This window comes from Orcinus orca, chromosome 16, assembly GCF_937001465.1.
Source record: "Orcinus orca chromosome 16, mOrcOrc1.1, whole genome shotgun sequence".
In the NCBI taxonomy this organism is placed as follows: domain Eukaryota; kingdom Metazoa; phylum Chordata; class Mammalia; order Artiodactyla; family Delphinidae; genus Orcinus; species Orcinus orca.
In genome coordinates, this window is record NC_064574.1 from 79,199,832 (window position 1) to 79,481,303 (window position 281,472).

Here is a 281,472-nt window from a genome sequence, read left to right on the forward strand (position 1 = left end):
GTGATACTAAAAAATTGTTGATTTTGAAGGATGTCATAATAGTCATTATGACTATATCATAATGAAGGATGTCATTATGATTATATTATCTGCCAAAAAGCCTTATTTATTAGAGACATAAACTGTAGTGAAAGGAACCAAACACAAAAGGTCACATATTGTATGAAATACCCAGAAAAGTAAACCCAAAGAGACAGACAGCTGATTAGCGGTTGCCAGGGGTCGGGGGTGGGAGTGACTGCTTAATGGCTGTATGGGTTTCTTTGAGGCTGAAGGAAATGTTTTGAAACTAGACAGAGGGGGTGATTGTACAACATCATGAATATACTTAATGTCACTAAATTGTATACCCTTTAAATGGTTAATCTTACGTGAATTTTACCTCAATTTTTTTTTTTCGGCCACACCACATGACTTGTGGGATCTTAGTTCCCTGACCAGGGATTGAACCCGGGCCCTCAGCAGTGAGAGAGTGGAGTCCTAACCACTGGACTGCCAGGGAATTCCCCCTACCTCAATTTTTAAAAGAGAAAAAAAATATGTGGGAGAGATGAACAGGGTGGACATAAAGAAAACAAGATTGGCCAGGCATTGATAATTACTGAAGCTGGTAATGGGTACTTGGGGTTTCACTATACTACTCTCTTGATGTGTATATATGTTTAAAATGTTCTGTAATAAAAAGCTGTGTGTATTTGTGTGTGTGTGTGTGTGTGTGTTTAAGAGGAGGGTTCTAGTGATAATAAAGACACTGGTGTCAAAGATTCAGGGAAAGATTTGAAACAAATAGTTTCATGAAATCAGAAAGTGGAAAATCCAATATTTGCAAATTAATACATTGTTATATATAACATGCATTTTAAAAAATGAGCATATACCTAAATGAATAAATTACATTTTTTAACATCTTTATTGGAGTATAATTGCTTTACAATGGTGTGTTAATTTCTGCTTTATAACAAAGTGAATCAGCTATACATATACATATATCCCCATATCTCTTCCCTCTTGCGTCTCCCTCCCTCCCACCCTCCCTATCCCACTCTAGGTGGTCACAAAGCACCGAGCTGATCTCCCTGTGCAATGCAGCCGCTTCCCACTAGCTATCTATTTTACGTTTGGTAGTGTATATATGTCCACGCCACTCTCTCACTTTGTCCCAGCTTACCCCTCCTCCTCCCTGTGTCCTCAAGTCCATTCTCTGGTAGGTCTGCATCTTTATTCCCGTCCTTTACCTAGGTTCTTCATGACCATACATTTTATAAATAGTACAAATATAATATTATAAATAGGCATCATTCTCCCTAAAAGTTTATATATTCAAGTTGGGAAAAAGACCCTTTATTTTAGACTTCTTCAGAAGGAGCTTTGTCTTTGTGGTCTTTTTATATTCTAGCATTTAAGGCATATTTCTGTGATGAACGAGAGGATCCCGTAATTAGAAAGGCATACTCATTCCTGGAGAAGAACTGGGTCCCAATGCTTCAGCAGAGCCTGGGTGACACGAGACCGGCCACGTCCACCAACCACCTCACTTTACCAACTCGGTTTCCTGTTGAATAATTCTGCTGGTCCATCCACAAAAATGTTAAGTCCACACCTTCCCCAACAAAGTCTCATTATTTTCATTAAACCCCGCAAATGAGATTTACCTAGAGCCTGCTTTACCCATACTGGGACCCAGGTCCCCTCATATTATTCATCTGTCATTTCTGTGTGTCCCCAAGGGGCTGCTTCTCATGGACTCGAGGTGAATTTGTCAGTTTCTTCCCCTCTGGCCTTCTGACCACATCTGTCCCTTGTGAGATAACCATGCCCTGGGTACACACCTTTTCTGACGGTGATCTCCACGGCTCTCACCTCCCTTGACTTCCAGAGAGGGCACCAATTTTCCTCTGACACCATGTCATCCCTTAATTCCCCACAGAGCCGCTGCAATCAGACTATAACATCTGACGAAAGTCTATTGGACGTTAATGGGTAATAAGCCATAGCAGGGTCTGCAAACTTGTTTTCGTAAAGGGCCAAATCATAAATATTTTAGACATTGTGGGCCACATACAGTCTTCTGTCACCTATTCTTTTGGATTGTTTGTTTGTTTGTTTTGACAGCCCTTGAAATGTACAAAACCCAGTCTTAACTCCGTGAGCTGCACACGATGGGCTGGCGTGGATTTGGCTCTCAAGCCCAACATCTGCTGACCCTGGTGCACACCCTCCCAGCTGAGTCTTGGGAGGGGCTGCAGCCAGAGTCCACGGGTGCCAATCCCCCCACAGGACCCCTTCCAGCACTGCCCTTGCCCCACTCCCAGCCTCAGCTCTCGCAGGAGTCGGTTTCTGGAGAAATTGTTTGTGTTAGTGAGGATCCTCAGAGAAACAGAACCGTTAGGGTGTATAGCTAGAGCTAGAGCTTCCGGAAATAGAGATAGAGATTTATCTGAAGGAAGTGGCTCACAGGATTATGGTTGAGGACGAGTCCAAAATCCGTAGGGCAAGACGACAGGCTGGAAATTCAGGATGATGTCACAGTGTCGAGTCCAAATTCCACAGGGCCGCTGACCGGATGCTCAGGGAGGAGGTTTATGTTACAGTCTGCAGGAGGAGAATTGCTTCTTTTCAGGAACCCTCAGGCTTTTGCTTTTAAGGCCTTCAACTGATTGGACGAGGCCCACCACATTATAGGGATCTGCTTTAGTCAACGTCTACTGATTCAAATGTTAATCGCATCTAAAAAGTACCTCCACAGCCACGTCTAGACTGGTGTTCAACCAACACCTGGGCATCTTAGCCTAGGCAGCTTGATGCATCAAGTGAACCATCCCTTTGCCTGTGCCTCAGAGCACATGTTCAATGGGCCTGAGGCCAGGAGAGAGAGAGAGACCTTTGCTTTCCTCCAGTCCAGTCTGAGCCCAGTCGGAGGAGTTCCCACCCTCCACTCCCCCACCCCGCCATTTACTGTCCAAGGACTGGCCTCTTTCCAGGTTGACTTAAAGTGAAATCTCTACTCTTTCCAGGGAAACACAACTCCCACCCACACTTCCTTAGTACTGAGTCAAGATGATGGGACCCAAATTCTAGTTCCAACTCTGCCGCTAACCTGCTGTGGGACCTCCTGCTGAACCCAATACACAGAAGAACCCTGTGGAACAAAGTAGATGTTCAACAGATATTTGTTAAGTTGTCTTAGCTTTAGGAAGCCTTATCTGATCAGAAGATAGCTTTATTTCCCCAGGCTAGCCTTCCCTCCCCTTTTGCCCCTCAGCTTTGTGTCTCAGTGCCCATGTTTTGGCCCAAAGAACAGTATTCATTGTTTGCAGCTTGGGCTCACAGTGGCAAGTTAGTCTCCCTTCCTAATAAGGAGAACTTATCACTGACAAATGTCACCACCTGCCAGAAACGGTAAGCATTCTATTTAACCCTCCAAACAATCCCAGGTACTTTCACCTTCAAGCATCTTTGCTGTCAGCATCTTTGCCACAAGCATTCTTGCCAGACACATTTTCACCACGTAGCTAATTGGCCATAACTCATTTTTGCTGTGAAAGATGAGATAGCTGGTTGACACTTTGGTTTGACTGTTTGGTTTCAACTGGTTAAATGTGTTAGCATTTCTTCTACTTAGTGATGTGACTGATGGCTTTTTCGAGCTGATGATTGACAGTGATTGGCCCCAAGAGCTGGTTTCTTATTTTGAAACACACTACATTGGAGGAGAAAGAGGCTGAGAAGTTACTGAACCTCTCACTGAAGTTGATTTTTGGATTCTTTTTGCCATTACAAATAATGCTGTGGTGGATAATTTTGCACGTGAAGCCTTGCCGATATTTTGGGTTGTTTTCTGTGTGAAAGCTATTCACAAAGTGGATTGTGTTTAGAGGAGGGTGAACAGGATGGAGATTGAGGTTTGAATCCATGCAACGGGATAACTTCAGGGTATGTGGTACTGTACATTCTATGAAACACTTAGCTCTTCCTCCCTTTTGCAGATATGTGAAAAAGTGGGGATATTTAACCTGAAGAACAGGAGACTTAGAGGGTCATAATCGCCACCTGTAAATCTCCAAATGGCACCATTTGAAATGGAAGAGACTCATTTCATATGATTCCAAAGAACAAGCTCTGCTCACTATTGGTCAAGCCTGTTGGGCTCGAATGTTTTCTCCCAGCCCTTCCCTATAGAGGGCAGCCTTTGAATAGCCTGGTGCTTCCGCCTGTGACTCAAAGGTGACTTCCTGTGAAATACAGATGGGTTTTATCTGTGAAAAGGAATTCTCAACTCTTTAGCAAGAACGAGATTAATGTAAATTTAGGCTGTCAGCAGAGTCGAGGTTTACCAAAGAGCTGATTTCCGGAAGGAAGGGAACTTTTTGTTCTGGGGAGTTGTCAAGGGATTGAGATAGGGGTGTGTGCGTGTGTTGAGAGATTCAGCTGCAGATGGAAAGGAGCAAGGGAATTTGGGTTACAATGTGTAGAAGAAGTTGTGGTTGGGACACAGTCAGAGTGAGTTTGTTTCTCGGGAAGGCACGTTAACCTAGGCTGGCAGTGGGCAGAATCTCAGAAAGGGATCCAGGTCAACGCGTGTCTGTGTCAGTGAAGGTAACACTGAGAAGATAACATGTCAGCACTGGGCCATGAGAATGGAAGAATATTTGCCCTAAAGTTGCTCGTGTTTGCCGAAACAAGATGATTTTTAAATTTTTTATTTATTTATTTTACCTTTGGCTGCGTTGGGTCTTCATTGCTGCGTGCAGGCCTTCTCTAGTTGTGGCGAGTGGGGGCTGCTCTTCATTGTGGTGTGTAGACTCCTCATTGTGGTGGCTTCTCTTGTTGAGGAGCACAGGCTCTAGGCGCATAGGCGTCAGTAGTTGTGGCGTGCAGGCTCAGTAGTTGTGGCTCACGGGCTTAGTTGCTCCACAGCATGTGGGATCTTCCTGAACCAGGGCTTGAACCCATATCCCCTGTACTGGCAGGCGGATTCTTTTTTTTTTTTTTTTTTTTTTTTTTGCGGTATGCGGGCCTCTCACTGTTGTGGCATCTCTCGTTGCGGAGCACAGGCTCTGGACGTGCAGGCTCAGCGGCCATGGCTCACGGGCCCTGCCGCTCTGCGGCATGTGGGATCTTCCCGGACCAGGGCATGAACCCGTGTCCCCTGCATCGGCAGGCGGACTCTCAACCACTGCGCCACCAGGGAAGCCCTGGCAGGCGGATTCTTAACCACTGCGCCACCAGGGAAGTCCCAAGAAGATGATGTTTTATTTCATTTTATAATTAAATAATGTTTTAATAAGCCGTTTCTAAAATCCTCCTGGCAAAAGTTCCCTACTTTGGATTGGGGGAAATTCCTTGACTTCCAGGCCTCCCTCCACCCCAATATTCGCCAACATGCAATGGTGGAACAGGAAAGGTTAACCATAGTAAACACTCCCACTCAGACAGGAGAAGATGGAAGGACGCTTACCTGGGACTGGGGAAAATTCCTTGACTGGGTCTAGATTCTGTCTCTGGAAGTGTCTCCCTAGTCCATCATTCCCTGTGGCTCTTGGATTCACTCTTTACGAAGCTCTGACTACATCATTACACCCAGCGGCCATATCTGAAGTAGACATTGGACAATAAGTTCTCCATGGGGGCTGAGTAACTTTCTCAATTTGCTTCCTTCCTGTAGAATGTTGGAGGGTCCAAGGATGATTTCAAGTACTGAAATAGTCACTCTTTCTTTTAGCTCAGATTAATGGTTCTTTTAATGCTACAACTTTCTCAAAAATTTCATTGGTTTCATGAATATTTGTCAGATACAACCGAGTGAAACCAACTCATGCTACCAAATTTCTCATTTCTTTATCTAAAACCAAAAATTCATTAGCTAAATCATCTTCCTTCCCGGTTAGCTCAGGTGATAGTTTTGACAAAGGTTTTGCCACTGTGAAACATGGACTGCCATTTTTTCCCAATCTCTAATGGCCCCAAAAACAATGCCACTTATTTTTAGATTTTCATACTTCCAGGTACCAATTCTTGTATAGGTCAGTATTCACTATAATGTTTCAATAACCACCCACAAATCTCAGTAGCCTACCAAAAGAAGTAAAGGCTATTTCTTGCTCACTTTACATGTTATTCGATGGTCAGCCCCAGCTATGTTCCATGTCCCAGGCTGCAAGAGCAGCTCTTATCTGGAACAAACCAGCCTCATGGCAGAGAAAAAGTACAAAGAGCAATGGTGGAAGCCTGAAGTAGAAGGATACTTCTACTCATGTGGTTCATTAGTACATTCAGTAAATGCTCCTAAATGACTTCAGGAGTGTGGGGGGAATAATCTTCTCTAGGGAAGAACAGTGAATATTTGGAACAATAATACTATCTACCACAGGGCCAATGAACAGAACCCTCTTTTTTAATTTAATTTTTATTTTATATTGGGGTATAGTTGATTTACAATATTGTGTTAGTTTCAGATGTACAACAAAGTGGTTCAGTTATACATATACATATATCCATTCTTTTTCAGGTTCCTTTCCCATATAGGTTATTACAGAATATTGAGTAGAGTTCCCTGTGCTATACAGTAGGTCCTTGTTGATTATCTATTTTATATATAGTAGTGTGTATATGTTAATCCCAACCTCCTAATTTATCCCTCCCCTCTCTCCTTTCCCCTTTGGTAACCATAAGTTTGTTTTTCAAGTCTGTGAGTCTGTTTCTGTTTTGTAAGTAACAGAACCCTCTTTCTACTTGAGTTCTGAACTAAGAGGTAAGACAAAGGAGGCAACATACGGACAATCAAAATGACTCTTTTATTGCTAATATAGGCTAGATTGGAGGATAGCAGCTTGGTATAAGAGCCAAAATGGGATCCCTGATATACAAGCCCAGAGTTAAAAACCTTTCTGCCCAATCGACGCTTTGCTGGGTAGGGCAGGCCTGTAGGGGGAACCTGTTCCTGGAAGCCAACAGAAAATATACTCTGAGGGAAGGAACCAGCTCATAAGCAAAGGGGAAGATGGTGGGAGGTGAGGGGAGACACCTGATTTCTCCTTCCAAACTTTCCAGGCAAGTAAGTTATTCCAACTTCTCTGGAACAGAGTAAGCAGACAGACAGAGAAAGGCCAGGAGTGTATTGCCAACAAACTCCCGCCACATGGAAGGAAACATCCGGAGTGGAGAAGAAACACTTACAAGGTAGGTAACATGTCGGTGAAGACCAGTAACTCGCTCAAGTCCCAAGCGGGCAGCTGAGTGTCACCCAACTCCAGGGGAGGGAGGGATCAATTTCTACTTAAGAGAGATCAGACTGTGCTTCATGGAGAGGAATTTGCCATTTGGGTAGAAAGGTTAAGATTTGAGGAACATTTTCTTCATGTATCCAAATTTGTATCTGCTGATTTCATATAAATCTTCTCTTTGTGTTTGATGAGCATAAAATTTTTTAATAGTTTTATCTTTTTTTAATATTTTATTTATTTATTTGGTTGTGCCAGGTCTTAGTTGCAGCATGCGGGCTCCTTAGTTGTGACACGCATGTGGGATCTATTTCCCTGATGAGGGATGGAACCCAGGCCCCCTGCATTGGGAGCGCAGAGTCTTAACCACTACGCCACCAGAGAAGTTCTGAGGATATATGGTTTTAAACCTCCTTCCCAGTCCACTCCCCAGGATGGCCGTTCAAGAAACCATAGAATCAGTGAAAATTGGTTGATTCTGAATAAAAACAGCTTTATTGGGTCTTATTAGGCCTATTTTACAGGCCCAGAGGGGCTGAAATGGTGCCTGAAACCCAGATCAGAGGAGGCAGGGCTGGGACGTAAGCCCTGGTCTTCTGATTCCCATACTGTGTTCCTTCCCCTGCGTCACCCTGCCTGTCTCCCCCGATGAGGGGGCTTGAATGTCTCAGTGCACGTGTGCCACTCCCCAATCCCCAGGGGATGGCTGCCTGCTGATGCGAGTATGGGATCCCAAGCCAGTGCCAGGCTGACCCACGCAGGGGCCCCGAAGAGGGGTCTTTGCCTTTCACCAGGCTGTGATTCCTTCCAGGCAGCAAAGCAGACACCGTGGAGGCAAGACATCACGGACGTGCAATTCCAGGATTTACTGCCAGCAGCGGCAGCCCAGGAGCAGGCCAGAGTCACAAACTCTTCTCAAAATTCTCCCCATATCTGCCCCAAAACCGAGCTAAGAGACTATCTGTGAATCGTGACCCCTCTGGATTCTTGTTGCCACACCTGACTCATCCATTGCCATGGCAACCGGAGGAGGATTCTCCTGGGTTTGTTTTGTGTGTGTGTATGGATTCCCCCTTCATTCTTGGCTTTCCTCACTCTTTTTGACAAAAGAATGCAAACCAGGCCATCCTTCTGCTTCCTTTCTCTCCCTACTTTGCTTCTCTTTCCAAGGTCTGAATCTCCCTAAAAGATCAGATTGACCTCTGTCACCTCCCCCAGCATACTCACGTACATCTTTTAATTCCTCCAGCCGGTGGGTGCCTTTACCATTTCCTGTAAACAAGCTCTCTCTCGGATTTCTCCTTTAGGTTCCCACCTCCCAACAGTGAGGAGTTTCTACTTCACTTCCGGTGGTGAGGAATTCACAGGTGGGATTTGAGCCCTATCTGTTCTGGGAGGAGATTGATCTGCCACTAGTGGAGGGTCAATAATCAACAGCTACAATTTATTGGCCACTTGCTTTGTCATGTGTCTTACATATATTACTTCTAATGTTTTGAGGGAAGCTTTATTGTACCCATTTTACAGATGAGGAAGTTAAAGTGAAGAGGATTAAGCCAGGTCCCCAGCTGGTGAGTGGCAAAACCAGGGTTCAACCCCACTTCTATTTGGCTCCAGCATCTGTGTCCTTCCTGTGTCCTCTCCAGAGGGGAAGCTCCTGGGGAAAATGGAGACCTAACTGAGGACAGCACAGTGGGAATTTAGTGCATGTGGAGGGGGCAAGATGTAAGTCCTCGGGAATGCAGTCTGGGTTGGCTGGTGATCCTCAGGAGGGACACACAGGGGAGGGGCGTAACTCCAATAAATTATTTTTGGATAGCATGTTATAAAGCACTTCCACAAATATTAACTTGTTTGTTGCTCTTCACAGATTTGGGAAGTAAATCCTATTATCCCCTTAAATTCAGGTATTCTGATTCAAAAGCTGATGCGTGTATTCCCACCTTCTCACCCTCCCACCCACTACCAGCAGCACAAACTCTAGGGAATAAACTCCTATAAAGGAGATTGGACTCTTAGCTGTGGTGTAATTTTGGGTAAGAGCAGTGGCAGCTATAACAGGGTGGGCAGGATATTTTCCATCCCCCCAGACACACCCTCCACCCTTCTCCATCCTTCTCTGTGGCGTAGGCTGACCTTTATGCGTCATATCAGGAGGCTCCGTGGCCATCTGGCTTCGGGGGCGTTGACCAATGCGGGGGCACCAGGAAGTTAGCTCATCCCTCTCTTGGTACAGCTGCCCTCATCAGGCCCGGGAATGACACCCTCCTCTTACCCCTCAGGCCCTGGAGGTGTAATGACTCTTAGTCATTCCCAGCCCTGGGGTACCTACCAGCCTACCTGGCCCACACCTTTACAAAGAGTCCCTTTACTAAGTTTCCCTCAAGAACCCCATTTTGAGTGCGTCTACCATCCTTTTACTCCAGGGCCTTAATAAGAAAGATAGACCTGCAAATCTCAGTGGCTTGACCCAATGAAAGGTTATTTCTTGATCATGTCACAATCCATTGCGGGGCTGTGTATGTGTACACATGTATAGGAACTCTGGGAAGGAGATGGAGGAAGTTGGGTTAGACAGTATAGAAGAAAAGTTGTGGGTGGAGGGTTTGTTTCTCTGGAAGGCTTAGGGCACGCTGACCCAACTTGACATCTGGCAATAGCTCAGAAAGTGAGTTTGCAGGTCAATGTGCGTTCACTGGAATGAAGGTTTGTCAATCACAGAGAAATAGGAACCTCTTGTCAGCATTAAGCTGTGGAAATGAAAGAGTAATTGCCCTAAAGGTGCCGATGTTTGCTCAAAGAAAATAACTTTGATTTAATAATCATTTACTTTAATCTGCAACTTCTAAGCATAAAGCAATGTACTCACCTCTCTGGGAGTTATCAATCTGATGCAGACATAGGGCCTACCCTCAAGAAACTTGAAGTTTCTTCACACTTAAACTTTATTTTTAAATTTACACACAGGAAAATTCATTCCTTTTGGCCTACAATCCCATCAGGTTTTTAGTTTATTTTAAAATTTGTATTCTTTTGCACATATTTCCATTGCAATATAATTCACATACCATAAAATTCACCATTTTATAAATTTATTTATTTATCCATTTCTTGGCTGCGTTGGGTCTTCGCCGCTGCGCACGAGCCCTCCCCAGCTGCGGCGAGCGGGGGCCACTCCTCGCCGCGGTACACGGGCTTCTCACTGCGGTGGCCTCTCATCGTGGTGGCCTCTCCCGTTGCGGAGCACGGGCCCCAGGCCCGTAGTTGTGGCTCCTGGCTCCAGAGCGCAGGCCCAGCTGCTGTGGCACAAGGGCCCAGCCGCTCCGCAGCATGTGGGATCCTCCCGGACCAGGGCTCAAACCCCTGTCCCCTGCATTGGCAGGCGGACCCCCAACCACTGCACCACCAGGGAAGTCCCAAATTCACCATTTTAAAGTACCCGGTTCAGTCATTTTTATTTTGTAATTATTTTAATTTTTATTTTTTTGGCTGCGCTGTGTGGCTTGTAATCTTAGTTCCCTGACCAGGGCTAGAACCCGGGCCCACAGCAGTGAAAGCACAGAGTCCTAACCACTGGACCGCCAGGGAACCCCCTCAGTCATTTTTAGTATATTTGGAGTTAGGCAACCATCACCACTAGTTCTAGAACATTTTTATCATCCCCCAAAAGAGACACCATGCCTGTTAGTACTCACGCTCCATTCCCTTCCGCCTCCGCCACCCCTTCGCAACCTCCAGTGTATTTTCTGTCTCTGGATTTGCCTACTTTGGGCTTTTCATAAAAACGGAATCATACAGTATGTCCCCCTTTTGGACTTGTTTCTTTCACTCAGCGTTATGTTTTCAAGGTTCATGCATGTTATAGCATGTTTCAGTACTTCATTCTTTTTTTTTTTTTTTTTGCTGTGTTGGGTCTTCATTGCTGCACACGGGCTTTCTCTAGTTGCGGCAAACGGGAGCTACTCTTCATTGAGGTGCGCGGGCTTCTCGTTGCGGTGGCTTCTCTTGCTGTGGAGCACAGGCTCTAGGTGCGCGGGCTTCAGTGGTTGGGACATGTGGGCTCAGTAGTTGTGGCACATGGGCTTCGTTGCTCCGTGTCATGTGGGATCTTCTCAGACCAGGACTTGAACCTGTGTCCCCTGCATTAGCAGGCAGAATCTCAACCACTGCGCCACCAGGGAAGTCCCAGTACTTCATTCTTTTTTATGGCTGAATATTTCACTGTGTGTATACACCACATTTTGTCTATCCATCCATCAGTTGATGGACATTTGGGTTGTTTCCACTTTTTAGCTATTATGAATAATGCTGCTATATACATTCCTGTGCAAGTTCTTGTTTGAATGCCGGTTTTTCAATTCTCTCAGGTTTGTACATAGGATTAGAATTTCTGAGTCATATGGTAATTCTACGTGTAGCTTTTTGAAAAACTACTGCTGTTTTCCGCAGTGGCTTCAGTATTTTACATTCTCCCCAGCAGTTCTGACTTCACATCCGCAGTGGCTTCAGTATTTACATTCTCCCCAGCAGTTCTGACTTCACATCCTCACTAACACTGTGATTTCCTCTTTTTTTTAAATTATAACCATCTTGGGGAGTGTAAAGTAGTATCTCATTATGGTTTTGATTTGCATTTCCCAAATGGTTAATGATGTTAAGCATTTTCTTATCATCCATTTGTATGTCTTCTTTGGAGAAATGTCCATTCAGACACTTTGCCCAGTTTTTAAATTGGGTTTTCTTTTATTGTTGAGTTATTTATATATTCTGGATACTAGACCCTTGTCAGGTATGTGGTTTACAAACATTTTCTTCCCATTCTGTGTATTGTCATTTCATTTTCTTGATGGTGTCCTTTGACACACAAAAGTTCTTAGTTTTGGACATCCCTTGTGGCGCAGTGGTAAAGAATCCTCCTGCCAATGCAGGGGACACGGGTTCGAGCCCTGGTCCGGGAAGATCCCACATGCCACGGAGCAACTAAGCCCGTACGCCACAGCTACTGAGCCTGTGCTCTAGAGCCCGCGAGCCGCAACTACTGAGCCCACATGCCACAACTACTGAAACCCACGGGCCTAGAGCCTGTGCTCCGCAACAAGAGAAGCCACCGCAATGAGAAGCCTGCACACCACAACGAAGAGTAGCCCCCGCTCACTGCAGCTAGAGAAAGCCTGCACGCAGCAACGAAGACCCAACGCAGCCAAAAATAAATTAATTAATTTTAAATAAAAGTTGTTAGTTTTGATGACTTTCAACTTATCTATATTTTCTTTGGTTGCTTATGCTTTTGATATGAAAACTAAGAAATTAGTGCCAATCAAAGGTCACAAAGATTTACACCTATATTTCCTTCAAAGAGTTTTCTCCCATTCTGTGGGCTGTCTTTTCACTCTCTTTACAGTGTCCTTGGTTGCACAAAAGTTTTATATTTTGATGAGGTTCAGCGTATCTATTTTTTTTTTTTGCCTGTGCTTTTGGTGCCATATCCAAAAATAACTGCCAAATCCAATGTCATGAAGATTTCCCCCGTGTTTTCTTCTAAGAGTTTTGTAGTTTTAGGGTTTTAACCCAGTTTGGGTTAAGTTTTGGATATGGTTTTTTGTATAAGGATCCAACTTCATTCTTTTGCACGTGACATCCAGCTTTCCCAGCATTATTTGTTGAAAAGATTATTCTTTCCCCATTGAATGGCATTGGCACTCTGTCAAAAATCAATTGACCACATATGTGAGGGTTTATCTATTATGGGCTCTCTGTTTTACACCACTTGTCCATATGCCTGTCCTTATGCAGTACCACACCGCTTTAATTACTATAGCTTTGTACAGATCATTCCTCATTCATCCTGCTTCCCTGTTTCTAATGCCTTCCTTGCCCTTTCAGATTCTCCCAATCCTTCCTCTCCTTCAAAATGATTTCTGTTGTTACCCTAGTCTTCTTCTCCCCCCTAGTTTTCCCCAGATCTTCAAGGGGTACCGCAATTCATGTAGGCATTCCCCTTGACTTTTCTCTTTCTCTTACTCTGCATATGCACTCCATCAGCTAAATCATAGGTGCCACCTGCAAATTGTATTCCAGATCCACTTATTTCTCTCCACCTCAGCTGCTGTGTCCAGCCATGGTCATCTCTCTCCAGGACATCTTTTTTTGGTTTCATTTTTAATATTTTATTTGTATTCAAGCATTTCACAAAATGACCATGATCGTTAGTCATCATGGAAATGCAAATTAAACCAAAACGAATACTCGCCTATATTGACAAAGATGTGAAGCAACTGGAACTCTTATTTACTGCTGGGGGGAGTATAAAATAGCCCAACCACTTTGGAAAATGGTTTGGCAGCTTCTACTAAAATTAATTTTATGCTGGTGCAGGCTGGGTTTTCTGGGAAGCACATTCTGAGAGAGAGGTGATCATTTATTGGGAGAGCGCTCTTGGGATCAGCACCTAGGGAAGGGAAGGAAGCAGGACTGGAGAGAAAAACTGGGGTATAATGCAGTTTGGGTTAACTTTTGTATATGGTTTTTTGTATAAGGATCCAACTTCATTCTTTTGCATGTGACATCCAGCTTTCCCAGCATTATTTGTTGAAAAGATTATTCTTTCCCCATTGAATGGCATTGGCACTCTGTCAAAAATCAATTGACCACATATGTGAGGGTTTATCTATTATGGGATCTCTGTTTTACACCACTTGTCCATATGTCTGTCCTTATGCCGTACCCTAGTCTTCTTCTCGGTGAAGGCCTCACTCTGTAACCGAACGCAGGTTCAGCCCCTCGCGTCACTAATCAGCCAATTAATCGAGGGACAAGCTTTGGTAGAGAAGAAAGGTACTTTATTCAGAAAAGCCGGCAATCTGGGGAGACGGTGGACTTAATGTTGAGAGACCAACTCTGAAGGTTCTGCTCAGCCATGACAATTTTTGAAGGGAAAAAGGGGAACGATCTCAATTAATCATTAAGGCAACTGGTCAGATTCTTTGTCATCTTTCCATTGCGTGCAGACCTGCTGACTTCTCTTGGTCTTACTTGGGATGCGGTCTTGTTCACGTGGTCTGCCTGCAAGTTTACTGAGGGTAAGCTAGGGGCAGAGGGTCAGTCATTCTTTAACTGCTTAATTTTTATTCTTACTCCTTCTGATTCAGGAAAGGACTCAACAGGTTCCTTTCAGGAAACAGGAAAAGTGTTATATATATATTTTTTCTTTTGGCCACGCTGCATGGCTTGTGGGATCTTAGGTCCCCAACCAGGGATTGACCCTGGGCCACAGCCGTGAAAGGGCTAAGTCCTAACCACTGAACTGCCTAAAATGTTGTATATACCCAGTAAAGCAGAAGTCAGGAGCTAAATTAAATGTTTTCTAATGCTCTCGTCTCCTTGATTAATGTCTAAAGAAAACAGGGATGATCAAACAGAAAAGAGGCAAAGGAGCTGCTTACAAGTTGACCCCTGGGCAGTTTGAAGCTGCCATGATCCTTCAGAATTGTCACAAGTTGGGGTGAGGGATGCACCTTTATGCTTCCAGTTTATGTCATTGAATGTGGGCCACCCAGGAAAGTGTTGTGACCTCAAGCAAGGCAGCTCTCTTTAGCCAAGCCAATCTCCATAGAGCACCCATAGTGGAGGGTTTTCTGCAGGTAGCATGCCTAGCAGCTGGGAAAATAGGCCTTTGTTTCTAAAGGGCGATCTGAACGGTGCGTCACTGTGTCCACCACATACACCTGTCCTCCACTCCTAGATGTAAATACCCAGTGCAGATGTATACACACACACACACAAATCATGTATAAGAATGTGCATTGACGCTTCATTTATAATAACCAAAGGAAAAGAACAACAAAAAAGGAAAACAACCAAATGTTAATCAACAGGAACATGGAAACATAAATTATGATTTATTTATACAACCCAATATTACACACAGCAGTAATAATAACAACAGGACAAACTACTGCTACTTAGAACAATGTCAATGAATCTCATAGATAATATATTGAATGACGGAAGCCATACATAAAAGCATACTACTATATGATTCCATTTTTATGAAGTTCAAGAATGGTCAAAATGAATTCATGATAACAGCTGTCAGAATAAATGTTATGGGGGGGGGTAGGAGGGAGAGGAACGGCTTGGGGTGGGGCAAGGTGGAAACTGAGAAAGGGCAGGAGAGGACCTGAAGGGATGCTAGAAATTCTCTTCATCTGGGTGAAAGTCACATGAGAGATATACATACATATATATGTGTGTTAAACTTGCCAATTATGCTTAAGATTAACTTTTTACTGTAAGTTAGAGATGCTTTCATAAAAAAATAATTGAGTAAAAACATTTCCTTAATTTTATTTACTTTTTAAAATAGTATTACTTGCACATATGTCTTCGTCCACTTGGGCTGCTGTAACAAAATACCATACACCACGGGGCTTAAACAACAGACGCTTCATGGGACTTCCCTGGAGGTCCAGCGGTTAAGATTCCGTGCTTTGAATGCAGGGGGTGCGAGTTCAATCCCTGGTCAGGGAACTAAGATCCCACATCCCTCGGGGCGCGCCCAAAAACAAACAAACAAAAAAACCCAGACACTTCTTTCTTAAAGTTCTAGAGGCTGGGAAGTCCAATATCAAATTGCTGGCAGATTTGGTTCCTGGTGAGGACTCTCTTCCTGGCTTGCAGAAGGCCACCTCCTTGCTATGTCTTCACATGATTCTGGTCTCTTCCCCTTTTTATAACAGTAATCCCATCATGGGGTGACCACTCTCATGACCTCATATAAACCTAATTACCTCCCAAATGTCCCACCTCCGAATACCATCACCTTGGGGGTTAGGGCTTTAACATATGGATTTGGGAGGGACACAAACATTCAGGCCATAACAAAATTTTAAATGTACAAAAGAGATTACGAAAGAGCAAGCCTTCCCAGACCTACTCCCCAGTCACTCAGTTCCTCTCCCTGGAAGCCTCAGAATTATTCCACGCAGAGTAATGTATTATTTTCTCCCCACCTCTTTATATTTATTGTAGCACACTATATCCACTGACAATAGCCTTGCTTCTCCACTCAACAAAATATTTTAGGTATCATTCCATATTGATACAGAGCTTTCTCAGTTTTTTGTTTCTTTTTATGACTGTGGAGTATTCCTTTGAAGGGATGTACCATCATTTATTAATCATCCCCACAATGACAGACACCTGGGCTGTTTCCAGTATTTACTATTGCAATCAACACTGCAATAAATAGCTTTTTACATAAGACATTTTCCACAGATGCAAGTATGCCAGTAGGTTAAAATCCTAGAAGTAGGATTGCTGCATCAAAGATATGTGCAGTAGTCATTTTGACAGATGTTGCCAAACTTCCTTCTACAGAAATTGTACCAATATTCAGTCCTCTCAGCAATGTCTGAGGGCGCTCATTTCCTCCACTTTCGAAACCATAAATGGTTGATGACACTCTGGCATAACCCCTCTTTCCACTTTCTTGGAATAATATCTGCATTCCTCACCACAGCCTGCAAGGGCTTCCACTGTTTGGCCGCTGCCAACCTTTCTTCCCAGGCCCCACTGAAGCCAAGTGTTGGGGGAGATCCAAGGAGGATCATTGTAGAAAATGGGATGCCAGCCAGAAGGGGTCAGGGAACCGGCATTCCTTTCCCTGGGGGGACGTGTGTTTAGGCAGCGAGCTTGCTGCCGTGCACCCCATGCTGTGAGTGTGGGAAAAGAGAGCTGGGGCGAGATGGCATGGCACCCGAATGCCACGGAGGACTGAAGTTACATTGCTTTGGGGGTAGCCATCCAGGATTTTGGACCTACTCAGCTGTCCCCGAATTAAAACCATCCGTCTAGATGTGGGCTGCTTCCCAGGACAGCCAGCAGGGGAGCAGTATTCTGCTCTGGGACGTGGCCTCTTCGCCAACAGACCAGAGGAACCTTACACAGGGTTGTCCACCAGGGGCCAGTAAGGACGTGCCTTGGAGGCTCCACAGCAGCTTATTGAAGCTGGAGTTGGGAACTAGTTAAGAAACGTCATTCTGCACCGCTGCCATCCTCGGTGGAAATGAGGAGGAAAGAGAGGGACTTACAGGCCAGGAAGGAGCAGCGCTGCTCAGTGGGGTCCGCTCAAGAGGGACCTGCTCTTCTGCGCCTCTGGAACTGCCCTTGGGGATGGATGAGGTCCAGTCCCCACCCTACCCCTAGCCCCCCAGAGCCCTTTGGTCATTCTGTACCTTCTGCAGATGTGCACTGGGGGTGGGGGCGGTAAATCCAGGAACACCCCTGCCCCATCAAGTTGGGTGGTTGGCACTGGTCCCAGTGCTGCCTCAGCCGTGCGAAGTGCGACAGCTGGTGTTTGTTTAGCACCTCCTCGAACCCTCCACAGCCTTTCCTTCCCCACACCAGAGACACCAGCTGTGGAGAGCAGGGACTAAACAAGTATTTCTGGGTACCAACTGTGTGCCAGGCTCTATCCTAAGTGCTGGGATATGGCAGGTCCCTGCCCTCAGGGAGCTTGTAGTCTAGTAAGAGTGACAGTTAGATAAGTAAAGACACAAACAGGGGAGTGCACTGAAAGAAGTAACAGGAAGAGGTGACCTGGGAAGGCCCTTATGAGGAGCAGCATCTGAGCTGGAGACCTGATGGCTAAGAACGTGGCCACTATACTAAGAGCCAGGAGAGCATTTCAGCAGATGAAAGAGCATGTGCAAAGGCCCTGAAGTGAGAACAACTTTGGCTTGTTTGGAAAACAGAGACCAGTGTAGTGAGTGAGGGAATGAATTCATTTCTTATCGTTGCCATAACAAATTACTACAAACTTAGTGGTTTCAACAATGAGAAGCCCGCACACCGCAACGAGGAATAGCCCCCACTCACCGCAACTAGGGAAAGCCCACGCGAAGCAATGAAGACCCAACGCAGCCAAAAATCAATCAATCAATAAATAAAATTTAAAAAAAAACTTAGTGGCTTAACACGATACAAATTACCACTTCGCACCCATTAGGATGGTTACTATCCAAGAAACAGAAAATAACAAGTGTTGACAAGGATGTGGAGAAACTGGAACCCTTGTACATTGTTGGATGGAATGTAAAATGCTGCAGCCACTGTAAAACAGTATGGAGGCTCCTAAAAAAATTAAAAATAGCATGACCATATGATCCAGCAATCTTACTTCTGGGTATATACCCCAAAGAATTGAAGGCTAAGTCTCAAAGAGCAGCATTATTCACAATAGCTAAAAGGTGGGAACAACCCAAGTGTCCATCAACAGATGAATGGATAAAGAACGTGTGGTCCATCCATACAACGGAATATTATGCAGCCTTCAAAAGGAAGCACATTGTGACACCTGCTACAACATGGATAAGCCTTGAGGGCATTATGCTAAGTGAAAGAAGCCAGTCACAGAAAGCCAAATGCTGCAGGATTCCACTTATGTGGGGTACCTAGAGTGGTCAAATTCATAGAGACAGAAAGACGCATAGTGGTTGCCAGGGACTGGGGCGAGTAGGGAGTGCGGAGCTATCATCTGATGTGTACAAGATCCGAAGAATTACAGAGATGGCAGGTGTTGATGGTTGCACAACCTTATGAATGTACTTGACACTACTGAACTGTACACTTAAAAATGGTTAAGATAGTAAATGTGGTGTGTACTTTCCCACAATGAAAAAACATCGGGGAAAAACCCCACGTACATTTACAATCTTACAGTTCTGGAGGTTAGAAGTCTGAAATGGGCTTGACAGGGCTACTTCAAGGTGTCAGCAGAACTGTGTTCCTTCTGGAGGATCTAGGGGAGAATCTGCTTCCTCGCCTTTTCCAGCTTCTAGCGGTACCCTCATTCCTTGACTCGTGGCCCCCACCTCCGCTTTCAAGCCTCATAGCTCCACCCTCTGCTTCTGTCATCACATTGCCATCTCTCCCTCTGACCCTCCTGTTGCCTTAAAAGGACCTTCACAATTCCATTAGGCCCACTCAGATAATCCAGGATAATCTTCCCGTCTCAAGATCGTTAACTTAATCATACCCACAAAGTCCCTTTTGCTACATAAGGTAGCATATACATAGAATCTGGGGATTTGGACGTGGACAGCATTGCTCGTGGGTTTCATCTAGAAATGTCCACACTGGTATGTATGCCCCCTGAGAAGTCACCTGTCCCCCAGCCTCCAAGTCTGGCACGTGGAAAACTAGACACTCTCCAAGGAGGAGGATGCTTGGTGGAACCGTAAACAAAGGCAACTCCAGGTAGCACATTTGAGGCCTGGAAATGTTTGCAGACCAAGAGTGAAAAGACAGGACAAAAAAGATTCATGGTACTGGGTTGCCCCCTCCCTGCGCCCATCTGCTGAAGAAGGCTCTGCTTTGCTCGTGACAGTCCTCTGTCGCCTGAGCCGAAGAGAAGGTCTTGGGGTTTTCTGGGGGCATAATTGGAAAAAATGAGAAGAGGGAGGCAGAATCAGAGAGAAGGGAGACCATTGGGTGCTCCCTGCATTAGACTACACAGCCCTTGGCTGTAGGATATGTGATGTCACCACAACTCTCATCCTGCCAGGAATCCAAATGCAATTATCCCCAACCCCCCGGTAAGTGGCGAATGTATCAACACTCCATATGCGTTTGTTTGTTTATGGAGTCTTAGAACTGAAGGTCCAAAAAGATTTTAAAAGGCATCTAGTTCCACCTCCAAACTGATGCTTGAATCACTTCAGTTTTCTCATCAAGTCCCCAGATTGCCTCTGCTTGCACACTGTAGTCACAGGGAGCTCACTACCTATTAAGGCAGCTCATGCCACGGATAGACAGTCCAAACTGTCAGAAAGTTCTTTCTTTTTTAAAAAAATTTACTTATCTATTTATTATTTTTTGGCTGCATTGGGTCTTCGTTGCTGCACACGTGCTTTCTCTCTAGTTGCGGTGAGCAGGGGCTAGTCTTTGTTGTGGTGCACGGGCTTCTTATTGCAGTGGCTTCTCTCGCTGCGGTGCGTGGGCTTCAGTAGTTGTGGCACTCAGGCTCAGTAGTTGCGGCTCACAGGCTCTAGAGCACAGGCTCAGTAGTTGTGGTGCACAGGCTTAGTTGCTCTGCGGCATGTGGGATCTTCTGGACCAGGACTCGAACCCTTGTCCTGTGCATCAGCAGGCGGATTCTTAACCACTGCACTACCAGGGAAGTCAGAAAGTTCTTTCTTAAGTCAAGTGTGTCGCCCTATCATTTCCAGGTCTCCCCTCTGGAGTAACACAGGATAAGTCTACTCCCCCTCTTCAGGAAAGCCCTTCACATAGTTAGAGCCAGTGGTCTGGACCACTGAAGCTTCTCCACGGAAGTCTCCCTGGTCCCTTTAATTGTCCCTCATCAAGATATGATTTGAAATTTCCCCCTTTCCTCCCAGTCCTAGCCACTTTGTGTTGGACAAGCTCTAATTTTCTACATCCTTTTTCAGAATATATGTCTGAAAGTAGACCCAGAACTCCTGGAGTGGTCTGATGGGCACAGAGGAGATGGGACCATCACCCCCTTCCTCTTTCCAAGGCCCAGACTTTGGTTCCAGCAGCCCAAGTCCCCACTCGCTATTTTTAGCTGCTCCACCACACTTCTGATTCCCGTTTTGCTTCCTGTTGAGTAAAACCTTAATTTTCATGCCCACTGCTGCGTCGTGAGCAGCATTAGTTTAAATATACATAGCATTCATTGAAATATGTCCCATTGATGTATATTTATATCCAGAAAATTACATGGTTATATTTTAGTACTAAACACAAAAGACGAAAAGAATCTTAGGTTCTCTTTCTGAGGTTCATGGGCACACAGATATTGCCAGAACTACTGAGGGGGGCAGACTAGGGCTGGGAACGGATCTGAATGTCCAGCACAGACAGTGAAGCATTTGTTTATTTTTCAGTAGTCGAATTTACATACATGTAGCAGTAGGCAGGATATTAGAGGGAAGTAGTGAAAAGGGAAGAAAATCGGGGCCTAGCAAACAGGAATTCAGATCCTAGTCCTACTGCTTCCCACTTGTGACCTTGGGCAAGTCACCTTCCAAAGTATCTGTAATCAGGGAAACCATATTCCAGTTGGCTACTTTAAATAGCTGTTCTCTGGTGAAGGTGCTTTTCAGACTTTAAGGGCTGAAATAGACCTTGGTTATCACTGTTGCTACATTACATCCCTTCGGGGACTTCAGTAGTCCCTCCTTCCTCTCCCACCCCTGTTTCTCTAACCCAGGCACCTTGCCAGTAGCCAATTCCAGGGCATAGCAACTGGGGGGAACCTGAGCTCTAATTGTCTTTGCCATTTAACTGCATTACCCTGACACCAGTTTCTTCATTGGTATAATGGGGGTAAACACAGAAAAGGGGGGTGCTGCCGCCAGAGGGCGCTGTCCTACGCGCGGGGGAGACTGGCCAGCGCGACCGGATTGGGCAACTCTGCACGGGGCGGGGCGTCTGGGAGGCGGGGCTTCCGGCCACCTCCTCCGCTGTTGCCATGGGAGACAGCCGCAAGGAGGCGGAAGGAGCCGAGAACCTGCCGGAGTCGCCTAGGGAAGCGGGAGCTTTGGCGGCCATGGCGGTCTCGGAGCCCGGGTACCGGAGCTGGTCCTTGTGGCCCGAGGTGCCATCCGCCACCTTCTTCACCGCGCTGCTCTCGCTGCTGGTGTCTGGGCCTCGCCTGTTCCTGTTGCAGCCTCCCCTGGCGCCCTCGGGCCTCTCGCTGCGGTCCGAGGCTCTGCGCAACTGGCAAGGTGAGCAGGGCGGGGCCGGACCCCGGGTGCCAGACCTTTTCCTCCGACCTCGCCAGGCCCTGGGCTCTGGCCTCCCAGCATCCGCGTCACCCCGCCTCTGTCCGCATCATCATTCTGCCCACCTGGAAGACCAGCCCCATATTCCACGTCTTCGTGCAGAGCCCCATCTTCGTCACCACTGTAATGCTTCCCTACCCAGATTTGTTCCCTTACCTGTCTCCATCCGACTGGTCAAGGCCCCCATATCCATTCGTAGCAAAAAGGTTTCATTCACCCCTGCTCCATCACGAAGGAGGATTTTTCTGTTCCCCTCCCTTGTCACATTCACACCTACGTCTGCTTTAAGGGCCCAACCCCCCACTGAAAAATTTTTTCTTTCGCCTTCGTCAAGACACTTGAACTTTATCTGTGGCCACCCCTATAAGATCCTGGCTTCCTGGGGTTTAGAATTTATTGTGCTTCTTCGTTTTAATCTTAATCCTCACTCCGATTCCCTGCTCATGGCGCGAGGGGGTATCTTCTACCTTTGGGAGAGGTGTTTGTTTTCTCGGGGAGGGTGAGAGATTTTGCAGACCAATTAAGTATAAACATCTGCTCATAAAAGATGTTCTTAGTCTCTGTTTCTTACCCATTCTTTATGGGGAGGAAAATGGGAAATTTGTATGACTTGTTTTCCAAAGCACATTCACATGCATTAATCTCGTTTAATACTCACGGTGATCCCATGACGTAATGTAGGCTTTATTGTTGCGCATTATTTAGATGAAACTGAGGCTTAATGCGAAGACTCGCAGAGCTATTGAGTTATATAATTGACACAGGAACCCAGATTTTTCTTTTTATCGTGTGATGTGTTGGGACTGGAACCTTGGGGTTTATGATCCCCAAATTATATAGAATTGCTTCTAGAATCTTCACATTTATACTTGGGATTTCAGTGTCAGAAGTACTCAGCAAGCAGTGAAGTACTCTTCAGATAATGAAGCCTTACAGAGATGGCCTGACTGAGGTACATGGTTCATAGCCTGCCTCCCTGCTCAAATCTAAAACTGGTCCCTCCCAACCTCACCTGAGATACACACAGCACATCTGTCTTCAGAGGCAGATGCAAAATGCCAGCCTAAACTGAGCTCCCTTTTTCTTCTTTACTTCACGGCTTCTCTGGGGCTCACAGGCAATGTGAGTATTAGACATGTAAGAGACCTTTGAGGGCCTCGAGTGTATGCCTGTTATTATACAAAGAGAGAACTGAAGCCGATAGGGCCTGTGACTTGACTGAGCTCAACCAGCCTGGATGTGATAGAGCCAAGATTCCACTCCAAGCCTTTAGGCTCCCAAGTCCAATGTTACTGCCACTTCACCAGTCCCCCTCCTTCAGTTTAGTATTTTGGCCTGTGGGGATGTAAAAGTACATAAGAGAGAGGACTGGTTCTAGAAAAATAAAAGTGAGATTCTTTGCTGTCTTATTGCATATAAAGCGTGGCTCTGCCTCGAAGACTAGATCAGCACTTTCAAGAAAGACTTCTGAGTTCTGTATCTACATTATCAGTGATAGTTTTCTAATCTTTACAGGTGCAAAATAATTCATGGTCCCTTTTTTCTTCCTCTGAACAGCCACTATGGAAGGAGAGGTCAGGATTACAGCCGAGGAGACGGGCACAAAGAGTGTTAAGTGACACCCACTCAATCCACCTGAAGCCGTTACAATTAATTAACCCTCAAACTGCCCGGTGAGATAGGTCAGTATTAAAACCTAAAAAAGGATTATAAAGCACATTGCAAATTTAAAGACCATCCCACGCTAAAAAGTGTTATTTTTTTCCCCACGTGGAAGCCAGTCACAGATAAGACTTGCTCCAGGTCTGGGAAAGAGCAAAGATTAGACATCCACGCCTCTACTTTGAGTCCTGGGTCTTTCATTGTTGCCTCCCTCTGCTTATCCCACTGGCTCCGGGCTGATTTTCACTGGCAATGAGAGCCAGCTGCTCCCCGTTTCCTAGGTGGGTTGTAACCTGGCTTTCCCTTCTTGGAACAACCCACCGTTGGGCCTCTAACTCAGTTCCCTCTGCAGTTTACAGGCTGGTGACTTACATCTTTGTCTACGAGAACCCAGTCTCCCTGCTCTGTGGTGCCATCATCATCTGGCGCTTTGCTGGCAATTTTGAGAGAACCGTGGGCACCGTCCGCCACTGCTTCTTCACCGTGATCTTCGCCATCATCTGCGCCATCATCTTCCTGTCTTTTGAAGCTGTGTCATCGCTGTCAAAGCTGGGGGAGGTAGAGGATGCCAGAGGTTTCACCCCAGTGGCTTTTGCCATGCTGGGAGTCAATTCCGTCCGCTCTCGGATGAGGAGGGCCCTGGTGTTTGGCATGGTTGTGCCCTCAATGCTGGTGCCGTGGCTTCTGCTCTGTGCCTCCTGGCTCATTCCCCAGACCTCTTTCCTCAGTAACGTCTGTGGACTTGGAATTGGGCTAACATGTATCCTTCCTAGAAGGTAACTGTAGAACAATGACATGCCAAAGGGTGAACCAAGTTGTGGGGCCTGGGGGTGTCAAGTAGATAGAGCTGTGAGCTCAGATGTAGGTAATCTGTGTGCTAGCTTCAGCTTTGAAAACCGTGTGGCCTCGGGCAGGTCACTTCCCTTCTTTAGGCCAGAGTTTTCTCATCTGGAAAAGATCACCATAGCTTACTCCTCACACTGGCTCAGCACTGCCAGTTAGTAAAATATTCTGTATTGATTTTTTCCAAGGTGTAAACCTACATTTGACTAATTTTTTTTATTGGAGGAACCTGAACTACCCATGGGCTGGAGATGTTCCATGAAAGGAATAGGAAACAGGTTTGTTTGTTTTTGTTTGGCTTAATCTTTTTCTCAGAAGAAAAAAAAAAATTTTTTTTATGGTAGGCTTTTACCATATGGGTAGTTAAAAACTTAGGATAAGCCTCATATTCCTTGTATAAATATTCTGGCAATTAGGGGAAAGTATTCTAAAATACAAAGTGGTTCTTTTTTAAACATCAGAATGGTAGTGTTTGGAGTTGGACAAGGTGCATTCCTGACATATCTTACAATTTGTGATTCTGTGAGCTGTTAGTGTGGGTAGTGTATAAATCCACATTGATAACATTGTTCTTATGTATCTTATTTTTAAATTCTAGTTTAATTTCATTGGTTTTAAACTTTTTTTCCTAACATGAAAATTTAAAGCTATACACTCCCCATGTAAGCACTACTTTAGCTGTATCCCACAAATTTTGATATGTTGTGTTTTCATTATCACTCAGTTAAAAGTATTTTCTAATTTTCCTTGGGATTTCTTTTTTGATCCAAGGGTTATTCATAAGGGAGTTGCTTAATTTCTAAATATTTGGTGATTTCCCAGATTTCTTTTTGTTATTGATTTCTTATTTCATATGGTCAGAGAAAATTCTTTGTAAGATTACAGTCCTTTTAAATTATTTCTGGCCCAGCATTTGTTACATCTTGGTGAGTATTCTGTGTGTACTTGAAAGGAATGTGCATTCTGCAATTGGTGGGTATAGTGTTCAGTATATGTCAGTTAGGTCAAGGTATTGTATTGTTCAAATCTTCTATATCCTTATAGTTATTCTATTTATTACTGGGAGAAGACTGTTGACATCTCCAGCTAATACTGTAGATCTCTCTTTTTTGCTTTCAGTTCTTATCAGTTTTTGGCTTCAAGTGTTTTTGAAGTTCTGTTTATTGGATACATACACATTTGGGATTGTTGTATCATCTTAATGAATTTACCCTTTACTGTTATGAAATTGACCCTTTAAATCTCTGGTAATATTCTTTGCCCTAAATTCTTCATTGTCTGATATTAATTTACTTATTCCAGCTTTCTCCTTTCTTAGAATTAGGATTTACAAGGTATATATTTTCCCATCCGTATATTTTTAACATGTTTATGTCTACATTTAAAGCATCTTTCTTGTAGATAGCATATAGGTGGTTCTCTGTCTGACAGTCTGCCTTTTAAAGGCTTTTTTAGCCCATTTGCATTTAGTGTAATTATTGATATAGTGGGGTTAAGTCTACCAGCTTGCTTTTTGTGTTCTTTTTGTCTCAAATGTTCTTTGTTCCTTTTTACCTCTTTTCCTGCCTTCAATTGAATATTTTCTTAGTATTTCATTTTATCTTCTTTGCTTATTAACCATGCCTCTTTGTTTTATTTTTTACTGGTTGCTCTAGAGTTTAAATATGCATTTTTAGTTTATCACAGGCTACATTCAGATAATATACCACTTTGTATGTAAGAATCTTATTCCATTGTATTTCTGTTTTCCTTCTTTCCATCCTTTGTGTTATTGTTGTTCTATGTTTTACTTCTACATATGTTATAAACCTCATAATACATTGCTGCTTCTCTTGCTACTCTTAAACAGTCAATTATATTTTTTTAAAAAGCAACATTTACTCACATATTTATCATCTCTATTTTTCTTCATTCTTTTGTGTAGATCCAAATTCCCACCTGGTATCATTTTCCTTTAGCCGAAAGAACTTCCTTTAACATTACAGTAGGTATGCTGGTGAAAAATTCTCTCCATCTTTGGTTCTTTGAAAATGCTTTTAGTTCACTAAATATAGAATTCTAGCCTTCTCTGATATCCTTTCACTTCTAAAGATGTCCTTGCATTACTTCTGGTTTGTATTGTTTCTGATAAGAAATCAGTAATCATTTTTATTGTTTCCCCATATAATTCATTGTTTTTCTCTGGCTCATTTCACAATTTTTTCTTTATCATTGGTTTTTAGCTATTATCTTGTGCCTTGAGGTGGTGTTTTTGTGTTTACCTTACTTGGAGTTTGTTGATCTTGGATGTGTGAGTTTAGAATTTTCATCAAGTCTAAAAAAATTATCGTCATTATGCCTTGAAGTATTTTTTTTCTATCCTCTTTTCTCTTCTCCAATTATATATATATAAGCTACATGGTATTGTTCAGTGGGTCACTAAGGCTGTTGTATTTTTTTTTAATTTTTGCCTTTTTTACCCTCTACATTTCAGTTTGGATAATTTCTGTCACACTGCCTTCAAGTTCAGCAATCTCATCTTCCGCAGCGTCTACTCTGCTGTTAAACCTACCCAGTTAGTTTTTTATTCCTTGTGTTGTATATTTCAGTTCAAGAGGTTCTTCTTTATGGTTTTCATTTCTGTATTGCGATTCTTTATCTGTTTGTTATGTTTATGTTTTCCTTTAAACACATTCACTTACACATTTATAATAGCTGTTTTAAAATACTTGTCTCTTAATACCATCATCTTTGTCCTTTCTGGACCTGTTTCTTTTGACTGCTTTTCCTCTTGATTATGGACCCTATTTTCTTGCTTTGTCCCTTGTCTTGTAATTTTTTATTTTTTGATAAACATTGTGAATACTGTGTTATCAAGGGCTGAATATTGTTGTCTTCCTTTAAAGAGTATTTATTTTCCTAATAGGTAGTTAATTTACTTGTTAAGGCATTGCCTTTTGGGGGTCTCTTCTGAATGTCCTGGGTGTTCAGTGAAGTCTCTTTACTCTGGTTAGAACTTGAGCGTGTCCCTGTCCTGTGGGAGCTCCAGGAGTTGTTAATCTTACAGCTCTTTGATAGTTGTTGTTTCTTCAGTAGCTGTTCTTTGCCTGACTGGAGGAGTCTCAGCCTATGTACGTCTACATTAGTGTTTAGCTAAAGACTCGGGGAACCTCTTCGGGCCCAAGGGACTTGTGGTCCCATCCAGAAGAAGAGGAGGAGCTTCTTCTGCCTCCTCTCCATTACTGACCTGTAAATCGCAGGCATTTTTTCCTCCCTGAACTCTTTGTCTCTCCAGCTCAGGAGCACTGTACTCTGCTTGGATTCCCCGTGCTTGCTTTGGCCGCACGTATACTAAAGTTGGAGTGATACTTGGATTCCGGTTCCTGTGCTGTGGTTTAGAAAGTGCCTCCGGGCAGAAAGCCAGCTTGATCTTGAGGCTCACTTACTTTGTGTCCCTTTTCTTAGGTATCACAGTTTGGTAGTGTTTGTGGTCCAAAGTCTGAAAGCAGTTGTGTGAAATATTGTATCCTGGTTTATAGTTATATATGTGGGAGGACTAGTCTAGTATTGTTACTTCATCAGAGTCAGAAGCAGAACAGATTCTTGAGATCATTCTGAAGTCATCAGCCATGACACCTTTTGACTTCCTTACAGCATTGCTTACCACCTGGAATCAGTATTTGGAAGCATACTGTCATCCCTGAAAGAATTTAGACATAGCAAGGGTGTGTTTATTTATCACAATGACTAGGTACTACCACCATTTGGTGGCTGGTGGCCAGGAATGCTAAATGTCCTATAATGAGTGGAACAGTCTAGCCCAGCAGAGAATTATCTCGCCAGTAGTATTCTAGTTAAGAACACTGCCGCAAGGAACAGTGCTCTTTTGGTGCTTCTGTACAGTCTTCTCTCTGCCAGCACCCCTCTTCTAGCCAGCACCCCTCACAATTTAGGCTTCAACATCCTCATCACATCCTTAGAGAAAAATTTCTCAGACCTACCTAGGCTAGCTTACGGTCCCCAGCGTGGTCATCCATAGATAAGCTTTTGCTTGTGGCCACTTATTCTACCCCAGTACTTGGTACATACTAGATGTTCAGTGAATATTTGTCGAGAGGACGGATGGATGGTGGGATAAAGGCTGACTCTTTTTGGCTGTCTAGGCAGTGATGGGCTGACACAGGTCGGATGACCAGAGTACCATCACATCCCTGGGACCTCCCAGGGCTGCCACAGAGGCCCACAGGAAGCTCAGTTGGTCACACTGAGACAAGGTTCCTCCTATTTGGGACAAAGTACAAGAAGATGTCAGTCCTCCCAGAGGGTATTAGGATAGCCTCCTGCTTCATCCCACTGGAAAGACAGAGATGTGTGCTGGCTTCTGACTGTGATTGAAGGGGCCAGAGGGGCTCAGGAGACAGGATGGGTGTGTCTAGGGGAAGGTGAAATGTTAGCACCTGTCTGCCCTCTCCTGTTGCTGGGTCATGTTCCCTCTGAGGTACAGGGGATAGAAACTCAACTCTTGGTTTCCCCTGAGCTTGAAACTCCAGTCAGATATTATGGTGGAATAAGCACTTACTTCCCCTGTACAATCAATGTGGGCACCTGTGTCCTCTGGGGAGTGTTCAGCCCGCCTCCCTTTAGCTGCCTCCAGTTTTCCTTAATATGCCAACCTCAGATGGCTTCACCTACTGCTACTCCATTGACCTCCCAGAGCGAGTTGCACTGAAGCTCGACCAGAAGTTCCCCTTCAGCCTGATGAGGAAGATTTCGATGTTCAAGTACATCTCTGGCTCTTCAGCTGAAAGAAGGGCAGCCCAAAGCCGGAAGTAAGTTATAGAACTCTGTGCTTTATTCCTAAAGCAATTCCTGGGCCTCTAGAGGGTGTGACTCGTTCACTGTCCTGGGGAATAGGCAAGAGGGTGTGGGCAGCCTGGGCCCAAAAAAATCTGTGCACAAATTTCTCCCGAGCACCCTAGATTCTGCCCAGCTGCATCTGAAGTAGGGCCCGAGCAGGAAGGGGCTCTTGTGCATAATCCCGAGTGACCTGTGGCCCCATCCAGTGGCATTAACAGCCCTCAGCGCCGACAAGCACCCTGTGCAGGTGGGATTGGGCTCCTGCGTGTGACGCTGGTAAGAAGCACAGTCCACGCAACGGACTGGGAGCCTTAGGAGGTGGCATGGCCCGAACCTGAGAGGGTTTTCTTGGCCACCTGGCAGGAGAAGGCGAAGCTTACTGTTTTCCAGTCTAGGCACGTTAACTCTCAATGGAAAGTCCTGGGCAAGCCGCCAGAGCTCACGTAGCCTGACTCCCTCCTTTCAGAGAGAGGGCTCAAAGGGGACAAGAGTCTGTCTCCAGGTAACACAGAGTCAGAAGAGCCCAGTCTAGAGCCAGGGGCTCCTGCTTCCGGGTCCTACTGACTCCCTGTCGCTGGGGCACACACTGCCGGCCTCAGGTGGCCTTCACTGGTTTTTGCCGATGCTGAGAGTTCACAATGGAGGAGGTTTCCTTTCCTTCAAGTCCCTCCCAAAGAACGGATTCAGTACAAAGTCAAGGTGCTTTGTCAGTGGCCCTTTTCTGCTTCAGCTGTGCAGTACATCTTGCCCCCGCGCTGCCCTGGAGGCAGGACTTCGGCTGAATTGGAGTCTGCTCCTTGTACTTTATTTTAGGAGGTGGACACTCCAGCCCTTCAGCAGCTCAGAGCCCTCTGACCATTTCTTTTTTATTTTTATTTTTTTCACCGGGCCGCATGGCTTGCAGGATGATCTTAGTTCTCTGACCAGGGATCGAACCCAGGTCCCCACAGTGAAAGCGCTGAGTCCTAACCACTGGACCGCCAGGGAATTCCCCACTCTGACCATTTCTTAAAGGCAGGGACGGGTACTGGGAAAAATAGAAACGCACACTCACCCATTTTGTTTCAGGCAAGTAATTCCTGGAGTCTAAATGGGTGGGAGGTGTTTAAATCTAGAATTAGGTGTATTGTAGCTTTTGGGCTCTTAATTGCTGTTCTCACAGAATCTAGAGAGAACTTAAGGGTCCACGTTTGCAAATGCTCTCTCCCCCGCCCTCTCCCGTGAAGGAATCCCCTCTAAGACAGCTGCCGATGTTCACCCCTGGCGGCTGGGGGCTGGCTCTCCAAGGCAGCCCCTAATGAGAAAGGTCTTCCACGCTGAATCGCAGTTACTTCTCTGTAACTGTGACACCGTGGTGCCGGGTGATCCTGCTTCACCATGACGCGCTGATCTGGCCAGGGGCCATGGTGACCCTCTCAGCTCCTTCTGTGTCCCTTGCATGGCGTGGTGTTCGATCCCTCATTATCCTGGCCTGCTGTAGGCACCCGGAACAGAACGTGATGTTTTGGATGACCTGACAACGGGACACAGGTAGTATTAGAACACGCGTGTTTGTTTCGGCAGCGGACCTGACTGCCCGGACAGCCTTGCCTCCCTGGAGGCTCTTGTCAAGCTTCTTATCGGCCAAAACCTCTATATTTTTAAAATGCCAGAAGTGCTGTTAAGTGTCCTGTATCTGTACTTAAGCAGCTGATTTGTAAGCTTAGGTTTGGATTGAAATGTATACAGGTTTAGTCTAGTTACCTAACACAGGTATCAGTGGTGTTGACACTTGTTCTTCATATTTGGAACTCTGCACGAAGGTCACAGGCTAAAACCCTTAGAATGTGTCCTCCTTTGTGGCCCCAGCCGCACGCGTCTGTGGTGGGGTCTCCAACCTCAGCACAGACAGCTCCCCGCGTCTGTCATGTCGGTTCCTGCCTGCCAGGACTTTGAGTTGTGAGTCTTTATTCCTGAAGACGTGGGTAGAATATCTCCCAGCAGACAAGGCCTGGGCCCAAGCTCTGTGTTACCCGTTAGAGCCTTCCCCTCCTCCCTCCCACAGAGGGGGATCCATTCTCTCTGGGTCCAGTTGCTGAGCCGACCGCAAACACTGACTGCTGTGATCTGTCCCCATCTCCATCCGGTCCATCCAGTTTGCAAGCTGCTCTTACACCTCAGCGTGTCTCAGGCATGGGCCTGATACCCCTTCTTCCTGCTGACTTACTGCAGGACCGTGAGTGGGCCCTGCCCCCTCTGGGCATATGTTTTCTGTCCAGTTGAGATTGACCTTCCTCCCCGCTTGGCACTTTCGCAGCTGGTTATAGGAACCGTCCACAGCACGTTGTAATAGAAAGCAGTATAGCGACCCACGCTTCGCGCCTGCGGATCGACCGCTGGGCTGCTGTGTGCCCCGGCATGAGTGGCTGAGTGACCGTTTTCTCTCTGTTCCTTTCCAGGCTGAACCCTGTGCCTGGCTCCTACCCCACACAGAGCGGCCACCCTCACCTGGCCCCGAACCACCCTGTGGCCCAGATGCAGCACACCAGTGGCCAGAAACTGGCCCCCTGGCCGTCCTGGGTCCCTGGGCACACGGCCAGCCTGCCTCCGTACCAGCCCACGTCCGGCCTGTGTTACGTGCAGAACCATTTTGGCACAGTTCCCAGCTCCTCTGGTGTCTACCCGGCTTCTGCGGGTGCCTCCCTGGGGGTCCAGCCCCCCGCCCCCCTCAACTGCCCCGGCACAGTGCATTCCGGGGCCCTGGCCAGTTCAGCGACTACAGGCTCTAAGGAGTGCTCAAGGGTCCTGATCCCCTGAGAGAGAGTTTCCAGGGAAGCGATCTCCCATCTCGGCCTTCCGAGGAAGGTCCTTTCTGAGCTGAGATGTTCTTGACAAAAAGTTACTTACTGAACACCTCTATGTGCCAGGCTCTGTGTTGAGTATTTTGATATGTGTCTCTATTTCATTCTCATTCATCCTCGTGACAACTTGGTGAAGTACAGCTTGTCGTCCCCAGTTTACAGATGCAGAAAGCGTGCAGTGAGGTCACGTGGCCTTGTAGTGGCACAGCTGGGGCACTTGGCTCCAGGCCCAGGCCCTGCCCACCCACAGGACACCTGGGAGAAGAGGGCATTGGTGGTCAGTGGCTCGTTTCAGCTCTCCATTCCCTTCCTGTCCTCGTACGTCATGCTCGTGGTTATGCCGTGTTCGTGTGACTGCGTGTGCCCTTTGGGAGCTCCCGGCTGGTGTGCTCGCCAGTCCCCAGGCCTGTGCGTTGTTCCTCCCTTGCGGTGACCCCCCAGCCCCACACCCAGACTTCTGCCCCGGAAGTGGTGCGACGGGCCAGCGTGAGCCGCAGCCGCATGCTTCTGGATCCATAGTGCTGATTACCTTTGTATAAAGAAACAGCCTCCAGCCTGCCCTCGGTGTGTGGTGTCTTTGTGGTCAAGTCAGGCAGACGACTCCCAGCGGGCATCTGGCGTGAGGGCGTGAGTTGAGAAGGTCCCCAGAGAGCTGAAAGGACAAACGGGAGAGTTTGGCAACCCTGAGATTGGCAACAGCGGGGAGCCGCTGTGGTGTTCCCAGGGCTCCAGGCTGGGTCACCACAAGAAGGGCTGCCCGCGGGACCTTATGCCAGGGAGCGCCGCAGGCAGCGGCCGCGGGCCTCTGAAGCAAGGGCGGGGAGGAGAGCCCTGGCGGCTTTGTCGCCTGGTCTACCCGCAGGGTCTCCTGTGGGCCACAGTGACCAGGAAACCTTTGGCAAGTGAGCCCGGGAAATGCAGTTTGCAGAGGCCAGGCCCCCACACGCCACGCAGGGCGGGACAGGGACAGGGATGTGACTGAGCCTGCGGGCGCCCGACCAGGCCGAGGGCAGCTCCTGGCTCCTGATCAGCCTTCAGCTGAGCTCTTTGAAGTGGGCTCACGTTGAGAAGACACGCCACATGCAGGTGTCCTCAGAGACACCAGCACACGCGGCCTTCATTTACTCCTGGAGCTGCATGGCCTGCTCGGGGCTGGCTTTTTGGGAGGCCCTGGGTATTAGAGGTGGATAAGACACACCCACAAATCCGCAGCAGTGGACAGGGCAGTGAGTGGCCTGCACTGGGGCGGGGGGCAGGGCATGAAGCTGAGACGGTGGCTCCTGAGCGGGATTGTGAAGAGGATTCACCAGCCGAGGAGCTGGGGCCCAGGCTGCAGCTGAGACCTGTCTGCAGTCCCGGAGCCTGGTGCCTCCAGCCACACCCAGCATCTTTCCCATCATGTTCACTTGCTGAGTGCAGGCTGCTGTGTGTCCCTTGGACATTTTCCCTCCAGTCCCAGCCTGTATCCAGAGGCAGGTGAGGTGGCCACCTGCTCCCAGTGTGGCACAGTCACCTCCCTCACGTCTGGCCTTCCTGCTGGGCTGTCTGGCTGGAGCTGTGGGGGCCTTGGGCCTTGGGGATGGCCAGGCTCCAGGGCCCTCATGCGACCCCGAGTAGAAAGCCGAAGGGCCCTCAGGGGTCATTCTGTTCAGCCGTCTCCTCCCCCCCTGCTTTCCTGAACGGGGTTCAGGGAGGCAGGGTGGGTCTGGCAGAGCAGCTGACAGCAGTGGCTGCCTGGGCTGCGGCCACAGCTGCTGCGCTGAGACTGGTCCTTAGTCCGTTCCCCCGGACTTTGCTTGGGCCACAGCAGGCAGCCTGGAGCCAGGTCAGAGGGGGCATTTCTCCCCTGAACACGCATATGAGAGGACCTGGAGGGGCTCCCAAGCCCCTCCCCAACTTGCTGTTGAATGATCCGCCAGTGTGCCCCCTTCCGCAAACACCAAGTGTGTGTCAAGCCTCAGGCTGGGCCTGGAAACGGAAAGGTGAGCTCCGTGGGGGCAGAGAACCCCCTACCCCGCTGACACGCGGTAAAGATCTGTTGAGCAATTGAATGAACTGGGATCCCTGCCCTTGGGGAGCTCAGTCTGGGGGTGGGGGGAGTGGATGATTAAAGAACTGTAATTCAGCAACGCTGTTCAGGCGCTCCCAGGAGGCGCCCAGACCAGCCTGGAGAGCTGGGGGTCGGTCTCGGATACCCAGCACACACGCTTCCACGGGGGCGAAGGGGTGACTTTGGAGGGAGGGAAAGAGGAAGACCCTAACCACTGGCTGTTAGGAGGATGAAGAATACAGCACGTTTGGCAAAGGGAAGGCCATTATTCCCCGCGCACCAGAAACCTCTCTCTTATCCCCAGGCCAGGAGGGAGCCACTGTAGCCAGAGACGCTTCCAGACTTCATCCAGTTTCCCCTTTTTCGTCAGCAGGGGGCAGCAGAGAAGCAGCCCCTTGGCTGCCTCTGAAACCTTCCCTGGGGCCGGCGCTGGGGGAACAGGAGGAAGAGGGATCGCTCCCATCCTCTGAGGAGGCCCCTCCTGGGAGGGAACCAGCTTTGTGGTTAACCGCGACTCAAGTTAAGGGCCTTGAGAGGCATGGCCGCCCTGCCCTGCGAGGCCTCCCTCCTTCACACACCTGCTCCTTCATTCTTCCATTTAACAAATGCTTTGTGAGCAACTGCTGAGTTCCAGGCCTGTGCTTGGCTCCGGGGACGTGAAGATGGAGAAGAACGAGTTGAGCCTTCAATGCACTCACAGTCCATTAAGGGAGACGTGCTCTATGGAGTGAGAGAGAGCAGCCAGGTGCAGAGGTGAGGTGAGCCCACCTTGCGGCGAGGGTGTCAGAGAGGAGACTTCCAGGAGGAGAGAGTTACCCAGCAAGGGCAGGGCCCGGAGGACGCCGGGTGATGGTGTGAGCCGAGACAGGAAGGCGGGGATCCAGTAGGCAGGGCGGAGACGTGAGCCCGGAGGCTGGGAGGGCAGGTAGGAAAGAGTTGGACGTGCTGGGAGCCCGTCCTGAGGCCCTGGCCGAGGGGTGGGACAGGCAGAAACAGCCTAGACGCAAAGTGACTTTCCGGGGTCACACCAAGCGTGTTGCCGAGCTGAGAGCGTGTGCACAGCTCTCCCATCCGAAGTCCAGAGCTCCTGCCCTGCCTGAAGGTGCCCGCTCGCCCTCAGGTGGTGGGATGGGGGAGGGCCCCAGGTAGGGGTGGAGGCAGGACAATCCTGTAGGATGAGGTTCCCCCAAGCGTGGAATGAGGGGACTGGGGAAGGGCAGAGCTGGCCTCGGAGTTGGGTACTGGACCTTGGACTCCTGAGACCCGCAGGGGCACCTCCCCTAGTCTGCATCCCAGGATGCTCCCTGGCCTCTGCTCTGCCCATCTGTGCCTGGACAACCGCCAGCTGCAGGAGCCGCGTCCCCCCACCTGGACCCAAAGCTCGGCTCCTGAGGCGCCTCCACACCATCTCCAGATCCCAGGCCACCGGGATCTTGCTCTGTTTTGAGCCTGGAGCCCCTCCCCAAGAAAGCTTGCCTGTCCAAGTCACATCCCAAGGCTGCTTCCTTAACGGAACTCCTCCTGGGGGCCTGGCTTCAGCACCCCCAGAGCCAAGGATCAGGTGGGCTACCCATAGAGGTGACACTGGGACAGCTCAGGCCTTCCCAGGGCCCGGGGCAGTTGGGACACAGAGGGCCCACACAAATACGCACACACACAAACACACACACATACCAACACAGGCACATGTAAACACGGACACGACACTTTGAACTCACAAACCTGGGCCCTTACCCACACATAAATTCAAGTTCAAATAGGTAGGTACCCACGCACAAAAATGCACACATGTGGTTAAGTCACACACCTATGTGTATTCGCACACGTACACGCACAAAATTGTGCATAGGCTGGTCTGTGCCCCAGTACATGCTGTACATACATGCATGTGCACCTGACACGTCACAGAGCAAGGCAAGCCCTTGGGTGGGAACCCCTAACCCCCCCTCCTCGACCTTACCTGACATGACCCTAGCCTCCCTCCCCAATCTCATCTCCCACCACCCTCCTGCTTTCCCCAAACAGACTGCTGCTGGCACGACGTGAGATGACCAGACAGCTGGCAGGAAGCTTCTGGAGATGAGTGAAATCTTTAGCAGCAGGGCAGCAGGAAAAGCCCAGCGGGCTGAACCTCCCTTCCAAGCGCCCATCACACACTGCCCGGAATTCCACCATCAAAGCCATTCCTGTGGGTTAGGCTCCTCCGACATTGAGGTACCCTGGAAAAGATCCTGCGTCCAACCCTCACATTGCACTTGGGAACGTGAGGCCCAGAGAGGGGAAGTTACCTGGCTAAGGACACCCAGTGAATCCATGACAGGGCCAGCACCGAACCCGGGTCTCCTCACTCCTGTTTGCTCCGCTCTTCTGGTCGCTGGGTGGAATGGGCTGGCGGGCAGCTGGGATCACAGGCAGGCCCAGGCAGCGGCTCTCACCTGGCCCAGCTGAGCCCACTCGGCTGTGCTGACGCCAGGAGTGGTGGCAGGGGGTCTCGGTCCTCACAGGGTGTCCTGAAGCCCCCTTCAATCAGACTCTGCTGCCGAGGCGGGGTGGCCTCGGTGTACGAGAGCTCTCTGAACCCTTCCAGGACGGTGGCACCTCTCCGGAGAGATCAGGAGCTCAGAAGAGCAGGTGAGACTCCTTCTCCCATCAGGCTGGGCCAGGCCATGGAGGCAGGACACACAGGACCCCTTCCCAGCCTCATCTGCAGCCTGGGGTCTCCCTGAGGAGAGGAGAGCAGAGAGTCCCCACCCACCCCTACCAGGGCTGGACGGGACGGACCTCCACCTCTCCTGCAATCTCATCCGCACCTCTAGGGGATTCCCTGGCGGTCCAGTGGTTAGGACTTGGTGCTTACACTGCCACAGGCCTGGGTTCAATCCCTGGTTGGGGGACTAAGATCCCGCAAGCCGCAAAAAAAAAAAAAAAAGCTTACCATCCCCACGTCTAGCTCCCCTCGCCAGGACCACACCCCCGTACACTCATCCTTCTGAAGGGAGATTTCGGGGGAGGCTTTTAGGGCACAGGAGAAACGCTCCCCCCATGAACCCCAGCGCAGCCCCTTGCCCCCTTACCCTCTGCAGTGGCCAGGCCTCGCCGGGCCTCACCTGGGAAAAAGCGGGTCAGGGTGACGAGGAAAGACCCCAGCAAGGTGGTGTCCCACAGCACCCACACACGTGGCCACAGCAGCGAGCCCACCACCTGCGCTGCACCCCGGAGCGCAGCTTGGAGAGCGATCGCCCCTCCCCAGGGCTCGCACCTCGGCCCCTACCCTGTCGGGGGCGGCAGCCTCCCGGCCCAACTTCGGTCATCCGCAGGGCCTCCCACTCTGTTGCTCACCCTTTGGTTAGGGTCATGGGTTGTAATGTGTCCTCCCCACCAAAATATGTTGAAGTCCTAACCTCGGTACCTGTGAATGTGACATCATTTGGAAATAGGGTCTTTGCAGATGTAATTAGTTAAGATGAGGCCATACTGGATTCAGGCAGGTCCTAAACCCAACGACTGTTGTCCTTATAAGAAGGCCACATAAAGACACAGGGACACAGAGACCCACAGGGAGAAGACAGCTGTGTGAAGATGGAGGCGGAGAGGGGGTGGATTTGTCTATCAGCCAAGGAGCGTCAAAGATCACTGGAAGCCACCAGAAGCTGAGAAGATGGGAGAAAGTGTTCCTTCCTAGAGCATTCAGGGGAAGCATGGCCCCCTGGACACCTTGATTTTGGACTTCCGGTCTCCAGAACTGTGAAAGAAAAATGTCTGTTGTTTGAAGCCACCCAGTTTGGGGCATTTTTGTTACAGTGGCCCTAGGAAGCTAATACGGGCAAGGTCGTCTCCCCAGACGGCTACATTCAGTACATCACCATCCCGCTCAGAATCCCAGGAGCCCATCACAGCCGGCTCCCCCACCCCTACCCGGGCCCCCGCCCCTCGCCATCTCTTCACCAACAACGTGGTCAGTTCCACAACATCCTGTGCTCATTCGGTGGCAAGGAACGGGGGGAGGTGAGTAGAAGAGAAATGACATTTTGAACTCAGGTGACTGAGTCCCTACTGGAAATAGGGAGGCCGGAAGAGGGAGGTGGACTGCAGGCAGGGGTGCGAGTGGGTGTGCCATTTAGGGCCGTGTGATTTTGCACTCACGAGGTCACGAGGTCACGAGGCAGAGACTGCTTGAGGCCTTGGAAAGAGATGGTGCTAGAACCCAGATTCTGAAGAATATAGACTTCAGCCCCGGGCCCCAGGGAGAGGGAAGGGAGAGCTGGAATTATAAATTGAGCCCAAGGAAGGAGCTCTGATCAGAAGGCAGAGGGGGGCCTCCAGGCTCCAGCTGCCTCTCCTGGCTATGAGGCCTTGGGCAAGTCACCTGCCTTCCCTGAGCTCAGGGAGACTTGCCTTGCCACACAGGGAGATTATATAGGTAATAAAGAGGGAGGGGGGTTCAAACCATGCTTCTTTCTAGTGTTTGACCTGGGGTCAAGGCACGCATCCTCACCTGAGCTTCCTTCCCTCACCTGCCTAATGGAAACAGTCATCCCTATCTTCAGGGAGGTTGTCAGAGGCACCTGATGTGATGTGAATGCAGCTTCGAGGGGTGGGGGAAAGGCTTTTACCAACTGTGGCAAATTGCACCAATTCAGGTGGCCTTCTCCAAGCAGGTGCCTGTGTATTGCACCTCAGACTCCGTGAAAACAGGAGCTGTCTGGCTTGGGCTCTCATCCCCAAAGTCTGCATTCACTCATTCACTGAACATCTACTGAGTACCTACTAGGTGCCAGGCTCTATTCCAGGTGTGGAGATGCAGCAGAGAGCAAGGTGGCCAAACGCCTGCCTTCAAAGAGTTTAATAATCTGTGTGTCAGGGACAGGGAGGGAGAGAAAGACAATTAGCAAACAAAAATAAACAGAAAATAGTAGCTAGTGATAGGGTGGTGCAGAGCATTAAGACAGGACAATGAGGCATAAAGAGGGGGTAACCTTAGATCAGGGAAGGCCTCCTGGAGGAGGTGACTTTTCTGCTGAGACTTGATGGAATCCAAGGAGCAGCCATGAGAGGATCAGGGTGCAAGCATTCCAGGTGGACAGAGGGACAAGAGCAGAGGGCCAGGTGGGAAGGGTGGCGCATGGAGGAGAATGGCCTGGGGTGATGCACACCGTACGCGCTCAATCGATGCTTGTTGCCCTGGGAATCTGCGTGTGGGCATCCTGGGCTGGGGAGGCCACACCCATGCTCACGGCTTCGTTCTCTGAGCCCAGATGACCTGTCCACCTGGCCCACAGAGAGCTCATTGTCAAGGGCCATAGATCCTGGGAGCCTGAGCCTTCACAGTGCCCACCCTCACTCATTTGTTTCATTCATTCATTCATTCCCTTACCAAATAGTTACTGAGCATCTGCTACATCCTGGGCCTCATCCCAGGGGCTGGGGCACAAAGAGGACCACGGTCCCCTCCCACCGAGGTCTGATGAGGGAGACAGAAACCACAGTAACCCCGGGAGGCCCCAGCTCTGGGAGAGACATCTGCTCACCCCTGGCAGAGCACAGACAAGGGAGCAGCCAGCCCTACAGCACCCAGGGAAGGTGTCCCAGAGGAGGTGATCCCCGAACCTGGCCTGGAGGGCAGGACTCCCCAGAAGAGAATGTGGAGAAGGGCATTCCAGGAGGAGAGGACAGCCTGGGCCCAGATACTTGGCCAGCCCAGAAAGTGTGGTATGGAAGGGCCCATGGGGCCAGCACCGAGAGATCGATGTGGAGAGGCCGTGGTGGCCAGGGTGAGAAGGGCCCTGAGGGCCAGCCTAAGGAGTCTGGACTGGATCCTGTGGGTGGTGGAGACCTCCGTGGGTTTCCCTGCTTGGGTCACTGTGCGGGGGTCTGAAGGGAGCTGCACACATTCACGTGGCTGAAGCCGGGCTTCTCCCCTGGGGCTGCCCCTGCCTTCCTCGTGTACCCAGGGCTCACGGGGCTGGAGGAGGACATTTAAGTGTGGGCAGAGCTGGCCCTTCCACGTGCCTGAGCTCTCTGCCGAAGCCGGCTCTCTGGATCTCCCTGGCCATGTGATGGGGCGGCCCCTCCCCCATCCCACCCCCCACGCCGTCTGGGCATTCCTGTGGCTGGCAGAGAAGAAATCTAAAACCCCTGAGCCTTCTTGTCTGTTCTTTGTTGTTCACTCCCAGCTGTGGTCCCTCTTCTGTTAACTCCCAGGGCTCCAGGTGCACAGAAGTGTTACCTGCCATTCCAGGTGAGGTAGGGCAGAGCCGAACTCCCCACATGGAAGGATGGAGCCCAGGTGTCCCACTCCCCAGATCCCACCTGCCCCCAGTTCCTCCCCTCTCCGCTGTCTGAGGAAGTGGGCAAGTGGAGAAAAGGAGGGTTTTTCAGCCTCACTTCCTGAGGGCTCTGCCAGGGTGAGGCAAACTCTCCGCCATCCTGGCCGTGGCTGCTGGGACAGCCCCGAGCCCACGTCCCTCGAGAAATCAGCTGGCCTCAACTGCAGGTGTCAAATCCTGCTAACCCAGTATCCCTTCTCCTTATCTGGGATGTGAGGAGGGACAGGAGAGACCAGGACCTCCCCTGGGGCCTGAGGGAGAGGGCGGTAGCCCCAGTAGCAGCATCCCATCCCCGTCACTCTTCCTCCCCTGGAGGAACCCAGGGATGGGCGGAGGAGCAATGGAGTGTGTGTATGAGTATGGCGGCTTGGGCAGGTGGAAGGTGGATGCATCGTTGTGTGTGTTCAACGTGGGAGCAGGTGGGTAAGTTTGAAGGTGCGGGTGACACTGCCTATTAGACATTTCTCCAGTGGAAAAGGTCCTTTCCCAGGCTGGTTCGGCCTAGGGGCACTGATGGCTGTGCGGGAAAGGCCCTTAGATCCCCTCTGGTCCTGAGAGGAAAGAACCCTTTCCCAGGGCTGCACAGGGAATAGAGGCAAATCCCACACCCCAGCATCCCATTCATCCCCAGAGACTTTCTCCCATGAGTGAAAACTGCCCGGGTCCTGCCCTGCCCTGCGTCGGCCTCCACCCAGGCCTCTCCAGTCAGTGTGGCTCAGTCCCCCTTGGTGTTCAGCCAGCCCTCTGGGATGTTTGAGGTGGAACTCTCTGCTTGGAGTCTAGCCTTAAGCCTTCATGCTGCAGTCCCAAGTCCTGATGGAAGAAGCCCGGGTCTCTCCGTAGGGCCTTGACCCCTCCCTTCTCAAGGGTGCCAGGCCCTTCTGGTGGCTTCTGCACGTGGGAGAGGGTCAGTTTTCCTGAGAACCAAGGTCCGATGGGGTCAGGTTCCGACTTTCACTGGGAGGCTCCGGGTGGTATTAGGTAACAGTTCCAGCCCTCTCCAGCCTTCGGGAGCCGGCCCATCCCCCTTCACCTGTCCTGGGAGGCTGAGCTAGGTCAGAATGAGGGCGGAGGATGGTGAGAGCTGGCTTCTTTTTCCCCCACCGCCCTGCAGGGTCCCTGAGCCTGGCACCCCACACTGGGAGGCAGGGACTCTCGCTCCCATTTTATGGATGAACGTATCGAGGCTCTGGGAAGGAAGCCACTTGGCCAGTAAAAGCAGAGTCTTGCTGAGCACCCAGGTCCTCAGCCCACTGATCCTGCCCTGCTCACAGCCAGGAAGGGGGCTTGCAGAGAGGGTGGCCACAATGCCTGCTGGATGTGGCAGGACGGACCTGGGTCTTCTCAGAGCTCTGTGTGTGTGTATGTGCAGGCATGCGTCTGCATGTACGCGTGTTTCTGTGTGCATTTGTGTACATGTGTGTATGCGTGTGAATGGGGTGGGGGACCAGATTCCTCCATGAACCCCTCCCCTGCATGGAGCCCACTCTCCCCCTTCCCCTCACAGAACCTCGCTCCGCCCCCCCGTCAGAGAACTCCTTCCCCTCCCCCCCCTCAGGAGTCCCTCCCTTGCACAGAACCCCTTCCCAACATATATATAAAGTTCCATGAGGGACTTCTCTGGTGGTCCAGTGGTTAGGGCTCCGTGCTTTCACTGCCAAGGGCGTGGGTTCCATCTCTGGTTGGGGAAATAAGATCCCGTAAGCTGTGCAACATAGCCAAACAACAACAACAACAAAAATTAAGTTCCATGAGATCAGAGCCTTGGTTTCATTCACAACGTTATCCCCCGTGCCCAGAACTGTTCTTGTTCTGCCAGTCCTGGCACACGGCAGGCACTCAACAAATATTTGCTGGATAAATGTAGTAACTCGTTTAATCACTGCAACGATCCTATGAGGTAGGAATGACTCATCGCTGTCGTCATATAGTAAAACCGACACGCAGAGAAGTGAAATAAATCATCACAAGTCATACAATTAAGAAGCGAGGACTGAACCCAGGAGACAGATGCCAAAGCTCTGGGTTCTGACCTCCGTGCCAGCCCGCTGGGTACGGCGGAGGTCCGCTCGGCTGCAACGTGGCGGCGCTGGGAGTGTCGTCATCAGCTGGGGACACAATTCCTGGCCGGTGCCCAGCCTGCTGAGCCTCTCTTGCGGGTCCGCTGGCCCCTCCTGGTCTCACCCCTCCTCTGCAGCGAGAGCCTAGCTGTGCTCCCCCTTAGAGTGGATAGGGCTGCGCCCAGATGGGGACACAGAGAGACAAAAGGAAAAGTCCTGGGGAGAAGTCCAGAAGGTTCCTTGCAAGCCTGTGGAAGGCAAAGGGCCAGCTTCTAGTACAGGGCAGGGAGAACCAGAAAGGTAGGCCAGGGTGTCTGCTCCTTCCGCAGCAGAACTTGGTGCTGGAAGTATGTGTGTGTGTGTGTGTGTGTGTGTGTCTTCTGTTGGGAGAGGTGGAGGAGGGCCTGCCCAGGCGGGGCTGAGCTCTGGAGAGGGAGGGACCACAGGGGTGCTGCCCGCTCTCGGGTGTGGGGGGCACCGGCATGGCCATCAGGAGGCCGGCTTCACTGTGTGCCCTTGGCCTCCCAGTTCAGGTCACTCAACTGCAAAACGAAGGTCATGTTGCCCACCGCAGAGCCTGCTCTGGGAGCTGCGTGGACTGGTACAGCGGCCAGGGGGGCCCAGCTGAGGATGAACCGGCTGCCTTGGAAGACGGTGAGGTCCCGTCACCGAGGTGAGCAGACAAGGGGTGCTGTGAAGGCTGAATTTGATGTGCTGTAGGGTCCTGAAGACCATTAACTCTCTGAGAATTTGGGCAGAATTGGGGCAGATCACAGTCTACCTGGGCCTCGTCCACATAATGGGCATTTCTCCCCACTGCTCGGCTTCTGTCTATTCCCTACTGTGTGAACTACACCTAGAGCCAGGCTGTCTCTCCTCTCCTCCCTCCCTGCCCTACACCCGATGTGGTGTGCTCCAAGGACAAAGAACAAGATAAACTCAAGGGGCCAGTATTGCCTGAACAAAGATTTCCAGGACTCCTATCACTGTGTCACAGTGTGAGTGTGACCACTGCCATGTCCGAGAGCCCTCCCAAGCAGCATGCCCTGTCCCTTTCCCATCCCATATAAGGAAAGACATTTGCCATGTTTTTCTCCCGCTCAGCACACTGAAAGTATACATACTCTGCCTAGTCAGCAGATGACTTGCAGGTTCCCTGGCTATAAAGCCAGACCAGCAACCCATGCTCACTGTCGACCCTCCCTGGCTACCAGAAAGTCGGCCCGCTGTTCTTGCAGCGACCCCTCTCTTTAATAAACTCTATCTTCCTTACATTCTGCCTTGTGCCTGGAAACTCTTTTCCAACCCCCGCTCGGACAACGACACCTGAGTCATCCTTTGCGGGCTGTACTCCCTGAGGGCTCTGGGAGGGTGGTAGGTAATGGGGGCAGTGGTGTCAACAGACCTCACCTCTCCTGGGGTCTGGATCACTGCTCGGAAGCAAACACAGCTGCAAGGTGCCACCCTTCTTCAGGCTCTGGTCCCTTGTTCAGGGCTTTGCTGGGAATTGCTGGGTCTCTGAGGATGGAGAGTGGGCCCCACCGTGGACCCGCCGGTGCAGTGAGAAAGCTGTGTACACAGGAAGAAGGCCCACTCGAAAACCATGCTGTCCCTTTCTCGGCCGCCTTTGCCCCAAGCTGGCTGGGGAGGGGGCGGCTGCGTGTTACCATCCTCTTCCTGCAAGGAAGAAGCCAGATGCCCAGAGATGAGAAACACCAGGGGGGAATCAGATCTCTTTTTGCCTCATTGGGGGCCCACCCGTACTGGTCTGGGGTCCTCAGAGGCAGAACCAAAGACCCGAAAGTATCCTATCTGGTCTCCCCTTTCCAGCCTGCCTGTACCTCATCCCCCATTCCTGTCCCCTCTGATCAGTGGACAATGGAGTGACCAGAACACAAGGAAACAAGCCACAGCTCTTCCCAGCTCTCACCCCTTTGATGCCGCCCCCCTCCCCCCTCCCCCCGCCATCACACACGTTACCCTTTGTTCATCAGCTCATTCAACAGATGTTTAGGAAGGGTCTGCTATGTGCCAGGCGCGGGTGCACAGGATCAGCTTACAGGCTGGAGGGGAGAAAGCCAGTAATCACACAGCCACACAAATGAATATCTAATTACCAACCGCGGCAAGTGCTCTGGGGTAAATGAACATGGTTCAGTGGGGGGTTAAACCGAGGACCCTGGCTGGCCAGGTAGAGGAGCAGGATTTCACAGAGGACCCTGAGCAGGACATGAGGAAGAGAGCACCAGAGGGTCACAAGCCACAGAAGGCGAGGGTGGAGGGGCCTTCAAAGGGGCCAAATGCCGCTGAGACATTGAGTAAGATGACAGAACACTGTTCTTGGGGTAAAGCACAAAATTCTTAGTATGGCCATCAAGACCCTTCAGGATGGCCTCACTGAGAGCTCCACCCACCCCTGGCCGCAGCAGTCACCATGCCTACCTTGCAGTTATTTGCACTGTCCTGCCTGCCTGGAATTCCCTTCTCCTCCCGGCAAATGCCCAATGATCCCACAAGTCTCAGCTCAAAAGCCACCTCCTCCGTGAAGGCTTCCCTGACTACCACCCCTCTGGTAGAGCATGTCACTACATCCTTGGGTGTTCCCTTAGCACTTAGTGCAAACCTCTGTTGGAACACATGGCAGACCAGTTGGGCCTGCCCAATGCCCTCTCCCCTCATCTTCCTGCGGGGAAGCAATGGTCCCAGCCCCAGCAGTACATTGGGATGGATCTAATCTGATTATGATAATCCTATGGTCTACTTTTCCAGCCTCCCTTGCAGTTAGAGGTGGCCGTATGACCCAGTTCTGCCCAATAAGACATGAATATAAATCTATTGCAGCAGGCAGGGTTGGAAAACCTTTGCCTTCCACTCTTTATTCCATCTTGAACACAGATATGATGGCTGGAGCCATGGCAGCCATCTTGAGGCCATGAGGGAAAAGTCAAGGACATTACAGAAATCTTGGTTCTGATACTATTGAACTGCTGAGCCAAAGCTAGCAGCAGACATACTTGGACTTCTTGTTTTGTGTGAGAAACAAAGCCTTCTTCATTTAAGCCATTGTTGATTGGGTTTTCGGTTGCTGGCAGCTGAGTGCCTCCCTAATAGCCAGTACTTTACAATTTATTTGGTTGCATGTCTCCTTTCCCTACTTGAGAGAAGGGATCCTGCCCCATTTGTCTTCAGGGCCTTCCAGTTTAGCAGGGTGTTTGGCAGTGAGTCGGGGCCCAGTAAGGGTCCATTAACTTAAGATTTCTGAGGACCAAGGCCACTCCCAGGTGGAGGTGGAAACAGCAGTGACTTCAGAGTCTTAGTACTAGAGTTGCCAGGTAAAATACAGGATACTCAGTTAAACTGAATTTCAGATAAATCATGAATAATTTTTAAGTATAAGTAAGTCCCTTGTAATATTTGTGATATACTAAAAGCTATTTATTGTTTATCTAAAATTCACATTTAACTGAGTAGCCTGTATTTTTATTTGCTAAATCTACTTAGGGCTATTTTCCACAAAGCACCCTCACCTGTGTTCAGGGGCTCTTCAGTGGGCGTGGGTGGCGGGGCCTTATCCACAAGGGGAGAGGCTATTCCTGGGGCCAGAGCTTGGACAAAATGGGATGAGATGACTCTGGGAGCCTCACCGGCTCTCTGGCTGCAGAATGTGTAAGAGTGAGGCTGGAGAGAAGCCCCACTGTGAGTAACAGCCATTACCAGGAGGACCAGTGGGATATATGGAGATGTTGGGAACAATGGATCAGACTTTCCAGAAGGGCAGTGCTGAGACCAAGCCCTTCATGTCCCCTGGCAGAGGCAAGCACGCAGCCCTCCCCACACTGGCCTGTGGGTTGGAAGTACTGACGAGTTGGTGTTGGGTCCACCCTGCTTCTCCCACTCCAGGGCCTCTCATACAACCCACAGCACCTCCTGTCCTGCTTGGCAGGCTGCCGGGTGTCTGCCTGTCTCCCTGTGTACCGGCCAGTCCCTTGAGGGTTCTTTCTTCATGGCCCCCCATCTGGTGTAAAATAAAGGGCTCCGTGATGAAATGTGGAACTTGAGGCCAAGGCAAGGGATGCAGTGCCAGCTTCCTTCAGCCCCAGCTAAGGATGCTCCTGGGCTCCCTCCCTGACTCCTTCATTGCTCATGTGGTTCTCAAAGGGTGCGACCAGCCCCTCAGTCCCTGGCCTCAAGGGCTCCTAGGCCTGGAGCTGAGTCTCAGAAAGGAGAGGAAGCTGGGTTCCTTGAAGAGCCACCTAATAATACAGGGGTTGCCATCTGACCCAGGCAGGCCTTCCAGGATCATTGTAAATGCCAGGGCTACCACTAACAGAGCCACCATCCTGGAAATGTCCTGGGAGGCTGGAGCAGCTCCCTCAGCGCAGGCTCCTGTGGCTGGGCTCTCCAGCCTTTTCACCTGGCCAGTCAGGTCCCAGGCTGTGCTGAGGGCCTACTGTGTGCTCACTGTTGCCCAAAAGAAAAACACACAACCTAAGAGTTGTAAGTTTCAGTTTTTATTCAGGGGGCTTACTGAACACTATAGCCCGGGAAACAGCCTCTCAGTAGTTTTGAGGAGACTGCTCTGAACGGGTAGTGGGGAAGAAGCCAGGAAACATGTATATATGATTTCGGCTGCAGAATACATACAATCAAGTATACCTTTTGGTAAAAGGTCACTGCTAGTCACAAGAAACAGGTATCTCAGTTGATGGTTTTAGTGCTTTTTCTATGTCTGGGAACATGCAACAATCTGGGTCCACTAAAATTCTTCCTGAGATGTATCTAACTCTCTAGGTGGCCTGTTTTCTCAGAGAACAGAGGGCCTCATCCTGTCCTTGGTGTTGAATTCCTTTTGGGCTGCACTGTAGGTCAGCGACTGCAGTGGCTAATGACTTGATCCTTGAAGAACTGGATGGTGGGCAACATTCTTTGTTTTACATCAGGTAGGATGTGGATCCGCTCAGAGCCTGGGAACAGACCTGGTTCTGGTCCAGGCCCTGCCACGGACAACCTGTATAATCTTCAGCAAGTCACTCCAACTCTCTGAGCCTCAGTTTCCCCCTCTGTAAAACAGGGATTATAACTACCTCCTGGGGTTGGTTGCCACAGTGAAAGGTTTGCTCATGTAAAAATAGTCTGTAAGCTGTAAAGAGAGGTGGATGAAGGCGTGGACCATGTGGGCTGGGGAGTGCCTCTCCCATTGATAATAATAGTCTTCCCTCACTCTAGGAAGGACAGGTAGGAAAATAAGATCTCGATGGCTTAAGTCCCAATATTATCTATTGCTGTATAACAAATTACTCCCAGATCTAGCAGCTTAAAATAACAGATATTTATTATCTCACAGTTTTTGTGGGTCAGAAATTTGGGAGCAACTTCACAGTGCGGTTCTGCTCAAGGCCTCTCTTGAGGTTATAGCCAAGGTGTCATCTGAAGGTTTGACTGGGGCTGGAGGATCTGTTTCCATTTCCCACTCATATGGCTGTTGGTGGGAGAGCCCAGTGCCTTGCTGGCTGTTGGCAGAGGGCTCCATCCCATAGCACATAGGTCTCTCCATGAGGCTGCTTGAACGTACCCACAATGTGCCGGCTGGCTTTTCCCCCAGAGCTGGTGATGGAAGAGAGAGTAAGGCAGAAGCTATGATGTCTTTTATGATCCAGTTTTGGGAGTCACAAATCATTCTTTCCGCATATTCTACTGGTCACGTAGGCCAGTCCTGGTACAGTGTAGGTGGGGACTACACGATGACGTGAATATCAGGACGCTGGATCATTGGGGGCCAATCCTGGAGACTGGCTATCACAGTCCCCTGCTCCAAGATTTATACAACTACCCCTTCTCCCTCGTATACCAGGAATCTGGCCATCACGTTCCCCTCCCCCTTCGCCCTCACTCTCTCCTTCAGTCTCCAAAGCCCAGAATTGGGCTTCTACAATACCTCTTTCACCAGTTTCCCCATTTCTCCCCTCTGTTCCCACCCAGGTAAGATCCTTGTCACTTCGATCCTGAACACCCAGGCTCTTCTAATCCAAAATGTACATATTGCATAAAACTTTTGTTGGCTCCCCAGGATACACAGATTCCTGGGCGAGACACTCAGCCTCTGCTCACCACTCCTCGATGGACCTAACTTGAGCTTCACCAATGTTCTCTAAGCAAAGTTGTACCCCTTCATTGACCTTGGTAGCTCTGCCTGGAACACATTCTTTTTGTCTGTCTGTAAAACCCCTAGGCATCCTTCAAAACCCATATCCCATAACCCTTCTCTAACTGCCCAGGACAGTTAGTCTGTCCCTCCCCAGATACCCTCAGCCTCTGCTCACAAGGTTGCAACCATCTATTGATAATTACCTGTCAGGCTCTCCCTTCACAACTATGAGCTTCCCCAGGGGAGGCACAGAGTCTGGCTCATCTCAGGGTCCTTACAACAAAGCCCAGGACTGGGCACATCTGCTGACTAGTGCTGGGAATGATGCAGGTAGGGGCTGGAGAGAAGATCAGACAGGACACGTTTAGCTGTGAGTAAGAAAACCCAACTCAAATTGGCTTAACAAATGAGAACCTTCATTAACCCACACAGAGAGAAGTCCAGAGGCAGGTGGGCAGTTGGTGTGGTATGACCAGCAGTTCAGGAACTCTCTGCTGTACGATCCCCATCATTGGCTTTGTCCTCGGGCCAGTTCCCCTCATGGCCATAAGAAGGCTGCACGAGTTCCTATGTCACCAGTGGACATGACTATATCCGGAGGCAGAAAGGGGCCATTTCCTCTAGTATCTTTCTCTTGGGAGCCAGGAACTCCCTCCCTGCAGCCTCCCAAAAGACCTCCCCTCCTGCTTCATTGGCCAGAGCCAGGTCATGTGTCACTCCTAAGCCAGTTGCCATCAGGGAAACCACCTGGGCACAGGGGCTATTGGGAGGCAACCAGCCAGAGCGAGAGGGAGTCACAGCCTGACCATGAGAGGATGTGGGGAACAGTTATGGATGGAGCTGGGAAATGGGGAGAGACTTTGGCATGTTTAGATCAAGCAAGGTGAGAGGTTGAGGAAATAAAGTTGCTAGGGATGGGTCTCCAGACCCCTCCCAACCTAGTCATCTTTCTATTCATTCATTCATTCCTTCAAATAGTGATTGAGTAGCTATGTGCTAGGTCCTGGGTCAATCCTATGAAGTGAGTATTATTATTTCTATCTTAGAGTGAAGAAACTGGGCCCAGAGATGGCATAATTTGTTCAAGTTCCCAGAGTATGTGGGAATTGTCATATCTGTCTGGCCCCTGATGCAAAGGTCTGAGTCCCCCGAAGACAGGACCGCAGGGGGCTGGGGAGGGTGTGTGTCCCGAATGGGCCTCACTCCCCGGGGCCCTGACCAGCCCCCCAGGAAGCCCGGGCCTGGCTGGATGGGGCTTCTATGCTGTTTGTAAGGGGCCAGGGCCTCAGCCAGGGCAGAAGCTGTCTGGGAATCAGCTCCAGCCTCAGCTGCTCCTCACAGGGGCACTTGGCGGGGGCAGGGTGGGGGGCATTTCTCAGATAGGATACAGATACACCAGGCTCCACCCCTAATCCCTCACGGCATACCTCTCTGTCCCATAAAAGGCCACCATGGGCTCAAGCCCTGGGAAGGCAGGACGGTCCTCAGCCCAGGACCTGCCCCAGGTGGTTGGCCCTGCCCAGGGCTCCCACACCTCCAGCTGCCCAGGTAGGTGCTTTCTCAGCATGGGGCAGGGTAGGATGGAGGGGGAGGGGGCCAGAGGCTAAGCGCCGGAGGCGGCAGTCTTGCTGCTCCACCCCTCCTTGGCCCTCCTGGGAAGCCAGGTTCAGGGCAAGGAGGGCAGAGAGCAGGCTGCCTGCTCCTGGAAGGTCAACCAAAACTGCGAGTGAGAGCGGCTGAAGGCAGGAGGCGTTGAGGATGCAGAGCCGCTGGCTGGGCTGTGCCCTGCCCTCTGTCCTGTCCCAGTCTGGGGGTGGGGGGCCTACCCCCACCCGTGTCCAGACCTAGGGGCGCAGCAGGGAATGTCCTGGATACGGGTGCTGAACCGAAGGCTCTAGTCACAGCCCTGCCATTCATTTACTCTGTGACCTTGGGCAAGTGCTTCAACCTCTCTGGGCTGAGTTTTCTCATCTGTACCATGGGGAGGTTGCCTGTGATGACCCTGAAGGCTCTTCAGGGCTGACCATCTCTGCTTTAAGTTCGTGGTGGGACTGGGTGTGGGTGCCCCGCCCTCCTCCACCTTCCGCCCCATCTGCTCTCACCCTCATCCCATCCTGCAGCCATTTCTGACTTCCAGCCTTGGGCCTCCAGGCCAAGGACTGGAGACTTTGGATAACTTTTCAGGGCCTTGTGGGGCCCAGATCTTCATGGTCATCTTCTCTCTTCCCCGGAGGCAGGCTGAGCAGGCATTTTTATCGGAGAGAAGGGGAGTGGAATGCCCAAGGCTGCACGGCTGGGGAGGCAGAGGACTGGCCTGTGAAGGGCGTGGGGCTGAGTCCCTGGAGAACCACCCCGAATTTCTCTAGCTCTGTGCTTCCTGGACCACCAGCAGCACGCAGATATGTGCACCTGCCCGGCGCCTGGCCTCCTGAATGGGACTCCTTGGCATGCACGGTGCCTGGGGGATTCCTCTGCCGAATAGCTTGGAAGCCACTGCTCTGGAAGACCCAGGAAGGGGTAGGTAGTGAGACTGAGTCTCCTTTGCAAGCAGCCCTGCAGAGATGGATGGGGGTGCCACTTGCAGCCTGGGAGGCTCCTGGACTCTCCGGGAGGTGGGCACCAGCAGCGTCTGGAACTGGGGGCCCCCAGGTACCCGGCTTAGGCCAGGAGTTAGGGTGTTCTCTGGAAACCTTTCAAAAAGGGGAGGAGGGAACTTCCCTGGCGGTCCAGTGGTTAAATCTCCGCGCTTCCACTGCAAGGGGCGCAGGTTCAATCCCTAGTCGAGAAACTAAGATCCCGCACGCTGCGTGGCATGGCCGAAGGAAAAAATATTTTTAAAATAAAAATAAAGGGGAATAAGTGCTCAATAAATATTGATCGAAAAAGATAAATAAATAAAAAATAAAGGTGGGGGGAGGATGACCTCGACAAAGGAGGCACCCTCTGCAAAGCAGGGCCAGTGGCCACGTGCAGGCTGGGCAGCCCAAGGCGAGGAGAGAGTTTCTAGGGCTCCTTCCTTCTCCTGCTAGACACTCATCCCTCTTGAAAAACACGTTCTGGGGAATGAGGCCAGAGTTGTTTTAATTTCCTGACCTACCACATCCTTTTCTCTTGGCAGACTTGGCAGAGCCAGTGTTGCTAAAATGATTAAAATAATCCTGTTAACATTCCCCTGGCTCCGCACAAGAGGCTTTCCTTCCTTGTGAGACACTACCCCCGAAAGCGAAGGGTCTCTCACAGGCCCCGGAGAGCTACCTCTGGGGTTGAAAAGTCTCTCTGATCCCAAATGTGGGCAAATCCCCTCACCCAAGAAATTGCATTGAGGCCCATTTTGCAAAGAATCCTGTGAAAAATAAGCCTGAAAAGCAAAACCCAAAAACAGTGATGGGCGACAAGGGGATTGTTCCATTGGCTTTTTCTAGAGAGCTGTCCTCCAAACTCACTGGTTCTACTGGTTCTGCCCCAGAGCTCCAGCTGTGGTCTCCCCCAGGCAGAACGCTAAGCTGGGATTCACTTCTGCCCCTCTTCCCCTCAATAGAAACAATCAACCAGTTTCCCTCATACCCAGACTCCAAGCATTCATCTTTAGAGATCAGAGAACATCATAATATCTCAACAGATGATTTCCCCTCCCTTTAACTTGTTTAATTCTCAGACCAACTTTGGAAGGTGGCTAGGTTCACCCCCATTTTACAGGTGAGAAACTGAGGCCCAGAGTCAGAGGCAGATTTCCACGAAGCTAAGTCGCTTAACTTTCAAGATCCCCATTTGCTGAAAACAGTAATATATGTGAAATGATCACGGAAGATGCACTAAGTGAGTTTTACCTTTCTGTCATTACAAACCATCCAACTGTGAATTTATTCAACAAAAGGAAACAAGTTCTGGAAAATCGTATTCTTTTTCTTGAAGGGGACTCCTGTGAAAACTGCTGAGGTCCTGCCAGTGTCTCCTGGGGAGGAAGTGGCAAGACGGAGGCTCCAAGTCAGCGATCTTTCCCTCCACCACCTCCTGTCCTTCCTCCTGCCCCTTTCTGCTTTCACCTCATCTTGTTGTTCCTACTGTTTTCAAGGTAATGGGTTGGTATGTTCTACTTGCCTTGTTTATCCGCAAAGGTGGGTGGTAGATTCATGGGAAATAATTGGGATAGATATTCTTACTTTAAAATAAGCCTGTAATCTCTGTTACGGGGGATTAGACTAACTCATATTGTAAAAGGTGGAAATTACACGGGGATGGATGTCAGCTCATTCAAAGGGAAACTTAAGCCCATCAGAGCTTCCACAGATGGATGGGCTGCCTGAAAAGGCAGTGAGTGCCCAGTCGTGGAATGTGGGCAAAGAGAGGCTGGAAGTCATTCGTTGCTGAAGAGGTGATTGCAAATTTAGGGAGGCAGGTGTTCAGGCAGATGCTGTGTAAGAGGGGACCCTGAGAGTCTGCAGGGGGCAAAAGCGAGGAAAGAAACCAACCTAACATGCAGGTGAGTGAACACAGGAGAGGAGGTCTCAGGATTGGGGTCGGGCTTAGAAGCCTGGATGGCCTCGGCTGGGGGGCATTATGTCAGCCCAGTGTCCCCACATTTGGGGCAGGTGGTTGTCGCCAGGGCTGCTGCTCTTTTTGACTTTACTCCCAGCTCTTCTCTGCTCCCGTTGTAAGGTTTTCATTTCTGTCTGCATCGTCACTCTACCCCGACCCTGCCGGACACAGTGTAAGATACCTCTACGTTTCTCCAGCCAGGATCCAGGAAAAAGCATATCTGCTCATTACCTTATCACAGGTGCTACACAGGTAGAATTTGACACCGGGAGGGACCTGATAATCCAAACCCTTCATAAGCTCTCAGCTAGTCTGCACACAGAGCAGGACAGAGCCTCCGTTCCCTCATCTGTGATACAGGAACAATAGACCCCAGCTCTTGGGATTGGGTGAGGTTTTAATTAGATCTGTGGTCCTCAGACTTCAGCCTGCATCAGCATCACCTGGGGGGCTTTTGTTAAAAGCCAGATTTCAGGATCCCCTCTCCCCCAGAATTTCTGATTCAGTAGAATTTGGAAGGAGCCTGAAATGTGGCATTTTGAACAAATTCAAAGGTAATACTGATGCTCCTGGTTTGGGGACCATACTTTGAGAATCATTCAACTAGACCAGTAGATTCTCTATCCTGGGACCACCAGCCCCTTAAAGCCAGGGACCAGCTCTAACTTATTTCCATTTCTGCTAAGGCCCATGGTAGGTGCTCTCAGGAAGCGCTGTTGCACTGAATGTAGATGGAAGCCAAGCAGGCTCCTCCTCAGAGGCTCTTTCTCAATGGCTGTCCCTGGGTTCTGGTTGCTGTGTCAACAGCTGGAGCAGCAGGCAGGCGATATGGGGAACGTAGTCACGCGGCTCCTTGGAATAGTGAGGAGGGGGGCAGAGGGCCTGACCTAGCAGCACGTGGACAAGAATGCGGAGGTAGGCAGGGAAGACGTGGCTTCCAAAACCTCCCATTACAGAGCCACCCTCCCATTGGCTTTGCAGCGGCCCCAAACCCAGGAATAATTTAAACTTTCGTTGCATAACAGAGAAAGGAACAAAGGGAAGGGGGCTGGGCGGGGGAGGGGCTCATATGTAGGAAACAGGAAAGAGGAAGGAACCCTGGTCCCTGAGAACCAACAGACGCTTGGCTACTTCATGCCCATTAACCCATTTAATCCTCACCCAGACCCCAAGGGGCCGCATTACAAGGACCCACAGTACCCGTCCAAGGTTACACAGCTGTCTGGGCCTTGGCGGTGTCCAGATTGGAAATCCAATCTGCTGTTGCCAAGGGCTATGTTTGTTCTTTCATTTCAGGGCTGCCTCTTTGAAACTGTTGAACTTTGGACGAGGTTAGAGCACTAGGAGTGTGGGGTGGCAGGGAGGCTGTGAGGAAGGTCTGGGGACATTTTAACACCCCGGGGGGGCGAGGCCAGTCATCATCTGAGCTTCTCCTTCAAAGCAACCACCCCCTCCTCTTTATCTGTTTTTGTGTTTGGATCCACCTGAGGTGTGCCTTGCCGTGGACATGCCACCCTCACCCCTGTTCTGGCCAAGTTAACCCCATAAGGCAGTGGTTCTCATATTCCAGTGTGGGTAAGAGTGAAGCTTGTTTAAAATGTCAATTTCTGCCTTGCCTCTGGAGAGTCTGGTCCAACGGCTGGGGGTAGGGATGACCTAGGAATTGGCAGTTTTAATAGGCCCCAGGATGATTCTGATGTAGGGGACCCGTGAACTGCCCTTTGAGACATTCAGCCAGGGCCTCCGCTATCTCCTATACTTTCACTGTCCCTTCTGGAAGGCCCCAGGTTTCAGTGACTTCTCGTTCTAGCTCCCCGCTGCCCCTGCCCTCTCGTCCTCTCAGCTGTTCCCTGGGAACAATTCACGTTGTCCCCAGACACTGTCTCCAGACAGGATATCCACAGCTGCCCCCCGCTGGCCAGCTCACCCTGCAGCCAGCAGGCCCCCACACACCCAACTGGCTTAGTAAGCCCCGCAGCCAGGGCCTCTGCTCTTTCTCATAAGGACCTGGCTCCTGACCAGCCAGGGAGCCTTTGGGCAGGCTGAGCCAGCTGCCCCTGACATCAGAGGGAACTAGGATGTCTGCCCTTTGTAAAAGAGGTTTGGGCAGAGAACCATCCCATCAATGGAGAAAGAACAGACTTTGGGTGCACCAGCCAGATGGAGCTGCTTTACTTCGCTGCCTTAGTTTCCTCATCTGTAAAATGGGGGCAAGACCAAGTGCTCATCGGAGAACTTGAGGAAGTTCAGAATCCCCCTAGGCACGAGATCAGGCATGAGATTTGGCCAGAGGCTTAGAGGTTGGGGAAGTGTGTCTTCAGGCTCCCTCCCTCTGCTCCTCTTTGACAATAAGTCTCACCTGGGTCCTTGCCTTCGGCCCTGCCGTCACAAATACATCCTTTGGTCATCACCACGAACCTCAGAACACCTGGGAGAAGGGGGTGCGGGACAGGGTTTTTCTCCCCATTTTGCTGATAAGGAAACTGATTTCTTATCCAGGGAGGCCGTGCATCTGGTTAGCAGTCAAAGCAGAATTTGGCTCCTGATTTCCAGATGGAGGTTCTGTGCCTCTGTGCTCTGGTGACTGCCGCATCCCTGGATCTATAAGTAGACAGGGCAGCCCCTTTCAACACACCTGGAGTGAGTTCCTGCTCAAGGCAAGGGGTTTTGAAGCGGATCTTGGAGACTGTGCACCCGAGAAGGAGGAAGCCGGAGTCAGAGGGAGCAGGGAAGAGTCAGGCTGACTGGGACAGGGGCCCTGAGAGGCTGAACCCTCCAAGGCAGAACTGCCCTGGGTGGGGCTGGGGGGAGCCTCCACCAGCATGAGAAATGGTACCACTCCGAAGCAAGAGTGGCACAAAGCCCCCCTCCTAGGCTGGGTGAGTTCCCCCGGGGGAAAGGACGGCTCCCAGGGTTGGGGTGAAGTGGGAAGGGTTTGGATGTGCTTGACACGCTGACCGGTGGGTACCAGGCCCCAGTCACAGTTTAAACACTTACTAGTTGTGGGATCTTGGGGAGCTTGGGACACATCTCCTCACTTCTCTGAGCCTCTGTTTACTCATCTGTCAAATGGGAATCATAGAATATACTTTTGAGAGAAGATTTGCAGTAACACCTGTAGACTGCTTAGTACAGCGCTCGGGATCTAGTTGGTGCTCAGTAAATGGTAATTAGCTCCTCCCTTCTGTCCCATAGCAAGTGGGAGCCCATTGCAAGTGCTCAGTGAACGTTTGGTTCTATAGAGCAAGGAGAGGCTTCAAGGGATCATGGCAATCAAGAGGTACGGATACAGGGTACAGTCCTTAGCTTTGTGGGATGTTATATGTGTAAAAGCTTCTGCTGTGGAGAGGAGCTTTGCTTTAGGGGTCAGTTTCTGGCCCCCCAGCCCCTGAGCTTTCTGTCTGTTGTAGGTGCTCTGAGCTTTCAGGTTGTTCACATTCAGAAGAACCTTGTGGGAAGAGGGTGCGGGATGGCAGAGAAAGGCCCTATCCTGATGGCCCCCATCCCTCCCTTAGAAGACTACATCTTCCTGATGAGCCCTTAATGCAGTGGTACCCGCACCTTCACCTGGACAAACCTTCTTCCATTCTGGTCAGTGGAAGGACACAGCCCTTCCAAAAGCAACAAAGCAGTGGCCTGGACAAGTCACAAAGTCCTTGTTCTGCCCAGACCACAGTCCATTTCCCTTCTCTCCCTCTCATTCCAACCCTGGCTCTGGCATCCCTGCCCCGGCTCTGGCATCCCTGCCCCTTGGACCCTCATTCTCGTTCACCCAAGCCCAAGCCCCTCGACTCCAGGCTGCCTTTCCTGAATCCTCTGTGGCTCATCCCGCAAATGCCTCCATGCTGCCTGCATCTGGCAGAACCTGGGGCTTGGGAGGCAGAGAGAGAAGAGGCTTCTGAGACAGACCTGCCCCGGAGACACTTAAGACTGACGAGACATGATTTAAAGTAGGAAATACTCTGGGCCTTGGAGAGCTGGACAGTAGTGAGGGAGCCATCACTTCTGGAGGGATCAGGGCATCTTCCAGAGGTGGAAGCATTGGTAGGAGATGGACATATAAACATGGAAGAGAACAACATTCCTAGTGGCTCAGAGGAATAAAAATGCACAGCATGTACAAAACTGGATTCATCCAGTCTTGCTACAGTGTAGAATTTGTGGAAGAAGGTTATAAAGATCGAGCTGGAAAGATACATTGGGGCCAGATTTTGAACGCTCTTCCTGCATTCCAGACTAAGGCAATCCACTCATTCCACAAACTGCTGTGCCCCTTTATGAGACCCGAAACACAGATAGGAATCAGCCTCGTCCTTTATAGTAACCAGTGTGGATGGGGGTGGGGTGTGCCTGAGAACCTTGGAGGGAGTCTCAGGAAAAAAGCTTGATACACCAGATCCCTGGAGAGATTGAGGATCTGTTTCTTTTAAATTGTGCCGGGGGGGAAAAAATGAACTTTCAGAAAGAGGACACACAGCACGAGCCCTGTAATCATAGGGGTGGTTGGTTTGGCCGTGCATCCCCTGTACAATGTGACAACAGTCGGTGCTGCTTGACAGCTGGACTTCTAGGCTCAAGGGACAAAGCAAAGAACATATGTACAATGCAAATGTTGTCAAGCTCAATAATGAAAATATGGAAGTTCAGACAGCTAAGTGGGGAGACAGAGGCTGGGGGACAGAGCAAAGGGAAGGGCAAGGATGCTGAGAGCTTCATGGTATGGCGTGAAAAGATACTGCTTGCAGGGGATGGCTCAAGAAATAAAGGTCCAAGGCTATTATTTCCATTATAAAAATGATTAACAGAGGAAGTAAAATAGGTATATAAATAATTATGTTGACATGTGGGCAGGGGAGGCGGGCTGAGGTTTTAATAACCTAACTCATCATTAGCAGGACTCTAGAGGTAACTCTAGAGGTAAAATTTCGGACAACAGGCAGCCACACAAACATTTCTTTACCAGCATGGAAATAAGGACCAGAAGCAAGTGCGAAACGAGGTAAGAAGTGATTCTTTCCGGGCAGTGACGACGAGGCGTAACAGAGGGGAGTTGGCAGGAAACTGTTGTCTGTAACCCCACACGTGCTGAATTTTGATTTAAGAAAAATGAAGTGGATAGTCACTGTTCTTTACCTATTGGGAGCCAGTAAAAGGCTGGTTCTTTGGCCAGCGACAAGGTTGTTTGAGTATTTTTAAAAGTATTTACGTATTTGACTTAGAATAAATAAAACATTCATAAGGCACAAAATGTGAAAGATACAAAGGGTGTACAGTGACGCTTCCCTTGCCCTTGGTCCCAGTTCTCCCAGTCCTCTAGAGACAACCAACGCTATCTCTTTTTTTCTTTCCACAGAGGTCATACACATACAACCAAATATATATACACAGTATGTACATTTTTTCCCCCACTTTCCCCCACTGCAATGCTTTTAAAAACACCAACAGTAGCATTCTCTGCCTTGTATTGGCCATCACCTTGTACTTTTAGTTCATCAATTTATCTGAGAGATTGTTCTGTATCAGCAATGAGCTTCCTTATTTGTCTTCTTTATAGCTGGATGATATTCATGTTTGGATGGGGAAACAATGAATGACAGTGTCTTTTTCCACACAGCTCCACCGACCCTGTGTCATCAGATTTTGTCATCATTGTAGGTGAAAAGCAGTATCTTGGTCAACTTTTTTTTTTTTTTTTTTGCGGTACGCGGGCCTCTCACTGTTGTGGCCTCTCCCGTTGCGGAGCACAGCCTCCGGACGCGCAGGCTCAGCGGCCATGGCTCACGGGCCCAGCCGCTCCGCGGCATGTGGGATCTTCCCGGACCAGGGTACGAACCCGTGTCCGCTGCATCGGCAGGCAGACTCTCAACCACTGCGCCACCAGGGAAGCCCTTGGTCAACTTTTAATTTGCATTTTTTCTACGTGTGGGGTTGAATAACTTTTCATATGGTTAAGAGCCATTTGTATTTTTTCTTCTGTGAACTGATGATTCCTATCTTTTGCCCCTTTATATTAATGTCTTTTTCTTATTAATTAGTAGAGGCTGTTTATTAGGCAAATATTTCCTCCTGGGTTTGTCCTTTGCCTTTGGACTTTGCCTGTAGATCTTTGTCACACATCAAGTTTTTTTTTTTTTTTTTACACATCAAGTTTTGATTTTTAATCAGTTTACCTTTTTTTAAAAATTTTGGCCGCTTTGGGTCTTCGTTGCTGTGCGCAAGCTTCCTCTAGTTGTGGCGAGCGGGGGCTATCCTTTGTTGCAGTGTGCAGGCTTCTCATCGCGGTGGCTTCTCTTGTTGTGGTGCACAGGCTTCTAGGCACGTGGGCTTCAGTAGTTGCGGCACGCAGACTCAGTAGTTGTGGCATGTGGGCTCTAGAGCTCAGGCTCAGTAGTTGTGGCACACGGGCTTAGTTGCTCTGCGGCATGTGGGATCTTCCTGGACCAGGGATCGAACCCTTGTCCCCTGCATTGGCAGGCGGATTCTTAACCACTGTGCCACCAGGGAAGTCCCAAGTTTTGATCTTTATGTAGTGGTTTTCTCAGTCATTTATGGCTTCTGGGGTTTGTAGTAGTTTTCTGTCATTTATCGCTTCTAACTCAGAAAGTCTTCTTGGAGATTAACACAATTCTCCCATGGTTTCTTGTAAGACTTTTCCTTTTTCTTCTCTTTTTAAAAATTGTTTACATCTTTTATCTATCAGGAGTTTATATTAATGTAAGGTGTGAGATGTGTCTCCAACTTACATTTTTTTTCCCCAGCTGGCTAGTGAGAGTATGTTTTGAGGAGGAAAGCTTAAGGGACAGGAAGGTAGGGCACTGAGCAGAGCAGTATAAGAGGAAGTTTCCCTGGTATAGGTATAGAAGAAACTGGAGGTGGCATTCGAGTCAGGAACTGCTGAGATCATCCAGGTGAAAGGTGATCCCAGGTAGGCCTAAACTAGGGTAGGGAGAGCAAGAAAGATGAGAAAGGGGGAGGGTGGTCCTGGAGATAGAATCCCTAGTACTCAGCTACTGGTTTAATGGTAAAAAGTAAAAGAAGATGCCTGTCTCCTGCCTCAGAGATGCTATTAGCAGAGAGAGAGAATTCAGTGGTATGTGTTCTGGCTTCACAGAAGCAGGGTGCAAGGATTCAGAGGCAAAGTTTGAAGCCTCTCTGGGACACACAGGGAAGATTGTTCAGCAAGGTGGTGAAAAGGTGACAGGGAGTATCAGAGATCTGGGGGATGAATTTCCCTACTGCTCTCTTGAGGGCCTAGCATAGGAGTTACACATTCAGTCACTTAGTTAGACAGGGGTACGCCCCACCCTGAGGGCTACTGTATTCATCCAACCTGTTGAAGGGACTGATTCAATGGGGTGAATCAGACATGTTCCTGACAGACTGGAACGATGGAACCCTAAAACTGGGGCCACGGGAATAATCCTCTCCTTATATAGGCCTTTAGTATTTTCAAAGTAATTGGTTGTCGTTGGTGGGTCCCATTTTTAAAGATGGAGAACGGGTTCTGAATGAAGTGAGTTTCCCACTGTTCCAAAAGGAATTCGCAGCAGAGCCTGTAATAATAATAATAACAACAACAACAACAACTTACATTTCTAGAGCACTTACTATCGCACTGAGCTAAATTATTTATGAACATGAGTTATATCATCTAATCCTCATAATCCTGTAATATAGGAACCACGGCAGGAGGAAAAGGTGGGCTTCTTACCCCCGACCAAGACAGCCTATCTTTCCAAACCTGAAGTGCCTTCTGCCCCCTCCTGCCTCTTCGGTCCAGTCCTTGTCCCCTGCCTGCTCACTTCCTGCCCCCCGACCCAAGCAGGCCAGCATTCCAGTCCCAGGCTGGAGGGACCCCGACACTCTGTTCATGCAGGTTCGCCATTTTCAGGCGAGGGCACTGAGGATCGTGGAGGAGAAAGAGTCGCGAACACACGCGAGCGGCGGCCGGCAGCAGGAGGCCAGAAGGCGCGGCTCACGGCTACTGCCCCCACGGAACTGTCAAAGGCGTGAGGGGACTCCCGCCCCCTCCGGGACTAAGCGCGGGGCTCCGGGGTCCCTCTGCTGAGCTGGGACTCTAAGGGGGCGTGGCCTTCAGGGCCGTACCAAGAGCGCGGATTCGCAGGGGGGAAGCCTGGCCCCAGAAACAAGCGCACGGCCGGGTTAGGCGGAGCGGCGCCGCCGTCGGCCACGCTCCCACCCCCGCAGCCGGCGCGGGCGGTGGTAGCGCCTCAGTGGTGTGGGCCTGCGTCCTGCTCAGGTGTCCGTACTGCAGCCGGCCGACCGTGGTGAGTACGTGCGTTCGCTGGTGCTGGGTTGGCGGGGTCCGGTCGCCAGGACTCTGGGTGCCCGGGCTCCGGGGCCCGACGCCTTCTGGCCGCCTCGGCCGCCCTGGCCCTCGGCATGGGGGCGGGCTCTTGGGCCGGGTCACTGCCCAATTCGCCAGACGCGGAAAGCGCGGCTCCCATTTCGGCCCTTCTTAGGGTGGCCCTTCCCCTCGAGCTGACCTCTCGCGGAGGCTTGAGGGTCGTCGTTTCCACGGCCGAAGGCGCCCTACCGGCCCTTCCGCGGAGGCTCGGGTCTCGGCGTGAGAGGGCTCCAGACCCCACGCCGCCACCCTTGGGCTAAGCCACTTTTCCTCTCTGAGCCTCAGGTTCCCCGTCTGTACAGTGGGCCTCAGGAGGCGGCCACTTATTGGGTTCACTCACGTAGGACGCGCTCGATGAGTGTGGGTGGGACCCGAATCTGATCTCGCAGCATCAGGTGGGCTCAGTCGAGCCCGCCAGCCCGGCCTCTCCTGGGAAACGTTGTGCGTGCCGGCGGCATCCCTGGGGGATAGTGCTCCTCGCAGGCAGGTGCCTTGGCAGGTGCTTTGCCGGGCTCTGCTGGGCAACCGTGACACCCTTAGCTCGTGGGAGCAATTGGGAAAGAGGTGGAAGTCTTCTGGGCGGCGGGGGCACTTGACCTCGACTTTTTGCTTTTCATTTCTCGATGAGAGTCACCATTGCGTGAGCCGGTGACCAGTACTGAGAAGTTTGGGGCCATTTCAAAGAACGTGGCTGCCTCCTCTCTTAGACCGACAAAATACAGCCTTCCTTCTGAGCTTGGCCAAAGTAGGGAATAGTGCTAAGACCAAGGGAGACAGGTCTGGAATGGGTAGTCCTCGGTTGGAACCTTGGCATCTTGGCAGGACACAACTTCTTGGAGCCTCTGTTTCCTACTCAGTAGCCCAGATGGTGATAACAGCCCACCCTGTAGGCCCCCACAGGGTTGAGGTTCAGAGGTTCAGAAGAGAGGGTCTCGGAGGGTGACATTGAGAACTGTGACATTCCACGTAAGCTGAGCAGTTAACTAACCCTCTGGGATCCAGTGTCCTCACTGTGCAATGCTGTAATTCACAGGCCTACCTGTTTGGGGAGAAAGCATTGATTCATCAACCCCTGACAAGTTCTGTCTACACAAGTCCCCTTTGAGTGGTTGTGGGTTTGGCTTGATCAGGAAAAAAGTCCAAACGTCCCGGTTAGTAAAGCAGTGCACCCAGAAGAAACCACTTTCTTTTCTTTGTGTCCCTCTACGGAGTTCTCATTTTCCTTTCGAGAGAATGGTCAGTTCTGGAGCTTCTCATGATTTTCATACCACCTAGTTTAATCAAGTCTAAAAACGTGGTCTGCATTTCAGAGAACAGAATATTGGCTTCCAGTTGGGTTGTAGTGTTGAGAACTTCAGAGTGATCGTAACTCTCCCAAATCCTTCGTGTCTAGCACTTGAAAACGTTACAGGTAGGTTTGAGGTGAAAGGAATGTACTTCAGCACCTGGAAGTAGCAACCTTGACTGCAGTCAGCATGAGTAAGGCAGGCGAAACTCCTGAGTGGTATGAGTTTGTAAACAATTCATGAGATGTATGAGGTGCTTGTTGCCAGACAAGCCTTACATTTTAGGACATGCCGGTGACTCTGAATTGATCCTTCCTTAACCCTTTGAACATTAGGATCCGAGTTCAATAAAGTTCACGCGTACTTAGGAGATAGACTATTTGAAATCAGAACTGCTTGGCAAATCCAGAACATTTACTTGTTAAACTCATGGAACATTTCAAGTTCATAAAAATGTAGCTCTTAAGCAACTTTTTTTTTTCCCCCCTAATAGAGGCTTCTGTAATTGTGGGACTTTTCATGGTTCCAGAGGGCCCAGCTGCCCTGGCAACATCTGCTTCCTCATGCTTTAGGAAGGAGGAGAGCCCTGGATGGGGTGGAGGGTGTGGTGTCAGGGGACCTGAGTCCCAGCTCAGGCACTAGCACTGTGTGCCTTTCACCAAAGCACCCCAGGCCCGGGGACCTCAGGTTAGTGCTGTGGGATTTAACTTACATGTCAGATTCATTTAAAAATTAAAATGAGAAAAAAGTGAAATGGAGAAATGACTTTTTATAAAAATATTTTATTCTGTTTACAAAATTACTAAGTGCTCATTATTTTAAAAAATACTCTTATATCAGAAGGAGAAAAACAGATACCGTATGCTAACACATATATATGGAATCTAAAAAAAAAAAAATGGTTCTGAAGAACCTAGGGGCAGGACAGGAATAAAGACACAGACGTAGAGAATGGACTTGAGGACACGGGGAGGGGGAAGGGTAAGCTGGGATGAAGTGAGAGAGTGGCATGGACTTACATATGCTACCAAATGTAAAATAAATAGCTAGTGGGAAGCAGCTGCATGGCACAGGGAGATCAGCTCGGTGCTTTGTGACCACCTAGAGAGCTGGGATAAGGAGGGTGGGAGGGAGACACAAGAGGGAGGGGATATGGGGATACATGTATACGTATAGCTGATTCACTTTGTTATACTGCAGAAACTAACACAACATTGTAAAGCAATTATACTTCAATAGAGATGTTAAAAAAAAAACTCTTATAGAAATACTCAGTATAATAGTGAACATTCCTCATAGCCTTACACTGAGACAAAAAAATTACTGCTAGTGGTGTAGTATATATTCTCCAGATACTTTTCTTCACATATAAAAACATTTATTACCTAGATTTTTTTTTTTACTTAAAATAGCAGGAATTTTTTACTATTTAAATTTAAAACACAGAATTAAGATGAAACTAGTCATGTTGTTCTGAGTCTTGCTTTTTATAACTTAACATGATGTCTTTCTATAGCACTATGTAAAGATCTACCTCATTCCTTTTTTTAAAACCTCATTCTTTTTAAAAATGACAATACCCCAGTATCCAATATTATTGAAAAAAATTATGTTGTTTGCAGCCTTTTACTGTTTTGAATTCTGCTGCAATGATTAGCCTTGTTCTTTATCTTTCAGCGATTAGACAAATATTTTTGCATAATGAATTCTTAGAAGTGGAAGAACTGGAACATTTTTGAGCTTTTAAATGTATTCATTTAACAGATGTTGATTACCTGTGATATATCAGGCACTATTTGAGGTGTTAGGCCTATAGCAGTGAACATAACACACAAGTCCTCCATGGCTCTGACACATGGTTTGTCAAATGATGATACAATTTTAGATTTAACTTTTTACTATATGTCAGATTCATTTGAAAATTGAAATGGAGAAATGACTGTTTTTTATAAAAATGTATTTTTTCTGTTTACAAAATTATTAAATGCTCATTATAAAAAGTCTCTTACAGAAATGTGCAATATAGACAGCGAATGTCCTTCATAGCCTTACACTGAGACAGTTTCCAGATGGAGAAAAATTGTACTAAGGAGTATGTGTGTTTGTAAAAATGGGGTGACTTTAAATGTCAATAGATATTGCCAAACTTCCCTCCAAAAATGATAATCTTGTTATGTTCCCACCAGCAGAGACTCATCATTTTTTTTTAATTAATTTATTTTATTTTATTTTTGGCCGTGTTGGGTCTTCGTTGCTGCACGCCGGCTTTCTCTAGTTGCGGTGAGCGGGGGCTACTCTTTGTTGCGGTGCATGGGCTTCTCGTTGCGGTGGCTTCTCTTGTTGCAGAGCACGGGCTCTAGGTGCGCGGGCTTCAGTAGTTGTGGCTCGTGGGCTTAGTTGCTCCACAGCATGTGGGATCTTCCCGGACCAGGCCTTGAACCCGTGTCCCTTGCATCGACAGGTGGGTTCTTAACCACTGCACCACCAGGGAAGCCCAAGACTCATCATTTTTTAATTCATAATTCTAGGGCCAGTTGCTAACTGCTAAGGGCAGAGATGCTTTTTGTTTTTTGGCCGCACCATGAGTGCCATGTGACCTTAGTTCCTGGACCAGGGAATCGCACCCTCACCCCCTGCAGTGGAAGCACAGAGTCTTAACCACTGGACTGCAAGGGAAGCCCAGAGATGCTTTTATTTCAGGAAAATTTATGTGAGACTCTGAGCTAAGTTTGTATTAGGTATATATATATATATATGGCACAGAACAGTGTATTCTTTTCTTAGGTTTTTGGACTTTCTTACTTCTCTCTGGATGAATTCATCATTTAGGAATCTTACTCTGCCTAAATCTGTGTCATACCATTTTAGAGCTCTACATCCTAAAAGTGTTTTTCCTTCCCCAACCCCCTCCCCAAGTGAGGTGTTTACATTGGTTGTGTGCCTGCTGGGATGTGTGTGTGTGAAGGTGGCGGAGGAGGCCCATGGCGCAAACCATGGCTCTTTGCGGACTGGTGGCTCCTGTTGGTTGGGTCCACTGGAGCCAAATTCATCAGCCTGTGTTATACCTGTTGCTCGTTGGCATGGCAACACGCTCGGGGATGTTGTGAACAAAGCAGCTGGGGGACCTGGTCCTTCTTCTGGGTGGCTAGAGGAGAAAGCTGCTGACATAGGGGCTTACTTGTTTTACTTACAAAGAGGTGATGTGGTGGGGGAACATCTAAGAATTATCCTTTAATTGGAGTGCTGGAGGGTGAGGCATTCTGGTCTGTACGCAGCTGAGAGAATTGTACACGTGCTTCCCTGAAATTAATGTTTCAAAGCTAAACTAGAATAAAATGATGAGCCAGACTGTGGTGCCATCAGCCGTAGACTGTTTCTCAGAGAACTGGATTCTTTGGGAGTGACCTGTAGTAGGAAAATAGGACGGAAAAAGCTGAGTTTTGTCCCCTGGTTGTAATCACGGAGAAGATGGACTCTGTGAGGATACTCTGATGTGGGGTTGTGTAATCTGCTTCTAGGTGAACATCAAGAATGATGTTTAGTCATTTTTTAAAAAAATCTCCCCTAGTTTTTTGTCTTCAGTGCCTTTTCCTGTGGCCCTGTGCACCCCATTCCTTTTGCCAGAGCAGCCTTTCATGTCACTTCTTCCTTTGACGCTTAGGTAAGAGCACTGTGACCGAGATAACTTTGATCCTCACGGCACACACCATCACTGCGCCGGGTAGGCTGGGTCTGTACAAAGGTTGGAGGACTGGGTAGGAACACATGAACTCATGCTCAACTTCCCTGAACCCGATGTGCTGACTCTGTATCTACAGGTCACTTGGGGTCAGTTTTCAACACTGAAAACAGGGCTTGCAGTTCTTGAAAACACAGGAGAATGGATCAGCCAGTTGTGCCCAGCTTCTTTCAGAAGTGGGGTTTCGGGTGGGACTGTGGTCTTTTGAAGAAGGGCGTTTGTTGGTTTCAGAACCTTTGCGGTTAAGAAACCACATGGCATTACCTGGACATGTTGGACACCGTCCCTTATGTAATGTGATTTGCAAACTCTAAAAGGTCATTGAGCAAGACCGTCCCGCCTATCTGAAACCCCCACCAGCAAGGTCTCTGCCCCTGCTAGTGACCTCGCCGTTGCCTGGTCCCCGAAGCTCTAAGGACAAAAGACATTTTCCACTTTCCCCTTGTCTTCACGCTGGGGTGCCTCCACCACACAGTCCCAACAGTGTTTAGTCTTTGAATCTCCTTCCACTGCTGTGGGCTTATTGTGGCCCCTGTCATCTCCTGCTGTGCCAGCTCTCGAATTGGCCTCCCTGAGTCCAAAATTCTCCCTCCCTGCCCCATCCCATCACTTCTCGTGATCTGTCCATGGTACCATTGCTCATGAAGCCCAACTCTTATCAACCCTCCTTTGCTCAAGAATTTACAGTCGGGCTTCCCTGGTGGCGCAGTGGTTGAGAGTCCGCCTGCCGATGCAGGGGACGCAGGTTCGTGCCCCAGTCTGGGAAGGTCCCACATGCCGCGGAGCGTCTGGGCCCGTGAGCCATGGCCACTGAGCCTGCGCATCTGGAGCCTGTGCTCCGCAGTGGGAGAGGCCACAGCAGTGAGAGGCCCGCGTACCACAAAAAAAAAAAAAGAATTTACAGTCACTCTTACTGTTTTCTGTTTATTTTTCCTTCTTCTCCATCTGCTTCCACCCAGAATATGGAAGTGGCTTATAATAAAAGGAGTCTTATTCTCCCCATCTCTAATGGCAATATGCGGGTTGGAGAGGAATGTGGATTCGTTGAGAACAGAGAAGTCCCCTCATTTCCGCGAGTGTAGGCCAGCACATAGAATAGTGCCGGGCAGGAAGCAGGCCCTCAGAAACACCAGCTGGATGAGTGGCGCGTGGGTGCTTATGGTTTCTTCTCCCAAGTGTACTGTCCAGCTTTCTCCTGCATATTGACTGAGGTGCCAATATCGGGTCTGATCTATGTTTTTAAAGATTATTCTAAGATGCAATATGAACTTTTTGTAGGATTTTAGTTTCCATCTAGGTGTGAAATTTTAAATGTTTCAAGTTCCTCCTCCCACTGATAGTTTATTCAATAATTATTTTTTAATTGAAGGAGAGAAAGAACTTGTGTACTGCCCTTCCATCATAGTATACTATGTCTTTCTGGATATTTCTAGCTCAGGTACCTGGATGCCAAAAGCATGAATAAATTTGTTTATTTAAAAAATTCTAATGAAATGAATAAAAGGGATCTAATCTGACCTTTGAGTGTCTGTTGTATGTCAGGTATTTCATATCTCATGTGGTGATCATATAACAATGTGGGAGGATGGTCAGCAAGGAGACCGAGGCAGAGTAAGCGACGTGCCCAGGGTCCCGTGGTGTGGAGGTGGCACATCTGGGGTTTGAACCAAGGTCTGTCTACCTACAAGGCCCATGTTCTTTTCATGGCTCAACTGGGTTTTATTTTAGCTTGGTTGAATTTCAAGGCCCACACCCTCCTCAGCAAAACCAAGAACCTAGTAATTGAGAGAAGGCCCCAGGAGGCAGGTAGTTTTACCAAAAGACAGTCAAGGGAAGTCATTGTGATGGAGCACAGAATTCATCTCAGAGCCTCGTGGAAGGCAAGGAAAGAAGGACAGGATTCACAGCAAACATGATGGAAAAAAGGAAGCACTTTTCCTTGGGGCTTCGTATAACGGTCACTGAGTAAGGCACCGGGCAGCAGCCTCCGTACTCAGCAGGCGTTTGAAGAGCCCCTCGTGTGTACCAGGCCCCCTGTGAGGTGCTGGGACTGCACTGTGTGTGGACAAGATCGACAGGATTAGATAGGTGGCTTAGGCCAGGGTGGAGGGAATGTTCTAAAGAACAGAGGAGTGTGACCACAGGTCACCCTTTCTGGAACCCACTGCGGTAAAGGCAGCGAACTTCAGACTCCCTTATGATAGTGTCAGGGCAGCTCTTTGGGGATGGGAGCCAGAGAATAGACCCAGAGTGGTCTATTTTATCAGGCAGGGGTAGAGCAGGGGAGTCTGGGAGAGCGAGCGCGGAGAGACCCTTTGCCAGAGGTGGAAGGCAGGCAGTCCACAGTGGAGGCCCCGAGGCTCTCAGCGCATCCTCCACGCTGTGTCCAGCTATTTTGCCGTGAAAGTTGGAAAGCCTGGCTTGGCTTCTTGCCCCTTATCGGGTGACTGTAGGCAGAGCCGGGAGTTCTCAGAAGGCAGCACTGGTTATGGTTCAGTGCTCCCAGCCAGCATTCTGTACCACCGAGTGGGGAGCGAGAGAGATCCTGGAGCTTTGTGGATTCAGTCATGCAGCAGGTACATGGCGAGCACTGTGTCACGCCAGGCCTCCTGAGCACGAGGGCTACTGAAATGCAGGGCAGCCCCAGCCAGACACCAGCCCAGCAATGCTGTCACCTGATGGTATAGTCAGGATCTTAAACTGCCAGATGAATCCCAGGCCAGGCAGTGAGGCGGCTTCTGTCTACAGCTTGGCCTTGTTCTAAAAAGGTGGTGAAGGGCATGCAAATGGATGATTGAGTGGCTCTGACGCCAGTGGGTCTGGGTTTGAATCCTGCTTCTAATGCCTATCAGCTCCCCGACTTTGGATAAGGCACTCTAATCTCTGTGCTAATTACAGCTCCTGTACCTCAGAGCGTTGCTGTAAGGAGAACATTAAGTAGTAGAAAGTCATAGTGTGAATGCTTCATACCTGTTAACGGCTGTTACAATTAGTATTTATTTAGAAAAAAATAGGTACGATGGCAGGTGGGGACCTAGGGATAAGATAGCATATGGCTGCTCAAGGCTGTTTGGATTTGTCCCGAGTTTCCTGATGTCCAGAGCAAAGAGGGGGTGGGGCACATCAGGGGTGGGAGTGGCTGCTGATGGGTACAGAGATTTCCTTTGGGGGGTGGGGGTGATGAAAATGTCCTGGGGTTAGCTAGTGGTGCTGCTTGTGCAATGGGTGAACATACTGAAAACCACTGAATCGTGCACTTTAAAATGGTGAATTTGGGGTGGGGGGGCATGAATTATATCTCGATTTTTTTTTTAATATTTATTTTTTTTGGCTGCGTTGGGTCTTCATTGCTGCACACGGGCTTTCTCTAGTTGCAGCGAGCAGGGGCTACTCTTCGTTGCAGTGCACGGGCTTCTCATTTGGGTGGCTTCTCTTGTTGCGGAGCACGGGCTCTAGACGTGCAGGCTTCAGTAGTTGTGGCACGCTGGCTCAGTAGTTGTGGCTCGTGGGCTCTAGAGCGCAGGCTCAGTAGTTGTGGCACACGGGCTCTGTTGCTCTGTGGCACGTGGGATCTTCCCGGACCAGGGCTCGAACCTGTGTCCCCTGCCTTAGCAGACGGATTCTTAACCACTGTGCCCCCAGGGAATTCCCAATAGATCTCGATTTTTTAAAATCAGGTTTATCGGTCTCAAGTCCTTGAGCAGCTAGACTCTCACTAGTTCTGCTACTGAGTCCCCATCACCTCGAGCAAGTTGTGCACACCTGCGGCAGACACATTCACTGCTCACGGCGTATTTCTGTCCCCACCCTCCCATCCCTTAGCCCTCTGGAAGTTAACCTCAGCTAACGCCCTGTGAGTGGGAGCATGGTGTGTCCCCTCTGCCCTGAAGCGTTTAAGGTCTGGGACCAATCCCTCCCAGTCTTCTCCTCATCACAGAAGCCCTGCAAGTTACATGTTGAGTTGGTGGCATCACAAGGAAAAAGCTGCTTGAAGCACCAAGTCCCCTTAACGAGGCCAAGAGCCTGGCAGAGACACCTGGCCTCCACTGGACATCGTGTAAACTTATGCATTACATCACTTGGGACATAAGGCAGGGCTGGGAGGAAGACACCTTTCCCCGGTGCTGTGGCCCATGTCCTCATAGCCCCTCCCTCATGCGTGCTGTGTGATGTGGGTCTTTTCTAACCGAAGCCACAGCCGATGCACTGGGACCCGAGTGTGTCCCCACTGCTGGCTGCAGCCGAGTTCACAGCCCTGTCTGTCAGCGAGAGCATTAAACTCAGCCTCTGGGAGCATGTCGAGTGATTGAGTGTACCTGCCTCAAGTGACAGCGTGGTGTAATGTCAGGCCAGCATTTTGTCTTCCTCCCCCCCTAAGAGAACATGGTCAGGCAATCAAAAGCTCTCAGCAGCTCCTGGTTTAGTGTGGGTGGCGTAATAATCGTGGACACTTTTACAGACGCCATGAGACAGTCCTCTATCCCCACGGGGTCTGGTTCTTACCGACTCGCTCATGCTGTTCTGTTGTGAACTTCGATAACCCCACTGCCCACATCCTACCGTTGAAAAGCATGGTGTGACTCGGCAGTCAGAGATCGCGGAGATGACCTTCAGTTGGTGCTCAGACACACTTGACTGACACCAGCCTTTAACGCATGGCAGTGACCTAATGTCAAGGCGAAATGCAGGCAGAGCTGGGGATCAAAACAGTGCCATCCAAGGCCCAAGCTTGACGGCAGTCTGGCCTGACCGCATGATAAAAGCTGGCCCCTGGGAAGTGCGTGGCCACGTGTCTCTCTGCCGTCCTCCGTCAGCGCCTCCATCACTGTGTGTAGCTGCTGGCTGCAGCAGCCTTGTGCGGCTCCTGTCCTCACCACCCCCCCGCCATCCCATCCCCCCACCCCCGGCAGAGACTCCGTCTTCGCTGAAGGGCACCGATTCCTGCTGGCCAAACCTGGGGTGACAGGCCAGCCTGGGAACCAACCGGGACGATGATGAGCCAGGAGTTGGGCCACCCCCTTGCTCGTCTGCAGGTAGACGATGACTAGAGCTGTGACAGGAAGTGACAGAGAGGGTCTCGTATGGCCCTTAAATCTCCCTCTTTGAGTTGCTGGCTGTGGGACTTTCAGTGATTTTCTGGTTCCTTAGGTCTTTGAGTACGTGTCTGTAAAAATGGGTGAAATATTTATCTAAACAGACTAATCAGTAGATCAGTAGATCTACTGGACTTGCCAGCCTGCAGAACTATATTAAGTGTTTGTTGTATAAACTATATAGTCTGTGGTATTTGTTATGGCAGCCTGAGCTTAGACACAGACTTGTTGTTTCTGTAGCTGGATAACTTAGATCCTATTCATCAGTCTGCTGAACTGTTCCTTTTTCAGAAACATCGATACCATCCAAAAATTTTTCTGATATCCTTGTTTTTTTTGGTTTTTGGTTTTTGATTGTGGTACGCGGGCCTCTCACTGTTGTGGCCTCTCCAGTTGCAGAGCACAGGCTCTGGACGCACAGGCTCAGTGGCCACGGCTCACGGGCCCAGCCGCTCCGCGGCACGTGGGATCTTCCCAGACCAGGGCACGAACCCGTGTCCCCTGCATTGGCAGGCGGACTCTCAACCACTGCGCCACCAGGGAAGCCCATGGTATCCTTGTTTTTAACTGTTGTGGCTTGTGAGTCCAAGCAGCTGAGTTTGATACATGTTCACTGCCACCTCCTTCAAGAACTAGCTCATCTTCCTGGGCTTGAGGTAGTGAACAAGCAACGCCTGGCCTCATCCGAACCCTGTGGATATATTTTTTGCCCAAGAAAATTTGGATTTCAACAAGAAGACTATTCTTTTGAATGATAGTGTGGACGGGGAAGTGAGAGTTCAGAGGCCGCACCTTGTAACGGGAGCCCCGTGTGACACCCGTGATCGTGTTCTGTATGTGACTACGGATAGTGCCAACGATAGCCAGGTCCTTTCTGTTTCCCCACCATTCGTCACCCCGGAGCCTCTTTCTCTTTCCAAGGAAGCCGAGTTCTACATTAATGTGATTGAAGACCCTCCACAGGGTGCCCCTGGGGCCCTTCACAATAACCGTGTGTCCCTTCAGAGTGATGTCCACGTTTTCTGGAGTGTTAATAGTCTGCTAAAACTGGGCTTCATCCCCGCAGTAGATGCAGAGAGGACACAGCTTTTTTTTGGCCACACCACACAGCTTGTGAGCTCTTAATTCCCCAACCAGGGATTGAACCCAGGCCCTCGGCAGTGAGAGCACGGAGTCCTAACCACTGGACCGCCAGGGAAGTCCTGACATGGCTTATTTTAACCTGCTTCTGCCCTGAAGAATACGAATGGGAGAGAGAAGTAATCCACCAAGGTTCTTTGAGCGCCTACCATGCATTCTGTGCAGTTTTACCCATATTATCCTCCCAGTAGCCCTTTCAGAGTTATCAGAGATGATGATTCTCCATTTTAGATAGGAAAGCAGCTGAGGGAAGTTGAGTTTTGCCCAAAGTCATAGAACTGTAAGTGGCAGAGCAATTTTGAACTCGTTTTTATTTTTCTTTAGACCTGTGCCCCCATTTTCCCTTTAGGCCCTTCTGGATCCTCTTCTCCCCCCGCCCGCCCCCATCTCTGCCATTTTGCACCCTCTCCCATCAAGAAGCCATCCTAAGCCAGCCTCTGCCCAACCGTGAGCTGCACTGGCCAGAATCTGTACTGTTCATTTTGGCAAGGAAGTAACTGTGTGTCTCGTCTCTTTCCATAGAAGGGCAGGGGACATCCCCTGACCTAGTTTGTCTTCGCCCGTTTAGGTGGCAGGGTGCTGGGCACGTGACCTACCTGATGAACATGGAAGAGCCACTCTTGATATGAGTGGAGTGTTTCTCCTCAAGGCAATCTCACTTTGGACAGTTGTCTTCAAATCAACATCACCATCAATATTTCTAGGATACTTTGCGGAATGCTTCCACAAGCATCATTTGTGGAAAAGCCAAACAGGGATTAAAAGCCCACCTTGTTGGCTGAGGCTCAGTGAGAAGTAATTTGCTAAGGTGGTGGTCAAGCGGTCCCCAAGTCCCACACCCTTTTCACTATGTCCCCCTGCTCCAGGTTTTCTGTTTTATAATCCAATGGACTGGAGAGAGATCAAAGAAAAGATGGGGCTATTTGGTTCCCCTCAATGTTATGGTCCCTTCTCTGTGAAACCACTTCTAGTTAGAAAACTCATGATTTTTAGTTGAAATTCGAATATTACTTTCGGAAAGTGGTCTTGGTTTCCTATGATATGACTGAAAAGTAGAGTCACATTTCCAGAGTCAACAGATGATTTAAAAAAAAAAAAGTCGTCACTCCCTTTCTCTAGGGGATACTAAATGGAGGCATTTGGAAATTTGAAATTTGATGTAATACTATCATTGTGAAGGAATAAATAAATAAAGGTAGGTAGGTTTTTATTTATTTTGTTTTGTTTTATTTTCCTGTTAAGATGGTTTGGAACAAGGACAGGTTACTCTTCACGCCAGAGCAGACAGGTGAGTTTGGATAGAGGGGCCATCACCTTTCCATTCTGGCCGGTGGAAGTTGACAAAGACTGAGCTGACCTTGTCTGCTGATGGTAGAAAAATGCGGACAGAGGCGCACTGGGGTTTGGCAGGGGTTCCAAGTCCTAACCTGTGTGTTCTTAAAGCCCAGAAGATCTGTTGCTGTGCCTTTTTGAGTCATTTCAGACCTTCCGAGCTCTCTTCTGACCTGCCCTCTGCCAGGCATCGTCTCCTATCTCCTCTCAGTAGCTTCTGGGGCCCGTGTCCACCCCCCGACCTTCCATCTCTTTAGTTAGAGGACTTGTATTGCATCAGGTATAAGGACCCAGATGTAAGTCAAGGTGAGCCCATCAAGAATGGTTGAAAGATGATGAATTGAAACTCAACGTGCTCCAGTTGGCAGGGGCTGGGGGCAGGGCAGTGTGGAAGGGAGGGGTGGTGGTCCTTCCACTGCAGCTCAGCCTGAGGCAGGTCTCTGGATGAGTCCTCTGATGGCTCAGGTTCCCTGAAAGGCGGGATGGGACAGACTCTGGGAGCTCTAGACGTCAGAACCCAGATGCTTACTTTCCTCTCAGTAAAGGTCGGGTTTCTCCAGAGCCTTTGGGTGTCTCCAGACCATATTTCTCTAAACTCTTAAGGAAATCTAGGAGTTTCTGGGAGTCACCCAGACTGCTTTCCCAGGACTCTGGTTCTTTCTTTCTGAGTCACCCACTGCTCTGCCTTGACGGTCTCCCCTCCAGCCATCACACCAAGGCAGGCTCAGGGGACTAAGGAGCAGGTGAGGAGTAACTCACAGCAGGAGGAGAGCTGAGAGGTGGAACTAGTGTGTCTCCAGGCTGTGGTCCCCAGGTTGGTGTGTGGTTGTGACCCTGGGCCAGCACCTCCCGCTGCACACCTTTCCCACTTAGTACCGCAGAGGGTCTCCTTTACTGGGTATGGTTTCCGTGGTGGAGAAGGCCCATCTTTTTTTTTTTTTTTTTTTTTTTTTTAAGAACAGGAACCCGTAGGCAGTTTCCTTTTTTTAAAATTAATTAATTAATTTATTTTTGGCTGCGTTGGATCTTCGTTTCTGCGCGAGGGCTCTCTCCAGTCGGGGCAAATGGGAGCTACTCTTAATTGTGGTGCGCAGGCCCGTCACCGCTGCGGCCCCTCCCGTTGCAGGGGACAGGCTCCAGACGCGCAGGCTCAGTAGTTGTGGCTCACGGACCCAGTCGCTCCGCGGCATGTGGGATCCTCCCAGACCAGGGCTCGAACCCGTGTCCCCTGCATTGGCAGGCAGACTCTCAACCACTGCGCCACCAGGGAAGCCCAAGAGGGCCCATCTTGTCTATACATCCATCTCTCCAGTTTCTTCTCTCTGCCCGTCCTTCTGGGGCACAGGTGTTCTGGCCTCCCTGGAGTGCTTATTGATTCTTATATGTAGGGGTTTTTTTGTTTTCGTTTTTTAAAGAATCGATTTTATTTATTTTTGGTTGTGTTGGATCTTCGTTGCTGCGCGCGGGCTTTCTCTAGTTGCGGTGAGCAGGGGCTTCTCTTCGTTGCGGTGCGCGGGCTTCTCATTGCAGTGGCTTCTTTTGTTGTGGAGCACAGGCTCTAGGCGCACGGGCTTCAGTAGTTGTGGCACATGGGCTCTAGAGCACAGGCTCAGTAGTTGTGGTGCATGGGCTTAGCTGCTCCGCGGCATGTGGGGTCTTCCCGGACGAGGGCTCGAACCGTGTCCCCTGCATCGGCAGGTGGATTCTTAACCACTGCACCACCAGGGAAGTCCCCATGTTTTTGTTTTTTTAACCTTGCTTCCCTCCCAGGCTTCTGGGGATGCAGTGCTTTGTGGAGTTACTCTCACCTCCCCAGGTTAGCAATATGTCTTGCAGAGGGAAGGCTGCAGAGAAACGTTGAAAATAAATTGCTTTTTGGAAAATAATTTGACAGTGAGTCAAGAATCCTAAAAATATTTATTCCCTTTGATTCGGAAATATTTCTAAGATATATTCAGAAACTCAATAATCAGAGGTGCACAAAGATTTATCTTGAAAAGATATCAGTCATCTTGTTTATGGTGGTGGTGTTTACAATAGTGAAAATATCCAGTAAGGTGCTCTATATTTGTAGGCTGGAAGAACATTTGAGATTTTTTAAGCTTCGCAATTTAATAAATGAAAAAAGCAGGACAAGATTATATGTAGTATAAAACCAATAATGTTAAAAATAAATATATTTTACAATATACACGTAAAAATGGGTGGGACAAAAACAAATAGGTGTTTGGGTTACGTTTTCTTTAACTTTATGGTTTTAAATTTAGCATATTTTCTCCAGTAAGCATGTATTTATTTATTTATTTATTTTAAAATTTATTTATTTTATTTATTTATTTTTGTCTGCGTTGGGTCTTTGTTGCTGCACGTGGGCTTTTTCCAGTTGGAGCGAGTGGGCGCTACTCTTTGTTGCGGTGTGCCGGCTTCTCATTGCAGTGGCTTCTCTTGTTGCGGAGCACAGGCTCTAGGCGTGTGGGCTTCAGTAGTTGTGGCACGTGGGCTCAGTACTTATGGCTCGCGGGCTCAGTACTTGTGGCTTGTGGGCTTAGTTGTTCTGCGGCATATGGGATCTTCCCGGACCAGGGCTCGAACCCGTGTCCCCTGCATTGGCAAGCGGATCCTTAACCACTGCGCCACCAGGGAAGCCCCACATGTATTTATTTTTAACTTTTTTATTTTGAAATAGTCTCAGATTCACAGAGAAGTTACAAAAATAGTGCAAAGAATTTTTGAATACTCTTTACGCAGATTCCCCAAATATTACCATTTTACCTTATACTCTCTCGCTCTGTCTTTTAAAATTGAAGTGTAATTGACCTATAGGTCTATGTTAGTTCCAGGTGCATGACATATTCTATACATTACATAATATTTCTATACATTACAAAATGATCATCATGATAAGTCTAATTACCATCTGTCACCATGCAAAGACATTACAATATTATTGGCTCTGTTCCGCATGCTGTGCATTTCATCCCCGTGACTAGTTAATTTTGTAACTGGAAGTTTGCTCCTCTTAATTTCCCTCAGCTATTTCATTCATCCCCCCTCCACCCACCCTCTTCTCTGGCAGCCACCTGTTTGTCCTCGGAATCTGAGTCAATCTCTGTTTTGTGTTTTAGATTCCACATATAAGTGAGATCATATGGTACTTGTTTCTCTGTCTGGCTTATTTCACTTGGCACAGTGTCCTCTAGGTCCATCCATGTTGTTGCAGATGGCAAGACTTCATTCTTTCTGATGGCTGAGTAATGTCCATTTTATACATATACCGTCTCTTCTTTATCCATTCATCTATGGATTGGGCACTTAGGTTGCTCCCGTATATTGGCTGTTGTAAAAAATGCTACAGTGAACAGAGGGGTGCATATATTTTTTAAAATTAGTGTTTTTATTTTCTTTGGGAAAATACCCAGTAGTGGGATTGCTGGATCATATGGTAGTCCTATTTTTAGTTTTTTAAGGAACCTCCGTAGTGTTTTACACAGCGGCAGCACCAGTTTACATTCCCACCAACAGTGCACGAGGGTTCTCTTTTCTCCACATCCTCGCCAATGCGTGTCTCTCTCTCTTTTTATCATGTCTTTTCCTGACCTTTTTGAGAATAAGTTGTACATATGGACATAGGAATTACTCTTAAGTACTTCAGTGTTTCTTTCCTAAAATTCAAGGGCACTTTCTTACATAGCCACAGTATAATAATCAATATCAGGAAATTAACATTGATATACTATGTTGTCTAATCATAGCAGTTATTCAGATTTCCCATTAATGTCTCTTATAGCAAAAAAAAAAAAAATCTTTTTTTTTTCCCTTGGTCCAAGATTGCACTGAACTGTAACCACTTTTCAGTTTCCTTTGATCTGGAGCAGTTCCTCCGTCTTTTTTTATCTTTCATGACCTTGACATTTTTCAAAAAGTCAGGCCATCTCTTTATAGAATGTCCCTCAGTGTGGATTTGTCTGATGTTTCCACATGATAAGATTCAGATTATATGTTTTTTAGGGAATATGACAGAAATGGTATTTTGTCCTTGTCCCAGTATTGGACTTTGATCCCTTGGTTATGGTGGTGTTAGCCAGGCTCTCCACCAGGAAGTTCTGGTTTTTTTAGGATGGAATCAATAGCTTCTCGTCAGACTTTTACCCACAGGTTTTAGCACTCATGGTTCTTGTCTGAAAGTTATTACTATGGTGGTTGCCAACTGGTGATTTTCTAAGCCCTTCATTCTTTCTGCATTTGTTAGCTCACATTCTGCTCTAAGGAAGAACTTTCCTTTCTCACCGATGTGTTTATTTATTCATTTATGTGTTTATAGCAGTATTGACTCTTGCATTATTCTTCTATCCTTTGGGTTATAGTCTGTCGCTGACGGTGTTTATTTTAATGCTCAAGTTGTCCCAGATTTCCCAGTGGGAACCCCCTCATGTAGACTCTTATGTTCTTTAGCCATGTACCTGTCATTCTTCAAGCCCTTCCTTACCCTTTGGTGCGCAGCAAGGTGATCCAGGTTCATCCACTACTTTTCCTGCCCTTATTCTCCAGTCAGCCATCTCTGCAAAGAGCCCTGGTTTCTTTGGATGGAGAATGATGTTTAGAAACCAAGATTTGGGTGCTAGATGGCTCCTTGCTCCTAGGGTATCATTACTTCTATGCCCTCTCAGCAGACAAAACTAGGAAATACACACAAAACACATGCATTTCTATGTCCATCTTTATATATTAAGAGACCATTGTGTATTCTGATATCTGCAGTTTCAGTCCAGCCCCACAGCGCTCATTCCCCAGTCTCTCTTCCCATATTTGTACCTCCCTCCTTCAGCAGTAAGAAATCCAGCTCCCATGTATTTAACTTCAGGAGTAACACATGAATACCAACCATCTCCTTATAAAGAACAGACAAAGCAAAGGTCACTTTAGACACCCCAGTCATATTCTAGGTGTTTCCTAGAGGAAATCACTATTGTGTATATCTTCCTGGATCATATTTCTGGAGAAATACCTAATTTTTCTTTTATTTCATTAACGGTTTCCTAATGAAAATATAACTTGCTTTTTTATTTAATATATTTTGTCAGTCTTGCAATGAGAGTACCATTAGCTCCACGTAACTATTTTTTAACTGTTGCATAGCATTCCATTACTTGGAATGGAAAACATAAGCATCCAGTTTGGGGCTGGTACAAGCAGTGCTGGGCTCAGTGAGAGGCACAGTTCAAGAAGAGAGTCACCAGACCCAAGGATCTGGGCCTTTTTTTTTCCCCATAAGAAAACAGCTGTAAAAATATTTTTCTGATTAGATAAATAGCCATTATTTTAAAAGAAGCAAGTAATACATTAAAAATAAAATGGGGGGCTTCCCTGGTGGAGCAGTGGCTAAGAATTCACCTGCCAATGCAGGGGACACGGGTTCAAGCCTTGGTCCGGGAAGATCCCACATGCCGCAGAGCAACTAATCCTGTGTGCCCACAACTACTGAACCTGCGCTCTAGAGACTTTGAGCCACAACTACTGAGCCCACGTGCCACAACTACTGAAGCCCACATGCCTAGAGCCCGTGCTCCGCAGCAAGAGAAGCCACTGCAATGAGAAGCGTGCGCACTGCAATGAAGAGTAGCCCCCGCTCGCCACAAGTAGAGAAAGCCCCGCGCACAGCAACGAAGACCCAACACAGCCAAAAATAAATAAATAAATAAATTTATTTATTTTAAAACTAATAATAATAAAATAAAAATAAAGTGGGGGATAAAATTAAAATCTCACCCCTGAGATAATATTTTGGTAATCCTTTCACATATCATCTTATGTATGTACATACATAAATATTTTTACATCATTGGGCCATAGTACCTATGCTGTTGTATTGTGGATACTTATTTTGCAGTGTGACTTATATACGGTGTATATACTTATATACAGTACGATCTTTAATGATGAATTCTTACGTAGATAAACTCCCCTGTAACTACCACCACAGATAAGGTACTGCACATAATCCAGCATGCCAGAACCTTCCCTTGTACCTCTTCCTCCACTTATGACCCTTGACCCAAAGGTAACTACTGTTCTGACCTCTATCACCGTAGACTTTTTGCCTTTTCTTGAAGTTCAACTATAAATGGAATCCTACAATAAGGTACTCTCCTGTGTTCAGCTTCCCTTGTTCACTGTTACGTCTGTGAGATTCATCTGTGTTACTGCGTGCAATAGTTCATTCTTTTTCATGTCTATGGGTACTTAATACTTCTTCTCGTTTACTTCTTGTTGTTCAAAGAATTTTTCATAGTAGTAACAGCTACATTTATTACAGCACATACTCTGTGCTAGGCACTGTTCTAAACCCTTTACAAGTTCAGCTTGTTTAATCCTCACAATAACCCAGTGAAGTGGGTACTACTATTATTATAATAACATGTCCATGACTCTTCATCAGGTTGATGAAGTTCCCTATTATTCCTAGTTTACTGAATTTTTTCATCATGAATAGATGTTGAATTTCTCCATCCATTGATGATCAGGTGGGTTTTTTACAAACCTGTTTATATAGTGAATTACATTGATGTTTGGATATTGAACTAACCTTGTATTCCTGGAGAAAACTCCATTTGATCATGACATAGTATCCTTTTTCATATTGCTGAATTCGATTGGCTAATATTTTAGATTTTTGCCTCTGTGTTCACGAAGCATGTTGGTCTGTAGCCTTCTGTTTTGTACTGTTGCTGTCTGGTTTTGGTATCAGAGTAATACATACCTCATAAAAGAGTTGGGAAGTCTTCTATTTTCTGAAAGAATTTGTACAGAATTGGTATAATTTCTTCCTTAAATGTTTAATTTAATTCACCAGTGAAGCTGTCTGCTCCTGGAGTTCACTTTTTTTTTTTTTTTTTTTTTGCGGTACGCGGGCCTCTCACTGCTGTGGCCTCTCCCGTTGCGGAGCACAGGCTCCGGATGCGCAGGCCCAGCAACCACGGCTCACGGGCCCAGCCGCTCCGTGGCACGTGGGATCCTCCCAGACCAGGGCACGAACCCGCGCCCCCTGCATCGGCAGGTGGACCCCCAACCACTGCACCGCCAGGGAAGCCCCCTGGAGTTCACTTTTGGTGAAGGTTTTAACTAGTAATTTGAATTCTTTTAGAGAGCTCTTCAGCTTATCTATTTTTCTCAAATGAGCTCTGACAGTTTGTGTCTAAGAAATTTGTCCATTTCATCTAAGTTATCAAATGTTGACATAAAGCTGTTCGTAATTTCCCATATATTGGTGATTTATGTCTTCTTTTCTTCCTGATCATTCTGCCTGAGATTGATCTATTTGAGAGCAATGTATGTGTCAAGAGTTCTAAGAATTCAAATCTAGTCGAGAATTTAAGGATTTTTTAAATTTTTGGCTGCATTGGGTCTTAGTTGCTGCGCACGGGCTTTCTCTAGTTGTGGTGAGCGGGGGCTACTCTTTGTTGCGGTGCATGGGCTTCTCATTGTGATGGCTTCTCTTGTTGCAGATATTGGGCTCTAGGCGTGCGGGCTTCAGTAGTTGTAGCACACAGGCTCAGTAGTTGTGGCTCGTGGGCTCTAGAGCACAGGCTCAGTAGTTATGGCTCACAGGTTCTAGAGCGCAGGCTCAGTAGTTGTGGCGCATGGGCTTAGTTGCTCCGTGGCCTGTGGGATCTTCCCAGACCAGGGCTTGAACCCGTGTCCCCTGCATTGGCAGGTGGATTCTTAACCACTGTGCCACCAAGGAAGCCCTAATTTTTTTTTTTAATTTTTAAATTTATTTTATTTATCTGTTTTTGGCTGTGTTGGGTCTTTGTTGTGGTGCACATGCTTCTCACTGTGGTGGCTTCTCTTGTTGAGACGCACAGGCTCTAGAGCGCTGGCTCAGTAGTTGTAGCATGCGGGCTCAGTAGTTGTGGTTCGCGGGCTCTAGAGCACAGGCTCAGTAGTTGTGGCACACGGGCTTAGTTGCTCCACGGCAACGTGGGATCTTCCTGGACCAGGGCTCAAACCTGTGTCCCCTGCACTGGCAGGCGGATTCTTAACAGCTGCGCCACCAGGGAAGTCCTAAAATTTATTTATTTTGGCTGCGCCGGGTCTTAGTTGCGACACGTGGGATCTTCACTGGGACATGTGGGATCTTTAGTTGTGGCATGCAGACTCTTAGTTGCGGCATGCATGCGGGATCTAGTTCCCCGACCAGGGATCGAACCCGGGCCCCTGCATTAGGAGCACAGAGTCTTACCCACTGGACCACCAGGGAAGTCCCCAAAGATTTTTTTTTTTTAAGAGAAAGATTTTTGTTTAAAGATACTTTTCTTAATATTATTTAGGGAAGAAATCAGAATGGACGTCAGTAACAGACACACATTTTAATTCAAACTGCACCCCTCACCAGCTGTGTGACCTCAGGCAAACCACTCAAACCCACCTGAGTACTGATGTCATCGTTATAAGGAGATAATAGTAATTTCCATGTAGAGTGGCTGAGACATTGATGTACACCCCAAAAGTGCCAGGCCCCGTGCCTGCTTACATGGGCACCTGTGCATCTGTTACTCAGAGTGAGAAGTTGGAGACGACCCTGCCAAAATCATCCCTGTGTGCAGTGTGCCCGCGTTTCCCTGGAACAGCTCCTCACTTCTCCCCTCTGTCCCCACAGCACTTTGTAAACAGTGATTTTATAGCGTTTCTCACATTTGACCGCAGTGTCTTCTGTGCTTCCTTGACCAGATTGCGCACTGCTGCACAGCCGGGCCATGTTTTTATCTTTTCTCTCTGTTGCCCATATAGATTTAAGTGCTCAAAAATATTTTAATAAACGCAGAATAGGAAAGTCATTACATAATGGTACGTCAAATCAGTGGACCATCAGGCAGCCAAAGAAAATACCATTATAAAGGATTCTTTAGCAACGTGAAAAACTGTGTTACAAAGTAGAATACGTTTTATCTACTTTTGTTAATGAGTGTATGTAGATGCGTGTGTATAATGTATTTATATATGGAAAAAATGAAAGAAAACTCTAGAGAGAAAGCAGCTCTGTGGGCAGTCAGCTTCTGCCTGACCTTTCATCCTTTAAGATAACCATTTGAGTGGGGTGAGACTGGGATGGGAGGTGCTGAGTCCCCTGTCGCTAGAGGCTGTACAGGCACAAAAGAAATCACTGAAATCACGGGGCACAAAGGGCTGTCGAGGTGCCTGGTTCAGGAGGCCTGAGGCAGGCATTCCTTCCCTGCCCCGGTTTACCAAGTCCTTCCTCTTGGGGCCAGAAGGAGCAGTGAAGTCCCATCAGGGAGCAGCACTTGTGTCTGTGCAGAGGGAGTTGGGTTTGAAAAGATATCATACAGACATGATGGCCGTGTGCTTGGAGGCTAAAAGACTCATTTACCTCTGAAGATGCTCCTCCTTAAAAGCCGAAAGCCAGGCTCTGTGGGAAGCATGGACTGTTCTTGGGACCAGTTTCTTAATCGGAAGAGTTAGTACTTCCCCCTTTTTTCGGAGTCTGCTGTGTGGCTCCCCGTCTCTCCTCCTATTTCCTGAGTCCTTAGGATGTGCCACGGACCACGTGTCACAGCGTCATTGTCTGCTTTCACTTTCCGTAGCTGCTCTTGTTTAACATGAACTAGAAGCGTGTGTGTGTGTGTATGTGTGTGTGTGTGTGTGTTTGTGTGTGTGTTTCAACACGCTCAGGGAAAGAAGGTCCAGGAATCAGTGTTGAAGTATTAACTCAGGTCAGAGACTAGGGGTTTTTCCTCCTGGCATCGTCACCAATCAGCCGGTTCAGTTTAATGATCATTAATTTGGCAGGTCTGTGTCCCAGGCCCCTGGGGTGGCAGGCACTCTGTCATTAAGCACAGTTCACCTAGCCTTGTGTTGACACATCCCCAGTGATGGAGGTGGGGGGCCACGCCTCACAACAGCTCATTTTCTTTCTACATATTTTTGTCAGAAAGTTCTTCTTGGAGAGTGTGTGAACCTCTGTCCTCCGTTACCGCGCAGGGTAAGGGCTCAGTCCCTCAAGACTGCTCCCCACACCCCGCTTCAGATGCCAGTCACAGGTCCAGGTTGTCACCTGTGCTTCTGACCAATCAGCTGTAAATGTGGATTCCCACAGCCTGCTACTCGGGTTTGGTGAATTTGCTAGAGCAGCTCACAGAACTCAGGGAAACATTCACTTATGTTTACCAGTTTATTGAAGGATATGATGAAGGATACAGATGAACAGCCAGATGAAAAGATGCATAGAGCGAGGTCTGGGAGGGTCCAGAACCCAGGAGTTTCTGTCCCTGTAGTGCGAGGGTCACTCTCCCGGCACATGGATGTGCTCACCAACCTGGAAGCTCTCTGAGCCCCACACTTCTGGGGTTTTAGGAAGGTCTCCTCATGTAGTCATGATCAGTTATTCACTCTATTTCCAGCCCCTCTCCCCTCTCTAGAGAAAGGGGTGGAGACAGGGACTGAAAATTCCAAGCTTCTGTTCATGGCTTGGGCTTTCTGGTAACCAGCCCCTGTGCAGGAGCCCACCCAGAGCTGCATTTGAACAAAAGGTGCTCCAAGTGCTCTTATCACTTAGGAAATTACAAGAGTTTTAGGAGCTCTGTGCCAGGGACTGGGGGCAGAGATATGTGTGTGTGTGCGTGTGTGTGTGTATACATATATATATATGTGTGTATATATATATTTTTTTTCTATTATCTCACAGAACTCCTGTGCAGTCTCTTGTACCCATAAATTGCCTTGTGCTAACTTTTAGTAGGGTTACTAAGTTATACCCTCAGAATGCCCCAGATACATTGCCTTAGGGGATCTGTGGGTTTGCCCCACTTGGAGTTCAGGCCAGGTGGCTGGGGCCCCAGAGAGGCTGATAGAAACAAGCCCACGTGGCTGCCCACGACCGGCTGCAGTTCCTGTGGTCAGCGCCTGTGGGGCTTTGTCAGCTCCATTTGTGCTGAGTGATGCTAGGTCTTCTGCCTGCTTCTCGCCAAGTCATGCTTTCACAGATCCAGCTCGCCTGGCTGCCTTCCTCTTTCACGTCATTGCATCAGACACAGTGCCAGTCATGCGTCTCCACATCCCACCCGTAAGCCCTGTTAAGTGGGGGAGAGGTCGTCAGCTGGGGCATTTGGGCATCTGCATAGAATGTTGGCCTGAGAGTGTTGTAGTCTAGGATGCCTTGGTCATAGCTCCATGTCTGCACTGATCCTTTGGGTGTGACCACTGTTCAGGGTTACCACCCTATGACATGGTTCTAATCATGCCACACCCTCGCCCTGTCATCATCTCCAACCAGGGCTCAAAGACTTTAGACACGTAGAGGGCTCCTGGGCCCTTTGCAAACTGGTCTTAATCTGTTTTTAAAGGCCATTCTTTTCCTCACCAGCCTTTTACCCATACATGCATCTCCTCATGCCACTCTTGAGTCACACTAGGTTCTTGTAACTACTGCTCTTTTATCATGTACACCTTGGCATGTGCTTCCTCTGTCTGGAACGACTCTTACCTCCTTTTCTTTTTTTTTTTTCGGCTGCATTGGGTCTTCATTGCGGCATCGGGATCTTTTCATTGTGGCTCACGAGCTTCTTTCTAGTTGTGTGTGGGCTCTGTAGTTTGTGGTACGCGGGCTCTCTCGCTGAGGCATGTGAGCTCAGTAGTTGTGGCTCGCGGGCTTAGTTGCCCTGCGGCTTGTGGAATCTGAGTTCCCTGACGAGGGATTGAACCCACGTCCCATGCGTTAGAAGGCGGATTCTTTACCACTGGACCACCAGGGAAGTCCCAACTCTTACCTCCTTTACCTGACTGTTGGAACCTGGTCACTTTTCATCACCCTGCTCAGAGGTTGGCCCCTGGGTGACCCTTCTTTGACTGTTTGGACTATCTGACCTTCTTCTTCCTCAGAGCTCCATTTTCCCCTATGCCTGGCCCCCCCACGGTGTTGAAACCATTGGGATATGCCTACAAATCACAGCAATGAGTTGGTGCCCTGCATCTCCCACCAGCGCAATGGTGGGAGAGGCCTGACAAAAGGGAGAATTTAAATAAGATTTAGAGTGTTATAATACCCAAAATGTTCAGGATACAATTTTTAAAATCACCATAGTGAGAACTAGGAAAATCTCAACTTGAGTGAGAAGAGACAATCATACAAGATATAAAGAAGAGCCAAACAGACATCTTAGAACTGAAAAATACTATAACATAAAAAAAGAAAAGAAAACCACAACTCAGTATATGGTACCATGGCAGAATGGAGACGGCAGAGGGAGTCACCAGTGAACTTGAAGATAGAACAATAGAAGTTACCCAGTCTGAGTCACAGAGAGAAACGAGACTGATAAAACTGAACAGATCCTCAGGGACTTGTGGGACTAATAACAAAACACATGAATGTCATCGCGGTCCCAGAAGTAGAAGAGAAAGAGGGTGGGGCTGACAACGTATTTGGAGAAATAATGGCTGAAGAGTTCCTAAACCTACAGATTCAAGAAGCTGAGTGACTTCTAAACAGGATAAACTCAAAGAAAGCCGCACTGCCTTGTCTCGGTTCAGGTGATTGGCGAGGTGGACACTGTAGCTTGAGGGGAATGTGTGCCAGCTGCAGTGTTTTCAGCAGGCTGCCTTGGGGAGGCACTTTCCCCTGAGTATCTCTCAGGCCCTGGAGGGTGAGCTGTTAGGCAAAAGCAGGCTTGGTTTCCCTGAGGAGTTTCCCCTGTCTTAAAGCCACTGAACCATGGACGAGTTTTGTGACTGAGCAGGCCCTGCTCCCACTGCAGCTGGGGGGTCTGGGCTGCCTGTTCGCCTGGGCTCTGTGCTTGCTAAAGGGGCCGACTGACTTACTCGCTGGCTTCCTTCCCTCCTGTTGCTGCATCCATGGCCGGCTCACTGTGACGTCAGTGCCAGCTTGGTTGATCAGTCATTTACTGACCAGAAGTTACGTACAGCGAAGGCAAAGCCACAAATACTTCCTGGAGGATGATTTTACGCCCCAGTGTTGTAAACAGTCCGATGGAGAAAGAGCCCTTCTGTTCTTGCCTCATTTGCCCTTTCAGAAGCTGGCAAAGCTCCCATCATGCTCTTGGCCTGGGCGACCAGCAGTTTGTCCGCCCTGCTCTGCAGGGTGTCGGGCTGCCTGGGGACTGGAGTGGCTGCCTTTGACCTTCAGCATCAGTGGGAACTGGCTAATCAGTGAGATTCAGGAAGAATAGCCCCTGTCTCTCTACCTATCTTATGTATCTGTCTATCTATGCCCATTTCCAAATGTACATTGTCTTTATGATAAAAGTGAAAACCTACGTACAGACCTACTTTGTAATAAAAGATCGAATCAGACCTGCTCTGTTTGGGGTGGGCGAGACCTACTTGGCTAGTCTTTTGATGTACCCCCTTTTTCTGTGCCTAACCTTACAGATGAGGACATGAACGCCTACTGCCAAGTAAGGGATTTGCACAGCTGGAGGCAGAGCTGTGGCAAGAGCCTGGTCTAGTTAAGAACGTACTCTACTTGCTCACGGCCCTTTTGGGTTGGTTGGTTGGTTTGTTTTCTGTTGCTGACAAATGCTGCTTTGGGCCCCATGAGCTCTGTAGTGTTTGGCGTTCCTCCTTTCCACTAAGTGTAAAAGAATGGATGATTAATGGGCAGAAGGATCACACAGGGCTCCCAGAGGCTCCTGGGAGGGCCTGTGGGGACCTCAGACTGTCTCATGGTCACCCTACCACACCTGAAATGGAGGGATACTCACCAAGCAGGGTGGTCAAAATTTTCCCATCAGAATATTTCACACAGCAGAAGAGAGTGATTTTATGTCACAGAGTCTTGTTTCCCAGACTGTACCGAGGTGCCTCAAGGCACCACAGCCGGCGCCCAGAGGTGCTCGGGGAGAGTCCACGTCTGTCCCCGTTGGTGCAGCTTGGGGTGATTCTCAGTATCAATGTGGGATCGTATACATTCCTTTGATCTTCTACATTCCTTTTGATACTTTGTGTCTTTGCAAAGCTGGGTTTTCAGGGGTTGTTTGGATCTAACTACTCCTAAATGGAACGATTAGGTATTTCTCTTGGCCTAGGGATACCATGAAAATTTCGCTGAAATGTCAGGGATTCCATGAGCTGAGAAAGTTTGGGAATCTGTGTCCTGGAGGATTGCCGCACAGGCACACTCCCAGTCCCGAAGTTCTTTTCAATCTGCAGGCTTCACATAGTGGTTCATGCAAATTTTACATTCTGTGTGTTGTAGTGAATTCACTGACTCCCTTCATTCATTCCACGGGGAGTTACGGAGCACTAGATTATGTGCCAAGCGCTGTGCCAGGAAAGTGTGACGCCCGGAAGTGACGGTTGAGCCGAGGTCTGAAGACTGAATAGGAAGCAAGTAGAGGGGGAGCATGCCAGGCACATGTAAAGGCCCTGGGGCAGGGATGCAGTGACGCCGGCTGGAGAGATGGGTAGGCGTGTTTGTGTGCACTTCAACGTGACGATGATGGTTTAACAGCTTGCTCTCGGCTTCAGCCCCCATGCACGCTGCTCCGATCCTAGTGGGAAGCATAGGGTGAAGGTTTTTCCTCCCAGGTTGACTTCCTTCTTGCCAGCCTGCCAATCCTTCCTTCCCACCATGTGCCAGATACAGAGGTGCCTCTGACACAGATACACGTGTCCACTCAGTCTCCCCACTTAAATGGGTAGTGAGCACAGCCCTCCCCTGGGAAGCTGGCGCTCCTTTCTAGTTTGCCGCTTGGGTGAGCTGCTTACCCGTTGGACCCTCCGACTCCCGGTTGTAGATCAGATGTTCTCCAGGGTCCTTTCCACTGCCCTTCTTCAGCTTTTGTCTGTCTGACCTCAGAGTTAAAGCTGCTGGGGACATTCTCAGGTCTGTGGAGACCTCAGGTCTGAGTGCTGGCGTGTCCAGCATGCTGGTGAGGGCCTGCTGCAGGGGGTCAGTCACATTGCCTGTGCGCAGCGCCTGGTCATCTCTGCAGTGGGGCAGGAATTCGTGGTGTCCTGATTCTGAGCTCAAATGGAAAGGCCTGGGATTCTGAAGGAAGCAGCAAGTCAGCTGTTCGAGACAGAGGGAGAGGGGAGAAGAGTGAACATAGCCTCACAAACTGCATTGTAATCACATGTCTGTGTTGTGCTTTCCAGAATCTAAAACCGCTCCATAATTGTATGCCACGCTTTGCCAGCCCAGCTACTCTAGAATCTGATGCTCATTCATTGAACAGTTCTATTCAGTTGCTGTACCTGATGCTCATTATCTGCCCTTGTGGGTTGACCCTGTAGTCAGGGAGATGGCCAGTGGGGAAAACGTATAATATAATGTCAGGTAGTGATCAGGGCTATGAGTGGGGAAGGGCAGGGAGAATGACAAGATACTATAGCGAGGCCAGGTCTCTCTGAGATGGTGACCTCTGAGCAGAGACCTGAATGAAGCAAGGGAGAGAACCCTGCAGGTAACTGGAAGAGAGTCCAGGTAGCCGTATTAACATGTGCAAAGGCCCTGGGGCATGAGCAGTCCCGGAGGCTTGAGGAGTAGTAAGGAGGCCAGCGTGACTGTGAAGTGTGAGGAAAGGGGAGAGCAGTAAGAATCGGGGTGGGAGTGGTACCCAGGGGCGAGATCGCGTGGGACTAATCGACCACGTTAAGGACGTTAGATTTTGTGCTGAGTATGATATGAAGTCATTTGAGGGTTTTGATTAGGGAGGTGACAGAGTCTGACTTACTTTTTCAAAGCCTCCCTCTGGCTACTGTGTGGAGAACAGCCCGTTAGGCACCTCTCGCAGGGTCGGGTGTGTGGGAAGGCCGCCAGGCAGCTCCCCTTGCTCTGCGCGCCGTCGCCTTAGACGCCTGCTCCAGGGCTGCGCTTTCTCTTCTGATTGCTGTGGTCGACTGCGCGCGTGTCAAGAAACAGTCATTTCGTTTGGTGGGCATCAGTCACCCCTCGGTAAAGTAAGGGGGCCGGGCGGCCTGAATCAGAAAGGTGGCCGGACAGGGAGCTGGCGGTCGTTGCTGCGATGTGAGGGGCACCAGCTGGGGGCTCTCCGGAGTCAGCACATCAGCCCCGCCCGGAACCCCCAGGCTTCCAGGCGGGCTCTGAGATCATGTGGGACAGGTCCCCTCCCCTCTGCTTCTCCATGGCAGTAGGCTTGTGGGCCAGATGACAGTGCCACCGCCAGGGTTGGATAGAAAGATGTGACTAACATTGAATAAATATTCAGTGTGTTTATAAGTTAATGCTTAAATATAGACAGTACTCTCTGGGCACTAGAATTAAGATTGTCCTTTAACATCAGATATCGCAAAAGGGTGTAAGCTGACATGACTCAGGAACTCAGCATGAGGAAAGCCCCTCAGATTAATAACGAAGCCAAGAGCCAGGCTTGAGGGCCGTCCTGAATGGCCTGTTCCTGGCAGGTTGCACAGGTCAGCAGGACTGATGCCCAGCCCTCGGATGACAGGGTGCTCTGCTGCAGGGCCCACCCTGTGGCTTCCTGGAGGCAGTGACAGCTAAGGGAAGTCAGATGTGAAGTAATCTCCCATTGCCCGAGCTGCAGAGCTGTGACTAAGGCATTCCTGACCGAGTCTGGAGCCTGGTTACAGTGAGAGCCACCCACTCGGTGACAGGGCACAATGCCGACTCCAGAGCCGAGCCCAGCCTCGGTGATAAGAGGCAGAAATGCGCTGCTGGGGTTTTAGGTCCTCTCACCTCGGGTCTTTGTTGACTCATATCTACATACCCGCCAGGTTTCAGTGGTGGAAGGACCAGTTGAGCACCCTTCAAGGGAGCTAAGTAGGTTGGTGTGCTGGGGTCCCAAAGACCACCCCCTGGCTCAGTGATTCACCAGGACTTGCAGAACTCAGAAAAGCTGTTTTACTCTCAGTCACGGTTTATTACGGCAGAGGGAAACAGACTGAAATCAGCAAAAGAAAGACTCCATAGGACAGAGTCTAGCAGGAGCCAGGCAGAAGCTTCCAGTTGTCCTCTGCCCGTGGAGTCACGCGACGGTGCTTGATTCTCCCAGCAGCCTCGTGTGGAAGCCCACTTGAGCCTTGGTGTCCAGGTTTTTTACTGGGGGTCAGTCTTGGAGGCATCGGGTGCCCCAGTGCCTAAGCTTACCTCCTCGGTCTCCAGCACCCCAGAGGCGACACCAGTGTGATGTGACTCAGAGCCCCAGGTGCTCCCCTAAATCACATCATTAGCATAAGCTACGTGCATGACCCAAGGTCTCAGTATATGGAGACACCTTATCAGGCGGCACATTCCGTGGCCTCAGGGGTGATTTCCTTGGAGCCATCCAAGGGCCAGTCCTGAAGACCTTTGGAATGTGCAGGGTTGGGGGCATCCCAGGCCTGCCACACAGCTGGGGAAAGGGTTTGCTGTGAAGCGGCCCCTCTGTCGTGTGGAAGCAGTGCCTCTGCTGTGTCCTTGTGGGGCCGGAGAATGCTGGTACAGGGAGGCTGTGGCTTCCGTTCTCTGTGTTCGCAGGGGACCCAGTCCTAGTTCTAGCCGTAGGCTGCACCCAGGTGTGCCCAGGGCTGTGCAGGCACCGTGCAGGCCACGTGCTCTCTTAGTCCTGGTCCAAGGCTGCAGCTGCTGCCCCAAGGCTGTGCTAGTTGCTGCAGCCCTTGGGGCGTGAGCCCCAGACCAAAGCCTTCGGGGGGCTTCCCAGCAGGCCTCAGATGGACCCTGCTGACGTCTGTCGTTCTGTCTCCCAACAGTTTCTCGATCAACATGGGAGACTCCAGTGTGGAGGCTGGCGCCACCGCATCTGACACGGTGGCTGAAGAAGTGTCCCTTTTCAGCACGATGGACATGATCATGTTTTCCCTCATTGTGGGTCTCCTGACATACTGGTTCCTCTTCAGGAAGAAGAAAGACGAAGTCCCCGAGTTCACCAGAATTCAGACCACGTAAGTGACTCGCTCAGGATCCCTCTAGAGCACATCTCTGCCATCCCAGCAGTGCCTGGGCAGGAGCGAGCCGGCTGAGAGCTGCAGGGTCTCTCGTATCATGTTGGGCTGCGTCTTGGGTTTTGCCTTATTGATGGACTCTGCTTTGGAGCCACCTTCATAATCCCTTATGTTTACACTGCATTTCACAGTGTTCAGGGTCCTTTGATACCTGTTTCTTATTCAGGCTTCACAGGAACCATTCTGAGTAGAAGGCACCTTGCACAGACAGGTAACCTGAGGCTCAGGGCATTAAAGGTCATCAGCGTAGGGCAAGGTGTGGGGAAGGGGCACAGAGCTTCCATGCCCCCTCTGGGGTGCCAGCACCTCCATGTGTTCGGCAACCCCGAAACTCTCCAAATCCCATCCTTTTGGGGTTTTATGAAGGTTTTGTTATGTAGGCATAATTGATTAAATCATTGACCATTGGGGATTAATTCAGCCTCCAGGCCCTCTCCCCTCCCCGGAGGTCAGTAACCCTAAATGAAGGCTCTTGTGGGTGACGGTTATGATGTCACCTAGCCCTGGTCCTGCCGCAAGGCAGCTGCTTAGCCTTTGTGTCACAAAGTATCTCGTACCAAGCACTACGCTGGGCGCTACAAGTATGCAAAGGTGGCCTTTACATTAAAGAGGCTGAGAAGTCAGGACATTGAAAGATACTTTTGAAAAATGGTTTGTGAACTGCTTTCGCGTGCATGATCTAATCAGGGCCTCTGTGACAGCAGTGCCCACTCGGTGCGGGGGGATGGCCTCATCGCTCATGATGGAGGGCCAGGCAGCCGGGACACACTGGCTCTGGGGACTCCAAGAAGGAATTTCCCCTTGGAGGGATCGGGAAGGTGTGCTGCTGGAGGAGGGCCACACCCCGAGGCTTCGAGGACTTTGTCAGCAGAGGGCCAGAGGGAAGCTGGGAGGCTGGGCAGGTGAGCAGGGTCCAGCCTGTTCCCTCGGGGCTGGACAGGTCCATTTCTGGTGTGGCAAAGTAGTTTTGCTGAAGATATGGCACTCGGGATAAGGGGGCCAGCGTCCAGGGCCCAGTTTACAGTAGCCCTGCGTTTCCTTGTCTGTGGGATGGAGGTGTGTCCCCACCCCCATCCCCAAGCGAGGTTGAGCCGCAGGAGAGCATGGGGCCGCCAGCCTCCCCGTCCCCAAGATCTCTGGCCTTGCAAGATGGACTTGAAGCAGAACTCCTGGACTTGTATCTTGTGGATGCTAATTGTTTCTCCTTGCCAGGATGCTGAAGCAATATTTCCCTCTTCATAATCCTAAAATTTTAACCCTGTATGTTTAAATCCGCTTCTCATCCCTTATTATATCATGTTGAATACCCCATGGCCAGGGGTTCTACGTGTACACTGTACAGGGAAACTGTCATAGTGCAGTGGTTAGGTTCTAGGCCCTGACACTGGGTAGTGAAGGTTTGAGTCCTGACTCTACCATGTATTAGCCATATGACATTTGCCCTTAATATGACATTAATCTTTTGAAGTCTCAACTGTATCTTTTGAAGTGTCCTCAACTGTAAATTGGAGATGATAATAGAACTTACCTTGTAGGGTTGTAAAAATTAAACGGCATAAGCTGTCGTAGAGCTCTTTGCCCAGGTCCTGGAGCCCTCCAATGGTATGTATTTTATGGTGCGTGGGCTTCTCATTGCGGTGGCTTCTCTTGCTGCAGAGTACAGGCTCTAGGGCATGCAGGCTTCAGTAGTTGTGGCACGTGGGCTCAGTAGTTGTGGCTCACGAGCTTAGCTGCTCCACGGCACGTGGGATCTTCCCGGACCAGGGATCGAACCCGTGTCCCCTGCATTGGCAGGTGGATTCTTAACCACTGCACCACCAGGGAAGTACCTATTCTTATTATTAATACCATATCCAGTCTTACAGGAGCCCTCCAAGAACACCATTATTACCCCATTTTGCAGAGGAGGAAACTGAGGCACTAGTGATTGAGGAGTTTGCCCGAGGCCACCTAACTCACAAGTAGCAGAGCTGCCTTTTCAACCCAGATCTACAAACTCCACACCCCCTGTTTTCCCTGCGTTGCCATGCTGCCTTCCATCTCTTAAGAGGTAGTTAATATCCCTATTTCAAAGATGAGAAAACTGAGACTCAGAGTGGTCACTTAGCTGATACATCTGGGCCACCAGCTAGATGGTGGCCGCCACCTCCTGCTAGAAATCCCGCACTGTTGTCCCTGCCCACTTGTACTTTCAGTGAACACAGGTGGTTTTGGCCATGGCATGGTGCCTCCCTTACCCCAGCAAGTCAGTGGAGGGTGATTAGTGTGGGGACAGTACGCGCCCAGGGTTGTATCAGGAGTTCTCACCACAACCCCCAGTGGCTTCTAGTTGGTCTTTTAAGGCCTTTTCAGGCCTTCACCACCTGGGATGATGAGTCCAAACCTTGGGGCATGGATGTTTTTTAAAAACCAAGCCAACGGGAACAATTGTGTCTGAGCAGCAAGCATAGGACACACACCTGCAGCCCCCTGACCCTGGACTTACAGGTGCAGGGGATTCAGGAGTCCCTGTGTTCACAAGTGAATCTCCCAGGCACGCTGGCCTCTGGGGCCCTCACCACCAGGCCGGATTTGGCTTCAGAACCTCAGGAGCCCAGGGAGGGCTTAGAGGGAGGTCAGTTCTGGAAGGCCTCCTGGGTTTTTTTCATAAACTATTTACTGAAGTACTGAAGTACATAACAGGCAGACATAAAAGTTTACAGATCATAAGCACACAGTTTATTTGTCACAAAACGGATAGAATCATGTAAGAAAGGACCCCTCTTCCCCCTCCAATCCCACCACCCCCAGGTCACCCACTCTCCTGACTCCTCGTGACATAGACGAGTGTTGTCTGTGTCCCGGGATATGTAGTATTTGGCCATTCTTTCTGAGATTTCTCCATGTCGTGTGTAGTCGTAGTTCTCTCGTTCTCATTGTTGCATAATGTTCTGTTGTGGGAATAAACTGTAATTTATTCATTCCCATCATGATGGCCCTTTAGATTGCTTCCAGCCTAGGGCACTGTTACCAGCAGTCCTGCAGGGAACATCCTAGTACATGTGGATGTGGTTCCCATGTGGATGTGGTTCCCATGTGGACGTAGCTCTGTTGGGTATGTGTTGGATGTGGAGTTGGGGGTCAGAGGGAAGGCTCATGTGCAGCTCTGTTAGATACAGCCAGTTTTCCAGCATCCAGTCCCACCCCCAGCATGTGGGGTTTCAGTTGCTGCCCATCCTCACCAACACTTATTTTTGTCAATTAAAAAATTTTAGCCATTCTAGGGAATTCCCTGGTGGTCCAGTGCTTAGGACCCCATGCTTTCACTGTCAGGGGCCCAGGTTTGATCCCTGGTCAGGGAACTAAGATCGCACAAGCCATGCAGTGCAGACAAAAAAATTTTTTTTTATTAAAATGAAATGAAATAAAATTTTAGCCATTCTAATGGGCATATGGTGGTAATTGTTTTAACTGCATTTCTCTTATGTCCAGTGACCTTTTCATATGTTTATTGGCCACTGAGGTATCTTCTGTGACTTGGCCCATTTTTTTCCTGTCGGGCTATTGGCCTTCTTGTTGATTTGTTACAGTTCTTTATATATTCTAGATCTGAGTCCCCTGTTAGATATCTATGTATTGTCAATATCTTTCTGTATAGTTGCCTTTTTACTCTCTTTATAGTGTCTTTTTGTGATCAGAAGTTGTTGCCTTAAACTGGCCCAGTTTGTCAGCCTTTTGGTTGGCCTTCACCTTTATGGTTAATGCTCTGGTGTTCAGTTTAAGAACTGTTATCTTGTGGTCATGAAGCTTTTCTTTTGTATTTTCTTCTAGCAGCTTCACTCTTATAGTTCTTATCCTTAGATCTGCCATCCAGCTGAAATTGATTTTGGTATCAGCAAATTGTCAAGGCGCTTCGAAAACCATTTTTTCCTGTGGTTATCCATCCACTTGACCCAGCACCATTTATTGAAAAGGGTTATTCTTTTCTCACTGCACTGAAGCATCCCTGAAGATATAAATCAGGTGCCTGTATAGCTGGGGGTTGATTTCTAGACTGCTTGTTCTGTTGATCTGTTTTCCGTCCTTCCGCCAACACCACATGTTCTGCTTTCTGTGATTTTACAGCAACTCTTGACTTGGTCACTGGTAGTCTAGGTCCTCCAGCTTTGTTCTTCTCTTGTAAGATTCTCTTGGCTTTTTTTGGGCCCTGGGCATTTCCATATACCTTTTAGAATCAGCTTGTCAAAGTCCACCAAAACAAACAAAAAAACCTTCTGGGATTTTAGTTGAGATTGGGTGGAATCTATAAATTAATTGGCATCTTCCAGTATTGAGCCTTCTAATCAGTGAACATGATTTTATCCCCCGGGGAGGTCTTTTGAATGGTTTATAATAGCAATTAAACACTGGTTAAAGAGGAGCAGTTACAGCAGCGCATTCTCTTAATCATAATCATTTTAAAAGTCGCTCTTTCATCTCTCCTCCCACTGGCCCCTCAGGCTTTGCTCAGCTTGTACCTCTGGGCAGAGCACCGGGGCCAGGGCAGCTCCTGATGGAAGGGAGCCCGGGGGGGATGGTGGCTCCCAGAGGAGTCTGAAGCTCAGGGAGCCTCTCTGTGGCCCGAGGCGCATTGTTCGTGCCTGTAATGCAACACCCTTCTGGCTGGGTGGGAATTTGTTTCTATTTCTGTCTCCCGTAATGCAGAGGGAGCATCCCATTCCTGTCTGGGTCCCTGGCTCTGCGCAGGGCCTGTCGGAGTGCAGATACTCAGAGAAAGTCCGTTGAATTAGTAAATGCTAAACCAGCACGTGTGTCTGCCTCTAAGGCAAACTAGCTCACATCTGGGTGTGGCTTATGTTAAAATTTTTTTAATTTTTAAATTAGAACATTGAAAACCCTGGCAATTCCACATAAAAGTCACTTATAGCTTCTTTTGGGGGAAAAAAACAAAATAGAGGCCCTGACCCCACAGAGCCCACCGTGACACTTGCCAGCAGGGACTGAGGCTGAGCGGGGCCACCCTTCTAGATGGGGCCTGCACCACAGCCTGTGCCCCCCAGCCAGCCCTAGCTGTCCTCCTCGGCTCTGCTCACAGCCCCCCACCCCCCTGCAGTCTGCTGCACTTGCAGCGCCTGAGTGCTTTAAAGAAAAACAAAGCTTTTTATTATGGAACACTGCAAGCAAACACCAAAGCTGGAGCATAGGAGGGGGAACTCCTGCACCTGTCACCCAGTTTCAACAACTGTCCGCTCCTGGCCAGTCTTGCTTCCTTCCCCTTCCCCACTGTTGCTGGATTATCTTAAAGCAAGCATATAATTTCATAATTAATCCTATAATTCATATGAATTATGAATAAAGAAATCATGATTTCATAGGAAATTGGAAATATTTCCTATGAAATTATGTGGAAATATGAACTATGAGAATATTTCAGTCCTCTCAAATGCAGAGACTCCCCTTTTTAAACCTAACACAGAGCTGTCCTCCCACCCCTGTAAGTTCACAGTATGTCTCAGTATCATTGGATACTCAGCCGGCATTGTTCGTAGCTCCCTGAGTGACTGATCAATTTTTTTTAACCTTTTTTTTTTTTTAATTCAGGATCGAAACCCACACATTGCAATTGACTACCGAATCTTTTAAGTCTCTCTTTCGGAGGTCAGGTCTATTGAGGTGTAATTTACATGCAGTAAAAGTCACCTTTTTAAAGTGTACAGTTTGATGCGTCCTGACAGGTGTGTGCAGTTGTGTAACCAGTGTTGCAGTCAAGATACAGGACACTCCACACCCCAGAAAGCGCCCCCCCCCCCCCACTGCCCAGGTCCCATTGCAGTCGCCACCCCCCAGCCCCACCTCTGGCAACCACCAATCTGATTTTTGTCCCTGTAGTTTTGCCTTTTCCAGACTGTCATGCATACGGGGTTATGTCATCACAGCCTCTGGTGCCAGGCTGCTTCCCCTTAACATAATGTCAGGTCTCTCTCAGTCCGTGGGCTTCCTTCCATCCCTGTGATTCCCTTGCGGCATTTTCATTGAAGAACCCAGATCATTTGTTTCCCAAAGTTTCCCACAGTCTAGAATTTTGCTGCCTGCATCCCACTGGGGGTTGCTTCTGAGAAGCCACAAAAGAGCTCATTTTCCTCCGTGACCTTCGTTTGACGGCCTGCTCTTGCCAGAAAGGCCGGGAAAGCCAGGAGTCAAGGCTACCTGCATCATCTCTATCCATCTTTATCTCCTTTTTCCACACCCAGCTCAGGGCCACTCTTTCTAGAGATGGGTCCTTGGCTCTGCCGAGCACAACGATAGAAACATCAATGGGTTTTACAGAGAGAAGAGCGCAAGGAAAGGCCCCTGTGGCCGTGGAGGGTGGACAGTGCCCGAAGTGTCCTTCATCCGTGGAAACGGTGAGGCTGTGGGCTCAGGACATTCACGCCGCCCTGCAAGCACAGGCGTGGGTTTTCTGATGCCACCTGACCACCAAGGGACCTCTCCTGTCCCTTGATGAGACTGGGGTAGTTTTGCTGTTCTAGCCAGTGCCCGAAATCTTGACCGTGGCCTGTCTGGGAAGGTGATGCAGAGCCGAGTGTCATCGGACCTTCTGACCTCTCTGGGCATCACCAGGGCACTCGGTGCTGGCGGCTCCATCTCTGGGCCAGACACCAGGGCACAGGGACATGCGGCATCCTCGGGGGCTCACATGCAGTTGGGGCGCGTGAGGATGGTACAGTGACGATGCTCGAACAGCCCAGGGCGCCACCGGGGAGGGGGCTATGTCAGGATGGAGGTGCCCCCCGAGCTGAGTCTGGGAGGCTGAGTAGGAAGCTGGGCCAGGGCTGCGTGTGCAGAAGCCCAGGGCAAGGAAAGCAGGGCCTGCTCTGGGAAGGGCGCGTCTTGGTAGAGCCTGGGTGTAAGTCGCCAAGGGAGTCAGGGGTCATGAAGGGAACTGAGAGGCCAGAGGATGGATCTGCAGGGCCTTGGGGTTTTATCTGACCCTCGTGGGGAGCCGACGGGAGGGCTGGTGCCAGGGCAGCCCTGAGACCAGCCATTCCTGAATGCAGTTTGGAGTGGATTGGAGGAAGGTCGTCGGGAGGCGTTGGTGCTGACCAGGGCCCGCGGTACAGGCGACAGGCAGGGCATGGAGAGCAGCCGTGCCAGTGGCCCAGAGAGAGGATGTGTGCTGGGGCTTTCTAACACTTTAATTCTTGCATCCCTGTTTTACAAGAGGCAAAGCCGATTCGGGGGGAGGTGAGTAACTTACCCAGGGCTGAGAAGGAATAAGCCCCAGGGCAGGACTTCACTCCCCATGCCGTTGCCGCCACTCCTGCTAGCCCCCCGCCCCGGCCCTGTCGTCACCGCCCCTCCCACCCCACTCTCCTTTCAGGGCCACTTTGTCTGTGACTAGAGCCACGTCATCCCAGTGTCAGAGGCTGTGGCTTTTCCTCTGTCCTGGACAGGCTGGGTGACCCTGAGCAGTTTCTTGGGCCTCGGTCTCTGCACAGTAGCACTAGCCCTACCTGGCACCCAACTGGCCCAAGAGAGGGCAGGCCACCCGGGCCACGGCACGTTGTGGAGTCCCGACAGGCACGGTGGTGAATACGTGTTGAAGGCTGTGTGGGTAGGGGTTCCACCAGGGGAACAGCAGCCCCCTCGAGCCTTGGAGCACCCTAAGTGACAGGGAGGAGGCTCCCTGGGAAGGGCAGTGAAGTGTGAACGGGGCTGCTGTGTCCTGCATCCCGACTGATGAGGTGGCCAGGGGAGGTGCAGCCTTGCTCCGCACAGTGGGAGCAGATGCGAAGCCGCGGGGGCCCTGGGCTTTCACAGGCTTGGAGTTGCTGCTTCAGCCCTGAGCCTCACTCCCCTCCGCTGTCAAATAGGGTAGAATCCTTTGCCACTTCACAGGGTGGGGACAATTAAATGAAGTAAAATGAAAAGTATACAGGAGGTACTCAGTTAGTCCTAGTTCCTGTTCCCTTTTTTGTCTTTGACCAGTGGCCTCACACCTGCTTCAAGCTCCCACCTGTCCTCACTGCCTTCCATTGGCACTGGTCCCCGTTCCTGGCCCTGTCCGTGGAGAGAGCTGCGGTTTTTTGTTTAAGCTCCAGCGAACCACTTTGTCTTCACCAAAGGCAGCTCTTCCAAACCATTAGCTTTCTGCCACGAGGCTCCGGGCTGGCTCTGCCCCGGTCCAGCCGCCTGCTCAGCTCTCGTCCCCTCTCCTGTTGTGCTGCGCTGGGGACCAGAGAACTTGTTGCCACACGCTAGGCTCTGGAAGGGAGCCGTTCAAAAGCAGCTGGCCTGTGTGTCGCCAAGGGCAGGGGGATGTCTCAGAAGTCAGTTCCGCTCTGCAGAAAATTTAAATTTCAGAGTAACCCTTACGAGCCCTGCCTGGGACTGGAAACAAAATGAATCGTGCTGGGCCATCGTGGTTCATCTCTGTCCAAGTGACTCAGTGCTTTTGTCCAGCCTCCCTCTCGCTTCCCCACCCGGCGGGCTGCAGTTGACTTCCAAAGCCTGAACCAGAGACACGCCTGCTCCCAGTTTGGGAGCCGAGAGCCCTAATTGGAACCACTTGTGCTCCATGCTGGAGCGTCGTGGTCTCTGGGCTCCGCGCCTGGGTCGGCTGCGGCCTCTCCTGATGGGCCGTTTGTACTTGGACGCCTTCGAAGGGGGCTCCTCACTTGCAAACGTCTCAGCAGCGAATGCGGTGCCCACCTTGCTGGTCTACAGGAGGCCGAGATGTGCTGGTTCCACAGCGCGCTCTGCCCCCAGGTGACTGGACCCAGCATCGTAGGCTCTGTTACACACAGTTCTTCTGTAGGGAGGGAGGTGGGAACCAGGTCTAACTTAATATGATCCTGAGGCGCCCCGGCAGCAGGCTCGCCGCGCTCCCTCTATGGGGAAATGGCCCTGCCATAGCAACCTGCACCACCGCCTTCCAATGTCCAGAGGAGCTTTGTTCCGCCTGCACGACTCACTTTTTTTTTTTTTTTTTTTTTTAATGGGAAAGGGGGAGGATGTGGGGAGAAAGGGCTCTGATATAAACAGTTACCAAGGAGACCCGAGCCGGGGTTGGAGAGGTTTCCTCCTTCCCTCGGTCCATACAGAAGGAGGAGGGGTGTGTGCCAGACGCAGGGGCTCACGGGAGGTTCCAGCCCAGAGTCCTGGTTCCTCCCTGCTGGAGCTGCCAGACGCAGCAGCTCTCCCAGGCTGCGGGGACCGAGGCAGGCAGGGGCTCAGCAGGGCTTCCGAGAGGACCAGGGTGTCCGGGAGGATGTTCAGTGTCTGCGGGCCAGTCTGCCCGCTGCCAGCACTGGTAGAGAATGGACAGAGCCCGACTCGCTAGCTGCTGGCTCCCCGTCCGTTTCCAGGAGAGCAGCAAGCTTCCTTTTCCCTTCAGTCCAGAGTTGAGAGTAAGAAACCATGGGGTGCGCGTACTCATCTCTGCAGGACGAGCCCATCCTGAGAAGGTCAGTTCCAGACAGTGTCCGGGCAGATGGTGTGGATGCCCTCGGGCACCCCTACTCAGTGTGGATGGAACTTCTTCCCCGGGCAGGGATGCCTGGAGGCACGAGGAGGGCGCTGTGTAGAGTTGACCGCAGACTCGGGGGCAGTCCCAGGGGGCTCACCCAGGCACGGCCACCCTGCCTCCTTCGGTCCTGGTTTGCAGGCTGCATTTCTCTGCTTCCAGAGGAAGGGGTTTAGACCGGAAACCAGAAGGGCCCCCATCACCCACTCCTCGGCCTGTGAAAGATGGGGTTCCGAGTGCAGATCCCGGCATGAAGCTGTCAGGAGGGGTGAAGCCAGCCGAGGGCGCCCAGGTGTGGACCTGCTCGGGGCCCGGCAGCCGGGCGTCGCGGTGGGCAGCGGCAGAACCCGCCTGGTGTAACCGGTGGGAACGTGGGGAGCTGCTCCGCGCCGGGCAGTGACTAGAGGCACGGACAGTGTCTTTCCCTGCCTCCACGGGTTTCCCTTTTCCCTCATGGGGCTGTGGGCGTGATCCTCCTTTTCCCCGTGGGCCGAAGCTAATGACGGGACCAGTGCTGCCTTCAGAAGTGCATGCCCTTCTCAGGAACACCCTTCCCCTGGGGGCGGGGGGCCCTAGCACCTCCTGCCCGCCCTCTGACACCCCCAGTGAGACCTGCGTGGAGGGCCCCCCCCCGCCCTTGCTGCCGGCCTGGATCGTCCGCCCCGTGCAGCTGCGTGGGCGCCCCCCAGACCTCCTCCCCAGAGCTCAGCTCCCACCCGCTGCTTGGGTCTCATCCAGCAGCCCCTCAGCTGCCGGCTGCCACGGCTTTCCCTCCTGGGAGCCGTTTTCCTCTCTGAGAATAGAGCCCAGCTCTTCCGCAAGGCCTTTCCTGGGTTCTTCGGCCGCAGTGCCTGCTCCCTCAGAAACCCCGTGGCATGGTGTCCACTCCGTCCATTTGGTCTTCGCACACCTCACCCTGTTGAAATCACAGAGTGACCCAGACAGCTTTCTTCTGCCCTCCGTATCCTCGAGAGCTAAACAAGTTCCAGGTGCTGAGTGCGACCATGGGGTGACTGCAGACACCGAGATGCAGTGTTTTCCATAGAGGAACCTGAGGCCTCAAGAGGCCCAACTTGTCCAGTCACAGGCCCATTTGGTGGCAGAACCAGAATTTGAACCCAAGTCTCTGCTCCTGGTGTGTGGCCCCTCCCCTTCCTCCGTGATTCTCCCGGGCTCTTTCTCCAGCCTGGCGATGGACCCTTGGAAGGTGGAGGCTGCCTCATTTAGTCTCATGCCCTCGGCACCGCCCAGTGCACACGTCACCCGGAGATGGAGAAAGGGCAACCGGCCGCTCCCTGGGTGGTGCAGGTCCCTCTGGTCCCTTTCTTCAGCAAGGCCCCAAATCTGCTCAGATGTAGCTTCTGAGGAAACCTCTGCCCTTTGAGAAAAGAGAGCTTTTCTACTGACGTCAGACCCTCTCAGGTGGACAGGGGAGCCTCCAAAGGCCTCCAGGCCGCCTCAGCCAACCTTCTGTTGGGCAGAGACTCAGACTGACCGCCCGAGAAGCCCATAAAACGTCGTGTGCTCAGTGCTGGGCACCGTGCTGATTGCAAAGAGTTACACAGATAGCTCCCCCCAGATTGTGAAACCCAGGCCTCAAGTTGAGCAATGAGAATACGCTGAGACAAGCGCCTGGATGGAGTTCCTGAAGACGTACTGAAGACGGTGACAAACAACCTTATGTCTGAGCGGCAGGGAAAGGTGCTCTGGAGAGGAGCTTAGGCCGAGTGTCTTCAGGGATAAGCAGGGGTCGGTGGCAAAGGGTTAGAAGAAGGACACTCTAGGCCACGGCGTGGTGGGTCCAAGGGCACAATGGAACCAGGGAGCGGCGGGCTGGTCACTGTGGCCAGAGCATTTGGAAGGTGGAGGGGGGTGGATTCTGAACTGGTGGGCCCCTTTCTCTTACTTAGAATAGCTTCTCTGATGTGGGTTTCTACCCAGGGTGTAGCTCTTCTAGTCATCCTCACCAGAGCCTTCAAAATTAACCCATCTATATCCACTGGCACAGCGTTTCTTAAAATAGCAAGTAATTTGTATCTTCTTAGTACAAAAGCCTTACATTTTCATTGTAGGAAAGAAAAGAGTGGAGGAGTTGGGAATAGAAATTAGCAAGAAAAAGAAACAAAAAACTCATAATTGCTCAACCTGAGGACAGAACAGCTCTTAACACGTCAGCACCTACCCTTCTGTACCTTGCTTTTACACAAAAATGGGATTGTGTCACCTGTGTTACTTTGTAGCCTGCCTTTCCCATTTGACAAGAACATCAGGTGATGGTCTGTGCTGTTCGGTACAGAGCAGCGTGTGTCACAAGGCACTAAGCTGTTCAACCTCTCCCCTGTCTTCAGACGTCTGAATGTGTATTTGAATATAAAATGTATTTTTAATTATAAAAGTAACAGAAAACAAGAATTTGGAAAATTAGGGAAACCCTCTCACCCGTTATCCTTACACTCCCGTGTCCTCTGTCTTAAGATGCTGGTGTGTTTCTCTTCAGGCCACTTTTCTATGAACAACTAATCATGTGCATTCCACTTCTAAGGACACAGATTCTGCTTTTCCCAGAAGAGGGCAATTGTGAGGGAAGATGCATTGGTTACCTTGCTGGCTTGTTTCTCGCTTGGCTTTGCGTCATCTGAATTTCTCCTGGAGCATCTGCTGTGGCCCGTCCACACGTGGAGAACTGGCAACGGTCAAGAAATTGACGAAGAAGAGTTCCATATAAGTGAATATTCCAAAACTCAAACCTGGCCCCTTTTAGGTGTCAACTGAATGCATTTACTTTGTTTTCATTTTTTTAATTGAGGTGAAATTCACACCCCTTAGAATTCACGGCTTTCACCATTTTACAGTGTATAATTCAGTGGCTTTTAGTACAGTCATCCTGTTATACAGGCATACCACTGCCTAATTCAAAACCTTTCATCACCCCAAAGGGAAACACTGTCACTCCCCACCCCCTCCCCCCAGCCCCTGGCACCACTAGTCCACCTCCCGTCACTATGGGTTTGCCTATTCCAGACGTTTTGCCTATTCCAGACGTTTCCTATAAATGGAAATTGCATTTAGTTTTGACCTGCTTTTTTTCTCATGATTTTTCATCAGAAACATTTGTCTAGGTTGCTGGTATTTAACCATCAGTTTAGATTTACATCTGATTTTATGTTTAGTGGGTAGTATATTCTCATGACTCAGAATTCAAAGCTACTCAGTGGTGGAATTCGCGTCATCGTGCGCCTTGCTTCCTTTCCTGATGGTGTGTCTTGGTGAGCACACCGCGTTAGTGCTCAGACAGACAGACAGACAAGGTTGTAGGTTGTGTTGTAGTTCAGTCTGCACACAGCTAGAGGGTTAGTGAAGACGTGGCCATTCGCGGCTGGGCGCGGGCAGAAGTTGGACATGTGGCCAAGATGCTAGACACAAGACCCCTTTGAAGTGCAGGTTGGAGCTGGGCGTGGGAAGATGGAGCTGGGCGTGGGAAGATGGAGCTGGGCGTGGGAAGATGGAGCTGGGCGTGGGAAGATGGGGCCAGGCCTGAGCGCCTCTGCTCATTCGTGCTCCTGCCCTGGCCCTGCTGAGGTTAGGGATGGGCCGGCCCGGGGATGCCGGGATAAATGGGGAGTTGGGGATGGCCTGCTCTGGGTTCCTGTGCAGCTGGGCCCTTGCTGGGTGGGAAAGCCTGGGTGGCCAGCCCCCCGCTGCCTCCCTGCTGCCCCTTGTGGGGCTGTTGCACCGAAGGGACCTCGGGACGGAGGAGGGAGGCTGGAGTGGCCAACCCGGGCACCGGGCCTCACCTTCCCCTGCTGCCGACCGTGATGTTATTTAATGCTGAGACCCTGAAAATAGCATTAGTCCTGCACCTACTAACCTAGTGAAAAACCCAGCGGGGGCTTAGACATGAAACTTCTGATACCCTTATGTTTACAAAATACCTGTCTGAACAGCTTTGCAGGGGCATCCTTAAAAGAAACCTTCAGGGCTTCCCTGGTGGCGCAGTGGTTGAGAGTCCGCCTGCCGATGCAGGGGACACGGGTTCGTGCCCCAGTCCAGGAAGATCCCACATGCCGTGGAGCGGCTGGGCCCGTGAGCCATGGCCGCTGAGCCTGCGCGTCCGGAGCCTGTGCTCCGCAACGGGAGAGGCCACAGCAGTGAGAGGCCCGCGTACCGAAAAAAAAAACCTTCACTTACATAAGTTTTTCCACGGACTCCAGGCCTGTAGCCCTGACAGACATTGCTTCATGCTGTTGTGGTGAGAGAGTGTGTGTGTGTGTGTGTGTGTGTGTGTGTGTGTGTGTGCGCGCGCGCACACGTGCATGCTGGCACTTCACTCTGTTACACTCTACTGTGCACAGGAGGCAGTGGAAAGAGCAAAGAATGTATGTCTTTCGTTCCCCGGGTATGAATGCAGCCTATGGGGCGTGTAGCAGAGAGTGAATTGCTGGGCTGTAGAGTCACAGGAGGTACTGCCAAGCCGCGTTCCAAAGTCACCGTGCCATATCGCCCTCTCCCAGCTGCGTGTAGGAATTCCCATTGCTCCACAGCCTCGCTTGTTTGAGATCTTGTCGGTCTTTTCAGTTTTAGCCATTCTTACTGGGTGTATGATAGATCTCACTGTGGTTTTAACTTCCTTTTCTCCGGTATCTAATAACGTTCAAGCCTTTTGACAATGTTTCTGTCGCAGTATGTGTCTTTTCTGATCGATTTGTAGGGATTTCTTATATTCTCAACCCTAGTCATCAGTCAGATACGTGTACATTGCAGACACCTTCTTCCGTGCTGGGGCTTGCCTTCCATTCCCTTGATGGTGTCTTTTTAAACAGAAACAACGGTATTTTAGTGTTCAGATTTGTCGCTTGGTTCAGACCGGCCATGTTTCAAACATCTTAAATATTTACCGTCCAGAGGTAAATCACCTTGCTGTCTTAGGCCTGAGCGTCCCTGGGGAGGCTCGCTGGGTTGCTTTAGTTGGCTCTGCAGGCCTGGGGCAAGGACAGAGAGAAGGGAAAGGACCAGAAGTGGAGAGGGAGGGGCAGGAGGCCAGAGCTAGGAGGTGGAGAGGCGGTCCAGTTCAGGGCTTTAGAAGGTGACAGGGTCACAGAGAGGGGAGCAAGTAAAAGTGGCTCCAGGGCAGGGGAGGACTGGGGGGGGGGTGTCTTGGGAATCCCAAGGGACTTGCTATTCATGTGGGGCCTTGGTGGGGAACAGGGGTCTGTCAGGTGAGGAACTGGAGTGAGGACGCTCTGGGCGGAGACGGTGGTGTTGACAGAATTCTAAGGACCATCGTGGAGGGCTGGTGTGTGGAGGGGAGTGGCAGGCGAGGCTGGGACAGGTTCTGAAGGGACTTGTGCACCCCTGGTCCTGTGGGTCATGGGAGCCATGGAAGGTTCCAGAGCGCAGCAGTAGCACGGTCAGAATCTTATTTGGGAAACTCCTGGTTGCCTTGAGGTGGGGACCATAGGCTGTGGATGGTGAGCGGCCGGGGAGTGAGCTTGACCCTTCGTTCTCGTGAACTCATGTACCCGGGTGGGTCAGCCCAGGCCCTGCGAGGTGCTGGATTTGGACTTACCAGGCCCCAGAGCCTGGGTCCTGCCTCTTCCAGCCCCGGCACTGGACCAAAGGCGGCTGCTGGCGGGGGCACCACAGAGTGGAGCGGGCGGAGCTGGAAATGCCCCTTGCTGCTGCCATGTGCCTCCTGTGCCCAGCAGACACTTTTATTTTTCAGGACCTCCTCTGTCAAAGACAGCAGCTTCGTGGAAAAGATGAAGAAGACGGTGAGTTTTCTCTTTGTGCTCGGCCCTGGTGGGTGTGTGGGGGCATCCAGCAGAAGGCCAGCTTCACTGGACGGGAGGAGAAGCGGGCGGGAAGCCGGCTCAACTCCCTGTGTGCGTACTTTCTGGGCTAACCAGAGCCTCGAGGCTGCTCTGCTGTTGCTGGGACAGTTTACTCCGCTTTTTGAGTATTTACTTCTTGAACAAACCAAACTGTAAGAACAGACCCTCCCTCTGACTCGGATGCCGCCCCATCTCCTCCCTCCCAGACCAGGCTGTGTCCGTGAGCATATGTAAACCTCACATAGCTGTGATCCTAGCACAGCTACAACTTTATCTGTTTGATTTTTGTTTATTTAAGTGTTGAATTTTATGACCAGGTGCTTCATTCACATGGTTAAAGTCCAAAACATAAACTATTTACTGGAAAGCTCTCCTGTCCCTGTCACCCATCACTGTCCTTAGTATTTTATAGATCCTTCTAGAGCTTTTTTATGCACATATAATAAAAACAAATACAGACTTACACTTTTTTTTTTTGCGGTACACGGGCCTCTCACTGTTGTGGCCTCTCCCGTTGCGGAGCACAGGCTCCGGACACGCAGGCTCAGCGGCCATGGCTCATGGGCCCAGCTGCTCCGCGGCATGTGGGATCTTCCCAGACCGGGGCATGAACCCGTGTCCCCTGCATCGGCAGGCGGACTCTCAACCACTGCGCCACCGGGGAAGCCCCAGACTTATACTTTTTAAACACAGAAGGTGGTATATTACATACACTGCTATAGACCTTCATTTTTTTCCCACTTAATGGTATGTCTTGGAGCTCCTTTCACAACAATTCAAAAATACCTCCCGCATTCTTTATTATAGTTGCGTGATGATCCCATGTGTGGCCACAAGTACTATAATTTGTTTTAATACTGCCTTGTTAATGGGCGCTTGAAATATTTCTAATCTTTAGCTCTTACAGATAGTGCTGCTGTGACTGTGTAGATCAGTTTGCATATTTGAAAATACAGTAAAATCCCAGAAGTGGAATTTTTGGATCAAAAGATATATGCAGGGCTTCCCTGGTGGCGCAGTGGTTGAGCGTCCGCCTGCCGATGCAGGGGACACGGGTTCGTGCCCCGGTCCGGGAAGATCCCACATGCCGCGGAGCGGCTGGGCCCATGAGCCATGGCCGCTGGGCCTGCGTGTCCGGAGCCTGTGCTCCGCAACGGGAGAGGCCACAGCAGTGAGAGGCCCGCGTACCGCAAAAAAAAAAAAAAAAAAAAAAGATATATGCATTTGTGATAGAAACTGCCAGATTGTGCCCCACCCCCGTAGAGGTCACGCCGCGGGGCCGTCACTAGCAGTGTGAGAACACCTGCTCCCCAAGCCTTGCCAACAGAGTCTGCTATCAAAGTTTGGGATTTTGCCAGTTTTCTAGGTTACAAAAAAGATATTTCTGTGGAGTTCTAATTTGCATTTTTCCTATGAATGAGTTTAAGCAAATTTTCATGTTATGCTGGCATTTCTTTTCTCTTTTTTTACAGATTCTTTGTTCAAATCTTTTGCCCACTTTTCTGTTGGGATTGATCTTTCTCAAGGAACTCCTTAAACTTATTAGGGTGATTAACCCCTCGTCTGTGATATGAGTTAAAAATATTTTTCCCAGCTAACAGTTTGTGTATCATTCAGCTTATTGTGTGTTTACTTGTTCGTTTCGCCTGTTAAAGTTCTTTAGCCCATTTAACTATTCTCTGACTTCTGGACTTTGAGTCATCATTTGAAAGGCTTCCCCCCTCTAAAGAGATAAAGGAATTCTTCCATATTTTTTTCTAGTATTTTTATGATTTTGTTTTCCATATTTAAAATTCAATCTGTTGGGAATTTATCCTGGTGTAAGATGTAAGGTATGGGTCCAACAATTTTTTACACAGCTCTCTAAATTCCGTGTAATAAAGTCCATCTTTTCCCCACTAGTTTTATCATAAATGTAATTCCCATGGGTATTTGAGTGTAGTTCTGTATTTTCCTGTTCTGGTACTTTGATCTAGCTGTCTGTGTATAAGCAATATCATACTGTTTAATTATTATAACATTGTTGTATAATTATTATAACTTGTTTTAATATCTGTAGCACTAGGCACTTCCTCCCTCCCCATCACTCTTATTTTTCAGTTTTCCTGGCTATTACTTCATACGTATTCATTCATTTTAGGTAACAGTTTTATTGAGATATAATTCCTATTCCATACAGTTCTCCAATTTAAAGTTTATTTTAAAAAATAAATATACTAAAAATCACATCAGTGATTTTTAGTATATTCCCAGTTGTACAAACTATCACCACAATCCATTTTAGGACATTTCTATCATCCCCAAAAGAAACCCTATGCCCATAAGTAGTCACTCCCCATTCCCCCACCCTGAGCCCTAAGCAACTATTCATCTCCTTTTTATCTCTATAGAGTTGCCTATATGGCAACTGGACATTTCATGTAAGTGGAATCATACCGTATATGGCCTTTTGTGGCATCTTTCACTTAGCGTAATGTCTTCAAGGTTCATCCATGCTATAGCATGCGTCAGCACTTCATTCCTTTTATTGCCAAATGATGTTCCAGTGGATGGATTTGCACTTATTTTTCCACAGGATTTTTAGGATCAAATTGTTGATGAAAAAAGAGCTGTTCAAGTTTTTATTAGGATCGTGTTACATTTCTGTACTGATAGAGGGAGGGCTGACATCTTGTACGTTGAGTTTTCCTGTGCAAAATCAGAGTGCCTTTCCATTTGGTTGAGTCCTTTATCACTCGGTAGCTTCTCACGTGTTTCTTGTATGGCTTATTTCTAGGTACTTTATATATTTTGATGCTACCATAAATATTTAGCTACTGTTTTATATCCTGTTTTGCTCCCTTGACATCATAAGCATTATTTAAAAATACCTTTTTAAATGATTTTAAAATGATTTGTAGAAAATTCAGGAAATGTAAAAGGTATGAGAACACTTTACAGCAATTGTAGTCCCTCTGTTTTATTTTGTCATTTGTACCTGTCAGTTAGGGCTCTGTGCCAGGCCAGAGACCCCTCCAGGCATTTTGGGCACTGGAAGGCTGCCGCAGAGAAACCTCACGTCTACAGAAAGGGACCGGGGAGGTGGCCTGTGCCTTGCTTCCACCTTCCAGATCTTGCAAAGCACATCCAGTTGGCTGGACCTAATTTGCTGCATCCCTGGCTGGAGGGAGTCTGGGGGATGGAGTTCCAGCTTTTCCAGAGCTGCTGCAGTGGGCACAGTAGGAGGAGGGTGGGATGAAGAGCCTGTGAGCCAGTCTATATGGTACCTTTCCCCATTGTCTAGATTTTTATAAAGCACATGCATTACTTTTGTAAACATCCAGAAAAACTCACCCATGATTCCCCATTTAGAGACTCTTGGTATATTTCACGCCATTCTTTTTCCCTGTGCATTTATATGTATAAACACACACATATATGTGGAGTGGATATGTAACGAAATTGGATTATACTATACACAGTCTTTGATCACTTTTTTTTTTTACTGAACGTCATTTCTGCATTTTTACACGTCCTTTAAAAATATGCCCACAGTGTGATTTTGAGCAGCTTGTGTGAGTAGCATTATCTTGATGGCTCCACTGAAGTCAGCTAGGTGGCCTCTGACCCATCCGCTGCAGTGGCTGTGGCAGTGAGATGCTAGCCCCAGAGCGACTTAGAAAGGACCTGAAGCAGGCAGGAAAGAGGGTGCCCTTGAGGGACCTGCCTGCCCCTGTGGTCACCTAGAGCCTCCAGTGAAGCCTGTGGCTCTTGGCCCCTCACTGATCCCGCATGTCTGGCCGTCCCTAGGGCAGGAACATCGTCGTGTTCTACGGCTCCCAGACGGGGACCGCCGAGGAGTTTGCCAACCGCTTGTCCAAGGACGCCCATCGCTACGGGATGCGGGGCATGGCGGCAGACCCGGAGGAGTATGACCTGGTGAGCTCTTGCCGCACCCTGCCCCCTTCCTCCCATGCAGTGCAGCCCAGGGCATTAAGGAAGTCACGTCTGGATCATGGAGACGCTTAAAGGGCTGAGTTAGCCAAAGGGACAGACAGGAATAGGCGTCTCTTGTCATCTGTTCCAGCAGCCAGGTGGCCCCAGTTGTAAGGACATTAAGAACACCTGGCCCCGGTGTGCGCATGTGCGCTCTCAGCAGTGCTCACGCTCAGCCTTCCAAGCTCTCCACGCTGCAGGCTTTGCAAGTGCTGGGCAGGTGCCAGCAGAAGGGACTCAGGCACCTAGTGGATTGGTTGTGGCTTAAAAGATGAAAAGGGTCTCAGCAAGTCAGGAGAGGAACTGTTTCTCATCTCCCCTCAACCCCCACCTGAGAACTGCAGTTCCAGGGGAGCTGGACCGAGTCATCGGGGGGTCTGGGCTCTAGTGCCGCTCTGCCCTGACTGCCCGTGTGACCCTGAGCGAGCGCCCACCGAGGGCCTTCCTTGACTCGTCTACAGAGAGGCAGTGAGGGTGTTGGGTGAGCCATCTCCAGGAACCCTTCAGCTGGGCTTTGAAATGAGGCTGTAAACTCGCATGTGTGGGCTTGGGGAGGGCCAAAGAGAGCCCAGGAATTGAGGGAAAGGCCCCCATCTGGAGCTGCAGGATCCCCGCCTTCTCCTGACAGCCATCCTTGGCACGTGGCCCCTCCGGGCCAACACAGGACTGTCTGCAGGACGCAGCCCCCACTTCCTGGCCCCAGCTGCACCCAGCCTGCCTCTGAGGGTGGTGGGGACCCGCTCACCTTGCTACCTCTCCTCCGCGCATCGGCTCTTTCGCCAGTCGTGGCTCTCCAAAGGGCAGGAAACTTCCAGCAGTCTGCTTGCCTGTTTCTGAGACAGCCAGGCCAGCGGCCCCAGGTGGACTCAGTGGGCAGGGAAGTGGGGAGTGGTCCTTAGGCACCCAGGAGGGGCAGGGCTGGCAGGGAGCAGGTAGTCCTGGGAAGATGCCCCAGGGAGTTGCCTTCCTGCTTCTCCCCTGAAGGGTCATTGCCAGACATCGGGGCAGGGGAGGCAATGTCGGGCTCTTGCTGCTCCAACAACATGATAAATGAACTTTCCCTTAGAGCTGCTTCCCACATGTGCCACTCCATCTCCCAAACCGAACCATCCCCCACCTACTCCACACCCCTGCCTTCGGTCCTGGGGACGAGCACCACTACCCATCTGTCTTAGGACCTGGGTTTCGAGTTGGCGGACAGCTGGTTAGGAATTAGTGCGAGCCCAGGTCCTCCTGTGCCCCAGGGACTTGGTGGGATGATGAGGTTCTCCGGAGGTGGCCCAGGGCACCGTGTTCCAAGTGCCAGCCCATAGCCTAGAACCCAGCATACTTCTGTCCACACCCCAGGCCCTCACCTGTGCTCTTCTGGGCCTGCTGTTCCCTTTGCTCTTGAAATGCACCCCGTCCACGTGAACCCTTGACTCGCCCATCTGCACCCCTGCTGGGAGCAGGCTTAGTCTTGGTTGCTGGGCCTGGCCCTGCCTTTGTCTCCCCAGGGCGACCTGAGCAGCCTGTCAGAGATTGAGAACGCCCTGGCAGTGTTCTGCATGGCCACCTACGGCGAGGGGGACCCCACTGACAATGCCCAGGACTTCTATGACTGGCTTCAGGAGACGGACGTGGACCTCTCTGGGGTCAAGTATGCGGTGAGTCACCCATGTGGGCTTGTGCAACCTCCGGAACCCGTGTCCAAGAGGAACTCCTCCGGTTCTCACCTCGTTTGATCAGCTAGGGCAGGCCCAGGTGCCAGGACAGCAGCTTCGAGCTGAGGGCCTGGTAGGGAGCTCGTGGCAGGGAATCCCAGGAAGGCCGCTCATGGGGCGACCCTGTCTTGCGCCCGGGCCCGGCCCAAGAGCTCCCCCTCCCATGTCCCAGCCCCACTTTGCTCGGGAGCATGTGCTGCTGGAGACTGAAGGCAAGAGAAGGGCGGTGGGCTGACCAAGATTCGGCTGGGCAAGGAGAATCTTGAATGGGCAGGGTGAACCCCCCCTGCTGCCGCCAGGGTCAAGGCCAAGGTGGTTGAGGAGGGGCTTGGACTGCAGGTCACCAAAACAAAGCCGCCTCTGGGGCCTTACAGTGCAAGGTGTCTGGCAGGGACCGCTGACCACTGGCCCCTCATGCACACAGGTGTTTGGCCTTGGGAACAAGACCTATGAGCACTTCAACGCCATGGGCAAGTATGTGGACAAGCGGCTGGAGCAGCTCGGGGCCCAGCGGATCTTTGATCTGGGGCTGGGCGACGACGACGGGAAGTAAGTGACCCCCCTCCAGGGCCCCCGCCCTTGCACGCCCCCCTGGGCTGTCGTGTGTCAGGAGCTACAGGTTAGGGCTGGCCGGGGCACAGGAGGAGAGGGCAGAGCCATGATGTCAGCGCAACTCCGTGACCCGCCTCACCACAGGGGAGGGAAGGCCATCCCCCCATCGCCAGTCCCCACGTTCTTTGCTCATCCACACCCTCCCGGCTCACCCGGCTCAGATGGGGCCTCCCGTGGTTACTGCAGACCCTCTGGACGCTTCCTGATGCCCTGGGTTACGTCACTGGGTGGGCTGGCGTGAAATGAACCCTCCAGCTTGGAGGGGTGATGGGACAGAGTCCGAGCTCTCCCGGCAGCCCCATCTGGAGCCTGGCTCATCCCCTCTCGTCCCCAGCCTGGAGGAGGACTTCATCACGTGGCGAGAGCAGTTCTGGCCGGCCGTGTGCGAGCACTTAGGGGTGGAAGCCACTGGAGAGGAGTCCAGGTGAGTGTGCGCAGGTGGGCCGGGGCCTCGGGTGCTGCCTGCCGAGGGTGGGTACTGGACTGGCGTGTGTGGTGGGGCTGGAGGAGGCTGCGGCAGGGGCGCGGGCCTAAGCGCTTGGGCTGTGCCTGCAGGTGACGGTCAGGGCGGGCTTCCTGGCCTCCTCAGGGCAGAGCCTCGGGCCTGCTGACGGGCCACCCCGCCCTCCGAGCACGCTGTGCTGGCCCCTCCTGCCTCCCATGCTCACGCGTCTCCTTCCTTGTGGGTCACGTCTGGCCCCGCAGCCCTCGCCGCACGTCCCATCGCCTCACAGCCTCACTCTCTCCTTGGGACCCGGCCCCCTCCCGCCCCCCGCCCCCCGCCTCACCCTGCGTCTCCCCTTTGCAGCATTCGCCAGTATGAGCTTGTGGTCCACACAGACATAGACGTGGCCAAGGTGTACGTGGGCGAAATGGGCCGCCTGAAGAGCTATGAGAACCAGAAACCGTGAGTAGAGAGCGTGGCTGGGGCCGGACAGCTGCCTGTCCTGTGCGTCCCTGCAGGGCCTGTCCTCCCAGGCCCTGTCCTGTGGGGCTTCCTTACCCCCACATCCAGGAGTGGGCCCGGGTGAGGGCACCTCCATTTCCATCTCCACCGCACAGGAGGGCGTGAGGCCTGGAGCAGAGAGAGATCGGAGGCTGCTCTGACCCCGGGGCCCTGGGGACCCCTCCACTCCGCTCCCAGCGGTCCCTCCGCCCAGGGCGTGGCCTTGGGGGGACTGGCCCTTGCTCAGCTTGTACTTCATTTTCCCTGTAAATACCCTGGGGTGGGGGGTACCCACCAGTCCCTGGACCAGGACAGTGAGTTCAGCTCTGGGTCTAGGTGGAACTTGGGCAAAAGGGCTCGCTTCCTTAAAAATCTGCCTTGACGTCTGGACATATGTCCAGAAACATAGTGTTCTTCTCTGGGGCCCCTGACTTGCCCCTGGGTGCCACCCAGAATCCTGCTGGAGCCGCCCAGGAAAGACCTCCTAGAACCACCAGGCTTTGAGACCAGCAGCCCTGCTGCAGCTGTAGCCGGAAAGCCCGACATTTCAGTGGCTTCACAGAGTGAAAGCCTCTCTCCTGCTCACGTACAGTCCTGGGCACGTTGGGGAGGGGGCTTTGCTCCACAGTCACTCGGAACCCAGGCCCCTTCCGTCCTGGGGAGCCACCTTCAAGGGCCTGGCCCTCCTTGTGCTCTGCTCACCAATGTGTGCAGAGTGTGGAGGGTCCCCCAGGTTTTTAGGGACCAGCCTCAGTTTCCGTGTCTGTAAGAGGGGACACTGATAGCCTAGTTGTACCCCCTTGCGGGTTGCCAGGAGCACCGCTGTGGATTAGGCTGGGAAAGGCCACTACCTAATTGGAGAGGTGTCCTCGTGACCCTTGGAGGCCAGCTCTGATGTTTCCTGTGTCCTGTGTGGCCAGAAGTGTCCCTTGGGGTGGGAAGATTCAGACTGGAGGCCTGGCCAGTCACTGAGCTGCTCTCCCCACCCAGCCCCTTCGACGCCAAGAACGCCTTCTTGGCTGTCGTCACCACCAACCGGAAGCTGAACCAGGGAACCGAGCGACACTTCATGCACCTGGAATTAGACATCTCAGACTCCAAAATCAGGTATCAGCTGCTGCCACCCCCCACGCCCTCAAACCTTTCACTCAGGCCTCCTGTTTGGGTGCAGAGCTGTCTTCCACCCTCCTCCTGAGCCTCGCATCTCCCCCAGGTATGAATCTGGAGACCACGTGGCTGTTTACCCAGCCAACGACTCTGCCCTGGTCAACCAGCTCGGCGAGATCCTGGGTGCCGACCTGGACGTTATCATGTCCCTGAACAATCTTGACGGTGAGTCCTGGGATCCAGGCCTCCCTACCTACCTGGGCCTGAGGTGGCTGGTGGGAATGGGCCCCTTGGCAAGGTCCATAGGTTGAACTTCTGCTTCGGCCTAAAGCCTGGTGCCCTAGAAGCCCTCATAACCAAGACCCCAGTTACAGGCTGTAGAACAAACTCAGGGCTGGGGGAAGAGGTGGCTGCAGGGTCTGGCACTCTCCCTTTTGGAGTTCCCCCATCCCCTCACCGCCATACTCCCTTGAGGGAGTGCGGGTGCCTGGAGACAGAGCCAGCCCGTGTCCTACAGGGAAGAGAGCCACAACTGGCTGCTGAAGGTCCTCTCTGGCTCCAGGGTCTCCTCACCTGTGAACCCAGGGATCCGAGTCAACAATCCTGATGGCCCTCCAGGCCCATTCAGGGTGCTCAGAGTGCAAGGGGCACTACCATGGGGCAGGGCTGCCCACTGACCTGGGGCCCAGCACGGCCTGGCCCTGCCCCGCTCACTCTTGTCCTCAGTGACCTGACCTGAGCAGCTCCCGAGTCAGCCTCGAGAGGAGCTGCGTGAAAGGAGGCTCATTTGTATCAGATCTCACTGTGCCGGCAGTGCACTCACGGTCGGTAGTGCACATGTGGGCCTTTCTTGCACTGGGGGGCATGTCTCTTGTGCCATCTGAGGCAGGACCTTGCTGGGGGTCAGGAGGGGTGTTGGTGCTCCCTCTGCCCCAGGAGACTCTGGGCCCCTGTGGAGAGCCGTTCACTGCCGAGAGCTGCTTAGAGAGAAGGCTGCAGAGGCTCAACTAGAGGCAGCAGTGGGGCTGCAGAAGCGCCCACACCTGCCCCTGTAGTGCAAGGCCTGAGCCCTGGCTTCTGGGCTCACACAAGAGGGCGCCTGGGCGCAGGGAACACCTGCTACTTGGTGTGGGTGCTGGGCACACGAGGACTTTCAGTTCATGAAAATCCATCAGGCATTGCACTGTGACTTGTACACTGTACGTAGGTCACACTTCAGTACCAAGTTCAAACCCCTCCCCAAAACAGACCCAAACCCCTAAAGGCTGAGCCGTCCTGGGCCAGGCCCTCTCCTCTCCATGTGGCTCGGCAGCCTCGCGGTTCCACGGGGCTCATTTGTGCACAGGAATAAACGCCCCTGCAGTCATGCCTCTAAGAGATGGAGTTGCTCCTGGGTCCAGTCCAGCTCTAGCCTGCTTGTGGGGAGCTGTCAGTAAAGCCAGCCTGTTGACTGTGGTAGTAGAAGGACCCTGGCAAGGGCTGGTGGGGGGGTCTGTGCCAGCAGCTGCCCCTGAGTGTACAGGATGCTGCCCCCATAGCTTGGCCCTTGGGTGACCCATGCACAGACCTCCACATGTGTCCAAGCATAAAAACCGACCTGGAGGGAGCTCTGCTGTCACAGCTGAAGGCCCGGTATTGGCATCGCACAGTCATGAGCCTGGAGCGCCACCCCCCCACAGTGGACCAGGTCCAGCCCGCAGGCAGGCAGGACACACTTGGGGAGCTCCCCCTCTACAGCCCTGTCTCTGAGCAGCTCTTGGCAGGGGAAGGGTGCCCGAAGGGGCTGATTCTCCTGGGTGGGGACAGTGACTGCCAGGCCTACCCCGGCAATATCCTGCCTCTGATGAAGACGACTTGTCCAGCGTGAAGCTTGAGGGTGGCCGAAGCCTGAGGCTTTGCCCCCAAAGTCAAGGAAGGACCAGAAAGAGCTGGTCTTGCTTCCAGTGAGAGCAGGCCTGAGGCTTTGCCCACCCCATCCCGTGGCACCCCACCCATCCCGGGTGCGGCCACTAACCCCGAACCCTGCCTGCTCTCTCCCTACAGAAGACTCCAACAAGAAGCACCCGTTCCCCTGCCCCACCTCCTACCGCACGGCCCTCACCTACTACCTGGATATCACCAACCCGCCCCGCACCAACGTGCTCTACGAGCTGGCCCAGTACGCCTCAGAGCCCTCGGAACAGGAGCAGCTGCGCAAGATGGCCTCCTCCTCGGGCGAGGGCAAGGTGGGCCTGCCACCCACACCCCAGCGCCCGCCACCGCCTCAGCCCCGCACCGCGGCTCCCAGCCAGCACCCCCGGGCCATTCCCCAGGCTGCCTGGGCCCCACTTCAGCCCTGTCCCCTAGGTCCCCGTGTCTCACCTACGTTTGCATCTCCCCAGGAGCTGTACCTGAGCTGGGTGGTCGAGGCTCGAAGGCACATCCTGGCCATCCTGCAGGACTACTCGTCCCTGCGGCCCCCCATCGACCACTTGTGTGAGCTGCTGCCTCGTCTCCAGGCCCGCTACTACTCCATCGCCTCGTCCTCCAAGGTGTGGGCTCCAGGCCTGCCCGCTTATAGGAGACATAGTGTTGGCTCCTTGGAGGGACCGGGGTCCCTGGGCCACAGCCCCAGCTCTGCCCCCGGTGCCCAGGGCAGTTCACTCGAGACTCCTGGGCTGTGTGTCCAGTAGGCTGGACTGTAAGACTGCAAACTGCTGTCCGGCCCCAGTGCCGAGAGCCAGTCAGGAGAGCTGCCAGGAAGGGACCTTTGAACAGGTTTGGGCGCCGCGAAGGGTGTAAAGAGGCGCTGAGCAGGGACCCCCCGCGGCAGGGTGGGTGGCAGGAGGGAGGGGGCCTCCGGCATCACCACGCTCACTCCGACCCTGCCGCCCCGCCAGGTCCACCCCAACTCCGTGCACATCTGTGCGGTGGCTGTGGAGTATGAAACCCAGTCTGGCCGCGTTAACAAGGGCGTGGCCACCAGCTGGCTGCGGGCCAAGGAGCCCTCCGGGGAGAACGGCCACAGGGCCCTGGTGCCCATGTTCGTGCGCAAGTCCCAGTTCCGCCTGCCCTTCAAGGCCACCGTACCTGTCATCATGGTGGGCCCCGGCACCGGGGTTGCCCCCTTCATAGGCTTCGTCCAGGAGCGGGCCTGGCTGAGGCAGCAGGGTGAGTGTACGGGCCCTCGGCGGGCAGGCGGGCGGGCAGCGGGGGCGGGACCGGCGTCCCATATTCCCCTGACTGCTGCTGCCCCAGGCAAGGAGGTGGGGGAGACGCTGCTCTACTACGGCTGCCGCCGCTCTGACGAGGACTACCTGTACCGCGAGGAGCTGGCCAAGCTCCACCAGGACGGCGCCCTCACCCAGCTCAACGTGGCCTTCTCCCGGGAGCAGCCCCAGAAGGTGAGGCCGCGGGCAGGGCCCCGCAGGGCGGAGGGTGGTGTGACCAGCCCTCCTCACAGGTGCCCCTACCCCCAGGTCTACGTGCAGCACTTGCTGAAGAGGGACAGGGAGCACCTCTGGAAGCTGATCCACGACGGGGGCGCCCACATCTACGTCTGTGGGTGAGTGAGGGCAGAGGCGGGGCGGGGACAGGGCCTACCTGCCCGTGGGGGGAGGGGGACCCCTGCCCAGCCCCCAGTGCCACCTCCTTCCCGCCCCCAGGGACGCTCGGAACATGGCGAGGGACGTGCAGAACACCTTCTACGACATCGTGGCCGAGCAGGGGGCCATGGAGCACGCCCAGGCCGTGGACTATGTCAAGAAGCTGATGACCAAGGGCCGCTACTCCCTGGACGTGTGGAGCTAGGAGCACCCGGGCCGCCTTGCTCTGCTCTGCACGCCCTACAGACTCGCTCCCCAACGTGATCGCTTTCCTCGCTCCCCTCTGCCAGTCGCCTAGGTGGGTTCTGCTGGCCCTGCCACAGGAGGCAGGCCCAGTGACTGACAGAGACTGCTCCAGGCCTGAGCTGTACCCTCGGACCCGCCAGCCCCAGGGGGCGTGGCTACGGGTGACCGGGCTGATGCTCCGTGAACACCTCGGGCCCTCGCTGGCTGAACAGGAGGGGCTGCTCCTCTCAGCTGAGTGGGGCCTGGCCCCTCCCCGTGATTTTCAATGAGTGTAAATAATTTTAAATAACCTCTGGCCCTTGGAATAAAGTTCTGTTTTCTGTAGTTGCCAGGTATTACTTGCATAGATCTGGGGCCTCCACCAGGACTCCTTAATTCAGACCCCAGAGAGACCTCAGGAACCCCAAGACCCCTGTCTTACCAGCAGGAGAACACACACCGAGCCACTCTGAGCCTCTCACCCTTTATTGAGGTCGCTGGCCCCCGGCTCCCGCAGGCGGGGACACAGGCCCGGGTCTTCCTCTCCAGCGCCGCCTTCAGGGCCCACAGAGCCCACAAAACCCAGGGAAGAGCAGACAGACCCTCCCAGACGAGAGGAGCCCCCACCCCCTCAACACATGGGGTTCAGAAGCCCCTTCCAGGCCGGGGGTGCCGTAGAGGGCTGTGCCAGCAGGCAGGGAAGGCCCAGCCTCATTCTTTCTTGCTCCCGTGCTGCTGGTTGTGGAACTTCTGGTGTACAACCCGCAGGGTGGTGAAGAAATTGCCAAGGAAGAGGAGGAGGAAGGGGAAGCCACACATGAGCACCTGGGGGAGGAATCGGGGTCAGGACAGAAGCCAGGCCCGGCCCTCCCGGCGTCCTCTCCAGGGGCCCGGCTCACCTGCCACTCCTTGCACTCGGGGTCCCGGGCCAGGTTGAACAACGTCAGCGCGTTGAAAAGCTGCCAGAACTGGGAGGGAGGGCGGTTTTTACACACAGTCCCTGTTCGAATCAGAGCTGGGGACAGACAGCCCGATGGACAGGGACAGAGGTACAACTTACGTGTCCAAAGAAGAGGAAGGGCAGCAGGAAGGTGAGGCCCCGCCACATCCAGGACTGGAAGCCCTCTGCAGGGACCACAACCAGGACAGAGACGACCCCATCACTCAGGCCCAGGTCAAGAGGAAAGGACTTTGCCCTTCCAGCTCCCCCGTCAGGATTCCAGAGAGGGGCGGCCACGCCCGACTCACCCACAGTGAGGTCCATGGTGTGCCTCTCGCCCAGGGCCCGCAGGCGGTACAGACAGCCGCTCTGGTAGTAATACTGGAGGAACTGCACGAAGCCTGGAGGGCGGGGGGACATCAGGACTGGGCTGGAGTCCCAAGTCTCTTTCCCGCCCCTCCTAGGGGGGGCCGGTCCCAAGCTCAGCAGGACCTCTGAGACACTCACTCTGGTACATGGAGAAGGACAGGAACTGGTTCCGGAACTTCTGGTACATGAGGCCCTCGGGCCTAAGGCAGAGAGCAGAGGAAGGGGTCAGGGCTCGGGGATGCCACCTCTCCCTGCCCCGGCTCCCCCGGAGACCCTAGGACCAAGCTGGGCCACTCACCATGTCAGCATGACTCCTGACAGGAACGTGGACACGTAATGATGGAAAACCCACCAGCCTTTGATCCTGCGTCAGGAAGCCACCGTCACTCCTGTCCCCTCAGCCCCCAGGATCAGTGCTCCGGGACAGGAAGTGGGAAGAAACCAGTACCCCAGCCAGTTCCGCTTCTCAGAGGGCCACGGCACCCGCCGCCCCCACCCCGCTTTCTAGGGCAGCTCCAGTGTCACTCCCCCCACCCCCCACCCCCAGGAGCCAGGCTCCGGCCCTCGCCCACCGGGAGCCGTTGTTGATGAGGATGCTCTCACGGATGGTCAGGGTGCAATAATACCAGACCAGCAGGAAGTTGAAGGCAGCGTCTGTCACCCTAGGGAGGGGTACAGAAGGTTGGTGCCAGAGCCTGGAGAGGGCACAGGGTCCAGCCCCGTGCAGCAGGACACCCACCTGGAGTTGAGGAGGAAGCGGCAGGTGAAGGAGATGAGGATGAGGATGATGGTGAGGTAGAGCTTGAACTTCTCGTACTCGTCTTTGTAGGCAAACCTGGGGAGGAGCGAGGGGTACACACTCATGGGACAGGCTGGGATGATGGCAGGGCCCACCCACGCCTCTGGACACACTGCTGTGGTGGCATGGGGCCAGCATGGGGGAGCAGCCCCTGAACCCCAAGCTTAGCCAGGGAAGCTGGGGCAGACTGGAAGGGGCCTGGGGCAGGGGACGGGGAGTAGGGTTGAGACCCCGCCCACGACAACAAATTACTTAGCCTGCTTGCTCAGGAGTGTCACGTTGACATTGCCCAGAACCAGGCTCAGATACAACCTGGGGGAGGGAACACCAGGTGAGGAGAGGTAGCCTTCAGCCCCAAGTCCACTGCAGCAACCCACACCTGTGACCACACCACCCTCCTCCCAACCCAAAAGGGCCTCCTCGGAAACCCTGGCTATATTCTGACCCCTGAGCGCCCAGTCTCCCACCCACAAGGACCCTCTCCCTCACTGAGGCTCCCAGGCCCTCCTGACCCTGGTCTCCCTTCCCGAGCCAGCTGAGTCACCAAGCCCTCCTCCATAACACGGAACCACTTTCTTGCCAATCCTTGCATTGCCATCACCCCACCATCTAAGCTTGTCTCGTCCTTCTCTGCCAGAGGAACTCCGTGAGGTGACTGAAAGCTACAGTCGTGTTAAGCAGCTGTTCCCACAGGGGCTCTTGTTCACACTCGAGCCGTATGCACAGGCTCAGAGGAGTTCAGGGACTTGCCTGAGGCAGTGAAGAGATTATGGGGCACAGCGGGGACTGGGACCAGGCTGCCTCTCAGCATCGCCACGGGCTCCCTCTCCCATTCTCAGCAGTGGCCTTGTCCAACCCTCTCCCAAATCCTCCAACCTGTCCCCGTCCGGGCAGGTGACATCTCCCCTGCCTGCCTCCTCACCCTCATCTCTGCACCCCCCCATCCCAGAAAACAAGGGCCTACACCCACCCTTTCCCACCTCCCCAGGGACTTCCCTCCATTGTTTAGGGCACCTCTTCTGGGTCTCTCCCTCTGCTGGCCCACCTCTCAGCAGGTAGATATGCTCAAGTCTTTCCTATGTACAAACTTACACCCACACACCCAAACAAAAGCCACTCCTCAACTCTCATGCCAAGTCCTAGCCACCGGTTTCTCGTTGCCAGTTTCTCCTTCTACTCACAGCCAAGCTTCTGAAGCAAGGCCTAAACTTGGCTTATCCTCAGCTCTTCTGTCATCCCCAGTATCAACTTCCACCCCTACGCTCCTGTGAAGCGGTTCTCTCCAAGGTCACCCTGACTTCCAGGAAACATTTCCCCTTCTGCATTGCACCTGACTGCCTCCCACGCTGCCCCGGGCCAACTGATCGGAGGCTACTGGCCAGGCCTCCCTTCCTTGCCTTCTGGAACACGCTCTCTCCCAGGTGTCTTGCTGCCTGGGGTCTCTGCGGGATTGTTTTCCCTAAACCTAGGCTTCTGCCATGTTCTCTGCTGTGTCTGCAGCTGATCTAAGTGCATGACTGACCTGTCACTCTCCCCTGCCCACTGGGCCAGAGGGAAGCTCTGCAGGCTGGCTCCCCCTCTGGTCTCATCGCAACCTCTCACCTCCTCCTGCGAGCTATGGCCGTGACACCTACTATTTCCGCCTTCCCATGTCTGCCTGGCTCACTCCTCTTTATCCTTATGACTCAGCTCAGGCATCACCTACTCCAGGAGGCTTTCTCCGACCTCCCAAGTAGTTAGGTACCCCTCACTGTGCTCCCCCCATTCCCTATACTTCCCTCACAAAGCACTCATTGCAGTGAGCTGTCACTGTCACTCAGGCTGTCCCTGAGCTAGGACTGTGTCTCACTGGTCAGCCCAGAGTGGGTGCAGGAAGCCAAGCAGAGGAAGACGGCGCTTCAGGCCTCCCTCTCAGAAATGGCTGTGAACAGAGCTGGGGGAGGAACCTCACCCATTCTGCTTGGGCAAGTAGGCCTCCATATCAAAGAAAAGGCCTTGGCGCTCCTTGATCTGGTTTTCCAGCTCCTGCGCAGCTTTCTCGGCCTCTGACGGGAGGGAGGGTTTACATCTGCAGGTGCGGCCACAGAAGCCAGAGTCAGAACAGGGGACCCCCACGTGTGAATCACACCTGACACCTGCGCGGCAGGAGAGCAAATGCAACCAGAGAGGGGAGAAGCCATGCCCAGGGACATCTGGGAGTCAGTGCCAGCTCTCTACCCCACCAGGTCACACACCCACCCCCAGTCCGAGGCCACAGGGTATGGGGGGGTGGGTATGATGAGGTATGGGAGGGCATGGGGGAGTATATGGGGATGGGTCCTAACTTCTTCAGGACAAGGGCCAGCTCCTGGAGCTGCTTCTTCTGCCGAGTAATGGAGCTGGTACAGTTGTTCTGCAGCTTGGTCAGCTCCTCCAGCTTCAGGCGGTACAGCCGGTGGGTCTCCTGAGAACCAGGTCGGGGTAAGGCTCAGGCTGGCTAGTGGGCTCCCGAGCCAGAGCCTGCTGGGAAGGAGGTGGGGCATGGACTCCTCCAGGGCTCCTTGGGAGGGTCTCAGCAGGAAAGGAGACAGCCAGCTGTGCCAGCCCAGGGAACTCCCTGAGGGTACTCTCTCTCCAAGGCAGGCAAGGAGGCAGGGGTCTCCCTGTAAGCCCAGAAGCCCCCACAGTACCGCTCTCCCAGAAACAGAGGAGTTCTCTGAAGCTTTTCTTAGCCTCAGCCCATCTACTAGTTGTTCCCACCCCTCTCTGGCCTGTCCTGAATCTGGATTCTAGGCTCATGGGTCTACCTTCTGGCCCAAGCAGGCTACCTAAAGCCATCCCTGGCCCGCTCAGATACTCCTGCCCACATAGCCTGCAAGTGCAGGGGAAGATGAGGTTGTCCAAGATACCTGCTGCTCTGGCACTCCCAGCATCTTCCTCCCAGAGTAAAGGTCATCAGGCTTTAGCCCTTGGACCTCTTGCTATAAGACCATTCCTCTACTCTTCCCCCAACACCTTTGACCCAAGGCTTCCCAGAGCACTTTGCCCCAATGGGTAAGTCTTGAGAAGGAACAGCCTAGAGATGGGGCAAGGAGCAGTGTGAGGAACGTCAGGCAGGGGCTGAGGCCAGGACAGTGGTGACCAAGCTGGGAAGCACTAATGGCAGCAGCTTGGCCAGGCCAGGGGCAGTCAGGCTTCAACGTGGACAGGAAAGGGCTGGAACCAGTCCAGGAGAGGCAAAGTCCTGACCAAGTGCCCAGCTGAGCTGGGCTCTACCCTGCCTGGGTCTTGTTTCTCATGCCCAGGAGGGGCAACCTCGGCCTACCCCCAGCCACCACGCTCTCCTGTCTGCCTTCCCACAGAACAGCACAGTGGCCCACAGCAGCCAGATCCAGACGATTCCTCCCTTGGCTTCCCACTGGTCTCAGAGAGATTCCAATCCCCGTCGCCCGTGAGGTCTCTCGGCAGGGTCTGGCCCACCCACTTTTCCCCTCACTCCCTGCATCAGCCACGTGGTTCTGTCTCTGGTGGGAGCTGTCCTTCACCCTGGATGGGCCCCGCCCCCATCCAGGGACTTCACCTAAACACCACTTACCCCGACCTAGGCCAGGCTGCCTCCCGGACTGCTCCCCAGCCACACTCAGCCCAGACCGCGCGGCCCGAGGGCGGGGAAGGCGCTCCTCGCCGATCCGGCCCGGGCCGGCACCCACGGCGCATTTGCTCATAACTGACACAAGACTGGCCCCGGTCAGCTCGGACTCTCCTGGAAGGGGACCGGGTCGGAGTCGGGGCCTCTTTCCGAGGCCTCAGAGGGAGGCCGGAGGTCCGCCTGGGTCAGTGGGGTCACTCCGGGGTCGCGGCGGCCGCGCGGGGAAGAGGTCCCGCTGCCGAACATTCATTTGAGGCCGAGGGGAGGGTCCAACCGGGGACACCAAGACCCGGGGCCTCGCCGCCGTCGGGAGCGACACCAGGGTCCCCGACCCCTGACCCCGAGCTCCCGCTGCCCGACCCGGGGCTAACCGACCCTTGACCCAGAGCCAGATAGACATGGCTCGGAACCAATGGGGGACCGCATCAGCACTTACCTGGATGCCGTGGAAGTCCTGCTGGAGCTCCTCCCAGTCCCGCAGGCAGTCGCCCAACGGGCCCGGAGGCGGGGGATGCATTGCTGCCGTTCCGTGAGCCGGACGAGCCGAGTCGAAGACAGAGCCGCAACCCCGGCGGGCTCGAGGCGCCTCCGCCTCCGCCGCCTCCGCCCCCGTCAGCTTCCGGGCTCGAGCCGCCGCGACCACCAATGCGGAAAAGCCTGGAGCGGCGAGCGCGCTGGCCCCGCCCCCTGCCTGAGCCAATCCGGGCCAGGGGCGGGGGCGGGGCCACGTGCTCCGAGGGCCCTACGCCCGGCTGCTCCCAGCTCGGAGGGTGGTGGCAGCCCCCAACCGGGGCACTCCTGGTGGCGCCAACTGTGTGGTGCAGCCAGCAGTGTCCTTGCCTGTCAGGCAGGGAGTAAACCAAGGCCCAGGGAGGTGCCACCTGCCTCAAACACTTTCCCCTTGGGAAGCTGATCTTTGGCAGGGAGGGAATTCCGAGCCTCTTATCTCGCTTGGATTTTTACAAGGGCCCCTTTACTGTCTCCCTGTCTCCAAGTTCACCGCTAGTGTCCCTTACCACAGCCACCAGACTGCCCTGACTAAAACACAAGGCGAATCCCCACCATGTCCCTGCTGAACACTTTCCAATGGCTCTGCCCTTCCTGCCAGGAGGTCCCTAAGCCATCGCTCTGCAGCCATCCCAGGCTCTGTTCCAGTTCAAGTCCCGACTAAAGGCTGCACTGCCTGAAAAGCCCTTACCCCTCTGGCAAAACCCCACTCTTTGAGGGCGTGGGCTCCTGTTGGGGCACGGGGGAGTGCTACTCTAACCCTCTGCAAAGAGTCCTAGGAGGCAACATGGCGTTCACCTGTATGTCCTCAGCCCTGCCCAGGTGTCAGGGAATGTTTGCTGGATGAACGTGGACCGACATGTTAAATTCTCCATCAGTCCCCTTGTCTCCTGACTCCAGGCCCGTTCTGTGGGTGCTGCCAGCACTCAGAAGCGCAGTCAGAGGAAAATTCCTTTTGAGACCCGAGGAATTTCTAGAAACCTGGTTGTGAGGGATGGGAGGGTGAGAGTCTCTTCTTGGTGAACACAGCCAGGCAAAAATGAGTGAGGAGCAAGGAAAGGACATCTGTACAGGTGATGGAGCAGTAGGGATGCTGAAACTGGGGATGAGGCGAGGGTATGCCCTTGTGCCAGGAGCCTCTCAAAGCTGTGTAGCCTGCGGCCTGAGCCAAGGCTGAGCTTGGCATCTCTGGGGCTGGGGGATCTCCGCCCATGGGTGGGCATTGTGACATCCCCTGTGGAACAACACAAGGCTGGGAGAACCCTTGGAGCTCCCACCCAGCAGCCTCCAAAGGGTCCACGTTATGGGGGACATGAGGGGCAGCTGCTCTGGCACCAGATGCTCCTCCAGAAGCAGCCTCAGGAGTGCAGTGGGGGTGGGTCCACGATGCCCCAGGGATGGGGGTTCTCGCTGAGTCTGAGCACCTCCTGTGCTAGCACAAATGAGGAACCTGGGAAGAAGCACTGCGGGAGGCTGACACAAGGCTCCAGGCAGCAAAGGCCTTCTCATTCCTGGTTACACACCCTGGCCCACTACCCACAAAAAGCTCCCAAGGCAGGTTCTTCTGGACCCATAGCTGGGCCACAGAGAAAATCAGTAGAGTGGATCCAAGATGTCTGTGACGCTGTCTCCAAGGATAACCTTCTCCCACTCTGACAGCTGAGCCACCAAAGCCCGATTTGGACGCATGTTGGTTTTACACTTCTTGACGTAGGCCCAGGACCTCTGTGAACCCAAGGAGAGAAAAGCAGACTTCAGGATTGGACCTGGGCCCTTACCACCTTGATCACAGCCAGCTCAGAGGGGATAGGAGGCACTTGCCCAGGGGTCAGAAACATAGCTTAAGGGCAGGACAAAGAAACAGCAGCAGCTTGGGGTTAATAGATTAGGGCAAGGAGTTGTAGGAGCTGGCTCTGCCTGGGGCAAGCCCCTCTGCATTCTGAATATAGACAGAAATCATTCTTATGTCAGATGGCTCCCGTGAAGGTTGAGAAAACATATGTGAAACCTCCTGTGGACAGGAAAGCACCATGCCCATGCCTGGCACTCAGTGCTGCCTCAACAAAGATTTGCATTGTAAGTGGATAAATGAATGGAAAGGGGAAGAGAACTTCGGCAAATTCTCTGAAGAAGAAAAACTGAAGCTGCCTTCTTTTAGGTGCCCACCCCCAAACGCAGGAAAGGTTATTACATGAAGGAAGGTGACCAGCTGGTCTCCATCTGGATTGAGGATAGAGGAAAAAGGAAAAGGCAAAAGCAGTTCCTCAACAAACTATGGATTAGAAGAAAACTATCTTAACATAATAAAGGTCATATATGGAAAGTACACAGGTAACATCATAATGGGGAAAGACTGAAAGCTTTTCCTCTGAGATCAGGAACAAGGCAAGGATGCCCACTTCCACCACTTCTATTCAACACTGTCCTAGACAGAGCAATTAGGAAAAAAAAGAAAAGGCATCCAAATTGGAAAGGAAGAAGTAAAATTATTTCTGTTTGCAGATGATATGAACTTAATGTATGTTGAAAACCTTAAAGATTAAACACAAAAAAACTGTTAGAATAAACGAATGTAACAAAGTTGCAGGATACAAAATCAGTTGTGTATCTAACTAACAATGAACAATCCGAAAAGGAAATTAAGAAAATTTCATTTACACTAGCATCAAGAGAATAAAATACTCAGGAATAAACTTAACCAAGGAGGTAAAAGACATGTGCCCTGAAAAATGCAAAATGTTGCTGAAAGAAATTAATGAAGACTAAAATAAATGGAAAGACATCCCAGGTACATGGAATAGAAGATTTAATATTGTTAAGATGCAAATACTACCCAAAGTGATCTGAAGATTTAATACAATCTCTATCAAGATCCCAACAGCGTTTTTTGCAGAAATAGAAAAATCCATCCTAAAATCCATATTGAATCTCAAGGAACCCTGGAATAGCCAAAACAATTCTGAAAAAAGAGAGACGAAGTTGGGGTTCTCGCACTTCGTTATTTCAAAACCTTTTAAGTTATTACACGACTATGATAAAAGAATGTGGTACTGGCATAAAGACAGACATTTAGACCAGTGGAATAGAAGAGACAGCCCAGAAGTAAATGCTCACATATATAGTAAAATGATTCCAACAAGGGTGCCAAAACTCTTCAATGCACAAAGTGTTAATATGAGGAATATATAAGGAACTTCTAAAACTCAACAACAAAAAACAAACAACCCGACTAATAAATGGGCAAAGGGCTCTGAATAGACGTTTCTCCTAAGAAGGTATATGAATGGCCAATAAGCGTGCAAAAAGATGCTCAACACCACTCATCATTAGGGAAACGCAAATCAAAACTACAATGCTATACTCCCTCAAACTGATTACGATGGCACCATGAAAGGAAGGAAGGAAGGAGGGGAGGAAGAAAACAACTGTTGGCAAGGATGTGGAGAAATTAGAACACTTGTGCACTGTTGATGGAACGTATTAAATGGTACAGCCACTGTGGAAAACAGTATGGAGATCCCCCCCAAAAATTAAAATTAGAACTACCATATGACCCAGTAATTCATCTACTGGGTATATACCCAAAAGAGTTGAAGGCAGGGTCTCAAAGAGATATTTGCACAACCATGTTCACAGCAGCATTATTCATAATGGCTAAAACGTGGAAGCAATCCAAGTGTCCATCAATGAATAAATGGATAAGCAAAATGTGGTATATACATACAAGGGAATATTATTAGCCTTAAAAAGGAAGGAAATTTTGACATATGTTACAACATGGTTAAACCTTGAGGACATTATGCTAAGTGTAATAAGCCATTCATGAAAAAACAAATACTTTATGATTCCACTTATATGATGTACTTAGTGTAGTCAAAATTATAAAGACAGAAAGAAGAATGGTGGTTACCATGGGCTAGGGGGAGGGGAGAATAAGGAGTTATTGTTTAATAAATATAGAGTTTCAGTTTTACAAGATGAAAAGAGTTATGGGGCTAGGTGGTGGTGATGGGTGCACATTAGGAATGTATTTAACACTACTGAATTATATTCTTAAAAATTGTTAAGACAGGGGCTTCCCTGGTGGTGCAATGGTTAAGAATCTGCCTGCCAATGCAGGGGACATGGGTTCAAGCCCTGGTCCAGGAAGATCCCACATGCCACGGAGCAACTAAGCCCATGCACCACAACTACTGAGCCTGCGCCCTAGAGCCCACGAGCCACAACTACTGAGCCCTTGTGCCACAACTACTGAAAACCACATGCCTAGAGCCTGTGCTCCACAACAAGAGAAGTCACTGCAATGAGAAGCCCACGTACTGCAACAAAGAGTAGTCCCCACTCACCACAACTAGAGAAAGCCTGCATGCACAGCAGCACAGCAACAAAGACCCAACGCAGCCAAAAAAAAAATTTATTTTTTAAAAATTATTTCAAAAAATGGTTAAGAGAGTAAATTTTATATTATGTATTTTGTTGTCGTTGTTGTTTGTTTTTGTTTTTTTGCTGTACGCGGGCCTCTCACTGTTGTGGTCCCTCCCGTTGCAGAGCACAGGCTCCGGACGCGCAGGCTCAGCGGCCATGGCTCACGGGCCCAGCCGCTCCACGGCATGGGGGATCCTCCCAGACCGGGGCACGAATCTGTGTCCCCCTGCATCGACAGGCGGACCCTCAACCACTGTGCCACCAGGGAAGCCCCTGTTATGTATGTTTTAATGCAATAAAAAAGGGAAAAAATAACTACGAGATACCACCTCACACCCATTAGGGTGGCTACTATTAAAAAAAAAAAGAAAGAAAATAATAAGTGTTGGTGAGGAAATGGAGAATTTGGAACCTTATGGTACTATGTATGGGAATGTAAAATGGTGCAGCTGCTATGGAAAACAGTGGTTCCTCAACAAAGTAAAAACAGAATTACCATATGATCTAGAAATTCCATTCTGGGTCTATACCCAAAAGAATTGAAAGCAAGTGGCCAGTGGGGCTTGTGTTCATGGGTTTAACAGGACAGTAGTAAACAAACAGTTCTTAACTGGATTATCAGCCCAGGGCTAAGTGCAAAGAAAGCATACAGAAACACCCTTTTTCCATTCTTCCCCTTAAAGAGATGTATTTGCACACTTTAAAAGTTGCTGCCTGAGGGTCTGGCTTCCAATCAGCCTGAACCTAGGTGCAGACTGAGATCCTTCCCTTTGGAAGGCTGACAGGTCTTGGCACACCCTCAACTACTAGGAACCACTAAGAACAAAGTAGGCTGCTTGAACAATCACAAAGCTGTGAGAGATAACGAAGAGATAGGGAAGGGTTGGACAATATGGTTCATCTCTTACATGAGACACTAGGAGAGGTGGCTGTTTTATCTAATGCATAGAAACCAACACAGAGGGTTAAGGAAAATGAAGAAACATAGGAATATGTTCCAAATGAAACAAAAAGAGAAACCCTCACAAGAACACTTTAATGAAATGGAGATAAGTGATTTACCTGACAAAAGTTCAAAGTAACAGTCATAAAGATGATCACCAAGGTCAGAAGAATGCCTGAACAAAGTGAGAATCTCAACTAAGAGATAGAAAATATAAGGAAGTACAAAATAGAAGTCTCAGAGCATGCAATAACTGAACTGAAAAATGCAATAGAAGGATTCAACAGCAGACTAGATGAAGCAGAAGAAAGGCTCAGCAAACTCAAAGACAGTAGAACTCATTCATTCAGAGCAGCAAAAGGAAAGAATAATTAAAAACAGTGAAGATATTGAAAAAGAATATATACATGTATAACTGAATCACTCTGCTGTACACCTGAAACTAGCACAACATTGTTAATCAACTATACTCCAATATAAAAGTTTAAAATTAAATTTAAAAATCAGTGAAGATAGATTAAGGGACTTAAGGGACATCAAAAGGACCAATATTCACATTATAGAGATCCCAGAGGAGAAGAGAAAGAGGAAGGGACAGAAAACTTATTTGAATAAATAATGGCTGAAAACCTCCTTATCCTGGGGAAGGAAACAAACTTCCAGATTCAGGAAGTCCCGTGAATCCAAACAAGATGAACCCAGAGAAACCCACACCAAGACATTATACTTAAATTGTCAAAGCTGAAGACAAGGAAAGAATCTTAAAAGCAACAAGAGAAAAACAACTTGGGAACCCCCATAAGACTGTCAGCAGATTTCTCAGCAGAAACTTTGCAGGCCAGGAGGGAGTGGTATAATATATTCAAAGAGCTGAAAGAAAAAAATTGCCAACCAAAAATTGCTTTACACCTGGCAAAGTTGTCCTCCTTCAAAACTGAAGGAGAGGTAGAGAGTTTTCCAGACAAGCAAAAGCTGAAGGAGTCCATCACCACTAGGCCTTGCAAGAAATGTTAAAGGGACTTCTTTAAGCTGAAATAAAAGGGTAGTAATTAGTAACAGGAAAACATATGAAACTATAAATCTCACTGGTAAAGGTAAATATATAGTAAAATTCAAAATAATCTAATGTAAAAGTGGTGGTTTAATAACTTCAGATGTATGGACACACACAGACTGAAAGTGAAAGGATGGAAGAAGATATTCTAGGCAAATGGAAACCAAAAGAAAGCTGGGTTAGCTATATTTATTCAGACAAAAATAGACTTTAAGACAAAGACTGTAGTAGACACAAAAGTAGGTCACTATAAAGGGGTCAATCCAACGAGTGAATATAACACTTATAAATATTTATGTACCCAACATAGGAGCATCTAAATATACAAAGCAAATATTAATAGTCCTAAAGGGAGAAGTAGACAGCAATACCCCACTTTCATCAATGGATAGATCATTCAGAAAAAATCAGTAAGGAAACACTGGACTTAAGCTACACATAGACTTAACAGACATTTACAGAACACTCCATCCAAAAGCAGCAGAATACACTTTCTCTCAAGTGCAGATGGAACATTCTCCTGTATAGACCATATATTAGACCACAAAACAAGTGTTAATAAATTTAAGTTTAAAATCATATCAAGCGGACTTCCCTGGTGGCCCAGTGGCTTGGAATCCACCTGCCAATGCAGAGGACATGGGTTCAAGCCCTGGTCTGGGAAGATCCCACATGCCACAGAGCAACTAAGCCCCTGTGCCACAACTACTGAGCCTGTGCTCTAGAGCCCACAAGCCACAACTACTGAGACCGCATGACACAACTACTGAAGTCCGCCCGCCTAGAGCCCGTGCTCTGCAACAAGAGAAGCCACCGCAATGAGAAGCCTGCGCTTGCCATAACTAGAGAAAGCCCACGCACAGCAACGAGGAGCCAGTGCAGCCATTAATTAATTAATTAATTAATTAATTAATGTGTCCAAAAAAATTTTTAGATCATATCAAGCACCTCTCCTATCTCTCCTAATCACAATGGTATGAAACTAGAAATCAATTACAAGAAGAAAACTGAAAAATTCACAAGTATGTGAAAAGTAAAGAATATGCTACTTAACAACCAATGGGTCAAAGAAGAATTCAAACAAGAACTCAAAAAATATCTTGAGTCAGATTAAATGGAAATATAACATACCAAAACTTATGAGATGCAACAAAAGCTGTTCTAAAAGGGAAGTTCATAGCAATAAGTGCCTACATTAAAAATAAGAAAGATCTCAAATAAATTACCTAACCTTACACCTCAAGGAACTAGAAAAAGAACAAACTAAGCCTAAAGTGAACAGAAGGAAGGAAATAACAAAGATCAGTGGGGAAATAAATGAAATAGCAACTTAAAAGACAATAGAAAAGATCAATGAAACTACCAGCTAGTTTTTTGAAAAGTAAAACAAAATAGACAAAGCTTTAGCTAGATTCACCAAGAAAAAAAGAGAGAGGACTCAAATAAATAATACCAGAAATGAAAAAGGAGACATTAAACTGATACCACAGAAATACAAAAGATAGTAAGAAATCAGACAACCTAGAAGAAACGGATAAATTCCTAGAAATGCACAACTTACCAGGACTTAGCCATGAAGAAATAAGAAAATCTGAACAGACCAGTTACTAGCAAAGAGATGGAATCAGTAATCGAAAACCTCCCAAAAAACAAAAGTCCAGGACCAGATGGCTTCACTGGCAAATTCTACCAAACATTTGAACAACAATTAATACCAATCCTTCTCAAACTCTTCCAAAAAAACGAAGAGGAGGGAACACTCCCAAATTCATTCCGTGAGGCCAGCATTACCCTGACACCAAAACCAGACAAGGACACCACAAGAAAAGAAAATTACAGGCCAATATCACTGATGAACATAAATACAAAATCCTCAACAAAATTTTAGCAAACTGAATTCAACAATACATTAAAAGGATCACACACCATGGTCAAGTGGGATTTGTTCCAGGGATGTATGGATGGTTCAACATCTGCAAAACAATCAATGTGATACATCAAATTAACAAAATGAAAGATAAAAATCATATGATCATCTCAAGAGATGCATAAAAAGCATTTGACAATATTCAACATCAATTTATGATAAAAATTCTCAACTAAGTGTGTACAGAGGGAATGTACCTCAACATAATAAAGGCCATATACGACAAGCTGACAGCTAACATCATACTCAACAGTGAAAAGTTGGAAGCTTTTCCTCTAAGATCAGGAACAAGACAAGGATGCCTACTCTTACCACATTTATTCAACATAGTATTTCAAGTCCTAGACAGAGTAAGAAAAAGATATCCAAATCAGAAAGGAAGAAGTAAAACTGTCTCTCTTTACATACAACATATATATAGAAAACCCTAAAGACTTCACAAAAAAACTGTTAGAACTAATAAACAAATTCAGTAAAGTTACAGGATACAAAATCAATATACAAAAATCAGCTGTGTTTCTATACACTGATAACAAACTATCAGAAATAGAAATTAAGAAAATAATCCCAATTGCATCAGAAAGAGTAAAATACCTAGGAATAAATTTAACCAAGGAGGTGAAAGACTTGTACACTGAAAACTGTGACACTGATGAAAGAAATTAAAGAAGACACAAATAAATAGAAAGATACTCCATGCTCATGGATTGGAGGAATATTGTTAGAATGTCCATACTACCTAAAGCAATCTACAGATTGAACACAATCCCTATCAAAATCCCAAAGGTAGCTTTCAGAGAAATAGAATAAACAGTCCTAAAACTTGTATGGAATGACAAGACCCCAAATAGCCAAAGCAAACTTGAGGAAGAAGAATAAAGCTAGAGGCATCATGCGTCCTGATTTCAAACTATATTACAAAGCTATAGTAATCAAAGCAGTATGGTATTGGCATAAAATATATATACAAATAGATCAACGGAATAGAATAGAGATCCCAGAAATAAGCCCATACATATATGGTCAATTAATTGAGGACAAAGGAGTTAATAATATGCAATGACAAAAGAACGGTCTCTTCAATAAGTAGTGCTGGGAAAACTGGACAGTCACATGCAAAAGAATGAAACTGGTGGGAATTCCCTGGCGGTCCAGTGGTTAGGACTCCATGCTTCCACTGCCAGGGGCTCAGGTTCAATCCCTGGTTGGGGAACTAAGATCCCGCAAGCCACACAGTGCAGCCAAAAAACAAAAGAAACTGGACCACTATCCTACACCATACACAAAAATCAACTCAAAATGGATTAAAGGCTCAAGTGGAAGACCTGAAATCATAAAACTACTAGAAGAAAACATAGGTGGTAAACTCCTTGACATCAGTCTGGTGGTAACTTTTTGGATTTGACACCAAAAGCAAAGGCAACAAAAGCAAAAATAAACAAGTGGGACTACATCAAACTAAAAGGCTTCTGCATAGCAAAGGAAACCATCAACAAAATGAAAAGGTAACCTAAGAAACGGGAGAAAATATCTGCAAATCATGTAACTGATAATGGGTTAATACCCAAAATATATAAAGAATTCATACAACTCAATAGCAAAAAAACAAAAAATCTGATTTTTAAAAGGGCCAAGATTCTGAATAGACATTTTTCCAAAGAAGACATACAGATGGTCAAGAGTCAAAATGCACCTCCCTTGGAAAACCCTGAACAAACACTGGTACACAGACTGACAGCATTGGGGGACACACAGATGGTGCTGCTGGCCACAGCCTTGCCCAGCCTGAGTCCCTGGGCCTGCCCTGTCTGCCCAGCCTCAGGTCTCTAACCCAGATCTCGGGTTCCTTCCCTTGGATGTGGTATGCTGGGTAAAGCCCTGGACTTGGGGCTCCACTCCCTGACCCTTCCCTCCCAAACCCCCACCCCCAATTAAGGCCCCAAGTCGGTGCTGGAGACCCACTCCTCTGAGGCGCAGCTCTGACCCCACCTCCTGGACCAGGGAATACATACCTTCAGGGTCTGCTCATTTCGGTGCATAAGGTAGGCCAAGATGGCCGCACAGCTGCGACTGATGCCCATGGTGGAAAAGACCAGGATGACAGAGCCAAGCTCCAGGTGAATTTCTGCAAAAGGAAGGAAAGGTGTGAGGTTGTACGTGGCCCCCTTCCTTGTGGGTCTGTAAGATGACTGGCCTCAGTGGGTCCAAGAGTAGGTTCAGAACCAGCACACCATGGTCTAGGCAAGTCACATGACATCTCTAGGATACTGTTTCATTGCCTGGCAAATGGGGATCCTCAGACTTAGCTGGCAGTTCAAGAGAATCACGCCTGGGCACTCAGCATTATCATGCAAAGGCCTTCTCTGGGCTATGAAGGCTTCCATCCCAGGAAGGTCTGCTACCAGTTGACCTCCCCAGGTAGGGATAAAAGGACTATACCCCAAGGGCACTTGGGTGCTGATAGAGGCAGTGTAGCCTGGATGTGAATCACAACCAGTAAGTACTGGCTGTTGGGCTTGGGCACTCTAACCCACAGTTTCCTCATCTGGAAAATGTGACAACAGTATACTACCTACCTGATAAGATTTTGCACTGTGCTTAGCCCAGTGCCTGGCACACAAGTGTCAGCTAACCACACTCAATAATGCCCCTGGGGCTGTCAATCTCACCCAGTGAGGGGTGGGAAGGAAATCTAAGCTGGCATCTTAGGCTGGTTGGTAACCCCCAAGAACTGAAGATAAATATACCAAGTGCAAAATCACAGACTGTCAGAGCTGGAGGATGACTCAAATGATTAAGGCCAACTGCCTCATTGTATGGATAAGGAAACTGAGGCACAGAGAAGTTAAGGTTTGGCTCAGAGCCACCCAGTGAGGTAGAGCTGGAGAGGGGGCTTCTTTGGGCCACAGGGCTCTGCCACCCCATGATGGGACCAAGGGCAAGTCTCAGTCTCAGCTCCTAGGCAAGTGATAGTTACAACCTCCCAGAAAAATAAAGGATGTCTGGGCCAAAATGCCATTCTCAGGCTGGGGACTGTGTGGGTGCTGAGCAGGCCGTCCTGGGGTGGGCCTCTAACCGGACACAACCTTGCTCTCTCCAGGGATCTTGCTCTCCTTAGGATGACTGAAAACTCCACCCTCAGGGAGGCAAGCGGCTGGTGGGCACTGCTGTGTGTGGTAGGAGAACAGAAGGGGCACTGGGCCCACACACTGGGGACCATGAAATTTAGAGATGGAAGGGCTCTGGAGTCTTCCTTCTACCCCACCATACTGACCAGAGAGGAGGGTCGGGACAGAGTGAGATTCACCTGCAGGTCACCGGAGCCTAGCCTGGAGCAGGCCTTCATGAACATATGCACCCAGGATGGGCCAGCACCCTCATTTCACAACAGGCACAGTGATGCCGAGACTGGAGCTTGGCCAGGCATGAAAGGACATAGCGATCCAGCCAGGGCCAGAACACAGGGCACTCAATCCACAGTCTGGGGCTCTCATTTGGCCCCACTGCTCCCAAGGTAAACGCATGGCTGCCCATATTTCCAAGGACCCCCCGGGGGCAGGCTTGTCCCAGGGCTTGGCCACACCTGGCTGGGCATGTGCTGGGCCCTGCCCTTTTCCTCCTGAGTGCTGGGAGTGGCAGTCAGCAATAGGCGTGTGGATGAGGTACCACAGCCCCTCTGCTCCCTGGGCACAGACCAGTTGTTGCCTGGTTAAAGAATGCTCCTTACCAATGAAGTGACAGAGGTGGCGTAAAAAGGGTGTAATGTTGGCTTCCAGGGAATCTTCTATCTGGATGTGCAGAAGCTTGTCGGCGTCACCTGCAAAACTAAATGGAAGAAAAGCACAGGTAATCAGGCAAACTCACACAGAGCCCTACTGTGGCATCCTTCACCCACAGCAATGGGATCATAGGGGAAGGAGGCTGAACTAGCATCAGGGAGATGTGGGCAAATAAATGAACCCCTCTCAAAAAAAACAGCACCTACCTCATAGGGGTGTTGTGTAGATTAAGTCAATCTATGTAGAGCATTCAGCAATCTGCTTGACACACGGTAGTACCCAATAAATGTGACATTATTATTATTAAACAAACCTGATGCTTTCCTAGAATACAGCAAAGAAAGTGAGGGTGGAAAGGAATATGTAATGAATCTGCTATGTTAAATGGAGAAAGCAAGGTGAGAAGGATGGAGAGTGGTGGGCCTGCTATTTTAGATAGGATGGTCATGGAAGGCTTTACTGAGGAGGTAACACTTGGGCAGAGGTTTAAAGGAGGTGACAGAACAAGCCAGGCAGTTATATGAGGAAAGAGTGTTCCAGGTAGAGAATACAGGTGCAAAGACCCTGAGGGCAGTATGTTTCATATGTTTGAGAAACAATAGGGAGATCAGAGTGGCTAGAGCTTTACGATCAAGGTGGAAAGAGGAGGGAGATGAGGTACGTGGCATGTTTAATGAGAAGATGCCCACAAGGAGCTTGGCACAATGCCTAGTGTGCAGTGCGCACTTGGTAAATGTTATTTATGAAGACTGTGGCCTACTGGTGACATTCATTCACTGTGGTATGCAGAAAGTTGCAGCAGATTCAGAAATGAAAATATCCTGGTTTAGTTTCTGCATGAGCACTTGCTGTGACAAATACATGCGCAATTCACCCTGCATTCATTCATTCGTCCATCCATCCTTCCCTTCCCCCTCATCCCTCTCTCCCTCCACACCTGACCACCCATCCACCATCCATTCATCCATCTATCCCCAACCATTCATTCTTTCCTCAGATACTCACTCAATGCCTACTGTGTGCCAGACCTTGAGCTGGACCCTAGTGGACACAAGATGAATCAAATAGGGCCCCTCCCAGCTTCAAGGAGCTCCCAGTCTGATGGGGGAGGCAGACGCATAAACAAATGGCCCCAATCCAACAGGCTAGGTTTTAGGATAAAGACCTGCACGTGCTCCTGAAGAGGAAGGCCAGGGAAAAGTCGAGGGAGCTGGGGAAAGCCTTACAATGGAGGAGACATCTGGGTGGAGAAGACTGAAGGATACAAGGTTAATATATACAAACCAACTGGATTTCTATATACTAGCAACAATCAGAAATTTAAATTTTATTTGAGTTTTCTTGGCTATGCCGCGCAGTTTGCGGGATCTTAGTTCCCCGACCAGGGATTGAATCCAGGCCCCAGGAGTGAAAGCGCAGAGTCCTAACCACCAGCGAATTCCCAAGAAATTTATAATTTAAATATACCATTTATAATCACATCAAAAGTATCAAATACTTAGGAAGAAATCTGATACAAGATGTGCAAGAACTGTACACTGAAAACTATAAAACATTGCTGAAAGAAACCAAAGAGCAAAGTAAACGAAAGATAGACCATGTTAATGAATCGGGAGATTCAGCATTTTTAAGATGTCAATTCTTCACAAATTGCCCTATGGAATCCATTCAGTCCCAGTCCAAATTCCAACAAGCTTCTGTATAGAAACTGACAAGTTGATTCTAAAATTTATATGGAAATTCAAAGGAAACAACTTTGAAAAAGAACAACAAAATTAGAGGACTAACACTACCTGACTTCAAGATTTATTATAAAGCTACAGTAATCAAGTGTGGAACTGATAATAAGGTCCTACTGTATAGCACAGGGAACTATATTGAATATCCTGTGACAAACCATAACAGAAAAGAATATGAAAAAGAATATATATCTATAACTGAGTCACTTTGCTATACAGCAGAAATTAACACAACATTGTAAATCAACTATACTTCTTTTTTAAGTAATTAATTTATTTTATTTATTTATTTTGGCCGTGTTGGGTCTTCATTGCTGCACGCAGGCTTTCTCTAGTTGCGGCAAGCGGGGGCTACTCTTCATTGCAGTGTGCGGGCTTCTCATTGCGGTGGCTTCTCTTGCTGCAGAGCATGGGCTCTAGGAGCATGGGCTTCGGTAGTTGCAGCATGTGGGCTCAGTAGTTGTGGCTCACAGGCTCTAGAGCACAGGCTCAGTAGTTGTGGCGCACAGGCTTAGTTGCTCCGCGGCATGTGGGATCTTCCCGGACCAGGGAAAGAAACCGTGTTCCCTGCACTGGCAGGTGGATTCTCAACCACTGCACCACCAGGGAAGCCCCAATCAACTACACTTTAATAAAATTTTTTTTAAAAGAGAAAAACAAGTGTGGGAAACTGGTATAAAGAAAAACATAGATCAATGAAAAAGAACAAAGAATCCAGATATAATCCCGTACACGTATGGTCAACTGATTTTCAACAAAGGTATCAAAGCAATTCAGCAGGAAAAGGATCACCTTTTCAACAGTGATGACTTCCACATACAAAACAATGAACTTTGTTCCATATCAGGCACCATATACAAAAACGGATTTCAAAATGTATCACAGGGGGGCTTCCCTGGTGGTGCAGTGGTTGAGAGTACGCCTGCTGATGCAGGGGACGCGGGTTCGTGCCCCGGTCCGGGAAGATCCCACATGCCGCGGAGCGGCTGGGCCCGTGAGCCATGGCTGCTGAGCCTGCGCGTCCGGAGCCTGTGCTCCACAATAGGAGAGGCCACAACAGTGAGAGGCCTGCGTACCGCAAAAAAACAAAACAAAACAAAAAAAACCCCACAAAATGTATCACAGGGGACTTCCCTGGTGGTCCAGTGGGTAAGACTCTGTGCTCCCATTGCAGGGGGCACAGGTTCGATCCCTGGTGGGGGAACTAGATCCTGTATGCATGCCACAACGAAGAAGTCCACATGCCACAACTAAGACCTGAAGCAATAAATAAATATATTTTTTTAAATGTATCATAAAACGTGAAGGTTAAAACTACAAAACTTTTAGAAGAAAATATAGGAGAAAATCTTTGCATAATTCAAGTGTCCGTATATGCATGGGTCTGTGTTTGGACTCCATTTTGCTCCATTGGTTTATTTTTCTATCCTGCACCAATATCACAATGCCTTACTTGCTGTGGTTCTTTTTAAGTCTTCGTAACTGGTCAAGTCAATTTTCCCATTTGTTGTTATTCACTATTCAGCTATTTTTGCCCTTTGTATTTCCATATAAAATTTAAAATTACTGTATCAATTTTCACAAATCCATTGGAATTTTATTGGCATTCCATTGAATCTATAGATCAATTGGGCAAGAACCAACATCTTTACAAAATTGATTCTTCTAATCCACAACTACGGTACATCCTCTGTTTATTCAGGTGATCTTTACTAACATCCTCTAGCTATTTAGATAATCTTTAGTAATTCACAGTAATGCTGTATACTTTTCTGTGTAGAGATCTTGCACATCTTTCAATAGGTATAATCCTAGATATTTAATATTTTTGTCCTATTGTAAATTGTATGCTTTTAAAATTTCAGCAAACTTATTTAAGTCCAATAATTTATCTGCAGGTTGTTTTGGCTTTTCTCTGTATACAATTAGACTGTGTATAATGACAGGTTTTGTTCCCTTTTGATTCCTATTTTATTTCTTTTACTTGCCATATTTCACCAACTAGAACCTCCAGTACAATGTTAAATAGAAGTGGTGATAGTTGCATCTTTGTCTTGTTCCCAGGCTCAGAGGGAAAACTTTCAACATTTCATCATTGTGATGTTTGCTATAGAGATTTTTGTGGAATTTTATTTTTAGATCAAAGAAGTTCCCTTCTATTCTCAGTTTGCGAAGATTTTTTTTTTTTTTTTTTTTGCGGTACGCGGGCCTCTCACTGTTGTGGCTTCTCCCATTGCAGAGCACAGGCTCCGGACACGCAGGCTCAGCGGCCATGGCTCACAGGTCCAGCCGCTCTGCGACATGTGGGATCTTCCCGGACCGGGGCACGAACCCGTGTCCCCCGCATCGGCAGGCAGGCTCTCAACCACTGCGCCACCAGGGAAGCCCTAGAATCCCCTTTTACAGATGGTTATTTGTGCTTTCTCTCTTTTTGGCCAAGGGTTTATCAAATTTATTATTTTTGTAAAACTATTTTGACTTTCTAGATCCTATTTTATTGTTTCTAGTTCATTTTATCTGCTTTTATTATTCCTTCCTTCCTTATTTGAGTTTAGTTTGCTGTTTCTTTGGTAATTTCTTGAGATAAATGCGTAACTAGTTGATTTTTAGCCTTTCTCCTTTTTAATAGATGCATTTAAAGCTATAAATTTCCCTCACAGCTTAGCTACACTCCACAAGTTCTGATATATTCTATTTTCATTATCATATAGTTGAAACTATTTCATAATTTCCATTGTGAGTTCTTTTTTGATCCATGAGCTGTTGTAAAATTTATTTCTAAGCTTCTAGGAATTTCCTAATTATATTTGCAAATTATTGTTTTCTACATTAACTCCACAGTGGTTGAAAGCCAACTCTATATGATTTGCATCTCCTGAAATTGGTTGAATCTTGTTTTAGGAACTATCATATTGTCGGTTTTTATAAATCTATTTCTTTTTAAGTAAGCATTGGTAGCTTGAGTCTTCTGAGGAAACTGTTAATTTTTCAAATGTATTGGCATAAAGTTGCTCATAATCTTCCAAATTATTCTATTTTTAATTAAAAATTTTATTGAGATCAGTGTAGATGATCATTTATAGTTTTTATCAAATTTGGAAAATTCTGGCCATTGTTTCTTCAATGTTTCCTGTCTCCCCATTCTCCTTTCCTTTGGAGATTCTAATTACACGTATGTTAGGCCACCTGAAGCTGTCTCAGTCTCACTGAAGTTCTACTCTAGTTTCTTTTTTTAAGTCTTTTTCTTCTCTATGTTTCATTTTGTATACTTCTATTGCTATGTCTCCAAATTCAGCAATCTTTTCTTCCACAGTGTCTAATCTTTTAATTCTATCCAGTATATTTTTCATCTCAGACTGTACTTTTCATCCCTAATATAGGGCTAAGTTTTTCCTCACTACTGAAGCAGCAGTCTTCTAAGTACTCTGTTTGATGCACTGTATATTGTGAGTTTTGTTTAATCTGACTGGAAACACAAACTACTCCTGGCCCCACATAATCTCTGGGGATTGTACCACCTGTTGATTTCTATTGGTTTTTCTCCCTGCCTTGAGTAGTTTTCTCACATGCATGTGCTTATTAGTACTTAGCTGAAGACACAGGAGGACTCTCTGAAGATATCCAGAGTCTTTCTTTGTACTCAGCTCTCTATTCTCCATGCAGGTCTCCTGCAAATTCTAGCCAACTCAACAGCTCTGAGTCCTCAACTCTGTACCCTCAACTCAGAAAGAATCATAGGATCTGTGTTGTGACCTGCAAACAATCTCCAAGCAATAAGCTGGTTCGATTGTGGAGCTCACCATTTTTTTTCCTCTCAGGAATCATTGTCCTGTGCTGTCTGTTGGCCATTGTCTGAAAAACCCTTGTTTTAGATGCTTTGTCTGAGTATTTTTAGTTGTTTAAGGTAGGGTTGTAAATCTGGTGCCATTTACTCTATCATGGCCAGAAATGCAAATTCTTCTCACTTACATTCTTTTTCTTAAATTTATTTTTGGCTGCACTGGGGCTTCATTGCTGCATGTGGGCTTTCTCTAGTTGCAGTGAGCGGGGGCTACTCTTCATTGCAGTGTGTGGGCTTCTCACTGCAGTGGTTTCTCTTGTTGCGGAGCACAGGCTCTAGGCACATGGGCTTCAGTAGTTGTGGCACGCGGACTCAGTAGTTGTGGCACGTGGACTCAGTAGTTGTGGTGCACAGGCTTAGTTGCTCCATGGCATGTGGGATCTTCCTGGACCAGGGCTCAAACCTGTGTCCCCTGAATGGGCAGGCAGATTCTTAACCACTGCGCCACCAGGGAAGTCCTCTCACTTACATTATTGAAGGATATATTCTCTGGGTACAAAATTGTGGGTTGGCAGTTATTTTCTTTCAGTGCTTTAAGGTTCTATTATTTATTGCTGGATAACAAAATATCCTAACACTCAGTGGCTTAAAACAATAAAAAATTATTATCTATCAATTTCTATGGATCAGGAATCTGGGAGCAGCTTATTTGGGTACCATTGGCTTAAAATCTCTCATAAAATTATAGACAAGCTGTTGTCATCTGGTCTCATCTGAAGACTCAATTAGAAGCTAATTCACATGACTTGGCAGGATTCAGTTTCTCACAGGCTTTTTGACTGAGGGCCTCAGTTCATTGCTAGCTGTTGGCTGAAGACTGTCAGGTCCTTGCCATGTGGACCTCTCCATAGGACAGCTCACCACATGGTAGCTGACTTCCTTCAGAATGAGTGAGCAAGAGAGAATGAGCGATACTGATGCCACAGTCTTTCTGTGACCCAATATCAGAAGTGACAGCCCATCACTTTTGCTTTATTCTATCCATTAGCACACATCAGTAAATCTAGCCCACATTCAATGCTGTGAATGGTAGGAGGTGGGGAATCACCAGAAAGGTTACCGACTACAAAGACGCATTCCATATTTCCTTCTAGTTGCAGTGATTTCTGTTGATGAGTCAGCTGTTAGTCTAATTATTGCTCCTTTGAAAGTAATGTCTCACTTCTCTGCTTCTTTTATTTTTTTGTGTGTGTGTGGTATGCGGGCCTCTCACTGTTGTGGCCTCTCCTGTTGTGGAGCACAGGCTCCAGACGCACAGGCTCAGCGGCCATGGCTCACGGGCCCAGCCACTCCGTGGCATGTGGGATCCTCCCGGACCGGGGCACGAACCCGTGTCCCCTGCATTGGCAGGCAGACTCTCAACCACTGCGCCACCAGGGAAGCCCTATTTTTATTTTTTTAATTAATTTTTTTTTTGGCTGCGTTGGGTCTTCATTGCTGCATGCGGGCTTTTCTCTGGTTGCGGTGAGCGGGGTCTACTCTTCGTTGCGGTGTATGGGCTTCTCATTGTGCGGGCTTCTCATTGCGGGGGCTTCTCTTGTTGTGGAGCATGGGCTCTAGGCACGTGGGCTTCAGTAGCTGTGACACACGGGCTCAGTAGCTGTCACTCGTGGGCTCTAGAGCGCAGGCTCAGTAGTTGTGGCGCATGGGCTTAGTTGCTCCGCAGCATGTGGGATCTTCCCAGACCAGGGCTCAAACCTGTGTCCCCTGCATTGGCAGATGGATTCTTAACCACTGTGCCACCAGGGAAGCCCTCTGCTTCTTTTAATATGTTCTCTCTTTCTTTGGTTTTCAGCAGTTTCACTAAGTACCTATACGTAATTTTCTTTAGATTTATTGATTTTTATATAGTTTTTTTTTTTACCAGATGCCTTACTGAATTCTTGTGTTATTTATATAAATTCTCTCTGAGCTGAATTTTATTAGCTTTGATCAGGAGCTAGAAGAGGTAGGTTGTACAGTGCGGGGGCCTTGGTGATCATGAGTGGACACAGCTGGGAAGACACAGGCTGACAAGCAAGGCTGTGCAGAACTTTCCTGCTCTTTGAACAATGATGAGCGAGGGTGTGTGTGTGTGTCTGTATGTTCCTAGCACCAAGGAAAATCTGAAATAAAGGTTGCTGTATCAAATGTTTCTGTCCTCTCAAAATTCATATGTTGAAACCTAATCCCCAAAGTGATGGTATTGGAGGTGGGGCTTTGGGGAGGTAATTAGGTCATGAGGATAGAAATTGAAACCCTTATGAGCGGGATTAGTGCCTTTATAAAAGGGACCCTAGAGAGCTTTGCCCCTTCTGCCACGTGAGGATGCCATCTATGAACCAGAAAGCAGGCCTTCATCCGACGCTGAATCTGCCAGCGCCTTAATCTTGGACTTCCCAGCGCCTTAATCTTGGACTTCCCAGCCTCCACACCATGAGAAATTCCGTTGTTCATAAGCCACCAGTCTACAGTATCCTGTTACAGCAGCCCAGATGGACCAAGAGAGGGGTCACTTCTCAGAGGGCCTGAGATAGGAGAAGCAGGGTAAACCAGGGTATTTTGCATCAGAATGTTAAGTACCAAGAAAGTATTATTTTGGTAAGATTTAAGTATGGGGTATGGGGCAAGTGTGGGGTCTCAGTCAGGGGCAGAGGATGCCATGGCCATGCCAGGCAATGAAGTGCAGGCCAGGAATAGATGAAAATAAATGCAGACCCTACTCCAGTGTATGCTGATTTCTAAAAGCCCTTTCAATTCTGTCAATGCATGCCACTAGGAATCTTATATAAATAAATTATACTAATATAAAAAAAACAAAAAAACAATGGTTTTTCTACTTACAACGGCCCTGTCTCCATGGAGACGTTGACATGTGCTTTGATTTTCAAATCCTTCTGAATTTTAGGGTCGCAGGCTTGCCTGAAATTTCCCAGGTAGATCCTGCCTGGCATTATCTCAACAGGGTACGGTTGGAAGGCATCCAGTTCCTGAGGTGGAGAAGGAGAAAGGCTGCTATGATAACAATCCCCAGAGAAGAAGTTGTTTTTGTTTCATCTCTTGAAATGTGGCTCAGCAAACAAGCTTAGAAAGACAAACTGGGACAGTGAATGAGACTAACCCAATGTCCATTGTGGCACTATTTATAATAGCCAAAACATGGAAGCAACCTAAATGTCCATTGACAGAGGAATGGATAAAGAAGATGTGGTACATATAACACATGGAATATTACTCAGCCGTAACACATGGAATATTACTCAGCCATAAAAAAGAATGAAATAATGCCCTTTGCAGCAACATGGATGGACATAGAGATTATCATACTAAGTGAAGTAAGTCAGACAGAGAAAGACAAATATCATATGATATCACTTATATGTGGAATCTAAAAAGGTGATACAAATGAACTTATTTACAAAATGGAAACAGACTCACAGACATAGAAAACAAACTTCTGGTTACCAAAGGGGAAAGGTAGAGGGGGGAAGGATAAATTAGGAGGTTGGGATTAACATATACACACTACTATATATAAAATAGATAATCAACAAGGACCTACTGAATAGCACAGAGAACTCTGCTCAGTATTCTGTAATAACCTATATGGGAAAACAATTTGAAAAAGAATGGATATATGTATATGAATAACTGAACCACTTTGCTGTACACCTGAGACTAACACAGCACTGTAAATCAGCTATATCCCAATATAAAATAAAAATTAAATTAAAAAAATTAAAAACAGGGACTTCCCTGGTGGTCCAGTGGTAAAGAATCCACCTTCCAATGCAGGGGACATGGGTTCAATCCCTGGTCAGGGAACTAAGATCCCACGTGCCGCGGGGCAAGTAAGCCCAAGCACCACAACTACAGAGCCCACACGCCCTGGAGCCTGCACGCCACAACTAGAGAGAAGCCCGCGCGCTGCAACGAACAGCCCACGCCCCAACGAAAGACCTCTCATGCCTCAACAAAGATCCCACGTGCCGCAACTAAGACCCGACACAGCCCAAAATAAATAAGTAAATTAATTAATAATAAATAAAGCTTTTTAAAAAAATTAAAAACAAAACTACCCTTTGATCCAGCAATCCCACTTTTGGTATATATCTGAAGGAAATGAAATCACCATCTTGAAGACATATCTGCACATGCCCCCCCGCCCCAGGATCATTTGAGCATTATTCACAAAGACATAGAAATGACCTAAGTGTCCATCAATGGATGAATGGATAAAGAAAATATGGCATATATACACAATGGAATATTGTTCAGCCATAAAGAAGAAGGAAATCCTGTCATTTGTGACAACATGAATGGACCTTGGGGCCATTGTGCTAAGAGAATAAGTCAGAAAAAAACAAATATTGCATGATCTCACTCATATGTAGAATCTAAAAAAGTGAAAGTCGGGACTTCCATGGCAGTCCAGTGGTTAAGACTCCACACTCTCAATTCAGGGGGCACAGGTTCTATCCCTGGTCAGGGAACTAAGATCCCACATGCCACACAGCGTGGCCAAAAATCATAATAAAATAATAAAATAAAATAAAAATTAAAAAGCGAAACTCATGGAAACAGAGTAGAGTGGTTGTTGCCAGGGGCTGTGGGGGTGAGGGAAATGGGGAGATGTTGGTCACGGTTATAAACTTCCAGATATAAGGCAAATAAGTTCTGGGGATCTAACGTACAACATGGTGACTACGGTTAACAACACAGGGCTTCCCTGGTGGCGCAGTGGTTAAGAATCCGCCTGCCAACGCAAGGGACACAGGTTCGAGCCCTGGTCCGGGAAGATCCCATACGCTGCGGAGCAACTAACTCCTTGCACCGCAACTGCTGAGCCTGCGCTCTAGAGCCCACAAACCACAACTACGGAAGCCCACGCGCCTAGAGCCCGTGCTCTGCAACATGAGAAGCCACTGCGATGAGAAGCCCGCGCACTGCAATGAAGAATAGCCCCCACTCGCCACAACTAGAGAAAGCCCACGCACAGCAACGAAGACCCAATGCAGCCACAAGTAAACTTATTTTTTAAAAATACAGTATTATGTACTTGAAAGTTGCTAAGAAAGTACATCTTAAATGTTCTCATCTCACACACACACACAAAATGGTAATTACATGAGGTGACGGATGTGTTACTCTTATGGTAATCATTCTGCATATATGTGTATCAAGTCATCTTGTTGTAAACCTTAAATTTACACAATGTTATATGTCAATTATATATCAAAGCCAGAGGGAAAATTACAAAATTTGATTGTTTCCAAGGAAAGATTATTAGAGCACCAATCAGGTGTTTAGAAACAATTATCATCAAATAATAAGACTCATCTTACAAACAAGTTGGAAAACAGCCAGAAAAGCATGCCAGTCGAAGACTGTTCTCAAAGCATGCCTCCAGGAAACTGAGAACTAATGGAAATTCCCCTAACGGTTTCTTGGGTGACCTATTACAGTTCAGATGTCTGTAATAAAACAGTGGCTACATATTTGTTGTTGTCATGGATTGAAAACTTACCTGTTACGTTTAGTAAAATAAAACCTAGGCATAACCCCAAAAGAAAAAAAAAAGAAATCCACTAACATTGTATGAACTGATGTTTCTAATATGATCTGTTTAGAGACCCCTTTGTTCCCATCATTTTTCTATGGGAAATGCTAACCTATATAATTTCAAAGGTCAAACCAGCTCTAAAATGCCTCTGGCTCCAAGTCTGACTCAGAAATAACATCTTAAGTACCTCAAGCTATTTTGCTGTCCACTTGAGCCTTTCAGAGCCTTCTGGCTTCAGCACATCTCGCCTCACCGTGAACCTACCACAAGCCCGCATTCCTCCCAAACTGTTAGCCTCAAAAGCCTTTATCAATGAGCAGACACCACGCTGAGCCAACCCTCAAGTTTGTGAGACACACGGCCCTTCTACATGCAGGCAGCCCCACTACTTGCGGATGTGACCCAAAGCACTCCCCAGGGTTCAGGGTGATCCCGCCCAGGACGCTCAGCTTGCCGGGGGCCAAATGAAATCCTTCTGGTTTCTTTCGGAAAATCTCACGCAATACCCACCACAAATCTGTCAACTCTTCCTGACGCTTTCAAACCAGCTTCCTTTGTGGTTGTAACAGCTGTGCGGAAGAGGGTGTGGGACGGATAAAAGAAGCTCTGCTGTTAATTCTAGAGGACACGATTTTGACAACCACATTGACAAATGTAAAAGAAACTGGTGTCACAAATTAACATGCCCAAACCGAGCCCACTGCCTTCCCCTGACACTGCCACCGCCTCCTCCTGTGTCCCCTTCTCAATGAGCCACACCACTGGCCACCTGTCACCTGCAACTGAACTGTGGCATTATTCTAGACTCCTCCCTCTCCCATACCCCCTGCCCCATGTCTAATCGAAGCCGTTTCCTAAGTATTTCTTGAATCTGTCCTCTCCTCTTCATCCCTGGCTCCTAGCAGGTCTCCCCAGACCCACTCTGCCTGCATTGGTCTGGGCTCTGCTCTGCAATCAGAGTTGATCTTTCTAAAGGGCAATCTAACCAGGTGCCCCTCCCCGGACTTAAAACCACTTGGTGGCTCACCAGCACCTCTCTCTAGTGTGGTCTTCACACGTGCCCTAGTCACAGAACCCCTTTGCTCAAAGTGAAATCTTATTTAAGGGGTACCACATATAAAACGGGAAATTAGAAATCACTGTGTCTAAAGGAGAGGGGCAGTCTCAGAGCCCAAATTCTGTGCCTCCACCTCCCCTCGCAGGAGTTCCTTGGGGAGCAGTAGGGACACTCCTGCTTTATACTGTGTCAGAACATGTAACAGGAAGGGAGTGGGGCTCTCACTCTTGCCCCTGAATTAATAACAAAGGTCCCAAAGTAGGGAGTGGCAAATACTTGGAACGTACATTCTAAAGAGGGCCACATACAAGCAGAGTAGAACTCACCCATCCAGGCCCTGCTAGATACCACCAGCCACCACCCTACCCCTCTTCCCAATCTACTTAAGAAGACTGGGGGCAAGGACAAGTCTCAGGTGCATACACGTCAAAACTGACCAAACTGTACATTTTAAATAGGTGCAGTTCATCCTATGCCAATTCCACCTTCCTAAAGCTTTAAAAGAAAAATAAAGAAGGTGAGGTATCAGCATGTGACGTCTTCAGATCAGAAAGAGTCCCTCCCATCACTGCAAAGCCAGTAAGGGTGCTCCTCTAGGAGCGAGGAGGAGTGCCTGGCAGGACGGGGAGGCTGGCTGTACACCTGTTGAGCTGAACATCATAGCTCAGTGGAAGAAGGAGAAGAAGGCCTTTGGAGAACTTGACATATATACCCTGCATTTGGGAACAGGTATGACCCCAGACACAGGTCCCTAGCTTTTCACACAGGCTGACTGGAGCAGCCAAGCCAGCAGGGCAAGAAGAGGCCTCCTTCCCTACTGTCACACTCCCCTGTGGCTCATTCTGGGATTCAGGTGAAAGAATATGGATGTGGTGGGAGGTCATGAGCTACCAAGGGAAGGGAAGGGAAGGGCATTGGGGGTACTCCTGTCAGGAATTCTCAGCTGGCTGTCTCTGAAGGATGCTCAGTAACAGACGGGGCCCCCTGAACACAGCCCCAAGAAAACCAGCAACAAAGGCCAGCAGCAGCGCACAGAAGCTGGCTGGGGCAGAATGAGAAGGCACTTCCCCACCACTGACAAACAGGCAGCCACACAAGACAGGGCCCACGCTGGACCCCCAGCACCAAAGGGACCAGACCCAGAAGAGGGGACGTAAGGAGATGCCCATAAAGCTATCCCACACCCCTCCCCACTCCCAGCCCTCAGCCCCCAGCAAATGGAAGGCTGCCCAGCTCTGGAAGATGAGAAGAGAGGAGATTTGAGTTGAGATTGGAATGTTAAACTAGCCTAGATTGTACTGGACTGTTTTTATGCCCTTTTCAAAAAATTACTTCAAAAACACACAAAAGTAGAGAGAATAGTATAACAAACCTTGGATCTATCACCCTTCTGCAAGCATCATCAACTAATGGCCCATTTTGTTTCATCTATACCCCTGACTCCCCAACCCTCCCCAGATTATTTTGAAGGAAATTCCAGACATCATATCATTTTAATTATAAATATTTCATTATGTATCTCTAAAAGATAGGGACTCATATTTTTAAAAACATAGCCATAATAATGTCATCACAACCTAAAGAAATATATAACAATAATATAATATCATCAAATTCCAGTTCATAGGCGCATTTCCCCCGCTGTTTTATAATATGACTAGACTGAAATTGTCCATAACCGAAAGCGGCCAGAAAGTATGGAATCTGCCCATGATGCTGCAAAGGGCAAGAATGAGAGCACAGTTGAAGGCAATTGCTGGAAAGAATGAAACCTCTGCAGGTTCACATTCCATTACATTCAGACCCTTCAAGAAACCAGATACTATAAAATGCCCCCAGGGACCAGTCCCTGCCTGCCTATCATTGCCACCCAGTTTGGCTCCAGGAAGTAAGTGCTCCTCCGGGCTCCAGACATCTGGTGCATCCCTTGGCCACACCTTATTACAACCCGTCTCCCAATTTTTACTGTATCCTCTGGACCCAGCCAGGGTTTGTGAGGCCAGATGGCTAAGGATGGCGAGGCAGCCTCGAATCATGATGGCCCTGCCTGCCCGTGTGACTTTGACCACGACCCACCATCCAGAACACGCTGCCCCGGCTCCCTGCCCTCTGAACCAACCTCATCTATTAAACACCGCCCTGGATTTTGCCTGAACCTGGCGATTATAAATTCATCATACTGGACTGGACCTCCTGGCTGCCCCAGGTTCATTCCCAAGCCATCTTTGACATCTCTTCCATCTTTTCCATGTCATCTGTCTCCTTCTCCTCTTTTTCCAGCCCTGCTCCCTGCCCCTCGGTCCCCAGGGGAAGGCCATGCTCCCATCCAAGCCTGCCTGTGCTCAGCACCTTGCCTTACCTGTGGCATCCAGATGATCTTCTGTGTCCGGAAGAAGTGGTACATGGCCGAGAAGCTCTCGTAGCCTCCTCTCAGGATACGGATGGGGTGGCGGGCAAGGTGAGTCAGGGTTCTGCCACACTCAACGGCAGCTCCAAGCACAATTCCTAAGAGTAGAGACCAAAGAGATCAATGTCCCCTGTGTGCTCACCATTTGCCTAAAGGCCCAGTGGATAGGCACTCCATTCTGAAAAGCAATTGTCTAGAAAGCTGAAGCAAATATAAATAGAGGTGAATGTTACAATTAAAATTTAAAAAGCAATTCACCACCAAGTAAGCTGATCTTTTTCTATAAACTCCGAGATTTCATTTTTTTTTCATATTGTTGCAAGGAAGGATGATTCAGCATGAGGGGAATGTGTGTGTATATATACAATATCACATATTATATTCCATACAATTCATCTATTTAAAGTATATAAATTAATGTTTTTTATTATATTCACAGTTGTGTAACCATCACTGCAGTCAATTTCAGAACATTTTAATCACTCCCAAAAGAAACCATGTACCAGTTAGAGGGTTTCATTCCTCATTTCCCTCCAAACATCCAGCTCTAGGCAACCATTAATCTAATTTCTACGGATTGACCTATTCTGGACATTTCATAGACACTGAATTATACAATATGTGGCGTTTTGTGTCTGGTTTCTTTCACTGAGCATAACGTTTTCAAAGTTCATCTATGTTGCAGCAAGTGTCAGCACTCCATCCTTTTTCATAGCTGAATAATATTCCACTGTGTGGCTCTCCACCTTTTGTTTACCCATTTATCTATTGATGACTATTTGGATGTTTCCATTTTGTGGCTATTATGAATAAGGCTGCTATGAACATCCATGTGCAAGGTTTTGTGTGCACATGTTTAATTTCTCTTGGTATATACTGTGGACAAAGAATGTTGCTTGCCATATCAGTAAACAAAGGATGCTGCGGCCATCAAGCCATCAGCCACTGCAGCTGCCCCCGACTGTGCAATTATCCATGAGCAGGCAAATTATATGCGTGTGGTTTTTGGGTTTTGTTGTTCTGTGGTTGTGATTTCTTACCAAGTGAGGTTGGGGGCTCCATAGCACTAAAGTGAGGTCAGGTATAGACTGCAGACGGCGCTGTCTTTACTGACCAACATTTCCTAGGATTTCAGGGTCCAGCCGACAATCCTAGGATTGCAGACTGGAGACCAACAGGATGAGCTTAGGAAAGAGGGGACAATTTCCTGGCTAAGGACCTCCTGAGAAGACTGGTTTTATTAAAGGTGGAAGCCTAGCGCCACCCAGTGACCGCTGGTGTGAATGCCCAACCCATGGAACTCCACCCATATATATTAGTCACTGAGCCACAAGCAGCCGCAAGGGGTGGTCAGCCCAAAGCAGGGGCTGAACGGAGAATGCAGTGGAGCCTCAGTGAAGCAGATTAGAACTGACCACGCTCCAGCGTGTGGCTGGAGTGACTGCACTGTTCTCCAGCATCACTACCCTGGCCTTAGGAGACCAGACAGAGCCAAACTGCCCAGGTTTGAATCCTGGCCCCAGCACTTGCTAGGTGTGGTGGTTTAAAAACTCTCTCCACAAACCTAGAAAAATGGTACAGATGAACCGGTTTGCAGGGCAGAAGTTCAGACACAGATGTAGAGAACAAACATATGGACATCAAGGGGGGAAAGCCGCGGTGGGGTGGGGATGGTGGTGTGATGAATCGGGCGATTGGGATTGACATGTATACACTGACGTGTAAAAAATTGATGATTAATAAGAACCTGCTGTATAAAAAAATAAAATTCAAAAAAGTTCTTTAAAAAAACTGATACTAAACTTTCTTTGGGTTATTTGTATGGAAATATGTTAATATAAATGTTTCAGACATTACATGAAATTCATAAAAATCTTATATGTTCTGGTATAATAAGTCATAATTCTAGTTATTATTTTAAAATGTATGTCTCAGAAATAACTAAATTTCCTGTCAATTGCATTATTATGAACTTTCATCAAATCTTTAACTGTGGTCGTTTCTAAGTCTTTGTCATGTACAGACAGTTCTGGGTGTACTGTGATGCTTTTGCAAAAATGTTCCTGTAAAAGGGTTTCATCTTCAACGAATTCATGGAAAAGACTCTGACAAGTACAGGTTTCTGGTAACTGACTATACCGTTGAACTGAATGAATAAGCGTTTTCAGAACTCTAATGGAAAACTGATGAATTCATAAAAGTGCTAACAAAAGATCAAGATGAAAAAAAAATTAATTACATGGGACTGAGTGAACTGATGAGGATGATTATAATTTTTGTGACTTTCCATTTGAATAAAAAAAAAAAAACTCTCTCCACAAATTCTTTCAAACACCTCCCTTTAAAAGGTTGAGTTTAGGGACTTCCCTGGTGGTGCTCCCAATGCAGGGGGCCCAGGTTCGATCCCTAGTCAGGGAACTAGATCCCACATGCATGCTGCAACTAAGAGTTCGCATGCCACAACTAAGGAGCCCGCCTGCCACAACTAAGATGGTGCAACCAAATAAATAATTAAATATATTTTTTAAAAAGGTTGAGTTTTAATTCCCCTCTCCTTGAGGGTAGGCTGTACTCAGTGACTTGCTTCTAATGAATAGAATGTGGCAAGAGTGACTGTTTAAGTCCCAAGACTAGGTCATAAAGGGTACATGGCTGTCCCTTTCTCTCCCTCTTTCTTAGATCACTCGCTCTGGGGTATACCGGCTGCCCTGTCGTGAGGCCATCTAAGCAGCCCCATGCAGAAATCCATGCAGTGAGGAACTGAGGACTCCTAGCTATTCCCATGTGAGTGACTCATCTCAGAGGCACATTATCTTGGCCTGGCCAAACCTTCACAAGACAGCAGTTCTGGCTAACGTCATGACTACAACCTTAGGACAGGCTAGAACCTCCCAGCTAAGCTACTCCTGAATTCCACAGAAACGAATATATAATTAATGTTTATGGTATTAAACTACAGAGTTGGGCTTCCCTGGTGGCGCAGTGGTTGAGAGTCCGCCTGCCGATGCAGGGGACACGGGTCCGTGCCCCGGTCCGGGAAGATCCCACATGCCACGGAGCGGCTGAGCCCGTGAGCCGTGGCTGCTGAGCCTGCGCGTCCGGAGCCTGTGCTCCGCAACGGGAGAGGCCACAACAGTGAGAGGCCCGCGTACCGCAAAAAAAAAAAAAAAACTACAGAGTTTTGGGGTAATTTGTTACACAGCAATAGATACCCATGGTCTCACACCTGAGGAATGAGTTACTTCACCTTCCTGGACCCCAGTTTCCTCATCAATAAAGTGGGGATGTTACCTATTAGGGCACAATTCTCCATGGTCTTTCGTGTTTCTACATAGCCTCTGAACAAAGGCACTGGCTTTTCAAGGATATGTGTATAACAAACAGCCTTGGATGACAGAGACAGTTTCTGCCTCCAGAGCCAAGGGCAGGCAGGCTTTCTGCCCATTTGTTAAAAAAGATTCAGACCCCCTAAGCTCAGAGTTCTCCATAACACCACCCACTGCATTCTGGCTACTTTTACTGCTCTGAGAAATAAAGCCCTTTGTCTCTGACCCAGGAGCCTCATGTCTTTTGCCAGCATCCATGAACCACGGCAGGCTCACCTGTCATCTTGCACAGGAAGGAAAAAGCCCAGGCCCTTCCCAGTTCCTGGCATTGCCATCCTCATCGGGCTGCTCTGCAGACTGCATGAGGTGACCCAGGCAGAGCTCCTGGCACGTGACAAAAGTGCTCAATAACTGAACTCGTATTCTTGCTGCTGTTGTAAAAACCCACCTTGATCGCCTTCATCAGTGTTGTCATCGTCGTTGTCACCTTTTAGGATGACATTCAGGGAGCTGGTGTTGTTATCATACACCACACAGTGTTCCACACACTCCAGATCCACAGACTCCGGGATAAGATATTCACCTGCCCTCTAAAGAAACCACAAAGGAAGGCTGCTGGCAGGTGGGTCCAGCTGAACCCATAGTCCCTGCACGCCAGCACCGGCAGGTGGGTCCAGCTGAACCCATATTCCCTGCACGCCAGCACCGGGAGGAGCCGGAGCTAGGACGGTGTCCACCTCCCTGACTACACACAGGCACGGGAGCGCTGACAGTGGACAGAGAGTCTGCTGAACTCCAAGGACCTGCCACACCCATATTCCCTCCTGGGGGAAGCTGACCCCAGCTGACTGGGCCAGAGATAACTGCCGGGTCAAAGAACAGTGGTCTATGGACCAGCCCACAGCCCTTTAGGTGCCCTGGCATGAGTGCTATGAGAGCAGTCGTGGCCACCTTCACTAATGACATTCTCTGTCTGGGGGAGAGTGTTGGCGTTGGGGACCGAATCCAAACTCTGCCATGAAGAGGGCAGTGAGCAGAAGGCTTGAATGCACAGAAGTCATAAGCAAGCAGGCACCATGAGGCAGGCTGGAAGCTCAAATGGAAGCTCTGTGAGAGCAGGAACTTTTGTCCCTTTATGGCCACTGATGTATCCTGAGCTTCCAGAACAGTGCCTGGCACACAGCAGGCCATAAATATGGTTAAAGGAAGGAAAGGGCAGACAGCAGCACTGAGGTCATGAGGAGGAGCTGGGGACTGGCTGAGTCATCATTATGCTGGACCACAAGGGCAGCAACAACAGGTGCCTTCTGCCAAGGAGGGGATGACCTCTCCCAGTACCAGAACTGCCCAGGACTCCAAAGGGTGTCCCAGAGCTCGGGAAGGCCCAGCTGGTAGCAGCAGAGAGGTGGGTCTCCACTTGTTCACAATGCTTCCTGAAAGCCCCCACTACTCAGGGGAACCTGAGCCTGGCTCTGTCCCTTGTGACCTGAGCTGACTGTCGTAGAGGCCCTGACAGAGGACATTCAGGTGGGATAGGACGAGTGTGCATCTACTGTACTGCAAGGCAGAGCAGTAAGGCCCCTGGAAGTACAGACCCAGGACGTTCTCCAGGATTCTAAGGAGAGAAATCATATTCGTCTAACAGAATTGGGAGACAGGTGGTGCTCAGAGGACGAGCAGGACTTAGACAGGTGACAATGAGGGGGTAGAAGGCTCTGGGTATGGAGAAGAGCATGAGCAAAAGGGGAACGGTGAGAACAGCCCCTAGAGGCTTGAGCAGGTGGGAGCACAGGAGAGTTGTGGCCCAACATCCATTTTCACTTAATAAACATTCGCTGAGGACTCACTTTGCACTCACACTGTGCTAGGTTCTGAAATATGGAGATACAAGAAAAAAGAAAAAAACAAAAAGGGAAATGCCTGAGTTGGCCTGGAGGACTCAGAAGGGTCTCATGGGACAGGAGGCATTTGAGATGAGACTGTGAGGGCAAGTGGAAATTTGCCAGATGGACAAGGGCTGGGGGAGCATTCCAGGCTGAAGGAACAGATACCCGTCATTCATTTTTAGTTAACAAATAGGTCCCAAGCACCTCCCAGATGCCAGGGACCAGAGTGAGCACCCGGGATACAATGATGAACAAAGCATACACGTCCCTGGGTCACAGAGAGCAGTGTGTCCAAGGGACCACACATATTGTCATTTCCTAGATTGTAAGAGACCATTGGTTGTAAGATGCACCACCAATTTCATAACATTTGCAATCAGGAGTCTACACAGAAGGAGAGGTGTGTTGGCACATAACGCTACTTCAGGCAGGGCGGGGAGCAAGTGGTCCTGGGAAGACCCGAATCGGTGATCTAAAGCCCAGACCTCCCTCCTGGGCCCTGTTGCTCTCTGTGTCCCCTGCACACTGGGTTCACCTTCTCAGACCACTTTGTCCTGAAGCCTGAGTCACGACCACCAGCGATGCTCAGACTCCCATCCTCCAAACCCTACCACCAGAGTAGAAGGAGCAGCCTTCCCTAATGCCAATTCTGATTTGCTGTTTTCTTCCCAGGCCAATCACCGTGGCCAGGGCCTGGATCCTATTCTAAGGAGCACCACTAGATCCCCCATGATTTAAGCAGAGAGAGGAGGAGTTCCCCTCAAAAAAGTGGAGGTGCCAGGCAGAAAAACAACAGATGTTGTGGCCACATTCACTTCCGGGGGAAAAGACTTTGTCACTTTAAGGTGCAAATCAATTGTAGGATATATTCCAACCTCAGAAGTGTTAAAATACAAGGACAAATGAGCATCTTAGACCCCAGGAAACACGGCAGGACAAGGTTGTGGAGGTGTCAGGGGAGAGTGGAAGCATGCCGGATGAGGCTGGAGAGGGAGGTGGAACCAGATCCGGTGTGTGAACACCGACTTCGGGGCTGTGTGTCCTGCTCATGCTGGGGTTCCCTTCCCAGCCTTCAGGCCTGTAACCTCCTGGCCAGAAAGTAGGGGAGGGGAGGTGTGAGGTGTCAGCCTGGCCGAGGGGCTGAGGCAGAGGGAATGCCTCTTTTCCAGAGCCGGGGGTACTGCCAGAATCAAAGGAACACACAGATTTGAGAGGTGAGTTGGAAGCTGAAAGCCATACAGGATGAAGGGGCTCTGAATCAGCTGCAAAACACCAAGGAAGGCCTGAAATGGAGATGAAGAGCTAGAGTATGGAGCCAGAAAACTGAAAATCCAGAGAGGAAAAAAGCAGATAATGACACACTAGGGCGGGGAAAGGGAGGTGTTAGGAGCAAGCTTATCCCAGAAAAATACTTGAGGCAGGGCACAGGCTCCCTGGCCAGTTGTGTGGGAAAGGGCCAGAGGTGGAGTGCGCAGCAGCACGTGGCAGTGGGAACAGGGAGAAGGGGGAAATATTGCAAGACAGAATTGTGGAAGTAAAATTGACAGGATGGCTAACTGCATGTGGACAGCTGAAGCTGTAAGCTTGGATGAAATCTCTGAAGAAAGTATACTGACCAACAGATATACAAGAACAGGGTAGTGGTTTCTTCAGGCGGCAGCAGGAGAAAATGAAGCTGAACCAAAGAGGTAGAGAAGAAACCAGGGAAGCAAGGGAGAACCTGGAAGTCAAGGGCAGAGAATGTGGTCAGGATGGGAGGGGTCAAGGTAGAGCCCAAGTGAAGGCTGCCATGCTCAGCAGTGACCAGAGAGAGAAGACTCCCTACGGGACTGGAGGGAAGGGCTTCACTGCAGGAGTGAGGCCGGTGACTGCCTGCAGGGCCCAGGCATTATAAAAGCTGGACCGGGAATAGGAAGACAGGATGGAAATGGAAGGGAGGGTAGGGAAGGGGCTTCTGTCTCTGGGTTATACTAACTATTTCTATGGCTTGTTGTCTGTTGCCCAAGTAGAAGAGATGCTCCATGAGGCAGGGAGAATGAATTAAGGGCATCTTATATTCTGTTGTATCCCCAGGGTCTGGAACATTGCGCCTGGCAAGTCAAGGAATTAAAGCAACATTTGCTTAATGAAGCTGTTGACCGTGGGGGGCAGTGGGGAGACCTTAAGGAGTGTGAAACAGTGTAGGAGACCCTCATGGTGGACGCACAAGGGCAGTCCTGTCTCTGCCACCCACAGTGTCCAGTAGTAGGTGCTGCCTCCTGGACCTCGGACACAATCTCCCATTCTCCCCACCCCCCTGTAAGGTAGCCCCAGATTCTGACTCTGCCCATATACCTTCTTTACAAGACGGGCTGTAATCACATGGCTTTCATCATACTCCCATTTGGAACGCACATCTGAAAAGGAAAAGTATTTAACTAATAACTGCACTTGCAAAGGAACACATGACCAAACTAGAGCACTTACATCAGCATTAACATATATTTGTTTGGCAGTTAGGCAACACTTGTCGTGAATTTAAAATTCAAAGCGTGTAGCTGTCCTATTCTAGGCTGCCCATATAATTCCCCTGCCCCCTCATATCCACACCCATATCCCCCGTAAGGAACAGTGAGACTCTGCATCTATGATTTAGGGGAAGTTCTCTCTGAGGTCGAAAAAAGCAGGGAGGGGAGAAATCAAAGTCAGGGTAGCCTCATACTAAATGCCCCATGGAATTTTAGACAAATTCAGACTCTAGAGCCTAGGAGTTGAGGTTCTAATGCCCCTGTGAGGACAGAAGGTGTGGTACTGATGTCCTCTAAGTTGGGAGGAACATGGAACATAAATCCTAAAAAGAACCGTTATGCATAAATCTTAAAAAGGACTGTTATCAAAAAAAAAAAGACTTATCCAAAATACACCAAGGATTCTTAAAATACAAGAAAACAATCAACTCAATTTTTAAAATGGGCAAAAGATATGAACAGACACACCATACCAAAGATAAATGGCAAATAAGCATATGGAAAGATGCTCCACATCATATGTCATCAAGGAAATGCAAATTGAAACACGAGACACCACTACATGCCTATCAGAATGGCAAAACTTCAAAACACAGAACACCAGATGCTGGTGCGGATGCAGGGCAACAGGAACTGTCATTTGTTGCCGGTGGGGATGTAAAATGGTACAGCCATTTTGGAAGACAGTTTGGCAGTTTTTAATAAAACCATACGTTCTCTTAACAGCAACTGTGATCCTTGGTATTCACTCAAATGAGTGGAAAACGTATGACCACAGATGCTTATAGTAGCTTTTTCATAACTGCCAAAACTTGAGAGCAGCCAATATGTCCTTAAGTAGGTGAGTGGATAAACAAACTGTGGTACATCCAAACAATGGAATATTAATGAAACTGAAAAGAAAACAGCTATCAAGTCATGAAAAGATATGGAGGAAAGTTTAATGCATATATGTGACAGAAGCCAATCTGAAAAGGCTTCATTTCACACTGTCCGATTCCAACTATATGATATTCTAGAAAAGGCAAAACTGTAAAGATCAGTGGCTGCCAGGGGTTAGTGACAGAGAGGGATGGACAGGCAGAACATACAGGATTTTTAGGTCAGGAAAACTATTCTGTGTGATATTATAATGATGGACATATGTCATTATATATTTGTCAAAACCCACAGAATGTATCAATACATCAACCCTAATGTAAACTGTGGGCTTTACGGGATAATGATGTGTCAATGTAGGTTCATCAACTGTAACAACTATACCACTCTGGTTTGGGATGCTGATAGTTGAGGAGGCTGTACCTGTGGGGTGTGGGGGGAGTCAGGGGTTATACAGGAACTCTCTGTACTTTCTGTTCAATTTTGCTGTGAACCTAAAACTTCTCTAAAAAACGTCTATTTTTTTGAAAAGACATAAGCAAGCACTAACCACAAAAGAAAACACTGATAAACCTAATCCTATTAAAATTTAAAACTTCTCTTTTCATTAAAATACGACATTGAGGGGACTTCCCTGGTGGCACAGTGGTTAAGAATCTGCCTGCCAATGCAGGGGACACAGGTTCAATCCCTGGTCCGGGAAGATCAACTAAGCCCGTCCGCCACAACTACTGAGCCTGCACTCTAGAGCCCGTGAGCCAAAACTACTGAGCCCACGTGCCACAACTACTGAAGCCCGCGTGCCTAGAGCCCGTACTCCGCAACAAGAGAAGCCACCGCAATGAGAAGCCCGCGCGTCACAATGAAGAGTAGCACCCACTCGCCGCAACTAGAGAAAGCCCGCATGCAGCAACGAAGACCCAATGCAGCCAAAACATAAATAAATAAAAAAATTAAAAATACAACATTAAGAAAGCAAAAGGGCAAGCCAGAGACTGAGAGAAAATATCCCTAATACAAATAACTAAGAAAATCTCGTATCCAGAATTTATAAAGAACTTACAAATTCAGACATCTGAAGATATCTTTATCTGAAGATACCTGTATTATGAGACACATTTAGAAACAGCTCAAGACCACATCCCTAGGCTGACTCCAGCCCAGTAAAGTGCCTGCCTGAGGAAACTCAAGGCTTCCAAAGAACTTACTGTTTATTTCAGCCAACACCTGAAGATAGGGCCCCTGTCTCCCAGGCCCTGTGGAGGGTAAGAACCTAACTCGGATAAGCACCAGTTAGTAAACCCCCCTGGGTTTCACATGGTCCAACTCCCATCCCCTTTTTGTAGTTTTTCACTTCCCTGACTGAGCTCCACTCATCTCCCTCCCTACTCCCTCACTCTTCCTTTGAAAGGCCCAGTTGCCTCTGTGCAAATTGAGGTGGAGTTCCATTCACACTGGACTCTTCCCTATGGCAAGAGTATACTACCGATTAAACTCTGTGTTCACCACTCTGATTAGTGTCTGGCTTTGTTTATCTTTAACATAATTTAACAACAAAAACGAACAAACTACAGTATAGCTACATACAACAACATAAGCGAAACTTAATCATATAATTTTGAGCAAAGGAGGTCAGTGACATGGTCTATATGGCTTAAAAACAAGTGAAACTGAGTATAGTATATTATAAGCTTGTTTCACTCATAAATATAGCTGCGAAAATCTGAAATGAATAGGAAGCTAAACCTAACCGTGTTCACAAAAAATAATATAACATGATCTAGTAGGAATTCTGTCATACTAGAAAATAATACTAGAAAATCTTTAAGATATTAAAGAAGGCACTTCCCTGGTGGTGCAGTAGTTAAGAATCTGCCTGCCAAAAAGTTAAAAAAAAAAAAAAAAAAGAATCTGCCTGCCAATGCAGGGGACACGGGTTCAAGCCCTGGTCCGGGAAGATCCCACATGCCGTGGAACAACTAAGCCTGTGCGCCCCAACTACCAAGCCTGAGCTCTAGAGCTCACAAGCCACAACTACTGAGCCTGTGTGCCACAACTACTGAAGCCTGCAAGCCTAGAGCCCATGCTCCGCAACAAGAGAAGCCACCGCAATGAGAAGCTCACGCACCACAACGAAGAGTATCCCCCCGCTTGCCGCAACTAGAGAAAGCCTGCGTGCAGCAACAAAGACCCAAAGCAGCCAAACATAAATAAATAAATAATTTTTTAAAGATATTAAAGGAGAAAAACTATGTTCATTTTAACAAATTAAGAAAATTTTCAATTCATGTCATGAAAAAAATTCTTAGTACATTAGGTATATATGGTAACTTCCTTAATGTGATAGGTAAATTACTCAGTATCTACAGTAAACATCATACTGATTGATAAAGTGAGAAACAAGACAAAATGCTCACTTATCACTGTAACAGAGAAGAACAAACCTGACTCCATATTGGATCTATTCCTTTATCTCTAACCTTTGTGCTCTGTTGCCTGTGCTTAGTCATGCTGGCTCTACACCTTTGTAAAGGAATGTTGCCTATAGCATGAAATATATATACTAGCCCTTTCTCAAGGTTCTGACTCCCAGGCTTGACCTTTAAAAGGTATAACATTTGTCTTGTTGGAGGTTTACAGGAACATTGTGACCAGACCTATGTGGACAGCTGCAAGAAGGATTATTACATACCCTCTGGAGTCTGGCCAGCACCAAGAAGTTTGCAATAACCAGCCACATGCCCTCCCCTTTTAGTATAAAAGGGGCCTGAATTCTAACTCAAGTAGGATGGTTCTTTGGGACACTAGTCCACCATCTTCTCAGTCTGCTGGCTTTCCAAATAAAGTCACTATTCCTTGCCCCAGCAACTCATCTCTTGATTTATTGGCCTGTGGTGCAGTGAGCAGTACGAGCTTGGACTTGGTATCATCACTGTTCCTTTTTTTTTTTTAAACATATTTATTGGAGTATAATTACTTTACAATGGTGTGTTAGTTTCTGCTTTATAACACACTGTTCCTTTTTAACACTGTACTGGAGGGCAAAGGGTATAGCAATGTAGTGAGACTTAAGAATTGAAACAGAAGAAATAAAACTTTTGTTATAAGCAGATAAATGATTGTTTTACATAAAATCCAAGAGAATCACAAACAATTAGCATTAGTAGGAGAGTACATCAAGGTTGCTAGATACAATATATTTTAAAAATCAATAATGGTCTGAAAGTGGAGAAAAAAGAGAATGTTCTAAAAGAGAAAAAGGCTTATAGTAATGTCTCAAAGATCCAAGTGTCTACCAAAACTTGCAAATCAGCAACAGAGACTAAAGAGATGGATGTGCATACCAGCAATGATTCAGAAATCCTGTAAAACCAAGAAAAGTTACAAGAAAATAGAAGCTGAAGCCCATTCCATAAATGATCCTGTGAATGATGAAAAACCTATGACAAAAAAGAAAAAGAAAAGCTTTCTACCAAAATAGTCAGGAAGTGCCAAAGGGTGACAGCAAAGTAGAGGAGAATAAAAAGAAAAGTACCTGCATGAGAAAAAAAAGTAAAATGATAACTCTGGAAAGTAAATCAAGTTAAAAACAGCAAGACTGCTCAGAAGGGGCCTGCTCGGGTAAAAACAACTCCTTCTACAGATCTTCTTCTTTACATGGGGCCAATTCCCAAAAATGTCTCCTTTCCAAAAAGATAACAAAAAGGAAAAGTCCAACATGCAGAGTGAACATAAAGTAAAATGCAGCATCTCTAGGAAAGTGCAGGTGCACAGGGTCTCCTACCACCATCACCACTGCAGCCAAAGGAAAACTTAAAAGAGGAGGCGTCAAAAGACCAAAAATTACTCTCCAAAGGGAAGAAAACAGGCTCCCCTTCAGAAAATAGCAGCAGAAGGGGCAGATAAGAGTCTTGCTGGTTTTGCTGCCAGTATAAAGGAATCTACTGGTACTTCATCCTCTGAATAAAACCTGAATTTCACCTAGAGGGTGAAATTTCAGATAGTTAACAGGCTGACATTATGCACTGTAAAATGGAAAATGATCAGAACACAACAGAGAACCTCCCTGGTAAGAACTCAGCAGGTGCAGAACCAATTTCACCACTGTTTCTTCTCCCACCAATAGAAAAATGTGGAGCAGTGTCTAGAACCACACTGGCATCACCTCCTGTTACCATGTCAATAGATGAGTCTCAGGATACTGATGAAGATGCATGCATCCACAGTCATGATGGAAGTGACCTAAGTGACAACATGTCAGAGGGTAGTGATGATTCTGGACTGCACAGGGCTCAGCTAGTTCCACAAGAAACTAGTAGAAGAAATGCAAAGGAAGTCTTGGCAGTCTAAGGGACTGAAGGAGATTTTGTTTGTATCTTCTATGCTTCTTTTTTTAGAAAAGAAAAAGATCACAGCAAACATTTCAATCATCCTTTGGTTAGTGTACACGTCCTTGAAAAAGCAGCTAAAGGGAGAAGTAATTAAACTTTGGACAAGGCTTTAGTTCCTAGTTTGTATATCTATTACATTTTATATTCATTCACAGTAATAGACAATCTTTTATTTTGAAAATTGCTTTGATAGTTTCCGATGTTGATTTTTAAGTGGTACTCTTTGCCTTAGGACTTTATGTATACCTATTGATTGTTGTATAAATTTTAGCAAATCCAAGGGAGTTAGTACGCTAAACCAGCAGACATCTAATCTGTTAGCTCATGCGTTTAACTGAAATGAGGAGGCCAAGATGGCATTTTATTGCCTTGTGCAGTTACAACTTGTTTTTCCCCATGTCTATCTTTTCCTGTTTCACCTTAACTTATTCTCAGTTCCTTGTTTAGCTCTATAAAAATTGGCATACTTAATAGCAAATTATTTGAAGAATTTGCCTGCTTTATATAATATTAACACTTAAAAAATTTTTAGAGATGATAAGACACTTAAATTGAAGTAAACGTAAACCAAAATGTGAGAAATGGAGACCTGATTGAAACAAAAAGGTGTTTATTTGGGCTTTGTTAGGACCGCGGCCCAAGAGACACCGATTCAAGAAGCACTTGAATTGTGTTCCGCCAGATTACAAAATGGGGGAGGCTTATAAAGGGCAAAAAACTTCACAAGGTTACGTACATTGTTTGTCAAGAATCAGAACTGGAGTTGGCAAGAAGTAAGGGTGCTTGTTAAGCAAGGATTGGTTGGGGATTGAGATGTTTCATAGTTTCAGTGCGGGAAGAGGGGGCTCAGACTTTGATACTACAAGGTTGAAGCTAGCAGCTGCTAGCAGATACTGTTTCGAAAATGGCTGGTGGTATCCATGAGTTTTATACGGTTCAGAAAATTCAAGCTCTCAGTGATGTAGGAACATGTCTAAAACCACATCCACGTGGCCACCCAGATCCATTTTGGATGCCTGAACTCCACTTTCACTTTTAAATGATCTTAAATATGTCAAAAAGTTTTTCCAACAACTGACATCCAGGCATTTATTTCCTGAGTTTTGATCAGTATTTCTTAAAATTTTGGGTACGTTAATCACCATAAAAACAGTGATTTTGATCCATTTTTGCTGTTGTTGCTGTTGCTGCTGCTATAATGGCTTAAGATGTTGCACATTGTCATAGTTTTAACCTATGTAGTTTTTTCTAGAAATAACATGTGTTGAACAGTAACACTTTATACCTATATACACGTTTACTCTGGTCTCTTTGGAGGAATGCTTTTAGACTATTTGCAAAAGGTCATTTTTCTTTGCTGCAATTATCTTTTGCAGAATATTAGTGTGTGCAAGTTTGAGCAATGAAACACGAAGTCTGCAAGTTCAATCCATTGAACTGATTTTCACATCCTTTCTCTATGCCAGAGTCTGTATTTTGTATGCTACTTATTTTGAATGGATGTAGTAAATTCACAGCTCTCAGCTTTTATTTTGCAATAACTCAACCCCTAGGCTCTATAGTGAAAGGATTTTCATCTCAAATACCAGCCATCAGTAATTTCTTTTTTGTGTTTGTTTCTTTTTGGCCTGTTTTGGTACAGCTACTTCCTAAATGACAGTGTTAAGTCAGATATTTGAGAAAAACGGTTGGTGTCTATATGGCTACTCAACTGAATAAAGAACTCTAAGTGATATTTGGAAAGTGCAAACCTGGAATGAGGAGACATGATTATTCCTTCAAACTATACAGAATCTCACTTGTATAATAGCTACCTATGGCTTCAGAATTTCACAACAAACTCAGGATAAGAGAGACAGTATGACTGCTGGCAGACCAGCTGCAACTTCCTATGAACACAATGAAAAAGACTAGTGAAACTCAAGTACATTCTAGATTAAAAATCCACACTTTCCCAGGGATCTCCCAGTACGTGTCCTGGTTGTCCCATTGAGACAGGCTGGAACCTGGGACCCTTTGCTGCAGTACTTGCACCTGGACAAAAGTCTCCTCCAGCAATAAATACAAAGAAACTATAAGGGACTAAAAATAACTACATGCATGCCCAGTTGGGAAAATTATGAACAACAAAATACAAAAAGACCAACAACCCAACTGCCACTTCTGAGGAGTTGAGAGCAAAAGCAGGGTGCTACACATGTACCCTGCACACAGCACTACCAAGGGGGTGGGCAGACCACCTTATTATTATAATTCAAATATATACTCTCTTACTGACAGAGTTGACACAAAGCAGAATTACAAGCCAAATATAGAAGATTGGTTCAAGATGGCAGAGTAGAAGGATGTGCTCTCACTCCCTCCTGCGAGAGCAACGGTATCACAACTAACTGCTGAACAATCATCGACAGGAAGACACTGAAACTCACCAGAAAAGATACGCCACATCCAAAGACAAAGGAGAAGCCACAATGAGACGGTAGGAGGGGTGCAATCACAATAAAATCAAATCCCATAACTGCCAGGTGGCTGACCCACAGACTGGAGAACACTTATACCACAGAAGTCCACCCACTGGAGTGAAGGTTCTGAGCCCCACGTCAGGCTTCCCAACCTGGGGGTCTAGCAACAGGAGGAGAAATTCCTAGAGAGTCAGACTTTGAAGGCTAGTGGGATTTGATTGCAGGACTTCGACAGGACTGGGGGAAATAGAGACTCCACTCTTGGAGGGCACACACAAAGTAGTGTGCACATCAGGACCCAGGGGAAGGAGCAGTGACCCCAGGGGAGACTGAACCAGACCTACCTGCTAGTGTGTTGGAGGGTCTCCTGCAGAGGCAGGGGGTGGCTGTGGCTCACCATGAGGACAAGGACACTGGCAGTGGAAGTTCTGGGAAGTAATCCTTGGCGTGAGCCCTCCCAGAGGCCGCCATTAGCCCTACCAAAGAGCCCAGGTAGGCTTCAGTGTTGGGTCACCTCAGGCCAAACAACCAACAGGGAGGGAACCCAGCCCCACCCATCAGCAGACAAGCAGATTCAAGTTTTACTGAGCTCTGCCCACCAGAGCGACACCCAGCTCTACCCACCACCAGTTCCTCCCATCAGGAACCTTACACAAGCCTCTTAGATAGCCTCATCCACCAGAGGGCAGACAGCAGAAGCAAGAAGAACTACAATCCTGCAGCCTGTGGAACAAAAACCACATTCACAGAAAGATAGACAAGATGAAAAGGCAGAGGGCTATGTACCAGATGAAGGAACAAGATAAAACCCCAGAAAAACAACTAAGTGAAGTGAAGATAGGCAACCTTCCAGAAAAAGAATTCAAAATAATGATAGTGAAGATGATCCAGGACCTCGGAAAAAGAATGGAGGCAAAGATCAAGAAGATGCAAGAAATGTTTAACAAAGACCTAGAAGAATTAAAGAAAAACAAACAGAGATGAACAATACAATAACTGAAATGAAAAATACACTAGAAGGAATCAATAGCAGAATAACTGAGGCAGAAGAACAAATAAGTGACCTGGAAGACAGAATGGTGGAATTCACTGCCATGGAACAGAATAAAGACAAAAGAATGAAAAGAAATGAAGACAGCCTAAGAGACCTCTGGGACAACATTAAACGCAACAACATTCACATTATAGGGGTCCCAGAAGGAGAAGAGAGGGAGAAAGGATCCAAGAAAATATTTGAAGAGATTATAGTTGAAAACTTCCCTAGCATGGGAAAGGAAATAGCCACCCAAGTCCTGGAAGCGCAGAGAGTCCCAGGCAGGAGAATCCCAAGGAGAAACACACCAAGACACATAGTAATCAAATTGACAAAAATTAAAGGCAAAGAAAAATTACTGAAAGCAACAAGGGAAAAACGACAAATAACATACAAGGGAACTCCCATAAGGTTAACAGCTGATTTCTCAGCAGAAACTCTACAAGCCAGAAGGGGGTGGCATGACATATTTAAAGTGATGAAAGGGAAGAACCTACAACCAAGATTACTCTACCCTGCAATGCTATCATTCAGATTCGATGGAGAAATCAAAAGCTTTACAGACAAGCAAAAGCTAAGAGAATTCAGCACCACCAAACCAGCTCTACAACAAATGCTAAAGGAACTTCTCTAAGTGGGAAACACAAGAAAAGGACCTACAAAAACAAACCCATAACAATTAAGAAAATGGTAACAGGAACATACATATTGATAACTACCTTAAACATGTATGGATTAAATGCTCCAATCAAAAGACACAGGCTTGATGAATGGATACAAAAACAAGACCCATATGTATGCTGTCTACAAGAGACCCACTTCAGACCTAGGGACACATACAGACTGAAAGTGAGGGGATGGAAAAAGATATTCCATGCAAATGGAAATCAAAAGAAAGCTGGAGTAGCAATACTCATATCAGATAAGATAGACTTTAAAATAAAGAATGTTACAAGAGACAAAGAAGGACACTATATAATGATTAAGGGATCAATCGAAGAAGAAGATATAACAATTATAAATATATATGCACCCAACATAGGAGCACCTCAGTACATAAAGCAATTGCTAATGGCTATAAAAGAAGAAATCGACAGAAACACAATAATAGTGAGAGACTTTAACACCTCACTTACACCAAGGGACAGATCATCCAGACAGAAAATTAATAAGGAGATACAAGCTTTAAATGACACAATAGACCAGATAGATTTAATTGATATTTATAGGACATTCCATCCAAAAACAGCAGATTACACTTTCTTCTCAAGTGCACACAGAACATTCCCCAGCATAGACCACATCTTGGGTCACAAATCAAGCCTCAGTAAATTTAAGACAATTGAAATGATACCAAGCATCTTTTCTGACCACAACACTATGAGATTAGAAAAGAATTACAGGGAAAAAAATATAAAAAAACACAAACACACGGAGGTTAAACAATACATTACTAAACAACCAAGAGATCACTGAAGAAATCAAAGAGGAAATCAAAAAATACCTAGAGACAAATGACAATGAAAACACAACAATCCAAAACCTATGGGGTGCAGCAAAAGCAATAATAAGAGGGAAGTTTATAGCAATACAATCCTACCACAAGAAACAAGAAAAATCTCAAATACACAATCTAACCTTAAACCTAAAGGAACTAGAGAAAGAACAAACAAAACCCAAAGTTAGTAGAAGGAAAGAAATCATAACTATCAGAGCAGAAATAAATGAAATAGAAACAAAGAAAACAATAGCAAAGATCAATAAAACTAAAAGCTGGTTCTTTGAGAAGATGTAGTAAATTGATAAACCTTTAGCCAGACTCATCAAGAAAAACAGAGAGAGGACTCAATCAATAAAATTAGAAATGAGAAAGGGGTTACAACAGACATCGCAGAAATACAAAGCAACCTAAGAGACTACTACTACAAGCAACTCTATGCCAATAAAATGGACAACCTGGAAGAAATGGGCAAATTCTTAGAAAAGTGTAACCTTCCAAGACTGAACCAGGAAGAAATAGAAAACATGAACAGACCAATCACAAGCACTGAAACTGTAACAGTGATTAAAAATCTTCCAACAAACAAAAGCCCAGGACCAGATGGCTTCACAGACAAATTCTATCAAACATTTAGAGAAGAGCTAACACCCATCCTTCTCAAACTCTTCCAAAATATAGCAGAGGGAGGAATACTCCCAAACTCATTCTATGAGGCCACCATCACCCTGATACCAAAACGAGACAAGGATTCACAAAGAAAGAAAACTACAGGCCAATATCACTGATGAACATAGATGCAAAAATCCTCAACAAAATACTAGCAAACAGAATCCAACAGCACATTAAAAGGATCATACACCACGATCAAGTGGGGTTTATTCCAGGAATGCAAGGATTCTTCAATATACGCAAATCAATCAACGTGATACACCATATTAACAAATTGAAGGAGACGAACCATATGATCATCTCAATAGATGCAGAGAAAGCTTTCGACAAAATTCAACACACATTTATGATAAAAACCCTGCAGAAAGTAGGCATAGAGGGAATTTTCCTCAACATAATAAAGGCCATATATGACAAACCCACAGCCAACATCATCCTCAATGGTGAAAAACTGAAAGCATTTCCACTAAGATCAGGAACAAGACAAGGTTGCCCACTCTCACCACTCTTATTCAACATAGTTTTGGAAGTTTTAGCCACAGCAATCAGAGAAGAAAAGGAAATAAAAGGAATCCAAATCGGAAAAGAAGAAGTTAAACTGTCACTGTTTGCAGATGACATGATACTATACATAGAGAATCCTAAAGATGCCACCAGAAAACTTCTAGAGCTAATCAATGAATTTGGTAAAGTAGCAGGATACAAAATTAATGCACAGAAATCTCTGGCATTCCTATACACTAATGATGAAAAATCTGAAAGTGAAATCAAGAAAACACTCCCATTTACCACTGCAACAAAAAGAATAAAATATCTAGGAATAAACCTACCTAAGGAGACAAAAGACCTGTATGCAGAAAATTATAAGACACTGATGAAAGAAATTAAAGATGATACAAATAGATGGAGAGATATACCATGTTCTTGGATTGGAAGAATCAACATTGTGAAAATGACTCTACTACCCAAAGCAATCTACAGGTTCAGTGCAATCCCTATCAAACCACCACTGGCATTTTTCACAGAACTAGAACAAAAAATTTCACAATTTGTATGGAAACACAAAAGACCCCGAATAGCCAAAGCAATCTTGAGAATGAAAAACAGAGATGGAGGAATCAGGCTCCCTGACTTCAGACTATACTACAAAGCTACAGTAATCAAGACAATATGGTACTGGCACAAAAACAGAAATATAGATCTATGGAACAGGACAGAAAGTCCAGAGATAAACCCACGCACATATGGTCACCTTATCTTTGATAAAGGAGGCAGGAATGTACAGTGGAGAAAGGACAGCCTCTTCAATAAATGGTGCTGGGAAAAGTGGACAGGTACATGTAAAAGTATGACATTAGATCACTCCCTAACACCATACACAAAAATAAGCTCAAAATGGAGTAAAGACCTAAATGTAAGGCCAGAAACTATCAAACTCTTAGAGGAAAACATAGGCAGAACACTCTATGACATAAATCACAGCAAGATCCTTTTTTTCCCACCTCCTAGAGAAATGGAAATAAAAACAAAAATAAACAAATGGGACCTAATGAAACTTAAAAGCTTTTGCACAGCAAAGGAAACCATAAACAAGATCAAAAGACAACTCTCAGAATGGGAGAAAATATTTGCAAATGAAGCAACTGACAAAGGATTAATCTCAAAAATTTACAAGCAGCTCATGCAGCTCAATAACAAAAAAACAAAAAACCCAATCCAAAAATGGGCAGAAGACCTAAATAGACATTTCTCCAAAGAAGATATACAGACTGCCAACAAACACATGAAAGAATGCTCAACATCATTAATCATTAGAGAAATGCAAATCAAAACTACAATGAGATATCATCTCACACCAGTCAGAATGGCCATCATCAAAAAATCTACAAACAACAAATGCTGGAGAGGGTGTGGAGAAAAGGGAACACTCTTGCACTGCTGGTGGGAATATGAATTGGTACAGCCACTACGGAGAACAGTATGGAGGTTCCTTAAAAAACTACAAATAGAACTACCATATGACCCAGCAATCCCACTACTGGGCATATACCCTGAGAAAACCATAATTCAAAAAGAGTCATGTACCAAAATGTTCATTGCAGCTCTATTTACAATAGCCCGAAGATGGAAACAACCTAAGTGCCCATCATCGGATGAATGGATAAAGAAGATGTGGCACATATATACAATGGAGTATTACTCAGCCATAAAAAGAAATGAAACTGAGCTATTTGTAATGAGGTGGATAGACCTAGAATCTGTCATACGGAGTGAAGTAAGTCAGAAAGCGAAAGACAAATACCATATGCTAACACATATATATGGAATTTAAGGAAAATAATGTCATGAAGAACCTAGGGGTCAGACAGGAATAAAGACACAGACCTACTGGAGAACAGACTTGAGGATATGGGGAGGGGGAAGGGTGAGCTGTGACAAAGCGAGAGAGAGGCATGGACATATATACACTACCAAACGTAAAACAGATAGCTAGTGGGAAGCCTCCGCATAGCACAGGGATATCAGCTCGGTGCTTTGTGACCGCCTGGAGGAGTGGGATACGGAGGGTGGGAGGGAAGGAGACACAAGAGGGAAGAGATATGGGAACATATGTATATGTATAACTGATTCACTTTGTTATAAAGCAGAAACTAACACACCATTGTAAAGCAATTATACCCCAATAAAAATGTTTAAAAAATAAAAAATAAAATAAAAAGAGATGCCTGGATGGTACACGGATTTCTCTAAAAAAAAGAAAAAGATGCCAAATAGCCAAAGCAGTCTTGAGGGGGGAAAAAGGAGCTGGAGGAATCAGACTCCCTGACTTCAGACTATACTACAAAGCTACAGTAATCAAGACAGTATGGGACTGGCACAAAAACAGAAAGATAGATCAATGGAACAGGATAGAAAGCCCAGAGGTAAACCCATGCACCTGTGGTCAACTAACCTATGACAAAGGAGGCAAGGATATACAATGGAGAAAAGACAGTCTCTTCAATAAGTGGTGCTGGGAAAACTGGACAGCTATGTGTAAAAGAATGAAATTAGAACACTCCCTAACACCATACACAAAAATAAACTCAAAATGGATTAGAGACCTAAACGTAAGACCAGACACTATAAAACTCTTAGAGGAAAACATAGGAAGAACACTCTTTGACATAAATCACAGCAAGATCTTTTTTGATCCACCTCCTAGAGCAATGGAAATAAAAACAAAAATAAACAAATGGGACCTAATGAAACTTAAAAGCTTTTGCACAGCAAAGGAAACCATAAACAGGACCAAAAGACAACCCTCAGAATGGGAGAAAATATTTGCAAATGAATCAATGGACAAAGGATTCATCTCCAAAATATATAAACAGCTCATGCAGCTCAATATTCAAAAAACAAACAACCCAATCCAAAAATGGGCAGAAGACCTAAATAGACATTTCTCCAAAGAAGACATACAGATGGCCAAGAAGCACATGAAAAGCTGCTCAATATCACTAATTATTAGAGAAATGCAAATCAAAACTACAATGAGGTATCACCTCACACCAGTCAGAATGGGCATCATCAGAAAATCTACAAACAATAAATGCTGGAGAGGCTGTGGAGAAAAGGGAACCCTCTTGCACTGTTGGTGGGAATGTAAATTGATACAGCCACTATGGAGAACAGCATGGAGGTTCCTTAAAAAACTAAAAATAGAATTACTATATGACCCAGCAATCCCACTACTGGGCATATACCCAGAGAAAACCATAATTCAAAAAGACACATGGACCCCAATGTTCACTGCAGCACTATTTACAATAGCCAGGTCATGGAAGCAAACTAAATGCCCATCGACAGACGAATGCATAAAGAAGTTGTGGTACATATATACAATGGAATATTACTCAGCCATAAAAAGGAACGAAATTGGGTCATTTGTAGAGACGTGGATGGATCTAGAGACTGTCATACAGAGTGAAGTAGGGCAGAAAGAGAAAAACAAATATTGTATGTTAATGCATATATGTGGAACCTAGAAAAATGGTACCGATGAACCAGTTTGCAGGGCAGAAATAGAGACACAGATGTAGAGAACAAATGTATGGACACCAAGCAGGGAAAGTGGCGGGGCGGGGGTGGTGATGAATTAGGAGATTGGGATTGACATGTATACACTGATGTGTATAAAATGGATAACTAATAAGAGCCTGCTGTATAAAAATTAAATTAAATTTAAAAAAATAAAATAAAAATAAGCCAAATATAGTATGGGCACTGAGGCTTTTCCCTTGTCTGTAGCCTCCCCAATCTGTTACCCTGAAAGGGCCTTTCCCACATCTAATTAACCAATAGCTGCTCTCAGGAAAGAATCTCATCCACCACTCCTTGGGAATGTAACACTTAAGAATTCAGTGTATCACTTATTTTCTTGAAAAATGATAATAAACTTCTTGAAATTCATGACCTGGATATCTATTCATTCTCAGAGGGAATTATCATGTGTTTACTAAAATATAAATGTTTTAGGCTGAAAATAAAAAAGCCCTGAACCTGATACATTCACTGGTGAATTCTACCCAACATTTAAAGAAGAATTAATATCAATCCTTCTGAAATTTTTCCCAAAAGATTGAAGAGAAGGCAACACTTCCTAACTCATCGTATGAGGCCAGCATGACCCTGATACCAAAGTCAGACAAAGACACAGCAAGAAAAATACAGATCATATTCCTTATAAACACTGATGCAAAAATCCTCAACAAAATGCTAGCAAACCACATTCAGCAGGATTATACACCATGATCAAGTGGAATTTATTCCTGGAAGGCAAGAATGGCTCAACATTCAAAAATCAATTTAATTTACCACTTCAAACGAATGAAGGAGGAAGAAAAACTACATGATTATCTCAATCAATGCAGAAAAAGTATGAAAAATTCAACACCCTTTCAAGATAAAAACACTTGACAAACTAGGAATAGAAGGAAGTTACCTGAACATAATAAAAAAACATATACGAAAGACCCACAGCAAACATTATACTCAATGGTGAAAGACTGAAAGCTTTTCTTTAAGGAACGAGACAAGGATGCCCACTTTCACTACTTCTATTCAACGGAGTGGTAGAAGTCCTAGACAGAGCAATTAAGCAAGAAAAAGAAACAAAGGGCATCTAAATTGGAAAGGAAGAAGTAAAATCATCTAAGTTCACAGAAGATATGATCTTATATGCAAAAAAATCCTAAAGATTCCACACAAAAAAAACCTGTTAGAACTAATAAATGAATTCAGCAGAGCTTCAGGACAGAAAACCAACACAGAAAAATCAGTTGTACAGTTGACCCTTGAACAACATGAGTTTGAACTGCATGGGTCCACTTACACGCAGATATTTTTCAATAATAAATACTACAATGCTAAATGGTCCATGGTTGGTTGAATCCACGAATGCAGAAGAACCACAGACACGGAGAGCTGACTATAAGTGATACACAGGTTATTCCCCACGTTGTTCAAGGGTCAATTGTATTTCTATATACTATCAATGAACAATCTGAAAAGGAAATTAACAATTCCATTTTCAATAGCATTAAAAATAATAATATACTTGGGAATAAAATTTAAACAAGGACTTGAAAGATTTGAACTCTGGAAACTACAAAATGAATTAGAGACAAAAAAAAAATTCTGTGTTCACAAACTGGAAGACTTAATATTAAGCTGTCAATACTACCCAAAGCAATCTACAGATTCAATGCCATCCCATCAATATTCCAATGATGTTTTTTGCAGAAATAGAAAAATCTATTCAAAATTCATGCGGACTCCCTAGGGACCATGAACAAGACAGTCTTTTCAACAAATGATGCTGGGAAAACTGGATATCCACATGCAAAAGAATGAAATTGGATGCTTATCTAAACATCATATACAAAACTCAACTCAAAATGGATCAAGGACCTAAATGTAAGGCCTAAAAGTATAAAAATTGTAGAAGAAAACATAAGGCAAAAGCTTCATGACACTGGATTTGGCAACAATTTCCTGGATATGACAAGCAACAAAAGAAGAGATAGACAAGTTGAACTTCGTGAAAAATTTTAAATGTCGCATATCAAAAGACAATATCAACAAAGTAAAAAGGTAACCCACGGAAGGGGAGAAATTATTTACAAGTCATCTATCTTGTAAGGAATTAATACCCAGAATATATAGAGAACTCCTAAAACTCAAAAACAACCCAATTCAAAAATGGGCGAAGAACTTGAATAGTAATTTCTCCAAAGAAGATATACAAATGGCCAATAAGCACATGAAAAGATGCTCAACATCCCTAATCATTAGGGAAATGCAAATCAAAACTACAATGAGATACCACTTCACACCCATTAGGATGGTTACTAAAAATAAAAATAAAAACCCAGAAAAATAACAACGTTGACAACGATTTCAAAAAACTGGAACCCTTGTACACTACTGGTACAAATGTAAAATCGTACAGCTGCTACAGAAAACACAATGGTGGTTCCTCAAAAAATTAAAAATAGAATTACCACATGATCCAGCAATTACACTTCTGGGTATATACTGAAAATAATTGAAAGCAGGGTCTCAGAGAGATATTTTGTACATCCATGTTCATAGCAGCATTATTCACAACAGCTAAAAGGTGGAAGCAGCCCAAGTGTCCATCGATGGATGAATGGATAAGCAAAATGTGGTATATACATACAAGGGAATATTATTCAGCCTTAAAAATAAAGGAAATCCTGACACGCACTACAACATGGATGAACCTGGAGGACATTATGCTAAGTGAAATAAGCCAGTCACAAAGACAAATACTGTGTGATTACACTTATATGAGGCACCTGGAGTAGTCAAAATCAGAGACATAAAGTAGAATGGTGGTTACCAGCGTTGCAGGGAGGAGGGAATGGGGAGCTATTGTTTAACGGGTGTAGGGTTTCAGTTTTACAAGATGAAAAGAGCTATGGAGATGATGGTGATGATGTACCACCGAACTGGACATTTAAAAGTGGTTAAGATGGTAAATTTTATGTGTATTTTAAACACGATGTTTTTAATTGTGGGGAAAAACATCATAATACAAGTTCATGCCAATCAGAGAAAAAAATTTAAAGGGTGACAAAACCAGGTATTGGTAGGTATGTTTCTTACACTGCTGATTGGAGTATAAAATTGATACAATGTCTTCGGAGGGCAATTTGACAATAATGTAGTGAAGGTGAATGTGCAGCTTGGTACTTCCATTTCTGGGAATATATTCTGAAAAAATTCTTGCACATGAATAGGGAGAGAGATACAAACTGTTCACTGCAGCACTGTTCATAATAGCAACACAATGCAAGCAACACACCACAATCAATTAGGAATGGATATATATTGCAACTACCAGTTAAAATAAACTAGATCTTCATATACAGAAATGGGGAAACAGATGAACCAGTTTGCAGGGCAGAAACTGAGACACAGATGTAGAGAACAAACGTATGGACACCAAGAGGGGAAAGCAGCAGTGGGGGCAGGGGGGTATGATGAATTGGGAGATTGGGATTGACATGTATACACTGATGTGTATAAAATGGATAACTAATAAGAACCTGCTGTATAAAAAAAATAAACTAAATTTAAAAAAAATAAGTTGGGCTTTCCTGGTGGCACAGTGGTTGAGAGTCCGCCTGTCGATGCAGGGGACACGGGTTCGTGCCCCGGTCCGGGAAGATCCCACATGCCGCAACGGGAGAGGCCACAACAGTGAGAGGCCCGCATACCGCAAAAAAAAAAAAAAAAAAGTAAGTTGCAGGATCACTGTACCTTATGGTACTGTTTATGTAAATGTTTGAACCATACATTACTTTGGGATGCCTGCCTATGTCGTAAACGTGTAAAAATACAGAAGCAGTCATCTTCGGGGAGGGAAAGGAAGAGGATCAGGATGGAGTACAAAAGAGGGGTACATTTGTGTAACTTTTTATTATGTTAAATCTGAATGGTGTGTACATAAGCGCTTATGTGTATTACTATGTGTTTGTTAGACGTTTAAAATATTTCACTAAAAACAATAGTAAGAGGACTCAAACATGAGTCTTCTGGGAACTTTTCTTCTAGATTTATTTAATCTGGCAATATTCCAAGTCACATGACAGTTAATAGTAGCATTTTGAGCTATGCCTAATTAGTTTAATAGTTTTCTAAAGTAATTTATTACTCTTCAAAGTTTGTTAATTCATGAAAAATAATCTTTGAAGGACACTGTTCACAACATTTTTTAAAGTACTTACCTAATAAACAGAGATAGTTGGGTTCAGTTAATCTGGATAGTTTTGTGACCTGATTCAAGATGTTGTAAAGCTCTGTTGGTTCACACAAAACCAAACCACTCATCCTACAGGGAAGAATCAATCATGTAAAAGCTTAGTGCATCTTTCTATTTTAGATGAATGACCACAAAGTAAGATAATTCAACTCTTTCTTAACATGCCTTCAAACAAAGGTGAAAATAATCATGCATGTGATCAGGGAAAATTCCAAAATTGATAGTGAAATGTGTGTAGGGGAGATAATCGTTGCACACGACATATCTGAACCATATAAATACAAAGCAGGCTGTAAAACAGTCACCAATTCACTTTCCTTCAGTAAATAACTACTGAGCACTTACCACAGGCCAGGCACTGGAAATAAGTGTGGTAAACTAGACTTACCCTCATGAAGGTTACAGTCTAGCATGGAATGCAGACACTGGACAAAAAAATGCATTGTGAGTAGGAAAAGCATTTTTTTAAAAGAGTCAGCATCCAGTGTCATGGGAGGTGCTAATAGGAGGGCCTCACCTAGCTGGGATCAGAGAAGGGCTGTCTGAGATGTGATTGCTAAGCTGAGACAGGAGGTTAGGCAAGACCTAGGCAGGTAGAGGAGAGGGAGAGGATGGAGGAGGTAGAAACTGACAACAGGAGGGAACTTAGTATCTGAGAGATTTCAAAAGGAGCCTGGTGTGGCAACAGTGGGAAGAGAGTAATGAGTGAAGACCCTGGGGAGGCCGACGCAGGTGCCCTTGTGAGGGGCCTTTAGGGTTATGATGAAGATCGTGATGGTCTGTGGAAGGAGGAGAATGGCTCACTTGTACTGACAGAACTGCCCAGCCAGCCTGGGCTCTGGCTCCTGATTACAGGGCTGCTCTTGGGACACTGGTTCCTTGGCACAACTGTCTCTGGTGCCCCATGGACACTGAGGGGGAAGGCTGGGCCTGTGCAGCAGCTTCCTGCAGGGAGGCTACCTTTTAGCTGGGGTGGGGGCAGCCAGAAGACCTCTGAAGGCCAGTCAAGTCCAGGGGTATCCTGCTCAAAACAGTTAGGGTCCACTTCAGAATTACCAGAACAATGCTCCCCAGAAAGGCTAACCCCTTGACTTGGGCCCTGGATCCTTCTCACTTCCTCAAGGACTTCAGCTCTCAGCCTCCCCTCCAGCATCATCAGTTTCACCCTCCATACAGGTCATTCCTAGTGGCACACAAACATCCTCTGTACCAGTCTCTGTTCTCCTTTACAGCCAAGACTTCTCAAAAGGGTGGTGTTGGGCTTCCCTGGTGGCGCGGTGGTTGAGAGTCCGCCTGCCGATGCAGGGGACACGGGTTCGTGCCCTGGTCCGGGAAGATCTCACATGCCGCGGAGCGGCTGGGCCCGTGAGCCATGGCCGCTGAGCCTGCGCGTCCGGAGCCTGTGCTCCGCAACGGGAGAGGCCACAACAGTGAGAGGACCGCATACCAAAAAAGGTGGTGTTAACACTGCCTCTATTTCCTCACCTCCAAACTCTAGGTCCAAACCCCTGCTGTGCCACCTACTATTGGCTGCCTGACTTGAGGGAATAATTAGCCTCTCTGTGCCTCAGTTTCTACCTCTGTAAAATGGGGGTAAAAATAATATTGCCATTTCGGTAAAACAAGGATAATAGTACTTGTTGTGTGTGGAATAATGAAATTACACATGTAAGACATTCTGAGCAGGGAGGAAGTGTTCAGTAATTGTCAGCTGTTGGTACAACCTTCTCCCCTGGAACTTCTGACCCCAAACCACAGAAACTGCTCCTATCAAGGTCATCAAAAATACTCCTCTTGCCTAATCCACTAGTCATTTCTCTTTGTGCTCAAACATGGAGCCTCAGTAACCCAGTTGAGCGCTCCTCCTTCCCCAAACACTCTCCACTCCCAGGACACCCCACTCTCCAGGCTTCCCTCCTACCTCTCAGACAGTTCCTGCTCTAACTCTCTCCATGAGAATGCCCTTGGGCACAGTCATCTCTTTTCTTCTCTATCTACTCTCACCCTGGGACAGAGCTTCTCAACCTCAGCACCACTGACATTTGGGGCCAGATAATGCTTCGTCCTGGGGCTGACCCGTGCGTTGCAGAATGTTCAGCAGGATCCCTGGCCTCCACTGGGTGGATGCCAGTAGCAACCCCACCCTCCAGTTATAACAGCCAAAAATGTTTCCAGACTTCACCAAATGTCCCCTGGAAGAGGGGCAAAGTCACTGTCAGTTGAGAACAAGCATCTAAGACCTAGAGTCTAGGTGATTCATCTAGTCCCTTGAATACCCCATGTATAATAACGACTCCCCAGCTATGGCCCCTACTTGACCTCTCCACTGAGCTCCAGGCTCCACTTGGACGCCTGATGGACATCTCAAATAAAACATGGCCAAAAAGGAATGTTTAAATTACACGTGCCCTTACCTCCAATTTGTCTTTTAGTCTTCCCTGTCTCAATAAACAGCACCATTTAGCCACCTAGTTACTCAAGGTCACATCCCTAATTTCTCTTTCCCTCAGTCCCTCACATCCAATCTATTAGCTCTACTACTTAAATATGTTCCAAACCCGAGTCCAGGGCTAGCATCCTAGACCAAGGTACTAGCATCTCTCTCCCGAGGATGCAATACTTCCCAACTGGGCTTCTTGCTTTCTCCCTACGGTCTGATCTTCCCATGGCAGTCAGGGTGATCTTTGCAAACTACGAGTTTGTCTTCACCTGCATTATTGCACTCATTTGTTTGCTTGTTTTATCATCACTCTCCCCACAGTGGAATATACGGCTCCTGAGGGTACGGACCTTGACCTTCTTGTTCACTGCTGTGTCCTCACCCAGTGCCCAGGATTTTTGATGCAGACTAGTGCTCAGTAAGCACGTGTTGAATGACTACATTATTACTAGTCACCATTCCTGCCTTCACCAATGGGGCCATCCTGACCTGAGGCCATACTGCTAGATGCTACATAAAGATCCTTCCTGAGGACATCCCAACTCGTACCCTCAGGTCCTCTGCCTCTGAAAGTCCTGATCTCAGGCCATTCTGCAGGTGGTGAGCATAGGGGAGAGAGGATGGGTTTTGTGTCTAGTCCCACAACTTTGCTAAGCCAAACTAAAAGCTGGCTCTTAACCTATCTGGTCTATTGCTCAGAGCCCATCCTCACACTCCCACCCGCTTTCCCCATTACAACCTCCATCTCTTTATTCACTAGCCAAGGGATTGTCTCTGGGCGTTCAGGTAAAAACCCAGTCCAGCCCCAGCAATCAACTCCTTCAGACATCTCCTTCCCAAAGGGGGCACTCTCCCTTGTCAAGCAAGAGCTGCCTCACTGGGACTTCCCTGGTGGCACAGTGGTTAAGAATCCACCTGCCAATGCAGGGGACACAGGTTTCAAGCCCTGGTGCAGGAAGATCCCACATGCCACGGAGCAACTAAGCCCACGCACCACAACTACTGAGCCCGCATGCCACAACTACTGAAGCCCACGCGCCTAGAGCCCGTGCTCTGCAACAAGCCAAGCCACTGCAATGAGAAGCCCGCACACCGCAGCGAAGATCAGCCCCCACTCGCAACTAGAGAAAAGCCCGCGCGCAGCAACGAAGACCCAATGCAGCCAAAAATAAATAAATAAATTTATTTAAAAAAAAAAAAAAAAGAGCTGCCTCACCTGCTGGTAAACTTCAGGAGGGTAAGTACAGCCCTGAACCTAACGGCACACTGCTGAGAGAAGACGCACCCCTGTGAGCCGTGATGAGGAGGGCCACTAGCCCAGGTGGTGGAGGACCGGACGTAGCTAACAGCCCTTCCAGCACTACTCCAAATTCTGAAAGGTGGAAGATGTTCTTGGCGCCACCATTTGGGCCCTAAGAATATTCTGATGTTGAGCTTTTATATAGAACCATTAAACAAATGTCGATGAGGTTTTGCAAAAAGTATTTTTCTTAGATGAATTCCACTAAGCCGATTTAATCCCTTAATTGATTTTCTATATTTCACAGTTAAGCAATTCCAATTTTTTTCACTTTCAATTTTGTTTAGCCAAAATTATTTCTCCCAAGATCAAGTCTTGTTTCCCTGTGAATTTTACAATAAATATCTGATTCCTTAATCAGATTCTTATTGTATCGGATTTTACCGGGTATGGTTTCTGCCACTGTGAGTTTCATTTGTAATGATTATTTCTACCAAGTCTCATTTCCTGGTGATCTATTCAAAACAGTGGAGCCAGGATGGCAAGTCTAAGACATCCCCCTTTGGGCTCTTTTAGCACAGCACAGCTCTTAAGAGACTTTCAGGGCATTTAGTGCAATAGCTCTTGCAAGGGTGATGGGGCAGGCAGGTGGGAAGGGAGGTCAAAGGGAGCACCTCCTGGGGATCTGGCTTCATAGGGTGAGAGGATACCAATATTCCTATGAACTGATCCATCTGGGAAATCCACACAGATTTTTGGGTGGCGAGGAGCCACCTACTGCCAGGAGAGCAGGGTGCCAGCACAGGCCTCATCTCTGCACACTGGACACCCACCAGCAGGAAGGTTCTTCACCCTCCCTGTAATGACCTGGCCTGAACTTCAACCTAGGGGGCTTGTGTGGGGCTCTCTCTCCGGTCCAGACACAGCTGGGCTGGAGAGCTCAGCTCCAGTAAAAGACCGTGTCTACCTTTGAGAAGGGATGTTTCATTAGGGGTCATCATAGCCTGAGACTAAGGGGAAACTGGCCAGATCCAGGCCTTCTTGCCTCCTTATGCCTGACCAATTCCATTCTGACTGATGGCGTCACTGCCAGAGGCTGGGCCTGACCCCATCCTTCTCACAGGCATTCCAGGGTCCTGAGAGCTTGGTCTAGTGCTCAGGCCCAGACAGTCCAGGTGGACACAACTGATGGGCATTTGCTTCTAGTGGAAAAGAGGCATCACTCAACACTCCTGGAGAAGTCAGACCGTAAGCTTTACTCTGGGTTCCTGGCTCAGGCTGAGCAGGGACCAGAGGACTGCACAGATATGAATCAGGGTCCACAGCCAACCCCACTATGCCCTGGTTCTGTGTGGGAAACTGAGGCTGTGCCAGGATGACCCAGGCTTAAATACAATGACAGGCATCAATGCTCTCACCTGTAAACTGAGGCAATAATACACCCTGGAAAGGCTGTAGGAATGTTATGTTGAAATAACAAACATAAATTGCCCAGAACTGGGCCCAGCACAGAGCAGGAGCTTAGGAAACAAATTCCTTTACTCCTACTTTCTCTCTCTTTTCAATTTCATCTAGGAGCCTCTGGATGTCCAGTAGACAGGAAGCACCATTCAGAGAAATCTCAGGCCAAAGACCAGAGCAGGAGCTGGCCAAGTTTGTAAGCGGGGGGATCCAGTGATGCTGCCTAAGGGTCAGGCTCCTAAGGGATCTGGTAGAGTCTTTCCTCAATCCCAACCAGACACCTTCCTTGTGGCCTGAACCCTGACAAAGCTAGAGGACACAGTCACAGGCGCAGCACCCCAGAGCTGTGGAGGCTGCAGAAGTGGTCCTGAAACCAGTTCTCAGCTCAGAGAAGCTCCAGGTCCTGTGGCTAGTGAGCACCAGTATCTCCAGAGGCCCAGACTCAAGCCACCACATCCCTGTCCCTTGTCTATCTTACCTTCATTCCCATCGCCCCAAACCTAGGCCCACTACATCCCCAAGAGGTACCCTAGTGGTCCTGGGAGGGTGACAGGCCTACCATGCAGCAATTCACATGGTAAAGGTAGCGGCTAGCGAACTGCTACACAAAGGCTGTGTGGCCACCAGGTCTGGTCTCACCTCCTCCAACTCTGTCTCCAGCACTTGTTTCTCCTCTGCTCAACTGGGCTAGCGCCCCACCTTCTGCACCTGACACGGGTTCTTGGACATGACCAACCTCTGGATTCAGCTTTGTTCTCAGTTCCCTGACCTCTGGCTGGCCTGGAGGACTGCAGGCTTTGCTCCCGACTCAGATCTGCCACCATCGGCGACTCTCAGCTCTTGGGAGCTCCTTGCCAACAGCTTCTTGCTGCCTCTGCTGTCACCAGTCCACCATCTCCTAGTTGCTCTGCTGGCATGTATCTTGGAAAGCCACACCCTTTGACTTCCAGCTGGGCCACAACTGAAAGTTAAGCTATATATCTAAACAGTTCTGTTTTAAAATTTTATGTCCCCATTTGCCGATATTCTAGAGACCCTAGAGGAAAATAAAGAAAACTCTCATGCAGGTGGGATGATTACCACCTTTCTAATTCTTCATTTTATCTCCAGGGATCTGAAAGGAAAGATTTGAAATACTGCACTTTGAGGTACGATTTTAGGGTTGAAGAGAAGGTAGGTTAGCATAGAATATGTGCACCTAAGAGCAAAAATCTGACAGCTCGACTGTGGCCTCAGCCTATTGTAAGGAACAAAATGGTCAGTATAGGCGCACGTGTGCGGCTTGTGTGGGGGTGTGGCAAGGAGGACATCAATGTATTTCTATACTGTGTATGAAAACATGCAATGAAGAATTAGTGAAATTAATCTATGGTGATAGAAGGAAGTAGCTGTCTGGGGAATGGGGCATGAGGGAACTTTCTGGAATAATGAAAATGCTTGTATAGCTTGTTTTGGGTGGTGATTAGAAGACTGCAAACTGTCAAAACTATCCAACTGCACACTGAAGATCTGTATACTGTACTGTATGTAAACTATATGGCAATAATTGCTTTTAATCCCCCGTATAGAACCATGTGTTTGTGTTCAAGGATACAAATGTGCGGGTGTGTGGCCCACCCACACATCCGTGAACTTGGTGTGGGGTCTGGGCTGTGAGAAACCACATGAGCTTGGGCACACAGAAAGGACACACTGCAGACCTTCAACTGGGCCCCCAGAGCTGCCAATGAATCCTTTCTCACCGTTCCTGATTTTCCCAGCATTTCCCCAATGGCTACAACTGTTATCCAAACCTCCTCACCATGCAGCAACCTCTCTCATTTTCTAGGTCTTGCCTGGGAAGGCTAAGGCCACGGGATGCAAACTGCCCTACCTCACCAACTGCCTGCTGGGTGCCCTTCAAGTTTCTTCCCAAAATCAAAGGGATAAGTGTCCTCTGACCTCATCTTTTCCCACCTAATCCTTTTCTCTCTTGACTTCTAGCATCGCAAAGCTCTTCACCTCTATTATAGCCTCTTTCTCCCTGATTTCAAATATTCACAAGTCTCAGCTTTCTTGAAGCAGTTCACGAAACCAGAAAGAAAACCCCTAGAATAGCTTGGCCTGTGCCCTCTGAAGCTTGTGCAGGCATAGAGGCTGGTGGCGGGCCCCTGCCTGGAAAAATCGGAAGCTGGTTAGCTGTTAGCAAAGAGCAGCAGCTGCATTTGAAACAGCCTACACCCCCAGAATTTGATGGGGTGAAGGATACCTATGTGTCTCTTGTAGACCAGATGTGGGCCAGGCAGGAGAGAGGGCCAACTAGAAGCAATCTTAAAGGGACTCTGCCCAAGAGGGCCACTTGGACAGACAATGGACCAATCTCAGGTACTGGAGGATTCCAGAAAACAGGGGTTGAGGGAGCAACTGGAAACAGCAAGGCTGAGGTGTAACCACCCAGGTCAAGGGAACTGCAGGTAAGAGAGACCCACAAAAGCACCACATGGAAGTGTCAGCCACAAACTCCCATCAAGCTCAGAGAATTCTTACTAATGCCAAATGGACCCTTCCTGCCCCTATCTTTATTCTCACAACCCCCTCCACCAACACTGATGGGCCTGAAGCCTCAGTCTTCAGGGATGAGGGGTAGTGAGGAAGTAAGATGGAGAAATGGAGAAGACAACCACTCTCCACTCCCAAGGTGGGAGCCTGAAGCAAGCTCAGGAGGGGAAGGGGAGAAGCTTTAACACTGACTTAAAAGTTCAGAGTTTTGACTATTAACGTGAACAGGACATTTAGGCTATTGCAACAAGTCTGTCCTGGTGGCTTGATGTAATCCAAGGGCAAGCAAAGATTTAGAGGAAGAATCGGGATGAAGACATACAGCCATTTTCTGACTGCACTAGGCTTACTGAATGAGGCTGTGCATGTTCCCTGTTAACAGTTACACTTGCAAAGCAGGGCATGGTGCCTGGTACAAAGTCAATGCTTGATACGGTAGCTGCTAAGAGTGTTATGAACCATTTTGCGATTTAAAGGGAAGCAACTAGGAGCTGAATGTGAGGACGTTTTTCTAAGTCAAGTGGCTGGGATGGCCCGAGTAGAGGACTTGGGAGGTAGTGACTCCCCGCCGTGGAGATGCTGACAGGGGCTGACTGACTTGCCAGGGGGGTGGGGAGGAGTTCCAGCCCCAGATGTGGGAGTGAGCACACGAGAATGTGACTCTAGTTTCTCTCCCCTGGCCTCAGCTCTCCCCTCTATAGGGATGACTTCAGCCCTGGCCTCTCTCAGGGGTTTCAATCCCATATTTCCGCTTGGAGTAATTCCCCAAGTGTCCACTGATATTTCTATATGGACAACTCACCATCCCTTCCAATGTAGCCCATCTAAAACAGAACTCTTTACTTTTTCTCCAGCCAGCTCTCCTTCCACACACACCCTGAATTCCATTTCTGTACATATACAGTTCTCTCAGGCTGGTTTCCCACATCACTTCCATTTGTTTCTTAAACCCAGATGGGTACAAACGCCTATCAATTCTTCCCTCTCCCTCATTTGGCCCCACTTCACCATTTCTAAAACCATCACAGTAACTCAGATATTTATCATCTCATTAGATAGCCTCCTGAACAATCTCCCTGCCCTGCACATTTTTCCCTTGGAACTTTTAACAGGCCAAAGTCAGTCTAATCTTCCTCAAACACAGTTCTGGTGGCATCACAAAAGCCTTTGATAAACACCTGCTTCCCGAGGAATAAAATACAAACTTCTCAGCTAACATTCGGTTAAGTCCTGCACAATCTGGGTTTTCCAGCCTTGTATCTAAAACCACTCAGCTCTCCCAAAATTCAGAAACCCCCTCTCAGCCTGGTCAGATGCTGGACAATAAAGAGATGAAAGAACCTGACTGTAAGATGCTTTCAGTTCTAGTGGTAAGATAGAGGGGTAAACAATTAGAGAGAACACAGTCAGTGATAAGACAAAGAACACTGTTTGTCCTCATGTCCCCTCTCCAACAGAAATTATCTGTTCACTGTCCCTTCCTCCAGGTTTTTCTTTGGGCTCTTTTCCCTTTCTTTCTCATCTGGACACTTCCCATTGTTAAACGCCCAGCTCCTAGTGCCCCCGCTTTGAGAGGCCCAAAGCCCAGGCAAGGATCTCTCCCTCCTGTGGAGGTGAACGGTCCCACTGAGAAACTCCTGCTCTTCCTTTACATCTCAGCTTAGATGTTTCATCCTCCTAAGTCCTCTCTCACATGGCCCCCACCTCCACCCCAAATCTGGGGTAGATGGACCTCCTTTGTGTTCCCACAGCCCCTCGTAATTTTCCTGGTGTTAGCCATACCATGCTGCTTGCAGTTTACCTGTCTCCCCACTAGACTCTGAGCTCCCGGAAGGCAGAAAATGTCTGGATCTTGTTCATAGTTGAACACCCAGCTCCAAGACTGGACTGGCACATCTTAGTAGCTCAATAAACAAGTGGAAAGGAGGGAGGAAAGAGTAAGCCAGGCACCATGCACTCCCTCCTACGGATAGGTTCTTCAGCACCTGTGCTAACTGTTCTTTTCACCGCTGGTTCCCTGACCACTGTTCCCAGGGGAGCGGTCACTGGTCCCCCCCACTGGGTTTGTACACTCCTCTAAGGTTAACAACCTGCCACACAGCTACCTGTCCCACTTGACCCTGAACTTTTTGTGGGCAAGGAATTCTCTGTATGCCCAGAAAACAGCAGTGGGGCACATGAAGCTTATAAGGATACTGATCAACTTAAATATGCTTCTTGTGAGGAGAAACCGTATCTTTACTTTCTTTCTGGTAGACTCTGAACGAATCCACTTAACTGAGCTCAGCCATGGTTTCTTGGTCCCTAAAGCAGAAACAGTGTGGCCGGGTTCACAGCACGGCTGGGCAGACCGGAGGGGCAGGGACTGGGTGACTTCGCAGGTTATCACCTGTATACCTGTTTCCTCATCTGTAACGCGGGACTGCTTTCCTGTAAACTCGTAAACAGTGTCTCGCGCCACGTCAGTGCTCGGCCATTCTTGGTAGAGGTGTCTCTAAAGCTTTGTAATCTCTACTAGAAGGTCCTGGGCACGACGACACTGGCGGGTGGACGGGGTGTGTGCGACCGGGGGGGGAGGGGTGCACGGGAGTGACTGATTAGATGAGCCTTCATCCTCCACCCCAACCGCGGGACTCTCAACCTCCCCTCCCCCCTTTCCTTTCCAGAGCTTTCCAAAGCTCGGAGCCCCTCCCGCCTCCAAGGACAGGAGGGGTGGGTTGGGCTGAGCTGGGGTGGGGGGGGCTCGGGCCGCACCCATTCTGTCGGGCCTGCGGCGCGACCTCAGCCGGTCTCCCTATCAGAGCCTCTGTCTGGGGCCCCCACCTGCAAAATCGCTCCTCTAGGGCTCTTCCAGCCTAAAGCCTGTCTTCCTGCACTTCTCGGGTGCTGACTCTCCCTCCCACTCCGACGGCGTCTCCCCGACAGGCCGCACGGCGCCCGACCGCACAACGACCCACCCCAGGACTGCGCACGGAGAGCGTCCCTCCGCCGGCCTCTGCGACAGTCCGGATGTGGCCGAAATACCGCGAGATCTAGAAGGTGGGGTGCCGGAAGCCAGGCCACTCTCGCGAGGCCAGGTGGAGCAGAGCCGGGAGGCTCGGTGCAGCGTGGAGGTCGTTGGAGTCACTATCCTACCGCCAGCTCCTTCGCCGACCAGTCCGCACCCCGCCCGTCTCAGCCATGCTCTCCGCCCTCGCCCGGCCTGCCAGCGCCGCTCTCCGCCGCAGCTTCAGCACCTCGGCCCAGGTAGGTCCTGCGAGGGGCTGCCTGCAGGTGGAGGCTCCCCGACCTAGGCCACGTGTGCTCCTGGCTCGCGAGCAGCCTTGACCCCCGGGCCAGCCTGGACCGCAGGGCCACCCGGTGCTGGTCCTCGGCTGTGGCGTCCTGGGCCGGCCCTGATACCGGGCAGGAGGTGCGGGGGAGAAAGCCCAGGAGTCGGGGGTGGGGAAGTAGTCCAGCTGGATTCAGGACCGGGGCGCTTCTCCGAGTCTCCCAGTTCGCCCCCGAGCCCCCCAGAGGGTCTACTCTTGACCTGTGCTCCTTCAAGGTGGAGAAGCCAGGGCTCTAGGGCCGAAAGTAACTTATTTTCCATAGTATTTTGAGAGACTAACCTCGTTCTTGCAGCGTCCGTACAAGCACTGTGTAATTTTTTTGTTTGCGGTACGCGGGCCTTTCGCTGTTGTGGCGTCTCCCGTTGCGGAGCACAGGCTCCGGACGCGCAGGCTCAGCGGCCATGGCTCACGGGCCCAGCTTCTCCGCGGCATGTGGGGTCTTCCCGGACCGGGGCACGAACCCGCATCCCCTGCATCGGCAGGCGGACTCTCAACCACTGCGCCACCAGGGAAGCCCCTACACTGTAATTTTTAACTCCATAGTGCAGGCAGGCAGAGATACCGAGGGCAGAGCATTGGTCCAAGGTTACACAGTGTTTTGGCCAGAGGATTAAAATTCAGCTCTCCTGACCACTGTCAGTGACTGTTTTGGATCATCAAGCCTTTCCTCTAAGAACCCGAAGACTCTGCTTCCGCTTGAGGACCTTTTGAAAGCTCCTTCCTGCGGTGGGCGGGCTGGGCCTGCCCCCGGGTGTTGTTAACTGCGCGGCTTGGCCTGAGACTACTTAAGCCTAAGCTATTTTTAGCCGTCTTCTTCTAGGGCAGCGATTCTCAAACTCTGTTGTGTCAGAATCACCTGAAAGCTGGTAAAGATCAGAGGCCGAGGCTCATCGAAGGAGGGTAGGACCTGGGCCTCCGTGTTTTTTTACCAAGTTCCCCAAGTGATTCTAATACCACCAAAGTTAGAATCCAGGAGATGCCCACATTGTCTCTTGAAGTACCACACCCTAAAAGGGAGGTGATTATTAAATGAGGTTCCACATTTCTTACTTAGCTTTTGTTCTTCAGATCAGTTTCCTGTGCATTCAGTTCATTCGAAAAATAAATATATGAATGAGTACATTTGAGTATCCGTGTTGCCCAGAACTGTGCTGGGTGCTGCAGGTGATACCAGGATGAGTGAGAAGTGGCACTTAAGCCAACAGTGAGTAAACAAACGTAGGACAGATGGAGGTGATGAAGACTGATGCTGAGGAGTGGGGGAAGGGAGATTAACTGCAGGTAAGACAGTGGGATTTGCTGATAACGATTTCATGAGGTGTATGGAGAGAAAGAGGAACATGGAGAAAACCAAGGCTTTGGGTTTTGGAGTTGAGATTTGCTGAGGTGGGAAATACTGCTAGAAGAGAGTGATTGTAGGGGGGTGGGTATCAGGAGCTCAGATTTGGATGTGTTGAGTTTAAAATGCCTACTGGACATAAAGGTGGAGTTGTTGAAGTATATAAGTGTATAAGTCAGAAAGAGGAGCTTGAGCCAGATGGTACATTGGCCTAGGGAGACTTCAACCTCAGTGTATTTATGTCTTTCCGTATGTACTAATGTACTAATATGTATGACACAAAACACAGAAATTTAAAAACCATAACCGATTAAAAAAAGAAAACTGAGAAGTGAAGGAAGTGTTACTATACATCCATTTTCAAAGCCCCATTGCTAAACAGTGTGCTGTTGACAACCACTCCTCAACGTGGAAAAAGATATGGAGTTTGGAAACAGCTTGTTTACAAAGAGATCATGAGCTAACCTGCAGTACCAAAGATTCTCATCTCACTGTAAAGATATCACCACTTACAAGTTATGTTTTTATAAATATTAACTAAGTTGATGAAACCTTATAATATACAAACAATAACATCACCTCGTCACACTGAGAGCAGTCCCCTCTTCCTTCTCCCTGTGTTGGGTTCATCTTCTGTGTCACGTGGGACTGATTCACTTAAGGACCCTAATTGAGAGCACCAGGTCAGTCTGTTTCTTGGTAGAGTTTAATTCTTCACCTGATTGATGAAAATAAAGACACAGCCTTGACATTGACATCCTGCACACCAAGGGAACTGTCTTATGCTCCCCACATTGGAGCCCTGGTCAGCCTTGGGAGCCAGGCTGAGTAATCTGGGCATGAGGAACTTGAGAAGATTTTTTACCCAAGGAAATGATTAAAACTTTGAATTTCTGGAAGGGTGGTTTAGAGGTGGAGCTGAGGACCTAAGTTAGATAATGGAATCAGGATGGAAATCGGGGGGCAGGTTGGGAAGATGTTTGAGATGCCAAGTCCTTTCGTGTCCTAACTGGGTGTCTCCAGTAAGGGAAGAAGCAGAAGATAGCTCTAAAGTTTTGAATTTGGGTACACACAGATGCCATTTGGGAACAGGGATGGGAGAGGTAGTAAGGACAAATTTATTTACACAGTTGGGTTTGTGGGACCAGTGGGTATGCCTAACAGAACTGGGAATGTGGAGCTGGAACTTGGGAGTCCCTAGGATTCGGGACAGGATGTGGGAGTGATAATTGAAGGTCTGAAGATGGGTGAGATTGCCAGACCTCAGGTTCTGCGTTGGTCCAGCTAGTTTTCTATGAAGTCAAGGGTCCACCTTTAAAGCACCAACTTAAAAACAAACAAATGAAACCTGAATTCCAATCTTAGATATAATATATGCTTTTTAGAGTTTTAGTTTCCTCGAGCAGATGACACTGTGTGGTTGTTTTGGTTTCGGCTTGAGTTTTGGTTGGTTTGGTTTGATTTTTGTTTTTGATAACGGAAGCCTGTTATTACTAGCATCCGTTGCTGTGGAACACAGCGTGCAGTGATAATGTAAAGACCCAGAGTACACGGCTGCCCTAGAGGACCACACGCCATGCTTTGCGTTCTTGTGGCTGCTCTTCTCTCAGTTTGTCTTCTTCCCTGGCAGCTCCCTGCCTGCTTGCCCGGGATAGGCTCCCCTTCTCATTTGTGAGTTTAGGTTAGAAACAGCCTCACTCACAGTGGTTAAGAATCTGCCTGCCAATGCAGGGGACACGGGTTCGAGCCCTGGTTCAGGAAGGTCCCACATGCCGTGGAGCGACTAAGCCTGTGCACCACAGCTACTGAGCCTGCATTCTAGAGCCCGTGAGCCACAACTACTGAGCCCATAAGCCACAACTACTGAAGCTTGCGTGCCTAGAGCCCGTGCTCTGCAACAAGAGAAGCCACCGCAATGAGAAGCCCGCACACTGCAACGAAGAGTGGCCCCCGCTCACCGCAACTAGAGAAAGCCCCGTGCGCAGCCACAAAGACCCACTTCAGCCCAAAATAAATAAATTTATTTAAAAAATAATAAAACTGCACATTGAAGGAAAGCCTTCTGTTACGAGTCCAGGTGGCGATTGAGTGAAGTTTGCTCCCGTTTTGGAGGGTACAGGAGTATGCCCCTGACTGTCACAGCATCTAGAGACATGAGTTCTCCCCCATTTTCCTGAGGCAAACCTCTGAACTTCAGAAGGAAAGGGGGCCTTTGGAATGGTAGGAATACGATTGCATCTTCATTTGGTACTGCTGCAATAAAAAAGACCCAGTACAGTACTCTGCAGTTTATTACCATGTGAATCCTTTTAATGCTGATTCCATCTTCACAGTCCTCTCTCTGTGTCTCTTTCTAGAACAATGCTAAAGTAGCCGTGCTGGGGGCTTCCGGAGGAATCGGGCAGCCGCTCTCACTTCTCCTGAAGAACAGCCCCTTGGTGAGCCGCCTGACCCTCTACGATATTGCTCATACGCCCGGAGTGGCCGCCGACCTGAGCCACATAGAGACCAGGGCGACAGTAAAAGGTATTGAGCACGCCGGCCCTGAAAACTTACACCTGTCCTCCCCCGTCGGCCAGGACTCAGGTTTAGAGTGAGATTCCTAAGTGAAACTAGGTGTTCAGAGACTTGGGGTTTCCATGTTCATTTTAGAATTAAATTTTATATATTATTGCACCTTTTTTGACTTGAGTCTACAAAAATTTAAATAGTGTCTTTGAGAATAACAACGGTGGTCTCACCTTCCCATTTTTAATTTTTTATAATTTAACAAGTAATATGAGGATGGGGAAGAGGCAGCCTCGTGCAGGGGCGTGGGGGCAGTGAGAAATGCTGCCAGCCGCTCCCCACCTTGGGCCGTCCCTCCACCCCAGGGTTTCCTCTGCCAGCTTCTTCAGAGCATGGCCACCTTAGGAAAACCCAAGGGACATCTAGCTATGTCATCCAAGAAGTCACTCATAATTACATATAATTATATATATCCTGCTTATCTTACCTTCACATTATAGCAGCATTTCTCCATGTCACCAAATTCTTGGTAAAATCATTTTTAAAGCTGTACTATAATTTATCACTTATTTATTATTATACCCACAGTGTTGTCCATTGGGCTGTTTCCTGTTTTGCTCTACCGTAAATAGCTAGGCTGTGTAAACATCTTTATCTTTACATCTTGTTTCTTAGAATCCTTAAAAAAAAAAAAGAATCCTAAAAGTAGAATGAGTAGGTATGACTATTTTAAAGCTTTTACTATAAAGTATCAGATTGCTGTGCAGAAAACTTGTACTGCTTTCTGTCTCTGCTGTCAGTGTGAGACTGTTTGATGGTGTTTGCATGTATCTTCATCTGGTGTAGACAGCGCAGGAGATTGACTGACTGTCAGATCATTTGTTCGTGTGCCTTCCGTGGTCCCTCTGAATTAGTTCGCTCATTTTCTTTTGGGCTGTATATTTGCGTTTCCAAAAGCTCCCACAATAAGGGAGAAGTCAAATCAAAGCAGATTTCGGCCGATTTCCCCGAGATCTTTGAAAGTGGACCTTTTATTCCTCGGATGATAGGAGTAAACAGAATGGATGCTAATATTTCGTCCCTGCTTCTCAGCACGGGGCTTTTCTCTCCTGGCCTCCACCGTGCCTTCTGATCTGACTCCGAGAGAGAGCTTTTGTTAGGATGACCGTGACGTGGAATAAGCAGCTCTTACTGGGAGCCGAGAAGGACTGAGAAGTGCTGGCGAGTTGGGTTGGATAAGGAAAAGCAGCCGACTTGACTGATTCTGTGGGAACCTGGACGGTTACTCTGTTCCGAATCGGGGCTGGGCCAGTGAGGCTGGAGGAACGTGGAGTGAAAGAGACTGTCCTGCCAGCCGGTGTCATCAGGCCCACAGTGGTAGTTCTCCAGAAGAGGAACCCCTTCGTGGGCGGTCCTTCCAGCCTGTCTTGAGGCCTGTGGCCGGCCTTGGACTCAGGTGGGCCCGTCCTACCCGGGCTCGGTCCCCACAGACGTGCTGGCCTCTCCAAGTTGGAAGTGGTGAAATTGCTCACGTGGGTGTTTTTTCCAGGTTACCTCGGACCTGAGCAGCTGCCAGACTGCCTGAAGGGCTGCGACGTGGTGGTGATTCCAGCGGGAGTCCCAAGAAAACCAGGTGTGTGTTGAACTCCTTGCCTAGCATCTCCCCACAAGTCAGCTGAGGATGTGGTTTTCCGTGAAAAATGGATCTGGTCAGATCTCTGCTGCAGAAAAAATTCCAAAGGCTCCCCAATGCCTGTGGGGTACAGATGAAGCCCTCCACCTGTCCCTGGGTCCCCTCGCCCAGTCTCATTGTGCTCTGTGTGCACTTTTTTTTTTGCGTGCAAGGCCCTTTCCTCCACCTGCCTCCACCTTGGAAGCTGTACTGGTCCTTGGTGATCCTCCTCGGGTATAACCCCCCTCATTCCCCTCCCCACGCTCCACCCTCACAGACCTCTATCTTGGCACTTATCACACTGGGCCGTTTTCCCTATAAGATGGATTTACTTGAAACAGGGACCCTGTCTCACTCATGTTTGAATTTCCCATGACAACAAACACACACAACGTGGTACACGTTTGGAAATTCGTCCTGTGCTTTATGAACACCTCGAATTGGATTGTTCTCAGGCATGACCCGGGATGACCTGTTCAACACCAACGCCACGATTGTGGCCACCCTGACCGCTGCCTGTGCCCAGCACTGCCCCGAGGCCATGATCTGCATCATTGCAAATCCGGTGAGTGCCGGCTGCTGATGCCGCGTGAAGGTCCACAGTTAGCAGAAGTGTGCTTCTGTGCTTAGAGGGGGAATAATCAGGTTCATGTGCTGAAATGGATAAAGTGGATGAGCTAATAAAAGGCCCTTAAATTTATTTCCTAAGGATTCCTTCTGGCATAGACCAAGTGAGTTTTAACCTGGTTTTCCCATCGACCGTGTGCCTTTGGGCAGATCGCTTCCCCTCTCGGTATCTTAGTTTTTCCACCTGGAAAATAAGCCCATTCCTGAGGCTGCTTCAGCCGTGACTGTGGTAGCGTGTTAACTCCTTTTCCTGTGTTCTACTTGGGGGTTGCAATTCCTGCTTCCTGGCGCCCCCTCCCTCCTCACACTCACACATGGTCCCGTGTGCAGCCCCCCAGGCCCTGTTTGCTGCTTTTTGCAGGAAGCTAGTTCTTCAGTTCAGAGACTCCGGGTGCTGTGTCCCTCCTGAGAAGTTGGCTGTGGCTCCCACGCCCGCCCTAGCAGGGCCTCAGGTTGCATTTGACAGCAGCCCTTCTGTTCCTCCCTGCTGGTTGATCTGGTCTCGCGAGTACAAGAAGGATCTGGGTGGAAGTGCAGTGACACTGATGTGGACTCAGGAACGTGGCCGCTGATAAACACGCAGAGCTTGTGCCCGTGGCCTCTGAGAAGAGGATCCTGCCCTTTCCAACCAGCTCACCTTTCCTCAGGGTCAGCTGGTCAGAAGATCTTGGGGGGCTGATTAGCCGGTGCCTAATATAAATCTCGCTGTTTTTGTCTTGTTTTTATTCTTTCTATGTACCAGGTAATGTGTTAAGCCCTTGCCATGTATTAAGTCACTTAATCTTCACAACCACCTCATGAGGTAGTTGTCTCCCGTTTTAAGAAACTGAGTTCTAAGGAGTTGAGGTAACTTGGCCGGGGTTACGACACAGAGTGACAGAGCTGGGACTGAGCTTGTAGCTTGTAGCTTCTTGCTAGGCTGTCTTTTTTTTTTTTTTAATGGCCATTTGGGCTAAGTCCCAGCTGGAGCAGAAGGTGCCTTGTGGATCCTCCATCACATTTTTAAGTTGATAGTTGAAGGGTCACGTGCATGTTTGAACTTTGGGCTCGGAGGCCGCCAAGGAGAAGAGTGCCTCCCCCAGCGAATGGTTTCTTCTTTCTCGTGGCGGGGAGAAGCAGCAGTCTTTTAGAGTAGGGGGCCTTCCATCGTGAGGGTCGCTTATCAGGGCAATTTAATGTGACAGCTTAGAGCTTGTTCATGGTCTGACGAGAAGATTTTTCCTCCTGTCGCGAGGCTCTGCTCTCAGAGCACAGGCAAATTGTGCCCCTCTCTCTTGGATTTACTAGGTTAACTCCACCATCCCAATCACAGCAGAAGTTTTCAAGAAACACGGAGTATACAACCCCAGTAAAATATTTGGGGTGACAACCCTGGACATTGTCCGAGCCAACACTTTTGTTGCAGAACTGAAGGTAAGAGCTGCCTCGGGCATCTTTCAGGTTCCCTTTCGGAACCTCTCTGGCTATTCTTGGCTCCTTTACGGGCCTGGAGGACACCGGGGCCCTTACAGGCCACATGTAACTGGAGGGTTTAAATGTCTTTATAGCTCGCCTCCTTGGTGGGAAGCAGCTTGCGCGGGGAACGCAGACAGCAGGCCCCTGCGGGCTGGAACCGGCCAAGCTCGCTCTTCTCCCTGCTGTAGCAAGGGTTCGGCTTTCCCTGGGTTGCTCACTGGCTAGACTGGGTTGTGCTCTTCGTGTTCATCGGCTCGGCTCTGAAAACTGGTCCTAACAGGTTTTACCCGCTAACCATTAGATAAATGATAAAATCAGCAAACACGAAGAACTTGGGAAAGTCCCTGAAATCATGTCCGAATTCTTGTCCCTGGTCTGTGTTCTGACTCCCTGGGTGCCTGCAGTGACTTACCTCAGTTCTGCTCCTGCTGGCTGCCTGCTTCTTCCTGAGCCGCCAGGCTTGTCCCGAGGTGGGTGTGGCACCGGCGCCAGGTCGGGAGTCCTTGGTACCTTTCACAGCTCGCTGTCTAGTCTGTTGGGTTGTGGACCCAGCAGAACCACTTCCTCTGGCCCAAATAAGTGTCCCTCCTGAGCTTCAGGCCATTTTTCGTGAACTTGTGGAAGAGGGGGTCCTCCCAAGTCGGGAATAATTGTCGTGCACACAGCTTAGTGAGAAGGGCACACGTAGGACCGTTGACCTTCCTCTTCCTCCCCTGCACCCAGCACTTCTCTTCTAGGGTGTGGACAGTACGGTGCCCCGCTGCAATTCATGCTCTGGCGTGTTCCTCAGGCTCTGCTCTCCGAGTGGGGTCGGATCCCTGAGATGTGGCCCCGGGGCCTGGGAGCTCTGTGAGTGAAGCGGAAAGAGACACTTTAATTCCAGAGACAACTGAATCACCGTTTCAGTGCACGTGTGTTTAGACTGTGTTTGGCTTTGAGTCAGGAAAGGCTTTGCGGAGCGGGTCTCGGTGAAGCCGAGTCTGACCGCACCCAGGCCGGGAGGCGGGGGTTCCAGCTTCCCGAGGCCCACGCCCCCGGTTTCTGGAAGCAGCAGTGCTTGTTCTCTTAGGGCTCCCGTGGTGCTGCCAGCTCCAGGGGGAAGCACGTGTTTCCCCTGGGCCCCTAATCCTGCTGCAACAGTAGATACCTGTGGCTAGTTGAATTAATTATAATTAAATTAGAAACTGTGGTCCTCTGTTGCACCAGCCACACTTGAGATGCTCCAAAGCCCCGCGTGGCTGCTGTGTTCCCACAGAGAGTTCTGTTAGACCATGGAGGCTTGGCCTCGAAGCTTTGCCATGTGAGGTGGGGAAGCATGTCTCCGCCCTGGATCCATCAGTTAAGGAGTGCGCCCTTTACCTCAGGCTGCCTGGCATTCTGAAAAGTTCCTGGATTGCATGGAGGGTGAAAGGCTGCCCTTAACCTCGCAGCCTCTGGCTCCCACCTCGGCCGTCTCTACCCCCGCCTTCCACTGCGCTTGCCCTTTGCACTTCATGCTCTGCTGATGGTACCTGCCCTGTGAACCCCCAGGTCTTTGTTCTTTCTGCTCCTTTTGCCTAGAATACGCTTGGTGGAGTCCTGCTCCTTCCCAGATGAAGTTAGGTCTGCCCCAGGAGGCCTTCTCCCAGGTGCCTTCCAGAGCCACCCTGTGGCTGGCTTCACCCGTCGCATTGGAGCGTCTGTTTGTATCTGTCTCATTTTGGACAATGAGCTTCTCAAAAGCAGGGGCCCTTTCTGTTCGTGCCTGTGTCCCTGGTGACCGGCGTGGTGCCCTGGCCTGTAGACACTGCCGTGCATGTCCGTTAACGGTGCTGCTGGGTCTGCCCACCCTTGTGGCTGGGCTCCCCAACCTAGGCAAGGCTGGTTCCTAACTTACGGTGTCTCTCTTTAGCAGCTGCAGCATTTGGGGAAGGTGGCAGCATTTGGGGAAGGTGGCAGCATTTGGGGACTGCTCACCCCCTCCCGTTACTCCCACCAGCTTCTTTTTTTGACTGTGTTAAGAAATACCTGGTTCGCAGATTCTTGGGGGCATCCTGCCTCCGGTTTAACAAATGAATCAGCCGTCCCAGCAAGCCCCACTTAATGAACCTTGGCGTTGTGACCTCTTTCAACTTGGTTTCCTTCTTTCTGTTCCAATCACTGTTTGAGTTGACGGACTTCTCACCCCTGGGTGTTCTGGAGTCTTGCTCTGATACGAGGTGTTTGTTCTCTGTAACAAAGTTGTAGGCACATAAGTCTGAGCTAAGGCATGGGGATGACATCAGGTGTGGGAAAGAGGATTTGTCATCCTCTGATTCCAAGAAGCTGTCGGACTGATGGGAACCAATTGGGACCCTTCACGAAGGCAGTTTTCAGCACATTGTGAAGGGAAAGCCTCGGAGTGACCTCACCAGACACCGAGTTACTCACTGCATGTGTTGAAACTGCAGGGGGCGCCTAGTGGGACATGTGAGCACGGCTGGAGTCAGGCGGCCTCTTACCTGGTTTCCGAGTTCTGTGGATTTTTCCGGTATTGGTGCTTTAGGTGCATATGACGTGTTTTACACTCAAAGTGCTTGTTAAAAGTTAATCAGGCTTTCCACTTTCGGTGACCAGGGTTTGGACCCGGCTCGCGTCAGCGTTCCTGTCATTGGCGGCCATGCTGGGAAGACCATCATCCCCCTGGTCTCTCAGGTGCGTGTGTCACCCTGCCCGGAAGCCTCAAGACCACGAGCACAGTTCAGAGGTTCACTTTGGGGCCCTCGGATCAGGCTGACACGGATCTCACCGTCTGTTGTTACTTTGAAGCGTCCACAGCTGTGGGAGTGAGTGTGGTCAGAAGGTGTTCAAAAGGGCCAGCTCCTACACAGTGAAAACTGCTGGTGGAAACATCACTGCCTTCCTGATTAGGTCAGAGCAGGCAAAGCTGCTTTGTTTAAAAATGAGGAGAGACAAGGTAAACACCACTGAGAATAAGATAAATCACCTCATAACCTCAGGAGAAAATACTGAGGAAGCACCTTTTGAACCTAAGTTGATGGACATCCTACAAAGCGAGCATTCAGTACCCTTGACAGATGTCCTGAAAGCCAGGGGAGGACTGAGGAAGCAGTCAAAGGCGAGATCCCTGGGTGCTGGTGGGTCCTGGGCAGGACCCTGAACAGAAGGGACGGTAGTGGAACAGTCGGTGACACTTGAGTAAGGTCTGTGGTTTAGTTAATTTCCTGTTCTTTATAACTGCACTGTGGTTATGTAAAGTGTTATCAGGGTAAGCCGGGTGAGGAAAATCTTTCTGCTATTTTTACAACATTTCTCTAAGTCTAAAATTAGTCCAAAATAGAGAAAGTTTTTTGTTTTTTTTTTTAATGAGTAGAGAACTCACTACACCTCCCAACAAAGTCGGCTTTTTCTTTAAGGAAAAGGTCTTGGTTTCCCACGTGGCAGCGATGCCGGGGCCCGCCGGGCGTGGGGCTGGGAGGTGACCGGAGCCTGGTCCTGCTCACGTGAGCCCTGTGACTTGCACTTGCAGTGCACCCCCAAGGTGGACTTACCCCAGGACCAGCTGACCCCCCTCATCGGGCGGATCCAGGAGGCCGGCACGGAGGTGGTCAAGGCCAAGGCCGGAGCAGGTAGGCGCCCAGGTGGCCCCAGGCTTTTAGAGGCAGAGCCGAAGACTCATGAGGGCCCAGCAAGGAGCGGGTCCTTTTCTAAGCCTCACGTCCATCTGCTCGATAAGCAGCCCCCCGGTCAGAGGGCAGCGCGGCTTGCTGGGGGGCGTGGAGTAGTGTTTGAGGTCAGCAGAGCTAATTGCGTGCCGTCTGCGGGTCTGTCACTTCAAGGGATGCTGACCTAAATTCCTGATGAGACTGGAAAGCTGGAGGTTATGCAGATGGGGTTTTAGCTGGCGGGGAAGCTCGTCTGGGTCTTACGGTCGCAGCGCTAGCTTGGCTGACCTGCCTTTGTCCTCCTAGGCTCTGCCACCCTATCCATGGCGTATGCCGGAGCCCGGTTTGTCTTCTCCCTCGTGGATGCGATGAACGGAAAGGAAGGAGTTGTCGAATGTTCCTTCGTTAAGTCCCAGGAAACGGACTGTCCGTACTTCTCCACACCATTGCTGCTGGGGGTATGTATCCCAGAGGCCAGGTCTTGGCCGGAAGGAGGAGCATTTTCTGTAGCTGAGACTCAGCAGCTGTACTCCGTGCGTTTGCTCCATGGTTCAGATTTCCTTGTGCAGTAACTGCATCTCACTGCCTGGCCTGTGCTTGGACTTTTGAGGGTAGAAGCATCCCAGAAGCAGTGGCGGGGAGAAACCTCAGTCTGCGGGGGCTGACGGGAATCTCACGGCTCCAGCAGCCGGTCAGCAGCGGCCGCCTGGGTATGTTTCCCAGTGAGACCCTCGCTGTGTCCCGAGGCGGCCCACGGACAGCCCTCACAGAAGAGGCTTCCCCGCACCAGGCTGTGCTGGTTCCTTCTCATTCTGACCTCAGGGCCTGCCGGGGCGTGCACACGTGTTAGACCTTCCAGCTCAGGCGTTCCTGGGCCCTGCTCCTCGTCTCACTGCTTTTCCTCCTTGAAATGCACTGGGACGGGGCCCTTCTAGTCGCCTTGCTGGCTTCACCCAGGCTGGTTTGGGGCAGCTCTCTGGTCTGCTTGACTCCTACCGAGTCTTCAGTGAGCGGGTTTCCACGTCTTAGCCGTGAGCACCCGCTGGAATCAGGCAAATGTGTGCTCGCCTTCCTCTCGTGCCCAGAATGAAGCCCTTCCCACAGACACCCTGGTGTCCAAAATCCCTGAGACCGACACTGGTCTCCAGAACTACCTGTGGTTATAGCTCCAGAGCCAGCTGAGCGCAGGTGTGTGCAGCGTGGTGGGGCCTGTAGGAGAGGCCCCCAAGGCTGATAGTCCTGGTCAGGGAGGCTCCGAGGAGGCAGCCTGGACGCCAGCCTGCTGTTTTCCTAACGTCCGACGTGTATCTCCTTAATTACGTTGGATTCAGGTGGCTATGAAAGTGTTTCTTCAGTCCTTTACCAACTTGGGAAAAAAACTAGATCCCAAAAGTATGCTCCGTGTCAGGGAGAATAACTCAGGTGCTACTAATTATTGAGTTCTTTGTGTGCCAAGCAACCCACATGTGTCCTCACAGCCTCCTGTGGGGTCGATAAGGAAACACACTTGGCGGGTGCGTGACAGGTGCACACACAGTGAGTGCCAGAGCCCGGCTCCCAGCCCAGGGCTGAATGACAGAAGCTGAGCTCCTGGCACGGCTCACACCCGTCCGGCCCCGTCCCGCCCCGTCCCGTCCCCAGGGTGTGCGGCTCCCTCAGCAGGCTGCCCAGGAGCCACCGGTTAGACAGGCGAGGCAGGGCTGATGAAGTTACAAGTGGGATTTTCTGTAACAAACCCATTCATGGAAACTTTCTTGTAAAATCTTACCACCTCCCCTCTCTCCTTCAGAAAAAGGGCATCGAGAAGAATCTAGGCATTGGCAAAATCTCCCCTTTCGAAGAGAAGATGATCGCCGAGGCCATTCCTGAGCTGAAAGCCTCCATCAAGAAAGGAGAGGAGTTTGTAAAGAACATGAAGTGAGAAGGCGGTTAACGAGCAGGCCGTCTCCGTAACTTATTAAGGCATCGTGTCGCTGTAAAGCCACTTCAGACACCGTGGTCTTCTCAGTTTGCTTTGATGATGAGTATTGTATTAGCGAACTACCCCTTCCAAATCGCGGGTCAGTCTGTCGGTGCATCAATAAAAGCAGGCTTTGATTTTCTTTTCCAAGGTCTCCAATTAAATACTGTGCTTTCAGAACCCCATTGGAGCTGACTGCAGAGTGTGTGTCTGACATCTCTTCCATCACGAATTAGAATCAGGTGTTATTTAAAAAGTAGACTTGGGCTTCCCTGGTGGCGCAGTGGTTGAGAGTCAGCCTGCCGATGCAGGGGACACGGGTTCGTGCCCCGGTCCGGGAAGATCCCACATGCCGCGGAGCGGCTGGGCCCGTGAGCCATGGCCGCTGAGCCTGCACTTTCGGAGCCTGTGCTCCGCAACGGGAGAGGCCACAGCAGTGAGAGGCCCGCGTACGGTTAAAAAAAAAAAAAAAAAAGTAGACTGAAACATCATGGTCTCATCAGTAGCTTCAAGCCTGTAATCTTCATCAGTAACTGCTCTCCCAACCCTGCTCTTTGCACCATCGTGTCCCTCAGGTGTGTGAGCTGAAGGAAGGGCCAGCTTGGGTCTGATTCCTCGGTGTCCTCTCGCCTGTGCGGGTGGCAGCTCAGTGGCCGACGCTGGGCCACTGTCTTCTGTCGCAGGTTCTGTCTGTGTGTTTTTTCTGGCCGAGCAGACAGCACCACTGGCTGGACTTCGTCCTCTTCTGATCGAGCCCTGATATTCAGTGGCAATGACTAGCCAAAGCCAGAATTGTGAGGAGGGCTGGGCAGGGGCAGGAACAACCAAACCAAAACACCAGCTGCAGCCACAGGGCTGAGGACACAGGGGAGGTGGCTTCGTGTCTTCATCAGTGGCCAGAAGGGACTTTGTTGCATTAGCTGGGCTTAGGATACATGTGGGGAATTAAAGGGAGACCTGATTCCCTTCGGGTACAGTTTGCTCCCCAGAAGCCGTGGCCTCTGAATTGGAAACTGAGAGCTCAGTACCTGAGAACTTTGTGACAACAGGTGATGACCTTGCGGTGAAAGGGCAGGTGGTGCTCGAGCTACGCCCAGTAGACAGAGACCCATTTATCTGCAGCTTTTTTTTTTTTTAAACTGCAGTGGATTTTATCAAGTATGACATCATTGTGTTCTTATATAAGTGATCATGTTCATCGTTTAAAAACTAAAATGTAGCCAAATACAGGAAATTATCTCCGATAATAGTATTTGTGCTCCTGATTTTGCATATTTCAAAAGTCGAGATAAAGCTGCTTGGGCCATTTTGCAACCTGTCCTGGTTAATTACTGTGTAACACACACAATTTAGTTGCTTTTAAGCCAGTATTTTATTACGTCTCACGATTCTGTGGTTGGCAGGGTTCCGCTGGAAGTTTCTGTTCCTCCAGGTGTGGGGGGCTGGCTAGTCAGGCACGTTCGAGGCGATGACTCCGGCGCATGGCTGCTGTTGAGGGGGTGGTGGGACAGCTGGGCTCCACGAGGCCCTTCGGCAGGGCACGCAGATTTCTTACTTGATGGCCTGGGGTTCCCAAAAGTGCAAAAGCAGAAGCTGCCAGGCGTTAAAGCTTAGGCTCAGAACCGGCACAGCATCACGGTTGCCAGATCCTCGTGGCTAAAGCGGGTCACCAGGCGAGCCCAGGTCCATGGCGGGAGGGGCCTCAAGGGTCCTTTGGGAGCCAGCTCTGGAGATCCTCTACCACACGCGCACAATTCCTTAAGTGTGTCCGTGTCTTCCCATATCGCTTGTTTAATAGCTGGATGACCCTTAGGGTGAATGTACTATAAAACGTATTCCACTGTTGGATCATTAGGTGGTTTAGGTTTTCACTACTATGAAGACCGTGGCTCTGAACGGCACGGTGCTGTTGGACTAATGCCTCCTGGAGGTTCTGTACTTGAGGCACTGTGCCAGCTCCGGGCTGACAGGCAGGACCTAGTGCGATGACTCCACAAGTGGTCTTGGTTTAGGGTGGTCAGGTCGGCGCCGGTCTCCATACACCAGCGGTTACCGCATAAGGCCCGTCCAAGGGGTTTGCTTAAAATGCAGCCCCCTCCTACACTGTTGGTGGGAATGTAAACTGGTGCAGCCACCGTGGAAAACAGTATGGAGGTTCCTCAGAAAACTAAAAATAGAATTACCATATGATCCAGCAATCCCTCTCCTGGGATATATCCAGACAAAACTATAGTTTCAAAAGATACATGCACCTGTGTGTTCATAGCAGCACTATTCACAATAGCCAAGACATGGAAACAACCTACATGTCCATCCACAGAGGAATAGATAAAGAAGATGTGGTACATATATACAATGGAATACTACTCAGCCATAAAAAAGAACAAAATAATGCCATCTGCAGCAGCATGGCTGGACCTAGAGATTATCATACTAAGTGAAGTAAGAGAAGGATAAATACCGTATGATATCATTTATATGTGGAATCTAAAATATGACACAAATGAACCTATCTATGAAACAAACAGAATCACAAACAGAACAGACTGGTGGTTGCCAAGGGGGAGGGGTTGGGGGAGAGAGGGAGTGGGAGGTTGGGGTTAGCAGATGGAAGCTTTTATGTATAGAATGGATAAACAACAAGGTCCTACTGTATAGCACAGAACTATATTCAATGTCTTATGATAAACCATAATGGAAAAGAATACTTTTTAAAAAGAATGCATACCTATGTATAACTGAATCACCTTGCTGTACAGCAGTAAATAACACAACATTGTAAATCAATTGTACTTCAATTTTTTTTTAAGTTTTTTAAATGCAGGTTCCTGTGCCCACCCCTCAGAAGTTCTGATCTAGCAGTCTTGAGAGGAAGGACCAAGAACCTATAATATTCCAGATCCCTCCAGATTATGCTGAGGGGGGATGGGGTAGCCAGTGACTGCACTTTGGACACTGGCTGCCCCAGAGCTCTTTTCACTATATAAGCCTCCTGCCTTTCAGGACTTACAGATAAGTCAGGGATGAGAGAATCAGAAAAATGCAGATCAAGTACCACAGGACTCAGAAGAGGACTAGGTTACTTCTGGACATCTTAGCAGAGGCCAGGATCAGAGGAGACTGCTCCATCAAGATAGCCAGGAGGGAAGAGGAGGAGAGGCCATTTGAGCTGGCCCTGCAGGAGGGGTAGGTAGGATTCCAGCCGGCCGGGAGGGCAGGGTGGTCACGGCGAGCAGGCAGCCGCGGCAGAATCAGGCTAGGCTTAGGAGAATGGGCTCCAGAGGGTTTGAGGAATGGCCAGTGTTCACACGATGAGGGGAGTGAGGCCATTTGGGGTGGGGGGGGTGGGGCTCTTCCATGCAGGCTGCAGAGCTCGGACCTCATCCTGTCGGTGGTGGGAACAGGGAGGGTAAAGGCGCTGAGCAGGCAGGTGACACGACCCTAGGCGGGGGCTTGTTAACATACAGATTGTGGCCCAGGAGCCTGGGGAGGGGTCCAGGTGATGTCCTTGCTGCTGGCCACACTTAAGTAGGAAAGATGTGGCAGCGGGGACTGCTCAGGACGCTTTGACAGCAGAAGGGACAAGGGCCCAAAGCAGGGTGGCAGTGAGTGGGAAGGGAAGGATGACGGAGAAAACACCAGCATCTCCCAGCCCCACCTCTACCGCCCAGAAGTCCATCAGCCCATTGGCAGCGTGGGTTAAACTAACCACACCCCCACTTTCAAGCTCCAATTATACACCTCCCAGTCTGTGAACTGGCTGTCATCCCTACCTTCCGGTGGCCTCCTGACACACGACTCCTGTCCACCTCAGCAAGGAACAAAAACCCGGGGACTGCGTGGATGGTGTTAATGACCTTGATGAGCTGGCTGAGCCTTTGCCGGGGGAAGCCAAGAACCAGGGCCAACTCTTCCTGGCAGCCCCTGGAAACCCCTATCGACTAAATCATCCCCCAAGTGTGCAAGCTGTGTCCCCCTGTCCAGGCCGTGAGCACTTTTCCCTCTCTCACATTTGCTGAGCACTCACTACTTCCCAGGCCTCCTAGCAGAGGCAGAATAATGGCCCCCAGAAATGTCCATTTCCTTATCCCTGAAACCTGTGAATATGTTACCTTCCAAGGGACTTTGTAGATATGATGAAGTTAAAGATTTTAAGATGGGGAGATTGTCCTGGATTATCTGTGTGGGTCTAATGTAATCACAATGGTCCTCCTAAGAAGGAGGCAGGAAGAGCGGAATCAAAGTCAGAATCAAAGCAGTGGATGTGATGACAGAGGTGGTCAGAGCGAGAGAGATCTGAAGATGCTACTGTCTCAAGCCTTGAAGAGGGAGGGCCCACAAGCCAAGGAGTATAGGCAGCCTCCAGAAAGGCAGGCAAGGAAATATTCTCCCCTAGAGCCTCCAGAAGGAAAGCAGCCCTGCTGACACCTTGATTTTAGAAAGTCTGACCTCCAGAACTGTTAGATAATAAATGTGTGTTGTTTTAAGCCACTAAGCTTGTAGTCATCTGTTACAGCAGCCATGGGAAACTGGTACACCCTCCTAGGCATTTTGCACACATATTCCCTTTTATCCTCATCACAGTCCTCTAAGGTGGCTACATTAGCAAGAGAAGTGATGCCCAGAGAGGTTGAGTAACTTTCCAAGGTCACACAGCAGGTGAAGGGAGCTGGGACTTGAACCTAGGCATTCTGGCTGCAGAGCTTCCCCTGCCCCAGTCAGCAAGGTGCCTGCAGCCTTGGGGAGGGCAGGGCTGTCTGAATGTGGGGCGGTTCTGTGCCACGAAACCAGACCCTTGGATTTCTTGGGTTCTTGGCTCACCATGCTCTGATGTTTTATGTGCTTTGGGAGTTGGGGGGTTGCCCCGTGTGCCCCTCACTGCGAGACAGGATCTTGGGGGCACTCCACAGAGGATGGGGGGAACATTGACCCCAGATCGGGAGCCTGAATGGAGGGGACCAGCCATTCACAAAGGAGCTGGTGTGCCCTCAGGAAGTCACAGACCCTGCCACTGCCCAGCAGCTCTCAAGGCCTGACGGAGAAGCCCCGCCCTGCTCCCACCCTGTGTGTCTGTCTGTGGGTGGGGGGAAGGGCTGTCAGCTCATGCAGAGCCTTCTCCCCATTTTAGAGCCATTTCACATTCTCCCAGCTGGCAACCCAGCCCAGTGGGACAGCTCTGGTAGGAAGGCTTGGCAAGTCCCTCCTTCCTTCTCTCTGTCCCCTCCCCTCCTTCCTAAGAGCTGGCCTGGTCCCTCTTAGGAGGGGCCACAGCCAGGCTGCCTCACCCCCTGACCTGAGCCCTCCATCACTCCGTGAAGACTGCCCCCTGCCCCCTCAGCCACCAGCCCAGCTCAACTACAAACCCCACCTCCGTTGCCTAAAAATAACTCCTCCCCGCCCTGCTCTCTCCCTCCCAGGCTCCTGCTGATGCTAATATTCTCCCAGCCAGGCTGAGAGCCTCTTGCCAGGCAGACACAGGCCAGTAATTAGGTTAACTCCCTTCCTGCCAGAGATGGAGGTCGGCTGGTTGCGGCTGGGGTAGGGGTGACTGGGAGTGCTTCTTTGACGGGCCGGGGTGATTCTGCGTGATGTGTGTGTGTGTGGGCAGTGTGTGTATGTGGGGTGTATGTTTTGGGGGACTGTAAGCTCTGAAAGCGGTGACCGATGCCAGATGTACCCGGCCTGGGCTCAGGGAAAAGCTCTGGCTCAGGAAAGGGGTGGGGGGCAATGGGACCCTCAAGTGCCTCCCACTGAGCGCTTGGAGCGGACCAGGCAGTGCCTGTTTGCATCACAGAGCATCTTGTCCTCACCTGGAACCTTTCACATCTCACAGCTGTTACAAACGGGAAAGCAGGGAGGGGCTGCCCAGGAGCACCCCCCATTCCCCTGCTCCCGATGCGAGCCCAGCGCAGCTTCAGCCGCCTTTACTGGACGGCTGCTCTGTCCCAGGCACCTCCTGGGCACAGGTACGTGTAAGATAATTAACAGACTGAGGCTCGAGTCAGGTGACCAGCTGTTGGAGGGGGGACTGTCCCAGCAGCTGTGGGAGAGGCTGAAGGAGGAGGCCACTGCCCAGGCCAGGCCTCTCCCAGGGGCCCTGACCTGACTTAGGGACGTTTATTGTGACGAGTGTCTCAATGTCGGAAACCCGCTCATGAAGGCTGCCACACCCTGGGCAGCACGGCTCAGACAAGGCTGAGTACAAACAGGAACTGATTTCAAGAACGAGTTAAATAGCACAGAAGGTACACAGAGGAGCAGAAATGCGGAGACAGGACAGGAATTGCGGAAGTTTCGGTGGCACCGTGCTACGTTGCAAATTTGACTCCACGCTTCCCAGTGCGACAGAACCTTCCAGAAGGAGAGTCCAACAGGGCTGGAGTAGTCTAGAAGGACAGCCTGGGAGGTGAGGCTGCTGAGGGCCAACAAGGGGTCACCTCACTCCAGACCCCAGACCTCCTCCCCATGCCCAAGCCCCCAAGGCTGCACAGCCTTGAGCAAATTACTTAACTGCTCTGGGCCTCGGCTTCCTCACTAGTAAAATTATGCCCATTCCCAGGCTTGCTGAGAGGATTTAGTGTCTAAAATCCACAGCAAGGACTTCCCTGGTGGTCCAGGGGTTGGGACTCCGCCCTTCCACGGCAGGGGGCACAGGTTCGATCCCTGGTCAGGGAAGTAAGATTCCACGTGCCGCGGGGTGCGGCCAAAAACTCTTTTTAATTTAAAAAATAAATAAAGTCCACAGCACACAGTAGGCACTCAATAAATAGTGACCATCCTTGCCATGTTCCTCACTTGGAGGTCAGGGCCCTGCTGGGGCTCCAGGTCTGAAGGTGAGGGCTACTGGGAGGAGGGCTCTGGCCAGAGATAAGGAAGCCGGGGTCCTGGGGACAGCCCCAGGCAGAGCACATGCGCAGGGCCCTCCCACCCCGCAGGGCTGGGCCAGCCTGGGCTTATGTCTGAGCTGGCCTCAGCTCAGGAAGCAAATTTAGCCTGCTGGGGTCCCCGGAGGGATCATTAAACACGGCCAAGGGAGAGAAAGAGGGAGGCTTTTTGGTAGTGTGCAATTAAATGCATCACATTTATACCAATCTCTGCATGTGTGTACACACACAGGTGCAGGCCTCTCCCAAGTAGCCTGCTCTTTCACCTTCCCCGCCTGACAGCCTGTCCCAGGCCAGCTGCCCTTTCCCCAGAGCGGTCGGAGTGGGCAGGCCCAGGTTGGTCCAGTCTAGGACCCCGGAGTTCCCCAGCTGCTCCCACCTGGCTCTGCCTTCCAGCCCTGGCCCCAGCTCTCTCTGGCTGCCACTCCAGCTGGGGTGGGGCTGGGGGGCTTCTCTTGGGCCACTGAACAGTCAGGAAAGTGCCCATGAAAGAGATGGCGCCCAGGTTAAGACCCCCCTAAAGAGACCCTCAGTTGATCGCCTCTGGGTGCCTCGGGGGTCAGGTTCAGTGTGGGTGCATGCCTCCTATAAGCCATCTCTAGCCATCTCTGTCCCAGAGTCTGATGTGTTGGTGGGAGTATTTATGCACGGACGCACATGTGTGGGGCCCATGTTGATGCGGGAGTGTGTGTGTGCGGTGTGTATCTGAGGTTTGGGTTGTCCAGGTGTAGAGATGTAACAACGTTCCTGAGTGTGTGTGTGTATGAGTGGATCTGACATGTGTATGGGGCTGTGTATGGGACTTAGTGTATGGTGGGGTCAGGTGACTGGGGTCACTTCTGCTGGCAGACGAATGTTGGAGATGAAACTGGGTCACAGCCTCCAAGACAGCCTCAGCTGCCATCTCTGCATCCCCTCCCCACCCGCCCTGTCCTGATCGGAACACATGGACCCAGGTGTGGCGCTCAAGGCCTTTAAGAAGAGCTCACTGCACACTCCTTGGGGATGGGGGTTCCCAGGACAGGGGACCTGCCCACTGGGACAACCTGGATTCTTCCTGGACCTGGATGCAGTAGGTGCCCAGTGTAGGATGGAGAGACGATGGGTGTTGGGTGAGGGTGTATGGTGACCCGCCAAGAAAAGAAGGGAGGTGTACATCCCAGGCTACAGTGATAGGTGAAGGGGCAGGGCTGCCCTCTGCCCACCTGCACCCCTCCTGTCCCTCTGCTGACATTCCCCTGTCTTCTTTTACTCTTTTTGTCTCCTCACCCTAACCCTCCCTTCTCCTGGGCGTTTAAAATTTTTTATTAAAATACAATAATAAAGTATGGAAATCATACATATACAGCTCAATGAATTTTCACAAACTGAACACAGCCATGGACCAGCACCCAGATCAAGAAACATAACCAGCCCTCCTATACCCCTTCTAGTCATGCCCTCCCCAAGGACAGCCATGGTCCTGACTTCTAATACGATAGTTTTGTCTAAGTAGTCACTTTTATTCCCAATACCTGCCTGAGTCCCTCCTCCAACCCCAGAGCAACATTAACTCCTCCCTGAATGGGAGAGGTGAGAAGAAAGCTGTGAGGTCACACTGTCTATCCCTACCACCAGCAGGTAAAGGACGGAGCCCCTACTGGTCCTTGTCACAGATGCCTGTCGAGGGTCTCCCCAGCCCCCGCCTAAGTGTTTCAGGGACGAGTTCCATAGCTTGGCAATGAATAATTAGCTTCTGTGAGCGTGTCACTTAAGGAAACGCTAGCTGCTATAACAAATAAATCCTAAAATTTCAGTAGCTTATCGCTACTTATTATTTCTCGTTCTCTAACGGTCCTAGGCTGATGCTCCTGGTCAGCAGGCAGCTCTCTTCCTCATGATGATACAGGGACTCAGGTTCCTTCCATCTCATGGCTCCCTCTCCCCTCCCCAGGGCCTTGGAGTCCTGTACAACCTGCCAGCAGATGGGGGAAGAGAGGGGAGAGAGGAAGGAGAGCGCACACCTGCTTCTTAGGTGCCTCTTCCAGGAAAATGGCACTTTGCCTGCACATCATTGGTGAGAATTGGTCACATAGTCTATCTGTATGCAGGGAATGCTGGGAGATGTAGTCCCTGGATGGGCAGTCACATCCCATTGACAACTTGGTGGGCATCTCCGTCACAGTGGGCCTCATGGGGAGGCAGAGCCCAGAGAGGACACAATCTCTTTGCTCCTGCCCTGACCTTGCCTGGTGGACGGAGTTCACTGACTCAGTGCCTCATTCACGGATCCATTTGAATCACTTCTCATTCATTCACTCATTTGCAAATGTATTCACTAAGTTACTCACTCATCTATTCCCCAGGCCCTTGACACACATTGTATCCACCCATCTGTTCACACACATATTTACACGTCCTGTACACCTGTAAGACCCCAAGGGGCAAAGTAGCTGGGCCAGCCAGAGTCACACCCACCATGTGGACAGCTCAGGGTGGGTTTAGGCTCTGGGGTCCCAAAAGGTCCAGGGGGAAAGGGGGACGCACTGAGGAGCCAGGGAGTTGGCAACCTGGCTCTGGGAGGCCTGTCCCTCCCACAGGGCCCACACTGGAGGGTGAGGTGCAGCCTCAGGGAAGCGGAGGAACCGTGGGCCCCGGTCAGGAGCAGGAAGAAGGAATAAGACTGTGCTCAGCCCTGAGGTCAGTGGTTCAGGGACAAGCTTGGCTTTGCATCAGACAGATGGTGGCTCAAGTCATCGCCCAGGTCACCGACGGGCTGGGTGGCTGTGGGCAGCGCTGAACCTCTCTGATCCTCAGTGTTGCCATCTGTGAGATGGGACAGTGATCCCCAGCTCATCGTGAGCTCGTTGTGAGGATTAGAGGTAATGAGGCGGAATGCAATTGCTGGGATAAGGCAGTGTTCAAGGTGCGGGTCCCTCTCACTCCGGCGCTCAGGCTGAGTGGGACCTGGGTCTGTGGGGGACTTGATTCCGAGTACCCAAGTGGGTGAGGCCTAGGCTGCTGCTGACACCCCCAACTGCAGCCCAGGATGGCTTTGGGCCAGGGGTGGGGCTGAACCATTGAGACAATTGTGAGGCCTCGGTGGGAGGGGGATTCTTGTGTAAAGCTCTAAGGCAGAGGCAGGCAGGGCCCACAGCCTCAGAGTATACCCCCCTCCCCTCCTATACCACTTCCTCCCGCCCCCCTCCCCCCCCCCACCCCGCATCCCAACAAAAACTTCCCTCCTTCGCACTCGCACAGCCCAGGGATTTGCACCCTCTAAAAGGACCCTGATGAAGGCGATGCTTAACCCAGAGCCGTAGCCCCTTACGGTAGGTTTACAGGGGAAGAAGAGGAGAGCCCGGGCTGGAGGGAGGAGGGGTGTCAGGGGAAGCAAGCTGAGGAATGGGGGAGGCTGCTGTCTCTGCTCATTTTTTATTAAAGATCTGCTTCAAGGTCAGCCCTGCCCGTCTGCCACAAGGGACTCCTCAACTTCCCAGGCTCTGCAGAGAAAATGAGAGTGATGCGCTACGAGGACGGGAGGGAAATGGAGAGGAAGAGGCCTGGAGTGGGCCAGGCAGAGAGACACTGACAGAAAGAGGCCTGGTGGTTCCTGAATGCAGAGTGGACCCAGCAGAGTTCTGGGCTCTGAGGGGGCCCCCATGCGACAGGGAAGGGAGCGAGGAGACAGACAGGATAACAGGAGGAAAACACTTTTGGGTTGAACCAGGGGAAAGGAGTGAATAACTAAGGTCTCAGGACCCTGACACCCAGGTTTTGTCATTTTCCAGATAAAAGACAGCAGAACATCACTGGCCTGTCACCTGCATTACCAATTCACTGCAAGCTATGACCACGAGATGATCGATAATAATTAGAAAAGGAGCACAACCCTCAGAGACAGGTATTACTAGACCCATTTTACAGATGAGGAAACTGAGGCTCAGTGAGGCCTAAATCACTTTCTCAAATCCACAGTTAGTCAGCAGCACATCTGGGCATCAGACCTGGGTCCTGACTCCAGAACCCACTCCTCCCACTGGGTCAGTCATACCTACCCCACCCTTTGGACTCAGCTCAAGATTCTCCCTCCCAGGTTGCTCCGGTAACCGTGAGGCAAAGGAACAACCCAGGGGATGATGAGTACAAGTTCTAGGGCAGATGGGAGCCATAGCATTCTTCAAGTTCAGGGGCATGATTGTGGGTCTACCCCTAAGATGTGACTCAGTAGGTATGGCTGATTAAATACGGCCACCAGGACTTCCCTGGTGGTGCAGTGGTTAAGAATCCGCCTGCCAGTGCAGGGGACACGGGTTCGAGCCCTGGTCCGGGAAGATCCCACATGCCGCGGAGCAACTAAGCCTGTGCAACACAGCTACTAAGCCTGTGCTCTACAGCCCACAAGCCACAACTACTGAGCCCGCGTGCCACAACTATTGAAGCCTACAAGCCTAGAGCCTGTGCTCTGCAACAAGAGAAGCCACCACAATAAGAAGTCCGCTCACCACAACGAAGAGTAGCCCCTGCTTGTAGCAACTAGAGAAAGCCTTCACTCAGCAACAAAGACCCAACGCAGCCAAAAATAAATAAATTTATTTAAAAAAAAAAAAAAAGATGGCCACCAACTCCTTGCCCCTCCTCCCATCAAGAGCAGGGGATCTATGTCCCCTACCTCTGGATATGAGTGAGGAAGCACTACTTTAAATGGAGTGGGCTGCGTAACTGCTTTGACCGCTAGAAAACAGGGAAAGTGCTGTGCCTCTGAGCCTCGGCCTGCCTTAGGAGTTTGGTAATGTCTACTTCCTCTCTTTTGGAACACTTGCTCTCAGAGCCCTGAGCTGCTGTGTAAGAAGTCTGACGACTCTTCTGGAAACACCATGTGGAGAGCCCTGAGATGACCCAGAGAAGGAGAGAAGCGGAGCTGAGCCCAGCCCTCCAGACATCCCCACCAGGGCCTGAGACATGTGAAAGAAGGCATCCTGGCATCCTGGACCTTCCAGTCCACAACACATCCATCAGCTGAAAAGCACCTAGTGACCCCATTTAATGCCTCGTGGAGCAGAAGAATCACGTAGTCAAGCCCAAATTTCTGACCCACAGACTTGTGAAATACAGTAAAATGGTTGTTGTTACGCAGCAGTAGATCACCCTTAGAGTAGGTCTGGAGGGGCTCAGATACCAGCACATTCAACAAGCACTTCCGGTGGTTCTGATGCAGAGGGTAGAGGAAACACTTTGAGAAGTGCCAGAAGAGAGGGGCTGACTCCAAGGCCAAGTGCCCCAAGGTGCATGTCTACATCACATCATACAGAAGGATAAGCGGAAAGAGACAGAGACAGAGAGAAAGGGAGGAGTCGATTGTCTGAGGAGTGGAGAGGCAAAAAAAAAAAAAAAAGTGGGAGATGGGGACGGAGAACGGAGAAGAGCTTGGAGGCAGGCAGAAATCCCAACAACCCAACTCAACAAGCAAAGATTCTTGTCTCCTCTGTGCTAGGGTGGGAGATGGGAGGTAGGCACAATGCATCCCCGCCGTCACGGAATCCACATTCTAGACACAGGTTGGCACAGAGAGAGGGTATCAGAGACAGGGCAGAATAAGAGAGAAAGGGAAGGGCCAATTCTGAGGTCAAAGCCACTGTAAGCCACTCTCTGGGCCTGGGAACTCTGGTGAGTGAAGCACCCCAGCCTGGCCCGGGCTGGTCTCTCATCACAGGGTCTTTCCTGCTCTTGCCTCTGGGCATGAGGCCCCTAGGAGGGGTGACCAGGCACGTAGGAGGGTGGGCACCTGGAAGGGGAGCTCCCCCTGGAGCTGAGTGTTGAAGGACAGGGGAAGTAGGGAAAGGTGCTACCTACCGTTGGGAGGACAGCAAGTATAAAAGCCAGTGGGGAGGCAAGTGTTGCTGGGGAGGTGGGCAATGTCAAATTCAGTGACAGATTGAAGGCCAGGGAGTCTGGTTATACGGGGAATGGGAAAATATGAATCTGCTGCAGGTGCAGGGCTCTGAATCAGACCCTGGATCCCGTGTCTGGAAAAGTTTATTCACGGCACTATTGTTCTCATAATACAAATGACAGAATGGAAGACAGACAGTATTTTGGTTGGTGAGGCTCGGCAGAGGTGGATGGAGGAAAGCATCAAGGGAAGAATTTAGACATTTGATCAATAGATATTTATTGAGCATCTACTATGTGCTGGAGCTGGGAAGACAGCAGTGAGCAAAGGCCTTCCCTCGTGGAGCTCAAGGTCCAGAGTGTGAAAACAGGAAAAAACACAAGTGGATGAGTCATACGACGGGTGGGGATAAGATAAAAAATAAGAGAGGGTACCCCACAGAAGACAGACAAATAACCAATGAGCACACAAAAAGATCACATCACTGATCATCAGGGAAATGCATCAAAACCACAACGAGACACCAATTCACACCCATTAGGATGGCTATCCTAAACAACAACAGAAAGTAATAAGTATTGACAGGAATGTGGAGAAATTGGAACTCTTGTGCATTGCGGTGGGAATTATAAGGGTGTAGCTGCTGTGGAAAACGGTATGGCAGTTCCTCAAAAAAATTAAACATAGAATTACCATATAAGCCAAAAAGTGAAAACAACCCAAAGGTCCACTGATAGATGAATGGATAAACAAAATGTACTCCTTCCATACAATGGAATATTATTCAGTCTTAAAAAAGGACATTCTGACACATGCTATGACATGGAAGAAACTTAAGGACATTCTGCTGAATGAAATAAGCCAGACACAAAAAGACAAATACTGTGTGATTCCACCTATGGGAGGCCCACAGAGCTGTCAGATTCACAGAGGTAGAGAGTAGCATGGGGGGTACTAGGGGCTGGGGGACTTTCATGGGTACAGAGTTTCAGCTTGGGTTTGGGTGATGGTTGCACAACATTGTGAACGTACTTAATGCCACTAAGCTGTAAACACTTAAAATAGTTAAAACGGCCAATTGGGCTTCCCTGGTGGCGCAGTGGTTGGGAGTCCGCCTGCCGATGCAGGGGACACGGGTTCATGCCCCGGTCCGGGAAGATCTCACATGCCGCGGAGCGGCTGGGCCCGTGAGCCATGGCCGCTGAGCCTGCACGTCCGGAGCCTGTGCTCTGCAGCGGGAGAGGCCACAACGGTGAGAGGCCCGCGTACCGCCAAAAAAACGGCCAATTTATGTCATGAATATTTTACCACAGTAAATTTTTCTAAAGGAGAATAAGAGGAAACAAGAGTGCTGGTCTGGGAGACGTTATTTCATGAGGTTCATTGGAAGAGTTCGTTGATCGAGTGCTATCCAAGCAGAGATGTATGTTTCAGGGGGGAGTGAATGGGGAGTCAGCAGGCACTAAGCTGGGGTCCAGGATCAAGGCTTGGGCCAGGCAGACACCCTGGAGGTGAAGAAGAAACACAGTTCCAGTAGGTGGAAGGTCTGCAGGGAGAAGGGGGAATTGTAGGGCTCAAGGACACACAGGGCTCTGGCTTGGAGACTGGACTTGAGACGGAGGGTGCATGGGCCAGGGACCCAGAATGAAGTCGACAGCACCTCCAAAGGTTTAACAGAAGAGAACCTGATGAAGGGATTATGCACTGAGATGGGGTGGGGATACGAGAATGGACCACCAAGGGATGGAGAAGCACCCAGAGACCTATAACAGCAGGAGCCATTACCACCTCTGGGCCTGAAGTGTCACAGGGAGGAAACTTAATGCCAGAGCTTGACTAGAAGAATGGAGCCATGGATGAGGGGACACTGGACCAGAGATGGAGAGGAACTCGGCAGGAGAATAAATACTTCTTTCTCCTCCCGCCCTTCATTCTCCTGGTGATGCTTCCCCTTGGATGAACCCAACCAGAAGCCAAGAGCAGGGGAACCTGGGTAATCAGTCTGCAGAGGTCAGTCTCCCAAGGCCCAGAACAGGGCAGAGAAGGATGGGAATGGACCAGAGGGGCAAGTGGAGAAAAACCAGGGCAGATGGTGATGCCATTTGTTGAAATATGTAACACAAAGGAAGGAGCTCTTTTTGGAAAATTAGCAGGCTGGTAGGGAAACCAAGATAGAGGTCTATCCCTCTGAGCTAGGGCACAAGAGTGCAAGGGGTGAGGGGGCTACTGGGGCTGAGAGCCTGCCTAGGCTTCCAGGGCTCCCCCAACCCAGGTCCGGTAGAAGAGAGGGCCCAAGGCAGCTGGGGAGGTTTGCTTGCAGCCAGCTTGCAGGCCCCTCTCCCCTTCTCCCCTAAAGCAGCTCCCACTGTGAAGCCAGGGAGCAGGGGTTGCAGAGGCAGATGAGGAGAGGGCAGGAGGAGGTGTGCCCAGCCGGGGCAACGTGTTCCCAGGCACTAGTCCCAAACAGAGTTGAGGTGGGGGCTGATCAGGAACCAAATCATGCGGTGAGGTTTCAAAAAACTAATTTGATTTCATTTAAGGCATGGGCTTCACTCTGGGAGGATGCCGCCTCCCTGCACCTCCTCTGGCCTTCTCCCCCACCCCCGCCCTCCCCTCCGCACACCCAGCCAAGGCTCCCCAGGCAAGGCGAGGCCACAGGCCCTCCAGGGGGCCCTCTTCCAGCCCTTGATCTGCCTACTACCCCTCTGCCTCGGGAGGCCCAGCCAGGCAAAGGGGGCACCCCCTCCCAGGCAGGGGGAGCAAACACACTGGTGCTAGGCCAGCTCAAGGCCCCAGCATATGAAATATTCATGCAGCCAGACGGCAGGAGACCAGCAGAGGACTCACCCCTGGGGCTATGGGGCTGCAGTAATGGCAGCAGCAGCTGTAGCCCAGCCCTCTCCCCCACCCCAAGCTTTGTTCTGCAGACTCAAAGGGTCTGCAGTGCCAATATCCCAACCACACACACACACAGACCCCAAGATACACTCCAAGGACACAGGTAGGTGAAGAAACTTGGGGGAAAGGAGAGAGGAGGGGAGGAGGACACACACAGACGGGAATATAGAAACAGACACACGTATATACGGGTGCACACACGCATAAACACGTGCAGATTCATAACAAACATTCACTTGAATGACTCCCAGTGTCGTGCAAAGACCTTCTTATAATCTGCGCCCCAGGTGCCTCACTTGCTTCATCCTAGTCCCTGCTCTGCCTCAGGTTTGCTCTAGCACTTCAGCCCTGCTTCCTGAGACAGCACACGTATACCACTGGTGGCTCCACACAAAGGCCTCCTCGTTCCTGGCCTCCTTCCTACCACAGAAAGGTCTCTGTGCTTTCAGTGCTCCTTGCACAGCCTGCCCCACCCGAGGTCCCTTCACTCCACCGGCTACACTGTCCAGCCAAGGAAACGGAGGCGGGAGCTGCAGGACAACAGGCTACCAAGGTCCTGACTTGAACTCAGGACTCCAGACAGCCAACCCAGCACCGCAGAAGGTCCAGAGATTCCAGTCTCAAAATCCTCACCCCTTTGGGATGTCTCTCACCACCCCGCCTGGCCTCGGTCAGGCCACCAGGATGCACGATGAAAGAGGGCATCCCAGCGGGATCCCTTGCCCCAGGCGCCTGCCCCCACCCGCTACCCGTAAGTCGTGGAGCAGGTCACTGCCGTGGAGGTTCCGGCACCCGACAGACGCCCAGTCCCTTGGCTTGGCTGCCGTCGGCCTCCAGGACTATAGGGGACGCTGTGGATGCCGGGCCGCTCTGGCCGGCAAGCGGGCAGGGAGGCCGCCTCCATGGTGGTGCGCTGTCCAGCATTTCAGCAATCGGCGGCGGCGCCCGCGGGGAGACGGAGGGCGCGGGGCCGCGGGGGCGGCAGAGCTGCCCTGCCAAGCCAAGCCGAGCCGAGGAGGCGGCCCGGAGGCCGCCCAGACAAGCGGGGCCAGAGGGCCTGGCTCCAGCGCCCGGCGGAGCGCAACGATCAGCAGGGAGGTGAGAGCCCCTGGCGGGGCGGGGGCATTTCCCAGAGGGGCTGGGGCTGGGTGGAATCCTGGGCCTCCCCAGACGGGCCGGGGCCCACGGTCCACAGATCCCAGAGCAGAGGGTAGAGGTTGGGGGACTGTTAGTGTGTTTGGTCGTGGGTGCGAGGCACCTGGGAAACAGAGATGAGAAGAAACGTTTTTCATTTCGCTGAGAGGGATGGAGAAAGTGAGAACCCTGCCGGGTCATGGGCAGGACTCCACTGAGCATAAATGACCATGGCCTGGCCCATAAGGATGCTAGAGAGGCACCCAACTGCAGTCCAATTGCCCTCCCCCAATTGAGGAGAAGGACCTGCTCCCTAGGGAAGGGAAAGACCAATGAAGGACCCTGTGGAGATGCTGGTCACTGGGAGGGATGGAATGAGCAGGCCCCCACCTGAATGCTGGGCTTCTGTCCAGCACAGGGTGGCAGCATAAGGGACAGTCTGGCCCCTTTCCCAGCTGTCCAAACGCCCCTGGGGAGGCAGAAGCTGGCAACGAGAACTGGGTCTCACACAGGATGGCATTTACTCTCTCACTGGGGAGAGAATGGAGGGCACAGAAGAGATAATAGCCACTAGAATTTAGGGGGGGTTCTACGTGGTCTCTCTGGATGCCCAGGGAGAGTTTCTGGAGCTCAGAGTGGGCCCAACCAACCCCAGAGCAAATTCCTGGTTACAAAAAAAAAAAAAAAGGAGAGATAGAGAAGAGACGCAGCCTCTTTCTTGTATCCTCCTCCCCCTCCATCCCAGAGCTCCTGCTTGGACAGTGCTGAAGCCTCCTGCAGTTCCTGCTTCTGGCAGCAGGTCCACTGTGGGGACGGATTGAAGGGGGAACAAGAGGAACGCACCCAGATCTGACCTGGTACTCTAATGCCTGTTCTCTATCCCAGCCATAACTTCTCACTCTCCTAAGACCTCACTCACTCATCCACTTCTGGCATCAAGGGGCCTGGGCTGGTCTTTCATCCTGTGACAAGAGAAAAGGCAGGTACTTTGGTGGAGAGCAGGGCAGGGTTTGCAGAGTTTCTCTGTCTAGGGGGCATCTTAAGGTCACGGTCCCAGCATGTGCCAGCCAGATCCTTTCCCAGGCAGAAATAGGACCAAGCTGGCTAACAAATTGCTCCCACACATCAGCTTTTTGTTTCCTTAACTTTATGCCCCATCCCACTCTCCCATGAGGGATGGAAGAGGAATTCTTGAAGAGCAAATAAAGAATGGTTTGGATTTTAAAAGGTGGGGTTGAATGGGTAGGGAGTCATGGACTTTGACGTGTGAGAAACATGGGTTCATATCCGAGCTATGTGACTTCAGGTAAGCCACTTAAGCTTTCTGAGCCTGTTTCCCAATCTGTAAAACAGGTATAGCGTTAACAGTATCTGCTTTGGCGGTCAAAGAAATACTCCAGCTATTAGATAGGAAACTAGCTGTCAGCTGTAAAATGCTGAGCAGGTGTTAGCAAATCCAACACAAGTAAGAATTTCTTATGGAGGAGCTAGACAAAGGCGGAAAAGTTTCCAGCACTGTTTCAAGTACGTCTTTCTCTTCCCAGAAGGAGGTGGACATTGGCTGAGGGCCTCGTACCAGGCTCCATAATGGGCACATAGGAGGCTACAGTTAACTCAGTTCATCCTCACGAAAACGTGCCCAGGAAGCCATCAATGTCCCTATTTCACAACTGAGAAATGAGACTTGAATGACTTTCCCAAGGTCACAAAGCCACCCAAGCTGTCTTCCCTGGGGCAGCTGTGGAGCTGATAACCTGTCCTGGCCCCTTGATATCAAGACCCAGTTAAATGCCAGTTTCTTGATTCATGAGGCCAGCTTTCCAGGTGAGGAGCCTGTAGCACATGGGTGAGGGTGTGCAGTGCAGTGAGGCGCTGACTCCTCCAAGGTCACTGGGATATTTGGAGGTGGAATGTGCTTTGAATTATCCAGCTGGGTGCTCCCATCACAACCCACCCCCGCCACCATCATGCCTGCCAGAGGGGGAGTCTGGGTCTGGCAGGCCCCGTCTGCTCACCTCCGCACCCACTCTCACCTTCTCTGCCTGCCAGCCTCTTGCTGACCTTGGCAAGCCGGTCACTGCCTGTTCCTTTCTGAGCAGTTAGCCCTCACCCTCTGTGATGGGGCCACGGGCACAAGTAACTGCCAGCAATGCTGGGGTCAGCCTCGCCTACTGACTCTTCCTCTGCCTGCTTCTCGCTGCCAGTGGGGCAGGATCACAGCTCCTCCTATCCCAGTAGCCAGCCATCGGTGCTGCTGAGGAGACGGGGGAGAGCCCACCCTCTCTCTCTTAACTCCTACACACACTCTGAGCCCCTGCCATGGGCCTGTCACTTCACATACAGTATCTCATTTCATCCTCACATAACCTGGTGCCAAAGGTGCCACTGTCTCCCTTTCACAGGGGAGCAAAACAAGGCCTGAAAGTGACATGACTTTCCCAAGGTCACAGAGCAAGGTCTTGGTGCAACTCTAGCCCTCTGCCTCAGGGGCCCAGTGTGGCTTCCACAACACCACTCTGCCCTCGATTCTCCAGGCTCTCCTGAGTGAGGATGAGCCAGGGCACTGTGGGCCAGTAGCGGTTGGAGGGTGGCATGAGATGGAGTCCCAGGACCTTCTTTCTGGGTCCATCTCTGACCCTGGCTCCTTGTGTAACCTTGAACAGGTCTCTTCCTGTCTCTGGGCCTCAGTGTTCTCAACCATAAAACGATGGGGCTTGATCAGATGACCCCCCCCGCCAACGGCCCTGCCAGCATTAAGGTCTTAAGATCTCTCTGCTCCATAAATCTGTGCGTCAGGAAGCCTGTGGTCCCGTCAGCAGAGATAGAATTCACCTCCAATGTTTGAAGCTTAGGTTTACTAATTGCTGCTGAGATTTAAAATTCACCCATCCCTCCTAACTACAAACTTGTGGTCTTAACTCAAAATGGGGAAATGTGGCTTGGAGAGGCCCAGTGGCTCACCCAGAGATCCCAGGACTCTGTGGCAGAGCCAGGATTGAGCCCTCCTGGCCCAAGATTTAAGGTGACCTGCAGGGACACTGAAGATGCCTTCCACACACCTCCCAGCATCGTTCAGCAATGTTCAGGAATCCCCCAGGACACGTATGCTCAGGTCCCACATCCAGGGAAGCAGCAGCGGTACAGTGTTGGAAGCTTATTCATAGAGTCTTGGGGAGAGGGAGGGATTTTTGCAGCTGATGTTCTAAAGAGAAGATGCAGGGCCCTGCCACAGGAGTGGGTCGGTATGGACACTAGTCCAGGCTGTATTGGGGAAGGAGCAGCCAGGCAAGAAATGGGGAAGTTCCTGCTCAATTCTAACACCTGGGCTCAGGGAGCAGGGGAAGCGCTTAAGGAAAGAAAGGAAGAGGTCACTCGCTGAAGGAAGGGGCCCCGTGGGGTCTTAGAGGCTCCGGGAGGGGAAGGAGCTCGGGGAGGTGGTACTCAGAGAAGGGCGGGCAACCAATGAGTGGAATGGAGTTAGAAGAGGGTATGGGGGCTCAGTAGGGGAGAGTGAGCTCAGAGAGGACAAGGCCGAGGCCGTTAGAGAGGAGAGACAGGAGCATGAGAGCGTGGGAAGCCCAGAGGAGCCCGTGACAGGGAGGGACCATTACCAACAGTTACAGACCCCAGCCTGGCCCAGCCTAGGTCTTCACTGTGGCTTAGTGCCTGCTGACACCTCTAGGTTCCTGTCTCTTCACGTTCTTCTGGGTCATGAGCACAGGGGGGTGACAGCTCCATCCCCAGAGGCCAAGTCCTGTTGACTCTGTGTCATCCAGAACGGGGCTCTCAGGGGGCCTGGGCAGGTGAGCCAGGCCCAGGCTGCCCACTGATCTGGGAGAAAGGCCTCAGCGGACACGTGTGCCTGGGCTCCAGAGCAGCCCCCAACCTCCAGGGTAGCCCCCAACCTCCAGGGTCTCCCCGCTTATAGCCAAAAGCCGCCAGCCCATCCGTCTGTGGCGCTGCTTCCTAGGCAGTCAGCCTGGCCTCAGCATCCTCCCGCCCCCGCCCTGGCCTCCTGCCCACTGCAGAGGCTGCTGTGCCAGCTGGAGCTGGCGGGCAGGACCACAGCTCGCTCAGCATCCTGCCGGGGCCTGTGAGGACTAGAGGGTGGCCTGAGCCCAGGGAAACAGACCCTGAGGGCCAGGCAGCTTATGGAGCTGGGGCGTCAGTGTTCGGAGTAGCCCGTGGTTCTGAGACCTCTCCCTGTACTGAACCCCATTCCCACCACCGTTCCCCAGAACTCCCTAGGATGGAGACAAGTGAGGTTCATTGAATTCTGTTGATTTTAAGAACGGCACATCCTCACTGTGTTAGACTTGGGAAATAGAAAACAAGGAGAAAAAAGTCATGTGTGGTCCCACCACCCAGAGACAGCCACTGTGAACACAGAGGGGTGTTTCCTACCAGGATTTTGTCCATGCGTTCACAGATACATAGCATTAAATAACTGGGAACGCCCTGTAGAGGGAAGTCGGCATGCTGTTTTTTACTCTATAGTGAGAATTCTCTGATGTCTTTAAAGACTCTGCAAAAAGCATACTTTTCAAGGCCATATGAACACTGGGCACAGGTGGACCAGCTTCCCAGGGAGCTAGTGAGAGCTGGGGGGAGAACTCGCCCCTCCCCTGCCCTCTTGGGTGGGGCACACCTTGGGGATCTGCTGTGGGCTGTGGGTTTCCCTTGGAGAGGATGGCTCTGAGGCCTGTGACAGGGTTAGCCAGGGACTGAGGTGGGCCTGCTTCCTCAGTACACCCCTCTGCCAGGGACCAAGGTGGGGAGGGCCAAGGCTGCCAGGGGAGGGGAAGCACGAGGGAGTCATACATCCCCTGGGCGGGGTGAGAACTTGGACCCACCCAGACCTTAGAAGAAGGAGCTCAGAGCTGGGAATCAGGCGATTGCCAATCTCCTGGCCTCTGATCACATCTAGGCCCCAACCTCCACAATCAGATCTGTTTCTCCCTCCTGTGAGATGGCCATAATAATACCCACCTCCAGGTGTGCACTGACAAGTGATTCAGGTAATGAGTGTGAAGACACCCAAGGAGAGATGAAACCCAGTGTGCTGCCCAGAGGTGGCGGTCATTTGAATGTGTGAGGTCACACCGTTAACATCTATTGAATGCTTCTGATTTTCCGGGCATTGTATGAACACCGGGGACATAGACGTGAATCAGACACCAACCCTGACCTTGAGGAGCTCCCAGACTAGTGGGAAACGGAGGCGTGAGTTAACTGACAGTGATGACCACTGAGGTTCTGCTAGGACTAAGATGTGACGTGGGCAGCCAGAGGAGACTGGGAGAGAGACCTTTAAGCTGGGCTTTGGAGAATGACAGGAAAGGTGCCAGACAGAGAAGGTAGAGGCAGGGCACTCCAGACAACAGCGTGGGCTGCGGCACAGGGGTATGAAAAGTCCTAGTGAACTAAGGGGATAGTCAGTGATCTAACAGAGCCATGGCACAGAGGGCGTGCCCAAGGATAGAGCGCAGCCCCGGCGGCGTGGTGAGCCAGGTCAGGTCTTGAAGGACCTCAAAAACCACTGTAAGTGCTGGGAGTTTATTTGGAAAGTGATGGGAGCCAAGTAGCCTTTGGAGCAGTGGCATGAGATGATCAGATTTGCGCGTAAGGAAGCCTACGCTGGCCGCCTTTGGGAGGAAGAGGATGAAGAGAAAGAGACCAAGGGCGAGAGGCCAGGGAGGAGGTGATGGCACAGCTGCAGGTGAGACGGGTACCGGAGATGCAGCGCTGGGAGGTTTGACAGGGCATGTGCACGTGCTCCAGGCTGGGCTCACCTGGGGCAGGGGCAGGGTGAGAGGTAGCGCAGCTTTGGCACAGCCGTCCGCACCAGAGAACCAGGTTGGGGAAGTGGGCTTCAGGACGGGCAAAGGGGCCCAGCCCCCTCTTCTCCCAGCAGGGGGCCAGAGGGGGCCTCCGGGATGGAAGGGAAGCTGGCACACTCAGCAGGTCCTGCCTCCGGGCAGCCCTGTCCCCCCTCCCTACCTGGCATAGTCTAGCATATGCTTCTCGGTCCCTGTGACCCATACATTATTGTTCCCAGAACACCTCTCTTATCTGCCTCCCGAATTCTCTCTTCCTCTGTCCTCTGCTCCTCATACATCAGAAAGCAGAGACGGCCATTCCTTCATTCATTAAACATTTGCTCAGCAGCTCCTCTAAACTGAAAACTCAATTATCCCTGTCATCCCCAAGCCCTGTGCTCAGCGCTGGAGAAAGGGAGGAGCCGCCCTCAGTCCAGTGGGGAGCAAGGCCCATGAGCTGGTGAATGTTTAGGGATGGAAGGTGGGTTATGTGGGACCATCCCGGGGGGCTGCCTGGACACTGGTGGTTGGGGGTGGGTAGTTGCCTGCCTGATTGACTTTGGAGCCAGCATCACAGATGGTCCTCCTACGATGAGTACAGGTTTGCCAGGGGGAGAAAAAGGGGAAGGGAATTTCTGGCCAGAAGGAACAGAACAGGCATGAGCAGAGTCACGGAGGAGAAAAGAGCCCCGGCACTTAGGGAATAGTGCGGCTGGAGAGTCCGAGGAACAGAGGAGCAGGCTGGAGAGGGAGGCCTTGTGAGGCGCCTTAACGCCAGTCAGGGGAGTCTGGCCTTTCTCCTGAAGGCAGCAGAGAAACCAAGGGATGTTTCCAGCAGGTAAGCACACAGCCAGAGCTGTTTCAGGAAGGTCACCCGTGAAGGGCGAGCATGATTGGACAGATGGAGAGAACAGGGGGGCCTGTGGTATGCTTTCGGGACATGGGTCACATGGCCTGGGGCCTCTCCTGATGCAGCTCTGCTCCTCCCAGCCTGGGACACCCAGAAACCACGGCAGCCACGGTCTCTAGGTGCAGAGTACCTACCTGCCTTGGTATTTCCAAAACAGTCCATGAACAGCAGGTTCCTGGGACCCACCCATTCAGAATCTGAGTGTAGGACCTGGGAGGTCAGGATTTTCGAAAGCTCCCCATGCTAGCAGGGAGAATTGGTGCCTCATTGCTTTGCAGATGCTGTTCCCTTTGCCTAGATGCCCTTCTTCCCTCTTCCTCTACCTCCTTGACCTTCAGCCTCTACTCCCACGTCTTTTGTGCGATGCCTCGTTCCAAGCTCCCTCTGTGTGCCCCCAGGTGCCTGGGACCACCTCTTTCTCAGCCGCTTTTATACTCTGTCCTGATGGTTGCTTACCCTTCCATCTCCCTCGGTAACCATCACGAACATTTGGAATCTCCCGTGTGACTGGCACCGCTACAAGGGCTTCATGTGTCCTAACTCATTTAGTCCTCACAACATCATATGACGGAGCCAGGACACAGCAGAGGGTATTGAGGCCCAGAGAGGTGGTTAACGTCGCTGGCGTCATCCAGCTAAGATGCAGTAGGCTGCACTGTTCTGTGACGCCCCAGACGAGGAGCCCCTTGAGGGCAGCCACCCGGGGCTGATTATCGTTGCTGGTGCTCAGTGCAAGCACAGGGCCCGGCATAGGAGAGGTGCTGTTTCCTCATCTGGGCTTAAGGATGACAAGTCCCCTCCAGGGCTGCTCTGCAGCTTGGGAAAGTCCATGGCCCTGGTGGGGGTGGTAGGCTATGAGGTGTGCGGTCTGGGCGGGGGGTTGGGATGGCAGCAGGGGCAGGGACTCCTCGCTAGGATTTTGGGGTGGAACAACTTCCCAAACAGGAGGCCTTTCTCCCTCCTCCGCTGTGCTGAGATTCAGCCTTTCTCATAGAAATCAGACCCTCTCAAACCTGGTCAGGGGCCGGGGAAGGGTTTGTGGCCGGGGCGGGGTCGGAGGCCCTGATGAAGATTCTGGGCCTGATGGCAGAGCAAGGCAGAGACTCAGAGAGGCCACAGCTGCACGAGTAGCCCCCCACTCTCAACCTGAACTTAAGGGGCTCGCCTCTTCCCAGAGCAAGGAGGGCCCCCGCCCCCTGCCATTCCTACCGCCCACCCACAATCCCTCGGGAGCCATAGGTTATTGTCAATGATGTTGTTAATTAACTGCTTAATTAACTATTTAGGCTAATCAGATTAATTGACATTAATTGGTTACCATTTGTCAAGGACCCTGGAAAGCTATGCCTCTCAGAGTTGGAGTGTGTGACTGGGTCTGGGCAGGGGAGGCAGAGGGGAATTGTCATTGCGCTGTGGAGCTGGGGGAAGCAGGTGGCAGGCAGTGGCAGGACCGAGGGCACCAGGACGGCTGCCCAGGGACTGTGCATCTCCCAGCAGCTCTCGGGGCTGGGTCCTCAGACTCCTGAGTTCTGGGTCTTTATGCTTTGGGAAGTGCATCGACTCTTCCTATCCCTTAGCTGCATTTTTTAAAGAAAGGTCTGATGAGGGACCATCCCCAAGGACTGTAAAGACCTCAGAGAGGGGAGAGACCTTAAAATCCTAAATAAGCAACGATATAAGTAGGTCACCACATAACAACTGTGGGGATGACTTGCACACACTCAGTTTTTTAAAAAGAGAAAGATGAGCAGTATAGGGTAGATCAAATATGCAAAATATTAAACTGTGATAAAATGATCTGCATTATTTAGTCAATTACAGCCCCCAAAACCCACAGTACATTTTGATGCCTGTTTTAAAATACAACTTACAGTTTTAAATTATAGCACTTGAAACAAAAAAGAAAAAACTACTATGAAATGCATCCTACGTTTTGGAAAAAGAAAAAAAGAAAAAGCCAACCCACTCAAAACTGAGAGTGTGAATTTGTCTTCAGTGCCGTTCTCTCAAGATTACATGATTCCCGCATCCAGTCCAATGCTGGGCTGGAAGACGGTAGCCTGCAGCCCCATCTGGACTTTTTCACTGACTCCTACCCCACACCCCCAAGGGTCCCTTCCCCTCTCTGGTGAATCCCTGGCCTGTCTTCCTGATAGAGTGCTTACATGGGACATAGGAGGTGTGGATTTCGAGTATTCTGGAGATGAATACAAATGTGAGGGGAGAAAAGGGGTCTGTTTTGGTGGGAGGGTCAAGTTCCCAGGATGGGGGGCCCTTCCTGGGCAGGAAGAGGGCTCCCGGCTTGGTGACAGAGATCTCTAGCTTGGTAAGGGGAGAGCTAGAGAATGAACGTGGGGTCTCTCTCCCCCTTTACTGCCCGATCCTGCCGCCCCTGGGGGAGGAAGGACCAGGAGAGACTGGAGACTGTTGCCTAGCAACAAGAGGCGCATCTGGATCGATGGGAATGGCAGATGAGGCTCTAGCCCCCAGCCCGGCTCTCTCTTTGATCTCACCCAGCCCAGCAGAAACCTGGTGGGGGGGAAGCCCAGGGCAGCCTGCCTGATTAAAGCTGAGTCAATAGAGGGAATTTTCCATAATAAGATTGTGTGGGCAGTGGAGGCAGCTGCCCTGTCTCCCCACTTCACCCTCCCCAGCGGGTGGAAGGGGCTTGTCTGTCTGTCCAGCACACACCCTTCCTGCTGATAGCTCCTGGGAGGGCAGGCACATCACCACCCAACTTGGATTCTTCCAAGTGTTGGGCTGCCAGGGACTCAGAGCCCAGCCCTACCCTGGCCCCACTAGTAACCAGGTCCTGGCACTTAGTCCAGATGGGGAAACTGAAACCTGAAAAGGGAAAGAAATCTGGTCATACAGCTTCTAGCCCATCTTCCCCTTCCTCAGCCCAGCTCCCGGGTGTGAACCTGGGTGGGTCTGATCTTTTCCGGGAGGAGAAGCGGGTAAAGGACGTAATGAAGCTGATGACAGCACAGGGCCCCTCTGATTTTACTCCAGCCTCAGCCCTAGAGGCCAGCTTGGGAGAGTCCTCAGAGAGCAGGACACCTAGGGGGCTCTCTCTAGGACACCTCCCCAAGGCCATCTGGCTTGGCCCCTCCCCAGCACACAGAGATCACCACCTCCCTGGCAGCCCAGGCCATCAGTGACAGCTCAGCCATGAGAATGTTCTTTCGCAGTCTTCTCCCCGCAATCCCAAATCTCCACTGGAGCTCAGGCAACCACAGGGAAGCTGCCTGCTCCCTAGCTGGAAGGCTACAGCTCCCTGAAGGCCACTGAGGGCCCTAAAAAGGAACAGAGTGGGCTGAGTGGGTGCAGGGATTCCTTTGTTCCACCAGAACGCAGGGGAGGGGAGACTAAAACACTGCTTGCTGTTTGATATCAGTACTGGTCTATACAGGCTGCCTCCTGAGTTAAACTGGTCTGTATTATTTTCAATGACCAGTACTGTGTGTTCTGCTCTATTCCACTGGTCTAGAATACTGGTCTGCATTGGTCTGTGTGTTCCCTGATGTATCCAGTCTGAATTCTTGGTTCCTCTATGGCCTGTCCTGGGCTGCAGTGGGCTGCACTGGTCTCATTTAGGCTATATTGCCTATACTGTGGGCCCCTCTGTAGGGAGCAGACAGCTGAGGCCTCTTTGTCCCTGGGGACCTGCCATCTAGATCCTCTGCTCTGGGAACCCAAATCAGAGCCAACAGGAATAAAGACAGGGCCCTGGCTTGATGGGCAGGAACCTAGGTGCCAGGTGAGTCCTTCCTATCCATTCAATGACAGAGCTGGACTCCAGGGCTTACAAAGTATATGACAATGTGGCCTTTGCAAATATTAACACACATCAAGTCTGGGCATATTGAGAGCGGTAACCAGGGACCTTTCCCACTGAGGTCCCCAGAGATGGAGGTGGTTAAAAAAATAAGTAGTGAGCTCCCCGTCAGTGCAAACACAAGCCGGGTTTCAATAAATATTCACAGATGGCTGCTTTGTGCCAAGCTCTGTGCTAGGCCGTAGGGACACAAAGACGGACACAGCCCAGTCGCTGCCCTTGGAGAGCCCTTGCTCGGCTAGGAAGCAAATAGTCACAGCAGGACAAGGGGAACACTGAGAGTGGTAACCAGAAGGTAAGGCTCTGGAAGCAGCGTGGAGGCACACGCCACAGTGGAGGTCAGGGAGAGCTTCACAGAGGAGGTGATGCTTGAGCCGCGTACTGCCAGATGAATGGAAGGGGAAGGGCATTCCAGGCAAAGGGAGCAGTCTGGGCCAGCATGTTCTTGGGTGAAGCCGAGTGCCGTGTTTCTGACGTACAGGGGGCTGGACAGGTTGCCCAGGACGCAGGTGCCAGCTAAGCTGCCTGGCTTTCTCCTGTGGACAGTGGACAGGCCCTCCCTCCCTTGCCTACCCCCAGACACCCCACCTTGGCTCTGGGAACTGGGCCAGCCCGCCCTCACCTCCATTCCACAGCACAGTCTGAGTCCGCAGGGAAGGGGATAGCTCCAAGCCTGCCCAGGCACGGCTGCCCCCCCGCCAAACCCCGCAGCCCAGGGCTGGGGGCATCGGGGAGGAAGGGCAGGAGCAGGCCCAGGCTGTGTGCAGGCCAGGCTGCCCGTCCCTCCTGCAACCAGCCCTCCCCCCAGCCCAGCCAGACCCAGCCCGGGGGCTCTGGCCAGGGCCTTCCTCTGGCTCCATCCGGGCAGCAGGAAGCTCCGGATGCTGAATAATTGAAAAGAAGGCTTTCAGCTTTCTCCCTCCCCACTGCAGCGTCTTCTCGAGGGTTGGGTAACAAACAGCAGTGCCAGCGCCTCCTGAGAGAGACTCCAAGAAGGCAGGGAGGAAGCTTGCTCTGCTAATCCTCTCTGCCGGCATGCCCAGCGCCTTCCTCCCAGGCCTCTCCCCACAGCATCTTCTGACCCGCGAATACTGGTCTCTATGGGTCCGTGTGGGTTGGTATCTACTAGTCTTCACAAGTTGGCACTGATGTGGTACATTATCTACCTTATGTGTTCTGATTTATACCGATCTATACGTCTTCCTGGTTAACTCATGCCTGTAGTGGTTTAGACTAGCTGACGTTGTTTATGAGTAGTACTAACAGTTAACACTTATACACAGAACTTACTACATTCCTGGGCACTGCTGCACTGTACATATGTTAATTCCTTCACCCCTAATGGTGGGGGTACTTATATTAACCCCAGTTTACAAATGAGGAAACAGAGCACAGAGGTCAAGTCACTTTAGGGCACATAGTAATGGATTTGAACCCAGCCCGGCTCTTCTGTCACTTGCTGATCCGTACAGATCTGTCTTGGTTAATGTGGACCGGACTATCTCTGAGAGGCAGACCTTTCTTCAGGGCAAAGGCCACCAAAATCGAGGGCACCAGGCAGCAAGAGAGATCTTTTTGAAATGCAAAGCTGACTGTGACCTCCCCAGCTCAGCAGCCTTCACTGGCTCCCGATTGCCTGCAGGGTGTGGGCCTAGCTCCTCCAGCCCCTCCTGGCCCACTCTGCCTACCTGTGCATGAGCCCATGCTCTTCCTTTTTTCCTCTCCAAACCTTCTTCCCACATGCCCCACACTCTGTGCAAGACACCCTTCCTCCCCTTCTACATCTACCAGCTCCTACTTACGCTTCAAGAGTCCTCCTCCAGGAAGACCTCCCAGCTTTGATCCTCCCCAAACACATTCCAGCTCAGTTGATGTCTCTGCTGCATGTCTACCATCCCAGCACTTAACTTGCTACCTCACAGTGCTTCTCCCCCTGCATCTCCTCTGGTGAGCCTCAGACTGGCCACTCACCGAATAGCTGTGACATGAATGAGTGACCTGCCCCTAGAGCTGAGGGGCCATCTCCCAGTCCTGTGGCCCTTACTCCCCAGCCGCACCCCCTTGGGCAGGGAGCACAGGGAGGGCTTCTAGTTTGTTCCAGCCATGACCTGATTACCTTCGCCACCTCCCCAGGCTTGTGTTCATGGGCTGGAGGTCTGGAGAAGGGTACCCCCGGGAAAGGGAGGAGTTGACAGGAGAGCCCCCTCCCCAGGGTGCTCTGGGGACACATCCTCTGTGGTCAGGAGTACAGCCTGGCTTCAGGGCAGGGACTGGGGTGGGGAAGGGCCACACCCAGATTCCTTGGACACAGTGGAGATGGGTTTTCTTTGCTAGCTTCATAAAATATCTTGACAAAACCATTGCTGTTACACACTTATTTTTACAAAGACCCAGACTTAGTTTCACAAGCTAAGTGCCTGGTTTCACGTGTGTTTGTCAGTTCCATCACGTTTCTGACAGTTACAAAGAACTCTTTCCTCCAGGAAACTCCGGAGGCACGTCCCTCCCCACCCCCTCTCCCCACACTGAGCTCTTTCTCTGGGCGGGCTCACCCTGTGTTAGTAGTCCCCACCTTCACGGGAAGGCTGCTCTCCATCATGCATCCCACTCCACCCTGACCCTCTTAATCCCAGGTCCCTGGACCTCGCCGTACCCTTGCCTTCAGCCCGTGCCATCCCCTGCTTGGACTCCCCCTTCCGTAGACTCATCCTTCAAAGGACCAGTGTAAACACCCTTGCCTTTGTGAAGCCTTCCCTGACCATCGCAGGCAAAGGTAGACCCTCCCTGGTCTCGTTTTTGCTCCTGTAGCATTGGGGGGGGGAGGGGTAATCAGGATCTGTCTTCATAACAAGCTTGTCACTGAAAGAATGAACAATCCCACCACCTTATGAGATAGGGAGTATTGTCCCCATTTTACAGATGAGAAAACTGAGGCTCGGGGAGGTTTGGTGACATTCCCTGATCACCCAGGGAGAACTGGTATAACCAGAATTCAAGCTCAAATCTTCTGATTCCCAACCCAGTGCTCCTTGTTCCTGAGCCAGCGGGAGCAGCAGAGGGACCTTAGTGGCAAGAAGGTGGTTAAATTGTGTATGACCACAGGTCAAGAGTTTACTTGAAGTTGTAGGAACCTGTACCTTTGAGGGTGCAGAGGCCCCGAGTCCTGACATCATCACCGGGTAGGTGGGTCTCTGGCAGGCAGGGGTGGGAAAAGGAGCCCCCAGGGGAGTGAGTGCTGCCCCTGGGGGAGACAGGCTCCTGAGCCCCAGGAGCAAAGGGGGCCCCTGGTTTGGTGCCATGGGGGCTGGAGGCTGAGACACTGAAAGTGAGTTGGGAGGGGTTTGCTGAGGCCAGTGGCGATGGGGAAAGGTGGCCCAGGTCATCCTTGCCCTGGGCTCCGGCCTCTGCCCTCTCCTCCCTCCACAATCAACAACCTTGCTTACCCTTGGGTCTCAGTCCCCAGCTATGTGATGACATCCCCCAATCAGACCCAGAGCTCAGCCATCTGGACATCTTCACATGGATGTCCAAGGACTCCTCACCTCCACCATGTCCAAAAGAGGACAGTCACCACTGACAAATAATCATCACCATTTATGGGACATTCACTGTGTGCCAGGCACTGTGCTAGCATTTCACATGCATTAGTCCTTTACCACGACCCTACGAGGAGGGTGCTATCATTAGTTCCAATTCACAGGCAAGGAAACTGAGGCACATAGTTTAAGCCACATGATCAAGGTCATTCAGCTCATGAGTTCCCAAAGAGCACGGCCCTGTCTCCCCGCCTCAAACCATGTTCCCCGTGGCACAACGCAGTCTCCTTCTCAGACACATATGTGGTCCACTGTTCCCTCTCCCCAGACCTGGTCCAGTCACTACCACCCTTAGCATCCTACCCCTCTGAGCCCCGAGGTGAGTGATGATCTCATTAGCTGAGAGGCCTCTGTACCTGTCAGCAGGCTGGACCCTGCAGTACAGATGGGCTATTTCCCCTTCAATTAATCTCTACCAGCAGGACTGGACTTGCAGGTACTGGCAGCCAGACTGTGTTCCGTCCTGTCCTCAGCCAGGCCTGCTCAGGGGACCCAGGCTTGGGACTGAGGGAAGGAGGCAAGCCCAAGGACTCGGGAGTGAGGCTTGGAAGTCAGGGCTATGGCCCTTTAACCACTTCCTGGCTGTCAGAAGGGGAGATGCAACCCCACCGCGCACCCCCGCCCCACCAGTCAGACAGCATTAAATTCATGACTTAATCTGCGCATGGGTTTGACCGGCCCAGCATCTGGGCCTGCCCTTGGGACCTGACCCAGTGCTGGCGACAGCCTCAGGCTGAGCTCTGGGGGGAACTGGTGTGGTCCTGGCCACTCGCTACAGCATCAGGAAGGAGGTGGGCTGAAGGCTTGGCGGTATACATACATAGTCAGTATTACCTAGATTTCCAGAGCAGGAGGAGACCTGTGGGGTCTTTGAGTCCAATCTCTCATTGTCCACTGGGAAAACCAGGGTCTAGAGATGGCAAGAGACTCGCTCAGGGTCTCACAGCCAATCAGGGGTCAAGAAGAGACTTCCCATGTGCCACCCTGCCTCCAAAGAGACACAGCACCAATGTCCCCAAGGACCTTAACAAGTCAGGGTCAGTGTTATGTCTCCAGACCTCATAGCTGCCTGCTTGACCCCCAGAAGCCCCTCACCCTTAACACAGCCCAGTTTGCCCTCCATATTCCCCATCACAGTAAATATCTGCACCATCCCCCTGGCCGCCCAAGCCAGAGACCCAGTGTTATCCAAGGTGCCTCCCTCCACCCCACACCCAGTCCGCCAACAGTCCTGCCCAGTCTGTCCATTTATTTCTTGAATCCTGGCCAGGGCCCAGCTGCTCTGGTGTCCCTGTCTCCAGCCCCTCTCACCCCTTCTGGGAAGCCTGCCCTGACCAACCAGGCGGAGATGCAGACACTCCTCAAATTCTCTCTTATCACACTACACCGCGATAACTACTGGTTTCCCAAACTAGCCTGTGAGCTGCCAGAGGGTCAGGATGGGGTCTTGCTTGTCTCCAAATCTCCAGCATTTGTTGCTGGGGGAGGGGGTGAGTAGATGCTGTGCGAGTGTTTGTTGTGTGAATATAATAGTTTATCTCCTATTTGAGTAGTTCCTGTAATGGGGAACTCACTCATCCTGGGATGAACTGCTTAGTTTTTTTAAAGTTTTGATTGTTAGGGGAAAAAATCCTACCTTGGACTTAGCTGAAGTCCACTAGAGATGGCTTCTCGGCAGGAGTCCTGGCTTTGTCTTCCGGAACCACCCAGATTGGCTAGGGGTTTGCTCCCTTCAGTGTGGGTCAAGGTCCAGCACAGGTGAAACTTGTTAGAAATGCAAATTCTCAGAGCCCACCCCAGATCTACCCAATCAGAGATTTCAGGGGTAGACCAGTCATCTATGGTTTAACAAGCCCTCCAGGTGACTCTGCTGCCTAATAAGATTTGAGAGCAGCTGCTATAAAACCGGCTCCCAATTGCTGGTCCACAGATGGTCTATATCAGAATCACCTGGGGAACACTGACAATTTCACCCCCAGGGATTTTGATTCAGTAGGTCTAGGTAGGAATCACATATAAAATACAAGATACCCAGTTTAATTTGAATTTCAGATAAACAATGAATAATTTTCTTTTAGTATAAGGATGTCCCAAATATGAAATTCATGAAATCCAAATTAATTTAACTGTGCATCCTGTATTTTTATTTGCCAAATCTGGCGACCCAACCTACTTCTCTTTTATTAAATAAATTTACTTATTTTATTTTATTTATTTTTGGCTGCGTTGGGTCTTTGTTGCTGCGCGCGGGCTTTCTCTAGTTGCGGCGAGCGGGGGCTACTCTTTCGTTGTGGTGCACAGGCTTCTCATTGCGGTGGCTTCTCTTGTTGCGGAGCACAGGCTGTAGGCATGCGGGCTTCAGTAGTTGTGGCACACGGGCTCAGTAGTTGTGGCTCACGGGATTAGTTCCCGGACCAGAAGCTTGAACCTGTGTCCCCTAGCCATTGGCAGGCGGATTCTTAACCACTGCACCACCAGGGAAGCCCAACCCAACCTACTTCTAACAAGCTTCCCAACAGATTCAGCCAGGTTTGGCCTAAATCCTTCACAATCCTTCAAGTATCTGAAGATCAGGACTCTGACCGCTTGGATATTCTTATCATCACCTCCCCATTCTGGACATATTTTTGTTGACGTAGCCTAAGATGGCATGTACTTTTGGCAGGCACATCATGATACTGACTCAAATTGAGCCTGTGACCACTGAAAACCCCTAAATCCTTCCTAAATATGCTGCTTCTAAAGTATGTCTACCTCATTCCAATTTTAGAAAGTTCATTTGGGACCCAGCTTCAGGATGTGGCATTTCTCGCTATCCTGTTTCACCTTCTTAGACTCCTTCCATCTTTTCAGTCTGTTGAGTCCTTTCAGATTCTGACTCTGAACTTACGAGCCTTCTCAAGTGGTGTCCTCAGTGAATCTGATCATCAGGGTATCAGAGTTCCATCCAGGCAGTGGTGAACGTATCAGATCAGATGTGGGTGAAGACAGAGCCCTGTGGTCTTCCACTAGATACCCCCATCTAATGTGACATTGACCCATTAATCAGCTCCCTTTGAGCATAGGTTAATCTATCCACCAAATAAAACAGTACAGAATGTTAGTTCCCACCAGCACAATGTCTCTTTCTTCTTATGAAATCTCACAAGGATTCCGTAATAGATAATATCAGATACCCCACAGAGAGACTGGGTGCCTGTAGTAACTAACTCCCTGGTCTGCTGGTCCAGCAACCCTGACTTGGAAAGAAGTGGGCTCAGTGTGCAATGACTTATTCTTAGGGTCCTGGGCTCTCCTCTAGGGGTTCAGGGGGTCATTCTTTCAACAACGTGCTTCTGATTCCTGCCTGGCACCCTCCATCACCAGGTGAAATTGCTAGAATCCACCGTCTGTCCTAGTGAAAATCCAGACAGCATCTGCCCTGTCTTCACATTCCTCTCCTTTCCTTCAGTCACTCCTGAAAGATTGCCTTCAGCAGCCTAGCCATCTTACCCAGGCATTCTCCCGGTGCCAGGGATAGGATTTCTCAGGGTCTGGAGATCTGAGTGCATTCAGAACTGCTCCCACCAGCTTCCCCTCCCCTGCCCTCAAGGAGCTCAGGCCAAGTTCTAGGCTGGGGAGCCTCTCCCACATCAGAGGGAAAGCATGCAGAGCAGCATTACTCAGAACCTGGCTCCATGGGCTCTCACTGGGACCCCAGCACTTTGTCCCCACACCCTCAGTGCACCTCCTGAGTTGCCAGGTGCTGGGTAGGCTCTGGGGAGCCAGAATGAACGGATGGTCCCCTTCACTCAAAGGGCTAGAACAGTGGTCAGATGCAAACAATAAATTGAGCCTCAGTATCTAAAGAGATGAGACAAAAGCTGTGGGGGCACAAGGAGGGAATGACTCATCCTTCCTCAAAAGCAGGGAAGGCTTCCCAGAGGAGGTAACATTTGGGCTGGGCCCAGAAGGCTGTGCCGGAGTTCCCCAGGTGGACAGAGGAGGAAATGGAATTCCAGCACAGGGGAACCGCATGGGTAAAGGCACAAAGGAGTGAGAGCACATGTTTGGGGGCAGATGACCCAGGCTGAGGGGCTGGATGTTGGCTACAGGATGAGGTGTGGCACGGGATGAAGTTGTAAGATAGCCTAAGGCAAAATGCAAAGGGGTCTTGCAGGCTGTATCAAGGACTGCGCAGCATTCCTCTGTCCCACCTCCCTTTTTGCCTCCTCCTTGTTCTACCCCGGGGCGCTGGGCTCCACATGTTTCAGGCACTTTGCTGGCCCTAGGAGTTGAGGCTAAACAGCCCTCAGCCCTCAGGGGGAGCCAGACCTGTGTGCCCACAGTGAAACAGTGAGTGGCTAGAGCTCCAGGAGGGTCACACCAGCCAGAGCGGGGAGGGGGAGCTTCCAGAAAGTGGGGAGGCCTGTGAGCAGTGATTCTGAGGTCATGCAGGAGTCGGGTGCAGAGCATCCCAGGGAAAGGGAGCAGCAGAAGGAAAGGCCTGGATGCAGGAGGGTTGGAGAATCTGTGTGGGAGCAGCAGGGGACGGCTAGTCCAGGAGACAGGCCATGTCACGACTTGAAGCCAGAGTGACAGGAAGCCACTAGAGGCTGTTAATCAGGGCATGATTTGCTGACTTGCTCCTGGACCAATCTCCCAGGTTGCTGTTGGAAGATGAACAGAAAGAGGTCGGGGAGGGTGGGACAGACAGGATGCTGAGGCCAGAGTGGACCAGAGGGAGAGGCTTGAACTGAGGCGGTAACGAGAGAGGAGGAGATGGATAAATGTGAGCAAGGTTGAGCAGAGGGAATGAGGGACCAAACTTGATGCTGGTGAGCTGTGGGGGGCCAGGACAATGGGGTTCTCCAAGCTCCATGCGTGTCCCTGGCTGGAGGCCGGAAGCTATGCACTGGAGCCAAGGCAGGTAGCAAGCAGGGATCCCAGAACTTTGTGTGGGGCTTGGTGAGTGGGTGATGCCTGTGGGGCACCCTAGGAGAAGGCCTGGTGGAGCTGGGGTGCAGGGCTGGGCTGGGGACAGACGGGAAGCAGGGTTAGAAGAACAGCTTTGCTCTGTAAATCCCCGAGAACCCTCCTCTTCTGAAGAATCTGGATGACGCTCCCGGGCACAGGTCGGGAACAAAGGCTCAGAGAGGAGCAGTGACATCGTCAGGGTCACAAAACAGGGAGTAGAGAAGCCTGACCTAGAACTCAGACATGTGCGGGGATGGACATATGAAAGGAGCTTGTGTTCTCATTACCACTGTCACCTCCTGTCACTGTCCCCTTCAGAGCCTTTTTCCTCTCACAGTCCCCTTCTCTTCTCTGCCTTTCAGACTCCATGGCTCTGAACACCCCTCACCCCCCAGCACTTTGAGGCCAGTGAGGGGAGTATGTGTTTGGGTGGGGGGGGGTTGTACCGAAGGAGGGCCCCATCTGGGATGTCCAGACATGCCCAGTTCCTTCTCTTCTCACCTCCCTCCACCCCTTCCCTCCCTCCCATCCCACTCCCTGGGAAGGAGGCCTCCCTGTTGCTTAGCAACTAGCAGAGCCTTGGAGAAAGGAAATGGAAATAGCTCAGGAGGTGCCTCCCCTCTGCTAAGATAAGTCCTTGGTGTGTGTGTGTGTGTGTGCGCGCGCACACGCGTTTATACATGCGCAGGGTGCATGTAGGCACATGCTCTACTTTGGGTCTAGCATGAAGCCACAGCTTCTCACCTCCCAAGCCATGCTGCCTCCTACCCCATCCCAAGCCGGCAGGAGGATGCGGCTGCCTGGAGAGTTAATGTCAGTGCCACTTTTGGTCACATCCTCAGAAGCAGTGTTCCCAGAACAAAGGAGGGGACAGTCCTGTGGGCTTCAATCAGGCCCCTACCTGGAATGGACTTTGGAAAAGTTAGCCAAATCCAAGTGGGAACTGAAAACTGCATCTGAGGTGGGAATGGAGTTGAGCCTGGAGAAGGTTCCATCTTCCCGTCTCGGCAGGGCTCTCCCAGAGCAGCCTGGGAGTGGGAAGCACATGTGGTCTGTGACTCCAGGGGCCAGAGCCAGGAGAATGGGCACTGGGGAGTGAGAGGGGGGTGTTAAACTGAGCCTGAAGGAAAAACAAGAATAAAACCAACAAATTTCCCCAGAGACCGACTTGGTTGCCTGGGGAGCTGCCAGCAGGCGTGCAGGCAGGGGCCAGGCAGGCAGGGGCCAGGCATTGGTACAAGGCAGAGAGGGTTGTCCTGAGTGGTACTAGGTCCCTGGAGATGAGAAGGTTACTTAGAGCCCATCTAGTCCGGCCTGAATCCACCCACCTTACAGATGGGGAAAGCCCAGTGTCCGTCCGATTCCCCCTCATGCCCTGGGGTGTGACCCAAAGGTGCAAACCTGCCGCCAGCCCGGCTCTGCAGCATGAGGCGAAGCGGATTAGAGCCGTGAGTGGTCCTTTAAATCTCCAGGATTAACCCGCGCCGAGAGGAGCTTAGCAGGTGGCCGAGAAGTGACCATCCCGCCGGGTGTCTGTTTCTACCCCGCAGGGCCGAGGCCAGCAGCTCCGGGAGCAGCCACCATGTCCTCCACAGTGAACAACGGGGCCGCCAGCATGCCGTCCCCGCCCGACGCGGCGAACGGCTTTCCGCAGCCGGGCGCTTCGTCGGGGGCCTGGCCGCGGGCGGAGGAGGAGCTGCGCGCCGCGGAGCCCGGCCTAGTGAAGCGCGCGCACCGCGAGATCCTGGACCACGAGCGCAAGCGGCGCGTGGAACTCAAGTGCATGGAGCTGCAGGAGATGATGGAGGAGCAGGGGTGAGTCGGGAGGGGGCGGGGCCGGGGCGGGGCACTGGGGGCGTGGAGGGAACCAAGGGCGGCGCCGGGGCGGAGCCAGCGTTGGGACCCGGGAGCCTGTAAGGTCAGAATCTGAACCACTGCAAGCCCAGCCGAACTTTCATTCATTTATTAGTTTATTCTACCAGTAAGCCATCTTGAACTCCTGCTCTATGTCAAGCTCTGACCTGGGCTCAGATTCGCAGAAGCCAAGGAGTCACAGTCCATGCCTTCCAGAAATATCCAGCCCAGTGCAGGAGAGAGGCCTGTAAACATCAATGATAAATCAAAGCCTCAGTTTCCCTTTCTATAAAATGGGTGGATCGAGCTGCCTGGTCTCTGCCAAGCAGATGCTGCAGCCAGGCAAGAAAGTACAGTGGCCCCTACTGTGTGTGAGGGCTGCCTGTGGCTTCAGCAAAGAAATCCCACCCTGGAAGCTTAGGTTTCACCCTATCTAGTTCAGAACCAGTCACAGGGGCACACAAGTGTGCCAGGCACTGTTCTGGGCAACGGTGGACCCCAGAGCCGAATCAGAGTCACTTCCTCAAAGACCACCCTTCCAACCCCTATTCCTTCCCCATCTCAGAAGGGAAACAAACATGTTAACAACCAACTCCACCATAAGACAGATTAGAATCATGGTTATAGGACAGGACAGGAGAGGGTCAAGTGCTTCAGGAGCTCAGAGGGGAGATTATGAGAGAAGACATTTGAATGGGCCTTGAAGCACGTGTAGGAGTTCGTCAGGCTGAGAAGGAGGGGCTGCGCATTAATCAGTAAGGATTTAGGGACCTCCCCCTGAAAATCCAGTGGAGACAGGACAGCCCTCACACGTGGAGCTGGAGGCAAAGAAACAGAGAACAAAGCCATTCCCATCTGTGCAGCTCCAAGGAAAGCTGGTATTCCCAAGCCTCCCTTTTGCATCTGCCCTGTACTTTGAAACTACTGGGCTGGCTGTTGAGGGAGTCAGAGTGGGGAGCAGGGCCCGCCCATCAGGCTTGCACTGTCAGTGAGCAGAGAAATCAGAAATGCCCAGTGCATTAGGGCCTGGAGCCACATGGGGACAGACAGCCTGTGGACAGCAGTCCTTCCAAACCACATCTTTGTCTGTTCATCCAGGTCTCCTGGGCTCCCTAAGAGGCAGCCAAGACAAGGCTCACTGTCCCTTTGGAGCCCAGAAGACACTGAGGCTCAGACAGAGATAGTCACCACCACCCAAGGCCCTCAGGAAGGCAGGCCAGGCAGGGCCGCTTGTAGGAAAAGAAAGGGGCACGGGGACTTGGTGTTCACCGCCAGGTGGGGACCAGGTGGGGGTGCGGAGGGTCCCTGCAGAGAGGGATGGATGGGTGGAAGGCTGCTGAAGACAGACAGAAAGGAGGCTTCCAGCTGGCAATGAAAACAGGTTTGATGAGCTGTGGATGTGGCCAAAAAAATGAGATCCCAAGGGGCAGGGTGGAGTAGCGGGTGGGGAATGGAGTATCCTTCTGCAGAGAAAGTCCCAGACCTTAATTAAACCTGCAATTCCTGCTGAATTGGGAGACTCGAGAAGTGGAGGGAGTGTGGGAGTGGCTGGGAAACAGGATTACTGGGACAGCAGAGAACCAGCCTTCCGTGCTTCATTCTAGGAAAACACCCCTTTCCCCTCCCAGAGCCCCGCCCCTTCTCCGTCACAGGGCCCCGCCTCCTTCCTAAGCCCCTTCCTCTTCACTGAACCTTCCCTTTCGGAAAGGCCTCCCCCTCACAGAGCCCCAACCTTTCAGGGGCCTTCCCTCCCCAACCGCCCCTCCCCGCCGGTTGAATCTCCCCCTGCACTGGGAGGCTTATTATCCGACGAGGGCAGCCTCGGTGGAGGGGGACGGCATTTGGCCGTGTCCTTGGTGTCCGTCCCCTGGCATCAAGGACTTACGCCTCTCTAGGAAGCACCCATCAGGCCTCCAAATGTTCCGTCAGGGGCCCTTCCCCCACCCAAGCTCTCACTCCAAGTGGTCCTTAGACTGGAGTCTCCCACAAAGCTAGCTCTCAAGTTACCATCCACCTCCCCTCCCCATCTCTTAGCGGCTGCGCGGTCGGTAGAGGGCACAGCCACTCTGGAGCCCAGCAGTCCGGGCTTCCAGCCCTGGCCTGTGACCTTGGGCAAGTCACAGCTACTGGCCTGTTAAATAGGGAGTTGTTCTGGGAATTCCTTGGCCGTCCAATGGTTAGGACTCCACGCTTTCACTGCTGAGGGCCCAGGTTTCCATCCCTGTTTAGGGAACTAAGATCCCGCAAGCCGGGGCGGGGGGTGGGGGTGGGGGGATAAATAAATAAATAAAAATAAGAATAAAAAGTTTAAAAAGGGCTTCCCTGGTGGCGCAGTGGTTGAGAGTCCGCCTGCCGATGCAGGGGACACGGTTTCGTGCCCCGGTCCGGGAAGATCCCACATGCCGCGGAGCGGCTGGGCCCATGAGCCATGGCCGCTGAGCCTGCGCGTCCGGACCCTGTGCCCCGCAACGGGAGAGGCCACAACAGTGAGAGGCCCACGTACCGAAAAAAAAAAAAAAAGTAAAAAAAAAATTTTTTAAAGGTGGGGTAGAGTTGTCCCGAGTGTCCTGTGGACTAAGGGACATGCAGGGCTCCCGCATGCGGAGCCAATCCCCAGAAAGTGCTCCACAAACACTAGAGACCTTTGCTCTGTTATAAAATCCAGCCATTAATATCCATTCCTAGAAACGCTGGGTCATTCGCATTTATTTACCAGCTTCTCAGACATTTGACAAATATTCCCACTAGTCACAGGAACACACATTCTTTGGCCCTGTTAAAAAGAAATCCCTTCCTTAATATTGATGGATGGCGGCTAATTCACTGGTGATTGACGCTGCCTTCGGAGTCATCTTCCTGGGCAGCCTCCACGTGCAGCCGGCAACCACCTTGGGGGTGGGGATAGCGCCCCCAGCCTTTGGGACGTGATGCTCCAGCTCCGGCCCCAGACATCCCCCCACATCCTACCCATGCCCCTTCCTATGAGGACACTCGAGGTGGACAGAGCACAGCTCTGCCCCTAGCTGGGTTTGGAGCTTTGAATCCTCCCTTCTCCCTGTTCTGTTTCCTCATCTGTAAAATGGGAATAGTAAGGCCACCCACCCCCCTCAGAGCTGTGGTGAAGATCAAATTAATGACAGAGGAAGTAATTATCTAGGAAATGCCGGATCTGGGCAAAGACAGGCAGAATGAAACATTTTCAACGCTGGGACCCTCTTTTAAAATGCATTGTCGGGGGCTTCCCTGGTGGCGCAGTGGTTGAGAGTCCGCCTGCCGATGCAGGGGACACGGGTTCGTGCCCCGGTCTGGGAAGATCCCACATGCCGCGGAGTGGCTGGGCCCGTGAGCCATGGCCGCTGAGCCTGCGCGTCCGGAGCCTGTACTCCACAACGGGAGAGGCCACAACAGTGAGAGGCCCGTGTACCGCAAAAAAAAAAAAAAAAAAAAAAAAAAGCATTGTCGGGACTTCCCTGGTGGCGTAGTGGTTAAGTGTCCACCTGCCAATGCAGGGGACACGGGTTCGAGCCCCGGGCCGGGAAGATCCCACATGCCGCGGAGCAACTAAGCCTGTGCGCCACAACTACTGAGCCTGCGCTCTACAGCCTGCGAGCCACAACTACTGAGTCCACGTGCCACAACTACTGAAGCCCACACGCCTAGAGCCTGTGCTCTGCAACAAGAGAAGCCACCGCAATGAGAAGCCACGCACTGCAACTTAGAGTAGCCCCAGCTCGCCGCAACTGGAGAAAGCCCTCGTGCAGCAGTGAAGACCCGACGCAGCCAAATTAAAAAAAAAAAAAGAAATGCATTGTCCCCTCCCCCCACCCCAGCCCCAGAGGGCAACCCAGGAAGTCCCCAAGCAAAAATGAATTTGGCACATCCTTCCCGAAGAGTGAAGCGGCAATGAGGGAGCCAGATCGGCTTGGGAAGCAGTGGAGCCAGTAGGCTGCGGCGCTGAGACAGGCAGCCTTGCCCTGCCTACCCGCTTCCCCTGTCCAAGCCCTTGACTTTTAGCCAGCCAGGCCTCCTGCGTGGCCTTAAGTTGGCAGGTGCTGCCACATCCTCAGGGAGTGGGTGATTTGGATGCCAGCCTCCCTCTCCTCAGCCTTTGCCTCCTGGGAGAGCAGAGGGGACAGGCCCAGGTGATTCCTGACCCGGGACCACGCTGACCTGGGAGGGGTCTAGGGTAGAAAAAGGCAGGGTGCCTGGGACGACTAGACCCTTTGTCCCCACAGCTCTGGGACAAATAATCCTCAATCAGCTGCATTTATGGGCACCTACTACGTGCCAGGCACTGCACAAAGTGCTTTATACGCACTATCTCCCTTAATCCTGTGACGACCTGGAAAGGCAGGTTACTGTCCCGTTTCACAGATGGAGAGGCTCAGGCTAAGAGAAGTAGGCGGACTTGTCCAAGGTCACAGAGCTAGAAAGTGGGGGCGCTGGGATTCGCAAACAGGACGGCCTGGCTCTTCTGCCTCTCCTCGTAGTGCCTGTGGCCTCAGCTGAGAGGTACGAGGGGAGAGGAGACTCCAGGTGGTGGTGACACTTGAGACCACTTCGCCCAATAACCAGATGTCCTCCCTGGGTCCCAGCTTCTCCCAGCAAGAGACCCCGGCACATAGAGGGGTCCTACTGAGTCAGTTCAGTCCAGCAACAGCGGCCCCCCAACAGCAGGTGCTGGCGTTAGTCACCTCGCCTTACACCTGCCGGCTCTGGGATGAGCCCTAAGTCCCTGCACACGTCCTGCTCCGGGTCTTCATGAAATCCTGGGCTTCGCTCCCACCTCCCAGCCTTCACGTGCTCTGTAGATCCCCAGGCATGCGGCTTGGACCCTGGCCTGAAGCCCCTCCCATACAGCGGGGGGTCTGGCCCAGCCTGGCTCTCGGTCCACCTCCTTCCTGACCCTGCCAGGTCCCAGGCCCCCTGCCGATGGCCCAGCCAGCTGGTGTCTCCCTCCCAGGGGTCTCTGAGTTTGGGGCTCGGCAGTGCTGAAGGGCCAGTACTGTTTTTCTCTGTGCTGGTGACAATGACAAGCTGGTCTCCTGAGGAGAAGGTGAGATGGAAGCAGTTCCTCTGAGCCTCCACTGCTCAGAAAAGGACCAAGGATGTGACTCAGGGGATGTTTACAGCAGGAGGGATTCCCTCCTTCAGAGCCCGGTGACCGAGGGCTCTGTCCTGCCCAGCAGGCAAGGCCTAGGGACCTCCAGCTGAATGCTAAACAGGGACCAAGGCGGACACGTACAAGCCAAGGCCCAGGGCTGGTGAAGCTGGGCCAGTGGTGTCCGCACAGCAGGACCTGAGACACACACACTCCTGCGGAAATGGTGGGGGTCGGAAGAGACGGGCTCCTCCCGCTGCCAGGCTGGACTCCATCCTCCCTATGGGGAGGGATAAATTAGGAGATTGGGATTAACATATACACACTACTATATATAAAAGAGATAACCAAGAAGGACCTGCTGCATAGCACAGGGAGCTCTACTCAATATTTTGTAATAACCTATAAGGGAAAAGAAGCTGAAAAAGAATATATATATGTGTATATATAACTGAATCACTTTGCTGTACACCTGAAACACAACATTGTAAATCAACAATAGGTCAATTGAAAAAAAAGGTTAAAATGGTGAAAACAAATCCTCTCTATAGTGGGCCGCAGAGGTGCCCAAACCTATAGAGGGTGACACCCCAGCTGGGGGTCAGGGGACACATGGTTAAGAAGTAGGTGGTGTTCCTCTCCTAACCCCCCTACCGACATATTCAACCGGTTCCGAGTCCCAGCCATTCTCCCTACCAGATGGTATTGCGTCCACTTCTTCCCCTCCATCCTCACGCCCACTCTCTAGCTCTGACCTCAGCACCTCCCCCCTGAACCCCTGCCGTAGCCCAGGGCCGGCCTCCCTCTCCTCCAGCCACACGGCCACCAGAGCCATCTCTCCAAAATGAAAATTCCACCTTCGAACTCTTCAGTCCCCTCCATCACCATCTACTCATTTATCAGACACTTTTGGATGCCACGTGTGGCAGGCAAGGTGCCAGGTGCGAGGACACAACAGCAATTCAGACAGACAAGGTCCCTGCCCTCAGGGAACTCCCAGGCCAGTGCAGGCTGCAGAGGAGTCAACGGATGGTGACTAGCACACGAACCACCTGCCAGGAACCGGGAAGCTCAGTTTGCTATGGAAACACAAACACAAACGTTGACACCTAACCTGGTGGGGCGGGTGGGAATCCATCCTGCTGTAAACATGCCATGAGTCACATCTTTGTGCTTAGCCACGGTTACTCCCCAGAGCAAACCTGGAAGTTAATTTATGAGTCAAAAGCTGTATTCATTTTCCTTTAAGCCTTTTGAAAAGAATTGCCAAATTGCTCTCCAAAAAGGTAGGGTCAATCCCAAATGCTTGCTGAAGGAGAGGAAGGAAGGAGAAAAGAGATGGGGTCCCTGAGAGGGAACAGTGTGGCATTTTCATGGACGGGCTGAGTGGGCCGGGCTGGGCCTGCTGTGCGCACAGAGGGTGGATGGTCAGATGACAAAGAAGACGGGACCTCGGTTCCTATTTGGTCACCATATTTTCTGTCCAGGACGATGACCTGCAGCCCAGGAAGGGGAGAGGGTGGGAGCCTGGGACCCCAAGACTCAACCAGCAGCGTCCACTGGACAGCTGCGTGTGCTGGGCACAGGGCCGGGGGCTGGGTGAGCACAGAACCCCCCACCCCAGGAGCAGCACGGACATCTGTCACAGTGGTGGTGTGAGAGAGATTACAGCCAAGCCCAGGGTGTGGGAACAAGGATGAGGGGTAGATAATTCTGGGCTTTGGTCCCTAGCCTCAGGGAGGGAGGGAGAGCGGAGTAGAGAAGTCGGGAGCTTCCATCCAAGGCCCAGACTCCATCCACCCCCCATCCCAAGCTGGGAAGCAATGGATCTACCCCTGGGATCCTGGGCCAGCCACCTGGCAGCCTAGACCTTACCGAGGCGGGGATGCGCTGAGGATCTCCCCAGGCTACTGTGAGGATCAGAGGTCCCTGAAGCAGGAAAGCAGAAAAGGCCATGTATGTGTCCAGGCCACGGGTCTCACTTTGTCCCCTAAAATGTCTCCAGAGAGTGACTGCAGCCGGGACGTGGGAGGGAGGCCTGCCCTGGGGTGGGGGAGGGCCAGGAGGAAGGGCCCCGTCTCCCCTGGTGGGTCTCCCCACTTCTGGGAGCAACACTTCCTGTAGTTTATGTGTTTGTTTGGCTGGTAGTTTGTTTGTTTAGTTGATTGGTTGGCTGAGTTGGTGCAAAACGGGTAGGCCTTGAGCCTCCCCAGCACTGAGAATCTTGGTGGTGGTGTGACCTTGGACAGGTCTTGCAAGCTGGAAAGTGCCCACGTGACTGAGGGCTGGGGGGATGGGCTGGGGGGCAGGCAGCTGGGGAGGAAACCAAACCCAAGACAGCAGTTCTCATCTTCCCTGTGCCCCACAGGTACTCAGAGGAGGAGACCCGGCAGAAGGTCAGGACTTTCCGGCAGATGCTAATGGAGAAGGAGGGAATGCTCACCAGGGAGGACCGGCCTGGGGGCCACATGTGAGTGCTGCCTGGGTGGGCAGGGCACAGAGAGAGTGCAGGCTCAGGCAGCAGCTGGGGGCCAGAGGGGCCTTTCCCAGGGATCCCTAAGTTGGTCGGGGCTGGAGAGGGGAGAAAGAGGAGAAGGAGGACAGGGCATGGGTCTTGCCCACTGGAAGCTCTGGCCTGGCCCGGGGCACGAGCAGGAGCCGTTGGGCACCTGGGCATCCCCGAGGCCCTCTCCCTGGGCCCTGGGTTCTATCTATCGCCCAGCGGTAGGGGAGGCACCCCAGATCTCAGCTCAGGGAAGGCTGCGTGCGAATCAGGAACTTGAGAAATGTTCTCACCCTCGTGTTGTCAGTGGCGGGTAGGCTAGTCCCTCTGCCCCAACTACTACCACCTATGAAGTGGCCTCCGGAGCAAGCACAGACTCTGGAAAATAAGAACTAACGCACCAATGCCATTGCTGGCTTAGCCAAAGGCTAATCGGGTACAGAGAGCATGGGCTCTGCGGTGGTCACGTCTCTGCAGCTGTCACAGGACAGGAGGAGCACTGAGGTGCTGTGGCCCCCCGGTGGGCTTTGGATCAAACAGGGAAGTTACAGGGAGGCAGACTTTGTCTCAGATTACAGGAGAACCGTCAGCCACTCAAAACCATATGAAATGGAGCAGCTGCCATAGGAGGGCGGGGACTGCAAGTGTCCAGGCACGGCTGGATGACGGCATCTTGCTGGGTCCCTAAGTCCCTGTGCACCTTTACTGGCACAAAAATAAAATGACAGCAGCACCTTCTGAGCGATTTTCCTGTTGCCGTTGTCTTGAGGGCAAACGGCATGCCAGGAGTAGATGGACCTCGACGGGCAGCGGGGAAGCCCTTTCTGCAGAAATTCTGGACTGCTGGGGGATCCCGGGTGGGGGTGTCCCCTCCTAACCCCACTCAACCTCACCTCTGTGGCTTGAGTAGGAACATAAGCAGAGTCAGGGGGACTTCCCTGGTGGTCCACTGGTTAGGACAACGTGCTTCCACTGCAGGGGGCACGGGTTCGATCCCTGGTCAGGGAACTAAGATCCCACGTGCTGCACAGCGCGGCCAAAAAGAAAAAAGAAAAAAAGAAGAAGCAGAGTCACGGCAGCCTCGCGTTTGTAGGGGGCTCGTGGGTGATCTGGGGGAGCCTGGCTCAGCGGGCCTGCTCTCTCCTCCCCGGAGGTGGGAAGAAGTCATACCACCACCACCTCCTTCTCTCCGGCTTCCCAGAACCCACAGCACCCCTCAACAACTGCTGTGCCCACCTCACTGATGCCCGAAGGTCCCCACCACCACCCAGCAGGGCGAGCCCCTCCCTCCCTTCCCTTCTCAAACTTCCCGACAACCAGATTCTCCCGCTGCTGTCCGCACCACCTCCAAACCCACCAGGTCCTGCCTTTCTGACCTGTGTCCCCCCAGGTCCCCCCAGGGCTCCTCTGGAAAATCAGCCACCCTTTCCTCTTCCATCCAGTGTGAGGGCGGGAGGCCTCGTCCGGAATCTACCTTTGCCACCTTCTCTGGGCCCTTCCAGCGATAACCGCCCCTCCAGCCCAAACCTGCCATCCTGCCTGCCCTCTCCTGGGCTCCTTCTTAATCTACTCCCTGTCCTTCCTCAATTCTATCTCCTCCCGCTTCCAGCCCACATGTGTCTCTCCTTTTTCCACCACATTTCTGCAGAGCACGTGGTACACGTTGTCTCCACTTCCTTAAGCCATGGAGGTCTGGCTTCTTGCCCCCATGACTCCGGTGACCTGCTTGGGCCGTGGCTGCCTGAGCCCTCCTTAGCATGGCCCGGGCTCCTCTGCAGGCCTGGCCTCTCTCTGGCGCATGCCACCACTGTACTTCCCCAGTGGAAACCTGCTTTTCCCCCAGGCTTCCAAGATTCAGTTCTTTGTGAGTTTCCTCCTACCCCTCTGATGGCTTCTGCTCCTCCCTCACTTCTGCCCACTTCTCAGATGTTGGCTCCCCCCAAGGATCTGTCATGTCCTCAGGTCTCTCCCCCAGATCTCCCTTCCCTCTTCTTCCTGGGGAATCTCATCCATCCCCCAGCTGGAACGCTGCCCTGGTAGTGGATGACTCCCAAGTCTTTTCCAGAAGTCCTGATCTTCTCTTTCCTGGAATGAATGAATGAATGAATGAATGATGCATTTAAGAACTGGGACACATTAGGAAGGATGTCATGGAGAGGTTGCAGTGTCCATCATCAGAAGGAAAGTCCTTGAAGGTCTGTGCTGTATGCCGAACCCTGTGCTGAGGGGGTGCTATGAGGGGGGCAGGGGTGGGGGGAGGGAAAGACTGCCCCTGCTCCCTGGGTGGAAACACAAACCTCCAACCTGAAACCAGGAATTACTGGCAGCCGTGGACAAGAAGAGACAATGTGGCCACTTGAACAACTTAGTCTCAAGCTCTGTGCGTGTTTGGTGGGGGAAGAGAGACAGGCTAGGGTGGTCGGTCAGGAAGGGTTCCTCGGAAGAGGCAGTGTCAGGAAGATTTGACAGTCAAGGAGGACCCCTGCTCTGGAAGCAGAGGAGAATATAGACTTGGCAGGGTCCTGGGATCCTACTAGAATATTAGAAGACATTGAAGACAAGTTCGTTACCAGTTTTGTTTACTGCTGTATCCCTGGTGCCTAAAACAGTGCGGTTTGCCCGATCTCCCCCAAAGCCTCAGTTTCCTCCTTTACACAGGGAAGGGTTGATACCAGAAGCCTTCTTCTAGCTCACGCAGCCAAAATGGTGTGAAAATAGCATCACTGCAGCAGTGATGGTGGCCTGGATTACTCCCGGGCTGGGAAGAGTTGTCTGTGGTGCTGAACCCAAGGCCAGAGGCAGAGAGGTGACAGAGGGCTAGCAACAGATTGGTCATATGCCTTCCTGTGGACCTGGCATCCGACCAGGTCTTCAGTTCTCAGTTCAGAGTACAGGCTAGTGGAGGGAGAGTGTGTGCTCTGGCATCAGACGCCCCACCTGTCTTAACCTCTAAGTTCAATATTAACCCCCTGAGCTCTGTATCCCAGCTCCACCACACCCCAGCTGTGTGGCTTGGATAGGTCCTTGATTTCTGTGGGCCTTCAGTTCTTTATTTATAAAATGCAGATATTAGTACCATCCTCAAAGGATTGTAGAGGAAATTAATTGAAACAGTGACTGTCAGCGTGAGGGTTAGTGGCTGGCACACAGCAGACGCACATCACCACTGGATGAGTGCCACCACTGTCTTAGGCACCTCGGGCCGCTATAACACAGTACCGTAAACTGGGTGCCTTGATCTACAACAGAAACTTATTTTTCACTGTTCTGGAGGCTGGAAGTCTGCAATCACGGAGTAGTCCCCTCCAGTCTACTCTCCACACTGGACACCAGAACGTCATACTGCGGTGTTCTGGGTGTGACCCCATAGACGGTAGGAGCCCGTGGAAGGCTCTTGAGAGGTGGGATGTGGTCAGACAGGTGTTTAGGGACTTTCTCCTTTGGCAGATGGATCAGATGGCTAAAACCACAGGGAGAACAGTGGGGCAGCTGGCACTCTAATCCGGCAGAGAAGTGATGGAGAGTGTGGTCCCAGAGACACTGAGAGAGGACATGCTTTTGTCTGGAAACCGATTCATGTGGGGAGTCCTAGTTTGCCCCAGAAAACTTCTGTGGGTCCCCACCCTCCAGGCAATCATATTTGGATTCCCTGGCCTGGCGCTCAAGGCTCTCCACACTCTAGACCCACCCTGGCTTCCCACTCCCGGTATCACACAGTAGCCAGCCCGACCTGCTGGCAGCTCGCAGCCACGTCCTGCACGTTCTCACTTCCACACCTTTGCTCATCCTGGGCCCTCAGCCGGAAACACCCTTGTGCACGGGTTCGAATATACCCCATCATTCAAGGCTGCCTCTAAAAACCACTTTATTCCTGGGAGAAAAGTAAAATCTTCTCCTCTTTGGGATATATACAATGTTTTCTTTACTTCTATGTCTGTTATCGGTTCTTTGTTTCACTTTAATAGACAACCTTTAAGAATAATTGTTTTCATCACTATATAATGCACCTCCCATATATGGACATAAGATTATATTGCATCTTGGTTTGCAAGAGCACAGAACCATTAAAGTTTACTCCGGATACTTTAAAAAAAAGAATAATTGTTTTCATAGTTATGTAATATAACAAAATGTTTGGGAGAGAGGGTTTCTGGAAAACAATATTCATATGCTACTTCCTAAAACAATGAGCAAATGCCGGTGTTTTTTTTTTTCCATGTGTCTAATTTTATACATAGTGTGACCTCTCCATGCCTCCTATTTTTGCTATGAGGATATCAGTGATGATACCCACATCAGAGGCTTGTTGAGTATTAAATGACTGAATGAGATAAATATATGTAAAGTGTTCAGAACAGCACGCGGCACCTGCCTTAGATTAGTATCATATGCACCTGTCATATTTTTGCCCTGTGCCATGAGGAGCTACAGGAGAGGCCCTTGTTCCTGCCACCCCTGCCCCTGCCTCCCGGCCCCGGGCAGGCCTGGCACACAGGCTGAGTGAGTGAACGGAGAGGGCAGCCCCTTTGCCTGGAACCCTCCTCCTCTTCTGTCTGGATTCATTCATCTGTCAATTGGCCATCAGGCTCCTGGCAAATGGGAAACAGGACCAGTTAATTAGTGAAACTCTTTTCAGAGGGAAGAGCGTGTGACACGCAGTCTCTTCCCAGGTCGGAGCCCTTCCTGGGAAGCCTGTCCAACAGGTGTGCCCTGCGGTGCTGGGTTCAACCTCGATTTGCCCTTGGTCCCTCTGCAGTGAACTCCAGCTGGGCTTACTTTGGTCAGCTCTGTGGGGTTCCGTTCCTTCTGTCACAGGGGAGGAACACCTCCCCTGCCTATTCCACCGTCGTGGTGAGGAGTAAACTAACTAACAAACGTGAACTTAAGAGCAGGAAATGCTAAACAAATCTAGAATTCAGTGCACACACCCACAACTGTGTCTACAGAGGGAGGGGACAGCTGAGCTAACATCCACAGCAGGGAAGCCCAGCCAGCAGAGTCGAGGGCCATCCTGTTTGCACATGAATTCTCAAAGCCAATTGCACAGGTGAACTTACATTCTTAATCAAAGGTCCCACAAAATAGGACATGTTCCTCTCCCTCTCTGGGCCTCAGTTTTCTCATCTCTGAAGTGGGGGCGTGCAAATTTCTCTAAATCAGGAACTGGTTCTGAGTGGGATTTGAACTGTGGAGGGCCATCTAATCATTAGAGAACATTCTTATTAGTGATATTATCAGCCAGGAAGGTCAGGACAGGAGAACCCAGTGTTCTAGCCCTGGGAGAGCCTGCAAAGTGGACATAAGGGTACCAGCTGCACAAAACCAGCAAGAGAGGCCTCAGCATAGGCCCATTTATACCCCTGGAACTGCCAGGAAAAGTCTTACCAGAAGGTTCTGAAACCTTGTGCATCTCCCTGAGCCTGGATCTCCCCACGCCTGTCTTCCGGTGCTCCCAGCAGACAAGGTCAACCTCCCAGAAAGGACTGGAAAGTGAGAGAAGTCAAATGATAAGGTCCCAGGGAGGGAGGATGGGGCAGACGGCAGGGAGCTCTGTCCCTGGGACAGAGGTAGAAAGGAAAGATGTCTCTAGGGGTGCAGCCAGCAGAACGAGGAGGGCTCAGCGAGGGCCTGCATTCAGTGGCTAACCCACCTTGGGTATTAGGAGGCGAGGAAGGATTCCTGCAGAAGGCAAGACCCAAACTGAGCTGTTTTCGTTTGTAAGTAACCTTCGTCATTTTTGTGTTAGGATAAACGGAAGCTCCCTCCTCCCGCTGGCTCACCCACACGATGTTTGTGGCGCCCTTCAGTTTTGCTAAAGACTGTGTTTTATGTGTCAGGCGTTTGTAGGGCTGAGGGCTGTGTGGGGGCAATGGGCCCTGGGACAGGCCCAGGAGTTGGAGATTTCAGGGATGGGAAGTAGGAGGCCACTGGCTTCAGGAAGAGGAGCACGGGGAAGAGCAGAGAGGTTTGAATGAAGGGATGTGCGGGCTCTGCAGGGTCGGGGGAATGACATGAGCCTCCACCACCCCAGAAGCACCTCCCATCACACCTGTGTGACTTCTAGGCTGCCAGGGCCAGGATAGCGTTTGGGATCCAAATGGCATTCTTGACACGAGCCTCAAGGCCAGCCAACCCTGTCAGGTATGGGTTACATCCTTTTTTTTTCAAATCCAAAACTCAGTCTTCCAAGAGCTGCTTAGTGGGTGCCCTGCTGCAGATTTGTCCCTGAAAATCCTTTCACCTTGTAGCTGTGATCTGCCTTCCTTGCTCTGTTTCTCTTTCACGTGTCAAAACCACTTTTCTCCCTGGAAGAGGAAGTGTTGGTGTGTGAGTGTGTGACAGAGGTCCTCCATCTAGCAATGGTGACCGTGTGTGCATGACCAGGCCTCATGTCAGGAGCTTCACAGAATCTGACTTAATCCTCTCCTCAAAGCTGGGATATTCTTTTCCTCGTTGTATAGATAAGGAGCTGCAGGCTCGGTGAGCGTGGTCACGCCTGAATTCAGACCTGTCTGTGTGAATCCAAAGCTTATGTCACGTCCTTAATGCTCTGCCATCCAAGCCCTGGCCTCCCTCACTCTGGGCAGGAAAAAGACGAGCCCGGTGAAACAGGGCTGAGCCTCCATCTGGGAGGGGCACTGGCTAAGCCAGCACAGAATGAAAAATGGAAGATGGAAGGGGCGCATCACCCTGGAGCTGGGCCTTTGGAGGGTTATTCCCGGGCGTGTTCAGTAAAAAACAAAGTTACACGGCATCTGGGACCTCAGTGAACTGTTCCAACACCGCTGTAACGTAATTAGCGTTCTCATCTTGGAGAAGAGGCTCAGAGAGGGGGCATGACAGGCACTGGGTCACACAGCGACTCAGGGACAGTACGTAATGAGGGCACATCTGCAGCTTCAAAGTTCCTGCTCTTGCCTTAAGCCCAGAGGCCTTTAGGGAAAATCTCCACTCTTCCAAGTGCCCGCAGGGAGCAAACACCTGTGGCAGAAGATGGCTGGGGGCTCCTAAGCCCGTAGCTGGGACAAGATGACGCGGTCCCCGCTGAGTGAAGCGGAGAGCTCGGCAAGACGGATGGGGAGCATCGGGGCGGGCAGGGTGCAGAGGCCTGTGCCGACCGCCACTGGGCAGTGATTGATGACAGCCTGGCAGCGGGAGCAGAGCCGCCAGGCCTCCGGAGGCTGCAGAGAGGAGGGCGAGGAGAGGATATGAATATTTCAGAGATGCAGCAGGGGCTGGAAGGAGGCACTCCGGCAGGGGAGGGGGCTCAGGGACCGTGGGATTAAGGACGGACAGATATCAGAGAGGGGGCAGCTAAGAAAGGGGGAAGGGGCTCTCTGAGAAAGCGGGGCTCAGTGAGGGAAAAGGGGAGCGGGGGAGGGGATGGGGCCTCTGGAATAGGACGCTGGGGTTAAGGCTGCAGGGATCAGTGAAAGGGGCTCAACGAGGGAAGAGGGGGCTCAGTGGGGGGGACTGGGGCGCATTGAATGAGACTGAGGGACAAAGAATCAGTGTCGGGAGGGGCCTCGGCGAGGGGAGGGGCCTCACTAAGGAGGAGGGGTCTCCCAGAGGGTGAGAACTTAGAAGGAGGACGGCTAAGTGAGGGGGGAGGGCTCCGTACTCTTTTCTCTTTTGCAAAATATGGCATCGTTGAGGCTGGGGCCCTGTAAGGGAGGCTCCCGGTCGGGTTCCCCAGGTCCCCGCCTGACCCTCTAAAGGTCGGTGCCGGCGCATTCCGACCTTGCCGCCCGGCCAGGCCCCGGTGCGCCGCGCGGAGAAAGGGGCCGCCGGAAGGCCGGGCCGCGGTGGCGGGTGCTCAGCGTCCCTGTCGCCGGCAGCGTGGCGGAGACCCCACGGCTGATCGAGGGCACCGAGCCGGACCTGGAGTACGCGCCGTTCGACGAGGACGACGGCCCGGTGGACTGCGACTGCCCGGCCGCCTGCTACCGAGGGCACCGGGGGTACAGGTCAGCGCCCGCCGCGGCGGGGGGTGGGGGCAGATGGGACCACCCCTCCCCCCTCACCTCTGCCCCACCCCCACCCCCCGCCCCTTCTCACCCAGGACCAAGCACTGGTCCAGCAGCTCGGCGTCGCCCCCTCCCAAGAAGAAGAAGAAAAAGAAAGGCGGCCACCGGAGAAGCCGGTAAGAGCTGCCACCGGCCAGCGTGGGATGGGAGGAGAACGGTGGGGCCCCCAGGTGCCCATCCCTCGGCTGGCAAGGCGCCAACGCCTCATTGTGGGCCCCGCCCCTCGCTGAACCCCTCTGCCCTTACTGAATCCCTCCCCCTCACTGAGCTGCCCCCCCAAGAGCCCCTCCCCTTCACCAGGCCCCTCGCCCCACTGAGTACCCACCCCCACCAGTGGCACTCACCTGCCCCAGAACTGGGCAGCCCCCCACCACCACCTCGGTCCACCTGCTCTTCATCCCCCAGCACCCTCCCCAGGGGTCCTGCCTCCACCACCAGCTTGAGTGGCCAGGGGAGGAGGGGTTTGGCTGGTGTCAGCTGTGGTTCCCCGTCTCTATGTGCCTCTCCCCGGTGCTAAGTGAGACCCTGGCCAATGTCTGGGGCCCCAGCTAACCCCGCCCAATTGTCTGTCTCCCCTTCTTTCTCCCCCGGCCCTCAGCAAAAAGAGGAGACTAGACTCCGAGTGCAGGTCAGTAATGAAGGCGGGTCAGCGATGGACGGGCTGGGCCTGGAGAGGATGTCTGTGGGTGGGAGAGAGTCCAAGGCCATCCCCCAGAGGCTGGAGACCTGCCACCTCAAGGCCTGGACCCTGGACAGGGCCAACATGCCAGCTTTTCCCCACAGAGGCCAGAAATTCCATCATTGGAGCCTCTAACCTTTGGGTTTGAAACAGTCCTCGCTCACAATGCCCGGGAGGCTGGAAAGTGACGAGGGGACAACACAGGCAGCTCCATCAACTACCCTCAGGGACCTTGTGGACCCTTAGGGCCTCGGTTCATTCTGTACAGTGGCAGCTGGCTTCAAGCCCTGGAATCCCCTTTCCAGCTTGGAGGCCCCAGGCGCCCGGGGTTCCCCAGCCATTTCCACCGCCCCTCATCCCAGGGCCCCAGTTCACTAGACCCCCCACCACCACTGTGTCCGCAGCTGTGGGAGCTCCTCACCCCTGCGCAAGAGGAAGAAGAATGTGAAGAAACACCGCCGAGACAGGTACCCTCGGCCTCCCCTGGGGCCTCCCCTCACCTCCACCTCCCCACCCCCGCCATGACCAATGCTGTGCAGATCCCGTCCTCAGGCCACCCCAGGCATGCTCAGGAGAACCCTTTTATGGCCCTACAGGTCTGATTCTGGGTCCCGGAGGAAGAGACGGCACAGGTGAGTGGCGCCCTTTGGAGGCGGGACAGGAGGATGTGGACAGAGGCCAGTGCCCCCCTGCAGGGACCGAGGAAGCCATGATGGGAGGGGTGTTGCCAGGGTCCTGTCCTGCTCCATCTTCCCACTCCAGGGACTCCTCCCCAGAGCCAGACAGGGGACTGGAGGGTGGGGGGCGGAGGAGGAAGGCCAACTGCAACCCTTGCTTGCCCCATGAGTCAGCCTCACCTTGGGGGCCCCAAGAATTTCCAGACAACACAGTATACTGGTCCAGTGTGCAAGGGGTGCAGCCGTGGAGGTGCCAGTTGGGAAGGCAGAAGCATCAGGACCCCAGGTTTGCAGGGAAAGGGCATGACAGGCAGAAGGACGTTCTTGAGCTAGGAAGGCTCAGTGGATAGGAGACGGAGTGAGCGGGCTATGCCTACAGGTGGAGTTTCTGGGGGACAGGTATCAGCCCCCAACAAGCCTGACTGCCAGGCTATGAAGCCTCCACGCAGGTGGGGCTGGGAGCCAGCAGGGGGCTCTGAGCAGGACAGTGACTTGTTCAGGATGGACTGCAGAGGGGAGAGGAGGTGTAAGGCCGGAACCCAGGCAGAGGTAGGGGTGTGGAAAGTAGTAGAAAACTCGCCATGGAGGAAAGGACGATGTGGGGCAGTCACATCCCCACTGTTGACGTTGGAGCCAGACCCCCTCCCAGCAGCCCTGGGGAGGGGCAGAGTCCCTGGTCCCATTCCAGCAGTGAGAATTTGCCCACGGCCACTTGCAAGGTGGGGGAGGAGCCTAAACAAACACCTCCTCCTGTCCCTCCAATTTCCCGTCTCTCCCCCTTGTAGCCCTCTCCGGTCCTTCAGGGTCAGTGTGGGCCCCTACTGCCCCCCAGTGGTCACCAACCGCTTGCACAGATCCTCTGTCCCGCTCCCATCAGTCCTGGGAAAGACCTAGAGGTGAGCTAGGGCCAGACCAGCTCCAGAGGGGGAGACTGAGGCCCAAAGCAGGCAGCATGAGTTCTAGAACCCAAACCTCTGGACTCCTGGGCCTGCCCCCGACCCAACTCTGCTCTTGTGTGAAACACATTCTGGTGTTTCTTAGCATCACCTCATTTTTTGGTCAGAAGGAGGCATCTGTTCAGCACTAGAGGGATTGAGCAGGAATCTGGTGGCATCAGGGAGGGTGAGGCTGAGAGACCTACAGGGGTGAGACCTTAGAAGCCTGATCAGAAACTTCTCAGTCCATTTGTCAAAGGCAGAAGGAGCTGGGCTGTGGGGCTCGCCCCAGAGAGCTGGATGAGGTGAGCAGGAAGGTCATCATGTCCAAGGGAAAGCATTTCTTTCCTGAACCCCTGGTGAGCTGGCCCAAGGCTGGGCCACAGTCTGAGGGGACAGAGAGGCAGGAGGCCTGGACCCTACCCTAGAGAGCCCCATCCGAGGGAACCTGGGGCACAGGGGACGCAAATGAGGTGTGGAGGGGCCACCCCCACCATGGCAACTCATCAGAGGGGCCTATCCCAAGACCAATGCCAGAGGAAAGGGCAGGTCACCCCTCCTTCTGGGGCCAGAGCCACATCGCCTATGGCACTGCCAGAGGGAACAGCAGTTGGGGCCCAGGCAGGAGGCGATCCAGGCCAGGACTTAGAGGAGAAGGAGGGAATAAGGCCTGGCAGAGTAAAAGGGGCAAAAGCAGTGGGGTGGGGTGGGCAAGCCCATGCCAGCCAGGGAGTCTCGGTTACAAGAGAGGAACACATCTCAGATCCACACCTGGACACAGCCAGCTCCGGAGCTCGAAGGCCCTGCCCTCCCCCGGCCAGCTCAGGGCTCAGGCTGTGCTGTCACAGTAGCCTCTGCTTTCTGTAGATCGCGAAGCCCCAAGAGCAAAAGAAAAGAAAAGAACAAAGAAAGGAAGAGGTGAGTACCCTCCACCCGTCTCCAGCCCCTCAGCCCGCTCCCCTTCTCCCCCCCACCCCCCCACCCCCCCGCAACCAGAAAACCTGGCCTTCTAGAGTCACAGAATCAGGCCCTCGAAGATAGCTCATGTCCCCGCTGCCCAGAAGGAAAAATTCAGACCCAGAGAGGAAGCCAAGAGCCCCCATGAGTCGGTGGCAGAGCTGGAACCCAGACCTGTGGCCTCCCAGGCCAGGGTCCTTTCAAGTTCAGTCCTTGTGACTCCCCTGCATCCCAGTCACAAGAACACCAACTGAGGGGCGAGTGGGGTCTTGGGGGGCTGGGACTGTCTACAGAAAAGGATGCCTTTTTCCTAATTCTGACAAATGACCACATGGACTAACTCTGTGCCCAGCATGGACAGGGTTTGTGTTATTTTTGTATGAAGCTATTTTCGTAAGAGACTATTTTGGGGGGCTGGGGGGGAGACTATGGGGGCAGCAGCGGCGGGCAGGGAGGTCAGCAGAGGCTTCCATCAGGGCTTCACAGGGATCCCCCCTGGGGAGGTGGGGCAGAACTTGAGTACAGCCTGATTTCTCTCCCAGGCCACATGCAGAGTCCCCAGGCCGGAGGTCGCATCGCCACAGCAGCGGCAGCTCCCACAGTCCCTCACTGTCCTCCCATTACAGTGATTCCAGATCACCTAGCAGGTAGGCCCCGGGCCACTGGGCACGCTCAGGTGTGGTTGAGCTCCCTTTCCGCTGGAGGGAGGGGACCTGCAGTTTAAACACTCCCCCATCCCCAGGGCTGGGGAGCGGGGCTGACAGACAACAGCTCAGCAGCGGGTAGAAATTTACCAGGGCTGAGCTGCTGCCCATGCCCAAGGGCGCCCCAGACCCTGAATGGAAACCGAGGCAGTGTGAGGGCTGGGGCCTTGCTCTCTCCATGCCAGGGTTTCCCGGCGCAGTGGGGGGACGGGGGTGGGGGTAGGGCTACCTTTCGAGCCTGGCACCGGCCGCTTGCACACGGGGCGTCCCAAGCCGGCTCCCCCCATGTAGGCTGAGTCCCAAGCACCGAGACGACGGGCGGAAGACGGGCAGCCAGCGGTCCAGCGGGAGCCGGTCTCCTTCCCCGTCCGGCGGCAGCGGATGGGGGTCACCCCAGCAGAACGGCGGCAGCAGGCAGCGGAGCGGAGCTCACGGGGGCCGCCCCGGCTCGGCGCACAGCTCGCTCGATGTACGTACGCTTGGCTTTGCAGAGGGTTCCCGCGCCGCGCGGGCTGCGCCGAGCTGGGTCGGGGCGGAGCTGGGTCGGGCCGGGTCGCCGCGGGGCAGGGGCCAGTGAGTGCGTCACGGGGGCGGGGCCGGCCGCTCCCCCCTCCCAGGCGCCGCCCCTCCCCGCACCCGAGCGGCCAGGAATGCTGGTGTCAGGGTGAGGGGCTCCTGCACCCTTGACCTTGGCAAACTGAAGGCCAGAGAAGGTTGACCACAGGGGCGCTCAGCCTGTTGGGTAAAGAGCTGGAAAGGAAACAAGGCCTCCTGCCTCCCTTCCGCCAGGCATATTGGGGTGGGAGGGAGCATGGACATTGGTAGGAGTAGCAATCGGGAACAGGATTCAAGAGTCAGGACCTCCCTGGGGCATCACTTGGGCCCTGAGCCTCCCTCTCCCCACAAAGTCCTTTACCCCCATGGAAAGCCCGCCCTCCCTCAAAACCCTCATAACCCCTCTCCCAGATCCCTCCCCCATCTCAGTCCCCTTGCTGCCACAGAGCTGCATTTCTAAAGTCTGTCCCTTCCCGGGCACTGCCCACACTTGGACAGGTGTCTCAAACCTGTGGGCTCCACTTCCCATGGCCCATCCTTCCTAAGGCATCTCCCAGCATACTCACTGCTCCCTCAGAGATACTGTCCCCACACACCCCCACCCCCCAGGAGGCGAATAAACTCCTGGAGACCCACAGGCAGGTGTGGTGACCTTAGGAGCTGGCGGAGCCTTTCCCAGGTAGATGAGCTGGGCCAGGGTGGGAGGCTCTCCCAGGTCCTGGAGGTGGGGGCGGGGGAGGCCCACATCCCCTTTTGTCAGTCTTAGAGTCTAGGGTAGAGTCCTCTCAGGGAGAGGGGACTACAGTGCTGGCAGGGGCACTGGATGGGCAAGTGGGCACAGGGGAATGGGGGTGGGCAGGCCTGCAGGTTCCCCCCCCCAGATCTCCAGGCTGCCCCAGGAGCCTCAGCAGGAAGGGGGGAGTCTGCCCCTCCCCAGACCTCAGGTCTCAGCAGCAAACATGTACGTGTTGGTCAGTTTCATTTTGATTTCTGGCTGTTTCCTTTCACTCCCTTTCTTTTCTCAAACACCCTTACTCTCAAGGCCTCAGGGAGGAAAGTCAAGGGCAGCTGACAAAAAGCTCTGAGTCTCAAGATCAATTTTTGTTTAACGACATTACCTGTCTTGAGACTGCCCCACCTGGACAGGGTGCCAGGCACCTGAGCTCCAAGGGACCTCGTTGGGCCACATGGGGAGGATCCCTCCCATATCCCTGGACCTGTCTTAGGAGTGGGAGAGGGCTCACAGAGGTAGCTGAGGGCGGCCCAGACAGGGACTGGTGCCACACGCCACAGAGATGATGCCCAATCTGGGCAAACCTAGAAGACATCGCCCCCGACCCCAACCCCATGGGCACAGAGCTGGAAGAGCACAGTACCCCAAACACCTTCTCGTGGGAACTTCACATCCTCTGAGAGGCACAGAAATGCAGGTTCTCTCGATCAGGGCCGTCCCGCAGGAGAGAGCAGCCAGGGAAGGCGGCCTAGCTTCTGGCCTCAGGGAGGAAGCCTCGGCAGCCATCTTGTCTCCCTCCCCAAAAATGGGACCAAATTTGGCATCGCCCTGGGAGTTTTCTAGAAGACAGCACTTTGTTACTCTTCTCACAAAACATGCTCCCCAAATCCTCTCCCTACCCTTTGGGCCCTACGAGATCTGGGACTTCAGAACATCCCAGGCCTCTCACCCTCACCTGATCCCCTCTTGGCCTGCAGATCCTTTCTGAGGAGCAACATGAGACTTGTTCTCATTCCAGGGAGGTGAGATAGGGGCTGGGGTCACAGACTTGGCCATTAACCAAAAATGTCTTTGGGAAAAAGTACTGGAGGGTGGGGTGGTATTCTTGGATGCTACCATTAAAAAAAGAAAGAGAGAGAAACAAATGGGAAAAGAAAAAGCTCACCGTTTTTTAACCCCGTCTATGTTTTTGTTTGTTTTTTTTTAGCCTCCCATTTGAAACGTGGTAATATTGTGATTCCATTTCTTGTTTAGCCGGAAGGGAAGAGGGTGGGGAAGTTTATGTAACTTTTCCTGTTATTTTGTTTCTGTTTGTATTTCCCTTTTTTTTCTTTCTTTTCTTTTCTTTCTTTTTTCCCTTTTGTAACGTACAGAAATGCAAAGTATCTCTGTTTTTTGTTTTTTCTATCTTCTATGTTGTTCTAGAATTTTGCTTTTGTGCGTGTTACTGTGGGAACTTCTCCTCCTAATGCAGAGATGGTTTTTGAATCTCAAGTGAACATTAGTCATATACATGTCTCCCTATATTTTTTTTCCTTTGTAATCAGAATTTAAAAGGGAAGATAACTTTAAAAACACGACTCCCACACCAAGAGCTCCTGCCAAATCTTCGGCAGCAGCCAGCCCTCTCCTCAACACCGGGGCATGAGCTGGGACTGCTTCAGCTTTTAAATTAACAAAAGTGGTACAGATGGTGCTTCTGTGTCTCAGTCTATAAGGAACCTTGGAGAGAAGCTGGGAGACCCAGGGAAGGGGAGAGACTTGTCCCAGGTCACCCAGGTTGCTTCCCAGAGCCCTGAGCTTCCTCAGTTCCATCTAGAATAAGATGGCTGCTCAGGCCCTTCCTGCCAGGCCTCAGATCCTTGGGAGGCCCCAGAGGAGGGAGCTGAAGGCACCTGATAGAGTTTAACTCAGGTGAGGGCTTCAAAGCCAGATATTCCCGGGCAAGAGAAAAAGTCCATCCTGGGCTTGAGACTGAGGCCAGCAGGGTGCTAGCTCCCAACACATCTCTTAGATGTCCCATCCCAGGCCAGGGCTGAGCCCCAAAGGGATTTCTGGGTTCTGCTGCTTACTGCTGTCTGTGGCTCAGAGAGGTCAAGTGACAAGCTCAAGGTCACACAGCTTTTTAGAGGTAGATCCCAAGATGTGGGAGAGTTGTCAATAGAAAACACACTCCAGGAGCCCTGAGCAAGGGGAGGAGGACGCGGGAGGTGGCTGCTGGTTGTCTCAGCTCCTAGGTTCCCCCTGAGGACCCCGCCAGATGTCAAGGGCACGCTCCCAACTCTCCTGGTTCTACGCAATTGCTGCCTCAGCGACCCAGGGAGCCCTGCGCCCTCACAGTTCACACACTACGTAGGGAAATAAATAGTGAGGCACAGAGAGGAAAGGGAGTGGCTCAAAGTCACACAACATGGGACGGAAGAGTAAGATGACCTCACAGGACAAGTCCTTCCATCCGGTCTCACCTGCCTCCCCCCACCCCCAAGAACACAGACTGGTGCTAGCTTGGCCCTCCCAGCACATAGGCCAGAAAGGCTGTGCAGGGTTTGCACCTGCCTGGCTGCGCCTGCCCCTGGCATCTGAAGTGTTGAAGGAATCCTCGTTGTTTGGTGAGGATGGCGGAGGAGGTTCCCGAGCAAGGCCCCCGGGCTCTCTGGTGGCTGCCTTGGGCTCAAATCTCATCACTTAATGGGGAGCCTAGAATGACCCCAAGAAGAGGTGCCCGTGACTCTCCCTGACCTGCCTCATCTCAGCCTCCCTGCTCCCGACCCCCAGGAAAGAGCAGTGACCACGGCTGCGGTGGGGCAGTCAGGATAGGAAGGGGCATCTTGGCATTTCTTCCAGGATGAAGCCAGAAGACAGGAAGGATACATTTTGCTAAAATGATGCTGAAGCCGGGGGGGGGGGGGGGGGGGGGGCGGGGAGTTGACTTGAGGCTGAGCCAATCCTCCAAATTCGATCTGCGGTTGCCTTCCCTTTTAAATGCGTGATTCCCTTTCACCCCATCTGTCCAGTCTGATAGCCCTTGTTTAAACAGCTTTTCTCTCTTCTGTCTGGGTCCACCTTCCCCTCTGTCTTCCTGCCTCTCTCTTTGTTTCCTTCTGCCTCTGTTTCTTTGTTTCTCTGTCTGTCTGTCTCTCTCCCCGTGTCTCTCTGTCTCTTCCTGGCCATCTCTCTCCCCTGACTTGGGCCTCTCGCCCCCTGCTGCCAGCCCCTCCTTCACCCATGCTGTGGTTCTGTTTCCATCAGCTGCTTCCTGCATGCCCTCTGGAGGTTTTCTGTTGTTTGAAGGTTAAGGAAAGGTTGGCTCTTGGAGCCTGTGGGTTTTAAAAAAAAAAAAGAAGCAAACAGAAATGGCTGGGCAGGAGCCCCCTCCCATTCTGGGGACCAGACCGAAAGCCGTATGGCTGCCCCGTGCTGATTCAGAGGGGGAGCGCAGCTTAGAGACACTGTCTTACCCCGATTCTGCATTCCCAATGCGGAGACCTTCTTTTCTTTTTTATTATTGCATTCCCGTCCCTGACCACTGAGAAGGTAGGTATCCCGGCTCCGCTGTGCGCCGCTCCCATCTCCAGATAAGCCCCGCCACTGCTTGGTTTGAATGTGATTTTCTTTCTCTCTCAATCTCTCAATCTCGCTCTGGTTGGTTTTCTCCCCCTCCCTTTTTCTTTCTTTATTTTAATGACTACTCATTTGTAACTTGCATTTTCTCCAAATGAGCTACAAAGCTGTGTTTCCTGGTTTGTCGTTTAGTTTTCTTGACTTTTCCTGACAACTTTTCTGGTTCATTCTTTCCCCCCTTTCCCACCTTCCCCTTCTCCTTCTTCCTCTCCATCCCCGCCCCCATCCCCCAAGCCTCCCTCACGCCCTCTCTTTCTCATTTTGTTGTCCGAATGCATTTCTGTGTGGTTTAGCATTCCGAGTTTGTGTTCCCTTCCTGAGCTGTATGCTGCGGTGAAGCCAGTTTGATTTCTATTGTCTGGAGTAGCCGCTAAGCCCCTCACCCTCACGCCTGCCAGTCCCCTGGGCCACCTTGGGCAATAAGTGATGGTGAAAGGGCCTGTGCTGGGCCTCTTGGCCTCCAGATCTTGGAAGAAGTTCTGGCTGAGGTCAGGCCTGAGGAAAGAGCTCTGTCCCCCCCTCCAGGGCCTGCTGGGCTCCCACGGTCCTGCCCTGGTGGCAGGTGCAGCAGCTGGCACCAGGACTGAACCTCACCGCTCCATCTTTTGGGCGTAATGGTAGTTGAACTTCAGGGGTGATGTGAGCTGGCTAGGAACAGGTACTGGATGTAGATGACCTACTTAGCAAAGTCTCTGTGGGGGCAACTTGAGAGATGGAGGGGATGCTCAGCTCTCCCACCCCCCTGCCTGGACCACAACCCAACCCAGTCAGGGGCTCCCTCAGTCCCCCAGCATCCTTCCATCTTCCAAATGTGGGCTAAATGTGGTCCCTCAGTGCAGATGATCCGGAAGGGACAGTCAGTAGGGGCCAGGGGCCCTCAGGATGTTGATGGAGAACCAGGCCTGGATCCTGAGACTTGTGACCCCCAGCCCGGTGCTCATCCAGCCACACTGAGGGTATACATGAGGAGTAGGTCCTCAGGGGCCCCATCTCCCCATCCTTGCCCTTTAAACTGTTCCCTGTCCCACCTGGGAGCCGCTGCAGAAGTTTGACACCCCAACCCTCGTGAGGCCTCGGTGGGCCTCCATCCTCAGCTTTGAAAAGAAAAGGCCTGGCTATTCATCCTCTCCTCCCCCCATGCTGGCCCCAGGGGCAGGTCCCAGGGAGCTCACCCACCAGAGCATCCCTCATCCCTGGGTGGTGCTGGAGGGCAGACAAGGACATCGTTCAGGGAGGGAGAAAGTGCCGCTGGTCTGACGGAGGAGACTCCGTCCCAGCCTGATGCGGGAGTGGAGGCCTTGCCTTCGAGGAGTACCTGATGTGACCAGGGCCCCCGAAATAGGATTTTCAGATGCTGAGTTAGAGGGGGTAGCTGTTCCAGATGCTCACTTGTTCTTGTCCTTAAGGACACCAGGACTGGGCAAGCACCCTGTCCCTTGCTACTCTTACCTTTCCCCTCAAAAATGTCTTACAGAAGCAAAAGATGTCAGGTAGCAGGTGGTACCAAGGAGCAGAGGGGCTCCTGGGAGCAGGGCTCAGAGGCAGGCGAGGTCCTTCATTCACGCACTCACTCATTCATTCATACATGCACACACTAGGCCAGCACATGCTGGCACTCCTCCGTACCAGACCCCATCTTGGTGTCCATGCCAGGGGAGAAGCAGGCAGGCCTGGGTTCACAGCCCCCACCTGTCAGGCTGGAGGACTGATGAAGATCACTCAGAACGATGAGAGGGAAGAGCTGAACCGTGGATGGGGAGCTCCCGCTGGCCACGGTAGCCCCAGCCCTGGCACAGCCTGGCAGAGTCCATACTAGGGGAAGGAACAAGGGTCTGTGGGATCATAGAGGAGAGCACCCGACTCAGGGTGAGGATCAGGAGAGGCTTCCTGGAGGTGGTGACCTCTTGCTAGGGTTGGGGGGCGATAGGCATTAGCCAGGGGAAAGAGGCAAGAGGGACAAGAGTCACAGAGAGCAGGCTTCTGGGGATGTTTGGAGGTCCCTGGCCACCACAGTCCTGTCCGTCCATGAAGTTCCGTGGTGTCTGGACTCGGATCTCCCTCAATTCCTGGGAAGAATGAGACCCAAGCTGGGGAAGAGGCTCACCCTCTGGCAGGATCACGGCGACTCTTTCTCCAGGGCTTCTGGAGGGATGGGTGGATAAGGGTGAGATTGGCTCTAGAAGTCTCCCCAGGGAGGTGCTATCTGCCACCCTACCCAACATAGCCTTCCTCCCACCCTCCTCCATCCTGGCACTTGGGAGATACCCATGGGGCCCCAGGCCTTCCTGCCCTGCTCTGACCCTGTTCATCTGTAAGGGGACCATGAGTAAGAGTTGTCCTCTGAAAAGAACCTCTCAGCCCCTATACAGGCCCACCTAGCAGAGACCCAGCTATCCCCCACTTTACCAATGGGGAAACTGAGGTTCCCAGAGTTGGTCACTTCCTTAAGGTTTCACAGCAAACTTATATCAGAGCTAATCCCAGGGTGTTCCACTTTGCCAGTTACTATCATCTGGGGCTCTAACAGCCATTTGGCTTGAAGGAGATGAGAGGGAAGTAGGGAAGAGCTTGGACTTCAAGACATGCTAGGCAGGAAGCATCCGGCTCAGCACAGGGAGTCTGGCCCGGGGGCTTGGGTCTCAGTGCTTAGGATCCTGGAGGTTTCTTTCTCATTTGCCTCCTCTGGAGGGAAAAGGATGCTGGATGACAGAACCTAGTTCTGGGGGCTTGGGCGCTGTGAGGCACTGGCCACCTGCTGGGGTGGAGGGGGTTATGTGTTAGGGAAGACAAGTGTCTCCTGGCCTACTGAGAATGGACTGCCATTTCAGAGGGGCCGTGGCGGAACAGCCCAGCGTCCGTCTCTCCTAGCAGAGGTGAGCTGGTGATCAGGAAGGTCAGAGTGCTCAAGGGACACCTTGGTACCCAGTGATATCCATTCTGCCTGCCTATGTCTGCCCCTGCCCTAAACAGAGGGCTCTCCCAGGTCTTCATGGCCCATTTGGCTCTGGACAGCTGCTCTCCCTGCTATGGCTGGTGTTCATTGGCTGCTGCGGCCACCAATCATGAGCTAGCTGTGCCCTGCCCCAGAGGGAGCTGACTTCTTCGTCTAGGGATTCAGGCTTAGCACAGAGAGGTCTTAACACCACCTCCCCACCCCCTCCAGGAAGCACCCAGGGCCATGCCAAGGAAGCCACACTCCTTCCTGTCCCTGGCAGCAAGGTGCCCTGAGGCGTGGCAGCTGGTTTTGCTCTCTCCTCCAGAAGAGCTTGACCCAGACCCTGCCCCTTTCCTAGGACTCCCTGGTTTGGCCCTGGCCCTTGCGAGGGCATTTCTTCCTCAGCAGACCGCACTGAGGCCCTACTAGATGCCAAGTTCTGTGATAAAAACTGAGGTTACAAAGCTGAACCCAACACCACATTGGCCCTGGAGGTGCTCCAAGTCAAGTTGGTGCTGGTGATTGGGGGCTGGGGAGGGATGGGGGACAGACTTACAGACAGACAAGTGCAATCAACTGTTACTGGATGGAAGCCTAAGGACAGGAGGAAGGGTCAGTTCTGTGGAGGGTGGGGGATGGAGAGGGTGGTCAGGGAATCCTGGAATATTTGCTCTGGAAGGGACATCCCGAAGCAAAGCCTGACCGTCTCATTTTGTGGATGGGGAAACTAAGGCCCAGACTAGGGAAGTAACTTGGCCAGGGTCACTCAGTGAGATTGTGGCAGGCTCTCAGACCCCTGCTTCCCAGCCAGGGCCCTTTTGATGGTACCAGGTGCCCTTTCTGGTTTTCTGTAGCCCGATGCTTGTGTCCTGACTCCACTTTTGGAAAAACATTCGACATCTCTATCCAGTGGTCACCCAAGAGGTACCTGCTCAGGCCCGAGGAGCCGGACGCTGCTAACCCTTCCTCCAGAGGCAGCACGGCCTCCTCTTGGCCTAGAATGGGGTGGTTGCGTTTTTCTCTCTCTCTCTCTCTGTCTCTTGCATTTTTGTGAATCTAATGATGAACTTACGCTACCACGCTTTTCCCTTCTCTTACACACCTTACCTACTAAAGGAGGAAGTGCCCCTTTATTGGTAAGTGGACGTTAACCAAGAGGGACTTAAACAATCAGAACTTAAAAGAAAAAAAAAAGAAAAAGAAAGAAAAAGAAAAGAGAGAAACAGAAAGACAGTCGGGTGCTACTGACAGCTCCACAGATCTCTGCAGGGCCGGAAAACAAAGAAAGAAAAAATGTTAACAGAAAAATGTCAGTTCCCCAGGAGTTCAGACATTGTTTTTGATTTCGGTATCTAATGACATTTGTGGATTTTGTTTTTTATTTCGTTTTTCCTCCCTTTCTTCGGTTCAGTTTTGAGTTCAGTTGTCCCGCCTCGCCCCCACCCCCATCTGTGTGCCGTGTGCCCCCTCCATCCCCTCACCCACGCCCCAAGCGCTGGGCGGCCTGGCCTGGTGGGCTGGCCCTGGCCCGGCCTCCCGGTGCCCGCCCTCTCTCTTCTCTCTGCCGGGATCCTCCGTCCCGTCGAGGGGGGGGCAATGCCAGCCCCCGTGCCCGTCCTGGATTCCCCCTCCCTGACAGCCCACCCCCACCCCCACCGCTCCGTCCCTCTTGTGTTTTGCATGCCGAGAACCTTGCATGAGCTGCACTGTTGAGGCCAGAAGGTGGACACTCAGGAGAGGCAGAGGCAGGGCAGGCGCGGGGAACCGTGTGTGCGATGCTCCGGGACTGGCAGCCCCCGGCCTGGGCCCGGTGAAAGCCCCCTCTCCTTCTCTCCCCCCACCCCGCCCGCCCGCTCTCTCCCCCTCGGCCTCTTGCTCCTTCTCTGGATCTGTCCTCTCTCTCTGTCTCTCCTCCTTTCCTGTCTCCGCTCTGTCTCTCTGCTTCTCTAACCTCTCCCCGTCTCTTTCCTCTCGGCTCTGCCTCTGCCTCTCCCCCTCTGGATTCTCCGTCTCCTCTGTCTCTCCGTCTCTGCCCGCTTCTGTCGCCCTCTCCGTCCCCTCTCCACCCCCTACGTCCCCTCTCCACCCCCTACGTGCCCTCTCTGCCTCTCTCCCCGTCAGAAGCCCAGCTCGCCCTCGCCCAGGGCCCGCGACCAGGCGGAGGCCGGCGTAGCCACGCCGCCCGCGCGGGGGAAGGAGAGCCCGAGCCCGCGCTCGGCGCCGTCGTCGCAGGGCAGAGGAGGCCGCGCGGCCGGCGGGGCAGCCAGGCGGCGGCGGCGGCGGAGGCGGCGGCGGAGGCGGAGGCGGCGGCGCTCCCGGTCCTCGGCGTCCGCGCCCCGCCGCAGGGGCCGCCGGCGCTCCCGGCCCGCGCCGCCCCGGGGCTCGTCGCGCTCGCTCAGCAGGGCCCGCTCCAGCAGCGACTCGGGAGGCGACGCCCCCGGCCCCGGGCCCGAGCCCGGCTCCGAGCGAGGTCACGGCGGGCACGGGAAACGGTGAGCGGGCTCGGCCCCTGGGACCCGCACCGGGCTCCCCTCCCCGCCCCCTCGCCCCACCGAGCCCTCTCCCCTCCCCGGTCATACCCCCTCCCCGCGCACTGAGCGCCCCACCACTGACCCCTCTCCCCGCAGCGGACCTGTCCACCCGCCCCCGCGCTAAGATCCAGATCCTCCTCCCACAACAGAGCACCCTCCTCCCGTACTCGCCCCCCACCCCCATGATCACTCTTTCTCGACAGCACGGAACAGCTTCTTCCTCACTGATTCCTCTCCCCGCACCAGAGCCCCCTTCTCTCCTCCGGGAACCTCTCCCCGACCGCCAACACAACCACCGCTTCGTCCGCACTAACCCCATAGAACCCCTTCCCCTCCTGAGTCCTTTCCCCCCCAGGGCTTCCACTCACTCTCTCCCTAAGTGAGCCCCCTTCCCTGTCACCGGGCCCCCCTCCGCCCGCTCCTCCCCTGCCCGGGGCCCACTGTCTCCCAGCTGAGCCCCCCCTGTCGCCGTGCCCCTCCTCCAGGGCCAAGGAGCGGCCCCCGCGCGCCCGGCCCGCCAGCACCTCCCCGTCCCCGGGTGCGCACGGCAGGCACGGCGGCCCGGAGGGGAAGAGCTCGTCGCGCAGCCCGGGCCCGCACCCTCGCTCGTGGAGCTCCAGCCGCTCGCCCTCCAAATCCCGCTCGCGCTCCGCGGAGAAGAGGACCCGCAGCCCCAGCCGCTCGCCGTCGCCCAAGAAAACCGTGGGCCGGTAAGTGCGGGCCCAGGGGTGGCGGCGGGACCGGCCGGGGCTGCCGGGCCGCGTCGCTCATCTCGGGCCGGGCCCCGCAGGGACAAGGACGGCGAGGGCCGCGCGAGGCACGCCGAGGCCGAGGCCGCCCGCGCCCGGCGCCGCTCCCGCAGCTACTCGCCCATCCGCAAGCGGCGCCGGGACTCACCCAGCTTCATGGAGCCGCGGCGCATCACCAGGTACGGAGGGGCCGGGGCCGGGCCACGAGGACCTTGGGGGTCCTCGACCAACCGCACCTGGTGCGGGGAGGGGAGGGCGCCGAAGGAGAGAAGGTGAGGGTTGGGAGAGGGAAGAGGGCGCTCAGGCTAGGACTGAGGTGCTGGGGAGGGGTTGGGACCCGAGAGGCAGAGGTGCAGGCTCACTTGCGGGGAGGGAGGCCTCCAGAAGGGAAGCGTCCTGAGGGCCATGGAGGGGAGGGGCTCGGTTCTGGGGTCTGGGTACAGCAGCAGGCAAGCAGTTCAGCTCTGGAAGATTCCAGCCATCCCTCTTGGAGCCCCTCCCTCCTCCTTCCCTCCCCACATTCATCTCCTGGCAATGATGTGTCCTTTTCTCCTTCATCTCAAGGTCCAGCCTGCTGAGTGGCCTGTGGCCAGCCTGGGGGCCGGGTGGACCCCCTCTCCACAGGCTGCAGGGGAGATGCCCATGTGAGCTGACTGGCTCTGTTCGGCTGTCTGTCTGCCTCTCCTTTTCTCACTAAGCTCTCTGCTCACTTCCCAGTCCCCTGGGGAATTTGGAGGAGGGGGCACCGGCAGTCTGGTCTCTGGGGTAGCTGTGAGGGGAATCTGTCCCTCCCACTTTGCCCACACAGTCTGCCGGGACTGGAGGGTCTGGGCCTGGGTCTCCAGGTGAGATGATGGTCTGCATTTGTGGAAATCACCCTGCAGCCCTAGATCCCCGACATGGGGTAGAGGGCCACAGGCAAAATTCTGAGCCCAGCTCTGCCCTGGCCTTGCTGGGCAGCCATGGGAGATCAGCGTGCCTCTCCGGGCCTCAGTTCTCACATCAGAGCTAGAGGCCAGGCTGCCAGGCTTGGGACACACCCCCCCCCACCAGATACCCCCATAAGCAGGGGGTCCTAAGACAGCCTTCACACCTTCCACCTGGCACCCCCTTCAGCCCCTCCCAGGCTGCCTCCTCCTCCCACTAACAGACACCTGTTTTCTTCCTCAGAATTAACCCCACGCAATGGGGCACTGTCGCCCCCTTAACTCTGTTTTCTTTTCTCTGGGTCACAGTCTCCTGGCTTCAAACTAACTCTGGGCCAGCGGGAGGTAGCTGAGTAAGGAGTGGGGGCCGGCAGGCCTGGGCCAGGGCCTTGGGCATGGGCAGCAGTGGCCAGGGGGCTCCTTTTGTGCCCTCTGAGTGACCTGAGAACCAATATCCTCCGTCCTGTGGGGAACAAAGAAGCAGGAATGGGCCATATTCACAAACCCTCCCGTGCACAGAAGCCACTGCTTAGCTTGGCTTAAAAGTTGCATTTACTCAACAGATTTTTATTGAGCACCTACTCCGGTCAAGCAGAGACTTGGTCCCCTTTCCCTGCAGACAAGTGAGGAAAAACAAAGTGATCAACATGAAATTGGACCACTGCATGTCCAGTCTTGCTGGGGCAGGGGTGGAGGTGGGGAGAATTCCAAGGTCAAGGCTCAGGGGAAACTGAGGCAGGGAAGCCCTGGCCACTGCTGGGGAGGGGCTCAGGGCCTGAGTGAGGGCCCAGGACTGGCACAGATCAGGGCCTTGGCTGGCCTGTAATCAGCTCTTCCCTCCCGGCAGTGCCCGAAAGCGTCCCATCCCCTACTACCGGCCCAGCCCCTCGTCCTCCTCCAGCTGCCTGAGCAGCGACTACTCAAGCCGGAGCCCCAGCCCTGGCCACAGCCATGGAAGCTACAGCAGCCGCAGTCGGACCCGCAGCCGCACTCGCAGCCCTTCCAGGACCCCCAGTCCCAGCTACCACAGCCGGAGCAGCTCAGAGAGCGGGGGCTTCTGAGCCCAGCAGACCCAGTTTCGTGCCCCCTGGCACAGGGAGAGGCGAGGGGTCAGGACCCGGGAGCTGCAGGGGGCCTGCACCCCACTGCTACAAGGAGGTCCCGGGTCCACGGAAGACCTTGAGGGCAGGGGCCCTGAAGACAAAGAGGATCTGGATTCTGCTGCTTCTAGGGGGCCCCCGCCCTCACCTCCCGCTCGCCCACCACGGCCAGGGAACAAGAGCCGTTTCGAACACAGGGACCACCCTGCCCCGCTTCCTGCTTGAGGCCAGCTCGCCAGGCTGGGGACCTCAGCTCAGTGGACCCAGGGACACCTTTGACGGTGCCAGACCTGGGAGCCTCCCCTGCCACTCCACAGGACCCTCAGCTCCTCTCTACCCCTGGGCGGACACGGAGATGGGACAGCAAGCCGGAGCTAAGTTAGACAGGAGGAAGAATGGCCTGACCTTGGTGCACCACCATCCAGGCTGAGGAACCACTTCCTTCGAGCCGGCTGCAGGAGGACCCTGGCTGAGGGTTGGAGGCTGGCCCCAGAGCCTCCCCAGATGCCTCCCCTGGCCCAGGAGTGCCCAGACTGGGTGGGCCCCTAAGCCCCAGCCTGAGGGTCCAGGGAGCTCACCCTTGGTCGCACCTCTCCAGCCCAGGCTCTCCCTTCCAGCCCTCGCCCCGTGCCCTGGGCCGAGGCCACACCAGCCAGGCCTTCTGCATGACGAGAGGTGGGATATACAGACCACAGCTGCATCTGACCCTGAGATCAAAAGGGGTTCGGGTCAGGAGGTGGAAGGGAGAAGCGGTAGACGGAGGAGGAGCCTGTGAGGGGAAGAGCAATGCAGTCGGCTGACTGAGCGGCCTCGGGGAGCCCCGGTGTGCCCAGTGGCTGGGACCTGGGCCGGATGGCAGCAGGCCTAGGGTGACGTGCCCTTTGGGGCTGCCCAAGGGAGCAGGGAGCCAAAGGGAGCACTTCCTCCTCCTCTTCCAGAGAGGGGCGCTACACCCCTTCAAAGAAAGGGTAGAATCTAGACGGAGGGCCTTGGCCTGGGGCATGGACGGGGAAGCAGCGGCCCCCAGCCCTCTACTGCTGCTCCCAGCCCCCTCCTCCTGGGGCCCTCAGGGATCTCACGAAGTCTTCCTTGGCCCAACAGGGCAGATGCCCTGGGCTCCGGTGGGGGGAGGGGTCTGGGGTCTGGTCCGGGTTCCCCCTCTCTGTTTCCCCCTCCTTCTCCGCGGTGCGGATAAAAATTGGACTCTAATAAAACACTTGGTGCCCGGATGGCAGGTGGTGAGACCAGGCCTCTGTGGATTTGGGTACCTGGGGAGTGTGGGGAAGGCAGAGGGTCCTGGGGTCCTTGCCTCTGAGAAATGAGAGGGACTCAGACTCCAAGGGACCAGGACCCAGCACGTCCACCTCGCGTCTCCACGCGTGAGCCTGTGGAGCCTGCAGCTTGGTGGGGAGAAAAACAGGGACCCAGAAAGGCCTTCTCCCTAGCCGGGAGGCCCTGTGGGCTTTGCATACCCCCATTCCACCCGACGCCCAGACACCCGGCCTTGCTTCAGTAGTGAACAGGGGATAGGACAGGCCCACGTGCAGGACCTTCCATAGCGGTGGAGTGTTCAGAACTGCTGGAACACAGCGCAGAGCAACGCCGGCTGTGAATCCAGGCTCCACGCGGGACTGTGAGGAAGCCGAAAGGGGATGTTGTCCTAAGAGTGCCCGGCACAGGGCCTGCCATAGAGCGAGTCATAAGTGGCCACTTAAAAGAAAACACCGTGTGTCCAGCCCCGGATGGGTGCTGGGATGGGGATTGGAAAGGGAGAGCTTGGCGTGGTTTTTACTTTTTAATAGCTATTCACACTGTATTTCTTTCTTTCTTTTTTTTTTTTTTGCGGTACGCGGGCCTCTCACTGTTGTGGCCTCTCCCGTTGCGGAGCACAGGCTCCGGACGCGTAGGCTCAGCGGCCATGGCTCACGGGCCCAGCCGCTCTGCGGCATGTGGGATCTTCCCGGACCGGGGCACGAACCCGTGTCCCCTGCATGGACAGGCGGACTCTCAACCACTGCGCCACCAGGGAAGCCCTGGATTTCTTTCTTTTATAGAGACCTAAACAAATGCACACACTCTCCTCTTCCTCCTCTCCTCATCTTCCTTCTCCTTTTCTTTTAGTGGTAGATTTTAACCTTGCTTTGAATCAGCTGCTCTTTGGGAATCTGATGGAAGTTGGGAACACTTTCCTTGAAATAATGTGCACACGCCCACCATCTGCAGGCAACTTCAGACCTCACAGGCACTCTGCAATCCTTTAGGGCTCCACAGGTCAAGAACCCTGACCCACCTCTACTGAGAGGGCAGTGGACATGGCCACGGCTCTGGGCTGCATGTGCCACGACACAGGAGATGTCCTTGGTCTGTTCTGGGCTGCAGAGTGGGGGTGCCGTGCTCTGAAGGCTAGGGCTGTGTCAGCACATGACCTCTCTCTACTTTCTATTCCCTCAGACCGGAAGGGGCACCTGAGGAGGCCTTTGGCCGGTGGCTCTGTTTCTGATCTGAGGAAGCTGGTCAAAGAACTGTCAGTGATCTCTTTAATGCTTTGCACAGGTTCAGCAAAACTAGGCCTCAGGCTGGGAGTTCCCTGGCGGTCCAGTGGTTAAGACTTCACGCTTCCGATGCAGGTGGCACGGGTTCGATCCCTGGTCGGGGAACTAAGATCCTGCATGCCATGTGGCACGGCCAAAAAAAAAAAAACCAGCTGGGTAAGGGTTGGGGCTCCAGGGAAAGCAGGCTTGGCCCTGCTCTGGAGACGCCGCCTCTTGGAGGGGGTGGGGGCATGAAACACACCCCAAGGTGGGCATGGAAGTTCAGCCTGTTTCACACAAGCCCAAAGCTGCCCCTTCCCCTTCCCCCCTTCTATTCCCTCACTGCCCAGCTGGACCGCCTTCCTCATCTGCACCCCACAGCCAGGCTGCAACCAGGTGACCAGGCAGTGCCACTTCCTTTTCTGCCCCACCCCCGCTCCTGGCCTCTAACCACGACCCCTCCTAGGCCCACCTCCTCACCAGCTGGCCTGCCTGGGTCTGGCCCACTCCAGTCCATCCCACCATATCCACAATTCAAATCTGACCATTCCCTCCCTCTTTCCATACATGCTTACTCAACACCTACTATATGCCATGCCCAGTTCCTGGCTCTGAGGACACAGTATTGAATTAAGGAAACAGAACTCCCCACCATAAGGATCCCATGACCATGTCCACCAGCTCGTAGCACTTGGAAGGCCTTCCGAACGGCGAACGGCTCCACCTGGAATTGCCATCCTCTCCCGCCGCCAGCCTCCAACCTCCGCTCCCATCACTGTCCTTGACTCCAGCGGACCCTCCTCCCTGGGCCCCCCTCGGCCCCAAGGCATGCCCTCTCCACCTCCACAGGTTCCTGAGAGCTCGTGGTTCCAGGCCCAGCTCAGCTGCCCCCTACTTCTAGGAGCCTTCCCGATCCCCAGCTGCAGTGGCCACTCCCGCCTCTGGATTTCTCCAGCCCTAGGTCTGTTCCTGTCTTTAGGGTATCGAGCTCTTGATCCAGTTATTTGTTGGCGGGTCTCTCTCTCCCTGAATCTGTGAGCTTCTGGAGCCCAGGCCATGCCTTCTTATCTCTGCATTCCCCGAACAGGCACCCTTGAGATGTTTGTTGAATGAGTGAAGGAGTGAACGAGGCAACTACGGCGTGAGGGGTTCCAGCAACCGTGGGGGAGGGTGGAGACCAAAGGCATGGTGGCAGCAGGAAGACCCTAGAGGGCGACAGAGAGAGAGGAAAAAAAACTGCTGGCTGGCGGCGCGCCAGAAGGGATACAAAACAGGCCTGGACAGAGAGGAGAGATCCCCGGGGGAGGACCCGTGGCAGCCTGGAAGCCCGAAGCTCTTGTCTTCAGCACCTCCCTGGCTACTTGGTGCCCGTCCCGCCGAGAAGGACAGGGAGGGTACCAGGCCCCTGTCCCTCCCGCAGACGGAGGGTTCAGACTGAACTCTTCTGCTCTTACCTTGGGAAAAGGGAAAAACACTGGAAGGCAGGCAGGAAAACAGGAAATTCCAATTCTATGTCGGGTAACAAGAGGGGGAGACGGGGGCAGGGGTGGGGGAACCTTAGCAAGATGTGGCATTTGGGGTGTAGGACGTCCTCTCCTCACCTCTCTCTCTGCACTTGGGGCCTCAGGGGCCCCTCCATCCTTCCCCTCCCCGCACACACAGCAGCCAGGAGGCTGGACAAGGCTTGCCTGGGTCCTGGCAAATTCGCCCCCTTTTCTTAATCCGTTTCCTACAGCCCCAGACCCACGGTAGCAAGTCACAAATGCACATGCCCAATTTGGGCGTCCCAGCTGACTACCCCCCTCCCCTGCCTCTCTGAGGTGCTCTTGGAAGCCCCCTGGCCTACTCCCCCGACCCTCCCACCTCCGCCTCTCTCAGCTGAGGGCATACTCAGCAAACCGGCTTATCACCAGGCGCTACCCTTCCTTTGCCAAGCCCCCCTCCACCTGAGAAAGGCTCTCAGGACACCCAGCACAGGAGGGTGCTCCAGCCACAGGGCCTCCCGCCTCCACGGCCACCGCAGGGGTTGCCCCATCTCCACGCCCTCCCTCATCCTCTGCGTCCACTCACCATATACACATCCCTGGGTGGGATGGGGGGTCGTGGGGGATGGGGGAGAGTAGAGAGTGGAGGAGAAACTGTTGATTCGCCAGCGCTGGAAGGAGCCTTCGAGAACATCCAGTTCGATGGTCTCATCGTACAGATGAAGAAAATGAGTCACGGAGGCCGGCTGTTGGCCAAGGTCACAGAGTTAGAGACGTAGGCGTCCCCAGACTCCCAAGCTGGACAGATTCTTTCTACTGGACAGCAGGGTGGGAGGGGTAGGAGGATGGATCCCCAGCCCTCCCGCCCGGCCCCTCCTTGGCACCCCTCCAGCAGTGATGGAGGCAAGGTGACCCCAAGGCCCGCCAGAAGCCGAACGCCTAGGAGATGGGTTTTCGGAAATGGACTCCCGGAGGGGCAGTGTCTAGACACTTCCAGAAGGACCCAGAGCCGCCCCGCCCCCATGCGCCCTCTTTACGGCTGCCCACATTCTTAGTTCCCAGCAGGCCCAGCGGCTGGCGCTTCATCAGCTGTCGGGCCTCTCCCGGGAGCTCGGGCAGCTGCCTGAACGCTCTCGCACTTTCTGAGGCTGGGCCAGGGAGGGAAGGGCTGCGGCAGCTGGAGTTGGCAAAAGCCTGCCAAGGGAGTGGCCAGTGTGGCCAAGTGCTCAGGCGAGGGCCAGGCCAGGAAGCTGGGAGGCTGTTCTCGGAGCTGCGGCAGAGTAACCCAGACGCTGGGGCTAGGGATAGGGGACGGGCCCCTCTGATTAAGGAATCCCTGCAGTGTCCCCCTGCTCCCCACCCCCTTGGCTTCTGGGAAATCCCTGCAGGTGGAGTTGTCCTCTTAATCCCAGAAAAACTACCCCCGGGAGCTCAGTACCCTAGAGGAAGGGTGCTTGGTCAGGGCTGGAAGTGAACCCAGAGAGGCTAGCCCAACCCTCCCCGTCCCACAGGTAACCCTGGGCTGCACACCTCACCCTGGGCCTGCAAGCCACAGCCCACGGCCCTCCCTGGACTGCCTGGGAAGTCTCCCCCCTGCCGGATAGAGAGGCAGGAGGCCTGGGTTCCAATCCCTCCATCCTTCACCAGCTTTGTGACCTTGGGGCAGTTGTGACTCTCAGTTTTCTCATCTCCAGGATGGGACTCTGATAAGATACCTGAACGTGCTATAAAGCACATATCAACCAGGTAATTCTCATTAATCTAAGTCTCAATATCCAAAATTAAAGGCCTTCTTTCCTTAATAACAATGAACACTTCTGAGCACCAGGCGCTTCACAGGAGTTACCGTGTTACAGATTCACCGCAGCCCTGCAAGATGGGTGTGTTAAAAAAAAAAAAAAGATGGGTGTGTTATTAGCTACGTCTTGCAGATGGGGACGTGCCAGCTCAGAGAGGTCACCAGGCCAGCAGCAGGTTCAAGCCCAGCCTTGTCTGACTCCAAAACCCAGTTTCTCCTCCACCCCTACCCGTGCTTACTACCACCCAGAGCTACCCAGTTCCCCTCCCTTATGATTGGCAGCTCTGATCTGAGAGTCCCTTGAGAAGTGACCCATTGAAGATGGATGCGGGGAATTCCCTGGCAGTCCAGTGGTTAGAACTCCACACTTTTGTTGTAGCAAAAATAGAAATTAGACTTTTCTGCTAAACTGGAAAATAAGGAAACAATGAACAGGCTGGGGAAACAACATAAACAGGCCTGAAAGAGTTAAGCAATCTTGGTTATTCTTTAGCTGTTACTACTAACAAACACTTGTAGCTGGACTTGTCCTTCACAAAGTTGATTACTCTCTGACTCCATACAGATGAGCCTTTGCACCTGGCGTTTCTTCTCCCCCTACACTCCCCTGTAGCACTCTTCATTTCAGAAAGAAGGTCATGGGCCCATAACTTCAGGGACATCAGACCCGGTTGCTGAGCTACCTGATGCCAACTTTGGCCATGAATTTGCAGAAGAAAAGAAATGCAAGACCTCCACTACTTTTGATCCTTATCATATACCCCGGACTGCGAGCCCCACATATAAAATCTTCTCCGATTCCCCAAGAAGGAGGCACAGTTCTTGAGGCGTTAGTCTACTGTGTCTTCCCTTTGCCTGGCAAAGAAAATAAAAAGCCTCTCTATTTCTTATCTTCCAATTCTCTGTCTCCATATTTTTATCCAGCATTGGTGCCGAGGGAGCCAGATTTGGCAATACTTTCACTGCAGAGGGCCCAGGGTTCAATCCCTGGTTGGGGAACTAAGATCCCACGAGGCCCCCAGGCGTGATTAAAAAAAAAAAAAAAAAAAAAAGATGGATGTGAATTCTCAGTTCTGCTGCCTCCACCTCCATGGGCTGGGTGCTGGGGGTGGAGCCCTGGGTTGCACAACTTCCCCAAGCCGGGGCAACAGGGATGGATCCTCCCCACCTTGGTTTCAGGCAAAATGAAGGGAGCTCTGAAGGTAGCTTCTGTCTACAAGGTGCTGGCGGCCAGGCAGGCAGCCCCCACCCAGAGCATGGCTGGGCCACACTTGAAG

General features: G+C 50.7%; 6 protein-coding genes, 4 long non-coding RNA genes and 1 other non-coding gene across 28 annotated transcripts in view; 5 read left to right on the forward strand and 6 right to left on the reverse strand.

Moving 5' to 3' along the window:
* The first annotated feature begins 21,710 nt into the window (after positions 1-21,710).
* On the forward strand, positions 21,711-32,770 carry RHBDD2 (rhomboid domain containing 2). Of its 3 annotated transcripts, XM_033426354.2 has the most exons (6): positions 21,835-21,973; positions 23,588-23,712; positions 23,812-23,973; positions 24,045-24,452; positions 29,193-29,343; positions 31,810-32,770. In XM_033426354.2, exons 4-6 carry the CDS (start codon positions 24,290-24,292, stop codon positions 32,165-32,167), a joined length of 672 nt encoding a protein of 223 aa, XP_033282245.1. In that variant the 5' UTR covers positions 21,835-21,973; positions 23,588-23,712; positions 23,812-23,973; positions 24,045-24,289; the 3' UTR covers positions 32,168-32,770. The 3 variants fall into 3 exon arrangements, with proteins under 3 accessions (XP_004268857.1, XP_033282245.1, XP_033282244.1); XM_033426353.2 differs by lacking the exon at positions 23,812-23,973; XM_004268809.4 differs by lacking the exons at positions 23,588-23,712; positions 23,812-23,973 and having other exon boundaries at positions 21,711-21,973.
* Positions 32,771-50,187: 17,417 nt separating this feature from the next.
* Positions 50,188-54,357, forward strand: LOC125961504 (uncharacterized). Its single transcript, XR_007472292.1, has 3 exons — positions 50,188-50,340; positions 51,030-51,309; positions 52,705-54,357. It is a non-coding gene; the product is annotated as an uncharacterized LOC125961504 (long non-coding RNA).
* Positions 54,358-61,478: 7,121 nt separating this feature from the next.
* LOC101286608 (NADPH--cytochrome P450 reductase) lies at positions 61,479-120,074 on the forward strand. Of its 2 annotated transcripts, XM_012532721.3 has the most exons (16): positions 61,479-61,616; positions 91,990-92,181; positions 107,469-107,517; positions 111,367-111,495; positions 113,049-113,198; positions 113,680-113,804; positions 114,202-114,291; positions 114,676-114,774; positions 115,804-115,920; positions 116,027-116,145; positions 117,964-118,145; positions 118,302-118,451; positions 118,800-119,070; positions 119,158-119,303; positions 119,379-119,464; positions 119,565-120,074. In XM_012532721.3, the coding sequence occupies exons 2-16, from the start codon at positions 92,003-92,005 to the stop codon at positions 119,707-119,709; spliced, it is 2,037 nt and encodes a 678-aa protein (XP_012388175.1). In that variant the 5' UTR covers positions 61,479-61,616; positions 91,990-92,002; the 3' UTR covers positions 119,710-120,074. The 2 variants fall into 2 exon arrangements, with proteins under 2 accessions (XP_012388175.1, XP_049555679.1); XM_049699722.1 differs by lacking the exon at positions 61,479-61,616 and having other exon boundaries at positions 117,967-118,145.
* TRNAR-CCU (transfer RNA arginine (anticodon CCU)) lies at positions 82,472-82,543 on the reverse strand. The gene has a single exon. It is a non-coding gene; the product is annotated as a tRNA-Arg (tRNA).
* Positions 120,075-120,199: 125 nt separating the features above from the next.
* On the reverse strand, positions 120,200-127,518 carry TMEM120A (transmembrane protein 120A). Of its 2 annotated transcripts, none has more exons than XM_012532627.3 (12): positions 125,902-127,518; positions 124,162-124,280; positions 123,789-123,905; positions 122,090-122,149; positions 121,778-121,873; positions 121,611-121,700; positions 121,337-121,402; positions 121,177-121,238; positions 120,978-121,070; positions 120,790-120,854; positions 120,629-120,697; positions 120,200-120,479 (listed from the first exon to the last, which is right to left on the reverse strand). In XM_012532627.3, exons 1-12 carry the CDS (start codon positions 125,980-125,982, stop codon positions 120,441-120,443), a joined length of 957 nt encoding a protein of 318 aa, XP_012388081.1. In that variant the 5' UTR covers positions 125,983-127,518; the 3' UTR covers positions 120,200-120,440. The 2 variants fall into 2 exon arrangements, with proteins under 2 accessions (XP_012388081.1, XP_004268861.1); XM_004268813.4 differs by having other exon boundaries at positions 120,200-120,554; positions 125,902-127,513.
* Positions 127,432-191,452, reverse strand: STYXL1 (serine/threonine/tyrosine interacting like 1). 14 transcript variants are annotated; one of them, XM_049699723.1, is made up of 10 exons: positions 190,299-190,393; positions 189,741-189,890; positions 179,638-179,741; positions 160,233-160,294; positions 156,461-156,602; positions 152,639-152,784; positions 146,504-146,649; positions 138,049-138,146; positions 136,334-136,446; positions 127,432-127,697 (listed from the first exon to the last, which is right to left on the reverse strand). In XM_049699723.1, the coding sequence occupies exons 2-10, from the start codon at positions 189,758-189,760 to the stop codon at positions 127,566-127,568; spliced, it is 963 nt and encodes a 320-aa protein (XP_049555680.1). In that variant the 5' UTR covers positions 189,761-189,890; positions 190,299-190,393; the 3' UTR covers positions 127,432-127,565. The 14 variants fall into 14 exon arrangements, with proteins under 14 accessions (XP_049555680.1, XP_033282252.1, XP_033282253.1 ...); XM_033426363.2 differs by lacking the exon at positions 190,299-190,393 and adding an exon at positions 134,321-134,367 and having other exon boundaries at positions 127,558-127,697; positions 189,741-190,131; XM_049699727.1 differs by lacking the exons at positions 127,432-127,697; positions 190,299-190,393 and adding exons at positions 132,352-132,369; positions 134,321-134,367 and having other exon boundaries at positions 189,741-190,131.
* Positions 190,463-204,030, forward strand: MDH2 (malate dehydrogenase 2). Its single transcript, XM_004268815.4, has 9 exons — positions 190,463-190,597; positions 194,380-194,548; positions 196,080-196,163; positions 196,658-196,767; positions 198,117-198,242; positions 200,880-200,957; positions 201,793-201,892; positions 202,235-202,386; positions 203,718-204,030. Exons 1-9 carry the CDS (start codon positions 190,532-190,534, stop codon positions 203,847-203,849), a joined length of 1,017 nt encoding a protein of 338 aa, XP_004268863.1. The 5' UTR covers positions 190,463-190,531; the 3' UTR covers positions 203,850-204,030.
* Positions 204,031-241,377: 37,347 nt separating this feature from the next.
* On the forward strand, positions 241,378-274,343 carry SRRM3 (serine/arginine repetitive matrix 3). Its single transcript, XM_004268816.4, has 14 exons — positions 241,378-241,610; positions 249,119-249,220; positions 257,092-257,220; positions 257,316-257,396; positions 257,879-257,908; positions 258,364-258,426; positions 258,556-258,591; positions 260,439-260,489; positions 261,071-261,175; positions 261,524-261,701; positions 271,198-271,568; positions 272,093-272,317; positions 272,398-272,535; positions 274,130-274,343. Exons 1-14 carry the CDS (start codon positions 241,378-241,380, stop codon positions 274,341-274,343), a joined length of 1,956 nt encoding a protein of 651 aa, XP_004268864.1.
* On the reverse strand, positions 244,340-261,599 carry LOC125961501 (uncharacterized). Its single transcript, XR_007472287.1, has 3 exons — positions 261,462-261,599; positions 251,134-251,338; positions 244,340-250,276 (listed from the first exon to the last, which is right to left on the reverse strand). It is a non-coding gene; the product is annotated as an uncharacterized LOC125961501 (long non-coding RNA).
* LOC125961503 (uncharacterized) lies at positions 253,102-257,103 on the reverse strand. The gene is made up of 2 exons (XR_007472291.1): positions 254,639-257,103; positions 253,102-253,842 (listed from the first exon to the last, which is right to left on the reverse strand). It is a non-coding gene; the product is annotated as an uncharacterized LOC125961503 (long non-coding RNA).
* The window catches only part of LOC125961502 (uncharacterized), an 8,265-nt gene continuing 609 nt past the window's right edge, over positions 273,817-281,472 (reverse strand). The window contains exons 1-3 of the long non-coding RNA XR_007472290.1: positions 279,445-281,472; positions 278,984-279,143; positions 273,817-278,422 (exon numbers count right to left, since the gene is read on the reverse strand). The exon at positions 279,445-281,472 is cut by the window's right edge and continues 609 nt beyond it. This is a non-coding gene — a long non-coding RNA (uncharacterized LOC125961502). The remainder of the gene's footprint in view (positions 278,423-278,983; positions 279,144-279,444) is intronic.

Bases quoted from the DNA above. Each gene is read 5' to 3' on its own strand.
- RHBDD2 (XM_004268809.4), top strand. From the start codon at position 21,718: ATGGGAGACAGCCGCAAGGAGGCGGAAGGAGCCGAGAACCTGCCGGAG. The intron at 21,974-24,044 runs GTGAGCAGGGCG...TTCCCTCTGCAG, and splicing joins GGCTCTGCGCAACTGGCAAG to TTTACAGGCTGGTGACTTAC. The intron at 29,344-31,809 runs GTAAGTTATAGA...GTTCCTTTCCAG, and splicing joins AGGGCAGCCCAAAGCCGGAA to GCTGAACCCTGTGCCTGGCT.
- LOC101286608 (XM_012532721.3), top strand. From the start codon at position 92,003: ATGGGAGACTCCAGTGTGGAGGCTGGCGCCACCGCATCTGACACGGTG. The intron at 113,805-114,201 runs GTAAGTGACCCC...TCTCGTCCCCAG, and splicing joins CTGGGCGACGACGACGGGAA to CCTGGAGGAGGACTTCATCA. The intron at 119,304-119,378 runs GTGAGGCCGCGG...CCCTACCCCCAG, and splicing joins CCCGGGAGCAGCCCCAGAAG to GTCTACGTGCAGCACTTGCT.
- TMEM120A (XM_004268813.4), bottom strand. From the start codon at position 125,982: ATGCATCCCCCGCCTCCGGGCCCGTTGGGCGACTGCCTGCGGGACTGG. The intron at 121,701-121,777 runs GTGGGTGTCCTG...ACCCCTCCCTAG, and splicing joins CGCTTCCTCCTCAACTCCAG to GGTGACAGACGCTGCCTTCA. The intron at 120,555-120,628 runs GTGAGCCGGGCC...TTCCTCCCCCAG, and splicing joins CCGAGTGCAAGGAGTGGCAG to GTGCTCATGTGTGGCTTCCC.
- MDH2 (XM_004268815.4), top strand. From the start codon at position 190,532: ATGCTCTCCGCCCTCGCCCGGCCTGCCAGCGCCGCTCTCCGCCGCAGC. The intron at 196,768-198,116 runs GTGAGTGCCGGC...TGGATTTACTAG, and splicing joins TCTGCATCATTGCAAATCCG to GTTAACTCCACCATCCCAAT. The intron at 202,387-203,717 runs GTATGTATCCCA...TCTCTCCTTCAG, and splicing joins CCACACCATTGCTGCTGGGG to AAAAAGGGCATCGAGAAGAA.
- STYXL1 (XM_049699724.1), bottom strand. From the start codon at position 191,086: ATGGCCGCTGAGCCTGCGCGTCCGGAGCCTGTGCTCCGCAACGGGAGA. The intron at 138,147-146,503 runs GTAAGTAGAAAA...TCTTCCATTTAG, and splicing joins TCCATGGAGACAGGGCCGTT to TTTTGCAGGTGACGCCGACA. The intron at 127,698-136,333 runs GTATGTATTCCC...TTGGGTTCACAG, and splicing joins GAAATGAGCAGACCCTGAAG to AGGTCCTGGGCCTACGTCAA.
- SRRM3 (XM_004268816.4), top strand. From the start codon at position 241,378: ATGTCCTCCACAGTGAACAACGGGGCCGCCAGCATGCCGTCCCCGCCC. The intron at 271,569-272,092 runs GTGAGCGGGCTC...CCCCTCCTCCAG, and splicing joins CACGGCGGGCACGGGAAACG to GGCCAAGGAGCGGCCCCCGC. The intron at 272,536-274,129 runs GTACGGAGGGGC...CCCTCCCGGCAG, and splicing joins GAGCCGCGGCGCATCACCAG to TGCCCGAAAGCGTCCCATCC.